Source organism: Heterodontus francisci, chromosome 48, assembly GCF_036365525.1.
Source record: "Heterodontus francisci isolate sHetFra1 chromosome 48, sHetFra1.hap1, whole genome shotgun sequence".
In the NCBI taxonomy this organism is placed as follows: domain Eukaryota; kingdom Metazoa; phylum Chordata; class Chondrichthyes; order Heterodontiformes; family Heterodontidae; genus Heterodontus; species Heterodontus francisci.
In genome coordinates, this window is record NC_090418.1 from 6,150,084 (window position 1) to 6,438,441 (window position 288,358).

Here is a 288,358-nt window from a genome sequence, read left to right on the forward strand (position 1 = left end):
TTTGTGACACGTGACTGATGTCCAGCGCGTGGCCACCTCCATCCGAAGGTGCTTCCGGGCAATTGTTGGGCATAGTAAATGGCTCCATCTCATCAGCCAGTCCTTGCTGCCAGCGGAGAGTCTGTTGCCGCAGCCAGTCCAGTCTCCTCATGAATGCTGCCGTTCCACTCTGCAGAACGGCCTGTTGTAGCTGGTACAATTGATCTGAAAGCAAGCGGTATTTTTCATTGTGGCTGAGGGGCCTTGGCTGTTCCTCTGTAATCACAATGGCAGCAGCCATGCCTGTCGTCGTTGGTGTCTGAGATGCATGCCAGCGACAATTGGGGGCGAGCCTGTCCAAAGGCAGACCCAGATGCCTCTGCACAACAACAGCATATTTGCAGGGCAACAAAGTCTGAATGGAGAAGATGCAGCTGCAGGTAGCCTGGCCGTCATGTACCTGCAGTGTGTACTGTTTGGCGCCAGAAATCACAGTCACTGTGCCTTCATCCTGCTACAGGCGGTGGCCCAGACAATGGAAATGTTTTCAGAGCAACTCACAACAGGGACTGGAGAACATGCGGTGGCCCAGACAATGGAAATGTTTTCAGAGCAACTTACAAAGGCAGAGCAACTTACCTTGGAACAATCTCCTGTGTCAAATAAAAATGAAGCAAGTCTCCAAAACGAATAAATAATTCAGATAAAATGCGAGAAAATGCCCGACGAAACCTCCCCTCCTTCCACTTTCAAAAAGTCGCGCCGAAGCTTTGACGCATGCGCAGAGGCCAAACTGGCGCGTCGGCGAGGAAGACGAAATAACGCGATGACGTCAACTGCGCATGCACACAACGGTCCTGGTAAGCCGGACCGCAGCGCATGCGCAGGGGGCATGAGACCGTCTGCGCATGTGCGCACCGCGGCGCATCCTGATGACATGTCCGATGAAGTAGCGTTGTCATGAATTACTTTGTAAACGACCCAACTGGTGGCCTCCATGCTGTGGTACCGGTTGGTCACTTTGGCCCCGCCCCCTTCATTTGCCACCAAGATCCAGAAGAAACTCGTCGATTTCTTCTGGGGCAAGAGGAAACACTGGGTCTCTGCCGCGGTCCTGAGTCTCCCGATTGAGGAGGGCGGCCAGTCGCTGGTGTGCGTCCGCACCCAGGCTGCGACTCTCCGCCTTCGGACCCTGCAGAGATACCTGTACGTCGAGTGTCTTCCCAGATGGTGTGCGCTGGCGACGTATTTTTTCCGCCAGTGTCACTGCCTTCGAGACGACACGCAGCTCCCGGTGGAGTCCGTTAGCCGCGCCTCTCTGAGGGAGTTGCCTGTCTTTTACCGGGATCTATTCCGAGTCTGGAACATGGTCGCCTCCAGTCAGGGCGCTCCCCTGCCGGCGGAGGAGAGCGCCTCGGCTGTCCGGGCGGCCGACTCCGGGGACGGTCCGGAGGGTGGAGGAGTAGCCGAAACCCCCGGGACGCCCCTCACTGCGGGTGGCGAGGGGGCTCGGGAGAGTGGAGAGCTCCCGGCCGAGCTGACCTCCGCTCGGCCGGAACTGCTCATCGGACCCAGGCCCCGAAACCCTCCTCGGGATCCGGTCCCGCACAACCCGAGCCGCCTCTCGGAAATGCCCTCCGTGCCATTCCAATCGGCGCGGAGGGGTTTCCTGTACGGGCTGCTCCTGCACACTCTCCACTTCCTCGCTCTCGTCAACCGTGATGGAGGTCTCTCTACGCGGGAGTCTTCCTCCTTTACATCAGGGACCTGGGGTGGAGGGTGTTGCACAGGGCAGTCCTGTGCAATAGACTTTTAAGTAGGTTCACGGACTCCCAGGCCGCCTGTACTTTCTACGGCCTGGACGAGTCTGTGTTCCACATTTACACGGAGTGTGCGAGTTTGCAGCCCCTCTTTGAGTATCTGAAGGGGCTGCTCCTCAAGTTCTGGCTGCACTTCAGCCCCACACTCCTGATCTTTGGGCACCCGGTGCGGAGGGGCGTGGGCCGAGAGGAGGATCTCCTCGTCGGTCTGCTCCTGGGCCTGGCCAAGGTGGCAATTCACAGGTCCAGGCTGCGGGCTGTTGGGGGGCGTCCTCCCTGATTGCCTGCCCCTCTTCCGCGGTTACGTTCGTGCCCGGGTATCCCTGGCGAAGAAGCATGCGGTGTCCGCCGGTACGCTTGAGGCCTTCCGCGACCGGTGGGCACCGCAGGGACAGGAGTGCATTGTCGACGCCGAGAATGGCATTTTAATTTGAGTTTTTGGTTTATTTATCTGTTTTAATAGTTATTTTTAAAATTCTGTATAGAAAGGGGGCCTGAGGAACAAAGGCCCCCTCGACATGAAATATATAAAAGGGGCCTGGGGTATAAAGGCCACCTTATAAATAAAAGCGGGGTTAGATACAGAGAAAAGCTCCATCTACACTGTCCATATGCCAGAAAGACAACTCCTTTTGCATCGTGTGACATGTTTACATTGTCCACACCAGACATCCTGTGAGTAGGGTTAAATTGATTACATTAGGTGCAGTTTTATGCTGTGCTCACCTGCCCGCTATAAACTGCTGGGACGGTCCGGACTGGTTCCATACAGAGCCCATCAAGCTGGCTCAGTGAAATTCTCAATCCCACTTCACCATCTCCTCCACAAGACCATACTTGGAAACGGGTCTAGTTTCCCTTTGAAGCGATTAATTGCAGTCACTTCAAGGGGTGAACGTGGAAACTCATTCCCACAACATGACCGGGCACTGACTGAGTGATGCAGACTACGATTCCCTAATTTCCAGGGTGGGATATAACCTCCTGAGCTTGTCCCATGCCGGGATGAGGTGGGGGAATTTGGAGAGAAGTGGAGTCAGGGCGTTTTAATGGAGTGTTAAACATATCAAGAAAGGAATGACTTGCATTTCTATAGCGCCTTTCACCGCTTCAGGACATCTCAAAGCGCTTTATGGCCCATGGAAGTGTGTCCTGAGATGTCGTCGCTGCTGCAGGAAACGCAGCAGCCAATTTGCGCACAGCAAGATCCCGCAAACAGCGATGTGAATACGACCGGGTCATCTCTCTCATTTCTGTGATGTCGGTGAAGGCATAAATATTGACAAGAATGTCCTGCGTTTCGGGTCATGGCCGTGGGACTTTTTTTTAACAGCTGCCCCATGGGGGTAGTCGGGATCTTGGTTTTGCATCTCATCCAAAGGTCACGCAGGGCACAGGGGCAGAATGATATGTTGACGGGGCGAAATGAAGAGCGGCTGGGATGAAGTTTGTGTTGGCGCATAAAGACCAGCAGGGACCTGGGGGGCCGAATGGCCTATTTCTGAGCTGTAAATTCTGCGCATAATGCTATTTCCTGGAACTGAGCCCCTCTGCCTCTCCCACAAGTCACGACCAGCTAACTGACCCCCAGTTTCACTTGAGCTGGCGGAGGGCAATTTCAAGTGTGGCTTTCGAGAGGGAATCGGATAATTATCTGCAGAGAAATAAAATTGGCATGGGCTGGGGGAAGGGCAAGGGAGCAGGACGAGCCGAGTTGCTCTTGCAGGGAGCTGGCATGAACGAGATGGGCTGAAGCCCCTCCTCCTGTGCTGTGACCACATTCCGATTCTACTCTGTATTCTGAAAACCCCCCCAAATTTCCACTCTGACAAACAGCTTTTAAACTGAAAGTGCCTGAAGAGAGGTGTTTCTTTGTTTGAAAATGCTTCGAGGTGTTTATCATGAACTCGTGGAAATGCCAGGACATTCCCAGAAGGGTGAATGTCCTAAACGAACATGTTGGTTTGCACAGGGCTGTCGAGGAGAGAGGGACTGAATCTTAGGTGCAGGCTGGAAATCCCCTGCACTGAGTCTATCCAGCATTCAAGAGCAGGGTGATGCAATTGAACAGAAAGTGCTCGGGTCCACCTCCTTTTTCAGCACATGACCCTATGCAGTAAAGCTCCCACTGTGTTCCTGTCTCTCGCTCTCTCCGGGTGTGTTGAGATTTTCTGGCGCCTGAGCTTTGTTGATCTGAATTCCGACTCAACACTTGTTTCCATATTCACTGAGTGATGGAGCCTTTCTGCTGGAGGCTGTTCCTCTGTATCTCCCTCGCCTCCTGGGTCCCTGGTAAGTTCCTCTTCTAGCAGTACGGTTTGTTCTTTCTTCAGAGCCCTGGTGTCAGCAAGCGTGGGAGGAGAGAGATGAGCTGACCTGGGATATGAGTGGAGGAGACTAGGGGTACTTGGGGAAGGGTTGGTGGCAGGGGGAGAGAGAGAGAGAGCGAGAGAGAGACAGTCCCTGGATTAGAACCCTGAAGGATCAGATAAATTGGGCTGGACCCCCAGCATCAAGAGAGCAAAAAGTTGTGAGATTCGTCCAGTGTGAGTGTTCAAAGAAAATTAACTTCAACTCGACTTCTTCAGAAAAATAATTGTTTAAAAAAAAATTCCGAGATTTTCCATAGCATTTTAACTCCCAGTCCTCTCCTCTCCCTGCCTCACCCTAACCCCCCTCCTCCGCTTCCTCCGCCCCCCCAAGCAATCTCCCCCCATCTCCTCCGCTGTTCCCCTACCCCCTCCGCACAATCAACCCCTCTCTCTATCCCCTCCCCTTCTCCCCAACACCTCCTCACCTCTCCCCTTTCACTCACTCCCCCTCCCCCTCCTCTCATCTCTTCCTCTCCCCTCCTCCTTTACCACCAAACTCCCTCCCCCCACCCCCACAACTCCCCACCTCTCCCCTCCCCTGCCCCCCTCCCCCCGCTCCCTTCCCAGATTGCACAGAGGAAAAGCAAATGAACCATTAAAAATAAAATGAGAATGCTGCGACACAAGGTGTTGTCTGGTGAGGATGTGGGCAGAGGTGTGATGCCTGAGGCAGTCGAATTGCCTGTCCAGCCACTTGATGGGCTGCAGGCTCTCTAGTAGCGTTCCTGCAATATGACTTAATCCTCTTTGATTGGGGAGGGAAGGGGAAGGGGATATATTATCAAAAAGGGCACTTTCTACAGTATAAACACCGTTTGTCACTTTCAATTGAAGGCAGATTTCCCCCAGCAAGAGTGGCAATGTTTTGCATCAGATTGTCAGTTATCCTCCCAATTCAAAATTGTTTGTTTCAAATGATCTGCTCAAATAATTAACTTGAAAATCCCCCTCAGCTTCCAACTATCAAGTGAGAAGCAACTCACCAAAAGTTAACAATTCGAAAATATCCTGGGACAAACCACACATTATGAAACACTGGTTGTCCATGACTTTGACTCTCTAGCAAACACATCAATGATAGAGACCTGTTTGTATGTGCTTTATTCCACAGTGTTTAGTCAGCGACATTCAGGAAACACTGCGATGAATTGCTGCAAACTGATGCTGTTGGAACCACTACCGGGGAATCAGTTCCACCATCTGAAAAGTTATACCCACTTACCCAGTCACGGATTGTGCCCAGAGTATCTCGAGTAAGTAGTGGGCTTTGCACTAATATAATAATCATCATGGGGTGCAGTACTGGTGGGTATAGGTCTGTCATTGTATAACACTGGGGTACAGTACTGGTGGGGACAGGTCTGTCACTGTGTGACACTGGGGTACAGTACTGGTGGGGACAGGTCTGTCACTGTGTGACACTGGGGTACTGTACTGATGGGGACAGGTCTGTCACTGTGTCACACTGGGGTACAGTACTGGTGGGGACAGGTCTGTCGCTGTATAACACTGGGGTACAGTACTGGTGGGGACAGGTCTGTCACTGTAGAACACTGGGGTACAGTACTGGTGGAGACAGGTCTGTCATTGTATAACACTGGGGTACAGTACTGGTGGGGACAGGTCTGTCACTGTGTGACACTGGGGTACAGTACTGATTGGGACAGGTCTGTCCTTGTGTGACACTGGGGTACAGTACTGGTGGGTACAGGTCTGTCACTGTGTGACACCGGGGTACAGTACTGGTGGAGACAGGTCTGTCACTGTGTGACACTGGGGTACTGTACTGATGGGGACAGGTCTGTCACTGTGTCACACTGGGGTACAGTACTGGTGGGGACAGGTCTGTCGCTGTATAACACTGGGGTACAGTACTGGTGGGGACAGGTCTGTCACTGTAGAACACTGGGGTACAGTACTGGTGGAGACAGGTCTGTCATTGTATAACACTGGGGTACAGTACTGTTGGGGACAGGTCTGTCACTGTGTGACACTGGGGTACAGTACTGATTGGGACAGGTCTGTCATTGTGTGACACTGGGGTACAGTACTGGTGGGTACAGGTCTGTCACTGTGTGACACCGGGGTACAGTACTGGTGGAGACAGGTCTGTCACTGTGTGACACTGGGGTACTGTACTGATGGGGACAGGTCTGTCACTGTGTCACACTGGGGTACAGTACTGGTGGGGACAGGTCTGTGACTGTATAACACTGGGGTACAGTACTGGTGGGGACAGGTCTGTCACTGTGTGACACTGGGGTACTGTACTGATTGGGACAGGTCTGTCACTGTATAACACTGGGGTACAGTACTGTTGGGGACAGGTCTGTCACTGTATAACACTGGGGTACAGTACTGATTGGGACAGGTCTGTCACTGTGTGACACCGGGGTACTGTACTGGTGGGGACAGGTCTGTCACTGTGTGACACTGGGGTACAGTACTGGTGGAGACAGGTCTGTCATTGTATAACACTGGGGTACAGTACTGATGGGGACAGGTCTGTCACTGTGTCACACTGGGGTACAGTACTGGTGGGGACAGGTCTGTGACTGTATAACACTGGGGTACAGTACTGGTGGGGACAGGTCTGTCACTGTGTGACACTGGGGTACTGTACTGATTGGGACAGGTCTGTCACTGTATAACACTGGGGTACAGTACTGTTGGGGACAGGTCTGTCACTGTATAACACTGGGGTACAGTACTGATTGGGACAGGTCTGTCACTGTGTGACACCGGGGCACTGTACTGGTGGGGACAGGTCTGTCACTGTGTGACACTGGGGTACAGTACTGGTGGGGACAGGTCTGTCACTGTATAACACCGGGGTACAGTACTGGTGGGGACAGGTCTGTCACTGTGTGACACTGGGGTACAGTACAGGTGGGTACAGGTCTGTCACTGTGTGACACTGGGGTACTGTACTGATTGGGACAGGTCTGTCACTGTGTGACACTGGGGTACAGTACTGGTGGGGACAGGTCTGTCACTGTATAACACTGGGGTACAGTACTGGTGGGGACAGGTCTGTCACTGTGTGACACTGGGGTACTGTACTGATTGGGACAGGTCTGTCACTGTGTGACACTGGGGTACAGTACTGGTGGGGACAGGTCTGTGACTGTATAACACTGGGGTACAGTACTGGTGGGGACAGGTCTGTCACTGTGTGACACTGGGGTACTGTACTGATTGGGACAGGTCTGTCACTGTATAACACTGGGGTACAGTACTGTTGGGGACAGGTCTGTCACTGTATAACACTGGGGTACAGTACTGATTGGGACAGGTCTGTCACTGTGTGACACCGGGGTACTGTACTGGTGGGGACAGGTCTGTCACTGTGTGACACTGGGGTACAGTACTGGTGGAGACAGGTCTGTCATTGTATAACACTGGGGTACAGTACTGATGGGGACAGGTCTGTCACTGTGTCACACTGGGGTACAGTACTGGTGGGGACAGGTCTGTGACTGTATAACACTGGGGTACAGTACTGGTGGGGACAGGTCTGTCACTGTGTGGCACTGGGGTACTGTACTGATTGGGACAGGTCTGTCACTGTATAACACTGGGGTACAGTACTGTTGGGGACAGGTCTGTCACTGTATAACACTGGGGTACAGTACTGATTGGGACAGGTCTGTCACTGTGTGACACCGGGGCACTGTACTGGTGGGGACAGGTCTGTCACTGTGTGACACTGGGGTACAGTACTGGTGGGGACAGGTCTGTCACTGTATAACACTGGGGTACAGTACAGGTGGGTACAGGTCTGTCACTGTGTGACACTGGGGTACTGTACTGATTGGGACAGGTCTGTCACTGTGTGACACTGGGGTACAGTACTGGTGGGGACAGGTCTGTCACTGTATAACACTGGGGTACAGTACTGGTGGGGACAGGTCTGTCACTGTGTGACACTGGGGTACTGTACTGATTGGGACAGGTCTGTCACTGTGTGACACTGGGGTACAGTACTGGTGGGTACAGGTCTGTCACTGTGTGACACCGGGGTACAGTACTGGTGGGGACAGGTCTGTCACTGTATAACACTGGGGTACAGTACTGGTGGAGACAGGTCTGTCACTGTATAACACTGGGGTACAGTACTGGTGGAGACAGGTCTGTCACTGTGTGACACTGGGGTACTGTACTGATGGGGACAGGTCTGTCATTGTGTGACACTGGGGTACAGTACTGGTGGGGACAGGTCTGTCACTGTATAACACTGGGGTACAGTACTGGTGGGGACAGGTCTGTCACTGTATAACACTGGGGTACAGTACTGGTGGAGACAGGTCTGTCACTGTATAACACTGGGGTACAGTACTGGTGGAGACAGGTCTGTCACTGTGTGACAATGGGGTACAGTACTGGTGGAGACAGGTCTGTCACTGTATAACACTGGGGTACAGTACTGGTGGAGACAGGTCTGTCACTGTGTGACACTGGGGTACAGTGCAGATGGTGCCACCCTCATACTGAATTCCCTTGACCAGAGGAAGCAGTTTCTCTCTATCTCACCCTATGAATCATTTTAACACCTCAGTCAGGTCTCACCCCTTCATTATCCAAGTTAATTGACATTTGGTATCAGAGTTCAAACTGACGCATTTCCTTCTGATTTAATGTTGCAGATTTACCTCGTACAGGGGTATCAGCTTCTGTATACTGCTGAGTAAGGCCAAGGAAATGAAAGCGTTCATTGATTCCAGATCGGACGGTAAGAATGTTCTTCCCACTCTGAACCATTGATACTTTTATTCTCATGCTCAGTGTTATCTCCTTGACTGATGTCAGTTGAGGGATGAATATTGGCTTGTTTATAAAAATAAAATCATTATTACTTGAATTTTAGAGATGGGAAATAAAGACTGTTTGACTGGGGGGGGGGGGGGGGGTGGAGCTACCCAATGATTGATGTGCCAGGCAACCAATGGCGGGAGGTTTGGGGAGGGGTCATGTGATGAAACCTCCAGGAATGGGGTCCAACCAGAGTTGACAATCCGACTGGCAGTGGCGTGGAAACCCACTTCCGACAAGTCAGGTTCAAATGTCCCACTGCATGTGATAAGAAAAGTATCCGGTTCGCAGATAGAAACGTATAAAACTCTTGGGGCATTTGACAAGGTAGATGCTGAGAGGCTGTTTCCCCCTGGCTGGCGGGTCCAGAACACAGTGGGGGGGGGTGGGGGTGGTGGTCACAGTCTCACGATAAGGGGTGGGCCATTTAGGACTGAGATGAGGGGAAATTTCTTCAGTCAGAGGGTTGTGAATCTTGGGAATTCTCCTACCCCGCAGAGCTGTGGATGCTCAGCTATCGAGTCAGGCTCTTCGGCCCATTGTGTCTGTGCCGGCCATCAAGCACCTAACTATTCTCATCCCATTTCGATGCTTATATTCAAGACTCAGATCGATAGATTTGTGGACATGAAGGCATTAAAAGGTTCTCAAGGTTTTTGGGCTGAAGGATGCCTTTTCAAATGAATTAATGATGACTGTCGTTCCAAACAATATTATAATACTGTATGATACTCATTCTATGAGGGTTGTGCATGTAGAGAGTGATTTGATAATGGCTTTTAAGATGTTAATTACTTGGAATGGCAGCTTGAAGACTATTTCACTGATGTAGATAGACAGACAAGACAAACCACAGATCAAAGATAAGTGTGTCTGCATTAATGTTCTGTTGCACGGCAACTGAACGGATCTTAATGTGGTCAATGCTCATCTGTTAGTGGCATCCACAGCCAATCAGTTCACAGATCACATCCTGTATAAACAGTAGTTTGCCAGATCTGCAGTCTTACCTTGTTTAGGTGTTTAACAACGGGCTCAAAGCAAGTCATTATTTGAATTTAAAACAAAACTTCTCATTAACCAATGAGTTTCCCTCACGCCAACTCTATGACGGGGTACATGCTTGGACTAGGCATTCCTGGGAATGTGTCACAAACCCAGCCCGGTTTCTCAAGCTCAAGGAATTGAGGTGGAAGATCAGCCATGGTCTTATTGAGCGGTGTAGCAGGTACAAGGGGCTGAATGGCCTACTCCTGCTCCTATTGTGTTCACCACCTTATTGGCCCAGCTAGGCTTGCCAACTCTGATTGGACGCATTCCTGGAGGTTTCATCACATGACCTCTCGCTATTGGTCCATCCTCCAGGAGCACTGTCTCACCACGGCCAATTGGAAAGACAGCAGACTCTTTGTTCTCCAATCAGGCTCATCTAGACTGTCAGTGAAATAGCCGTTTACTCTTCCATCTACAATACTTTTTATTATGAATGAATTAAAATATTCAAAGAAGATTGAACAAATTGTGTTTCAACGCTCTGATGATTTTTTTTTCTCCTCGTGTCTGTGCCCCAGAGATCAACCTTCAGTTCCTGGAGGCTCCAGGGCAGTCCTTGGAGGGTTGGAAACCCTTAACCCTGTCAGCACCTCCGAATGGGGGTGTGGGAAGGGAGGGGGGGGTGGGGAGGTGAGGTTTGGGGGAGAGGAGGCAGTGGGACCAGATTAGGGAGCAAGGACAGTGAACCTTTTCAGACTCCTGTAATGCATTCCCTTTGGTTAACACGGAGGAAAGATTATTCATTGCGTGAAGCAGCTTTGTGAAGTTGCAACGCGATAATTTCAGTCATTCACTACCACGCACGCTGAGAGAATAGCGAGCGTCTGAATTTGTGCCTAGGCCATCCAACAGCTTACAGGGAAATGAAATGTTTGGTTTGCTCGATTCACTGTATTCTCCATGTTTGAAAGGGCTCAAATTTGACCTATCATGCTCATTGAAGATTTAATGTGAAAATGTATACTTCATTTTTTTCCCCCCTCAGGTCCTTCAAAGGACTTCCAAACTGGGCCAAAAGAACCAACAGAGGGAAAGAAAGGAATGCTCCCTCCAACACCTTCTCCACAGGCTCCAACCATTCCACCATGGCAGACAGGACCTCCAACATCCAGCAACTCCTCAACAGCTCAACCAGGGCTAGAGGGGCAAGAGAGAAACGCAACTCTTCAGACAATGCCCCCTTCTCCTCCACAGGTTCCAACCATTCCACCAGGGCAGACAGGACCTCCAACATCCAGCAACTCCTCAACAGCTCAACCAGGACTGGAGGGGCAAGAGAGAAACTCAACTCTTCAGACAATGCCCCCTTCTCCTCCACAGGTTCCAACCAGTCCACCAGGGCAGACAGGACCTCCAACATCCAGCAACTCCTCAACAGCTCAATCAGGGTTGGAGGGGCAAGAGAGAAACTCAACTCTTCAGTCAACAGCTAGGCCTGCCAGCCCAGCCCAGCTTCAACATGAAGATGTCACAACAAAAGATTCAACTGGAGACACATACCGGACAAGTCTTCATCCAAGGAATATTGTGGCCGCAACAGAAACATCCCCTCCAAATGAGACAACAGAAGAAAACAGAAGTGCAGGACTGGCCAGCAGCCCCAGTAAATATAATATTCCCTTGTGTACGTTATAGAGAATAGCAGCCCCTGTGTACATTATAGAGAATAGCAGCCCCTGTGTATATTATGGAGAATAGCAGCCCCTGTGCATATTATGGAGAATAGCAGCCCCTGTGTACATTATAGAGAATAGCAGCCCCTGTGTATATTATAGAGAATAGCAGCCCCTGTGTACATTATAGAGAATAGCAGCCCCTGTGTATATTATGGAGAATAGCAGCCCCTGTGCATATTATGGAGAATAGCAGCCCCTGTGTATATTATAGAGAATAGCAGCCCTTGTGTATATTATGGAGAATAGCAGCCCCAGTATATATTATGGAGAATAGCAGCCCCTGTGTATATTATGGAGAATAGCAGCCCCTGTGTACATTATAGAGAATAGCAGCCCCTGTGTACATTATAGAGAATAGCAGTCCCTGTGTATATTATGGATAATAGCAGCCCCTGTGTATATTATGGAGAATAGCAGCCCCTGTGTATATTATGGAGAATAGCAGCCCCTGTGTACATTATAGAGAATAGCAGCCCTTGTGTATATTATGGAGAATAGCAGCCCCTGTGTACATTATAGAGAATAGCAGCCCCTGTGTACATTATAGAGAATAGCAGTCCCTGTGTATATTATGGAGAATAGCAGCCCCTGTGTATATTATGGAGAAAAGCAGCCCCAGTGTATATTATAGAGAATAGCAGCCCCTGTGTATATTATCGAGAATAGCAGCCCCTGTGTATATTATCGAGAATAGCAGCCCCTGTGTATATTATAGAGAATAGCAGCCCCTGTGTACATTATAGAGAAAAGCAGCCCCTGTGTATGTTATGGAGAATAGCAGCTCCTGTGTATATTATAGAGAATAGCAGCCCCTGTGTATATTATAGAGAATAGCAGCCCCTGTGTACATTATAGAGAAAAGCAGCCCCTGTGTATATTATGGAGAATAGCAGCCCCTGTGTACATTATAGAGAAAAGCAGCCCCTGTGTATATTATGGAGAATAGCAGTCCCTCAGCCCCTGTGTATATTATGGAGAATAGCAGCCCCTGTGTATATTATAGAGAATAGCAGTCCCTCAGCCCCTGTGTATATTATGGAGAATAGCAGTCCCTCAGCCCCTGTGTATATTATGGAGAATAGCAGCCCCTGTGTATATTATGGAGAATAGCAGCCCCTGTGTATATTATAGAGAATAGCAGCCCCTGTGTATATTATAGAGAATAGCAGCCCCTGTGTATATTATAGAGAATAGCAGTCCCTCAGCCCCTGTGTATATTATGGAGAATAGCAGTCCCTCAGCCCCTGTGTATATTATAGAGAATAGCAGTCCCTCAGCCCCTGTGTATATTATAGAGAATAGCAGCCCCTGTGTATATTATGGAGAATAGCAGCCCCTGTGTATATTATGGAGAATAACAGTCCCTCAGCCCCTGTGTATATTATGGAGAATAGCAGCCCCTCAGCCCCTGTGTATATTATGGAGAATAGCAGCCCCTGTGTATATTATAGAGAATAGCAGCCCCTCAGCCCCTGTGTATATTATGGAGAATAGCAGCCCCTCAGCCCCTGTGTATATTATGGAGAATAGCAGTCCCTCAGCCCCTGTGTATATTATGGAGAATCGCAGCCCCTGTGTATATTATGGAGAATAGCAGCCCCTGTGTATATTATATGCGGACCATCATGGCTGTGCGGGGTCTATGAAAGAGCTCTCCAAATCGTCCCACTCCCCTGCTCTTTTGCCAAAGCCCTGCAAACTTTTCCTTTCCAAGTATTTATCCAATTCCCTTTTGGAAGTTACTCCTGAATTCACTTCCACTGCCCTTTCAGGTAGATCACAACAGCTCACTGCATATCCAAAAATATCCTCAAACTCCAGCCCCGCCCCTGACTCTTTTGCCAATTATCTTTGGTCACTGACCCTTCTGCCAATGGGAACAAATTCTCCGCTAATAACTTGATCGTGGTACTTTAGATGCATTTCTCTGTGTTTCCCTCCCACTTGCAAAGCAAACTCCACACAAGTTCCCAGCCGGACTCAGCCCATTCATTTCAAAATTTACCTCTGACAATGTTTGGTTTTAAAGTTAATCTGCGTTGGTGTTTTAACAGGCTCTGCAATGTCAAGTTGCGGAGATCTGAGAATGAGCGATGGAGGCGAGCCTGGTCCCGGAGACGCTCCATGTTCCAGAGTTTCGGATAAGCATCATGGATACTCGGGAGAAAGGGGCTTGGACTCAGGAAGTCACAGGTTGCATTACAGCCTGTTGTCAGCTGTTGTACTCTTCACTACTTTCTCCGTCCTCATGTGGGTCATGTTGAAACCAAGACCGTTTGGGCTAACAACCCGAGAAAGACGGTGTTCCGTAGAACCTCAAGGTAAGGGCTTGAGTTGGGGGGCTCATGTTCTCATTAGCAGAGGTGAGCGAATAAATGAAGTTGGGGGATATTTAACTCGGGGATAGTGAGATCTCTTGGTCATGGCTTCCTTGCAAATGGACACCAGGTAAGGCTGTTGAAGGGGTCTGGTGGACTAGTGGTTATGTTACTGGTCTAGTGATCCAGAGGCCTGCATTAATAAATCAGCAATATCAGTTCGAATCCCCCCATAACTACAGTTAATTAAAAAAATAAATCTGAAATTGAAAGCTAGTATCAGTGCCATGAAACTATCATTGATTGCTGTGAAAACCCCATCTGGTTCACCAATGTCCTTTTAGGGAAGGAAATCTGCCATCCTTACCCGGTCTGGCCTACATGTGGCTCCAGACCCACAGCGATGTGGTTGACTCGTAACTGCCCTCTGAAATGGGCCTAGTGAGCCACTCAGTTGTAGTCAAGAAGGTGCCTCACTGCCGCCTTCTCAAAGGGCAATTAGGGACGGGCAACAATTGCGAGTGAGGCCCACGTCCCATAAATGAATATTCCAAATCATCGATTTTTTTTTAAACTCTTGGGCAAGAGTTTGAATCCAGCCTGCCAGTGGTGGGCTCAAAGCCTCCAGCTGAACCACAAGCAGTGGGGAGTCCTTTTTTTGCGAAATGACCTTGGGCCCGCCACAAACCATTTCCCAGTGGACCTTGATGCACAGTAAATAATGGGATAGAATTCCACAGGCATGATGGGCTGAATGGCCGCTTTCTGTGTGCTGTGTCATTCCATGATTGAATTATCGCTCCATCTCACAGGTTGACTGTGCATTCCCCCACTCCCTTCAGCCCGTCATTGGCGGCCGTGCCTTCAGCCGCCTTGACCCTAAGCTCTGGAATTCCCTCCCTAAAACTCTCCGCCCCTCTTCCTCCTTAAAACGTAGCTCTCCAAATATCTCCTCATGCGGCCTGGTGCCTGATTAAGCCCCTGTGTCGCGCCTCGGGACATTTTCTGCTACGTGAACACAAGTTGTTGTTGTCGGAGGCCTAACTCTGATTGAGTGGGGAGGTGGGGCTCTGAGGGGTTTAGGTTGAGGTGAAGGTCGAGGCGCTCAGTCAATGGGGCCTACTCCGCCGATCACTCAGGCCTGTGCAGCAGAGAAGGGAAGAGAGTTTTAGTGACTCATTTTACAGTTAAGTTCACATACGTAAATCTTTGCAGGCAGCAGAGCAAGTTGATATGGTTGTTCAAAAGCCTAAATAGAGGAATAGAATACAAAAGCGAGGACGTTATACTAAACTTTTTACAAAGCACTGGTTAGACATCAGCTGGAGGATTGTGTCTAATTCTGGGCCTCACACTTTAGAAAGGATGTCCAGGCCTCGGAGAGGGTGCGGAGGAGATTTACTGGAGTGGTCCTGGGAATGAGAAACTTCACTTAAATGGAGAGACTGGAGAAACTGTGCTTGTTCTCCTTAAAGCAGAGAAGGTTAAGAGGAGATTTAATAGAGTTGTTCAAAATTACGACGATTTTGATGGAGAAACTGTTTCCAGTGGTAGGAGGGTCGGTAACCAGAGGGGACACAGAGCTGAGGAGTTTTTTTTTAACGCAGCGAGTTGTTGTGATCTGGAACGCGCTGCCTGAAAGGGCGGTGGAAGCAGATTCGATGGGAACTTTCAAAAGGGGGAATCGGAGAAATACTTGAAGGGGTAAAAAAATTGCAGGGCTGTGGGGGGAAAGAGGAGCGGGGGTGGGGGGGGGGGGGGTGGGGACTGATTAGACAGCTCTTTCAAAGCGCCGCCACAGGCACGATGGGCCGAATGGCCTCCTTCTGTGCTGTCCCATTCTACAAATTGGGCGTGAGAATGTGTCACAATCGCCAGCATTTTGGTATAATTGTGAGACTCTCATTGGCGAATCCAAGGACTGGGCAGCATGAATTCTCATCCAATTGGGAATTGTCAGTTACGGCACATCTCGGCTTGAGCAGTTTTTGACTTGGAACCAAGAATTTTCCGATCTGGGCTAATGTATTGACAACCAGTCTTCCAGTCCAATGAAAATCCCATAAAAAAACAGGCCGGATGCATTTTCAAAATGGCAGATGGGAGCAGAGAGGCAGACCAACGTATGAAGGTGAAAGATCAGAGCAACTACAATAGAAGCTAAAATAGGTCTAAAAGGAATGGAATTAAAGCTGGGATAAATAACGAGAGAGAGAAAATAGGAGAAGACAAGGGGAGGGAAAGAGCAAGCACATGAAGTTTTACATAAATCTTTGCAACAGTTAATGGCTCCTGTTCTAAAGCCTATTTTTATTGCTGTCATGTTTCGCGTTTGTCACAGTCTGAGGGAAACTGTTCTGCCTGAGCGAGACGGAATGTTTTTCAGAGTCTGCCAACGGTCCAAGCGTTAAACTGCCGACCTCTAATGTCAAGCCTTTGTGTTTCCTTTAGCTCGTGTGACTCTTGTCCACTATTGTAGGATCAGCAACACTTACAACGAAACTGTTTGAGGGGCTGTACAGTGGAAAGGTTAAACTATCTGGAGTTGAGGGCCCCTATGAGCGAACAAGTCTTTATTGACCTCCACTGTCACGTACTGGACAAAGTGGAGATCGGCGCGGAGAACAGGGACTTTGAATGGGCTGAGCGAATGCAGAAGACTTTTGAATAAAGTGTTCCATGAAAGTCTTTGCCGAGGTCAAAGCAGTGAGCTGGTATCACTGGCACAGTCGTTCAAGGTGACCTCTTCAGATCTTTCCATCTTCGCTTTTACCCCATCCCCTATTGCTTCCGGACAAATGCTTAAAAAAAAAAAATGCATCTACTAGATACAGATCCAGGTAACCAGGCTTCAGGACAATATCTAGAGGCTGAGAGTGTACAGTCTGCTGTAACACCTTTCTCCGCCATGTTTTGAACTTAATATTGACCCTTCTGGGCATCTTTATGGGCAGTCTTTGTGACCCTCGTCCCCCCCTCCCCCCAGCCAATGTGGCACTTCCTGCCCCCAAAATGCCACTCTCCGAGGTGGTGGAGACCACAGTGGGGTAGGATATGGATGACTGGAAGGAAGGAATACCATCAAAAGCAACTGAGGAAGCAGAGGGCACACTCACTCCTGGTTGCATGGAGCTATCGTCCTCATCGAGCGCCTGAATGGAATCCCACGGTTGAATAGCTCCAGGAACTGACACCTTTTTCATGTCGTTGCTGTATAGTTTGTCGATGCTTGCACCTTAACTCATACTGGATTAACTGAGAAAATGCCAAAATGAACTGAATTCTTGTAGATGTCGGAGCAAGGAGAGGGACTTCTCACTGCTAATTGACTCTTACTTAATTGAACGAGTTGAATCCCGAGATTCCAAATGCTGCCTGTTCTGTTTCTGCCTTCCTACCGTCCCCAGGCTGCAGATGCAGGGCATTGAAAGCTCAGTCTATGGGCTCTGATTAATGGAAGGCAGTTTAGACTGGGAGCTTAACCTGCCAATGCTCACCTGTCATGTTTCCAAGTCCTCGTGTACAGGCTTGTTACTTGTATTGGACTTAAGAGAATATTGCTGAAGGGTTAAAACAGCATGTGCACACAGTCCTAGACACAGAGACACACACACACAGACACACACAGACCGAGGCACTGACACATGCACTGTCCTACACACCGAGACACAGGCACAGAACGAGACACAGAGACAAACACAGACCGAGACACAGATCGAGATAGAGACACATGCACTGTCCTAGACACAGAGACACACACACAGACTGAGACACAGCGACACGCACAGACTGAGACACAGCAACACGCACCGAGACATAAACATGCACTGTCCTAGACACGGAGACGCACGCATAGACCGAGACACAGATACAGGCACAGACTGAGACACAGACATAGACACAAGCACTGTCCTAGACACAGAACCACATGCACAGACTGAGATACTGAGACACGCACAGACTGAAACACAGACACATGCACTGTCCTAGACACAGAGACACACACAGACCTACACAAAGAGAGAGACCTACACACAGACACACACACACGCACATGGACAGAAGAATGCTTACACACAGACACCATCACACAGTCCCAGCCACGAGGATTCTGTATCTCTTCACTTGGGATCCTGCTGTTCCCAATTGGTTCAAGTGTTCCTTTGTGTAATGGCCTGTGACTGTTACTATGGAAACCATTCCGTGTGTTCAGAAGGATCACAATAATAACAACCAGCTGCCTTTCCTTCCTCTGGATGTGCATTCCGAGACCCTGTTTCATTCTCTCTGAAAGGTAGCTTCATCCTGAAAGGCAGTCTTACTCTGATATCACTTTAATCAAGTATTTAAATCCCACTGTATTTATTTTTGATAAATTTATTTAAAATTCTCTTTAAAAAATCACAGCACTGTCTGAATGTGCCAGCTCTGTGAGTGTATTTTAAAGCTGTGATGTGTGTTAAAACATTGTTCATTAAACAGTCAGAACGAGCCTCATCTTTCCTTTTCTCAACTGGTCCGGTATTAACGTGGGGGTTGCAGGGGCGTGAGGGGTAAGGGAGGTGGGAGGTGAGCAGGGGAGGGGGAGAGGATGGGGGGGGGGGGAAGGTAGGAAGAATGGGGTGGAGGGTGGGAGAAGTATGGAGGCTGGGATGGAGGGAACACGGAAGGTGTGGGGAGGCTGTGTGAGGGCGTAGGGAGGGAGGGAGTGAGAGAGGGTGGGGGAGGGAGGGAGCAGGGGAGGGTGGGAAGAATGGGAAGTGAATGGGGGGAATCACCGAATCGTTACAGTGCAGAAGGAGGCCATTCGGCCCATCGTTGTCCGCACTGGCTCTCCGATAGAGCAATTCCCTCAGTTCCATTCCCCTGCTTTCTCCCCGTAACCCTGCACGTTCTTCCTTTTCATATAACTGTCTAATTCCCTTTTGAATGCTTCAATTGAACCTGCCTCCACCATGTTCTCAGGCAGCGCATTCCAGACCTTAACCACTCGCTGTGTGGAAAAGTTTATTCTCATGTCACTGTTGCTTCTCTTACCAAATAGTTTAAGTCTGTGCTCTCTCGTTCTCGATCCTTTCACAAGTGGGAACAGTTTCTCTCTATCTACTCTGTCCAGACCCCTCATGATTTTGAAGGGAGGGAAAGCATAGGATTTCTGCAGGGAATTTCTGGAAAAAAACACCACTCACTCGCAAACGTAAATATTGTTGCTGAATCACAATCAGAAAGGACACTCACATTGCCCATTGAGAGAGAGAGAGAGAGAGAGTAAAAGACAGACATAGGGAGCAACAGAAACAGAGATAGATAGAAAGGAGAAAGAGAAACAGAGACGGAGAGACAGCGAGAAACAGAGACGGAGAGACAGCGAGAAACAGAGACGGGGAGACAGCGAGAAACTGAGACGGGGAGACAGCGAGAAACAGAGACGGGGAGACAGCGAGAAACAGAGACGGGGAGACAGCGAGAAACAGAGACGGGGAGACAGAGAGAAACAGAGACGGGGAGACAGAGAGAAACAGAGACGGGGAGACAGAGAGAAACCGAGACGGGGAGACAGCGAGAAACAGAGACGGGGAGACAGCGAGAAACAGAGACAGAGAGACAGAGAGAAACAGAGACGGGGAGACAGAGAGAAACAGAGACGGGGAGACAGAGAGAAACAGAGACGGGGAGACAGAGAGAAACAGAGGCGGGGAGACAGAGAGAAACAGAGGCGGGGAGACAGAGAGAAACAGAGGCGGGGAGACAGAGAGAAACAGAGACGGGGAGACAAAGAGAGAAACAGAGGCGGGGATACAGAGAGAAACAGAGACGGGGAGACAGCGAGAAACCGAGACAGGGAGACAGAGAGAAACCGAGACGGGGAGACAGAGAGAAACCGAGACGGGGAGACAGAGAGAAACCGAGACGGGGAGACAGAGAGAAACAGAGACGGGGAGACAGAGAGAAACAGAGACGGAGAGACAGAGAGAAACAGTCAGGGAGACAGACAGAAACAGAGGCGGGGAGACAGAGAGAAACAGAGGCAGCGGAAAAAAAGACCTGCATTTATATAGCACCTTTCACAACCTCAGGACGTCTCAAAGTGCTTTTACAGCCAATGAAGTACTTTGTGAAGTGTAGTCACTGATGTGGAAAACACAGCAGCCAATTTGCGCAAAGCAAGATCCCACAAACAGCAAAGTGATAATGACCAGATCATCAGATTTTTTTTTTGTGCTGTTGTTTGAGGGATAAATATTGTCCACAACACTGGGGAGGAACCCCACCCCCCCACCACCCCCACTCTTCTTCCAATAGGGGGCCGTGGGATCTTTTATCTCTGCCTGAGAGGGCAGATGGTCTTACATCTCGTCCAAAAGGTGGTACCTCTGACAGTGTAGCACTCCCTCAGAACTGCACTGGGAAGGTCAGTATGGGGCAATAAAAACTCGTACACTTTTCTTTCGCAATTGCTGTCTTCCCTCCTCGAGATACTGAGCCCTTGTTGAGTTCTGATTCCATTGGAGGTAACTTAGCCAAGTGGTTCTCACTCATGTGCTATCATAATGAGAGTAAGGAGCTCCTTCAATACAATGGGGTGTAACATTCATTTTGGTAGGAAGAACAAGGAGAGGCAATATAAAATAAAGGGTACAATTCGAAAGGGGGTGCAGGAACAGAGAGACCTGGGGGGTGCATGTGTACTAATCGTTGAAGGTGGCAGGACAGGTTGAGAATGCAGTTAAAATGGCATTCAGGGTCCTGGGCTTTATAAGTGGAGGCACAGAGTACAAAAGCAAGGAATATATGAACCAGAGGACACCGATTGAAGGTGATCGGCAAAGGCTCCAGAGTCGACATGAGAAAAAACTATTTTACGCAGCTAGTGGTTGGGATCTGGAATGCACTGGCTGAGAGTGTGGTGGAGGCAGGCTCAATCGGGGCTTTCAAGAGGGGATTGGATAATTATCAGAAGGGGGAAAAAAATCTATAGGGCGATGGGGAAAAGGCGGGGGAGTGGGACAGATGTGGATAAGATGTGAAGAGATTTACAGAAAACCTTCCCAGTTTTAGTTCTCTTTAAGTTACCAGACATTGTAATTGGTTTCTGTCTAGCGCAGGTCTTTAGTGTTTGTGCCGAGCAGACACTGGCTGCAGAAAGATATGTAATGATTCTCAAATGGAAGTTATCAATCAGTGCAGCTTCTCAGTCTCCAAGTCACTGATCACTGAGAAAATGAATGAAATGTTCACGGCAGTGAGAAGTAACTGATTGATTTTGAGAGCATTGTAAATGATTAAAGCACAATTATGACTGCAGGAATTTTCTTGGTTTCTGGTTAATTTTCATCCACCTGCTCCAGTTGAATAAACTTGGTTATCGTTGAACTGTTGGTGGTGAATTGCTGAGCAGTTATCAACCATGAAGCCAGTTAGCTTTCTGTTTTCTAACCTAGAACCACGGCTGTAACTAACAGCAATGGAGAAATGAATGAATGCCGTTCCCATTCTCTTTCTTCCTCTATTTTTATCACAATACTTTACTGCTTTTTTTTTGGTCAAATTTCTCCCCTCCTGCAGGAGCTAGTGTTGAGCTGTTAAAGATAAATACTAAGCTCTGCAACAATAAACTGCAAACTTCCAGAAAGGAAAAAAGAGCTTACAGGCAGAGAGAAAAAAACACCACAAGACAGGAGGTGTAATACCTGCCCATTTACCTCCTCTCTCCTCACTATCCCAGGCCCCAAACACTCCTTTCAGGTGAAGCAGCGATTTACTTGTACTTCTTTCAATGTAGTATACTGTATTCGCTGCTCACAATGTGGTCTTCTCTACATTGGGGAGACCAAACGCAGACCGGGTGACCGCTTTGCGGAACATCTCCGCTCAGTCCGCAAGCAGGACCCCGAGCTTCCGGTTGCTGGCCATTTCAACACTCCCCCCCTGCTCTCATGCTCACATCTCTGTCCTGGGATTGCCGCAGTGTTCCAGTGAACATCAACGCAAGCTCGAGGAACAGCATCTCATTTACCGATTAGGCACACTACAGCCTGCCGGACTGAACATTGAGTTCAATAATTTCAGAGCATGACAGCCCCCCATTTTACTTTCATTTTTAGTTCTTTTTTCTTTTTTTTTGTGTTTATTTTGTTTTATTTTATCTTAGTTTGTTCAGTTTGCTTACCCACTTTTTTTTCATGTTTTCAGTCCATTAACACCCTTTCTGTACTAATGTTTTGTCTTTCAACATACCATTAACATATCTTTGCTCCATGACCTTCTGGTCAGCTATTCTGTGACCTTTCCCTATCAACACCTTTGTTATCTCTAGCCCCACCCCCGCTTTACCTGCTTAAAAACTTTTACATTTCTAATAATTGCCAGTTCTGATGAAGGGTCACTGACCCGAAACGTTAACTCTGCTTCTCTCTCCACAGATGCTGCCAGACCTGCGAAGGGTCACTGACCCGAAACGTTAACTCTGCTTCTCTCTCCACAGATGCTGCCAGACCTGCGAAGGGTCACTGACCCGAAACGTTAACTCTGCTTCTCTCTCCACAGATGCTGCCAGACCTGCGAAGGGTCACTGACCTGAAACGTTAACTCTGCTTCTCTCTCCACAGATGCTGCCAGACCTGCGAAGGGTCACTGACCCGAAACGTTAACTCTGCTTCTCTCTCCACAGATGCTGCCAGACCTGCGAAGGGTCACTGACCCGAAACGTTAACTCTGCTTCTCTCTCCACAGATGCTGCCAGACCTGCGAAGGGTCACTGACCCGAAACGTTAACTCTGCTTCTCTCTCCACAGATGCTGCCAGACCTGCGAAGGGTCACTGACCCGAAACGTTAACTCTGCTTCTCTCTCCACAGATGCTGCCAGACCTGCTGAGTATTTCCAGCATTTCTTGTTATTATTTCACCAGAGACAGTTTGAAAAGGTCAAATACCCCTTGCAAAAGAGAATCGCACATTTGTCTTAATTTGTGATTTCCTGTGAGTGGGTATGTTTTTTTTTCGCTCGCCTGTACAAACGGACGACTGACTTGGTCCTGCTGCGGGTCGAGTACAACTTTGTCAGTGTGCCACTGTAATGATGAATTTCCCGTCATTTTGCTGTCATATTTTAGTAGAAGTTTGCAAGATTTGCATTGTACAAATCCACATGAACTTTTACTATCACGGAAAACAACATCATTGAAATGTTTCCAAACAGGAGATTTGCCTTTTCCACCTACAGGACATTCCACTGCTAAATGTTCTCCAGTTAACAGCATTCATTTTACATCCATAGTGCACTCACTGTACTTACCACTTTTGGATGGTTGGATTGGAAGGAAACTGCAGTCTGAACGTGATGACACGCTCACTCGTTCACTTCACAGACTCAGAGTCTCCCTCCTTGACTCCCAGCTCATGTAGGCTTTTTAAATTTTGACATTTACTAAACTCAAGTTCCCAGCAGAGCAAAATGTAACACTTACAGTGTGTCTCCGACCCGGACCCAGCCGGACCCGAGCCCGAAAGCCAGACCCAGGAGAGTGACCCGACCTGACCCGAACCCGACAATACAATCCAGTGAGACAAAGCGAAAGAGAGAGACAGAGATAGTTAGAAACAGAGATAGAGGCAAGACAGAGCACAACACAAAGCAAACAGAGTAAGAGGCAAAAAGAGAGAGAGAGAGACAGAGACAGAGAGAGAAACAGAGAGACAGAGACATTGAAAAAGAAACACAGCAGGTCGAGATAAACAGAGGTAGACCGATCACAACAACAACTGCGTTTATATAGCGCATTACAAAACAAAATTTGACACCCAGCCACATAAGGAGATAATAGGTCAGGTGACGAAAAGCTTGGTCAAAGAGGTCGGTTTTAAGGAGCGTCTTAAAGGAGGAGAGAGAGAGAGGGAGGGAATTCCAGAGCCTAGGGCCCCAGGCAGCTGAAGGAACGGCCACCAATGGTGGAGCGATGGACCCAGGTGAACAGGTAGGGTAAAAGATCCCCATGGTACTATTTGGAAGAAGAGCAAGGTGGGAGTGGTGGTGGGGGGGGGGGGGGGTGGAGGGTGTTCTCTCTCCGGTGTCCTGGGGCCAATATTTATCCCTCAACCAACATCACAAAAATTGATTATCTGAACATTGCTGTATGTGGGATCTTGCTGTGCACAAATTGGCTGCTGCGTTCCCCACATTACAACAGTGACTCTACTTCAGAAAGCACGTCATTGGCTGTGAAGCGCTTTGGGACTAAGGTTGTGAAAGGCGCTACAGAAATGCGGGCCTTTTTGTCTTTTGCCAGTTAAATGTATCTACACTATTCACCTCAACCACTCCCTGTGGGAGCGAGTTCCACATTCTCACCACTCTCTGGGGAAAGAAGTTTCTCCTGAATTCCCCATTGGATTTATTAGTGACTGTCTTATATTGATGGCCCCTAGTTCTGGTCTCCCCCCACAAATGGAAACATTTTTCTCTACGTCTACCCTACTGAACCTCTTCACAATTTTAAAGTTCTCTATTATGTCACCCCCCCCACCCCCTCATCCTTCTCTTTTCTAGAGAAAAAAAGTCGCAGCCTGCTTGGTCTTCCCCGATGGTCGGACCTTCTCAGTTCCGGTGTGATCTTTGTAAACCTTTCTTGTGCTTTCTCCAGTGCCTCGACATCCTTTTTGTAATATGGAAATTGGAACTTGCCTCCATTGGAAGCATTCCCGCCTCCAAGTCAGAAGATGGTGTGTCCAGCCCCCACTCATTGAGCACGTTGAGGGAGTGCTGCACCGTCGGAGGTGCCGGCCTTCCGATGAGGTGGCACATGGAGGCCCTGCCTGCCCTCCCTTCCTGACTCCGCCCAGCTATTTAAGGCCTCAACAGGAGGGCTATCGAACAAAAAACGACACCGAAAGTTTGAAGGAGTGTCTTAAAGGAGGGGAGCGAGGCGGAGAGGTTCAGGGGGGAGGGGAGGGGAGGGGAGGGGAGGGGAGGGTGAATTCCAGAGCTTAGGGTCCAAATGGCCACCGAGGGCAGAGAGATGAAAATTCGGGGTGGGACAAGAGGCCAGAATTGGAGGGGCACAGAGAGAGCTCGGAGGGTTGTCGGGGCTGGAGGAGGTTACAGGGACAGGGCAGTTAACACTCACATGAGGTGCCTGAGGAACTAGTTCGGCAATGAGGTAAGACAAGCGTGGGTTAACCCACACAAGGCCTAACAAGCCCTCTGCTGAGGGTTATGAGCAGCATTTGACATTGTGGGATTTCCCCCATGCAGCCCCCCCGCAATTCTCTATCAAACATTATCACAACTACAAGTCAGTGTGTGGCAACGCTCATCTCCCACTTAGAAAAGTACAGGTTCAAATCCCCCGCTCCAGAAACTTAAGAACAAAACCTAGGCCGTCACACCCGGTGCACGACTGAGAGAGTGCTGCACTGCGGGACTTGCAGGCTTTCAGATGTTAAACTGAGGCCCCCCGTGGATGAAAAAAAGTCTCCAGGGCAGCGTTTGGAGAAAAGCAGCGGAGTTCTCCCACTATTGATCCCGCAATCAACAATTAAATCAGATTATCTGGGTCACTATCACATCGCCGTGTGTGGGATCTTGCCGTGCGCAAAGCCGCCCTTCCTACGTCGCAACGGTGACCGCACTTCGAGAAATGAAAAGCGCTTCATTGGCTGCAAAGCGCTTTGGGGCGTCCTGGCACTATAGAAATGCAGCCCTTTTCTCGAAAAGCTGGCCCCCACCTCCACACCCCACCGTCCACAGCCCCGGAGAGGTGGGGGGGGGGGGGGGGGTAGCAGTTCCTTTCTCGGATGAGACGGCCGGCAGTGCGTCCCCTTCTTTGACGAGGCAACACGTGCAAAAACGCGTCGCTACGCCAGGAAGCACTTAGTTACCGTGGAGACTGAATGGGGCCTACCTGCTCCTGGGAGTTGCAAACAGCTCATGAAGCCTCATTTGCCTGGCAGTGAGGGGCTTAATTCGAACTGTGCGCCAGGAATTTACTGCTTCTTCAGATAGAGGCCTTTTGTTAAGGCACTTGAGGGAATTTCCAATCGCGGAATCAGTCAACTGAATACTTACACTCACATTGCCGAACTCAGTGCATGTTAATCGTTTCCTTAGCGTCCTAAGACTCACTGTGACCTAATCTTCAAGCCCAGAAAGACAGGTATTTCCAGAAAACCGAAACAAAACGCAACCGGAAATCCACAATAAAAACAGAGATTGCAGGTCTGGCAGCCTCTGTGGAGAGAGAGACCGAGTTAACCATTTCAGGCCGATGAACTTTTGTTGGAAAAAGTTCGCGATGCGACAGGTTTTAAACGAGAACTGGGGAAGCGGGGAAGGGGAAGTCAGTGATCGGGTGGGAGGCAGGAGAGGTTTAATAACAAAAGGTTTCACGGGACAGAGCCATAAGGGAATGGTAATGGGAATGGTAAGGAAACAAAAGATGGGCCAAGAGGAGGTGTAAACGGCAGCAGCAGACTCAATTAGCAACAGCTGCTGCCTGAAGAGAAAGTGGTTATGATCTGAAATTGTTGAACTCAATGTTGAGTCCTGAAGGCTGTAAAATGCCTAATCTGAAGATGAGGTGTGTTTCCCCGAGTTTGGATCGAGCTTCAATGGTGCATTTCTATAGTGCCTTTACTGACCTGAGGATGTTTCCCCAACTCGCCTTACAGCCAATGAAGTACTTTTGAAGTGCACTAGCTCTTGTCGTGCAGGAAATGCGCCATTTGCGCACAGTAAGATCCCACAAACACTAACATGACAATGACCCAGATCACCTGTTTTAAGATAAAAGCAAAATACTGCGGATGCTGGAAATCTGAAATAAAAACAAGAAATGCTGGAATCACTCAGCAGGTCTGGCAGCATCTGTGGAAAGAGAAGCAGAGTTAACGTTTCGGCAGTTCCGATGAAGGGTCACTGACCCGAAACGTTAACTTTGCTTCTCTTTCCACAGATGCTGCCAGACCTGCTGAGTGATTCCAGCATTTCTTGTTTTTATTTCACCTGTTTTAAGAGTTGGTCGGAGGATAAATATTGGGCCCAGGACACATGGGGAAGCTCTCCTTTGGAATAATGGTGGCGGGATCTGGGTTTAAGGCCTCATCTGAAAGACGGCACCTCTGACAGTGCAGCACTCCCTCGGTGACTGCACTGGATTAGGTTCCTCATGTCTCTGGAGTGTGATTCACACCCAGACTGAGACTGAGGGGAGAGGCTGGCACTCAGAGACCAGGAGCAATTGTCTCACTGGTCAGCTGACCAGCAGCAGCCAGGCCAGTTTTACTTTTCTGAAAAGTCCCTGAGATTTGTGGATAGTCCCCTACTTTCCAGCTGCTTGTCTTGTCACTCTCTGGCTGCCTGCCAACAAGAAGCCTGAGTAAGACTGCGAAAAATTCCAGTGTGGCTCGAATTAAAGGCACATCCACCTGGACGTTAATTGGAAAAGACAACTTTTTAGTAAAACAACACAAATTACTCGCTGAGCAACACAGCAGACCCATGGACTAACATACTGGGGAGAGGAGACACCGAGAAGGAAAAAAACAATTCTCCCTGTGCAAATTTTGCGTCAAGCTTCCGCCAGATAAACGGTCTCTTTAAGAAACGAAGGCACAGATTAAGGATTGGCTTATGTTACACGAAGGAGTTCCGCCTATGAGTCCGAAAATGGTAATATTTCCTTCGGCAGTCCAATAGCTATAGAGGAGGATTTTTTTTTTTTGCTCCAGATTCCCCGCTGTCTCTGAATAAAGTACAAGCTTCTGATACATTACGATGCCAGGCTGAAGGAGGATGGAGAGGCTCCACTCGCTGGCAGTAGGGGCAGCCGTTCTCTTATACATCCTAGTCTCAATCCCGGGTAAGTGACCTCCGCTGACTACAGCTCAGTGTGACTAAAGGCAGGGGTCTTCCCTTAAAGATGGGGGTTGTATCGGGGGCTCCCAGTCAGTGGACAGACTCCCTCTGTATCGGGAGCTCCCAGTGGAGAGACTCCCTCTCTATCAGAGACTCCCAGTGGAGAGACTCCCTCTGTATCAGGGGCTCCCAGTGGAGAGACTCCCTCTGTATCAGGGGCTCCCAGTGGAGAGACTCCCTCTGTATCAGGGGCTCCCAGTGGAGAGACTCTATCAGGGACTCCCAGTGAAGAGACTCCCTCTGTATCAGGGACTCCCAGTGGAGAGACTCCCTCTGTATCAGGGACTCCCAGTGGAGAGACTCCCTCTGTATCAGGGACTCCCAGTGGAGAGACTCCCTCTGTATCAGGGACTCCCAGTGAAGAGTCTCCCTCTGTATCAGGGACTCCCAGTGAAGAGTCTCCCTCTGTATCAGGGACTCCCAGTGGAGAGACTCCCTTTGTATCAGGGACACCCAGTGGAGAGACTCCCTCTCTATCAGGGACTGCCAGTGGAGAGACTCCCTCTCTATCAGGGACTGCCAGTGGAGAGACTCCCTCTCTATCAGGGACTGCCAGTGGAGAGACTCCCTCTGTATCAGGGGCTCCCATTGGAGAGACTCCCTCTGTTATCAGGGGCTCCCAGTGGAAAGACTCCCTCTGTTATCAGGGGCTCCCAGTGGAGAGACTCCCTCTCTATCAGGGTCTCCCAGTGAAGAGACTCCCTCTGTATCAGGGACTCCCAGTGGAGAGACTCCCTCTGTATCAGGGAGTACCAGTGGAGAGACTCCCTCTGTATCAGGGAGTACCAGTGGAGAGACTCTCTCTGTATCAGGGACTCCCAGTGAAGAGACTCCCTCTGTATCAGGGGCTCCCAGTGGAGAGACTCCCTCTGTATCAGGGGCTCCCAGTGGAGAGACTCCCTCTCAATCAGGGGCACCCAGTGGAGAGACTCTCTCTGTATCAGGGGCTCCCAGTGGAGAGACTCCCTCTGTATCAGGGGCTCCCAGTAGAGAGACTCCTCTCTATCAGGGGCTCCCAGTGCAGAGACTCCTCTGTATCAGGGACTCCCAGTGGAGAGACTCCCTCTGTATCAGCGGCTCCCAGTGGAGAGACTCCCTCCTTATCAGGGGCTCCCAGTGGAGAGACTCCCTCTGTATCGGGGCTCACAGTGGGGAGAATCCTCTGTATCAGGGGCTCCCAGTGGAGAGACTCCCTCTCTATCAGGGGCTCACAGTGGAGAGACTCCCTCTCTATCAGGGGCTCACAGTGGAGAGACTCCCTCTGTATCAGGGGCTCACAGTGGAGAGACTCCCTCTGTATCAGGGGCTCCCAGTGGAGAGACTCCCTCTGTATCAGGGGCTCCCAGTGGAGAGACTCCCTCTCTATCAGGGACTCCCAGTGGAGAGACTCCCTCTCTATCAGGGGCTCACAGTGGAGAGACTCCTCTGTATCAGGGGCTCCCAGTGGAGAGACTCCCTCTCTATCAGGGACTCCCAGTGGAGAGACTCCCTCTGTATCAGTGGCTCCCAGTGGAGAGACTCCCTCTGTATCAGGGGCTCAGAGTGGAGAGACTCCTCTGTATCAGGGGCTCCCAGTGGAGAGACTCCCTCTGTATCAGGGGCTCCCAGTGGAGAGACTCCCTCTGTATCAGGGGCTCCCAGTGGAGAGACTCCCTCTGTATCAGGGGCTCCCAGTGGAGAGACTCCCTCTGTATCAGGGGCTCCCAGTGGAGAGACTCCCTCTGTATCAGGGGCTCCCAGTGGAGAGACTCCCTCTGTATCAGGGGCTCCCAGTGGAGAGACTCCCTCTGTATCAGGGGCTCCCAGTGGAGAGACTCCCTCTGTATCAGGGGCTCCCAGTGGAGAGACTCCCTCTGTATCAGGGGCTCCCAGTGGAGAGACTCCCTCTGTATCAGGGGCTCCCAGTGGAGAGACTCCCTCTGTATCAGGGGCTCCCAGTGGAGAGACTCCCTCTGTATCAGGGGCTCCCAGTGGAGAGACTCCCTCTGTATCAGGGGCTCCCAGTGGAGAGACTCCCTCTGTATCAGGGGCTCACAGCGGAGAGACTCCCTCTGTATCAGGGGCTCACAGCGGAGAGACTCCCTCTGTATCAGCGAGTCCCAGTGGGGAGAATCCTCTGTATCAGGGGCTCCCAGTGGAGAGACTCCCTCTGTATCAGGGGCTCCCAGTGGAGAGACTCCCTCTGTATCAGGGGCTCACAGCGGAGAGACTCCCTCTGTATCAGCGAGTCCCAGTGGGGAGAATCCTCTGTATCAGGGGCTCCCAGTGGAGAGACTCCCTCTGTATCAGGGGCTCCCAGTGGAGAGACTCCCTCTGTATCAGGGGCTCACAGCGGAGAGACTCCCTCTCTATCAGGGGCTCACAGCGGAGAGACTCCTCTGTATCAGCGAGTCCCAGTGGGGAGAATCCTCTGTATCAGGGGCTCCCAGTGGAGAGACTCCCTCTGTATCAGGGGCTCACAGTGGAGAGACTCCCAATGTTGTGTCCTGGTGTGGAGACTCCCTCTTTATTGGGGGGAGTTTGTGCTTTTTTAAAAAAGAAGTTGAAAATCACGAGGTGTGGCTGGTGCTGCCAATGGCTGCAGTTATTTCCCAGTAGAGAATTCCTGCCATGGCTCCGTACGTCGCACACTCTTGCCTCCGAGTCTGAAGGCTGGGGGTCCCACTCCAGAAACCTGAGCACAACCTAGGCTGACGCTCCCAGTGCCAGTACCGAGGGAGAGCTGCACTCTCGGAGGTGCCCTCTTTAGGATGCGATGTTGAACTGAGGGCCCTGTCTGCCCTCACAAGTGGATGTGAAAGATCCTACGGTCACTATTCCGAAGAGTGGGGGGGGCGGGGTGGGGGGGGGGGGGTGGTGGAGAGTTCTCCTGGGTGCCCTAACCCTCAACCGACATCACTAAAACAGATAACCTGATCATTATCACATTGCTGATTATGGGATCCTGCTGTGCGCAAATTGGCTGCCATGTTTACTGCACTGCAACAGTGCACTCCAAAAAGTACTTCATTGGCTGGGAAGTGCTTTGGGACATCCTGGGTTTGTGACAGGCGCGACAGAAATGCAAGTCTTTTTTCTTTCATGAGAAAACGTTGAGCTCAGGGTTTTTTGTGCCATTAAGAGGAAGTAACTTCACACCAACTTCTGCTTTTGGCTCGGAAGGGAATATTCTGCCTGGCGTCTGCCCAGACATTCTCACTGCCAGGTTCTTTAAACATCTCCTTCTGTACACCATTTCCACACGTACACGCGCACACCAAGTGTCTGAAGGGACACATCCCAGAGCTTTCATCACATGACCTCCTAGCTTCCGACCCCCGACCCACCCACCTCACCCTCCTGCCACTGGTCACCCAACACACCCGCCCGCGAGCTTCCCTGCCTTCATACGGCCAATCGCAAAGCCAACAGACTCATCCTTCCCTGATTGGGTGGTTCTTAACTGCCAATCAAGCAACCTTCCCCGCCACCCCCCCCTCCCCTCAAAGAACGTCGGAGGGGCCGGTTTTCAGGTGAGGCGTTGAATTGAAGCCCCCGTCTGCCGTCGAACCCCGTTGAAGAGCGGGTTTGGGGGGGGTGGGGGGGTGGAGGGGGTGGGGAGTTGGAGTTCAGTGTCCAGGGGCCAACATTTATCCCTTAACCGATATCAGTAAAGACAGATGAGGTGGTCACTATCGCATTGCTGCTTGTGGGATCGCGCTGTGCCCAAACCGGCCTTCCCCGCATTCCAACAGTGACTGGGGCTTCGAAAGGAAGGAAGCTCTTCACTGGCCGCGAAGGCCCCGTGGGCCATCGTGAGGACGTGACAGGCGCTACGACAATGCAGGGCCGCCCCCCCCCCCCCCCCACTTCTTTCGCGATCGCGGGCGACTCCCGGCTGGCCCGGATTTCTGGCCAATGGGATGCGCTTTCCCCGTCTTGTCGCCAAGTTTAAAGACAGTGGCTGTCGTTGCGCGATTAACGGAAGAACGGCCCACGAGAGAAAGAAAAAACGAGGCCAGGGTCGGAACGCCAATAATTTCTCCGCCCAACTTCTCCCTTCCAGCAGCCCTTGGTGGCAAGGCAGCAAATGGGCCGTTTTCCTGCTGTCCAGCATACAACAAGGAAGTTGCCAGGCAACAGTTTTGTTTGATCCAAAGCTACTCCAAGATATCAGTGTGTGGAAGTGGCGAAGAGGCCATATTGTGAGTATCAGTCGCCTCTGCAGCAACGGGTTTTCAGGGCCACCGAGTGTCTGTACTCTACACAAGATGTCAAATAACAGCCACAAGGATAACACAGAGGGTTGGGGAATAACAGAGAGCCAGGAACACATTAGAGGCTAGAATCCTGACAAATAGAATCGCCCAGCACAGGAGACCATTCAGCCCATCGTATCAGTGCTACCTATCAAATTAGTCCCCAAACCCCCCGCCCCGCTCTGTCCCCATGTAAATTTTTCCTTTACAAGTATTTCTCCAATTCCCCTTTTGAAAGTTACTGTTGAATCTGCTTCCACCGCCCTTTCAGGCAGCGTGTTCCAGATCACAACAACTCGCTGCGTGAAACAAATTCCCCTCTGGTTCGTTTGCCGATTGTCTTAAATCTGCGTCCCTCTGGTGACGGACCCTCCTTATTTACTCCATCAAAACCCTCCGCGGACATCTGGGAGTCTACCCCTGTCGTGCACTCCACCCCAACCTCAGAAGTTTACATAGTCACGTTTCATTATAAATGTGGTCACGGGGATGTATCACCAGCATGTAAACCTGCTAATGTATTGCGGATAATTAGACAGACCAATGTTAGATGGATAAATAGATCACGGGGAAGCAAGAATGAGGGGACATTATCTTAAAACTGGGGTCTGGTCTAAAGCTGAGGACAACAATCAGGAAACACTGTTTCACACAAAGGTGAGTGGAAATCTGTAACTCTTCCCCTCCCTCCACAAAAGGCTCTGGATATTGGCGGTGTGATAGTGGTGGAGCGGGTGGCAGTCAACTGGAATTTTCAAGGCTGAGATTGATAGATTTTTGTTGGGTATGTGTATATGGCGGGTAGATGGTGTTAAGATACAGATCAGCCGTGGTCCAGCTGAATGGTGGAACAGACCCGAGGGGCTGAATGGCCTCCTCCAGTTCCTGATGTTCCCTCGACGATGTGGTGCAAAAGTACATCATCGGTGCTGGGATCCATTACAGCTACAGAGCAAAACGTGTCCTCCAGGGGCTGTTAAAGAGGCACAAAGGCAAAGTGAAGCCAGGGATTGGGGGCCCAAGTGCCAGCCGACAAAAAAAATGAGGGCGTTGGGAGTATGAAGGAGGAACAAATTATTTTTTCCAATCTGAGACGCTTTGCAGAATAAGTCACCAGGGAAGAAACTTTGAAGTGGGCAGGATGGATGGGATTAAGAGACAATTAGGGACGCTGCACAGGACACAGTCACAAAATCTGCAGACGACACGAAACTATGAAGTATTGTGAAGTGTGAGGAGGATAGTGATAAACTTCAAGAGGGCATAGACAGGCTGGCGGAATGGGTGGACACATGGGCAGATGAAACTTAATGCAGAAAGGATTGAAGTGGTAGAAAGAATGAGGAAAGGCAATATAGAATAAAGGGTACAGTTCTAAAGGGGGTGCAGGGACAGAGGGACCTGGGGGTATATGTGCACAAATCATTGAAGGTGGCAGGGCAGGTTGAGAAAGTGGTTAAAAAGGCATATGGGATCCTGGGCTTTATAAATAGAGGCAAAGAAGCAAGGAAGTTATGGTGAACTTTTATAAGACACTGGTTCGGCCTCAGTTGGAGTATCGCGTTCAATTCTGGGCACCGCACTTTAGGAAGGATGTGAAGGCATTAGAGAGAGGGTGCAGAAAGGATTCATGAGAATGGTTCCAGGGATGATGAATTACCAGGATAGACTGGAGAAGCTAGGGCTGTTCTCCTTCGAGAAGAGAAGGTCGAGAGGGGATTTGATGGAGGTGTTCAAAATCATGAGGGTCTGGACAGAGTAGATCGAGAGAAACTGGTCCCGCTGGCAGACCAGAGGACACCGATTTAAAGTGATTGGTAAAAGAACGCGAAGAGGCGTTTCCTAACTTCTCTCCCGAATGGTCTGGCTCTTATTTTAAGGTGACGACCCACCGCCCCCACCCGACCCAGATCCCCAAGTCCAACAGCTGAAAAAAGTTTGTCCTAAAAAAACTCAATCATGTCATTCCTTCAGCCCGTTTTATTCCAGTGAATACAAGCCTGGATCTCATTATACACCCACAGCTCCTATTCAGATGGAGAGGAAACCTGTCCGATTCAACCCATTTGGAAATTATCTTCAAACCGGAGTCCAAATTCAGAGAAGGAACTGCCGCAGTTGAAGATTTGAGGTAACCAAGCCAAATAATTCAATAAAGGGAGCAAAACTTTAACCAGTAACCTGCCAAACCGTTGCACACCCTGACAGTACACGATGGGCAGGCACTCTAACCTACGATTATTAGGTGTTCCATTGATTGGTGCTATAGCACAGAAGGAGGCTATTCGGCCCGTCACGCCCGTGCTGGCTCTCTGCAAGAGCAGCTCAGCTAGTCCCACACCACCCCCCGCCCCGCCCTTTCCCTATCGCCCTGCAAATCTTTTCTCTTCAGATATTTAAGCAAATCCCTTTTGAAAGCCGCGATTGAACCTGCCTCCATCGCACTCTCAGACTCTGCATTCCAGATCCTAACCACTCGCTGCGTGAGGATGTCTTTCCTCATGTTGCGATTGGTTCTTGTGCCAATTGCTTTAAATCGGTGTCCTCTGGTTCTCGACGATTCCAACGTGACCGGTTTCTCTCTGTCTACTCTGTCCAGACCCTTCACGATTTTGAACACCTCTATCAAATCTCCTCTCAACCTTCTCTCCTCGGAGGAGAACAGCCCCAGCTTCTCCAGTCTGTCCACGTAACTGACGTTCCTCATCCCTGCAACCATTCTCGGGAATCTTTTCTGCACCCTCTCTAATGCCATCATATGCTTCCTCAAAGGGTGGTGCCCAGAACTGGACACAATACTCCAAATTGAAACCATACCAGACATGCTGTAGCACTCCTGAGATGGGAGGGATGGGCTTTGAGGAGGGATTGAGTAGAAAAGGCTTATATCCTCTGGAATTTAGAAGAATAAAAAGTGATCACATTGACATGTAGAAAATTCTCAGAGGACTTGACAGGGTGGATGCTGAGAGGCTGCTTTCTGCTGGGCTGGAGAGTCTAGAACACGGGGTCATGGTGATGAGGGGTCGGCCATATTGGACTGAGATGAGAAATGTCTTCACTCAGAGGGTTGTGAATCTTTGGAGTTCTCTACCCCAGAGAGCTGTGGATGTTCAGTCATTGAGTATATTCAAGAGATGGACAGGTTTTTGGACACAGGGGGACTCAAGGGATATGGGGAAAGGGCAGGAAAGTGGAGTCGAGGTAGATCAGCCATGAGCTTATTGAATGGCAAAGTTGGATCGAGGGGCCGAATGGCCTACTCCGGCTCCTATATGTTATATATTTTTCACCTGTTTTGTTGTCAATGATCTAGATTCTTCCACAAAAATTCAGGGCCCTACTGCGCCAATCCCAAGGAGGATTGGGTGACGAAACTCCAAAGCTTTCTTGACCGTCAAGGTAAATTTATTACTCACATTTACAATGTTACCATGGCAGCCGAATGGGTTTATATTCTGGTCACACTTGAAGAACATAGGATGAGTGGGTTAAATAATATTGCCTGCTGTGTGGGCCCAGTGCATGACCAGACACAAGTGTCCGATGGCGAATGCAACTTGTGAAGGCCTGATGAAGTGCTAGATAGCAGGGTTTTAGATTAGATTAGATTAGAGATACAGCACTGAAACAGGCCCTTCGGCCCACCGAGTCTGTGCCGACCATCAACCACCCATTTATACTAATCCTACACTAATCCCATATTCCTACCAAACATCCCCACCTGTCCCTATATTTCCCTACCACCTACCTATACTAGTGACAATTTATAATGGCCAATTTACCTATCAACCTGCAAGTCTTTTGGCTTGTGGGAGGAAACCGGAGCACCCGGAGAAAACCCACGCAGACACAGGGAGAACTTGCAAACTCCACACAGGCAGTACCCAGAATCGAACCCGGGTCCCTGGAGCTGTGAGGCTGCAGTGCTAACCACTGCACCACTGTGCCGCCCCAGATGAACTCCTTTCAGATGAAAAGGGTACGAAGATCAGCTGGGCAAGTGTTGGCTCTAGCTTGGTGCGTCGAAATCTTGCCTTCCGAGTCTGAAGGTTGTGGGTTCAAGTCCCATTCCAGAGAGTGAGACACAAAATCTATGCTGACACTCCCAGGACAGTACTGAGGGGATGCTGCATGGTTGGGAGGTGCTGTCTTTCAGTTGACACAGTGAGACGTTGAAGTGCTAGTCTGTCCTCTCTGTAAAATTACCTATGACGTTATTTTGCAGGGGGAGTTCTCCCTGATGTCCTGGGCCAATATTTATCCTTTAACCAACATCACGAAAAACAGATGATCTGGGCATTATCACCTTGCTGTTTGTGAGATCTTGCTGTGTTTCCTACATTACAACAGTAGCTACACCTCACGAGTGCTTCATTGGCTGTAAAGCGCTTTGGGATGTGCTGAGGTCATGAAAGGCGCTATAGAAATGCAAGTCTTTCTTTTTCCCTTTCACAGGGAATAGAAAAAGCCCCTACTCTATTTGCCACCGTTCAATCTCTCGGGATCATTTCAGCAGCGAAGGGTATGGGGAGTGTTACGGTCAGGTGAGGAGGGCTCGAAGAGCTTCACTTTTTTCCCTCTCCTTGTTTGACCACAACAAGTTTAATTCTTTCTTAAAGAGAATATATGGCCAATTCAGTAGATTACCGACTTGACATGATCATAACAAGAACCGAATTAATTACAATAATAAACTACGTGCCAACTTTCACACGCACACACACACATTGGAGGTTCACACACAAATAGGTTACAGAGTGGGGAAGGGTAGATTGGTCGAGTTAAAGTCCATAGAAAAAAAAGATATATAGTCTGTGGAGTTTGGTGGAGTTTTGTGAGTGACTGACATATGACAAGTTTTAAGCTGGCTTCTAGCTGAATTCTGTAGTCCTGAAGCTTTTAGTTTGAAGAGATAGATGACTGATTCAATGGTTCACTTGGAGACAGCGATGTGAATGATTTCCTCCAAAGGGGTTGCTGATTGTCGCGGGAGTATGCAAAGGTGGTCAGTCAACAGGCAGGATTTGAAGCTTGCAAGCTGAAAGAGAGAGAGAAAGCGAGAGAGAGGAGGGACCCTTCACTTGGGTCAGCTTGTGTCAGAGTCCAGATACTTCTCCCTGCTGCTCCAGAGAAAACACCAGCTTAAAACTTGTCATATGTCAGTCACTCAGTGATTCAAACATAGTAGTTAGCAGTGTATTTCTTTTTGCTAAAAAAAAAAAGAACAGGTAGTTCCCTTAAACTCCCTGGGTCTTGGTCCTTGCTGAGATGAGCAGACATTTCATCTCCCTCCTCATAGGCCTTGCACTGTAGAATACAGTGTTGCAAATTAGGTGGCCAACTTAAGCTGCTAGCAAAGACATAGTTTATCTGTTCCTTTTAATATTGCTTTAAAAAATATAAATTCAGATCTCCAGTCAGTGAATTAAAGAAAATTATTATTCAAGAAAGCACATTGGTGCGACAGATGATTGAATTGAATTAATATAAGGAGTTTTAATAAATTGGGAGAAACTGTTTCCACTGGCAGAAGGGTCGGTCACCAGAGGGACACAGATTTAAGATAATTGACAAAATAGCCAGAGGGGGAAGATGAAGAGATTTTTTTTTTAACGCAGTGAGTTGCTGTGATCGGGAATGCGCTGCCTGAAAGGGCGGTGGAAGCAGATTCTATAGTCACTTTCAAAAGGGGAATTGGATAAATATTTGAAAAGGAACAATTTGCAGGGCAATGGGGGGAAGGCGCGGGGGAGGGGGGGGGGAGACGAGGGGGGAGGGGGATTAATTGGATAGCTCTTTCAAAGAGCCAGCGCTGACGTGATGGGCTGAATGGCCTCCTACTGACCTGTATCATTCTATAATCTTTGAGGCAAGACTGAAAGAGAAGACAAGATGAGTAACGAATGAGGCACAGGAGCAGTGCTGGGATATTGCCTCCCTTAGGCCAAGCTCTGGGACATTGTGCATGGATGGGAATGTACCACGAGACACTGCCGTGCACAATCCACGGCAGATTCTTTGCAGTTGTACAAAGCAGAATTTACAATTTCTGATACCAGAACGTCTTATTTTGCAGTTAAGTGCAAGCCGAGGAAGAAGAGCCCGCAGAGAAATGCTCCTTCAGTTGAAAAGAGGGTGGGTTCAGCATCGGACGGAGGTTCCAGATCAACAGAAGGGACCCACCTGGCCAAGGAAGCTGCCACACATGCCATTCGTTCAACAGAGGATCCTTCGACTCCTGCCCTGCCCAATCCAAGTGCACAACTGGACACAGAAGGTCCAAGATTCACCCCAGGTGCAGGTCCAAGGGCAAGCAGAGGGTTACGAGTGCCTGGCTGCAGGACGGAGCAGCTGAGCAGCAACTGTTCAGCGCAGTGGTTCACACAGCCTCTCAAGGGTGCCCCTGGTGGGCTCTTCACCCAACAGGCCCATCTTGGGAGCCTCCGAGCTGCTGGGCCTAGACAGGGTAGAAAGGGAGAAACTGTTCCCGTTGGCAGAAGGGTTGAGAACCAGAGGACACCGATTGAAGGCGTTTGACAAAAGAACCAAAGGCGACAGGAGAAAAACCTTTTTTGCACAGCGAGTGGTTAGGATCTGGAATGCACTGCCTGAGAATGTGCTGGAGGCCAATTCAATCAAATATCCATCCAATTTTCTTTTATTCATTCATGGATGTGGGCGTCGCTGGCTCGGACAGCATATATTGCCCATCCCTAATTGCCCTTGAGAAGATGGCGGTGAGCCGCCTTCTTGAACCGCTGCAGTCCATGTGGGGTGGGTACACCCGCATTTCCTTTTGAAATCATTGATCGTCTCCGCTTCCTTGTAGACAGCGAGTTCCAGGTCATTACCACTCACTGTGTGAAAAACTTCTTCCTCACATTCCCCCTGTATATATTGTCCAAAACCTTAAATCTGTGTCCCCCTTGCCCCATCAGCTAATGGGAACAGCTTTTCTTTGTCTACCTTATCTAAACTTGTCGTAATCTTTATCAAATCTCCCCACAATCTCCTTTGCTCCAAGGAGAACAACCACCAGCTTCTCCACCCTAACCTTGTAACGAAAACCCCCCCATCCCTGGAACCGTTCTGGTAAATCTACTCCGCACCCTCTCAACGGCCCTCACATCCTTCCTAAAGTGTGGTGACCAGAACTGGGTGTAATCCTCTAGTTGTGGTTGAACCAGAGGTTTACAAATGTTCAGCATACTTTTGTGCTCAACACCAGGCCTCCCTCAACTGAAACACCCTGACATAGTCTTGGTCGCCGTTATACAAAAAAGAATGTGGGGAACCGGAGAAGACACAAAACAAAACAAGGTTTTACGAAGCCGATAGCAGAAATTTCTTTTTTTGAAATTCATTCATGGGATGTGGGCGTCGCTGGCCAGGCCAGCATTTATTGCCCATCCCCAATTGCCCTTGAGAAGGTGGTGGTGAGCTGCCTTCTTGAACTGCTGCAGTCCATGTGGGGTAGGTACACCCACAGTGCTGTTGGGAAGGGATTTCCAGGATTTTGACCCAGCGACAGTGAAGGAACGGCGATATCGTTCCAAGTCAGGATGGTGTGTGACTTGGAGGGGAACTTGCAGGTGGTGGTGTTCCCATGTATTTGCTGCCCTTGTCCTTCTAGTTGGTAGAGGTTGCGGGTTTGGAAGGTGCTGTCTGAGGAGCCTTGGTGCGTTGCTGCTGTGCATCTTGTAGATGGTACACACTGCTGCCACTGTGCGTCAGTAGTGAAGGGAGTGAATATTTAAGGTGGTGGGTGTGGTACCAATCAAGTGGGCTGCTGGATGGTGTCGAGCTTCTTGAGTGTTGTTGGAGCTGCACCCATCCAGGCAAGTGGAGAGTATTCCATCACACTCCTGACTTGTGCCTTGTAGATGGTGGACAGGCTTTGGGGAGTCATGAGGTGAGTTACTCGCCTCAGGATTCCTAGCCTCTGACCTGCTTTTGTAGCCACTGTATTTATATGGCTTCTCCAGTTCAGTTTCTGGTCAATGGTAGCTCCGAGGATGTTGATAGTGGGGGATTCAGCGATGGTAATGCCGTTGAATGTCAAGGGGAGATGGTTAGATTCTCTCTTGTTGGAGATGGTCATTGCCTGGCACTTGTGTGGCACGAATGTTACTTGCCATTTATCAGCCCAAGCCTGGATATTGACCAGGTCTTGCTGCAGCAAGCAGCTGGAGCTCATTTCCCTAGTCAAAGACTGAGGGGTGACCTGATAGAGGTCTTTAAGAGTATGGAAGCATTTGATAGGGTAGATGTAGAGAAGATGTTTCCACTTGTAGGGGGTCATCAATATAAGACAGTCACTAATAAATCCAATTGGGAATTCAGGAGAAACTTCTTTCCCCAGTGACTGGTGAGAATGTGGAACTCGCTCCCACAGGGAGTGGTTGAGGTGAATAGTGTCGATACATTTAAGGGGAAGCTGGATAAACATGAGGGAGAAAGGAATAGAAGGATATGCTGATAGAGTGAGATGAAGAGGGTGTGGGAGGAGGCTCGTGTGGAGCATAAACACCAGCACGGAGCAGATGGGCCGAATGGCCTGTTTCTCTGCTCTACATTCTTTGATGAATATTTTATGTCATACAGTTACAGAAAGCACAGAAACTGACTTTGTCACGACGATGCATCATGTGACGGGTGACTGCGACCCTGGAATCTCCGAACCGCAGGGGAAAACAGACCCAAAGCAAACGAGCCAGGAATGCTTGAGAGACGCCCTGAAAGATGGAGAGATCGCTGCCATGGAAACACACAGCAGTGTTGTAATGCCGACTGTGCTGGGACTAAGTGTGGCGATCCTTGTGGGTGTAACCTGCTACTTCATTCAGAGAAAGAGAGGCAAGTGGTGTATCATTATACGAAGGGTCTCAGCGGCAAACGTACAGTCGGCCCACAGGGGCACTAGGTCGCACCAGGACACAAACTGAGACTCAGCTACTCCAAACCGATACCCTCTCCCTACGGCTCTCCTTCTCCCTCTCTCCCTCTGTCTGTCTAAGCCTTCTCTCTGCATAATCTGTATCTCTTTCTCACTACCCCTCTTCTTCTCTCCATCTGTCTCTCTCCCCCTCTCCACTCTTGCTCTCCCTGTAAATACTGACACACTCCCCTGGGACCCCCCTGTAAATACTGACACACTGCCGGGAACCCCCTGTAAATACTGACACACTCCCCAGGGACCACGCTATAAATACTGACACACACCCCGGGGACTCCCTGTAAATACTGACACACTCCCCTGGGACCTCCTGCAAATACTGACACACTCCCCAGGGACCCCCTGTAAATACTGACACACAACCCGGGAACTCCCTGTAAATACTGACACACAACTCGGGAACTCCCTGCAAATACTGACACACTCCCCTGGGACCCCCTGTAAATACTGACACACAACCCGGGAATTCCCTGCAAATACTGACACACTCCCCTGGGACCCCCTGTAAATACTGACACACAACCCGGGAATTCCCTGCAAATACTGAGACACTCCCCAGGGACCCCCTGTAAATACTGACTAACTCCCAGGGACCTCCCTGTAAATACTGACACACTCCCGGGGACCTCCCTGTAAATACTGACACACTCCCCGGGACCCCCCTGTAAATACTGACACACTCCCGGGGGCCCCCTGTAAATACTGACACGCTCCCCTGGGACCCCCCTGTAAATACTGACACACTCCCCGGGAACCCCCTGTAAATACTGACACACTCCCCGGGGAACCCCTGTAAATACTGACACGCTCCCCTGGGACCCCCCTGTAAATACTGACACACTCCCCGGGAACCCCCTGTAAATACTGACACACTCCCCGGGAACCCCCTGTAAATACTGACACACTCCTGGGGACCCCCTGTAAATACTGACACACTCCCCGGGGACCCCCTGTAAATACTGACACACTCCCATGGACCCCCTGTGAATCCTGACACAGTCCCGGGGAACCCCTGTAAATATTGACACACTCCCCTGGGGAACCCCCTGTTAATACTGACACACTCCCCTGGGGAACCCCCTGTTAATACCAGCAGCAGCACATGACGGGCAGAGGAAGAAAAATGAATCTTTTAAAATCTTGGCCTTCCCTTTCAGGGCGCAAACACCAAGATGGCACCTGCAAAGATGGAAAAGAGATTGAAATGATGGCCCTTAAATAAAAGGCCAACCCGGGAGGCTGCCGTGAGCCAACCTGCTTCTAACGGTGATGAAATTGTGCCAATAATAGCTTGCTAACAGATCTGCAAAGTCTTGCTCAGCGCCCAGCACAGGGCAGACGGGGGGGGGGGGGTGGAGAGTCACCTCTTGACTTCTGACCTTAGCTGAGTTGAAAGGTCAATCCAAATCTCCGCGCGTTTCGGTCTGTCGACAGCACCGCGACCCCTCCTCCCCGTGATTGCACCTTTGTGGCCCTTTGGGACTTCTATCTTCTCAGCCGAGTGATTGGTTGAAGAGCTGCACAGCGTTTTAACACTTCCTTGAAGGCCGAGGTCGCATCGCACCGGTTGACGTCCGCTGTTTGTTCTTTTCTCAATGACTATTAAGCCTTCTTAAGGATGTGGACATCGATGGCAAGGAATCCCGTTCCTAGCTGAACCTTCTTCTTGAGCTACTGCAGTCTGTGTGCTGAAGGGAGTTCCAGGATTTTGTCCCAGTGACGATGAAGGATTCATTGATGAATGTCCACTGGTTTAGATAAGTTGCAAATTGTTGAATCACTTTCAAAGAGGTTTTCCCCTCATACAATCTACTCTCGGTTCTTATGGAGGTCAGTTCATTTCTCCAGATTAAAATCTCACCCTGTTGGCACGGACTTGCTTCTCTCCTCCCTCTCTTCTCTTACATTAAGGCTCCTGAAATTGCTGTTCCTCTTAGCTTTCTTCCTCATTCCTTTTAATCTCCTGCTGCACCTGCCCTGACAATGAAACATTCCTCGTCCAACTTCATCCTGACGTCCTGATAAACAGGTGGCCAAGAGTTCCCATTTCTGGGAATAACAGGGGACGTGCCGACACTTCCTTAACAACCTTCCGGCTGTCGAAGAACTGTAATTTCCTTTCCTGGATTTGTTATCTTAAGTCGCTCGACTTGACGCTCTCTCGAGGTTTTCAAAACTGCAAACGCTCGTCCCCCGGGGGTTTCCCCTTCTGTGGCTCTGTACTCGACCCCTCCCTGAACAGCTTGAAACTGTATGCTATAATGACATGACTGCTTGTAACAAAAGCATTCTTGTGTAAATCTCAAACAGTGCAAATCTCCATCGCAATTTTCACTTCATTCATTCTTGCAAGAACAATAAAGAAATGCAGCCATGAACATACACCACAAACAAGCCTTTCACCTTCACAAATGGGGTTTTCCACTTGGACTGTTGCGAATTAATTGATAAACAATTCAACCAGTGTCAAGTTGGCGTAAAAATTTCCTGACAAGCGCCCTGTTCAGAACAAGCTAGTTTCCCCAGAGGGCCACGTCACCATGCTTACTGGTTTGATTTAAGTTTGCTTCAACTGTTGTGGCTTCACTTATCAAACCCAAGCCTCCATATTCGCCCTGTCCTTTCTCCAGTGATGAGCTGCACTATGACCCTTCACCTTTTACCTCGGTTTCTCAGGAAAAGAATACAGGGGGCCAAAATTCTACTTTACCTCTCTCTTTTCCTCTGACCTCCATCTTCGAACCTAAACTCTGCACAATTAAAGGCAGGTTGTATTCGTTTAATTAAAATTTTGTATGTTTAATGTTTTGTCAATGTCAGTTATTATAAAGTGAGTTGGCAAGGACAGTCGATTGTTTATGAGACCAGAGACAGTATCAGCACTCCCTGGACAGGTACAGCACGGGGTTAGTTACGTGGAGCCCTTCCTGTGCCTGCTTCGCAGGAGGTTGGCGGGATTAGCTCTGCGCGAGCCGGCCACACGGGTCGTCCTCTCGGCTTACGCTGACGACGAGCTCCTCGTGGTCACAGATCCCGTTGACATGCGGAGGATGCGCGACTGCCAGCAGACCTTTTCTGCCACGTCCTCCGAAGGATCAATTGGGAGAAATGTTCCGGACATCCGGAATAAATAAATCTAGAAACATTTACAAAGTTAACTGACCATTTACCTTGGTAGGATCTGGAGGAGTTGATACCTTTTGCGTGGAGCAACACGCACCTCCTCTATCTGGGAGTTCACCTTAGCCCCGCTGAGGAAGCCTGTCCGGCAAACTGGCAGGAGTTGGAGGCGAAAGTCACCGCTCGGCTGGGGCGCTGGGAGTGCTTTCCTACAAGGGCCGAGCGCTGGTCATAAACCAACTGGTGGCCTCCATGCTATGGTACCGGTTGGTCACTTTGGTCCCGCCCCCTGCATTCGCCACCAAGATCCAGAAGAAACTCGTCGATTTCTTCTGGGGCAGGAGGAAACACTGGGTCTCTGCCGCGGTCCTGAGTCTCCCGATTGAGGAGGGCGGCCAGTCGCTGGTGTACGTCCACACCCAGGCTGCGACTCTCCGTCTTCGGACCCTGCAGAGATACCTGTACGTCGAGCATCCTCCCAGATGGTGTGCGCTGGATACGTATTTTTTCCGCCAGTGTCACTGCCTTCAAGACGACACGCAGCTCCCGGTGGAGTCCGTTAGCCACGCCTCTCTGAGGGAGTTGCCTGTCTTTTACCGGGATCTATTCCGAGCTGACCCCCGATCGGCTGGAACTGCTCATCGGACCCAGGCCCCGAAACCCTCCTCGGGAGCCGGTCCCGCACAACCCGAGCCGAATCTCGGAAATGCCCTCCGTGCCATTCTAATCGGCGAGGAGGAGTTTCCTGTATGGGCTGCTCCTGCACACTCTCCACTTCCTCGCCCTCGTCAGCCGGCCGGACACGCCCTGGCGGTCCGCGTTGCCATCTGGCGGCGAGGGCAAACCGCGATGGAGGTCTCTCTACGCGGGAGTCCTCCCCCTTTACATCGGGGACCTGGGGTGGAGGGTGCTGCACAGAGCAGTCCCGTGCAATAGGCTTTTAAGTAGGTTCATGGACTCCCTGGCCGCCTGTACTTTCTGCGGACTGGACGAGTCCGTGTTCCACATATATACGGAGTGTGCGAGGTTGCAGCCCCTCTTTGAGTATCTGAAGGGGCTGCTCCTCAAATTCTGGCTGCACTTCAGTCCCACGCTCCTGATCTTTGGGCACCCGGTGCGGAGGGGCGTGGAGGAGGATCTCCTCGTCGGTCTGCTCCTGGGCCTGGCCAAGGTGGCAATTCACAGGTCCAGGCTGCGGGCCGTTGGGGGGTCCATCCTCCCCGATTGCCTGCCGCTCTTCCGCGGTTACGTTTGCGCCCGGGTGTCCCTGGGGAAGGAGCATGTGGTGTCCGACGGTACGCTTGAGGCCTTCCGCGACCGGTGGGCACCGCAGGGACTGGAGTGCATCATTGACGCCGAGAATGGCATTTTAATTTGAGTTTTTTGTTTATTTATCTGGTTTTAATAAAGTTATTTTAAATATATAAATATGTATATAGAGGGGGCCTGAGGAATAAAGGCCCCCTCGACGTGAAAAATATAAAAGGGGCCTGGGGTATAAAGGCCACCTTATAAGAAAAAAAACGGGGGTTAGATAAAGAAAAGAAAAAGAAAAAAAAAAACGGGGTTAGATACAGAGTAAAGCTCCCTTTACACTGTCCCCATCAAACACTCCCAGGACAGGTACAGCTTGGGGTTAGATACAGAGTAAAGCTCCCTTTATACTGTCCCCATCAAACACTCCCAGGACAGGTACAGCTTGGGGTTAGATACAGAGTAAAGCTCCCTCTACACTGTCCCCATCAAACACTCCCAGGACAGGTACAGCTTGGGGTTAGATACAGAGTAAAGCTCCCTCTACACTGTCCCCATCAAACACTCCCCAGGACAGGTACAGCTTGGGGTTAGATACAGAGTAAAGCTCCCTTTACACTGTCCCCATCAAACACTCCCAGGACAGGTACAGCTTGGGGTTAGATACAGAGTAAAGCTCCCTCTACACTGTCCCCATCAAACACTCCCCAGGACAGGTACAGCTTGGGGTTAGATACAGAGTAAACACTCCCCAGGACAGGTACAACACGAAAAGAAAAAAAAACCGGGCTTAGATTCAGAGTAAAGCTCCCTCTACCTCAACAAACATAGAACATCTATACACAACATTGGGTTCAAAAACTGGAAGCAGATTCAGTCGTAACTTTCAAAAGGGGAATTGGATAAATATTTGAAAAGAAAAAAAAACTGCAGGGATATGGGGAAAGAGCAGGGAGTGTGAGACTAATTGGATAGCTCTTTCACGGAGCCAGCACAGACATGATGACTGAATGGTCTCCATCGAGGACTATCTTCCCCAAAAAGCGAGGTGCTCTGTTAGCAGCATCTTGCAGTTTTGTGTGTAACGTTAGTGCCCTGATGATAAGAGATGTATACCCTTAGGAGAGAGTTCAGAAGAGTTCAGTAAGGGTGAGTCCAGGAACTGACAGTCTAAGTTAAATGGCGAGAATCACTCGACTCGATTTGATTCCTTTCGAGAGTAGAGTGAGAGGGGGCCAGGGCACGGGATCGAGCCCTGGGCTGAGTGCACAGGGCAGAGGTTTTTACCTAAACATCAACCAAGGCTCCCAGATACACAAGGTGATGTTATGTCAATTAACCCCTTCGGGAAAGATCTGGTGAGGAACAAAATTGAGAGTTAGGACAAGAAAAGGCAAAAATGGTCACATTCTAAAAGAAAGAACGGACTGCATTTCTATTCCGCCTTTTACGACCGCCAGACAGTTCAACAGGCTTCACAGCCAACGTAGTACTTTTTGAAGTCACTGTCGTAATTTAGGAAATGCAGTCATTCATTTGCGCACAGCAAGCTCCCACAAACAGCACTGTGATAATGACCAAATAATCTGTTTTTGTGATGTTGATTGAGGGATAAATACTGGCCCCGGGACACCGGAGTGAGAACTTGCGCTCCCGCAATCCCCCATCGCCCCGACACAATGTCCACCTGAGAGGGCAGACGGGGTTTCATCTGAAAGACGGCACCTCCGACAGTGCAGCACTCCCTCGGTACTGCACTGGGAACATCAGCCTGGACTTTTGTGCTCAAGTCCTGGAGCGGGACATGAACCCACCACAACCTACTGATGTGTGGAATGTTGTTCTCTAGGACAGAAAAAAATGAGTAAGCAACTTTTCTTTTTATTTGTTTCATGGGATGTGGGCATCGCTGGCTAGACCAGCATTTATTGCCCATCCCCAATTGCCCTTGAGAAGGTGGTGGTGAGCTGCCTTCTTGAACCGCTGCAGTCCATGTGGGATCGGTACACCCACAGTGTTGTTAGGGAGGGAGTTCCAGGATTTTGATCCTGCGACAGTGAAGGAACGGCGATATAGTTCCTAGTCAGGATGCGTGTGACTTGGAGAGGAGCTTGCAGGTGGTGGTGTTCCCATGCATCTGCTGCTCTTGTCCTTCAAGGTGGTCGAGGTCGTGGGTTTGGAAGGTGCTGTTGAAGGAGCCTTGGCACGTCGCTGCAGTGCATCTTGTAGATGGTACACACTGCTGCCACTGTGTGTCGGTGGTGGAGGGAGTGAATGTTTGTAGATGGGGTGCCAATCAAGCGGGCTGCTTTGTCCTGGATGGTGTCGAGCCTCCTGAGTGGTGTTGGAGCTGCACCCATCCAGGCAAGTGGAGAGTATTCCATCACACTCCTGACTTGTGCCTTGTAGATGGTGGACAGGCTTTGGGGAGTCAGGAGGTGAGTTATTCGCCACAGGATTCCTAGCCTCTGACCTGCTCTTGTAGTCATGGTATTTATATGGCTGCTCGAGTTCAGTTTCTGGTCAATGGTAGTCTCCAGGATGTTGATAGTGGGGGATTCAGCGATGGCAATGCCGTTGAATGTCAAGGGGAGATGGCTGGATTCTCTCTTGTTGGAGATGGTCATTGCCTGGCACTTGTGTGGCACGAATGTTACTTGCCACTTATCAGCCCAAGCCTGGATATTGTCCAGGTCTTGTTGCATTTCTACACGGACTGCTTCAGTATCTGAGGAGTCACAAATGGTGCCGAACATTGTGCAATCATCAGCGAACATCCCCACTTCTGACCTTATGATGGGAGGGATGCATGACGTGGGGTTCAAGGCCCAATGTTTAGGAGTCTTGCCCCGTGTACATCTTGGAAGAGCGAGACACAATGCAGAAACACGGGCGACTCAATAGAGTTCATGATGGCCTAGATTGCACGTGATCTGTTGAAGGAATGGCCTAGATGGGCCGCATGGCCATCCATCATCCTGCACTCTCTTGCCTCATGCAACTGATAAATACCAGTATCCCAAGCAATTGGAAAATTAAGTCTGGTTTATTGTGTGCTTGCCATTAATTACTAAAACTTCATAAATTAGTAGAATTGCCCAACTTAGTTTGAATTAAAGATTTTTTGAAAAAGGAACTTGCGACTGACATGAGATCAGACCAGAGCCAAATTAAAGTCCTTCACTTCAAACTGGATGTGGAAGACTCCCATGTCGAACTGTTCCATCTCATCACCCTCCAGGTCCAACATCTTCAGAGATTTGATCGGAAAAACCAGGCCAGGCCGGCAGCCAGAGTTATCCCACCGAAACGTAGGAGGGTGTCAACGGAGGGCAACGCCGCCATAAGCCAGGAGCTCTCCGTCGGGGTGCGCGGAGCCTCAGCAGGTAGCGGTTCAGGCTGGAGCATTTCCTCCACGGTAAGTCTTCCGAGCTCGCACAATATCTGTAAACACGGAGACATTATTTTCTGGTGAACTTCCGTCTTGTGAGGGATTCACACAAGTAATTGGGAGCATCTTAGTTACGAAGGCTGGCCAAAAGATTTGACAAGTTGTTTCTTCAGTGAAGGAAATCTGCCATCCGAACCTGGTCTGGCCTACATGTGACTCCCGAGCCACAGCCATGTGGTTGACTCTTAACCGCCCTCTGAAATGACCCAGCAAGCGAGAGCTTGTTGCTACCTGGAGCAGACATCATCTCTCACCTCATGGATGCTCCATTGTCGAGTATAGGCAAGGTGAGATCACTAGTTTTTTTGGTCTTTCAGTGAATAAAGGGCTACGGGGATAGGTTAGAAAAGTGCAGTTGAGGTAGAATATCAGCCATGATCATATTGAATGCCAGAGCAGGCTCGAGGGGCCGAAGGGTCCACTCTTGTTCCTATTTCTTATGTTTTTCAGTTGGTACTTCAGGCATTTCAGGGCTGGAATGATCTCTTGGACTAATTTCAATTGCCTAGATGGTTCACGGAGGAATTTCCCAGAATCCACTTTCCCTCAAATTGGTGTGGGCATTTATCTGGTTTCTCATCTCTCCCAGGAGATCACCTGGTTTTGTGTGGGCTGTGAAGTGTAACTATTGTGAAACATGTGGAGGAGAGGGGCCAGGCTGGATGAACCAGAGGACTCCCTCAGCACTGCCCCAAAGTGTCAGCTTAGGTTACTGCTCAAGGCTTAGTGAGGAGTCCCATAATCGCACATCATCCCAAACCCACCATGGATTGGACAGTCGCACATCATCCCAAAGCCACCAGGGACTGGACAGTCGCACATCATCCCAAACCCACCATGGATTGGACAGTCGCACATCATCCCAAACCCACCATGGATTGGACAGTCGCACATCATCCCAAACCCACCATGGATTGGACAGTCGCACATCATCCCAAACCCACCATGGATTGGACAGTCGCACATCATCCCAAAGCCACCAGGGACTGGACAGTTGCGCATCGTCACAAACCATCAGCTCCTGCTCAATCATACACTTTCCCAATAACTCCCCCCAACAAATCTCATTCCATCCATGGCTCCGAAGAGTTTCACTTACCTCGTGAGCTGCCCTCTCGCCCGACTGCACTGCACCATCCATGTAACCAGCCCACTCATCGGCCAATTCTGTCCCTGCAAAATGGATTCTGCCAACAGGCTGGCGTAAGGCCCTAGAGGATGAGCGACAAAGCATTAGGCAGCGGTGTGGGTCAGGCAACACACAAAACTAATCGGAGAGCGTTAGCTTAACCTGAGGGTAGGCTGACAAGAGCAAGCCCTTCAAGAGTTCATACAATATTGAACATTGAAACAAGATAAAAAGCTGATCTTTGTTGGTGTGGCTCCCCCTGTGGCTCAATAAGTAACTGCACCCCATGAGGATGGTCCCAGTTACGATGGGTGGTGTGTTGCTGTGTTACTCCTGGCCTAAGGAAGAGGGAAATTTATCCCGGAATCTCGCAGGAGGACTTTGGTATCTTGAATGTCTGTGGGATCTTCTAGCCAGTTGCCCACTGTAACTGGCAGTTGGGTTAACTTCTGCCGAGGTTACAGAGGGTGAACCCCTCTCCTGTGGAAAGTCTACCCCTGGCTGAGGTGGGGATTAGTGTGAATCCCAAAGAGGGGGAAAAAAATTCGGCAAATAGCGGAAGACTTGCATTTATATGGCGTCTGCTGCAGTCTCAGGATATCCCAAAGCGCTTTCCAGCTAATTTTGTACCGTAGGAAGCCTGGCAGCCAATTTATGCACAGCAAGATCCCACTAAGAGCAATGTAATAATGACAGGATAATCTGTCTTGGTGATGTTGATTGAGGGGGTAAACATTGGTCCAGGACACCAGGGAGAACTCCCCTTGCTCTCTTTGAAACGGTGCCCATGGGATCTTTTACATCCACCTGGGAGGGCAGACGTGGCCTCGGTTTAGTGTCTCAGCTGAAAGACGGCACCTCCGACAGTGCAGCACTCCCTCAGCACTGCACTGGGAGTGCCAGCCTAGATTATGTGCTCCAGCCTCTGGAGTTGGGCTTGTAAGGAGGCAAGTCAGAGGCACAGTGTGTTAAAACGGGAATATACCCTGCCTCACACTGTTTGCTTTCACATGGCGGAGTGTGGGGCTGTCAAAGATTGCGCGAGAGATTTCCCTTACAGAGAACACACCTTAGATGTGCTATTAGGGAGAGTTGCAAAGCAAAGGTTAGATGTGCCCACATAGAATGCAATGAATAACATGAAATGTCAACAGACAATAGACCACACTGCTCATTTGATTCTTACATAGACAGTGGGATTGAATGATGGTGGAAACCCTTCACTGCTAAATGAATTACGTTCTTGAGAATTTTGGCAAAGAAAACATATGACATGTTATTAAATCTTTGACGCATTTTTCTTTTAATAAAATAACACCCTTTCTCTGTAGCCTCTTCCAGCTCCAAAACCCTCTGAGATCTCCGAACTCCTACAATTCTGGCCTCTTATGTATTCCCCAGTATCCATCGCTCCACCATTGGCGGTCGTGGTTCCAGCCCTAAGCTCTGGAATTCTCTCCCTAAACCTCTCCGCCTCCCTCTCTCCTCTTTTAAGACGCTCCTTAAAACCGACCTCTTAACCAAGCCTTTGGTTGCCTGTCCTAATATCTCCTGAAGTGTCTCGGTGTCAAATTTTTGTTTGATTATCTGTAGCACCTTGCGATGCTTTACTATGTTAAAAGTGCCATATAAATGCAAGTTTCATATGTCTCATAAAATAAAAACTGATCGTGAGGAAAGGGACAAAAGACCTGAGATGGCAGATAGGCAGATCCTTCACCCTGGATCATCAACAATTGAGTGGATCTTCTGCATTGGACAATCATGGATTGAGTGTGCACACTCTCTCTACTTCAGCATTTGTTTAATTCTCTCTTGCGACCAGCAGTTAAGAAAACAGAAGACGATTCGAAGAAATCAGAGTGTATTTTAGGGATGAAGACGGTTGGAAATGCAGAAAGCAAGATCTTGGCTTGGCTAAAACTCACTCTCCAAAGGACGTGAGGACCCCTGGACCAAATGAACTTGAATAACATCCCCCAGAGTAGGTTTCCTCCATCCAGTTCTTCTCAATGTAGTCTTTAGGCTGAAGAGGCGTAAAGAGAAGGGAAGAGGTTTGCGTGAATGAAGCCAAATTTGTTACAGACTCATCCATCAGACACCTTCAAATCACTTCGAAATTAGGGGCTGTTAGATATGTTGGAGACTCCAATGGAGAAACACACTGGTGCACAGAGTTATAGAGTGAGACAACACAGAAACAGGCTCTTCGGCCCATCATTATATATTATAATAATAATCTCCTGAACACACATCCACCATCTCTCACTCATTCACCAAGCTCTAATCTGGTTTTCTCTCTTCCAAGACATCTCACAGAGACACAGAGTTCACGCCTGTCACTGACCTCGATAGGCTAGCTTCCAGTCTCCTGGCCCACTGGAAATGTCTCCAACCTCAGGTTTTTGACCGAGCTCTCTCTCCTTTATCTCCTATCTTTTCGTCTCCCACCTCTCCTTCCCCACCTCTCAACTCCCCGCACCTCTCCATCTCTCTTTCCCCCATGTCCCCCTCTCCATCCCCATCTCCACCATCTCTAAACTCTCCGCACCCCTCCTTCCCCAAATTCCTTCCCTCAACTCACATCTCTCGTTCTCTCACCCCTCCTTTCGCCATTTCCCGTTCCCTCCCAACTCGTCCTTCCCCACCCCCTCCCACCTCCCACCTCTCCCCAGCTCTCACCTCCCAATGCCCTATTCTCCCACCTCTGTGCGTCAATAGCCCATTGTCTGCACACGCATAATCCCCCAGCTCTGTTCTCGGTGGCCTTGCTGTCCTCTAAGTCCCAACCTTTGCTATGCCCAGTGCTCCTTACAATAACTTCTGGGAATAGGGGGGCGGCAGGTCGAATAATCAGGTGTGCTACTCACATTCAAAAACTCCTTCATCTTAAAGATTTTGGCATAATGTTTGCACACAGATTCCTTCCTAGCAACAAAGAAAATGAAAGACCTGAATATCTCAGACAAGAGAGTGGAAAACAGTGACAATAATAATAAATTATGCCGTCTCCTCCTCGTGCCAAAATCAAAATTCCTCACACCATGGCCAACCCAAATTCATTCCTCCATAAGAAATAGGAGCGGGAGTGGGCCATTCGGCCCCTTCGAGCCTGCTAACCCATTCACTCAGACCTTGGATGATCTTCTCCCTCAATACCACCTTCCCGCACTGTCCCCATATCCCTTAGTCTTGAATATAGAGAATTCCCAACATTTCACCACTCTCTGACTGAAGAAATTCCTCCTCATTTTCTCAGGATGTCAATAGATACTGTGGAACTGCTCCCCTCCCTCTGCCTCCTTCTCCCCCTACCATCTACAACTCGTGTTTGCCGTCACCTAGTCACTGCTTCATATTTTGTCTGGTCTTTCCCTCTCATCTTTTCAATTTTGATGACTTCTTGCAGTACGGATCTTGGCTCTTCACATCTACAATGACAAATATTCTTAAAAGCAGAAGTTTTAGGGCTAACTTCTTCCAATTTGGTGATTAACCACCCCCCTGGAGGTCTCCTCCTACTCTGCAATCAACCGCTCTACAATAGATAGAAAGAACCTCAACAGTTTGATTCATCACATCCCCTACATGACCACTGACTGGACAGTCACACCCTCCCAACTGCCCTTCCCCTAACCATCAGGAATTGGACAATTGTAACCTCCCAACAGCCCCATCTCGACACAACCAATAGGGTTTTCTTTTTACCCTTTCACAGGACGTAGGCATCGCCGACAAGGGCAGCATTTATCACCCATCCCCAACTTTCTGCAACTGAGTGTCTTGCTAGACCATTGCAGAAGGCAATTAAGTGTCAACCACGTTGCTGTGGGTCTGGAGTCACATGTAGGCCAGACCAGGTAAGGATGGCGGATTTCCTTACCTAAAGGGCATTAGGAAACCAGATGAGTTTTTAAACAACAATCCAGTAGATTCATGGTCTCTGTTACAAAGACTAGCTTTCTACTCCAGATTCATTTGATTAACTGAATTTAATTGCCCTCAATGCCGTGGTGGGATTTGAACTCCTGTCTCCAGATTATTAGTCCAGTTACCTAACCACTATTCTACCGCTGCCACAGACTGTCAGCCCCAGCCCAGCGGTCCCCTCCCCACTAGGAAGTGGACCATCCCAACATTTTGTTGCCGTCTGCTCACGACCCTTTGCTCCGTCGAAATCATCCCGTTGATTGTCTCGTTCGACCCAACCTTCGCTCCGGGGTGTCCAGGCTCATTCTCCGCGCGGTGCCTGCCTGGATGAAACCCATGATGGCCGGGTGACTCCCATCGGGCTTTGTGTCATCGATGCTGAAGTCAACAGGCCCAGTATCCGACATGGAACAGCCACTGAAACCTGGGGGGGGGGAGGTGGGGGTGGGTGCAGGATGGAGGGAGAGGGGAGGTCAACCCAACTTGAACAATGAATGGAACAGAGCACAACGTCCAAAACCTCAGCACATTGGGGTGGGGAAAAAAACACCTCTTACGCCCTCTATGCTGGAGTTCAAAGTTCAAATGTGGCGTTGCTCAGCTATTTTTCAGCCCCGTTGCTATGGGTGATGGAAATAGGAACTGGGGTAGGCCACATCGCCCTGTGAGCCTGCTCTGCCATTCAACATGGTCATGGCTGATCGTCTACCTCAAACTCACCTTCCTGCCCGATCCCCATATCCATTAGTTCCCTTAAAACCCAAAAATGTATCAATCTCAGTCTTAAATATACTCAAAGACTGTGGCCTCTGGGGTAGAGAATTCCAAAGATTCACAACCCTCTGAGTGAAGAAATCTCTCCTCATCTCAGTCCTAAATGGTCGTCCCCTTATCCTGAGATTGTGACCCCGTGTTCTAGACTCTCCAGCCCAGGGGGAAACATCCTCTCAGCATCTACCCTGTCAAGCCCTCTAAGACTTTTCAATCAGATCACTTCTTAATCTTCTAAACTCCACAGAATATAGGCCGAGTCTACTCAATCTCTCCTCAGAGCACAGCCCTCTCACCCCAGGAATCAGCCTAGTGAACCTTTGCTGCACTCCCTCTAAAGCAAGTACATTGTCCTTTAGGTAAGGAGTACAACACTGCGCACAGTACTCCAGCTACCTTACCTCTCTCTTTCCAGAAAGCTTCATCATAAAACGTGACGGTCTTGATGACTGAACCCATTGGCATCCGCTGGATCAATTGGCTCTTCCTGGCGGGCAGCGGAGGCTGGAAATGGATCATCTGCAGAATGGCATGTGGCACGGCCGAGATGGCAAACCGCGCCTAGGATGGCAGGAAGGGTGCGGATAATGAGACAGGGATGAGGCACAGAGAGGTGAACACAAGGTCACGGTGAACCCGCATATCTGCAAAGTCCCAGAGACTCTCCCTGGACCAGACTCCGAGCATTTCATTGACCATGAGAAGCGAGTCTGTCAGTAACCCCTCTCCCCCGAAGTGCCCTGTGTTACTGACTGTATCTCTACTGATGTTAATCCAGCTCTCTCACACTGTCACTCAGTAACCCCTCTCCCCCGAAGTGCCCTGTGTTACTGACTGTATCTCTACTGATGTTAATCCAGCTCTCTCACATTGTCACTCAGTAACCCCTCACCCCCCAGCACCCTGTGTTACTGACTGTATCTCTACTGATGTTAATCCAGCTCTCTCACACTGTCACTCAGTAACCCCTCTCCCCCCAGCGCCCTGTGTTACTGACTGTATCTCTACTGATGTTAATCCATCTCTCTCACACTGTCACTCAGTAACCCCTCTCCCCCCCTGCACCCTGTGTTACTGGCTGTATCTCTACTGATGTTAATCCAGCTCCCTCACACTGTCACTCAGTAACCCCTCTCCCCCGAAGTGCCCTGTGTTACTGACTGTATCTCTACTGATGTTATTCCATCTCTCTCACACTGTCACTCAGTAACCCCTCTCCCCCCAGCACCCTGTGTTACTGACTGTATCTCTACTGATGTTAATCCAGCTCTCTCACACTGTCACTCAGTAACCCCTCACCCCCCAGCACCCTGTGTTACTGACTGTATCTCTACTGATGTTAATCCAGCTCTCTCACACTGTCACTCAGTAACCCCTCTCCCCCCAGTGCCCTGTGTTACTGACTGTATCTCTACTGATGTTAATCCAGCTCTCTCACATTGTCACTCAGTAACCCCTCTCCCCCCAGTGCCCTGTGTTACTGACTGTGTCTCTACTGATGTTAATCCAGCTCTCTCACACTGTCACTCAGTAACCCCTCTCCCCCCAGTGCCCTGTGTTACTGACTGTATCTCTACAGATGTTAATCCAGGGTCCTCACACTGTCACTCAGTAACCCCTCTCCCCACAGTGCCCTGTGTTACTGACTGTGTCTCTAGTGATGTTAATCCAGCTCTCTCACACTGTCACTCAGTAACCCTTCTCCCCCCAGCACCCTGTGTTACAGTCTGTATCTCTACTGATTTTAAACCAGCTCCCTCACACTGTCACTCAGTAATCCCTCTCCCCCCAGTGCCCTGTGTTACTGATTGTATCTCTACTGATGTTAATCCAGCTCTCTCACACTGTCACTCAGTAACCCCTCTCCCCCCAGTGCCCTGTGTTACTGACTGTATCTCTACTGATGTTAATCCAGCTCTCTCACATTGTCACTCAGTAACCACTCTCCCCCCAGCACCCTGTGATACTGACTGTATCACTACAGATGTTAATCCAGCTCCCTCACACTGTCACTCAGTAACCCCTCTCCCCCAGTGCCCTGTGTTACTGACTGTATCTCTACTGATGTTAATCCAGCTCTCTCACACTGTCACTCAGTAACCCCTCTCCCCCCAGTGCCCTGTGTTACTGACTGTATCTCTACTGATGTTAATCCAGCTCTCTCACACTGTCACTCAGTAACCCCTCTCCCCCCAGTGCCCTGTGTTACTGACTGTATCTCTACTGATGTTAATCCAGCTCTCTCACACTGTCACTCAGTAACCCCTCTCCCCCAGTGCCCTGTGTTACTGACTGTATCTCTACTGATGTTAATCCAGCTCTCTCACACTGTCACTCAGTAACCCCTCTCCCCCCAGCGCCCTGTGTTACTGACTGTATCTCTACTGATGTTAATCCAGCTCTCTCACACTGTCACTCAGTAACCCCTCTCCCCCCAGTGCCCTGTGTTACTGACTGTATCTCTAATGATGTTAATCCATCTCTCTCACACTGTCACTCAGTAACCCCTCTGCCCCCAGTGCCCTGTGTTACTGACTGTATCTCTACTGATGTTAATCCAGCTCCTTCACACTGTCACTCAGTAACCCCTCTCCCCCCCTGCACCCTGTGTTACTGGCTGTATCTCTACTGATGTTAATCCAGCTCCCTCACACTGTCACTCAGTAACCCCTCTCCCCCCAGTGCCCTGTGTTACTGACTGTATCTCTACTGATGTTAATCCAGCTCTCTCACACTGTCACTCAGTAACCCTTCTCCCCCCAGCACCCTGTGTTACAGTCTGTATCTCTACTGATTTTAATCCAGCTCCCTCACACTGTCACTCAGTAATCCCTCTCCCCCCAGTGCCCTGTGTTACTGATTGTATCTCTACTGATGTTAATCCAGCTCTCTCACACTGTCACTCAGTAACCCTCTGCCCCAGCGCCCTGTGTTACTGACTGTATCTCTACTGATGTTAATCCAGCTCTCTCACACTGTCACTCAGTAACCCCTCTCCCCCCAGTGCCCTGTGTTACTGACTGTATCTCTACTGATGTTAATCCAGCTCTCTCACACTGTCACTCAGTAACCCCTCTCCCCCAGTGCCCTGTGTTACTGACTGTATCTCTACTGATGTTAATCCAGCTCTCTCACACTGTCACTCAGTAACCCCTCTCCCCCCAGTGCCCTGTGTTACTGACTGTATCTCTACTGATGTTAATCCAGCTCTCTCACACTGTCACTCAGTAACCCCTCTCCCCCCAGTGCCCTGTGTTACTGACTGTATCTCTAATGATGTTAATCCAGCTCTCTCACACTGTCACTCAGTAACCCCTCTCCCCCAGTGCCCTGTGTTACTGACTGTATCTCTACTGATGTTAATCCAACTCTCTCACACTGTCACTCAGTAACCCCTCTCCCCCCAGCGCCCTGTGTTACTGACTGTATCTCTACTGATGTTAATCCAGCTCTCTCACACTGTCACTCAGTAACCCCTCTCCCCCCAGTGCCCTGTGTTACTGACTGTATCTCTACTGATGTTAATCCAGCTCTCTCACATTGTCACTCAGTAACCCCTCTCCCCCCAGCACCCTGTGTTACTGACTGTATCACTACAGATGTTAATCCAGCTCCCTCACACTGTCACTCAGTAACCCCTCTCCCCCAGTGCCCTGTGTTACTGACTGTATCTCTACTGATGTTAATCCAGCTCTCTCACACTGTCACTCAGTAACCCCTCTCCCCCCAGTGCCCTGTGTTACTGACTGTATCTCTACTGATGTTAATCCAGCTCTCTCACACTGTCACTCAGTAACCCCTCTCCCCCCAGTGCCCTGTGTTACTGACTGTATCTCTAATGATGTTAATCCAGCTCTCTCACACTGTCACTCAGTAACCCCTCTCCCCCAGTGCCCTGTGTTACTGACTGTATCTCTACTGATGTTAATCCAACTCTCTCACACTGTCACTCAGTAACCCCTCTCCCCCCAGCGCCCTGTGTTACTGACTGTATCTCTACTGATGTTAATCCAGCTCTCTCACACTGTCACTCAGTAACCCCTCTCCCCCCAGTGCCCTGTGTTACTGACTGTATCTCTAATGATGTTAATCCATCTCTCTCACACTGTCACTCAGTAACCCCTCTGCCCCCAGTGCCCTGTGTTACTGACTGTATCTCTACTGATGTTAATCCAGCTCCTTCACACTGTCACTCAGTAACCCCTCTCCCCCCCTGCACCCTGTGTTACTGGCTGTATCTCTACTGATGTTAATCCAGCTCCCTCACACTGTCACTCAGTAACCCCTCTCCCCCCAGTGCCCTGTGTTACTGACTGTATCTCTCCTGATGTTAATCCAGCTCTCTCACACTGTCACTCAGTAACCCTTCTCCCCCCAGCACCCTGTGTTACAGTCTGTATCTCTACTGATTTTAATCCAGCTCCCTCACACTGTCACTCAGTAATCCCTCTCCCCCCAGTGCCCTGTGTTACTGATTGTATCTCTACTGATGTTAATCCAGCTCTCTCACACTGTCACTCAGTAACCCCTCTCCCCCCAGTGCCCTGTGTTACTGACTGTATCTCTACTGATGTTAATCCAGCTCTCTCACACTGTCACTCAGTAACCCCTCTCCCCCCAGCGCCCTGTGTTACTGACTGTATCTCTACTGATGTTAATCCAGCTCTCTCACACTGTCACTCAGTAACCCCTCCCCCCCCAGCGCCCTGTGTTACTGACTGTATCTCTACTGATGTTAATCCAGCTCCTTCACACTGTCACTCAGTAACCCCTCTGCCCCCAGTGCCCTGTGTTACTGACTGTATCTCTACTGATGTTAATCCATCTCTCTCACACTGTCACTCAGTAACCCCTCTCCCCCCCCTGCACCCTGTGTTACTGGCTGTATCTCTACTGATGTTAATCCAGCTCCCTCACACTGTCACTCAGTAACCCCTCTCCCCCCAGTGCCCTGTGTTACTGACTGTATCTCTACTGATGTTAATCCAGGGTCCTCACACTGTCACTCAGTAACCCCTCCCCCCCAGCACCCTGTATTACTGACTGTATCTCTAATGATGTTAATCCATCTCTCTCACACTGTCACTCAGTAATCCTATCCCCCCCAGCACCCTGTGTTACTGACTGTATCTCTACTGATGTTAATCCAGCTCCCTCACACTGTCACTCAGTAACCCCTCTCCCCCCAGCGCCCTGTGTTACTGACTGTATCTCTACTGATGTTAATCCAGCTCTCTCACACTGTCACTCAGTAACCCCTCTCCCCCCAGCGCCCTTTGTTACTGACTGTATCTCTACTGATGTTAATCCAGCTCCCTCACACTGTCACTCAGTAACCCCTCTCCCCCCAGCGCCCTGTGTTACTGACTGTATCTCTACTGATGTTAATCCAGCTCTCTCACACTGTCACTCAGTAACCCCTCTCCCCCCAGCGCCCTGTGTTACTGACTGTATCTCTACTGATGTTAATCCAGCTCTCTCACACTGTCACTCAGTAACCCCTCTCCCCCCAGCGCCCTGTGTTACTGACTGTATCTCTACTGATGTTAATCCAGCTCTCTCACACTGTCACTCAGTAACCCCTCTCCCCCCAGCGCCCTGTGTTACTGACTGTATCTCTACTGATGTTAATCCAGCTCCCTCACACTGTCACTCAGTAACCCCTCTCCCCCCAGCGCCCTGTGTTACTGACTGTATCTCTACTGATGTTAATCCAGCTCTCTCACACTGTCACTCAGTAACCCCTCTCCCCCCAGCGCCCTGTGTTACTGACTGTATCTCTACTGATGTTAATCCAGCTCTCTCACACTGTCACTCAGTAACCCCTCTCCCCCCAGCGCCCTGTGTTACTGACTGTATCTCTACTGATGTTAATCCAGCTCCCTCACACTGTCACTCAGTAACCCCTCTCCCCCCAGCGCCCTGTGTTACTGACTGTATCTCTACAGATGTTAATCCAGCTCCCTCACACTGTCACTCAGTAACCCCTCTCCCCCCAGTGCCCTGTGTTACTGACTGTATCTCTACTGATGTTAATCCAGCTCCCTCACACTGTCACTCAGTAACCCCTCTCCCCCCAGTGCCTTGTGTTACTGACTGTATCTCTACTGATGTTAATCCAGCTCCCTCACACTGTCACTCAGTAACCCCTCTCCCCCCAGTGCCCTGTGTTACTGACTGTATCTCTCCTGATGTTAATCCAGCTCTCTCACACTGTCACTCAGTAACCCTTCTCCCCCCAGCACCCTGTGTTACAGTCTGTATCTCTACTGATTTTAATCCAGCTCCCTCACACTGTCACTCAGTAATCCCTCTCCCCCCAGTGCCCTGTGTTACTGATTGTATCTCTACTGATGTTAATCCAGCTCTCTCACACTGTCACTCAGTAACCCTCTGCCCCAGCGCCCTGTGTTACTGACTGTATCTCTACTGATGTTAATCCAGCTCTCTCACACTGTCACTCAGTAACCCCTCTCCCCCCAGTGCCCTGTGTTACTGACTGTATCTCTACTGATGTTAATCCAGCTCTCTCACACTGTCACTCAGTAACCCCTCTCCCCCCAGCGCCCTGTGTTACTGACTGTATCTCTACTGATGTTAATCCAGCTCTCTCACACTGTCACTCAGTAACCCCTCCCCCCCCAGCGCCCTGTGTTACTGACTGTATCTCTACTGATGTTAATCCAGCTCCTTCACACTGTCACTCAGTAACCCCTCTGCCCCCAGTGCCCTGTGTTACTGACTGTATCTCTACTGATGTTAATCCATCTCTCTCACACTGTCACTCAGTAACCCCTCTACCCCCCTGCACCCTGTGTTACTGGCTGTATCTCTACTGATGTTAATCCAGCTCCCTCACACTGTCACTCAGTAACCCCTCTCCCCCCAGTGCCCTGTGTTACTGACTGTATCTCTACTGATGTTAATCCAGGGTCCTCACACTGTCACTCAGTAACCCCTCCCCCCCAGCACCCTGTATTACTGACTGTATCTCTAATGATGTTAATCCATCTCTCTCACACTGTCACTCAGTAATCCTATCCCCCCCAGCACCCTGTGTTACTGACTGTATCTCTACTGATGTTAATCCAGCTCCCTCACACTGTCACTCAGTAACCCCTCTCCCCCCAGCGCCCTGTGTTACTGACTGTATCTCTACTGATGTTAATCCAGCTCTCTCACACTGTCACTCAGTAACCCCTCTCCCCCCAGCGCCCTTTGTTACTGACTGTATCTCTACTGATGTTAATCCAGCTCCCTCACACTGTCACTCAGTAACCCCTCTCCCCCCAGCGCCCTGTGTTACTGACTGTATCTCTACTGATGTTAATCCAGCTCTCTCACACTGTCACTCAGTAACCCCTCTCCCCCCAGCGCCCTGTGTTACTGACTGTATCTCTACTGATGTTAATCCAGCTCTCTCACACTGTCACTCAGTAACCCCTCTCCCCCCAGCGCCCTGTGTTACTGACTGTATCTCTACTGATGTTAATCCAGCTCTCTCACACTGTCACTCAGTAACCCCTCTCCCCCCAGCGCCCTGTGTTACTGACTGTATCTCTACTGATGTTAATCCAGCTCCCTCACACTGTCACTCAGTAACCCCTCTCCCCCCAGCGCCCTGTGTTACTGACTGTATCTCTACTGATGTTAATCCAGCTCTCTCACACTGTCACTCAGTAACCCCTCTCCCCCCAGCGCCCTGTGTTACTGACTGTATCTCTACTGATGTTAATCCAGCTCTCTCACACTGTCACTCAGTAACCCCTCTCCCCCCAGCGCCCTGTGTTACTGACTGTATCTCTACTGATGTTAATCCAGCTCCCTCACACTGTCACTCAGTAACCCCTCTCCCCCCAGCGCCCTGTGTTACTGACTGTATCTCTACAGATGTTAATCCAGCTCCCTCACACTGTCACTCAGTAACCCCTCTCCCCCCAGTGCCCTGTGTTACTGACTGTATCTCTACTGATGTTAATCCAGCTCTCTCACACTGTCACTCAGTAACCCCTCTCCCCCCAGCGCCATTTGTTACTGACTGTATCTCTACTGATGTTAATCCAGCTCTCTCACACTGTCACTCAGTAACCCCTCTCCCCCCAGCGCCCTGTGTTACTGACTGTATCTCTACTGATGTTAATCCAGCTCCCTCACACTGTCACTCAGTAACCCCTCTCCCCCCAGCACCCTGTGTTACTGACTGTATCTCTACTGATGTTAATCCAGCTCTCTCACACTGTCACTCAGTAACCCCTCTCCCCCCAGCGCCCTGTGTTACTGACTGTATCTCTACTGATGTTAATCCAGCTCCCTCACACTGTCACTCAGTAACCCCTCTCCCCCCAGTGCCTTGTGTTACTGACTGTATCTCTACTGATGTTAATCCAGCTCTCTCACACTGTCACTCAGTAACCCCTCTCCCCCCAGTGCCCTGTGTTACTGACTGTATCTCTACTGATGTTAATCCAGCTCTCTCACACTGTCACTCAGTAACCCCTCTCCCCCCAGTGCCTTGTGTTACTGACTGTATCTCTACTGATGTTAATCCAGCTCCCTCACACTGTCACTCAGTAACCCCTCTCCCCCAGCACCCTGTGTTACTGACTGTATCTCTAATGATGTTAATCCAGCTCCCTCACACTGTCACTCAGTAACCCCTCTCCCCCCAGCACCCTGTGTTACTGACTGTGTCTCTACCGATGTTAATCCAGCTCCCTCACACTGTCACTCAGTAACCCCTCTCCCCCCAGCGCCCTGTGTTACTGACTGTATCTCTACTGATGTTAATCCAGCTCTCTCAGACTTTCGGCACCAGGACTGTAATCAAACTGAGATCATCAATATGAGCCAATAAAAATATTGAAGTTTCTATCGACACTGAGAACTAATGGATGTTGGAACAATTCTGAATCTTTGCCACCTTTCTGGTGTACAAACCCTTTTTCCTGTTGCCTATTGCCTAGCTCTGTGCCCCTGATTGCTGTGGGTTAGACAGGGTAGGTGTATTTCCTATTCCCAGGCCTGTATCGATGTAGCTATAAACCAGCTATGAAGAGGTCACTCGATCCATTCCCCACTCTGCTCCCTGCCTGTCCCCTCCCTCTGGCAGCACAGCTGAGATAAGCTACTCCATCTACTTGGGACTCCCATTCACCTTGTGCTATTCCTCCATCACTCCCTCTCCCCCTTCTCTCTCTCCTCCTCCATTTCCCTCCCATCCCCTCTACATCCCACAGGCCACCCTCCACTATCCTCTTCCTCCTCAACTCTTGTTCTCCTCCTCCACTTGCCTCCTCACTTCCACTTCTCTCCTCACCTCCATTCATCTCCTCCTGCTCACACCTCCTCAATTCCCACTCTCTTCCTCACCTCCATCCCTTGCACTCTCCTCTTCCTCCACTCTACATCTCTCCTCAACTCCTCAGTTCCACTCTCCTCCTCCACTCCCCTCATCCTCCTCCCCTCCTCCTCCTCCCCTCCCTGCATCCTCCACTCTCCTTGTCCTCCTCCACTCTCTCTTCCCTCACTCTCTCCCTCCCCTCCAACTCCCCGTGAACTCAGACCCAGCCCTTCTAGATTGAACTCCCTCGAGGGGGATTCCTCTGCCCTCCAACAGCGCTGATCACTCCTCACCCTGAATGCCTCGCCCCCCTCGCTGGTGACGGTCACGCCATCTTGCTCCTGCACCACTCTGACCACTGGCGACCGCAGGCGGACCCTGTCCTTCCCTATCCGCTCGGCCAATCGCTCGCTGATCGTCTGCGCTCCTCCGACAAACTTTCGTTCCTGCAAAACCGAAGGAGGGAAGGCAGTCACGGCCAGAGCAATACCAATCATCATGCAACGTAGGAACATGAGGAGGCCATTCAGCCCCTCAAGCCTGTTCTGCCATTCAATGAGATCATGGTCAATCTGTATCTTAACTCCATCTACCCGCCTTGGGTGCGTAACCGTTAATCCCCTTACCCAACAAAAATCAATCTCAGTTTTGAAATTTTCAATTGACCCCCCAGCCTCGACAGCTTTTTAGGAGGAGAAAGTTCCAGATTTGCACTCTCCAATGTGTGAAGAAATGCTTTGCTCTAAGTTTAATGTTATGTGATTGCAGCAAAAGTAAACTTTCCCTCCTCGTCCTTCTTGACCTGTCTGCAGCCTCTGACCCATCCTCCTCAAACGCCTCTCCCTCACCTTCACCTCTGGTGTCCCCCCCCCCCAACAAGGATGTATCCGCGGCCCCCTCCCATTTTTCATCTACTTGCTGCCCCTCGGCGACATCATTCGAAAGCACAGCGTTAATTTTCCACATGTATGCTGATGAAACCCAACTCTACCTCAGCACCACTTCTCTCAACTCCTCCACTATTGCTAAACTATCAGACTGCTTATCCGACGTTCAGTACTGGGAAGACTGAAGCCATTGTTTTCTGTCCCTGCTCTAAACTCCGACTCCATCCCTCTCCCTGGCAACAGTCTGAGATTAAGCCAGTCTGCTTGCAACCACGGTGTCACATTTGACGCTGAGGTGAGCTTCCGGTCACATATTCGTGCCATCATTAAGACTGCCCATTTCCACCTCCGTAACATGGCCCGACTTCGTCCCTGTCGCAGCTCATTTGCTGCTGAAACCTTCATTTATGTCTTCGTTACCTCTAGACTTGACCATTCCAACGCACTCCTGGCTGGTCTCCCACATTCTACCCTCCGTAAACCTGAGGTCATGTAAAACTCTGCTGCCCGTGTCCTAACTCGCACCAAGTCCCGTTCACCCGGCACCTCCCCCCCCCCCCCCCGCAACCCCCCCACACCCCATGCTTGCTGACCTACATTGGCTCCCAGTCAAACAACATCTTGATTTTAAAATTCTTATCCTTCGAATCCCTCCATGACCTCCCCCCACCTATCTCTCTAACCTCCTCCAGCCCTACAACCCTCCGAGATCTCTGCGCTCCTCCAATTCTGGCCTCGAGCATCCCCCGACTCCCATCGCTCCACCATTGGCGGCCATGCCTTCAGCTGCCTGGAGCCCCAAGCTCTGGAATTCCCTCCCTAAACCTCTCCGCCTCTCTCTCTCTCTCTCTCCTCCTCCTTTAAGACGCTCCCTTAAAACCAACCTCTGTGACCAAGCTTTTGGTCACCTGTCTCTAATATCTCCTTATATGGCTCGGGTGTCAGATTTTGTTTTATAATGCAGCTGTGAAGCGCCTTGGGATGTTGTATACGTTAAAGATGCTAGATAAATATAAGTTGCTGTTGGCGCCTCCTTGTTCTGGACTACCCCCCGCCCCCATCAGGGGAAATGATTTCTCTCCACATACCTTACCAAAGGCATAGAGGGATATGGAATTAATGCAGGCAGGTGAGATTAGTATAGATAGGCATGATGGTTGGCATGGACGCGATGGGCTGAAGGGCCTGTTTCTATGCTGTACAACTCTATGACTCTAAATCCTTTAATCATCCTAAACAGCCCGATTCGATTACTCACTTCCCTCCTGATGCCAAGCTCCTGCAGGCCAACTGAGCAACCAGTAATATAACCTGAAACACATCTCACACTGTATTCAGCGGAGTTTCTCACACGGTAAATAGCCAGTAAGAAGGAGTGAAGAATCACCCTGTATTCCCCGAGTGGTTTTGTCCGGAACTCTGGCTCAGACAGGTTGCAAACCGAAGCAGCTGGCCATCAGTAAAGATGCAGAGAAAACCGCCTACTCATTGCCAAAACCTCCCCAAGGCTCTCTGCCCAACACGCTCCGCCAGGAGGAAATCTTTTGGCGGTGGATGCAGACTCAACGATCGCCTTCAGAAGGGAGTTAGGTAAAGAGCTGAAGGAGAAAATATCGGAGGGGAAAGAGCGGGGGAAGTGGGTCTTCGAAAGAGCTGGCACAAACTCAATGTCAGAGTTCACTGTGGTGCCATTCGGCCCATCGAGCCCATGCCGGCTCTCTGTCGAGCAATCCAGTCAGTCCCATTCCCCTGCTCGATCCCTGCAGCCCTGCAAGTTAATTTCCTTCAAGTGCCCACCCAATTTCCTTTTGAAATCATTCATCGTCTCCACTTCCACCACCCTCGTAGGCAGCGAGTTCCAGGTCATTAGCACTCGCTGTGTAGAAAGGGGTCTTCCTCGCATCTCCCCCTGCCTCCCTCACCCCCCCGTATCTTCAGTCTGTGTCCCCTAGTCCTTGTACTTGCTTCTGTGCCGTAGTCTTCTATCAGTCTAAGATACTATGACCCTTTCCAAGGTCACGACCCTGTGTAAAGTTGTCCTAATTCAAGCAAATAGAAGCAACACACTGCAGATGCTGGAAATGTGAAATAAAAGCAGAAAGTGCCGGAAATACTCAGCAGGCCAGTTCTGATGAGAGGTCACAGACCTGAAACGCGAACTCTGCTTCTCTCTCCAAAGACGCTGCCGGATGCCCTGTGTATTTCCGGCACTTCCTGTTTTTATTTATGATTTAAGCAATTTGGCAGCTCTTCAGGGAGGGGTTGTGGCAATCGCAGGGCGCCAGTGGGAGCAGAGCCGTGGAAGTGTTCACCCTGTCCCGGTCACTATTCCTCCCCCAGTCCACACCGCCTAAGTAAAACCCGACTCACCTCATTGCTGTTGGTGGGATCTTGCTGTGCGTGTACGGCGGGTGCCACATTGCGGTCCAATATTAATGTGAGATATTTTAGAGATGTGATAAGGCGCTATATGAATGTAAGGTTCCTTTGATATTGCTGTAAGATTGATTTAGGAACTCGAATTAAGAAATAAGTTGCATTTATTGAGCAGCTTCCACATTCTAAGGGCACCCCAAAGTGCTTCATAACCAATCAATTCCCATTGAAGCCTCCTCACTGTTGTTCTGTAGGTAAACACATAGGAAGAAGATGAGGCCATTCAGCCCCTCAAGCCTGTTCCGCCATTCAATGAGATCATGGTTGATCAGCGACCTAACTCTATATCCCTTAATACCTTTGATTAACAAAAATCTATCAACCTCAGATTTAAAATTAACAATTGATCCAGCATCAGTTGTCATTTGTGGAAGAGAGTTCCAAACTTCTACCACCCTTTGTGTGAAGAAGTGTTTCCTGAAAGGTCTGGCTCTAATTTTTAAACTCCGCCCCCTAGTCCTAGACTCCCCGACCCGCAGAAATCGTTTCTCACTATCGAACCGATCTGTTCAACTTAATATGTTGAAAACTTCAACCAAATCACCTTTTAATCTTCCAAATTCCAGGAATACAAGCCTAGTTTGCGTAATCTCTCCCTCTAATTTAACTCTTGACGTTCAGGTATCATTCTGGTAAATTCTACACTGCACTCCCTCCGAGGCCAATATATCCTTCCTAAGGTGTGGTGCCCAGAACTGCTCCCAGTAACACAGTAACATGGCAGCTAATTTGTGCACAGCAAGCTCCCACAAAGAGCAAAGAGATAATGACCTGAGCGATCGGTTTTGCGGGCTGAGGGATGAATGTTGTCCAGGACACCTAGGCAGAGCACTCGTGCCATGGAACCTTCTACCCCCACCTGAGGTGGAGGGGGGTGGGGGTGGGTGCCAAAATTTCGGTTCAATGTCATATCCAAAAGACGGCACCTCAGACAGTGCAGCACCCCTCCGGTGTCGGCCTGGATTATGTGCTCAAATCTACGGAATGGGGCTACAGCCCGAGACTCCAGGGAAATTCTGGAGGGTTGCAACCACAGTGTCCCAGGTATTGAGTGAGGAAGAGGATTGCTTCCGAACAAACGCCTCACCTGGGCCCCGCCAGAGATATTGCTCATCATTTCGATGCCTTGTCCGCACCGTATTGCCCACAGCAGGCAGAGCGTTGAAATCTCATGAGCTTCCACGCAGAACAGCGTCTTAACGAAGATATTCAGTAGACTCTTAGTGGATCTGCTCGGAGAGGAAGCAGAGCAGGCGAATTAGCAGAGAGCAAGTCAATGGAGGGAACTGCAAAGCTCAGCCAGGCTACCGGCCGGCCTCACGGTTAATACACCAGAATAGTCCGATACCCCTGTCTGGCTCCACTGGTGAACAGGTCCAACACTGGGAGTTCCTGTCCCAACCAAACATAGTCAGGGAACCCAGCAATATGGGGTGATACAGAGAGAGAGAGAGAGACCCCCTAAGACAATAGGATAAGAGAGAGAAAAGGAGACAGAGGGGAGAAAGCAGGGGGAGGAGAGAGGGAGGGGAGAGAGGGGGAAAGAAAGGGAGAAAGAGAGGGGAAAGAGAGGGGGGAGATAGAGAGGGGAGATAGAGAGGGGAGATAGAGAGGGTGGGGAGATAGAGGCAGAGAGGGGGGAGAGAGAGAGGAGGGAGATAGAGGGGGATAGAGGAGGAGGGAGAGAGGCAGGAAGAGGGGGAGAGAGGAGATGATGGGAGAGCTGGCATGGACGTGTTGGGCCGAATGCCCTCCTTCTGTGTCGTAAACATCTGTATGAATATGAGAGAGGGGGAGGAGAGAGAGGGAGAGACCCCCCCATACAACAGGGTAACAGAGAGATAGGGAGTGAGAGTGAGAGAGAGAGAGAGAGTGAGAGAGAGAGAGAGCCCACGGAACAGGGTAAAAGAGCGAGAGAGAGAGAAAGATCCCACAGAGCAGGGTAAAACAGCCCCATTAACAAGAGACTTCAGTTATGGGTTGTCGGGGGGTGGTGGGGGGGGGGGGGGGGGGGGTGGTGGGGGTGGTGGTTTCCTGTTTGATGCTGGGATTATCAATCCCAGGGTGAGTAATAGACAGTGAACATGCCGTACTCAGCCCACACCATCCGCTCAATGAATTCCTTGGCTGTCATGGAGTCCAGCTGCTCGGCACTGGGATGTTTCCAGGGAGACGTTTGAGGGATCTGCAACACAAGGAAAACAAAGAATTTTCTCAGCAACCAGCAACATGACCTCTGGCTGACACTCCTACCCTCGCTCCTGTCCAAGAGTGCAAAGTCGTGCTGCTTTTTGAATTCATTGTTGGGATGTGGGCAAGGCATCATTTGTTGCCCATCCCTAATTGCCCAGACAAGTTGGTGTCGAGCACCCTTCTTCAGCCGATAGTCATGGTTTATGTACAATGGAGGGGCTCATTAGGTCACTTCAGAGGGCAGTTAAGAGTTGGCCAGGTTGATGTGGCTCTGGCGTCACATATAGGCCCAGAGCCCAGGGGAACAGTAGTGAACTAATTCTTTCGGGGTTGACAGGGTAGATGCTGAGAGATTGTTCCCCCCCTGGCTGGGGAATCTAGAACACAGGGGCTCAGAATAAGGGGTCAGCCATTTCGGACTGAGTTCAGGAGAAATTTCTTCACTCAGAGCGTTGTGAATCTTTGGAATTCTCTACCCCAGAGAGCAGTGGATGCCCAGTCGTTGAATATATTCAAGGCTGAGATCGATAGGTTTTTGGGCACTAAGCAAATTAAGAGATATGGGGATAGTGGGGGAAGGTGGAGCTGATCGAGGGGCCGAATGGCGTACTCCTGTTCCTATGACTTATGTTCCAGTGGATTTTTATGCCAATCTTCATGGTGACTTGCACCAAAACCAGCATTTTTATTTCCAGATTTTTTTTTTCAAAGCTGAATTCAAAATTCACAACCTGCCATTGTGGGATTTGAACGCACGTTCTCCTGGATTATTCGCCCAGAAATATCACCACCGTAGCCTCAATATCAGGCCCCTAACACCACTGCCAGGGCTGAGATCAGCTCATTCCACCCTGGCTGGGGACCTTTCCCATTGACAAGTCCATCATCGTAGACGTCAAATACAAAAGGCATCTCTTAAACTGTACTAAGGGCACTGCAGTGTTTGATTGATCTGCGTTTGATGGTATCGGTCTGAGTTCACTGTTTTGATTGATTGGGCCTCCTGGTGGAGCTGCTGAGCAAGAGTGGAACTGTGGGAGATTTCTGGAAGCATTCACACTCAACACATGGCTCTCAAGACATGTACTTAAATCATGTAAGTTAATCTGCTTTAAATAAACCAGTTGATTATTTAACACCTTTAATTTGATATCTGCATTGCTCAGAGTTAAATTGGATATCAAAATTAAACCCGGTCACCCAGCATAAAACAGGCACCATTTTTTTCAGGCAGTTCAAGTAGATCTTTGGGGGGTGTTAAGTCCTTCTAAGGCCACACCTCGAGCTACTGTGAGCAGTTCTGGGCAGCACACTTCAGGAAGAATATATTGGCCATGGAGGGAGTGCAGTTTGATCTACCAGAATGGTGTCTGGATTCCAAGGGTTAGGCTATGCAGAAAGATTAAATAAATTAGGGTTGTGTTCCTCAGAATTTAGACGATTAAGGGGTGATTTCATCGAAGTTTTAATTAAAGGGGAACAGAGGGTCGATAGAGTGAAGCTATTTCCACTGGTTGGGGAGTCTAGGACTAGGGGGCACTGTTTAAAAATTAGAGACTGTTTTCTCAGGAGTGAAATTAGGAAGCACTTCTTCACACAAAGGGTGGTAGAAATTTGGAACTCTCTTCCACAAATGACAATTGATGCCGGATCAATTGTTCATTTTAAACCTGAGATTGATAGATTTTTGTTAATCAAAGCTAATAAGGGATATGGGGCAAATGCGGGTATATGGAGTGAGGTCGCAGATCAGCTGTGATCTCTTTGAATGACGGAACAGGCTCAAGGGGCTGAATGGCCTCATCTTGTTCCTGTATTCACCTTGGTTCGTGTTTTATTATAATTGAATTACCCTGCTTGTTAAGTAGCAATTATCTGAAAGGTATTCACAATCACAAAGGCTGCGACTTTCTTCTTTCATCTTTGAATCGACCATTATTGTGTGCACGGGAGTGGGGTCCGTGGCCACTGTTTATCATAGCCTGTGATTTCCTGCACAGGATGACTCAGGGATCGGACCTCCGACACATCGACATCTCAGCACTAATCTGTTCCCAACAGACACATTTTTTTGTAAATTCGCCCGCAGGTTGCGAAGATTGCCTTGGATTCAACACCAGCTGAACCGAGCCTGGCCAGTACACCCCAGGGTAAGTGTGATGCCAGGGGACAACTCCCACTCCTCCTCCGAGTGTCTGGATGTGGAGTCGGACGACTCAAGTGGAAGCAATTTAAACTCGTGTCGCTGCCGTTGCTAGAGGGGATTGACCCCCTCTCGTGGCTCATGTGGGCGAGTGGGACTCAGTTACCTGTCAGCTCCTGACTGTTCTCTGCAAGACTCTATGACTCCCTGTTTCTAAGGCTAGTTACTTTTGGGTTCAACAGTGGCGCAGTGGGTAGCACTTCTACCTCTGAACCAAAAGGTTGTGGGTTCAAGTCCCCATCCAAGACCTGTGTCCCAAAATCCAGGCTGACACTCCCAGTGTAGCACTGCAGGAGTGCCACACTGTCAGAGGTGCCATCTTTCAAATGAGATGTTAAACCAAGGCCCTTTCAGACAGTTGTCAATGATCCCCTGAGACTATTTCAAAGAAGAGTAGGGGGAGTGTCTCCCTGGTGTCCTGGCCAATATTTATCCCTCCATCCAACATCAATAAAACAGATTACCCATCCGTTGTCACAATGCTGTTTGTGGGAGCTTGCTGTGCGCAAATTGGCTGCCCCGCATCCTACGTTGTGATCACGCAGACAATACGCACCTCGGCTGCCATCTTGTCGATGGTACGGATGGCGTTGTTTAGGTCCAGGAGGCCAATCGGATTGTAGATGGGCGGGATCACACCACTGAACCTCCGCACCGATCCCTGAAAGGTTAAAGGGTCACTTCAGAACAAAGCCTGTACTTTAATTGGCAGATTCTCGCTCTTCGTTCCCTCCTCGAGCAACGTTTTTCTGAATGGGGGATCGCGGCAGAGTTACAAGTCGCGGTGTGTAGCGAGGTTGAAAAGAATGAGAAAGAGAGAAAGATATGAATCATTACAACGGGAATGTGCTGCCTGAAAGGGCGGTGGCAGCAGATTTAGTAGTAACTTTCAAAACGGATTTGGATAAAGACTTGAAAAGGAAACAATTGCAGTGCGATGGGGAAAGAGCAGGGGGGAGTGGGACTAATTGGATAGCTCTTCCAAAGGGCCAGCACAGGCACAATGGGCTGAATGGCCTACTTCTGTGCTGGATGTTTCTCGAATTTCATTAATTTAAGTGCCCCTCAATGTGGCCAGGCCCAATGGTTGCGGGGGTCCTGTCTCCAGTCACTTGCCCCAGCTGGCCATGGACCCAGATGGTGAGAGTGGGCAGGATATTGAACTGTGGAAGCCAACACAGCCCATCCTGATTGCTGCCCTCGCCCAAACCCGGGCACGCTTTGGCGGCGGGCGGCACTGGGCTACGATCGGGAGCAGCGACCCTGGCCGATTCTCCCCACTTTCCTGACACCTCTGCTGCCGCCGGGGCAAAACAAGCACACAGAGCAGGAAAGGACCGTTCCCACTCTGTGGGGTGGTGTACCAGGTGGGGGTAGTGACTCGGAGTAGGGGCTGGGGTTGTGGGGTGTTTGGGGGGGGGGGAGGTAGCGAGTGCCTCATTAAGCTCTTAGAAATTAAAAATTGTTATGAAATCACTGAAGGAAGTACAAAATTCCACCCACTGTGTATTCAAGTAAGGTCACATTCCGTTACACCAGCTGTTGCTGTTGTCCCGAGGAATACGTGGAATTCATAAGAGCATAGCATACGGAATAGGAGCAGGAGGAGACCATTCAGCCCCTTCAAGCCTGCTCCACCATTCATGGCTGACCTTCTAGCTCAACTCCACCTTCCCACACTATCCCTTGATTCTCTTTGTATCCAAAAATCTATCGACCTCGGTGTTGAATATACCCAGTCACTGAGCATCCACAGCTCTCTGGGGTAGAGATTCCCAAAGATTCACCACCATCTGAGTGAAGAAATTTTCCTAGTAAAATGCAACGTCCTTGTTACGCTTACCAAAATGTAATCCCTCACATTTATCGTGTGTTGAAATTCATTTGCTAATTATTTGCCCATCTTGCAGGTTTATTAATGTCCTCCTGTAATTTTTTGCAGTCCTCCTCACTATTGCCTATCCCTCCCAATTTGGTGTCATCCGCCAATTTAGAAAATTCCCAGCTTCCGCCACTGTGAATAGTTTACTCCTATTCTCTGCTTTCCGTCTTACACCTATCCCTCTGCAACTTGTCCCTTGACTCCACATGTTCTGACCTTATTCATTAGTCTATTATGTGGTACCTTATTGGAGGTCTTTTGGGAATCTAGATATATTACATCTACTACATTGCCCTTATCTACCCCCTCTGTTACCTCTTCATAAATTTCAATAGGGTTGGTCAAGCAAGATTTTCTCTTTGGAATTCCATGTTGACTCTGTATTATTATATTTTTATGTCACATTACTCTGGCATTTGATCTTTACCTCTGATCCCCTCCGAATGACCCCACCCCCTCGGCACTCCTCATTTACCTGAATCTCAATCAGGCTGTATTGCGAGTCATCCACCAGATACGTCTCCACCCCCAGCTCCTTGGCCAGCCGCACGATGTGGTTTTGCATGGGCCCAATGTAGGCTCCTCCAACGTCCGTGTACCCGAACCGCGGGTCCTGTCAGAGTCAACAGTATAGGAGAGAAAGGTCACGAGAGGTCACTGGATGGGGATGGGGGAGCAGTAGCAGCAGAACTGAACCGGAGTGAGTGGGGGGGGGGGGGGGGGGTGGGGGCGGGGGGCAACTGCCTGAGAGGGTAACTGGTACATCAGCACATCCTCCATCTACCCCATTCACACTGAGTAGTTTGTAATCTCACCGAGAGAGGGCACTGGGTAGCGGTATTATAGAATAAAGTATCAGGCAGCAGGGGACACTCTCCTGAGATTAGGACTGAGACACATTGTAGAGGGAGCTTTACTCTGTATCTAACCCCGTGCTGTACCTGTCCTGGGAGTGTTTGATGGGGACAGTGTAGAGGGAGCTTTACTCTGTATCTAACCCCCGTGCTGTACCTGTCCTGGGAGTGTTTGATGGGGACAGTGTAGAGGGAGCTTTACTTGTATCTAACTCCGTGCTGTACCTGTCCTGGGAGTGTTTGATGGGGACAGTGTAGAGCGAGCTTTACTCTGAATCTAACCCCGTGCTGTACCTGTCCTGGGAGTGTTTGATGGGGACAGTGTAGAGCGAGCTTTACTCTGAATCTAACCCCCGTGCTGTACCTGTCCTGGGAGTGTTTGATGGGGACAGTGTAGAGCGAGCTTTACTCTGAATCTAACCCCGTGCTGTACCTGTCCTGGGAGTGTTTGATGGGGACAGTGTAGAGGGAGCTTTACTCTGTATCTAACCCCCGTGCTGCACCTGTCCTGGGAGTGTTTGCTGGGGAACTGGGTGGCCAAATTGCGATGAATTCTATTCCCAACACTGATATCCCTCAGCTTCATGCACAATAAAGTCACAAGATACTATGATGCTAATGCCCCTCCCCCCCGCCCTCAAATAGGCAATTTACTTACATGCACGGTGTGTGTGCGTCCTCCAACTCTGTCCCTGGCTTCCAGCACCAACACATTGAGTCCCATTTCACCGAGACGTTTCGCAGCCGAGAGGCCTGGAAGAGACAGGACCAGAGGTCAAAGGTTAATCTGTGACAAAAAAACATCTATTAAGAGAATAATGGGATGGAGAAGGGTAGAATCCGAGAGTACACATTCATGATTCATTAGAAGTAGCCATGCGGGTTGATAAGGCTGCTTAGAAAAACGGGGATAGAAATGAAAAGCAGGGAAGTTATGTTATACTTGTACGGAACCTTGGTCAGGCCACACTTGGAGTCCCATGCACAGTTCTGGTCTCCAGAATATGGAAAGGATACAGAGGCACTGGAGAAGGTGCAAAAAAATATTTACCAGAATGATACTGCAATTGAGAGGTTTTTCCCATCAGGGAAGGTTGGGGAGGTTAGGGCTCTTTTCTCTGGATTTTTGACCCTCTCGGGACCACAACTGGGAAAAGTATTTTAGAATTAGAGAAACGAAGGACAATTATTTCAGGCTGTTCTCTCTCTGACCTGCAGTCAAACATTTACAAGGAACCTTTGTTCACCATCTCGCAATTAAGCTCTGGTTGACCCATGGGCTCTGCCTATTTCGTCCACTTCCCCCGCAGGGAACGCCTGAGCAGTGGCCTCAGAGGGCGGGGTCAAGGTAGCAGCTGAACATTAGAACCTCGCAGCAGATTTCCTCGGGCTGGGGCCAAGAACGGTCAGCTAGAGGGTAATTGCAACAGCGTCAACAAACTAAGCTGGCACAGAGGCCTGCTGCCACCTAGTAGCGCTGTCAACCCTAGCGACTCCGGGAGAAATTCTGTCCTTGGCTTAGGGGGGGGAATTTCCAGAGATTAGGGTCAGGCTGCTGAAGTGCAGGGGCGCCAATCGCGCAGCCTTCTGAAGCTGAGAGGCCGCAACCACTAGGTGGAGACAGAGGGCAGCATCGCGGGACGACTCTGCGTCTTTGGAGAGACGGTGGTGGTCGTGGTAAGGTCGCTGAACTACTAATCCAGAGGCCCAGGCTAATGCCCTGGGGAGACGGGTTCAAATCCCACCCCGGCAGCTGGTGGATTAATTAATGAGTTAAAAGTCTGGAATTGAAAGCTGGTCTCAGTGATGGTGCCTTGAAACGATCATCAATTGTCGTAAAAAACCCATCTCGTTCACTTTAGGGAAGGAAATCTGCCCTCCTGGTCCGGTCTGGCCGACATGTGACTCCAGATCCACAGCAACGTGGCTGACTCTTACCTGCCCCCCGAAGTGGCCGAGCAAGCCACTCAATTGTCAAAGGCAATTAGGGACAGGCAATAAATGCTGGCTTTAAGCAACACCCACATCCCATTAAATAATTTTTTTTTAAAATCCCCTCTTAACGGGGAAATGCAGTGTTAATCCAGAGCCTTCCCTGTGATATGCATAAGATCAACACTTCACAGTATGCACGCTTTTGCTGACATATACTGAAATGGAGCAAATGCAACAACAACTTGTATATATATATAGCGCATTTAATAAAGTAAAATATACCTTCCTGTTTCACGGCAGCGATTTTCTAAACAAAATTCGATACTGAGTCACCTAGAGAGTGATAAAAGCTTGGCCAAAGTTTTAAGGAATGTCTAAAAGGAAGAGAGAGGTGGAGAGGTTTAGGGAGGGAATGCCAGAGTTTAGGACCCCAGGCAGCCGAAGAACGGTGGATGAAAATTGGTAGTGACTTTACTTAAAGCAGCTGCGAATTGTTGCTGTCTTTTGGACGGAGATGTCAAAACGAGGCCCTTTTTTTTTGCCCATTCCTAATCGCCCTTGAACTGAGTGGCTTGCTAGGCCATTTCGAGGGCATGTAAGAGTCAACCACATTGCTGTAGATCTGGAGTCATATGTGTGCCAGACGATTTTCTTCCCTAAAGGACATTAGTGAACCAGATGGGTTTTTACAACAATCAACAATGGTTTCATGGCCATCATTAGACCAGCTTTAAATTCCAGATTTATTAATTGAATTCAAATTCCACCTTCTGCTGTGGTGGGATTTGAACCCATGTACCCCAGAGCAATACCTGGGTTACTAGTGGCAATACCAGGCCCTGTTTGTCCTCTCGGACGGATGTGGAAGATCCCACTATCCTGCGGTAGAGCGGGGGGAACGGGCCGAGGAGTGGGGAGCTGTCCCCGGTGTCCCGGAGCCAGTATTTATCCCTCAACCCAACATCACTAAGACGGATGATCTGGTCATTATCACATTGCCGTCTGTGGGATCTTGCTGTGTGCGCATTGGCTGCTGTGTTTCCTACATTACAACAGTGACCGCTCTTCAAACAGTACTTCATTGGCTGTGAGGTTATGAAAGGCGCTATAGAAATGAACATCTTTATGTCTTTGTTTAATAGGGCGTGGCTGAGTTATGATGTGCACTGCCAAGTGGCAGACCCAGGCAACAGGATTAACCCTCTGTGCTCTGTTAGCAGAGCTCACGCCCATAGTCGGAGGGGTGGCACATAGGATTGTAAGTGTTTAGTCTGTCCAAGAGGGGGGTGGGAATGGATAGTCCAGTTTTGCTCTTTGCAGATCTGGAAACAAGTCCGTTTCCCAAGAGAAAAGCAGCCCAGCCATTGGCTGAAAGAGGTGCTGCCTGCAGTCCTGTCCTCCCGCCAGCAGATGGGGACACTGCACTATTTGGAACTGTGGGAGAATTGTTAAGCCAGCTGCTGTGGGGCCCACTCTTAAAGGGGAAATGGCAACTTAAAAGGTGACTGGGCCTACCCTGGCGTGGGAGAGGGTTGGACCCCGGGGGTGGGAGGTTCCCTCACACGTGATGACTCCGCTGGGCTGTTAGGGACAGAGCCTGCCAGCGATGATGGGGGAGGGGTGGGGGAAGCGGGTTGGCGCGGTTGGGCATTTGACAGGGACAAACTCACTGCCTTGGTGTGTGTATTGAGGCAGAAATAGGCAGAAGGCTTTGGGAGTAAATCAAAGCCTCGAATATAAAGCAGCTGAGGGAGAGCCGGTGCGGACACAATGGGCCGAATGGCCTCCTGCGCGGTGACGATTTTGTGATTTTTGTGAGAATACTAGAGGGGTAATGCCCGCTGAGGTATAGCATGCAGAGTGTTGATGAATACCCCCCCCCCCCCCCACCCCCGCGTCACAGATTGGGTCTCAGCAACACATTGTTGGGTCGTCAACTCGGCTTGGCCGCATTCCTGGAGATTTGATCACATGACTTCCCACCGCCAACTGCCCCTCCCCTGCGCTCCCGCCATTGGTTGTCCATCCTCGCGGTGCCCCGCCTTCTCACACCGATTGGGAAGCGAACCTACTCTGACCCGATTGGATGACTCACGACTGTCAGTCAAACAGCATTTCTGCACCCCGCCCCCCCCGATCGCTTCCGACCGCCAATGTTCCCTCAAATCTCCTTCAAGTATTTATCCAATCCTCTTTTGAAAGTTACTATTGAACCTGCCTCCTCCGCACTCTCAGGCAGCGCGTTCCTGATCCTAACCACTCGCTGCATAAAAACATTTTCCTCGTGTTGGCTCTGGTTCTTTTGCCGATCTGCTGTGTCCTCGGGTTATCAACCCTTCAGCCGTTAGAAACAGTTTCTCTTTATTTACTCTATCTAAACCCTTCAGGATTTTAAACACCTCCACCAAATCTCCTCTTAGCCTTCTCTGCTGCAAGGAGAACAACTCCAGCTTTTCCAGTCTCTCCATGTATAATCCCTCACCCCTGGAATCATTCTAGTAAACATTTTCTGCATGCTCCCCGAAGCCCTTCACATCCTCCCTAAAGTGTGATGTTCAGAATTGGACACAACACTCCAGCTGAGACCAAAGCAATGTTTTATACAGACAGTATAATCTCCACAGAGGTTGCAGAAAGCGTGTGTGAATCTATGTGTGTGTGTATTTGTGTGTGTGTGTGTGTGTGTGTATCTGTGTGTGTGTGTGTGTCTGTGTTTATGTCTGTGTGTGTATCTGTGTGTCGATGTCTATGTGTGTATCTGTGTGTGTGTGTCTGTGTGTGTCTGTGTTTATGTCTGTGTGTGTATCTGTGTGTGTATCTGTGTGTCGATGTCTATGTGTGTATCTGTGTGTGTGTGTGTGTCTGTGTCTATGTCTGTGTGTGTCTATGTGTGTATCTGTGTGTGTGTGTATCTGTATTTATGTCTGTGTGTGTATCTGTGTGTGTGTGCATCTGCGTGTGTATCAGTGTGAGTGTGTATCTGCGTGTGTCTGTGTGTGTGTCAGTATGTGTATTTGTGTGTGTGTCAGTATGTGTATTTGTGTGTGTGTATCTGTGTCTGTGTGTGTGTGTATGTGTGTATCTGCGTGTGAGTATCAGTGTGTGTATGTATCTGTATTTATGTCTGTGTGTATCTGTGTGTGTGTGCATCTGCGTGTGTCAGTGTGTGTATCTGTGTGTGTGTGTATCTGTATTTATGTCTGTGTGTGTATCTGTGTGTGTGTGCATCTGCGTGTGTATCAGTGTGAGTGTGTATCTGCGTGTGTGTGTCAGTATGTGTATTTGTGTGTGTGTATCTGTGTCTGTGTGTGTGTGTATGTGTGTATCTGCGTGTGAGTATCAGTGTGTGTATGTATCTGCGTGTATCTGTGTGTATCAGTGTGTGTGTATCTGCGTGTGTCTGTGTGTATCTGTATGTGAGTATCAGTGTGTGTGTGTATCTGCGTGTGTCAGTGTGTGTATCTGTGTGTGTGTGTGTGTGTCTCTGTGTGTGTCAGTGTGTGTATCTGATTACTAAGTTTGCGGACGACACAAAGGTTGGTGGAGTTGCGGATAATGATGAGGATTGTCAGAGGATACAGCAGGATATAGATCGGTTGGAGACTTGGGCGGAGAAATGGCAGATGGAGTTTAATCCGGAGAAATGTGAGGTAATGCATTTTGGAAGGTCTAATGCAGGTGGGAGGTATACAGTAAATGGCAGAACCCTTAGGAGTATTGACAGGCAGAGAGATCTGGACGTACAGGTCCACAGGTCACTGAAAGTGGCAACGCAGGTGGATAAGGTAGTCAAGAAGGCATATGGCATGCTTGCCTTCATCAGTCGGGGCATAGAGTATAAAAATTAGCAAGTCATGTTGCAGCTGGACAGAACCTTAGTTAGGCCACACTTAGAATATTGCGTGCAATTCTGGTTGCCACACTACCAGAAGGACATGGAGGCTTTGGAGAGGGTACAGAAGAGGTTTACCAGGATGTTGCATGGTCTGGAGGGCATTAGCTATGAGGAGAGGTTGGATAAACTCAGATTGTTTTCACTGGAACGACGGAGGTGGAGGGGCGACATGATAGAGGTTTACAAAGTTATGAGCGGCATGGACAGAGTGGATAGTCAGAAGCTTTTTCCCAGGGTGGAAGAGTCAGTTACTAGGGGACATAGGTTTGAGGTGCGAGGGGCAAAGTTTAGAGGGGATGTGCGAGGCAAGTTTTTTACACAGAGGGTGGTGAGTGCCTGGAACTTGCTGCCAGGGGAGGTGGTGGAAGCAGGTACGATAGCGACGTTTAAGAGACACCTTGACAAATACATGAATAGGATGGGAATAGAGGGATACGGACCCCGGAAGTGCAGAAGGTGTTAGTTTAGGCAGGCATCAAGATCGGCGTAGGCTTGGAGGGCCGAATGGCCTGTTCCTGTGCTGTACTGTTCTTTGTGTGTGTGTGTCAGTGTGTGTGTGAGTGACTGTGTGTCTTGAGGGTAGCACTCTCGCCTGTGAGTCAGCAGTTTGTGTATTCAAGTCCCACTCCAGAGACTTGACGCCAAAAATATGTGCTGAAAATTCCAGTGCAGTACTGAGGGAGTGCTGCACTGTCGGAAGGGCAGTACTGAGGGAGTGCTGCACTGTCAGAGGGTTAGTACTGAGGGAGTGCTGCACTGTCGGAGGGTCAGTACTGAGGGAGTGCTGCACTGTCAGAGGGTTAGTACTGAGGGAGTGCTGCACTGTCGGAAGGGCAGTACTGAGGGAGTGCTGCACTGTCGGAAGGGCAGTACTGAGGGAGTGCTGCACTGTCAGAGGGTTAGTACTGAGGGAGTGCTGCACTGTCGGAAGGGCAGTACTGAGGGAGTGCTGCACTGTCGGAAGGGCAGTACTGAGGGAGTGCTGCACTGTCAGAGGGTTAGTACTGAGGGAGTGCTGCACTGTCGGAAGGCAGTACTGAGGGAGTGCTGCACTGTCAGAGGGTTAGTACTGAGGGAGTGCTGCACTGTCGGAAGGGCAGTACTGAGGGAGTGCTGCACTGTCAGAGGGTTAGTACTGAGGGAGTGCTGCACTGTCGGAAGGGCAGTACTGAGGGAGTGCTGCACTGTCGGAAGGGCAGTACTGAGGGAGTGCTGCACTGTCAGAGGGTTAGTACTGAGGGAGTGCTGCACTGTCAGAGGGTCAGTACTGAGGGAGTGCTGCACTGTCGGAGGGTCAGTACTGAGGGAGTGCTGCACTGTCGGAGGGTCAGTACTGAGGGAGTGCTGCACTGTCGGAGGGTCAGTACAGAGGGAGTGCTGCACTGTCAGAGGGTCAGTACTGAGGGAGTGCTGCAGTGTCAGAGGGTCAGTACTGAGGGAGTGCTGCAGTGTCAGAGGGTCAGTACTGAGGGAGTGCTGCACTGTCGGAGGGTCTGTACTGAGGGAGTGCTGCACTGTCGGAAGGGCAGTACTGAGGGAGTGCTGCACTGTCGGAGGGTCAGTACTGAGGGAGTGCTGCACTTTCGGAGGGTCAGTACTGAGGGAGTGCTGCACTGTCGGAAGGGCAGTACTGAGGGAGTGCTGCACTGTCAGAGGGTCAGTACTGAGGGAGTGCTGCACTGTCGGAAGGGCAGTACTGAGGGAGTGCTGCACTGTCAGAGGGTTAGTACTGAGGGAGTGCTGCACTGTCAGAGGGTCAGTACTGAGGGAGTGCTGCACTGTCGGAGGGTCAGTACTGAGGGAGTGCTGCACTGTCGGAGGGTCAGTACTGAGGGAGTGCTGCACTGTCGGAGGGTCAGTACAGAGGGAGTGCTGCACTGTCAGAGGGTCAGTACTGAGGGAGTGCTGCAGTGTCAGAGGGTCAGTACTGAGGGAGTGCTGCAGTGTCAGAGGGTCAGTACTGAGGGAGTGCTGCACTGTCGGAGGGTCTGTACTGAGGGAGTGCTGCACTGTCGGAAGGGCAGTACTGAGGGAGTGCTGCACTGTCGGAGGGTCAGTACTGAGGGAGTGCTGCACTTTCGGAGGGTCAGTACTGAGGGAGTGCTGCACTGTCGGAGGATCAGTACTGAGGGAGTGCTGCACTGTTGGAGGGTCAGTACTGAAGGAGCGCCGCACTGTCGGAGGGTCAGTACTGAGGGAGTGCTGCACTGTCGGAGGTGCCGTCTTTTGAATGAGATGTTAAACTGAGACCCCGTCTGCTCTGGTGTAAAAGCTCTCATGGGCATTAAATTGATGAAGAGCAGGAGGTTGTTTTCCACAACGTCCCGAACCAAGATTTATCCCTCAACCAACAGCACTAAAACTGATCAGCTCCTGCTTGTTTGTGGCCGGTTAACTGGTATAGGATGCAGGCTGCATTCGTGTACCTTCCAACAGCTGCTTTATGGTTATAGAGTGTGTGACAGACACTGAGCGGGAGCGGAGGATGTGAGTTCGGTTCTGGAGAAGCTGCAGAGAAGAGTAACAGGGCAACGGTAGATGGGTGAGGGAATAAGTTCAGCACCTAGACAGTTCTTCCAGCATAGGGTGAGATACATGAATAAAATTCTCCCTCCGCCCTCTAACTCTGCTTCAGGGGAACCTGGACTCGAGTCTTGCTGTTCTGGTGCTGGCCTGTGCAACAACACAGGTGATCAATTGGCATACCTACAATTGTTGTGGCCAACAAAGTAAGCTTTAAAGGGAAAGTATCTCCCTTCCCCTTTAATTACTGGCCCTGTACTATTCTCAACACCCCCGTTCCCCACCACCCCCCCCCCTCCGCCCCCGAGGTTTCATTGCTGATTGAAGAGTGGGGACTGTAACTGATTAACTGCAGGCTGTTTGCAGGGAGAGTCTTGTCTGTTTGCAGGAATAACACAGTTTGAACTCACCACTAATCCCGGCTCCCAGGATTATCACGTCGTGCATCGCAGCGAACCCAAAACAAAGGGAGGGGTGGATTCCTTGAAGTCTCTTGCCCAGCGGCTAGCCCAGTGTCAGGTCCCCCTGACTCGTGTTCCTGGGGCTCAGAGCCTCTGATCAATACCCTGGTTAATTTCGGGTCACTGTCACTGGTCTGATCCAAGCTCTTCCTGTCTGGGTCTGATTTCCGACAGTGCAAACTCCTCCTGCAACTCGATATCCTTTAAAAGGGCAATGCATTGACGAGAATAGCTCTCCATGTTTTTTTTGTTGTTGAAGGTGGGTCAATGATCTGTCAGGGAAGTAGGGGACTAGTGAATGATTTAGGATAAATTCCCACAGTGGGATTTATAACATGTGTTTGCAAGATTTAAACATCTGGTCTCAATTTTAAATCAAGTGTGTCTTTTCATATTCATTCCATGTCTATCGTTGTGTCCAGTCCAGCTTCAGTTTCTCCCTCTCCTTCACTCTGTGTGGGATCTTGCTGTGTGTAAGTCCTCTCCATCACCAAGATTGCCTATTTCCACCCCCGTAACATCGCCCATCTCAGCCCCGCCTCAGCTTAGCTGCTGCTGAGGCCCTCGCCCATGCCTTTGTTACCTCTAGACTTGGCTATTTCAGCCCTCTCCTGGCTGGTCTCCCACCTTCTGTAAACTCCAGCTCCCCGAAACTCTGCAGTCCTGTGTCCTAACTCGCGCCAAGTCCTGTTCACTCATCACCCACTGTACTCGCTGACCTGCACTGGCTCCCGGTCTGGCCACGGCCAAAAATGCAAAACTTGTATTCTTGTCTTCAAATTCCTGCATGGGCTTCTTGTCCCTCCCCTATCTCTGTAACCTCCTCCAGCCCCACAACCCTCCGAGATTTCTGTGCTCCTATAATTCTGGCCTCTTGTGCCCTCCCGATTTTTATCCCTTCACCGTTGGTGTCCGTGGCCTTCAGCTGCTAAGGAATTCCGAACTCTGGAATTCTCTTTCTATATCTCTTTCCTCCTTTAAGATGCTCCTTAAAACCCTACCTCCCAGTCCTAATATCGCCTTATGTGATTCAGCATCGAGTCCTGTTTGATAATCGCTCCTGTGAAGCACCTTGGGATATTTTGCTATGTTTGAGGGGCTAGATAAATGCAGCTTGTTATTGTGGTTGTTGATGCTAATTGCACAGTTTGATGACTCGTGCGATTCCCAAAGACCTTGAGAGCAATATTGTGTTCCACGTAGTTTATTACATAATGATTTTCCACGTAGTGTTAGATTTAGAACCATAGAAAAATTACAGCATAGGAGGCCATTCAGCCCATCGTGTCCGTGCCGGACACAGGAAGAACTTTATAAACATTCCCTGTCACCAGCGATCAGACTTGTTGAGGCAGGAAAATCATCTGTAAGATTGAGAGTCACAGAGGATGACCAGGGAAAGATGGAGAAGGAAGAGAAAGACGGGGAAAAGGAAGGGAGTGAGACAGGTGGAAGAGGGAAAGGTGTCAAGAGAGTGAGCAGGAGGAATGAAAGAGGGGATAATAGAGGAGGTAGAGGGTAGATAGAGAGAAACAGTGTCCTAAAAGTGTCCAATGATTCCATTCATCTTCGCACAACGAAAAGAAATCCCAATGATGTGTCGCCAGGCTATTCAACTGCAGAAGGCATCGCCCCGCAGACTGGGAGCTGAGTGAGTCATTGGGGCACCGTGTTGGACCTTAAGAAAAATCATTTCAAAGTAACCAAAGGAGGGTTGAAAATTAATTCTGGCTCATTTTCTGGGATTGCACAAATTAAATAAATACGAGGCATTACCGCAACCTGCCGACGGTCCCGGAATAAAGTGCTAAACTGAAACAAATGTTGGACTTGCCAACTCTGATTGGATGATTCTGGGAGGGCTTTGTCACATGATGTTCTGCCCCTGACCATCCCGCACCCCCCCCCCCGCCACTCTCTTGCCATTGGTTACCCGACATGTCCATCCCCGCCAGGCTCTCGCCATTGGTTACCCGACATGTCTGTTCCCGCTAGACTCTTGCCATTGTAGTATATTAGTATTGAAGGGGAATAGTATTAGCTGTTTAAGCGGGCTTAAAAATGGATAAATCCCCAGGCCCACACGAGATGCATCCCAGGCTGTTATGTGAGGCAAGGGAGGAGATAGCAGGGGCTCTGACACAAATTTTCAAATCCTTTCTGGCCACAGGAGAGGTACCAGAGGACTGGAGGACAGTGAATGTGGTACCATTATTCAAGAAGGGTAGTAGGGATAAACCAGGTAATTACAGGCCGGTGAGTCTAACATCAGTGGTTTGGAAACTATTGGAAAAAATTCCGAGGGACAGGATTAATCTCCACTTGGGGAGGCAGGGATTAATCAGGGATAGTCAGCATGGCTTTGTCAGGGGGAGATCGTGTCTAACTAACTTGATTAAATTTTTCGAGGAGGTGACAAGATGTGTAGATGAGGGTAAAGCAGTTGATGTAGTCTACATGGACTTCAGTAAGGCTTTTGATAAGGTTCCGCATGGGAGATTGGTTAAGAAGGTAAGAGCCCATGGGATCCAGGGCAAATTGACAAATTAGATCCAAAATTGGCTTAGTGGCAGGAGGCAGAGGGTGATGGTCGAGGGTTGTTTCTGTGAGTGGAAGCCTGTGACCAGCAGTGTACTGCAGGGATCGGTGCTGGGACCCTTGCTGTTTGTAGTGTACATTAATGATTTAAATGTGAATATAGGAGGTATGATCACTAAGTTGGCAGATGACACGAAAATTGGTGGTGTTGTAAATAGTGAGGAGGAAAGCCTTAGATTACAGGACGATATAGATGGGCTGGTAAGATGGGCGGAGCCGTGGTAAATGGAATTTAATCCTGAGAAGTGTGAGGTGATGCATTTTGGGAGGACTAAAAAGGCAAGGGAATATACAATGGATGGTAGGACCCTAGGAAGTACAGAGTGTCAGAGGGACCTTGGTGTACTTGTCCATAGATCACTGAAGGCAGCAGCACAGGTAGATAAGGTGGTTAGGAAGGCATATGGGATACTTGTCTTTATTAGTCGAGGCATAGAATAGAAGAGCAGGGAGGTTATGATGGAGCTGTATAAAATGCTAGTGAGGCCACAGCTGGAGTACTGCGTACAGCTCTGGGCACCACACTATAGGAAGGATGTGATTTGCACTGGAGAGGGTGCAGAGGAGATTTACCAGGATGTTGCCTGGGCTGGAGCATTTCAGCTATGAAGAGAGATGGTATTGGCTAGGGTTGTTTTCCTTAGAGTAGTGAAGGAGGGACGTGATTGAGGTATACAAAATTATGAGCAGCCTTGATAGGTTTGATTGGAAGAAACTTTTTCCCCTTAGCGCATTAGCGGGGGGGGGGGGGGGGGGGGGTGTCAGTAACTAGGGGGCATGTTTAGTTTAGTTTAGAGATACAGCACTGAAACAGGCCCTTCGGCCCACCGAGTCTGTGCCGACCATCAACCACCCATTTATACTAATCCTACACTAATCCCATATTCCTACCACATCCCCACCTGTCCCTCTATTTCCCTACCACCTACCTATACTAGGGGCAATTTACAATGGCCAATTTACCTACCAACCTGCAAGTCTTTTGGCATGTGGGAGGAAACCGGAGCATCCGGAGAAAACCCACGCAGACACAGGGAGAACTTGCAAACTCCACACAGGCAGTACCCAGAATTGAACCGGGGTCGCTGGAGCTGTGAGGCTGCGGTGCTAACCACTGCGCCACTGTGCCGCCCCCATTAATTTAAGGTAAGGGGCAGGAGGTTTAAGGGGGATTTGAGGGAATTTCTTTCACCCAGAGGGTGGTTGGAATCAGGAACGCACTGCCTGAAGAGGTGGGAGAGGCAGGAACCCTCACAACATTTAAGAAGTATTTAGATGAGCACTTGAAACACCATAGGACGAGAATAGACGGCACAGACACGACGGACCGAAGGGCCTGTTTCTGAGCTCTATGACTCTATTGGTTACCCGACATGTCCATCCCCACAAGACTCCCGCCATTGGTTTTCCGACATGTCCAATCCCGTCCAGGCTCTCGCCATTGGTCAAGCAACATGTCCATCCTCGCCAGGCTCTTCACCATTGGTTCACCCACATGTCCATCCTCGCCAGGCTCTTCACCATTGGTTACCCGACATGTCCATCCTCGCCAGGCTCTTTACCATTGGTTAACCCACATGTCCATCCGCGCCGGGCTCCGCCTACTCGTAGCCAATCGGAGAGACCAGATCCCGATCGGACGAGGCCGGACCGTTGTCGAAGCGGCCCCTTAGCCGGTAGCTTTTATGACCAAGAAGCAAAATCGTTCAAGTATAAGTAGCAGCGCGGGGGACGGGGGGAGTTTAAAAAAACGCACCATCATTTTTGTTTTGTTTAAAAACCGGCGCGCGTGTGTCTCCTGCCACCTCAGTCTTGAATTCCTGGGGAGACGGCAGTTACGAACTCTGACCCTTGGCCCTGCTAGGTCGGAGCCTGATTGGTGCTCGCGCTCTCTGGGGGCGGGGTCAGAAGGCACGCGGAGAGCGCCAAATCCGCTGGGTTGTCCGCTGCGGGCCTCCCGCTCAAATCACCGGTGATTCTTCATGGCGCTGAGGCGATCCAAACTCCTGCGCAGTGCGGACAGAAAGGCATCGGACGCGCGGCAAGCTTCGAGGCACAGATTTATCCAGAAAGCGCTCGAGCGTGAGGGGGCGCGGGAGCCGCAGCCTCGGCGCGAAGCCCCACGCAGTCAAACAGCCGACCTTCCCGCTTGAAGAAAACAGGTCAGGTACCCCGATTGGGGGGGGCGGGGAGGAGAAATGGATGCTGATGGACCCCGCCAAGAGTCAGTAGCACACTTGAGAGGCTTGGGGCGAATGTTGCTGGGGCCTAGCAGATGCAGATGGCTAGCAGCAGGAGGATTGGAAGTAGGGCGATGAGCAAAAGGGCTCGGGATCTAGTCCTGCTGGTCCCGGTCACGACTCTGGATGTTTGCCCTGGAGCTGAATGAGGTTCTGCCATAGGTCCAGGCTCTGTTTGCATTGCTGCTGTGGAATTCCCCACGTCTGAAACTCCCGGCCCTGTAATTGTAGAGAATCTCGTTAATTTTCCTCCTGGGAAAGGATAAGAACATAAGAAATAGCAGCTGGAGGAGGCCATTCGGGCCCCTTGAGCCTGCTCCGCCATTTAATAAGATCATGGCTGATCTACCTCAACTCCACTTTCCTGCCCTATTCCCATATCCCTCTAGTGCCCAAAACTCTTATCGATCCCAGTCTTGAATATCATCCATCATAGAAGGGTTACAGCACCGAAGGAGACCATTCGGCCCATTGCGTCGATGCCAGCTCTCTGCAAGAGCAACATCGACCGGTCCCGCTTGCCCCGCCTCTTCCCCCTGCGGCCCTGCACGGTTTTTTTTCTCTTCAGATAATTATCCAATTCCCTTTTGAACGCTACGATTGGATCTTCCTCTCCCAAACTCTCAGGCAGCGCATTCCGGATCTTAATCAGTCGCTGCGTTTTAAAAAAAAAGCTTTCTGTCATGTCGTCGTTGCTTCTTTGTCCAATCACCTTAAATCGGTGCCCTCTGGTTCTCAACCCTTGAGCCAATGGGATCAGTTTCTCCCCGTCTACTCTGTCCAGACCCCTTATGATATTTAACACTTCGATCTAATCTACTCTTAATATACTCAACGACTGAGCATCCACAGCTCTCTGGGGCAGAGAATTCAAAGATTCACAACCCTCTGAGCGAAGACATTTCTCCTCAGCTCGATCCTAAAGGGCCGACCCCTTATTCTGAGTATGTGACCCCGTGTTCTAGATTCCCCAGCCTAGGGAAACATTTTCTCAGCATCTACCCTGTCAAGCCCGTTAAGAATTTTATATATTTCGACGCGATCACCTCTCATTCTTCTAAACTCCAGAGAACATAGACCTAGTCTACTCAATCTCTCCACATAGTACAATCCCCTCATCCCAGGAACCAGTTGAGTTAACCTTTGTTGCATTCCCTCTTGACCAAGTATATTGCCCGATGAGAGCGCTGGAGGTTGACCTGATAGCGGTCTTTAGATGATGTAAGGTTTTGATAGGCTAGACATACAGAAAGATATTAGGATAGTTGACCAAAAGCTTGATCAAAGAGGTCGGTTTTAAGGAGCACTTTGAGAGAGAGGCAGAGAGGTTTAAGGAGGGAATTCCAGATTTGAAGGCCCAAGCAACTGAAACCAATGGCAGAGTGGAAGAAATATGGGATTCGAAAGGGGACATAATTGGAGGAGCACAGAGATCTTGGAGGGTTTTAGGGCTGAAGGAGGTTACAGAGATAGGGAGGAGGGGGCGAGGCGCTTAAGGGATTTGAAAACAAGGATGAGAATTTTAAATTTGAGGTATAAATATTCAATAGGACTGCTCATTAAAGCCCTGAAGCATTTCACTCACCTTCCTGTGCCAATAAGTTCACCTCTGCGCACACCTGTCTGCTGTGGGGCTCCATGGTGGTGATCTGACACATGTATATTCCCCCGTCACCCAGGGTGAGATTCCTGAGGCTCAGGGTGGCATTTCCCTTGGTAAACCAGTCACGCCTCAGTCTCGTCCTGTTCCTGAAGCTCTGGTCTTGCTGTATAGTTTCCATCTGGTTCTCCTGTGCGTGCACCAGCATGTCCTGATCTCCCCAGCTCAGCTGCCAGAACACTATGTACTCCCGAGGCTTCTTGCCGACCCAGGTGAACAGGCAGGGTAAATTGACAGTCTCACCATAATGGGCCTTGAGCCTAACTTGCTGCTTCCGGCAGGTGAGATGCGCTGTAGAGAGGGAAAAATGTGATATGAGAAGGATTTCACCTCACCCCCCGTTGTTCTCAAGGCCTCACAGTTCATGCAAATTACAGGACAGACCATAACAGAGCTGGTGCACTCAGCTTTGAAAGAAAGCCTTGAATTTCTATAGTGCCTTTCACAACCACCGGCTGTCCCTCCACAACCACTGAAATACTTTTTGAAGGGTAGTCTTTGTTGTAATTTAGGAAACGTGGCAGTGAACCTATGCACAGCAAGGTCCCACAGACAGTAAGAGATAACAATCAGATAATCTGCTTTTCAGTAATGTTAATTGAGGGATAAATACTAGCCCCAGAACCCCGGGGAGAACTCTTTTCCACCCACCCTCCCCCGCCCCACACCCGCTGATCTTTGAAATAGTGGCCTTGGGATGTTTTACATCTACTTGAGAGGGCAGACAGGGCCCTCTGTCTTTCTCCCTCATGTATTTATCCAGCTTCCCTTTAAATGTATCTATACTATTTGCCTCAACCACTCCCTGTGGTAGTGAGTTCCACATTCTCACCACACTCTGGGTAAAGATGTTTCTCCTGAATTCCCGATTGGATTTGGTAGTGGCTGTCATATTTATGATCCCTAGTTCTGGTCTCGCCCATAAATTGGAAACTTCTTTTCTACATTTACCCTATCAAAACCCTTTCTTAATCTTAAAGACCTCTATCAGGTCACCCCTCAGCCTTCTCTTTTCTAGAGAAAAGAGCCCCTGCTTCTTCAGTCTTTCCTGATAGGTACAACTTCACAGCTCTGGTATCATTTTAGTGAACAATTTTTTGCGCCTTCTCCAGTTGCCTCTATATTGTTTTGCAACACTTGTTAATCTTCAGTGCCTCTGAACTATGTAGTTTTCAATGCCTTGTTGCAGACGGAGATAGCTGTCGTTGAATAAGTGCTGCAGTGCTTTCTTGGGGGTAGAGTACAACCCAGTGGCTGTCAGTGAACTCGGAGCACTTTAGAACATAAAGGCTAGCATGGACTAGATGGGCTGAATGGTCTGCTTCAGCGCTGTATGTTCTACGTCGGTGGTTCTCAAAGTGTGGTTCTTGGAGCTCTAGTGGTCCGTGAGAGTCCTTCATGTGGACCATGGGCCGGTCCAAAATGAAAGTCACTGGCGTGCGACGCCACAGCCGAAGACATATGGGCCAGAACCCTCATCCCCACCACTCGCGTGACGGCACACATCCAGACCGGCTCCCGCATGCGCGGCACCAGTCGTGATAAACGCAAGCAACAACAATGGAGTTTTATAAGCAAGATTTTTGTTACTGGTGATTTTGTTTGATTAATATAGATGTAAGATTAGTTTCACAGAAGAAAATTATTGTGATGATTTTTATAACACGTATTAGACAGTTGCAAATAAATGTGTTTTCTTGTATTAATGTTTATAATATGAAAATATATATACTTCTATATAATTTACTTATATTTAATTAAAAATGCACATAAATATTGCATTTAGCAGTGAAAAAGCAGCGGAATATTTATAGTTTCCAAAGTTCCAACAACAATTTCTATTTATATAGCACTTTTAAAGTAATAAAATGCCACAAGGCGCTTCAAGTTAAAACACTGAGCCACATAAGGAGATATTAGGACAGGTGACTGAAAGCTTCGTCAAAAATGTTGGTGTCATGCTAGGCCCCCACCTGCCAAGAATGAGACACATTAATTTTGTCATGAACATTGATTTTAAAATGTTGCTGGAGCAAGGAAATGACTTGTTAAACAGATCAGCCATGGCTGGAAAAGACATTGCATATTAACAGACAGTGCTTGGAAGGACAAAGGGCCATTCCTTGACACATTCAACCCACAATGGACCTTGATCACCAGGTATTTTGTCTAAGAGGAGCATTCCAGAGACTGCTAAGGTGGTTAGACCAGCTGATCACATGACTAACTGGCTGTTCCAGGGGGTTTTCTGAACTAGCTACAGAGAGTTTGAACTCAGAGTGTCTGTTTGCTGTTGGACTGAGAAGATCTCTCCTGTCTGCTCCCATCTCTTTCTCACAAGCCTGTGAATCCACTGAAGACACATGAACCCCAAGAGAGAGAAGTATCCTATAGCGAACAAGGTTTAAAAGAATACGGGCTCCAACGAAAAGCAAGGACTCTATAGTGAGCTCGAAGAACCGTAACAAAATCTCTTCAGATATTGTCTCAAATATTTGAACTTTATTTTTCTTCTCTTTTCTGTCTCTGTTTGCATATGTGTATCACGTATGCATGCTAGCGTGGGCACGTTGTATATCCGTAGATGATGACCAAATTAGAGTTTAAATTATAATTTGCAACTTTTCTTTAAACCTAAGAAAATCTGTTTGTGCTGTTTTTTTTGCCTTTATAATTGAAAAGCGGTGAACAAGGATTCACCAAGGGGGAGCCGAAAAAATGGTGTGTTTAAAATTAAACCCTGCAATGGTAAGACCAGGTGACGGCTGAGAGGGACCCCTAGACACCTTTCTCACCTGGTCGTAAAATTGGTTTTAAGGCGTGTCTTAAAAGAGATGGAGAGGTGTAAGGAGGGAATTCCAGAGCCTAGGGCCCAGGCAGTTGAAGGCACGGCCACCAATTGTGGAGCGATGTAAATCGGGGATGTGCAAGAGGCCAGTATTAGAGGAGTGCAGAATTCTCAGAGGGTTGTGGGGCTGGAGGAGATTACACGAGATAGGGAAGGGGTGAGGCCATGGAGGGATTTGAAAACAAGGATGAGAATTTTAAAATCAAGATGTTGCTTGACCGGGAGCTGATGTAGATCAGCAAGCACTGGGGAACAGAACTTGCTGCGAGTTTTTGCAGCAGAGTTTTGGATGACCTCAAGCTTATGGAGAGTAGAGTGGAGACCAGCCAGGAGTGTGTTGGTAATGTCTCGAGGTAATGAAAGCATGAATGATGGTTTCAGCAGCAGTTGAGCTGAGACAGGGGCGATGTTACGGAGGTGGAAATAGACTGTCTTGGTGAAGGCACGGATATGACACTAAAATGTTCCCATTAATCCTGATGAGTTTTTGCAGTTCAAGCAAAAGCAGGTGGGGGTAGGACTGGTAGGTGGTCCACAGGGTTAGAGCATGGCTACCTGACCCGAACCCGACGGCACCCAACGACGTGTCAGGTTCGGCTCAGGTCGGGTTGCGCTTCTGGGTGCAGCATTCGGGCTGGGGTCGGGTTGGACCCACTCTTATCACCACCTGCAGTAAGTGGCTCCAATGTTAATGTACTTTTTGGAATTGAAAGGTTGTTACAGTTTTTTTTAAGCTTGTTGAGAGAAGCAACAAAGTGAAAAACGGACACTAGGTTAACTGATGGTCGGGTCAGGTCGGGCGCGGGGAAAAAATGAAAGGGCTCGGGTCGGGTTTAATTTGCAGACCCAAGCCAGCCTTTACACGGGGTCGTTTGACCGGCCTAAATAGTAGGCGGACAAAAAAGTTTGAGAATCACTTCTGTGTAATTCTATGTATAGGAGGGGGAACTCCATATAATGCTCCCTCTGGTGAGACACAACAGGAAAGTCCCGGGGGTGAGTCATGCTTCTGTTATGTTTATGTTAGCCCCCAGCTGTTTGGAGTTTCCATCTGAATGTCTCATTCCACAATCTTACCCTCCACACCTGCTACGTCTGAGAATGGTCATAATCAGGATCACCCCATGACACGAAAACATAGGACTCCCTTAAAGAGTAAAACTCTGTCACAGTTCGAAAATCATCGGCCACCTTTTTTACAGAGCAGATTCGGCCGTGATCTGTCTTGAGGCTTAGCATATGCTTGCCTTAATGGGGTTCGCTTCCCAAGGTGGAACCCACCTCTCTCCCCACCCCCATACCACACTCTCTCCCCACCCCCATATCACACTCTCTCCCCGCCGTCCTGAGTTTTGGGTTGGCCGTCTGATAAATGGGAATCACCGCGGTCTCTGGGAAGTTGCTTCTCTCAGGTAGTGAACTGTGTCTGGGTACTGAGAGTTCATTCCGGGGCATTGGAAACTTGTCCTGATCTCGGCCGGGTTTCGGTGAGAGAGGCTTTTAAAACTCGAAATGCAGAGACCCAATGGGACTGTGCACAGTAGGCAGCAGTGAAGGCTTTTACCCGCTGTCCTGCTGGGCTTGGGCCAGGACAGTTACACAGTGCGACTTTCTGCTTGTGGAGCGAGCTAGCATTCATGTGCTGTTCAGTTTGTTACAGTTCACAAATGCATTTGATTGTCCTGAGAGTAGAAGCATAGAATCATCGAAAATTTACAGCACAGAAGGAGGCCATTCAGCCCGTTGTCTCTGCCAGCCGATGAAGAACCATCCAGCCTAATCCCACTTTCCAACTCTTGATCCGTAGCAGTTACTGTTATCTGCGGTCCAAATCGTGTTCCAACATGACTTACATGTTCTAATATTCTAATAAAAGCTAGTATCCTGCTGCCTTCTTGACCACCTTATCTACCTGTTGTGCTACCTTCAGAGATTTGTGGGCAAGCACTTCAAGGTCCCTTGTTCCTCTGCACTTTTCAGAATCCTGCCATTTATTGTGTATTCCCTTGCCTTGTTTGTCCTTGCAAATGCATTACCCCACACTACTCTGGATGGAGTTCCAGCTGTGTTTGGTGCCTCACACTCAGTGCAGTGTGGAATAAAGCAGATTTGCGACCAACATCTTGCCCCAGCGGTAACTCAGTGTCTGAGAGACAGAAGTGGTGGGGGTGGTTGCGGGGCTCACGTGTGTAAGAGATGGGGATTTGGACCAGAACGAAAGGGGAGTTTCATTGCGACTTGTCCAAATTCCACAGGCGTGGCTAAAGGCTGCATCCTAATTGGCCAAACAAAATCCACCAATCATGGAGCAGCTTTCCACGCCATGAAACTAAAGTGTTGAGGTCCAAGTATTTCTGAAGTTTGTTGTGGGGTCAAGGCAAAAGATGAATCTTGTCTTAGAGTCGTGGAGTCATTTACAGCACAGAAGGTGGTCATTGGCCCATCAAGTCCATGCCGGCTCTCTAGAGCAACTCAATCGGTACCATTCCCTCACTCTATCCCTGTAGCCCTGCAAGTTTATTTCTCTCAAGTGCCCATCCGATTTCCTTTTGAAATCATTGATCGTCTCTACTTCCACCAATGTCGTAGACAGCGAGTTCCAGGTCATTACCACTCGCTGTGTAAAAAAAGTTCTTCCTCTCATCCTCCCTGCATCTCTTGTCCAAAATCTTAAATCTGTGTCTCCTAGTCTTTGTACCATCAGTTAATGGGAACAGCTTTTCTTTGTCCACCTTATCTAAACCTGTCATAATCTTGTACACCTCTATCAAATCTTCTGTCACTCTCCTTTGCTCCAAGGAGAACAACCCCAGCTTCTCCAACCTAACCTTGTAGCTAAATTCCCTCATCCCTGGAACCATTCTGGTAAATCATGTCCGCACACTCTCAACGGCCCTCACATCTTTTTTTGACACACCATTAATAAAGCATATCGGTAATAATCTAGTGTGTATATAATAGTAGTGTCACTTACCTGACTCTGAGATGACAGTGAAAAGCATAAGAGCTGGAACCAGCCTGAATATCTCCATTCTGCTGTGATGTGGCTGTAACTGAGGGCTTTAATTTGTGCCTGAGTGATATTTATTCAATGGCACAGAATTCCCCTCCAAATTTCCTAGTTTCAAAACAAGAAGTTTATTTTAATTTGAAAATTTCCAGTCACCACAGCATTAGATCTTCGTGGACTTTCCCAGCAAAGCTTTCACCCTTCCCCTCTCCACCCCCCCCCCCTTTCCACCTGCTATCTTCAATCCCTCAAATCTGATGGGCGAAGACACGAGTGTATCTGCTGTGTGTACAGTTTCATGAGGTTTGGTTGCACCTCACCAAGACTAACAGACCTCACACCCCCTCTGTCAGCAAAAAAAAAACACTCATTATTCCAGGATCATCCTATACAGAAAAGATAGCCCCCATTACCAACCGCTAAACCTGACCGACATTCCCAGTGCCAGTACTGAGAGAGCGCAGCTCTTTCGGAGGCACCGTCTGTCAGACGAGATGTTAAACTCAGGCCCCATCTGCTCCCTCAGGTTGGTCCCGTGGCCACGATACCGAAGCAGAGCAGGGTGAGCCCTTCCCCCACGCTCTCCCGGTGTCCCGGGCCAATATTTGTCCCTCAATATCTAGTCCTTTGTTGCATTGCAGTTTGTGGGAACTTTTTGTGTGTAAATTGGCTGCCACGTTTCCTACATTACAACGGTGACTACACTTCAAAAAAATGCGTCATTGACTGTAAATCGCTTTGGGGCCTCCTGAGGTTGTGAAAGACTATATAGATGCAATAATCTTTGTTATCTTTCCTTACACTCTCTTGCCCCTTCCACCCTCACCTCCAATGACAGGTGTGAAGAGCTCATGGACTTGTTTGTCACTAATATTGTGATTTTCTGTTCAGCTGTCACTTCTCTCCCTTGCGCATTATGACCTCCTTCCCCTAACATCCCTATGCCCTTCCCCCATCCTTTGCCCTAACCCTGGATCTGCTTCTTCCTCTAGTTTCTCTCTTATCTCCCCTCAAGTCCTTTCTGAGATCATCTTGTCCATGAGACCCACCTCCTGCTCTCTTAACACCATTCCCACTAAACAGAACTAAACTAAACTGTTCTGCTTCCTGGTCCCCATGTTAACTGATATAAATGGTTTCTACTCCTCATCCTTACCCCTTCAAAAAAAAAACTATCCTTGACTCTTCTGTCCTTGCACACTATTGCCTCTCCAACCTCCCTTTCTTCTCCAAAGTACTTGCTGTCAGTTCCAGAATCTGTGCCCTATCTCTCTTGCAATTCCATGTTTGAATCTGTCCAGTCAGGTTTCCACCCTTGAATCAGCACTTCTCAGAGCCACAACTGGTATCCTCTGTAATCGTGGTTAATTTGCTTCCTCATCCTTCTTGACCTTCCTGCAGTCTTTGACGTGGTTGACCACACCATCTTCCTCCAAGGTCTCCCCATTTTTGTCCAGCTGTGTGAGACTTCACTTGCCTGGTTATGTTCTTATCTATCCTGTGATAGCCTGCGAATCTCCAGCTTCTCTTCCTGCTCCCAAAGCTTGACCTCTGGAGGCCCCCACAGATCTATCCTTGGCCCTCTCCTCTTTCGCACCCACAAAGTGCCCTTTGGCAACATCATCCGAAGACTTGAGGTCCACTCCCACAAGTCCATCTCTCCACCGCCACTCTCAACCCTTCCACAACCTCCATCTTGTCAGTCTGCCTGTCCAACATCTAGTCCTGAATGAGCTGCCATTTCTTCCACTTACAGCCATTGTCTTCAGGCCCTTCCCACAAAATCCATACCTGGGACACGAGTCACAGCCCCGTCCCTGTCCACTATCTCAGGCTGAACCAGACTGTTTGCAACTTCGGCCCCCTTGAACCAGGAGGGTGATTGAAACCTCAGTCAAATAAGTAGGTCTTAAAGGAGGAGAGAGAAGTGGAGAGGTTTAGGAGAGGGAATTCCAGAGCTTAGGGCCCAGGCAGCTGAAGGCACAGCCGCCAATGCTGGAGGGATTAAACTCAGGGATGCATGAGAAAGTGGTGGTGACCCACCTTCTTGACAATTGGATGTCTTGCTTGGCCATTTTAGAGGTCATTTAAGAATCAACCACATTGCTTATGGGTTTGGATTCACATGTAGGCTAGATCAGATAAGGATGGCAAATTTCCTTCTCCGAAGGACATTAGTGAACCAGTTGGGCTTTTACAACAATCCAGTAGTTCCATGGTTACTATTACTGGGGATGAGCTTTTTAATCTCAGATTTATTTGATTAAAATTCCCCAGCTACTATGGTGGGATTTGAACACATACTTCTGGATTATTAGTTCAAATTGCTCTATTACTAGCCCCACAACATAACTACTATGCTACCATTACTTGCACTGTAGTCTTGTAGCCAACTACTAAGTCTCTTCGACTCGCCACAATTTAGCCCTGTCTTTATGGCTGCCCGCCAGCTCTGGCGAATGCTGGCAACTGACTCCCACGACTTGTGATCAATGTCACACGATTTCATGTCGCGTTTGCAGACGTCTTTATAACGGAGACATGGACGGCCGGTGGGTCTGATACCAGTGGCGAGCTCGCTGTACAATGTGTCTTTGGGGATCCTGCCATCTTCCATGCGGCTCACATGGCCAAGCCATCTCAAGCGCCGCTGACTCAGTAGTGTGTATAAGCTGGGGGTGTTGGCCGCTTCAAGGACTTCTGTGTTGGAGATATAGTCCTGCCACCTGATGCCAAGTATTCTCCGAAGGCAGCGAAGATGGAATGAATTGAGACGTCGCTCTTGGCTGGCATACGTTGTCCAGGCCTCGCTGCCGTAGAGCAAGGTACTGAGGACACAGTATTAGTAGTTAGCAGGAAAAAAGACAGAGGCGCAAGGGGAGAGCCAACTGTGCAACAGCCCCAACAAACAAATTTCTCTGCAGCACCTGTGGAAGAGCCTGTCACTCCAGAATTGGCCTTTATAGCCACTCCAGGCGCTGCTTCACAAACCACTGACCACCTCCAGGCGCGTATCCATTGTCTCTCGAGATAAGGAGGCCCAAAAGAAGTCTTGTAGCAGAATAATGCATCAAGGTCACTAAGATTGGTGGGTGTATAACATGCAGCCAATTCACGACCACACCCTTTGTGCCTTCACCATTTTCTTTTTTTATTCTTTCATGGGATGTGGACATTGCTTGCTAAGCCAGCATTTGTCGCTCATCCCTAATTGCCCTTGAACTGAGTGACTTGCTAGGGAATTTCAGAGGGCAGTTAGGAATTACTATGGCTCTGGAGTCACATGTAGGCCAGACCGGGTAAGGACGGCAGATTTCCTTCCCTACAGGACATTATCGAACCAGATGGGCGTTAGTTGTCATCATTATGAAATGTCCAAACAGTGAGTAATGCCAGTAGAGGTCTGTGTGTGCGTAACGCGGAGATTGGGATTATGTCTCACTACAAGTTAGGGAGAGTGACTCCAGCCTTATAGCATGCTTCACCCCTCAGGACACATTTACAGTTGAACTGCGAAGCCTTTGCGGTCAACCATTGACTACCTCGCTTCACGAACGTGAAGAATGGACAGCAAGGCCTGCGGAAACATCCCCCAACTGGAGCCAGTGCAGGACAGGACGGTGATGAACCTGTCCCCACATATAGAACCTTGTTATAAACAGGCAGAAACACAGCTCCTGCCATTAAAATGTGCTTGGCTGCTTCAAACGCTAGAAACACAGATGTACATACAGATGTTCAAATTAGCATTTATTCAAGTTAAAATGGTCAAACAAACTGTAAACACTCAGCACTGATTCAGTCAAATCAAGATTTAAATCACTTGGAAAAGCAAGGAGAATTGGATCTGGCCTCAATTCTCTGAACACTCTGACGAGTATGTTTGGTCATTTACCATTAAGGCAATGTTTACTTCCTGGGTTAAAGTTCATTTTGATCCCTCAGCAACAACAACAACTTGCATTTATACGGCACCTTTAACACGGTAAGACTTCCCAAAGAGTGTAATTGGACAAAAATTTCACATGAGCCACACAGATATCAGGGCAGGTGATCAAAAGCTGGTCAGGGAGGTGGGTTTTAAGGAGCGTCTTAAAAGGACAAGAGGGAGAGGCGGAGAGGTTTAGGGAGGGAATTCCAGAACTTGGGGCCCAGGCAGCTGAAGGCATGGTCACCAATGGTAGAGTGACAGAATCGGGGATGCTCTGGAGGCCAGAACTGGAGGAGCACAGAGAACCCGGAGGGTTGTGGGACTGTAGGCGATTACAGAGATAGGGAGGGATGTAACCGATACCTCATATTTAGTTACTGAAATTAATTAACAAACAGAATATTAGTAATGGTGTGATTCTGCCACCAGCAATTAGTTAATTGGCTAACTCTGATCCTCGCTATTGTGTCAGGGCAACCATTTTTGTAGCTGACCCTGACCTCATTGACTCACTCTCTCCTCAGTCCCCTGGCCTGTGACCTCAATGAATGGGCTGTGACTCAGTGGGTAGCCTCTGAGTCAGATAGTTGTGGGTTCAAATCCCACTCTTGATACAAAATTCAAGTTGACTCCCAGTACCAAGGGAGTGTTGCACTGTTAGAGGTGCCAATGTTCAGATATGACATTAAACCAAGTCCCCCATCTGTCTTCTTGGGTGGACATAAAAGATCCCACAGCCACTATTTGAAGAAGAGCAGGGTAGTTCTCCACAGTTCCCTGGGCTAATGTTCATTCCTTAACCAACATCAATAAAAACACATCTGGTCATGGACCACATTGCTGCTTTGTGGGAGCTTGCTGTGTGAAAATTAGCTGCAGTATCTCGTATATTACAGCAGTAGACCAACCTTCAATCTTCCTTGGCTGTAAAGTACTTTGAGATGCCCTGTTGGTTCCGAAGCACAAGCTTTTCCTCCTCCTTCATGCTGGCAGTCTGGTGGTTCACCAATTCATTGAATTCTGTCACTACCAGCCTTAGGCTATTTCCACCTCCTACATGGATTTAAAAATGGCCTGTCACTAGATAATAGGAGGAGGAACTACAGGCTGTGGGGGAGGAGTATTCAAACTATAGCCTGTGGCTACATTCCCTTGCTAAGATAAAAAAACCCCTATGACTCATATCAGCCATGACCTTATTTACCAAAACTTGTTTTCAACAAACTTCCACTAAACACTTTTTGAGATTCCCTTCACAAATAAAACCCCCTTAAGAGATTGCAATTCTTCATGAGATTGTTTGACCATGGGATTGGCTTCAGGGTTTAATAGTCAGAAGAAAACTGACAAGGAATTCTCTGCATCAAAAGGTGAAGTGCGTCTTTATATAGTGTCTTTCACAGAGTAAAACATCCCAAGGCACTTCACAGGAGCAATTATCAAGTGATGTGAGGAGATAGGTAAAAGCTTGGTCAAGGCGGTAGGTTTTAAGGAGAGTCTTCGAGGAGAGAGAGGTTTAGGGAGGGAAATCTGGAGTTCAGGGCTCAGGCAGCTGAAGGGATAAAATACATCACAGTGTTGCATGTTCAGCTGCTAAAATTCTGAGGTTCTGTGTTGTACAGATTGTGTTTAATTTGGACAATCTTGAAGGGGTTTGCTGTGACCTCTTCAGGGACTGTCTCTAATCTAATCTACCAGCCTCTAAATGCATGAAGCCTGGACTCCAGTGACCCTGAGAACAGGAGGAGGCCCCTAGGGCCTGTTCCGCCATTCAATGAGAACGTGACTGACGGTGCAACTCAACTCCAAGAGGGTGCTGTTGAACCACAGGAGGCATCATTGACAATCCTGTGCTCATATTCCAAAGTCCACAGCAATGCATCCATTTCCAAACCCCCACTCAATAATTTAAGGGCCTGGCAGGCAATCATCGAAATCCAGCTCTTTCCCTGTCCTTTTACACATCAACACCCCATAATAATAGTCACTTTATGTAAACGAATTGCCTGAAAGAGTAAGACAAGAATATCACTGAGCCCAGTCTGATATTTAGCCTCATGGTGACCTCTATTAACCAACATAACGTCCCACACTGCTATTTTCCATACCCTTTACTCTGTATCTAAACTGATTATTTTGGAGATATGTCGCAATCACGACCCTTTTTTTAGAGGGAGCTTTACTATTTATCTAACCCCTTTTTTTAGGGAACTTTATTCTGTATCAAACCCTGTTTTTTTAAATATAAGTTGGCCTTTATACCCCAGGCCCCTTTTATGTATGTTATGCCGAGGGGGCCTTTATTCCTCAGGCCCCCTTTATATACACTTTAAAAAATAACTTTATTAAAATCGAATCAATAAATCAAAAACTCAAATTAAAATGCCATTCTCGGTGTCAATGATGCACTCCAGTCCCTGCGGTGCCCACCGGTCGCAGAAGGCCTCAAGCGTACCAGCGGACACCACATGCTCCTTCTCCAGGGCCACCTGGGTGCGAACGTAACCATGGAAGAGGGGCAGGCAATCAGAGCGGACGGACCCCTCTGACAGCCCGCAGCCTGGACCTGTGAATTGCCACCTTGGCCGGGCCCAGGAGCAGACCGACGAGGAGATCGTCCTCCTGGCCCACGCCCCTCCTCACTGGGTGCCCAAAGATCAGGAGTGTGGGGCTAAAGTGCAGCCAAAACTTGAGGAGCAGCCCCTTCAAATACTCAAAGAGGGGCTGCAACCTCACACACTCCATATATACATGGAACACGGACTTGTCCAGGCCGCAGAAATTACAGGGGGCCTGGGAGCTCGTGAAGCTGCTTAAAAGTTGCACCCTCCACCCTAGGTCCCCGATGTAACTGGGTAGGACTCCTGCGTAGAGAGATCTCCAACGGGGTTTCCCCTCACTGCCACATGGCAAAACGGGCCACCACGGGGTGTCTGGTTGGCTGACAAGGGCGAGGAAGTGGAGGGTGTGCAGGAGCAGCCCGTACAGGAAACCCCACCGCGGAATGGAACGGAGGGCATTTCCGAGAGGTGGCTCGGGTGGTGTGGGACCGGCTCTCGAGGAGGGTTTCGGGACCTGGGTCCGATGAGCAGTTCCGGCGAGCGGTCCACACTCCCGAGCCCCCTCGTCAACCACAGTGAGGGGCGTCCCGGGGGCTTCGGCTACTCTTCCATCTGTCGGTCTGTTCCCAGAGGCAGCCGCCGGGACAACCGAGATACTCTCCTCCACCGGCGGGGAGCGCCCTGACTGGAGGTGACCATGTTCCAGACTCTGAATAGATCCCAGTAAAAAACAGGCAACTCCCTCAGACAGGTGCGGCTAACATTCTCTGCTGGGATCTGTGTGTCGTCTTAAAGGCAGTGGCCCTGACGGAAAAAATACATCTCCAGCGCACACCATCTAGGAGGACGCTCGACGTACAGGTACCTCCGCAGGGTCCGAAGGCGGAGAGTTGCAGATTGGGTGCAGACGCACACCAGCAACTGGCCGTCCTCCTCAATCGGGAGACTCAGGACCATGGCAGAGACCCAGTGTTTCCTCTTGGCCCAGAAGAAATTGACGAGCTTCTTCTGGATCTTTGTGGCAAATGAAGGGGGCGGAGCCAAAGTGACGAACCAGTACCACAGCATCGAAGCCACTAGTTGGTTTATGAGTGGCACTCGGCCCCTGTCGGAAAGCACCCGGAGCAGTCCTGTCCAGTGCCCCAGCTGAGTGGTGACTTTTGCCTCCAACTCCTGCCAGTTTGCTGGCCAGGCTTCCTCAGCGGGGCTAAGGTGGACTCGCAGAAAAGGGAGGTGCTCCACATTAAAGGTGTTAACTCCTCCAGTAGGGAGTCCACTTGCCATTGGCCCACCAGGAGGTCCGAACATTTCACCCAATTGATCTTCGCGGAGGATGCGGCAGAAAAAGCCTGCTGGCACTCGCGAATCTTCCGCGAGTCAATGGGATCTGTGACCGTGAGGAGCAGATCGTTAGCGTAAGCTGAGAGGACAAGCTGCCATGCCTGGCACACGCAGAGCCAAACCCATTAATCGTCTGCAAAGCAGGCACAGGAATGGCTCCACACAGATGATGTACAATTGGCTGGACATGGGGCATCCCTGACGCACTCCTCTCCCAAAGCGAAGGGGCGCCGTCAGGGACCCATTAACTTTGACCAGACACTCTGCGACGGCATATAAAAGTCAGATCAGGCCACAAAATGCAGTCCGCGTCCAAAGGTGTGCAGAGTCCCAAAAAGATATTCGTAATCCACCCTGTCGAATGCCTTCTGATCAAGGGAGAGAAAGGCGACCGACAGACCAGTCTTCTGGGAAAGATGGATCAGGTCCCTGACCATGTGGATGTTGTCCTGGATGGACCAGCCTGGGCCTGTGTAGGACTGGTTAGGTGGATCATGTGGGCCAGCGTGGAGCCCAGGCGAGCAAAGATCTTATAACCCAGGCTGAGGAGGGAGACCGGATGCCAGTTCTTAAACAGGCGGAGATTGCCCCTCTTCGGCAGCAGGACGATGACCACCCTGCGCCACGAAAAGGGCATCTCTCCGGTCACCAGGCGTTTCCCCAGGACCCGCGCATAATCGCTCTCCAGGACGTCCCAGAATGCCCTGAGGAACTCCACGGTCAGACCGTCCAGCCCTGGGGATTTTCCCCTTGAGATCTTGTGGAGGGCGCAGGTCAGCTCTGCCAAAGTGAACGGAGCCTCCAATCCTTCGGCAGATCCTCCCACAAAACTCTGCACGCCCCGTCACTGGATGGATCCGGAGAACGTACTGTAATAGGTACGGACCAAAAGGCCCATTTCCTCCGAATCCATGGAAGAGGATCCGTCATCGGCCAGCAGCTCAACGAGCTGCTTACAGACCCCCCACCATTTTTCCAATGAGTAGAAGGGTGAGGCGCGGTCCAAATCTTCCAGGATCTGGATCACGACCTCACGTATGTGCCTCGGGACTCTATGAGCTGCAGGTCTTTCAGCGCGCCCTTCTCTTTGTATGCACGTGCTACAGCTTGCTGCAGGTTCGGTGTCAGGAATGTAAGTAAAGGGATGGTCGGGTTGAGTCGGTTCAGGTTGGGCTCGGGGAAAAATCGGAGGGAATTGGGCCGGGTCGGGCTGGAGTCCGCTGTGGCTTGGTCGGGTTCGAGTCGGGTTCTTTTTCCCGACCTGAGCAGGCCTTTAACGTATGCTTGCGAAATGTAGAGGCGTTCGATTCGGGAACCTCCTCTTCCAGACTTCCAGGTGAAAGTGCTGGAGTCGGGATTGAGATTACGCCAGACGTCCACCAAGTCGAGGGAACTGGTCACTCAACTTCTCCTCTGACGCTTGGCCGCACAGGGGACCCTTACCTCGCGGGTACAGTTGAAATCTCTTCCGAGGATGATGCACTCGACGCTATCGATAGAGCTCAAGAGAGCGGACACTTCTTCAAAAAAGCGCGCTTGCAAAGCGCTGGTCTTGGGTACGTACACGTTGACAAAGTGGAGTGACACGCTACCCAGGTGAACGGCGACGTGGAGCAAGTGGCCCAGCACAAGCTCCTTGACGCCACCCCCCCGCCCCGCAAGATCTTTGGCTGAAAAGTCAGAGCCAACAAGATAGCCACCCCACTAGAAATAGGAGTGAGGTGACTCATGTAGACCCTACCCTGCCATTCCAGGAGCCAGATGGCTTTGTCTCCCGGAACAGTGTAGATTTCCTGCAGAAGGCTCACCGCATATCTCCCTTCACTGAGGACTGAGAGATTGTGAAATCTGCGGAGAGACCCCCTGCTGCCATTGATGTTGAGGCTGGCTATGGTTATCTTCATGTCAAAAGTACTTAGAAACCCGTCACCAACACCTCACTGTGAGGAGAGAGCGGAAGTAGACCTGGCTTTCCACTCCCCAAGGAAACCAGAGAGGAACGCTTCAAACCGGCGCCTCTCAACCAGTTTCACGCTTCCGCCTTTGCCTGCCTTCTTGAGGGCGGTTTGGACGGACTGGATGATCAGCACCAGACTCGACCACCAGCTGAGGGCCAGTTGAACTTTATTGTGGCAACCCCTGTATGCCACGAGGAAGTCCCGGAGTTCCGCAGTGGGGATGAGAGGAGACTCGATGGGAGGCACGAGGGAGCCCACCACCTCACTGGTGATGGATTCAAGGTCGTCCTCTGTGCCCCACGCCGAGTCCCCATCCTCCTTCGGGACGTCACTGCCAGCGGCCGATACACCCACCACTCACTGAGGAACCGGGCAGCTCCAGTCGTCCTGAAACGGTGTTTGAAGAAAGAAAGCTCCTTCTCATCAACTTTTGAATCCATTGAAGACACATGATTCCCAAGAGAGAAAGGTCTCCTACAGTGAACAAGGTTTAAGAAGAATACTAGGCCCCAATGAAAAGCAAGAATTGCCTACAAGCAAGAACTGCCTACAGTGAGCTTGAAGCACAGTAATAAGAAACTCTTCAGATATTGCCTCAAACCTCTCCACTTTATTTTTCTTCTCTTTTCTGTCCCTATCTGCAAGTGTGTATCGCGTTATCCGAATTAGGGTTTAAGTTTTAATAAATTTCACTTTTCTTCTTTAAACCTAAGAAAGCCTGTTTGTGCTCATTTCTTTGCCTTATAATTGGAAAGCGGTGAACAAGGATTCACCAAGGGGGAGCTCAAAACACAGTGTGTTTAAAATTAAATCCTGTTACAGTAAGACCAGGTGAAAGCTGAAAGGGGCCCCTAGACATTTTTACCTTGTCGTAACAACGGGCTCCCTATAGAATTAGGCAGCCCCGCCTCTGGGATCTTCCGGCACCTCCTCCCTCCCCTAACAGTTCAAACAAATGTTCTCTGGTCCTCCAACACCCACCTCTCCAAAATGATTTGTAGGTCTTCTTTGTTCTTACAAAATAGAAACAGTTCCACAGTTGAAGTTGTAAGTTGCAGCTCTCTCCACTCTCCTCTCCAGTTGCAGCTCCCACAGCCTGCTCAGGTGCAGCTGTTTCACCTAATTGCACACAGGAAGTGCTCCAAACTCTCCAGCCAATCCTGTTTTTTTTTAATGCTATTGATTTTATTTTCACAGTAACTTCTGTCAACAAGCCAGAGTGCAATTTACATCCCACACTTACGTCTGCAGAAAATGCTCACCAGATTTAGCCATCATCTCGTGACTGCCAAATTTAAGAACTGTCCTGAAACCCCATAGAAAGAAAATGGAGATCATAACACTTTATTTGCGAAACTTGATGAAACAGCAAATCAGTGAGAAGCTGTAATTCTTCTACCATGTTTTACCAGTTGAAAACAAAATTATGTAGCGCCAAGCACTCCAAGTGAAGCAAAGCAGCTGCTAGGGCAATAGAATCCTAGTGCAAAAATGCCCATTTAGTTTTGACACAACAACTAGTATCAGACTTGCATTTCATCGTGGAGACATAAATATAAATCTTTCACTTGCATTTATGTAGGCTTGGGGACAACAAAGTAGTTCAAATACTTTGAGAATGGGTTGGCAGATTTTCATCTAATTACTACCCTTTTTTTCATCTAACCCCGTGCTGTACCTGCCCTGGGAGTGTTTGATGGGACAGTGTATAGGGAGCTTTACTCTGTATCTAACCCCGTGCTGTTGCTGTCCTGGGAGTGTTTGATGGGACAGTGTATAGGGAGCTTTACTCTGTATCTAACCCCGTTGTTTTTTTAGGGAGCTTTACTCTGTATCTAACCCCTTTTTTTTCCTTTTTCTCCAGGCCCGAGCTGCATCTGCCCTGGGAGTATTTAATGGGGACAGTGTAGCGGGAACTTTACCCTGTATCTAACCCCATTTTTTTTTTTTTCTTTTTTTTTATTAGTGGAAATCTGTCCTCAGCACAATCTGACTATCAAATCTCACATAGAGGGAGCTTTACTCTGTATCTAACCCCCGTTTTTTTTTTTTCGTTTTTTTTTCTGTACCTGTCCTGCGAGTGTTTGATGGGGACAGTGTAGAGGGAGCTTTACCCTGTATCTAACCCCCGTGCTGATCCTGTCCTGGGGAGTGTTTGATGGGGACAGTGTAGAGGGAGTTTTACTCTGTATCTAACCCCATGCTGTACTTGTCCTGGGAGTGTTTGATGGGACAGTGTAGAGGGAGCTTTACACTGTATCGAACACCTTGCTGTACCTATCCTGTGAGTGGTTATCCCCAGAACCAACATCATTCACCCCTGTAAGCACCAATCTGCTACTGAAACGATTATAAATGTAGACATTACATCAGTTGGCTTTGCCACTATAGTTTTTGGAGCAGTTTTCATAGAAGCGCTTTCTCTGTATCTTCCATCTTACTGCCATAAGGAGTGCTGAGTGTCAGATGTTGCACCAGCCTGCTTTAGCTCGAGTGCATGGCTGACGGTGGACTGGGCGACGTTGCTTGCTGGGCGATGAACTGTGGCATATACTGTCAATTGCCGCCCTCCGTCTTGCTGTCTTTCTGGTGACCTCATCAGCGACAGCCTCAGCGAGCTGTAGATGGTAAACGGCTGGATGCGATGACATGCAAAAGAAGGAAAACTCCCGTTAGGTTTGTGAATGAGACGTAGGAGGTTCTGTTTGGAATTGGCACTGTCCCTTTAAGTACCAGCTGATCTCCTGTGGCATTGCTCATGAGCAATTGGCAGTCAGAAGCACAGTTAAAATCACAGATGGAAAAAATGAGGCCATTCAACCCATCATACTCATGCTGGCTCATTTGTACGATCTATTCAATTTCCCTCCCATACCAATTCTGCTTTTCCCCAATAGTTCTGCAAATCCTTTCCTCTTCAAGTATTTATCCAATTAACTTTTAGAGGTTACTGTTGAATCTGCTTTCACCGCCCTATCAGGTTACTCAATATCCTTCAGGCATTCCTTGCTCTTTTCGACACCGAGTTTACATTTCTCCTCTTTATGACATGAAATAAATGCAATTTTGGTTTGGGGGAAGGCTACCAGGACAGCGCTAATAACTCTTGAAACGCTTAAAAATCAGGGATGTTTTGGCGCCTCTGAACCTGCCGATATTATGGTACGCTGACAGCAATGACATTTCGGTTTCTGCATTTTTCATCCGCTATCCCACCCTGAGTTCCACACTGTGAGGGAGGAGGTTCTCATCAGGTATCAGGGCTGCTCATTGTTCCTGTTTCTCTATGTGACAACTGCCTTTTTTATCCCCCACTAACTGCTCCAAGCCACCCCATGGACAACATCTTACATGAAACATTTTTTATTTAAGGCAGCCCAGTAGTAATTTGATGCCATTTTACACAAAGTGCGAAGTTTGGACGGTGGCAAACCTGACCAAACTTTTTATATCAATAAAATGTAGAACAGAGTAAATTAGTTATTCACACAATGCAGAATTAATTTGCACGGAAATATCACTTAGAGAGCACTGAATTAGTGTCTAAAATGGAAAAATGTCACACTCAAGCAGTTGTGGGTGTTCATTCACGTTGGGACTGTGGTACATTTATAAGGACAGTGTAGAGGGCTTTATTCTGTATTTATCCAGTGCTGTACCTGTCCTTGGAGTGTTTGAAGTGACAGCGTAGAGGGGGCTTTACTCTGTATCTAACCTGTGCTGTACCATCCTAGGGAGCTTTTGATGGGACAGTGTAGTGAGAGCTTTACTCTGTATTAATCCATACTGTACCTGCCCTGGGAGTGTTTGATGGGGACAGTGTAGAGCAGGGTTGTCCAACATGCGGCCTACAGGCCAGGATCCGGCTCACCAAAGGTTTCCATCCGGCCCGCAGATGTAAACTGTACCCGGGGCTGTTCCTCAACCTCACCAGGGGTCCATGACCGGAGATGAGAAATTTCCCATTGGTTTCTTCTTGCAGGCAGACTTTTTAAAAAAAAAAGTCTGTTTCACAACTGCCAGTTGCTGACATCAGGAACAGCCATTTCCCAACTTCGGACAGATTCGGGGTTTTTAAAAACTCAAGGAAAACCCCGAATCTGTCCGAAGTTGGGAAATGGCTGTTCCTGATGTCAGCAACTGGCAGTTGTGAAACTGACTTTTTTTTTAAAAAGTCTGCCTGCAAGAAGAAACCAATGGGAAATTTCTCATCTCCGGTCATGGACCCCTGGTGAGGTTGAGGAACAGCCCCGGGTACAGTTTACATCTGCGGGCCGGATGGAAACCTTTGGTGAACCGGATCCTGGCCTGTAGGCCGCATGTTGGACAACCCTGCTCTACACTGTCCCTGAAACTGACTTGCGATTTAAAAAAAAAACTGATCAACTATCAGCTGAGCGTTCCCGCTCTCTGCAACTGTCAGAGAGAGAGAGGGATGGAGAGAGGGTGAACGAGGGGGGCAGAGAGAGAGAGAGAGACGGGGACAGAGAGAGGGTGGGGACAGAGAGGAAGAGGTGAGGGGACATAGAGGGAGAGAGGTGTGGTGGACAGAGAGAGAGAGTAAGAGAGAGAGAAAGGGGGACAGAGAGGGGAGGCAGAAAGAGAGAGGGGACAGAGATAGAAGGACAGAAAAAAGGGGGCAGAGAGAGAGTGATCAAGATCACTCTTGACAAAATGATATCCATCTGGAATACTCTGCATCTCTACAAGAAGTGTGCTGGCAAACATTGATTACTTGTGCAAGCAAAGAAATGCCAGGTTTCTCAATAAATCAGTGTCCAACATAGTGAAGAGAAAGTAAATCAATAAATTAGTCTTCTCATTTAAGGTTTTTAACAAAAATACATTAGTTGCTGTTTTGATTAATTGTAAGATAAATTTTAATGCCTTTATCTTTCTGAAATTTTCTCACTGGCCCCCTATATAAGACAAAAATTGTAATGTGCCCCCCCCCCCCCCCACGCGAGAAGCTTGGACATCCCTGGTGTAGAGGGAGCTTTATAGAGTCATAGAGTCATTTATGGCACAGAAGGAGGCCATTTGGCCCATTGAGTCCGTGCCAGCTCTTCACGGAGCTATGCAGTCAGTCCCGTTCCCTGGCTCGATCCCCATAGCCCTGAAAGTCTATTTCTCTCAGGTGGCCATTCAACTTCCTCAAAAAGTCATTGATCATGTCCGCTTCCACCATCCTTATGGGCAGCGAGTTCCAGGTCATTAGACCGCTGCATAAAAAAGCACTTCCTCATATTCCCCTTGCATCTTTTGCCCAAAACTTTCAATTTGTGTCCCCTAGTCCTTGTATCATTTGTTAATGGGAACAGTTTTTTCTTGTCTAAATTATCTAAGGCTGTCATACATCAATCCCCTCAATCCCCTTTGTTTGAAGGAGAACAAACCCAGCTTTTCCAACCTAACTTTGTAACTAAAATTCTCTATCCCTGGAATCATTCTGGTAAATTTCATCTGCACTCTCTCAAGGACTCTCACATCCTTCCTGAAATGTGGTGACCAGAACCGGACACACTACTCCAGTTGGGGCCGAACCTGAGCTTTATGAAGGTCCAGCATAACTTCCCTGCTTTTGTACTCAATGCCACTATTTATGAAGCCCAAGATCCCATATGCTTTACTAACCACTCTCTCAATATGTTCTTTTTACACCATGGTTTAAACAAAGACCTTAACACACCATTGGGTACCTTGCATTAAGGAGAACATTTACAGGACAATTAAGTCCTGTCAATATAACATCCAGTTGCACCCCTGAAAAAGGGTCTAAAGGATAAGTTGTTGAAGGAAGCCACTTCTGGAGGTGGTGGAGAGAAACTCTCAAGGGTGGCTCCATGCTGACTTTGGTCCAACATTCTTCGGCAATTCGGAAATCTTTGAGAAGAAACAAGGCATCAAGAAAGAAAGAGGAAATAGAGAAAGAAAGAGCTGTTTGTGCATGTCAGCCATCCTGGAAGCAGGCTGTTACAATTGGGGTACTACAAGGATCAGTGCTGGTGCCATTGCTATTCACAAGCTATATAAATGATCTTGATCTGGGACCAAATGTAATATTTCCAAATTTTCTGATGACACAAAACTAGGTGGGAATGTAAGGAGGAGGCAAGGAGGCTTCAAGGGGACTTGGACAGGCTAAATGAATGGGCAAGAATATGGCAGATGGAATATAATGTGAATAAGTGTGAAGTTATCCACTTTGGTAGGAAAACTAGATAGAGTATATCTTAAATGGGGAGAGGTTGGGAAGTGTTGATGTCCAAAGGGACCTGGGTGTCCTTGTTCATGAGTCACTAAAAGCTAGTATGCAGGTGCAGCAAGCAATTAGGAAGGCAAATGTTATGTTGGCCTTCATCGCATGGGGATTTGAGTACAGGAGTAAAAATGTCTTGCTGCACTTATATAGAGCCTTGGTGACACTACTATAATGTACAGTTTTGGTCTCCTTATCTAGGGAAGGATATACTTGCCATAGAGGGAGTGCAACTGAGGTTCACCAGACTAATCCCTGGGATAGCAGAATTGTCTTATGAGGAGAGATTGAGTGAACTGGGCCTGTATTCTCTAGAGTTTCGAAGAATGAGAGGTGATCTCATTGAAACTTACAAAATTCTTACAGGGTAGATGCAGGAGGATGTTTCCCCGGTCCAGAACCAGGGGACATAGTCTCAGAATAAGGGGTAGGCAATTTAAGACTAAGATGAGGAGGAATTTCTTCACTCAGAGTATGGTAAATCTGTGGGGAATTCTCTACCCAGAGGGCTGTGGAAGCTCAATCATTGAGCATGTTCAAGACGGGAATCGATAGATTTCTGGATACTAATGACATAAGGGATATGGGGATAGCATGGGAAAGTGACATTGAGGTAGATGATCAGCCATGATCTAATTGTAGTACTTGCTGCATGTCATGGTTGTCTGTTTTTGCTGTATAACTCATGTGTTATTTTAATTCATTCTTGGGAAGTGAGCATCACTGGCAATGCCAGCATTTATTACCCAACCCTAATTGCCCTTGAAACTGTGTGGCGAGCTAGGCCATTTCAGAGAGCAGTTGAGAGTCAACAACATTGCTGTGGGTCTGGAGTCAGGTGTAGGTGAGACTGGGTAAGGACAGCAAAATTCCTAAAGGATATTAGTGAACCAAATAGGTCTTTATGACAATCCCATAGTTTCATGATCATTATTAATGAGACTAGCATTTTAATCCCAATTTATTAATTAAATCAAATTCCCCCAGCTGTCATTGCGGGATTTGAGCTCATACCTTTGGATTACTAGTCCAGTAAACTAACTACTGTGCTACCATCCCCTTGCAGTATATCTGCTCTGACTAAATTCATCATACCCACTATATTGGTTGCAGTCGGTCCTGATCGATAACAGCAAAGCATTGTGCATAAATTTAAATGTCCACGAATTGTTGAGCTTAAAAGCTAACATCTAAGAGTGCTTGACAGAACAGTCTGTAACTGTGCTACATTCCTATTTCCATTTTTTAATTGTTGAGTAGCTTCGACACCAAAGAAACCTGGAGAAGGGCTTGTTGAACTTCTGCTAACCTGCAAAGTTACTGTCACTAGGAGATTCCCACATTGCATTACACCAAACCTGCACACCCAACAAATACAAGGAACCTTCATCCCAGAAGTCTGGCCTCAGCTGCAACCCCAGTGTTCAAAGGTCAGTGTTTAGCCCCACTCGTCAAATTTGCTTTAAAAACATTTATGAGGTTTACATCTGAGCACCCTGCCTATCTATGAAATCTTAATCCTATCGTCACATTGTTTTAGGTTGCATTTGTAAAGGAAATTGTTATGTAAACATGTCATGTTGTAATTATACCCTCCCACCTGCAGTGGCGCTGCTTTGCTTCTTTCATTCCTCAGCCTGTACTGCAGAGAAACTTCTGTGCACCAGACGACTATACTTCTTTGCTCCAAATTTCCCTTAATTTGTTATTTAGATATTAACATTAATTTTAAAATTAATCGGCCTTATGTCTGTGTTCCCTGATCTATTGTACTCCACTTCATCTGATGTTTACACTGGAATTTGACTCCCTATTCACAATGTCATGCTTATTGATGAGTATCTCCCAACACAAACTCACCTGTGGCCCTTTATTATGCTGATTGGTGCCAAGTTCTTGTCCACTTATTGAAGACGTCGGCACTGTTTTGAGAACATTCCCTAGATAAAGTACAAATATAGGAAATATTACAATCAGTCCTTTAAGTAGTCTGTATCTAATCCACTCCGTACCTGCCCTGGGAGTATTTGATGGGACAGTGTAAAGGGAGCTTTACTCTGTGTCTAACTCAATGCTGTACCTGCCCTGGGAATGTTTGACTGGACAATGTAGAGGGAACTTTACTCTGTATCAAACCTGTTTTTTTTTTTTTTCATTTCCCACAGGACTCATGTTCCTGTCCTGGGAGTGTTTTATGGGACAGTGTAGAGGGAGCTTTACTCTGTATCTTACCCTGTGCTGTACCTGCCCTGGGAGTGGTAGATGGGGACAATGCAGAGGGAGCTTTACTCGATATCTAACCTGTACTGTACCTGCCCTGGGAGTATATGATGGGACAGTTTAGACTGTGCATGAGGGACACACATTGGGCTCACTGCAGAAATTAATTGTGTGGTTTTATCCCCATTTTAAATTTCAGTTGATGTGTCACCTGACTGTGTTGCCCAATGTTAGATTGTTACATTATCTGAAATGACTTAGGACCTACATTGTTCAAGCATATACATCTTGTCATGCTAGGCCCCCATCTGCCAAGAATAAGGCACATTAATTTTGTCATGAACATTGATTTTAAACTCTTATTGGAGTGAAGAAAGGACTTGTTAACCAGATCAGCCGTGGCTGGAAAAGATATTTGCATATTAACAGACTGTGTTTGGAAGGACAAAGCAGCCATTCCCTGACACATTCAACCCACAATGGACTTTTGATCACCAGACGTTGAAGGTGCAGGAGCTCGCATTCCAGGTTGACTGCTAAGATGGCTGAATACACGAACAGACATGGTTAAACCAGCTAGTCACATGACTAACCTGCTGGGCAACCTGAGTTTTTTGAATTTGTACAAACAGTTTCAGCAGAAAGCAGAATGCTCCAGGACTGAGAAGATCTCTGCTGGCTGGCTTGGCACAGCCTCTCCTGTCTGTCTTTTCCCATCCCTTTCTCACAGGCCTCTGAAGACACATAAATCCCAAGAGAGAAAAGTCTCCTACAGCAAACAAGGTTTAAGAAGAATACTGGACCCCAACGAAATGCAAGAGCTAGCTACAATCAAGGGCTCTACAGTGAGCTTGAAGACCCATAACAAAAACTCTTCAGATATTGCTTCAAGCCTTTCCACTTTATTTCTTCTCTTTTCTGTCTCTCTTTGCATGTGTGTGTATCACCTATCCATGCTGGCCTGGGCGTCGACTGAATTACACGGTTTGACGCAATATCTGAAGAGTTTTTGTTACGGGACTTCGAGTTCACTGTAGACTCCTTGATTGTAGCTAGATCTTGCTTTTCATTGGGGTTGTTTCATCGATGAAGCAGCTGAAAATGGTTAGGGACAGGACACTAGCCTGAGGCACTCCTGCAGTGATGTCCTGGGGCTCAGATGTTTGGCCTCCAACAACCACAACCATCTTCCTTTGTGCTAGGTAAGGCTCCAACCAGCAGAGAATTTTCCCCCTGATTCCCATTGACTTCAATTTTGCTTGGGCTCCTTGTTGCTACATTCAGTCAAATGCTGCCTTGATGTCAAGGGCAGTCAGTCTCACCTTACCTTGTGAGTTCAGCTCTTTTGCCCATGCATGGACCAAGGCTGTAGTGAGGTCTGGAGCCAGGTGGCCCTGGCAGAACCCAAACTGAGCGTCAGTGAGCAGGTTATTGCTAAGTAAGTGCCAATTGATAGCACTGTCGACAACACGTTCCATCACTTTGCTGATCATTGAGAATAGACTGATGGGACGGTAATTGACTAGATTGGATTTGTCTTGCTTTTTGTTAACAGGACATACCTGGGCAATTTTCCACATTTCTGGGTAGATGCCAGTGTTGTAGCTGTTCTGGAACAGCTTGGCTAGGGGCTCGGCTAGTTCTGGAGCACATGTCTTCAACCCTTGTCCTTCTAGGTGATAGAGGTTGTGGGTTTGTAGGTGCTGTCGAAGAAGCCTAGGCGAGTTGCTGCAGTGCATATCCTCTAAATCCCAATACTTGGAAACCACCACCACGCAAGGACTAAGTAAATGAAAGAAGAAAGAGCAGGAGAGTAACTTACCTTGGGGGACTCTCCTCATTATGTAAACGGTAAGACAGAGGACTGGCAACAGTACACTCAACACCACGTATACAATGGGAGAAGAGGGCACCTTCGCTTCTATAGGAAAGAACAACAACTTACACTTATATAGCACTTTGAACATAGTAAAACATCCTAAGGTGCATCATAGGACTGTTATTAAACAAAATTTGACAATGAGCCAAGTAAGGAGATGGTCGGTCAGATGACTGAAAGCTTGGTCAAGGAGGTAGGTTTTAAGGAGCATTTGGAGAGGTTTAGGGAGGGAATTCCAGAGCTTAGCACACATGCAGCTGAAGGCATGGCCGTCAATGTTAGAGTGATTAAAATCGGGGATGCACAAGAGGAGAGAATTGGAAGAGCACAGAGATCTTGGAGGGTTGTGAGGCTGGAGGAGGTTACAGAGATAGGGAGGGGCAAGGTCATGGAGGGATTTGAACAGAGGATGTGAATTTTAAAATGGAAGTGTTGTTTAACCAGGAGCCAGTGTAGGTCAGCGTGCACAGGCAAGATAGGAGAACGGGACTTGGTGCAAGTTGAGACATGGGGCAGCAGAGCTTTGGATGACTGGAGGGGAGAATGTGGGAATCCAGCCAGGAGTGAATTGGAATAGTCAAGTCCAGAGGTAACCAAGGCATGAATGTGGGTTTCAGCAGCAGATGAGCTGAGACAGGGGCAAAGTTGGTCAATGTCATGGAAATAAGCAGTCTTAGTGATGGCACAAATATGAGGTCGGAAGCGCATCTCGGGGTCAAATGATGATACCAAAGTTGCAAAAAGACTGGTTTAGTCTCAGTTTCCATGGAGAGGGATAGAATCGGGAGCTAGGGAATGGAGTTGGAGGGGGGAGTGGAAACAATGGCTTCAGTCTTCCCAGTGCTTAATTGGAGTAAATGTTTGCCCTTCGGTGAGGATAAACCCTGGTATAAGATCAGCATCGATCTCACGCTCAACCTGTGTGTTTTTCCACTGTCCAATCTCCCTGTTATTTATGTTACGATTCAAAGTTTAGTGACACCCGGGTTTGGTTCAGTTTTGGACCTGATCCTCCAGAGCAGGACAGTGCAGGGATTGATCCTGGTCCTATGCTGATTTCAGCTGAGGTGGATTGTTGGGGGTGGGGGGAGGGGCTACAATTGGCCTCAGTGCCCCTTGAATGGGGAGATTTACACATTGACATGGAGTTCCCTAATCTTTGTTGCAAACTGTGCGGCAGTGGGTGAGTGTGTGTGATGTGGTGACCACAGTATCAGGCTATGTTGCAAGGCTGTCCACAGTCAAATACTCAGCTGACACTCACTACATAGACTCATCTATGAGGTTACAGAGGGCAGTGGAAGAGTCAGTGTGTGTGGAACGGTGCCCCAGTGAGATTCAGTGTGTATGGACTGTATCCCAGTGAGAGTCAGTGTGTTTGGAACTTTACCCCAGTGAGAGTCAGTGTGTGTGGAAATGCACCATAGTGAGAGTCAGTGTGTGTTGAACTATACCCGAGTGAGAGCCAGTGTGCGTTGAACAGTACCCCTAGTGAGAGTCAGTGTCTGTGGAACTGAACCCCAGTGAGAGTCTGTGTCTGTAGAACTGTACCCCAATGAAAGGCAGTGCCTGTGGGACTTTATCCCAGTGAGAGTCAGTGTGTGTGGAACTGGCCACTCCGTGAGAGTCAGTGCATGTGGAACTGTTCCCGAGTGAGAGTCAGTGTGTGTGGAACTGTACGCCAGTGAGAGTCAGTGTGTGTGGAACTGTACGCCAGTGAGAGTCAGTGTGTGTGGAACTGCACCCCAGTGAGAGTCAGTGTGTGTTGAACTATACCCCAGTGAGAGTCAGTGTGTGTGGAACTGCACCCCAGTGAGAGTCAATGTGTGTTGAACTATACCCGAGTGAGAGCCAGTGTGTGTTGAACAGTACCCCAGTGAGAGTCTGTGTGTGGAACTGGCCACTCCGTGAGAGTCAGTGCATGTGGAACTGTTCCCGAGTGAGAGTCAGTGTGTGTGGAACTGTACCCCAGTGAGAGTCAGTGTGTGTGGAACTGCACCCCAGTGAGAGTCAGTGTGTGTTGAACTATACCCGAGTGAGAGCCAGTGTGTGTTGAACAGTACCCCAGTGAGAGTCTGTGTGTGGAACTGGCCACTCCGTGAGAGTCAGTGCATGTGGAACTGTTCCCGAGTGAGAGTCAGTGTGTGTGGAACTGTACCCCAGTGAGAGTCAGTGTGTGTGGAACTGTATGCCAGTGAGAGTCCGTGTGTGTGGAACTGTACCCCAGTGAGAGTCAGTGTGTGTTGAACTATCCCCGAGTGAGAGCCAGTGTGTGTTGAACAGTACCCCAGTGGGAGTCTGTGGAGTGCATACGGTATGGTTTTTCTGGACCAATACGTTGAGGTACCAACTAGAGAACAGGCCATCCTAGACTGGGTATTGTGTAATGAGGGAGGAATAATTGACAATCTAGTTGTGCGAGACCCCTTGGGGATGAGCGACCATAATATGATAGAATTCTTCATCAAGATGGAGAGTGACGTAGTTGATTCTGAGAGCAGGGTCCTGAATCTTAATAAAGTAAACTACGAAGGTATGAGGTGCGAGTTGGCTATGATGGATTGGGAAACGTTGCTTAAAGGGATGATGGTAGATAGGCAACGGCAAACATTCAAAGAGCGCATGGATGAACTGCAACAATTGTTTATTCCTGTCTGGCGCAAAAGTAAAACGGGAAAGGTAGCCAAACCATGGCTTACAAGGGAAATTAGAGATAGCATTAGATCCAAGGAAGAGGCATACAAATTCGCCAGAAAAAACAACAGACCTGAGGATTGGGAGCAGTTTAGAATTCAACAGAGGAGGACCAAGGACTTGATTAAAGAAGGGGAAAATAGAGTACGAGAGTAAGCTTGCGGGGTACATAAAAACTGACTGTAAAAGTTTCTATAGGTATGTGAAGAGAAAAAGATTGGTGAAGACAAATGTAGGTCCCTTACAGTCAGAAACAGGGGAATTTATTATGGGGAACAAACAAATGGCTAACCAACTAAATGCATACTTTGGTTCTGTCTTCACAAAGGAGGACACAAATATACCAGAAATGTTGGGGAACACAGGGTTTAGTGAGAGGGAGGAACTGAAGGAAATCAGTATTAATAGAGAAATGGTGTTTGGGAATTTGATGGGATTGAAGGACGATAAATCCCCAGGGCCTGATAATCTACATCCCAGCGTACTTACGGAAGTGGCCCTAGAAATAGTAGATGCATTGGCGGTCATCAGTTCCTACAGATTGGAGGGTAGCCAATGTAACCCCACTATTTAAAAAGGGAGGTAGAGAGAACACAGGGAATTATAGACCAGTCAGCCTGACGTTGGTAGTGGGGAAAATTCTGCAGTCCATTATCAAAGATTTTACAGCAGAGCACTTAGAGAACAGTGGTAGAATCGGACAGAGTCAACATGGATTTACGAAAGGGTAATCATGCTTGACAAATCTACTCAAATTCAAGGATGTAACTAGTAGAGTTGATGAGGGGGAGCCAGTGGATGTAGTTTATTTGGACTTTCAGAAGGCTTTTGACAAAGTCCCACATAAGAGATTAGCGTGTAAAATTAAAGCGCTTGGGATTGGGGTAGTGTATTGCGATGGATAGAAAATTGGTTGGCAGACAGGAAACAAAGAGTAGGAATAAACGGGCCTGTTTCCGAATGGCAGGCAATGACTAGCGGGGTACCGCGGGGATTGGTGCTAGGATCCCAGCTATTCACAATATATTTTAATGATTTAGCTGAGAGAACTAAATGTAATATTTCAAAATTTGCAGATGACACAAAACTGGGTGGGAGGATGAAGATGCAGAGAGGCTTCAGGGTGATGTGGACAAGTTGAGTGAGTGGGAAATGCATGGCAGATGCAGTAGAATGTGAATAAATGTGAGGTTATCCACTTTGGTAGCAAAAACAGGAAGGCAGATTATTATCTGAGAGATGACTATAAACTGAGAGAGGGAATATGTAACGAGACCTGGGTGTTCTCGTACACCAGTCGCCGCAGGTAAGCATGCAGGTGCAACAGGCGGTAAAAAAGGCAAAATGGTATGTTGGCCGTCATAGCAAGAGGATTCGAGTACTTGAGCAGGGATGTCTTGTTGCAATTAGACAAGGCCATGGTGAGGCCATACCTGGAATATTGTATGCGGTTTTGGTCTCCATATCTGAGGAAGTATGTTCTTGTTATAGAGGCAGTGAAGGTTTACCAGACTGATTCCTGGGATGGCAGGACTGACGTATGAGGAGAGACTGAGTCGGTTAGGATTATATTCACTGGAGTTCAGAAGAGTGAGAGGAGATCTCATAGAAACCTATAAAATTCTAACAGGACTTGACAGGGTAGATGCAGGAAGGATGCTCCCGATGGTGGGGGAGTCCAGAACCAGGGGTCATACTTTAAGGATACTGGGTAAACCTTTCAAGACTGAGATGAAGAGAAATTTCTTCACCCAGAGAGTGGGGAGCCTGTGGAATTCGCTACCACAGAAAGCAGTTGAGGCCAAAACATTGTATATTTTCAAGAAGGAATAAGATATAGCTCTGGGGTGAAAGGGATCAAAGGATATGGGGGGGAAGCGGGAGCAGGTTATTGAGTTGGATGAGCAGCCATGATTGTAATGAATGGCAGAGCAGGCTCGAAGGGCCGAATGGCTACTCCTGCTCCTATTTTCTTTGTTTCTATGTGTGGAACTGTACCCCTGTGAGAGTCAGTGTGTTTGGAACTGTACCTCAGTGAGTGTGGAACTGTACCCCAGTGAGAGTCAGTGTGTGTGGAACTGTACCCCAGTGAGAGTCAGTGTTTGTTGAACTGTACCCCAGTGAGAGACAGTGCATTTGGAACTGTAACCCAGTGAGTGTGGAACTGTACCCCAGTGAGATCCAGTGTGTGTGGAACTGTACCCCAGTGAGAGTCAGTGAAACTCTATCCTATCTTCTCTCTCCCTGGCCCTAACTCCTTATGTTGTCCCCCTCGACACTTTTAGACACGGCGTAAGTAACATACAGGTCTCGAAAGTCTAACTCTGCCATCTGATCCTTCCTCCTCATCACCAATGAGAAAGGAGATTTTACCTTGTACATTGACCACGGTTCCGTTGCCATAAAGATCCCACTGCATTGCCAAGGGTTTGATTATGGAGATGCAGCACACATAGACTCTGCTGTCCTTTCTCCTTGCGTGATCCACGATCAGGGTTGTGTTCTTCCCTGGTAAATCAGCCTCAATCCGGAACCTTGTCCTTGAGGACACAGAATCGTAGGTCTTGTTGGAAAGAGTCTTTGCTGAGTGGAGAGTGAAATTTCCCACCATCCATTTGAAGACGACAGTCTCTAGTTCCCTCCCGTCGCTTAAATTAAAAACACAACCTATGCGAATCGGTTCCCCTTCTCTCACGGAAAGGGACTCCGGAATCTGTTGGATGGAATATTTCCCCACTGCAGCTGCATGTATGAAAAAAAAAATCCGAGAGGATTATTCTCCTTAGAGAAAGATAGGAGGTTTAACAGAGAAGTTCAAAATCATGAAGGGCTTTGACAGAGTAAATAAGGAGAAACTGTTTCCACTGGCAGAAGGGTCGATAACCAGAGGACACAGATTTAAGATAATCATCAGAAGATCCAGAGGGGCGATAATTGAGCCTGTACTCATTGGAGTTTAGAAGAATGAGAGGCGATCTTGTTGAAACATATAAGATTCTTGAGGGGCTTGACAGGTTAGTTGCCAAGAGGATGTTTCCCCTCGTGGGAGGGAATCTAGAACTAGGGGGCAGGGTTTCAGAATAGGGGGTCTTCCTTTTAAGATGGAGATGCAAAGTAATTTCTTCTCTTCGAAAGTTTTGGAATTCTCCTCCCCAGAGAACAGTGGAGGCTGGATCATTGAATATATTCAAGGCTGAGTTAGACAGATTCTTGATCTACAAGGGAGTCAAGGGTTTTCTTTTTTTTATTCATTCATGGGATGTGGGCGTCGCTAGCTAGGCCAGCATTTATTGCCCATCCCTAATTGCCCTTGAGAAGGTGGTGGTGAGCTGCCTTCCTGAACCGCTGCAGTCCATGTGAGGTAGGTACACCCACAGTGCTGTTAGGAAGGGAGTTCCAGGATTTTGACCCAGTGACAGTGAAGGAACGGCGATATAGTTCCAAGTCATGATGGTGTGTGACTTGGAGGGGAGCTTGCAGGTGGTGATGTTCCCATGTATTTGCTGCCCTTGTCCTTCTAGTTGGTAGAGGTCGCGGGTTTGGAAGGTGCTGTCTAAGGAGCCTTGGTGCGTTGCTGCAGTGCATCTTGTAGATGGTACAAACTGCTAACGCTGTGCGTCGGTGGTGGAGGGAGTGAATGTTTGCAGATGGGTTCCCAATCAAGCAGCTGCTTTGTCCTGGTTGGTGTCGAGCTTCTTGAGTGTTGTTGGAGCTGCCCCCAGCCAGGCAAGTGGAGAGTATTCCATCACACTCCTGACTTGTGCCTTGTAGATGGTGGACAGGCTTTGGGGAATCAGGAGGTGAGTTACTCGCTGCAGGATTCCTAGCCTCTGACCTGCTCTTGTAGCCACTGTATTTATATGGCTTCTCCAGTTCAATTTCTGGTCAATGGTAGCTCCGAGGATGTTGATAGTGGGGCGTTCAGTGATGATAATGCCATTGAATGTCAAGGGGAGATGGTTAGATTCTCTCTTGTTGGAGATGGTCATTCTCTGGCACTTGTGTGGTGCAAATGTTATTTGCCACTTATCAGCCCAAGCCTGGATATCGTCCAGGCCTTGCTGCATTACTACACGAACTGCTTAGGTATCTGAGGAATCACGAATGGTGCTGAACATTGTGCAATCATCAGCGAACATCCCCACTTCTGACCTTATGATTGAAGGAAGGTCATTGATGAAGCAGCTGAAGATGGTTGGGCCTAGGACACTACCCTGAGGAACTCCTGCAGTGATGTCCTGGAGCTCAGATGATTGACCTCCAATAATCACAACTATTTTCCTTTGCGTTGGGTATGGCTCCAACCAGCGGAGAGTTTTCCCCCTAATTCCCATTGACTTCAGTTTTGCTAGGGCTCCTTGATGCCATACTTGGTCAAATGCTGCCTTGATGTTAAGGGCAGTCACTCTCAACTCACCTGTTGAGTTCAGCTCTTTTGTCCATGTTTGAACCAAGGCTGTAATGAGGTCAGAAGCTGAGTGGCCCTGGCAGAACCCAAACTGAGCTTCACTGAGCAGGAAGGCAGTTACGTAGTGGTATTGTCACTGGACTAGTAACCCAGAGACCCAGGGTATTGCTCTGGGGACATGGGTTCGAACTCCACCACAGCAGAAGGTGGAATTTGAATTCAATTAATAAATCTGGAATTAAAAAGCTCATCTAATGATGGCCATGAAACCATTGTCGATTGTTGTAAAAAAAAAAACCCATCTGGTTCATTGATGTCCTTTCGGGAAGGAAATCTGCTGTCCTTACCTGGTCTGGCCTACATGTGACTCCAGACCCACAGCAATGTGGTTGACTCTTGCATGCCCTCTGAAATGGCCTAGCAAGCCACTCAGTTGTATCTAACTGCGAAGAAGTCAATAAAAACGAATGAAATCGGACAGACCACGTGGCATTGACCTAGGCATGGAAACAACAATGGCAAACCCAGCCCTGTCGACCCTGCAAAGTTTTCCTTACTAACATCTGGGGGCTTGTGCCAAAGTTGGGAGAGCTGTCCCACAGACTAGTCAAGCAACAGCCTGACATAGTCATGCTCATGGAATGATACCTGACAGACAATGTCCCAGACACTGCCATCACTGTCCCTGAGTATGTCCTGTCCCACCAGCAGGACAGACCCACCAGAGGTGGCGGTATAGTGGTACACAATAGGGAGGGAGTTGTTCTGGGAGTCCTCAACATCGGCTCCAGACCCCATGAAGTCTCATGCAATCTGGTCAAATATGGGCAAGGAAACCTCCTGCTGATTACCACCGACTGCCCTCCCTCAGCTGAGGAGTCAGTTCTCCATGTTGAACACTACTTGGAGGAAGCACTGAGGTTGGCAAGTGTGCAGAATGTACTCTGAGTGGGGGACTTCAATGTCCATCACCAAGAGTGGCTCGGTAGCACCACTACTGGCCGAGTCCTAAAGGACGTATCTGCTAGACTGGGTCTGTGGCAGGTGGTGAGGGAACCAACAAGAGGGGAAAACATGCTTGACCTCATCCTCACCAATCTGCCTGCCTCAGATGTAAGTGTCCATGACAGTATTGGTAGGAGAGACCACCGCCCAGTCCTTGTGGAGACGAAGTCCTGCCTTCACATTGAGGATACCCTCCATCGTGTTGTGTGGCACTATCACGTGCTAAATGGGGTAGATTTCGAACAGATCTAGCAATGCAAAAATGGGCATCCATGAGGCGTTGTGGGCTGTCAGCAGCAGAAGAATTGTACTCAACCATAATCTATAACCTCATGGCCCGGCATATCCCCCACTCTACCATTACCATCAAACCAGGAGACCAACTCTGGTTCAATGAAAAGTGCAGGAGGGGATACCAGGAGCAGCACCAGGCATACCTCAAAATGAGGTGTCAACCTGGTGAAGCTACAACACAGGACTACCTGTGTGCCAAACTGCATAAGCAGCATGCAATAGACAGAGGTAAACGATCCCATAACCAATGGATCAGATCTAAGTTCTGTAGTCCTGCCACATCCAGCCGTGAATGGTCGTGGACAATTAAACAACTAACAGGAGGAGGTGGCTCCACAAATATCCCCATCCTCAATGATGGGGGAGCCCAGCACATCAGTGCAAAAGATAAAGCTGAAACACTTGCACTATTCTTCAGCCAGAAGATGATCCATCTCGGCCTCCGCCTGAAGTCCCCAGCATCACAGATGCCAGACTTCAGCCGATTCAATTCACTCTGCATGATATCAAGAAATGACTGAAGGCACAGGATACTGCAAAAGCTATGGGCCCTGACAATATTCCGGTAGTAGTACTGAAGACCTGTGCTCCAGAACTTGCCACACTCCTAACCAAGCTGTTTCAGTGCAGCTGCAACACTGGCATCTACCCTGGCAATGTGGAAAATTGCCCAGGTATGTCCTGTACACAAAAAGCAGGACAAGTCCAACCCGACCAATTACCGCCCCATCAGTCTACTCTCAATCATCAGTAAAGTGATAGAAGGTGTCATCAACAGTGCCATAAAGCAGCCCTTACTTAGCAATAACCTGCTCAGTGACGCTCAGTTTGAGTTCTGCCAGGGCCACGCAGCTCCTGACCTCATTACAGCCTTGGTTCAAACATAGACAAAAGAGCTGAACTCAGGAGGTGAGTTGAGAGTGACTGCCCTTGACATCAAGGCAGCATTTGACCGAGTATGGCATCAGGGAGCCCTAGCAAAACTGGATTCAATGGGAATTAGGGGGAAAACTCTCCACTGGTTAGAGTCATACCTAAGCAAAGGAAGATAGTTGTGATTGTTGGAGGTCAATCATCTGAGCTCCAGGACATCACTGCAGGAGTTCCTCAGGGTAGTGTCCTAGGCCCAACCATCTTCAGCTGCCTCATCAATGACCTTCCTTCAATCATAAGGTCAGAAGTGGGGATGTTTGCTGATGATTGCACAATGTTCAGCACCATTCGTGACTCCTCAGATACTGAAGCAGTCCGTGTAGAAATACAGCAACATCTGGACAATATCCAGGTTTGGGCTGATGAGTGGCAAGTAACATTTACGCCACACAAGTGCCAGGGAATGACCATCTCCAACAAGAGAGAATTTAACCATCTCCCCTTGACATTCAATGGCATTACCATCGCTGAATCCCCCACTATTAACATCCTAGGAGCTACCATTGACCAGAAACTGAACTGGAGTAGCCATATAAATATAGTGCCTACAAGAGCAGGTCCGAGGCTAGGAATCCTGCGGCGAGTAACTCATCTCCTGACTCCCCAAAGCCTGTCCACCATCTCCAAGGCACAAGTCAGGAGTGTGATGGAATACTCTCCACTTGCCTGGCTGGGGGCAGCTCCAACAACATTCAAGAAGCTCGACACCATCCAGGACAAAGCAGCTCACTTGTTTGGCACCCCATCCACAAACGTTCATTCCCTCCACCACTGACACACAGTGGCAGCAGTGTGTACCATCTACAAAATGCACTGCAGCAAGGCTCCTTAGACAGCACCTTCCAAACCTGCGACCTCTACCAACTAAGGACAAGGGCAGCAAATGCATGACTGCACCACCACCTACAAGTTCCCCTCCAAGTCACACACCATCCTGACTTGGAACTATATCGCTGTTCCTTCACTGTCACTGGGTCAAAATCCTGGAAATCCCTTCCTAACAGCACTGTGGGTGTCCCTACCCCACATTGACTGCAGCGGTTCAGGAAGGCAGCTCACCACTACCTTCTCAAGGGCAATTCAGGATGGGCAATAAATGCTGGCCTAGCCAGCGATGCCCAAATCCCATGAATGAATAAAAAAAAATGCGGAAAATTGCCCAGGTATGTCCTGTACACAAAAAGCAGGCCAAGTCCAACCCGGCCAATTACTGCCCCATCAGTCTACTCTCAAACATCAGTAAAGTGATGGAAGGTGTCATCAACAGTGCCATCAAGCAGCACTTGCCTATTGGCGGCAGGCAGGAAAGTGGACTTAAGGCCACTATCAGATCAGCCATAAATGGTGGAGCAGGTTCAAGGGGCCGAACGGCCCTATTCTTATGTTCTTATGTGTAGAATTTTTAATTTACACAGTGAATTGTTGTGATCTCAAATGCGCTGCCTGAAAGCACGGTGGAAGCAGATTCAGTAGTAACTTTCAAAAGGGGAAACATTTTCAGGGGAAAGAGCAAGGGCGTGTGGGAACTAATTGGATTGCTCTTTGAAAGAGCCAGCACAGGCACGATGGGCCGAATGGCCTCCTTCTGTGCTGTATAATTCGATGAAGGAGCCTCATCTTCACATGTGTCTTCTGACAAAACAAGAACAAGCGCGGAAAATGGGAGAAGCAAGAGGTACAGTAGGAGAGACCAGATTACCTGCAATGGGAAGCCAGATGAGGTGTATCCACAGCACCAAGTCCAGGATAGTGGAAGAGATGGCCATTCCTAGTCAGTCAGTACTGGAGTGAGTGAAGGGTCTCGCTGACAATTCAAAGAGGCAGTATCTTGGCAGTTCCGACTAATCTTTTGTGCGATGTGTGCAATATGCAATCCCCAAGGACCGCAGCACTCTTATACATCCTGTAGGTTTGTGCGCTTTGACAATGTAAGACGAAAGATTTCCGTTCACAAAGTTTCCTTTGGTTGGCTGTCACACGGACCATTCTGAAACCCACTGAAATCAGATGTTATCTCAACCTGAATCAGCTCCCCACAAGCTGGCATTTCATACAACGCTGCAGCACAGGAGGAGGCCACTCAGCCCTTTGAGTCCATGCTGGCCCTTCAAGAGCTGCCCCTGTTAGTCCCCACTTCCCCTGCTGTTTCCCCACAGCCCTGCAATTCTTTCCCCTTCAAGTATTTATCCAATTGCCTTTTGAAAGTTACTATTGAATCTGCTTCCACTGCTCTCCAGGCAGCGCGTTCCATATCATCACAACTCGCTGTGTCAAAAAAAATTCTCCTCATTTTCCCCTCTGGTTCTTTTGCCAATTATTTTAAATCTGTGTCCTCTGGTTATCGACCTTCCTGTACTGGAAACAGTTTCTCCTTATTTACTCTATCAAATCTATTCCTGATTTTGAACACCTCTGTCAAATCTTGTCTCAAGCTTCTCATATTTAGGGTTATTTAAAATCAGATAGGAACACAGTCCAATACCAGTGATAGCCAGTAAGTCAGCCACATAGCACTATTTGAAGGATCGTCACTATTGTTATGTAGGAAACGCGGCAGCCAATTTGCACACAGCAAGATCCCGTTGACAATGTGATAATGACCAGCTCCTCTGTTTTAGTGATGTTGGTTGAGGGATAAATATTGGCTCCAGGACACCGGAGCGAACCCCCCCTCCCCCCCGCTCTTCTTCAGGATAGTGGCCGTGGGATTTTTTATGTTCAACTGAGAGGGCAGACATAGTTTCACAGTTAAACAGCTAAACGCAGTGTAACATCTCATCTAAAAGTTGGCACCTTCAACAGTGCAGCACTCCCTCAATACCGCACTGGGAATTGCAGCCTGCTCGAGTCCCCCGCCTTTTGTCTGGCCTCTTGTTATCTTTTTACCTGCCTGCCTCAGGTGGTTCTGATCAGGAGTTACACTGTCACTGACGTAGCTCTCGAGGTGCTAGGAGCGTGCAGGCCATCCTGCCACGTCAAGGAGCAGTTGCCAGAGCTGGAGTAATTGACCTGTGTAGTTACTGCTCAAAGACTGGAGCAGTAAATCTAGACTGACTGTCCTAGTGCAGTACTGAGGGAGTGCTGCACTGGCAGAGGTGCTGTCTTTCAGAGGATGTATGAAAGAGAGGCCCTGTCTGCCTGTCAGGTAAAAGATGCTATGGCACTATTTTGAAGAAGAGCAGGGGAAGTTCTCCTTGGTGTCCTGGCCAATATTTATTCCTCAACCAACATTAAAACAGATTATCTGGTCATTATCCCATTGCTGTTTGTGAGAGCTTACTGTGTGCAAATTGACTGTTGCCTTTCCAACTTTACAACAGTGACTAGACTTCAAAAGGTACTTCATTGGCTGTAAAGTGCTTTGGGACATCCAAAGGTTGTGAAAGGCACTTTGGAATGCAAGTCCTACCTTGTGAGATCTAAGCTTCAGACAGACTTAATCGCCTCAAGCCCTGTCACCGCCAAGTGGGCAGAATTTATACTGACACAAACCACAGGCTGGCCTCAAAATGAGCAGAATGCTTCTGCACAGGAAATGTCTGCAAATTTGAGATATTATATCATATTACACCAGTTCCATCTTTTTTTTCGAAGAGAAGTTCATTTTTAGTGCTCCTTCGGAACATGGCAGGGATGTGGACTTGAAGGCAACAATCATCCTTTCATGTCCTGTTCTATTCGATCTCAGGTTCCAAAAACTCCCATGTAACTCCAATTATCCCCACAACCCTGAGGCTTTTATAACCCAAGTGCAATGTCGCCTAAGCATTATTTTTTCCTTCGCCCACAGGTTGAATATTTAGATGACTCAGTGGGTAGCAAGCCCACCTCAGAGTCAGATGGTTATGGGTTCAAGTTCCACTCCAGAGACTTAATCCAGGTTGATAGTCCCAGTGCAGTACTGAGGGAGTGCTGCACTGTTGGAGGTGCCATCTTTCACATAAGACGTTAAACTGAGGACCCCATCTTCCCTCTCAGGTGGACATAAAAGATCCCACAGATGCAACTTTGAAGAAGAGCGGGGGAGTTCTCCCCGGTGTCCAGGGCCAATATTTATCCCTCAATCAACATCACTAAAACAGATGATTATGGCCATTATCACATGTGGGAGCTTGCCTTGCACAAAATGGCTGCCATGTTTCCTTACAGTACACTGGTGACCACACTTCAAAAAAGTGTTTCATTGGCTGTGAAACTCATTGGGACGTCCTGAGGTTGTGAAAGGCGCTATATAAATGCAAGTTTTTCTACTTTCCTAACCTTGGTCATGTTCTCCAATGTCAGTCTTCAAGCATTAGCAGGGTTTCATGAGACTTTAAGCTAAGACTGGATGAAAATATGCCGCCTCTTGCTGAGGCTCAAATTGAGACAGGATCTGACTCAGCATGGAGAGTTCTTCGTGCACTTGCGCACCACCCGACCTAGAAACGTTTGAATTAATTTTGCTGCATTCGTTATTCCCTAATGGACGGGCAGTCGAACAGGTTGCAGCTCAGCTCGGTCACTACCGGCCAATGAAGAGAAGGACTGTGTAAACTTAACTTCCCACATTCCGCAAAACTCAAGACTCTCCTGCTTTTGTAGTGAGCAGAGGATCAAGAGGAGGCCATTCAGCCCCACCAGACCATTCCGTCCATTCAATTAGATCATAACTGATCTGTACATCAATGCCTTTGTTCCCCATCCCTCGATACCCTTACCCAACAAAAATCTATTGGTCTTGGTCTTGAAAGCTCCAATTGATCCACATTAACCACAGCCTTTTGGGGGAGAGAATTCCAGATTCCCACTCCCCTTTGTGCGAAGTCGTGCTTCCTGACATCACCACTGAACAGCTTAGTTCTAATTTTAACGCTCTGCCCCCTTGTTCTGAGCTCCCCACATCAGAGGAAATTGTTTCTCTCTTTCGACCCTATCAAATCCTTTTAAACACCTTGATCAGATTATCCTCTTCCTTCAAGAAACTACAAACCACTTTTCAGCAATCCGTCCTCATAATTCAACCCTCTAATCACCAGCTGATGACAGAAACATCATTTTGTTTTTCATTAATAGATCTTTTCCTCTTAAACAAACCAACGTGCCTGTACTTGATGTTTGATTGCTGGGCTGTACATGAACAGATACTGAGTGAATAAAGATAAAATCTGGTTTCGTGTTTGAGCTCAAATTTTTTAAAATCTCAAATACAGATCATCATCTTGCTGATTTCTGCAAGGTTGCAGCAAAGACCAAAATGGGACAAGTATGAGACTTTAAACCTTGCAAACCTTACAAATGAGAGCCCCAGACACACAGCCTCTTGCAATGGAGCATTGCATCAGGAATCTGAGCATCATGGTCAGTGTGACCTTGAACAGTTTTTCATCCGTTTGATGTAATCACCCGCATTGTTTTTGTAATACTGATCTAGAATCTTTACCAAAGTGGTTCTGCCATTTATAACCGAGGTTCTGATAAATGATTTTACCTCTCTCCGAAGGTAATCAGCTAATTATCATCTTGAGGGTTTCTGCTTGACCCATATTCTCGTCACACATACTGAGAATATTAAGGCGTACCCCAGGTGATAGGGAACAAAGACCATTCATCAGGATGGTGCTGAGCATGGGGAAATATCTGATTAAAGGCCCAGAAACAGAACAGGTGGTTGAGGCAACTTGACATCAGGAGGGCAGCTCACAGATACCCTGCTTCTCTCTCACTGGGTCTGAGTGGGTAGGTAGAGCAGGTAGATAGAGCCTGTAGATGGAGGAACTCAACAAATTCTTCAAAGAACTGAGCTACAGCCAATGGAAAGATGCCTCTTGCTGCTCAGGTCAGCTGACCACAACGGAGAAGGCAGTAGAATAGATGCAGAGTTAATACAAAGTGGAGCTGATAAAATGCACAGGTTAATGGAGAGGAGATACAGCTCAGTTTAGATACAGAGTAAAGCTCCCGCTACACTGTCCCCATCAAACGTTCACAGGGCAGGTACAGCATGGGGTTAGTTACAAGCTGAAGCTCCTCGCAATGTTCTTCAGTCCCAATCTCAGAAGTGTACCTTCCGCTGCATCAGTATGACACATCCTGGTGGGTCACCTGGCACAAGACTGAGACTGCTTGGAGCTGGGACCATCTCGACCAGTGGGATTTTCATCCCAACCATGTGGTTGGGAATGGACAGCAGGGCACAGAGACATTAGGATAATGCCTCACGCAGTTCCCCCATTTTAGAGTATAGCGGTTCAATGGGTCACAGTCTCAACTCTAACCACAGGCTCATGAGTACAAGTTCTCACAGTGCCCCAAAACAGCCAATGAAGTACTTTTTGAAGTGTAGTCACTATTGTAATGCAGGAAACGCAGCAGCCAATTTGCGCACAGCAAGCTCCCACAAACAGAAACGTGATAATGATGAGATATTCTGCTTTAGTGAGTTAGGTTGAGGGATAAATGTTTACACGGACACTGGCACCTGGGGGGGCGGATAGGGCCTTGGTTTAATATCTCATCTGACCGATGGCACCTTCAAGGATGCAGCACTCCCTCAGTACTGCTCTGGGATTGTCAACCTGGATTTTGTGTTCAAGAGTGGGACTTGAACTCCCAACCTTCTGGCTTACAGCAAAAAGGCACATTACCCCTGAGCCACAGCAGAAGCAATTGAGGCTTCCTTTGGTTCTGCTCTTGAGAGCGTTGGGTCATGTGTTGCTGGGGTGGGGGATTCGGTAACATTTCCCCTGGAAATGAGGTTTGTGTTATCGTGCTCTGCTGGAACTGGTTGGGGAGTGAGTTTGGAGGAGACACTCTGTATTCTCTTGCTCAGTTTTAGGCTTGAAGTTAAGCAGTGCCTTGATTTTAAAGTTCCTTTCCTTGTGTTCAAACCCCGCCACAGCCTTCAACCGTCCCTATCTCTGTAATCTCCTCTAGCCTAACAACCCTCCCAGATCTCTGCATGCCTCCAATTCTGGCCTCTTGAGCATCCCTGATTTTCATTGATCCACCATTGATGCCGCGTCTTCAGCTGCCTGGGCCCTAAGCTCTGGAATTCCCTCTCTAAAGAGTCTGTTTCCCAAGGTAGGGGTGACTAAAACTAGAGGGCATAGATTTAAGGTGAGAGGGAGGAGGTTTAAAGAGGATCAAAGGGGTAAATTTTTCACACAAAGAATAGTGGGTATCTGGAATGAGCTGCCTGAGGAGGTGGTGGAGGCAGGAACAGTAGCGATATTTAAGAGGCATCTGGACAGGTACTTGAATGAGCAAGGCATAGAGGGATATGGAATTAATGCAGGCAGGTGGGATTAGTATAGATAAGCATGATGGTCGGCATGGACGCAGTGGGCTGAAGGGCATGTTTCTATGCTGTATGACTCTATGACTGACTAAACCTTTCTGTCTCCTCCTTTAAGATGCTCCTTAAAACCAACCTCTTTGACAAAGCTTTTGGTCATCTGTCCTAATATCTCCTTGAATAGCTCAGAGTCAGATTTTGCTTTGTAAAGCTCCTGTGAAGCGCCTTGGGATGCTTTATTATGTTAAAGGCACTATATAAATTCAAGTTATGGGTCTTGATAATATTTCAACCGCTCTGAGCGAAAATAGATTTCATATCTGTTTGCACATTTATGTGTGAAATAAATTTAAATATTAGGTATTGATCCTACAATAAGGAGAATTAAATTGTAAGAGGTTCCATTCCCGTACCACCTTACTACAGTTCTTGGACTTTGGGAATTACAAGAACAAAATTGCACACGACACAGGGTTAGGCTGAACCACAAATTTCTCCATTTAAAAAAGCAAAAACCCTCCTAACACCCTGTTACAAAGACTTCTAAACTAATTTAAAGGACACCACACGACACCTTGATTGGTTAGTCTGATTTAAATTCCTCCACGATTTCATCCCCGGCGCTCATCCAAACACACAAGTCATCACAACTTATAAAATAAACATTTTCCAAAAGAAAACACAGGAAAAACCCCACGTTTCTGCCCCAAATTCACTCAATTCAAAACCCAAACAAAGTGATTCCTGACAACGCAGCCGGCCACTGACGTCATCAGACTGCGCCAAGGTTTGCACTTGCGCAGACCGGCTTCTGTTCTCTGCGCGTGCGCTGCGTTCCAACTTGCCAAGACTGGTTAGTGCATGCGCCGATTACGTCATCACGTGACATGTGCATCTTCCGGCAACGCGCCTGGTCAGCCTCTGCGCATGCGGTTTACGTGTACAGCAATGCAACGCTAACGTATTCAGCCATGCCTCTGCTCACCCCCCCCCCCCCCAAACACTGCTCTCGCTCTCCGCTCCGCTCCCCCCCCCCCACCCCCACCCCATGCTCGCTGCTCTCACCGGCCTCTCCGCTCCCCCTCCTCGCTGCTCTCGCTGGCCGCTCCGCTCCCTCCCCCAACACTGCTCTCGCTGGCCACTCCGCTCCCTCCCCCAACATTGCTCTCGCTGGCCGCTCCACTCACCCCCCTCGCTGCTCTTGCTGGCCGCTCCGCTCCCCCCCCTCACTGCTCTTGCTGGACGCTCCGCTCCCCTCTCCCCCCCCCCCCCCCCTCACTGCTCTCGCCGGCCGCTCTGCTCCCCTCCCTTGATGCTCTTCTCCGGCTGCTGCGCTCTTTCGGCTGCTCCGCTCCCCCCCATCCCCAGCCCGCTTGCTCAGTCGCCCCCTCCCCGGCCCGTACCGCTCCGCTTCCCCCCCCCCCCCCCGGCCTGCTCCACTTTGTCCCCTGTCCCCGACCCGCTCTGCGCCCCCTCCGCGTCCCCGGCCCGCTCGCTCCCTCCCACCATTGTGTGCTGCCATGTGTTTAGGACAGGTTGCCTTCGTGTGATTATTTGAGCAGCGCCATATTTAGTCCTGGCAGCTGTGACCTTTTAGTGGCACATGCTGCATGTGCCACTGCAGCGCCACCTAGTGGTCGCGTTGTCAGCAAACGCAGCCAAACCTAAAACCCTCCCAGGATCTGGTTGCTACATTTAAAATTGTTTTAAAACTCTCAGCCCAAATACCCCTTGGATTTGGCTGATAATTTACAATCCTCCATATAGTTGGTTCTTGCAGTGAGAATTGTCGGTCCACGAGCCAGGTTGACCGTTCCTGACCCTCCTCCTCGAATGCAGTGCCAAACCCTTATATCTTGTCCTTTTTATGATGATCCTTATCGAAATATCATGAACACGTCTCCTGAAGCCATCCTGCTGGATGGTCAGCACTTACCACCTTTTAATCCTTTTCCTCTGTTATCTGCCTGGTCCAGCCAGATCCATTTAGTGCTGATGTGATTTCCCTGACCGAGAACAATGAACTCCACCAAGGTGAGGTAATCCAGGCTCCAGAGCTAATATCCATGAAAGAGGTTTCGCTCCTGTCTTGACAGGAGTGAATGCTGTGCTCTGGGGTCGGTTAGTTGTAACAATGGCCTCCCCAATCACTTAACATGATGGCAGTTATCTTGTGTAACTGTGATAATGTCCCAAATTCCAGTCCTTTAATAGTATCAGTTCTGTTGTGATGTTGGAATGTTTGAAAATTGACCCATTGGAATGCAGCCTGCCTCTGTGTGCTTTGTGTTGAGGTTTGGCTCTTATTCACAGTACTAGTGTCCGTGAGGGTTGGGATTCCTTCCCCATACTCTCTAAAATCCAGGTTTAAAGTCCAGTTGAGGGGGAGGAATTCCGATCCCACAAAATCATGACACAAAGGATGAAATATTAAAAAGATGAAAGTTCCATTCAGATTGAAACACACCTTTGTCCATCTTAAGACATGATAAATTAGCAGAAAGGGTTAGTTGGGCTACAGTTAAAGTACTGTGTGTGGTCTTTGGACACCCCATTATAGAAAGGACATTAAACAACACAACTTAGCAAACAGCAAAGAATAACTAGGCCAGTTCCAAAGATGGGAGACTACAGTCATCCAAAGAGGTTTAAGAAACTGGGGTGATTTCCGTGGGAGCAGAGAAGGTCAAAGAGGAAATTTAATAGTTACCTTTAAAATTGGAAAGAGTTTTGCAAGTGAATAAGGAAAGGCTATTTCATATGTTTCGGCAAAGGTTTTGGGCCCCAATTCAAAACTGTCACTGAAAGAGTGAGCAGAGGGTTGTTGTCCTGTGGAATGCTTTGTCACAGATCGTGTAAAGGAAAAATGCATGCATCTTTAAAAGACAAATGGGATAAATATATGAAACCAAGGAGGAGACAGAGCTATGGGGAGAGTGCGGGGCAGTGGGATTAATTCTGGTCGCTCTTGCAAAGGCACAATGAGTAAATTGGCCTCCTCCTATGCTGTGAACTCATGAGCTTCAAACTCTGGCCAACACTGTACTCTCAGGTCTTATCTCCAGTTCTCACAATCAGTGTTTATTTGTTCAATCAAAGGCCCAGACTCTTGGCAAGAACAGTTTATCAGATAAGCTGACCCGTTTCATTCAAGCAGCTCCTTCCTTGACCCATTTGCTTTCCACAGGTGCTCATGTCAAAGGTGCCACATTGATGGTTGGACCGGGTTTCTGGTCATGTAAAAAAACGGAAAAGGCCCAACTGAAAATTGTGAGAACTATCGGTGTAACTCTCAAATCAAATCACTTATTAAAGAGTGTGTGGTCCTCCTTGATGATTAAATGGCCTCTGGCCGTGTCCCCAGATTGCGTTCTGTTGTCTACTATATCAACTATATATTTCAGGGTTTTGTATTTCACCTACACCACTTGCTGTTAACCTATTCTGCTGGGAGTTACATGTGTGAATATCCAGCAGTCAGGGCTGTATATTCTAACAGTTGATGTGGGGCCTGGTACACAAGGATGAAGTATACATGAACAGCAGGATCCCAAAACCAGGAAGATTCGGTTCCTGGAGGGAAAAGGGAGGAAGGAACAGGAAGGCCACACCATCAGTGTATCACTTAAATGAGATACAGTCATGCAGTGGTTCTGGTATTGGAATCGACGCTCCAAGGTTGCGAGTTTTGAAATCCTTGTAAATCATGCGATTAAATTTGATAAATCTGGTCATTCGTGGGCTAGGACCAGAAACCATGGAAACTGCCAGATGGTCACAGAAACCCAGCTGATTTGGTCATGTCCTCCAAGGAAAGGTATTCCTTCAGGTCTACCTGTCCTGGCCTATATGTCTCCCCAGTTCCACTCTGCCTGGCTGATTCTTATTACCCTCTGAAGTGGCTACAAGGCGATCTCAGTTTGAGACCCCTGTCCAGGTTGTGGCTCCGTGGGTAGAATGCTCGCTTCCATGTCAAATGGTTGTTGGTTTAAGCCCCACACCAGAGACTTGAGCACAAAATCCAGACTGACGCTCTCAGTACAGTACTGAGGGTGTGCTGCACTATTCAAGGTGATGTTTCTCGACTGAAGGACATTGGCCCTCTCAGGGGAATGAGAAAACCTCATGGCACTGTTTTGGAGAAAAGTTGGGGGAGTTATTGTCCTGGCTAATATTTATCCCTCAATCAACATCACTTAAAAAAGCATATTATTTCTAGTCATTACCAGATTGCTGCTTCTGGGAGCTTGCTGTGCTCAAATTGACTGCTGTGTTTCCTACATTTCAACAGTGACAGCACTTCATTGGCCGTAAAGCACTATCGGACATCCTGAGCTGGAGAAAGGCGCTATAGAAATACACATTTTTTTTAGAGTCGGGGAATAAGTACGGGCTTGGCGGCGCTGCCCGTATTCCAAGAACAAGTTAAAAACTCAAGGAACACACACTCTTTCAGACAAACTCCCAGTTGTTGACATTGATTCATGGAATTCTGGACTGGTCCTTATTTCAGGAACCTCTTCTCCCCCTTTAACACAGGAATTACTGGATGAAAACAGACGAAGGTCCATCTAGTTCACCTTCTATCATCCTGGTAGTCGTGTTGTACAGGGAGTTATTGACCAATCACAACAATCCATCTCTGTCAATGAATCGACAACAGATTCAGACATGAGGGGAGGAAAACCCCCAATGATGGAGAGCTTCAGGAACCAGAGGTCCAAAGTCACCTGTTCCTCCCAGCCAACTCTACACATTCCCCCATTCCCAGTCTGCCAGGTGGCACACACAATGTGCCACGTTACTACATGTATCTTGGCAAGAGGGGAACATAGAAAGGACCTGATTGAATGTCATGTGGCTCGTTATCTAACCTCGCTATCTGAGAGATTATTAGATTATTATGTTACTTTTCATTATGTTCTTCGACACTTTATCTCAAATGTTGTAATGGCTCACATGAACATTCATTGCGTAACGTGGGCAAGGGTGAGCTGGCACACCAAAGAATGATGTGGCATCTTTGAAATAGCAAATCAAGGAGAACAACTTCCATTTTAGGCCTTGAAACAAACAATGAGTAGTTTAACTATATGAAAATGAAAGGGGACAGTGTCTCGAAAAGTACTTCACTCACTTCTAATGAGAGGGAAAAGGTGACTGTGGCATTGAACCTGTCTCACCTGGAGATGCTGTGATGTCTGCACATCATACCCCTTCTCCATTTCTGCCCGCACGCACCAGACTCCCAATCTCCTGGGACAAGGGGGACAAACGGAGAAGACTGTAATCCCATTGAGGAAACACGTATCACAATTCATCTCCGATCCCTGAAGGCAATCAGGCAAACTACGGGAGACCATAGTGGCTGAAACTTTACCAGCCCACTAAATGCGAGGTCGGGAGCGGGTTGGGGGGTAGGGGATGGTGGGGAGTGTAAAATTGGAGCGGACCGCATTTGCCCAGAAGTCCGACGTCATGACCCCGGTTCTGGATTTTATCAGCGGCAGGAACCATGGAGGGAGAACTTCTGGCAACAAGGCAGCGGGACACCAATTGAGGTATTCAAAAGGCCAATTAACTGCCTTGTTTCTGGCAGGGAATGGCAAGGAAGCACGGCATAAGTGCTGGCTCTCCATCGAAACCATCGGGAGAGCCAGTGTGCGGTGCCAGGAAGTGCGCAAAGGGCAGTGGCAGATATCAGCCAAAGTGGGGAGAAGGTGCTTGGAGTGGGGTGCGGGTGTGGCCAGGACATGATATGGGGCAGTGGCACTTGCCCCAAAGAGAGGACTCGGGTACGTTTGGGGGGGGCGGTGAGGGGGTCAGCTTTCTGGTAGGAACACCCTTCCTAACAGCACTGTGGGTGTACCTACACCACATGGACTGCAGCGGTTCAAGAAGGCAGCTCACCACCTTCTCAAGGGCAACTAGGGATGGATAATAAATGCTGGCCGAGCCAGCGACGCCCGCATCCTATGAATAAATTTTTAGAAAGGCCTAGGATTGAGGGAGGCTGCCTACCTTGGGCCTCATTCACCCAGGCCTCATGGCCTCCATTAAGGAGGAGGGACAATTCAGAGGGAGGCATGCTATGGCGGAGTCACATCTGCAACCTTACAACCATCAGGAGGGCCAGCCTCTAGTGGGCCTGGTGCAGAAGGGCACAGAGGGGCATGCCAGCAGCCATGTGCACACTGAAGAGCCTATCCCCAGGAGAGAGTCTACTGCACAGGGCTGACCTTCCAGCAAATGTCTGAGCAGCACTGTCAGCGAAGACAGTGTCTCACTGGCGAGGCCGTCACTGATCTCTGCGCCATGCTGCAACATGAGCTGAGACCCAAGGGGATTGGTGGACATGCAGCGGCCCTGAAAGATCATTGTGACTCTCAACTTTTCCGCCTCCAGCTCCTTCCAGGGATCTACTCCGGACATGTGGGATTGCTGATGGTGAGACAGGAGTGCAAACCAAAGAGGGCGAGTGAATGTGTGCTGGTGCACAAAGGTGCATTTGGCACACAGAGGACATAATCCCCATGAGACCAATGCTGGACACATGGAGCTCCACAGCAACCATGGCTGGGATGAGGAAATGGGAGACCCTTAACCCTTGCATATTTCTGTTTTCCCATGCAGGTCAGGGCAAGCCAAGGCCAGAAGATGTCAAGAGATGGGGGGCAGGTGGCCAACTCTGAGGAGAAGGAGGGCTCCTCAGAGGGCGCAGTGACACATCATTCCTCTGCATCCTCCATCAGCGCAGATACTTTCACAGTGGTAGGTATGTGCTCGGGATTAGATTCAGGGTCATAAGCTGGTGAGCACAGCACAGGTGTGCCTGAGCAGCTGATGGGGGCTGCAACAGCGATGGCCACTGACAATTGCAGGACTGTGGAGGCCAGGTCCTTGACGAACCCCAGGCTGATGACTTGCCTTTGGAGTCAGCCGTGACATGCCAGCTGCTGCAGTGAGAGGCGATGGAACAGCTGGCGGAGCTTCCAGAGGCAATGCGCAGACAATGGCGGAGTCTGTCCAGGCCATGAGTACTGCTGTGTCTCTGAATGGTGCGTGCTTGTCTTCCTCCATCGAGGGATTGGCAAACCTCATGGTGAGCCAAATCCAGCAGACCTGTCTTGGATGCCGGAGATGGGCGCAGAACTGCACACCATTGCGTTGGCCACAAGCTCAATACAGCAGTGGCAAGGTGAGAGGGGGAACGAGGCAGCGGTAAGTCTCCACCAGGTCCTTGTCCTTCTCAGGTCAGCAGGGAGTGGGCCTTGCAAGGGAGGAGCAGCGGTTGCCTTCAGCTTCTGAGGGCTCCTCGCAGGGCGCTGCTGGAGTGGACAGCAGCTCTTTAGCCCGTGACTGAAGCTCCAGTTACCGCAACAACAAAGGACAGTTGTGCAGGAGCCCCTCTGCATGCAGGGTGATCCTAAGCCACCAGGCAGCCTCCCTTTACCTCTGCTGAAAGCGCGAAGCGGGGGCACCACATAGAAGTATCCGTAAGAGAGTTTGGAAGAGTGCCTAGCTGTACTGCTGTGATATGCACATTTAGACGTTAAGTTTCCTTACTGACATGCGCCTCAATTAATCTTTCATTCACTCTTCCTGCTTCTTATTTTAATTTTCGTTGCCCTGTAAGATCGCATCTACACCCATTCTCCCTAAAGTGCCTTGAGGCGGTGGACAAAGCTGCATCTGATGAGCTCCTCAGTCTTGCCACCATGCGATGTGCCACTGGGGGACGGACAGCCAAATGAAGCAGGCAACAGCAGGCCTGATTGAAGGTAAGTCTTTATTTGAATCTTTCTGAAAAGGCACGAGAGTGACAGGAAACGGCCTCCCTTGCATGTATCTCACTTTGCTTCACCTGTGGTCCTCATCTTGCATCGCCTGGTCAGCTGACTCCTCCACATTCTCATCGTTTGAGGAGGCATCACGATTAGCAATATTCTCATTGTTCAACACCTCACCCACCCCTCTGCAGTGCCAGGTGGTGCAGTCCACACCACTCTACGGATGACTCACACTGGGGCATACTGAAGGGCTCCACCAGATCGATCAAGGCATCTGAATTGCATCTTCAGAAGTCCAGTGGTCTGCTCGATAGTCACCTGGGCGACTTGTTGCAGGTGTTGTACTCTCCTCTGCGTCCGTGAGGGGGTTCCTCACAGGCGTGAGCAGCCATGTCTGTCAATGGTAGCCCTTGTCTCCCAGAATCCATCCTTGAAGGCACGCGGTGGTCCAGAAAAGCTGTGGCACTTGGGATTGTCAAAGTGTGTAGGAGTCATGGCTGCTCCCAAGAACGTTGCACACACCTGTAGGATCCTCTTTCGGAGGCCACAGACCAGTTGAACATATGAGCTAGTGGAAGATCATTCCTGATGATGAAGGCTACTGGCTGTTTTGGGGAAGCCTTGAAGGCCACATGCACACCGTCGATGACACACTGAACCTGGGAGAATCCAGCAATGGGCCCGGACCCAATGGTCCTCTCTGTCTGACTCTCTCGATTGGTACGAAATCGCACATCGTTGCCAGCACTCTTGAACAGGGCATTGATCACTGCCTTAGTGCACTGACTGGAGCTGCAGTCATGGGCTGAAGAGCTGCTGTCCACTCCAGGAGCGCCCTGCGAGGAGCCCTCAGAAGCTGAAGGCAGCCGCTGCTCCTCCCTTGCAAGGCCCACTCCCTGCTGACCTGAGAAGGATGAGGACCTGGTGGAGACTTCCCGCTGCCTCGTTCCCCCTCTCACCTTGCCACTGCTGTATTGAGCTTGTGGCCAACGCAATGGTGTGCAGTTCTGCGCCCATCTCCGGCATCCACTGACAGGTCTGCTGGATTTGGCTCACCTTGAGGTTCGCCAATCCCTCGATGGAGGAAGACAAGCACGCACCATTCAGCGACATGGCAGTACTCATGGCCTGGATGGACTCCGCCATTGTCTGCACATTGCCTCTGGAAGCTCCGCGAGCTGTTCCATCGCCTCTAACTGCAGCAGCTGGCATGTCACGGCTGACTCCAAAGGCAAGTCATCAGCCCGGGGCTCGTCAAAGACCTGGCCTTCCACAGTTCTGCCTTCTTGTCAATGGCTGCTGCTGTCACACCCTCCATCAGCTGCTCGGGCACACCTGTGCTGTGCTCCCTATCTTGTGACCCTGTCTCTAATCCCGAGTGCGTACCCGCCGCCATGAGAGTATCTGCGCTGGTGGAGGATGCAGAGGAATGATATGTCACTGTGCCCTCTGAGGAGCCCTTCTCCTCCTCAGAGTTGGCCACCTGCCCCCCATCTCTTGACGTCTTCTGGCCTCGGCTTGCCCCTGACCTGCATGAGAGAACAGAAACATGTAAGAGTTAAGGGTCTCCCATTTTTCATCCCAGCCATGGTTGCTGTGGAGCCCCATGTGTCCAGCAATGGTCTCTTGGGGACTATGCCCTCTGTGTGCCAGATGCACCCTTGTGCACCCGCACCTGTTGACTCGCCCTCTTGGGTAGTCACTCCTGTCTCGCCATCAGCAATAGCACGTCTGCCCTGGTGGACTGCCCACTCCAAGACATCATCCTCCATGGGCTGAGAAGGTGGAGATCCTTGGATTTCTCTTCAATGTTGTGTGCCATCTTTTCCTGGAAGCACAGAACGGAAGACTGTTAGTCTCCCCTTGGAGACAAGCACACCTATTCTGGTGGTGGCCCAGCAGCTCATGATGGGGGCACACATGTGACACCTGCATACGGTCACTCTTGAGGGATCTTGTGAGAGTCAGGGGGTCTGGGTATACTGCTGCCTGAATGTCTTGCCACCAGTGTTCGCTCTCTTGACACCAAGCCAACCTATTTCTGATTCCACCTGCAAGCTCCAAAGGGAAATGAGATATAGAGTACTTACCTTGGCTGACCCAAAGGGGTCATTGATGCGCTTCCGACACTGGATCCAGCTTCTGGGGGTGACCCCACAGCTGCTGACGTCCTCTGCAATGTCCATCCAGGCTTGCTTGGTTAGGCAGGGCCCTCTCTGCCTCCCATTCACTGGAGAAGAGGGCCACCTACCTTGCCCTTGTAGGCTGGAGGAGAACCTGCAGGGAGGCACGGCTGAACCGTGGGGCCAACTGGGGTCTTCCTTCTGCGATGGTACCTGTTGCCTCCTGGTGAGCTCCTTGGTATCTTTGAATTGTGAATGAAGAGCACAACAGCAGCACTAGCAGCAGAAGGATGGTTGAAGGCAGCTGTAGCAGAGGGTCTCCAGACAGCAGTGGCATGTTACACAAAAGCAACAGGAAGGGTAAAGACTGCTTTGTTTATGCAGGGACGAATGCAGGGCTGGCTGCTCTTCATCTATGGCAGCTCACCACCACTGCCCCTGCCTCGAGCCCTGGACTGGACGACCCCCCACTCATAAAAGTAAAATACCACGGATGCTGGAAATCTGAAATAAAAACAAGAAATGCTGGAACCACTCAGCAGGTCTGGCAGCATCTGTGGAAAGAGAAGCAGAGTTAACGTTTCGGGTCAGTGACCCTTCTTCGGAACTCCGAAGGGGGAATTCACATCTGGGATGAATGCTGGAGAAAGAGGCGTATAAGGTGATAGTGAAGGAGAAGATTCCTGGTAAAAGAGTGGGAATGACAGAAGGCACGGTCTGGTGAGAGGAAGAGAAAATGAATGAAAGAGAAAGAAGACACTGTACAGATAGCTCCCTGAGAGAGAGGGACCGAGAGACACCAGTCGTTGTCCAGATATCACCATAAGACAGAGGGACTGAGAGATACCAGTCAGTGTACAGATATCAACCTGAGAGCAACGGACTGAGAAACACCAGTCAGTGTACAGATATCACCCTGAGAGAGAGGGACTGAGAGATACCAGTCAGTGTACAGATATCATCCTGAGAGAGAGGGACTGAGAGATACCAGTCAGTGTACAGATATCACCCTGAGAGAGAGGGACTGAGAGACACCAGTCAGTGTACAGATATCACCCTGAGAGAGAGGGACTGAGAGATACCAGTCAGTGTACAGATATCACCCTGAGATAGAGGGACTGAGAGACACCAGTCAGTGTACAGAAATCTCCCTGAGAGAGAGGGACTGAGAGATACCAGTCAGTTTACAGATATATCCCTGAGAGAGAGGGACTGAGAGATACCAATCAGTGTACAGATACCTCCCTGAGAGAGAGGGACTGAGAGATACCAGTCAGTGTACAGATATCTCCCTGGGAGAGAGGGACTGAGAGATACCAGTCAGTGTACAGATATCATCCTGAGAGAGGGACTGAGAGATACCAGTCAGTGTACAGATATCACCCTGAGAGAGAGGGACTGAGAGACACCAGTCAGTGTACAGATATCACCCTGAGAGAGAGGGACTGAGAGATACCAGTCAGTGTACAGATATCACCCTGAGATAGAGGGACTGAGAGACACCAGTCAATGTACAGATATCACCCTGAGAGCGAGGGACTGAGAGATACCAGTCAGTGTACAGATATCACCCTGAGAGAGAGGGACTGAGAGACACCAGTCAGTGTACAGATATCACCCTGAGAGAGAGGGACTGAGAGACACCAGTCAGTGTACAGATATCACCCTGAGAGAGAGGGACTGGGAGATCCCAGTCAGTGTATAGGTAACTGTCTTTAGACCCAGTGTCTCCTAATGGAGAAATGCTTATGGCTAATTTGAATCTGCTGATTTTGGGAGGTGATCTTTTCTGCTGCCAAATCACATCCTGGGTGGATAAACAGCCCCCACATGTAAACATGCTTCTGTCAAACTTCTGCCCAACTCCACGATTACCAGAGCAGTGACCCCACATCCTCCATCCTTCACCAACCCTCAGCCAAAGAAAACTGACCCTCTGTTGCTTTCTGCCTTACACAGGGGCCTTGTTTCAGTATGTCTGTGAATTCTGACGGGTTGTTCAGGCCGGGGTTGGTGGCTAGTAAAATGAACACATGTTGCTCAGCGCTCCAATTCATGCTTTATCTTTTGGCTGACATTTCATCGCCTGTTTATTGACCCTTTGCCATGCTTGATAGAAAGGTTGATTCATGCTTAAAACAGAACATCACCTGTTCTAAATGAAGCCAAAAGTTGCTCAGCAGTTCTGAGAGGTTGGTCATAAAATGTATATAAATCCAGAATCCACAGTGCACAAAACACCTCACCTGGAGGCAGACAACGCACCGCAACCATGAAATACCTGTGTCTCCTTCTCCTATTCGGACTGATAGCAGGGGTCCTGGCAGGTAAGGAACAAAGTGCTATCCAATTCAATCACCAATGTTAGACAGCTTTGTAACTGTGTCATACCTGTCCTGGTACCTGTCTCTGGACGGAGCTCTAAGAGTCTAGTGCAGATCATGGACAGGGCTCGCAGCCTCTGTACAGAGCTCCGAGTGTCCAGTGTAGTTCATGGTCAGAGCTCGCAGCCTCTGTACAGAGCTCCGAGTGTCCAGTGTAGTTCATGGTCAGAGCTCGCAGCCTCTGGACAGAGCTCCAAGTGTCCAGTGTAGTTCATGGACAGAGCTCGCAGCCTCTGGACAGAGCTCCGAGTGGTTCATGGACAGAGCTCACAGCCTCTGGACGGAGCTCCGAGTGTCCAGTGTAGTTCATGGACAGAGCTCGCAGCCTCTGGATGGAGCTCCGAGTGTCCAGTGTAGTTCATGGTCAGAGCTCGCAGCCTCTGGACAGAGCTCCAAGTGTCCAGTGTAGTTCATGGACAGAGCTCGCAGCCTCTGGACAGAGCTCCGAGTGGTTCATGGACAGAGCTCACAGCCTCTGGACGGAGCTCCGAGTGTCCAGTGTAGTTCATGGACAGAGCTCGCAGCCTCTGGATGGAGCTCCGAGTGTCCAGTGTAGTTCATGAACAGAGCTCGCAGCCGCTGGACGGAACTCCGAGTGTCCATTGTAGTTCAAGGACAGAGGTCGCAACCGCTGGACGGAGGTCTGACACTTTAGGAAGGAGACGGTGCACAGGAGTTTACTGGAGTGATTCCAGGATTGAGGGACTTCAGTTGTGTGGAGAGACTCGAGAAACTGGGGTTGCTTTCCTCAGAGCAGAGAAAGTTATGGGAGGTAACAGGAGCTTCAAAATCACAACGGGTTTTGATTATGAAAAAAGGGAAAATTGTTTCCTTCAGCAGGAGGGTCCATAACCAGAGGACACAGATTTAAAATAATTCGCTAAAGAACCAGTGGTGAGAGATGAGGAGAATTTATTTATTATGCAGCGAGTTGTTGTGATCTGGAATGCGATGCCTGAAAGGGCGGTGGAAGCAGATTCAATAGGAACTTTCAGAATACTCGAAAAGGAGTACTTGTAGGGCTCTGGGAAAGCAGCAGGGGAGTGGGTTGAATTGGATAGCTCTTGCACAGAGCTTGCAAAAGTAGCATGGGCCTGTTTTACCCCCTTCTCGATTTTATGCTCCAGATATCCTGCCAGAATTGGTCAAGCAAAATTCTGAAAGCCAATGGAGAGCGCTGACACCTGAGAATGGACAGAGCATAATATTTGAATGTCCTGTGCAAACTCCTGAAATGTGCTGACACAGGCCTGATTTTAACCTCAGCCGCTGTTCAGGTCCATTCCGGGTGGGCCCCTGTTTTTAACAGCTGGGAAGCTCCACTGACGTCAAGGAACCTGAGAATCGGATTTGCAAAACGTCCATGGCACTCGAAACAGCCTCGTTTCTACTGGTATGAGGAGGGCGGATTGGGGTTAGGGTAAAACTTTAACTGATGGACAAATGGAAGTCACTGTGTCAGAAAAAGTGAATTTTTCTTACCTACTTGGTGCAGTGGGGGAGGACAGTGGCGCAGTGGTTAGCACCGCAGCCTCACAGCTCCAGTGACCCGGGTTTGATTCTGGGTACTGCCTGTGCAGACTTTGCAAGTTCTCCCTGTGACAGTGTGGGTTTCTGCCGGGTGCTCCAGTTTCCTCCCACAGCCAAAGACTTGCAGGTTGATAGGTAAATTGGCCATTGCAAATTGCCCCTTGGGCAGGTATGGGGTAGGGGAATTGAGGGGATGTGATAGGAATATGGGATTAATGTAGGATTAGTATAAAATGGGTGGTTGTTGGTCAGTGGGCCAAAGGGCCTGTTTCAGTGCTGTATCTCTAAATAAAAAAAATGCTTGTTGTACTGCAGACAATGTTGACCCGATACTGTTTCTTTCACAGGTGGTTATTTCCCTCCAGACAAAGGTAACAAAAGATTTTTAATTCAGAGAATTTATTTTCTTGAGTATTGTTGCATTTCATTCATTGACTCGAAGAACTGGAAGATGAATTTGTACTTTCTTTTGGCCAGGTTTCTTTCCCTTCAGTCAAGGTGGGGCAGATTTTGATCTCAGAGTCTGAGCCTGGAGCTGGTGGGGGATTTTTAACTCAAACTTGTGTGGAATGCCCATTTTATAAACCACCCGATTTTGCTGCCGAGAGAGTAAAATGGGGAAGACCGTAAAAGAAAAACGGCACCCCTGATGCCGTCTGATGCCCGAGGGACAGATTGGATTCAGGTTTTACAGCTCAGCTGCCTGCTAGAAACCGCCCAATCTTGTACCTGCTTAATTCAGACAGGCAATTTCTCCGATGCCAGTTCTGAGTCAAGGGTGGCAATGGAAATATTCCCACATTTAGCACTGATGTCCACAACAGATGAAGCCAAGGTCAGGAAATGGGTCATGCAAAGGGCAAAACTGGGGCTACACGTTTTTGAATAGTGCTCAATTATCAACCTTGCATTTGGTGCCAGGCTGTGGCTCAACGGGCAGCACTCTGGCCTCTGAGTCAGTGGGCTGAATTTTACCAGCCCCTGGTTGGCAGGAACAGAGGCGCTGTGGGGGTGCTGGACTGGGAAAATAGCTGGGCGCCTCGTCGGGACGTCTTTCTGACACAATTGAACCTCGAAGTAGATTCTCAGCGACAGGCTGGAGTGCAGATTGGATTCCCCCCCCCCATGGTGCTGCGCAGCTGCTTTGCATAATTGAGGGCCCATTTAGGAGGAATTAAGCGGGGTGGCGGGCATTTTGCTCCATGCAGGCGGCCTCCCTGCTGCAGGTCGGAGGCGCCATGGCTCACGGAAGGGGCGGCGGGTGGGAATGACAATTCCTACTATCCCATCGATCCCCCCACCCCGGAGGAGCTTCCGCCACTGATCAGCAGGGCCTTCCATCCTCGACCACCCTGAATTTTAAGTCAGACAATTTATAATACATTTAAATGCAGTGAGTGTAAATGGTAATCATTGCGATTGTAAAGATTTAAACCAATGCACACTGTGTGTATACAAGAGATTAATGACTATTTCACTCCCAGCTTTGGTGCAAGACGTTAGATATTCATAAGAAAGGGTGCAGAGATGAATAAGCTTCAATGAAGTGTGTGTGAATGGTAATGGCCTTTTAATGTTTGAAAGCTCCACACCAATCCTTAATCCATGGAACACTGAATGTTTCGGTTCCTGAACTGATTGTGTTCAAAATGTGAATCTAATCTTGATTCTCTGCAGACAATATTAAGACAAATCTGCTTCTCCCGCGCAGAATATGAACGTTATTAAATTCTTAGTAAATATTTAAATTCAGAGTGTTTATTAGCAATATTTTGAATGTTTTAATCTCCACAATCAATAATGCAGACACTCTGAGTGAAACTGTTCTCAATACCCCAACCCAAATCCCTTCACTGCACCATCCCACTGCTCATTGGCTGCTTCACACGTGTTCCAAAACTGTAAGAGGTGTAAGTTTTCTCTGGTTAATATTAGTGACAGAATGTATTCATCTGACCGTCTCCCACCATTTCACAGCACGAAATGTCCAACCTCAAACCTTGTCAGCCACCAGAAGTTCAGCGTCCTCTTTGAAAAGCTGCAGTGGCAAATTTCTGCCCCTCCCCAGTAACTCTGTGAGATAGTGATTACACTGGGAGAGTTTCAGCTGCACTTACATTGTGGGTGAGTGAAAAATCCCTGGAACTCCCTTGCCATGTGTTGGAGGGACAAATGTTCCAGGGAACACGGAGCAGGGTCAGCACTGCAGCAGAGGCAGATTTCTGCCCAAACATCCTTCGACAGCAAGAGACCTCAGCACAAGGACTTCAGTGATGGAGAGAGACTGGAAAAGCTGGGATTGTTCTCCTTTGAGGATACAATGTTGAGGGGGGATTTAATTGAGATGCTCGGGATTAAGACGGTTTTTGACAGGGTGCAGAAGGAGAAATTATTTCCAGTGGCAGAAGCATCAGTAACCAGTGGACACAGGATATTTGTAGGTCTATGGGGAAAGAGCAGGGAGTGGGATGAATTGGATAGCTCTTTCACAGAGCCTGCACAGGTACCATGGGCCTGTTTTACCCCCTTCCCGATTTTATACTCCAGATACCCTGCCAGAATTGATCTGGCAAAATTCTGAAAACCATTGGAGTGCACTGACAGCTGAGAATGAACAGAGCATAATCTTTGAAAGTCCTGCACAAACTCCTCAAATGTGCTGACACTGGCCTGATTTTAACCTCAGCCGCTGCTCAGGTCCATTCCGGGTGGGACCCTGTTTTTCACAGCGGGGAAGCTGCACTGACGTCAAGGAAGCTGAGAATCGGGTTTTCAAAACGGCCATGGCACTCGAAACAGCCTCGTTTCTACTGGTGTGAGCAGGGCGAATTGGGGTTCGGGTAAAATCGGGCCTTGTGAGTGCTGTTCGCTGCACAGTGGCTGAGGATTCCACCCAAACCCCCAATCACTTTCACTGCCAGAAAGCTGAGAATTTCTGCAGTTACTTTAACTGATGGACTGAGGAGTTACAGAAATGACAAACGGAAGCAACTGTGTCAAAAAAGGTCAATTTCTTTTACCTACTTGATGTATTGCAGACAATGATGACACAATTCTGTTTATTCCACAGGAGGTTCTTCCGAGAACGGGAACGGTAATAATATGATTTTAATTCAGAGAATTTATTCTGTTGACTATTGTTGTATTTCAGTCTCTGACTCTAAGAACTGGAAGGTGAATTTTTGCTTTTATTTGGCCAAGGCTCATTTCCCTTCCATCATGTTGGGGCAAATTTTGAACTCGGAGTCTGAGCCTAGATCTGGTGTGGGGCATTTTTAACTGAAAACTTGTGTGTAATGCCCATTTTATAACCCACCCGATATTGCTGCCGAGAGAGTAAAATGAGGAAGACTGTTGAAAAAATAATGGCATCTAATACCTGAGGGACAGATTGGATTTAGGTTTTACAGCTTAGCTGCCTGTTAGAAACCACCCGATTTTTATACCCACTCAATTCAGGCAGGCACTTTCTCCAATGCAAATTCTGAGTCCAGGGTGGCAAGTTGGAATATTCCTACCTTTCGCGCTGATGTTCACAACAGCTGCAGTCAAGGGGATGAAATGGGTCATGGGAACTGCAAAAATGGGGCTCACTGAAGTGGCGGCGGGCGGGAATGACAATTCCTAATTTCCCAACGATGCCCCCCACCCTGGAGGAGCTTCCTCCCACCCCGATCAGCAGGGCCGTCCATCCTCAACCACCCTATAACGGATAAAAACCTATAACAGATTTAAATGAAGTGAGTGTAAATGATAATATTCATTTCGTTTGTAAGGATTTAAACCAATGCACACTTTGTGTAAACAGAGATGGATGACTATTTCACTCCCTGCTTTGGTGCAAGATATTTATATGAAAGGGTGCAGAGATGAATCAACTGAAATGAAGTGTGTGTGAATGGTAATGGCCTTTTAATGTTTGGAAGCTCCACACCAATCCTTAATCCATGGAACACTGAATGTTTCGGTTCCTGAACTGATTGTGTTCAAAATGTGAATCTCCTCTTGATTCTCTGCTTCTCTCACGCAGAACATGAACGTTCTAAAAGTCGTAGTAAATATTTAAATTCAGGGCATTTATTAGCAATATTTTGAATCTTTTAATCTCCACAAAGAATAATGCAGACACTCTGAGTGAAAATGTTCCCAATACCCAAACCCAAATCCCTTCACTGCACCATCCCACTGCTCATTGGCTGCTTCACACGTGTTCCAAAACTGTAAGAGGTGTAAGTTTGCTCTGATTCTTATTAGTGACAGAATGTATTCATCTGACCGTCTCCCACCATTTCACAGCATGAAATTCTCAACCTCAAACCTTGTCACCGACAAGAAGTTTAGCGTCAACTTTGAAAAGCTGCAGTGGCGAATTTCAGCCCCTGCCCAGGAAATCTGAATTTCCCCTCTCTCACTGTGAGATAGTGATTACACTGGGAGTTTTTCAGCTGCACTTACATTGTGGGAGAGTGAAAAATCCCTGGAATTCCCTGCCATGTGTTGGAGGGACAAAGTGTTCCAGTAGGCACGGAGCAGGGTCACCACTGCAGCAGAGGCAGATTTCTGCCCAAACTTCCTTCGACAGCAACAGTCCTCAGCACAAGGACTTCAGTGATGGAGATAAACTAGAGAAGCTGGGATTGTTCTCCTTAGAGGAAAGAATATTAAGGAGAGATTTAATTGAGATGTTCGGAATTAAGACGGTTTTTGACAGGGAGTAGAAGGAGAAATTATTTCCGGTGGCAGGAGAAACAGTAACCGGCGGACACAGATTTAAGATAATCGGTAAAAGAAGCAGTGATGGGAGATGAGGAGAATTCTTTATGACATAGTGAGTTGTTGTGATCTGGAATTCACTGCCTGAAAGGGCGGTGGAAGCAGATTCAATGGGATCTTTCAAACCGGAACTGTATAATTACTTGAAGTGGAATATTTGTCGGCTATGGGGAAAGAGCAGGGGAGTGGGATGAATTGGATTGCTCTTGCACAGAGCTTGCAAAAGTAGCATGGCCTGTTTTACCCTCTTCCCGATTTTATGCTCTAGATATCCTTCGAATTGGTCAAGCAAAATTCTGAAAACCAATGGAGTGCGCGGACACCTGAGAATGAACAGAGCATAATCTTTGAAAGTCCTGTGCAAACTGCTGAAATGTGCTGACACAGGCCTGATTTTAACCTCAGTCGCTGTTCAGGTCCATTCCGGGTGAGCCCCTGTTTTTCGCAACTTGGAAGCTCCACTGACATAAAGGAAGCTGAGAATCGGATTTGCAAAACGGCCATGGCACTCGAAACAGCCTCGTTTCTACTGGTATGAGGAGGGCGGATTGGGGTTAGGGTAAAACTTTAACTGATGGACAAATGGAAGTCACTGTGTCAGAAAAAGTGAATTTTTCTTACCTACTTGGTGCAGTGGGGGAGGACAGTGGCGCAGTGGTTAGCACCGCAGCCTCACAGCTCCAGTGACCCGGGTTTGATTCTGGGTACTGCCTGTGCAGACTTTGCAAGTTCTCCCTGGGACAGTGTGGGTTTCTGCCGGGTGCTCCGGTTTCCTCCCACAGCCAAAGACTTGCAGGTTGATAGGTAAATTGGCCATTGCAAATTGCCCCTTGGGCAGGTATGGGGTAGGGGAATTGAGGGGATGTGGTAGGAATATGGGATTAATGTAGGATTAGTATAAAATGGGTGGTTGTTGTTCAGTGGGCCAAAGGGCCTGTTTCAGTGCTGTATCTCTAAATAAAAAAAATGCTTGTTGTGCTGCAGACAATGTTGACCCGATACTGTTTCTTTCACAGGTGGTTATTTCCCTCCAGACAAAGGTAACAAAAGATTTTTAATTCAGAGAATTTATTTTCTTGAGTATTGTTGCATTTCATTCATTGACTCGAAGAACTGGAAGATGAATTTGTACTTTCTTTTGGCCAGGTTTGTTTCCCTTCAGTCAAGGTGGGGCAGATTTTGATCTCAGTGTCTGAGCCTGGAGCTGGTGGGGGATTTTTAACTCAAACTTGTGTGGAATGCCCATTTTATAAACCACCCGATATTGCTGCCGAGAGAGTAAAATGGGGAAGACCGTAAAAGAAAAACGGCACCCCTGATGCCGTCTGATGCCCGAGGGACAGATTGGATTCAGGTTTTACAGCTCAGCTGCCTGCGAGAAACCGCCCAATCTTGTACCTGCTTAATTCAGACAGGCAATTTCTCCGATGCCAGTTCTGAGTCAAGGGTGGCAATGGAAATATTCCCACATTTAGCACTGATGTCCACAACAGATGAAGCCAAGGTCAGGAAATGGGTCATGCAAAGGGCAAAACTGGGGCTACACATTTTTGAATAGTGCCCAATTATCAACCTTGCATTTGGTGCCAGGCTGTGGCTCAACGGGCAGCACTCTGGCCTCTGAGTCAGTGGGCTGAATTTTACCAGCCCCTGGTTGGCAGGAACGGAGGCGCTGTGGGGGTGCTGGACCGGGAAAATAGCTGGGCGCCTCGTCGGGACGTCTTTCTGACACAATTGAACCTCGAAGTAGATTCTCAGTGACAGGCTGGAGTGCGGATTGGATTCCCGCGCCATGGTGCTGTGCAGCTGCTTTGCATAATTGAGGGCCCATTTAGGAGGAATTAAGCAGGGTGGCGGGCATTTTGCTCCATGCAGGCGGCCTCCCTGCTGCAGGTCGGAGGCTCCATGGCTCACGGAAGGGGTGGCGGGTGGCAATGACAATTCCTACTATCCCATCGATCCCCCCACCCCGGAGAAGCTTCCTTCACTGATCAGCAGGGCCTTCCATCCTCGACCACCCTGAATTTTAAGTCAGACAATTTATAATAGATTTAAATGCAGTGAGTGTAAATGGTAATCATTGCGATTGTAAAGATTTAAACCAATGCACACTGTGTGTATACAAGAGATTAATGACTATTTCACTCCCAGCTTTGGTGCAAGACGTTAGATATTTATATGAAAGGGTGCAGAGATGAATAAGCTTAAATGAAGTGTGTGTGACTGGTAATGGCCTTTTAATGTTTGAAAGCTCCACACCAATCCTTAATCCATGGAACACTGAATGTTTCGGTTCCTGAACTGATTGTGTTGAAAATGTGAATCTAATCTTGATTCTCTGCAAACAATATTAAGACAAATCTGCTTCTCCCGCTCAGAATATGAACGTTATCGAAGTCTCAGTAAATATTTAAATTCAGAGTGTTTATTAGCAATATTTTGAATGTTTTAATCTCCACAATCAATAATGCAGACACTCTGAGTGAAACTGTTCTCAATACCCCAACCCAAATCCCTTCACTGCACCATCCCACTGCTCATTGGCTGCTTCACACGTGTTCCAAAACTGTAAGAGGTGTAAGTTTTCTCTGGTTAATATTAGTGACAGAATGTATTCATCTGACCGTCTCCCACCATTTCACAGCACGAAATGTCCAACCTCAAACCTTGTCAGCCACCAGAAGTTCAGCGTCCTCTTTGAAAAGCTGCAGTGGCAAATTTCTGCCCCTCCCCAGTAACTCTGTGAGATAGTGATTACACTGGGAGAGTTTCAGCTGCACTTACATTGTGGGTGAGTGAAAAATCCCTGGAATTCCCTGCCATGTGTTGGAGGGACAAATGTTCCAGGGAACACTGAGCAGGGTCAGCACTGCAGCAGAGGCAGATTTCTGCCCAAACAACCTTCGACAGCAAGAGACCTCAGCACAAGGACTTCAGTGATGGAGAGAGACTGGAAAAGCTGGGATTGTTCTCCTTGGAGGATACAATGTTATGGGGGGATTTAATTGAGATGCTCGGGATTAAGACGGTTTGTGACAGGGTGTAGAAGGAGAAATTATTTCCAGTGGCAGGAGCATCAGTAACCAGTGGACACAGGATATTTGTAGGTCTATGGGGAAAGAGCAGGGAGTGGGACGAATTGGATAGCTCTTTCACAGAGCCTGCACAGGTACATGGGCCTGTTTTACCCCCTTCCCGATTTTATACTCTAGATACCCTGCCAGAATTGATCTGGCAAAATTCTGAACACCATTGGAGTGCACTGACACCTGAGAATGAACAGAGCATAATCTTTGAAAGTCCTGCACAAACTCTTCAAATGTGCTGACACTGGCCTGATTTTAACCTCAGCCGCTGCTCAGGTCCATTCCGGGTGGGACGCTGTTTTTCACAGCGGGGAAGCTGCACTGACGTCAAGGAAGCTGAGAATCGGGTTTTCAAAACGGCCATGGCACTCGAAACAGCCTCGTTTCTACTGGTGTGAGCAGGGCGAATTGGGGTTAGGGTAAAATCGGGCCTTGTGAGCGCTGTTTGCAACACAGTGGCTGAGGATTCCACCCAAACCCCCAATCACTTTCACTGCCAGAATGCTGAGAATTTCTGCACAGTTACTTTAACTGATGGACTGAGGAGTTACAGAAATGACAAACGGAAGCAACTGTGTCAAAAAAGGTCAATTTCTTTTACCTACTTGATGTATTGCAGACAATGATGACACAGTTCTGTTTATTCCACAGGAGATTCTTCCGGGAATGGTAATAATATGATTTTAATTCAGAGAATTTATTCTGTTGAACATTGTTGTATAAAAAAGATGAATTTGTGCTTTTTTTTGGCCAGGCTCATTTCCCTTCAGTCATGTTGGGGCAAATTTTGAACTCAGAGTCTGAGCCTAGAGCTGGTGGGGCATTTTTAACTGAAAACTTGTGTGGAATGCCCATTTTCTAACCCACTCGATATTGCTGCCGAGAGAGTAAAATGGGGAAGACTGTAAAAGAAAAATGGCATCTGATGCCCGAGGGACAGATTGGATTCAGGTTTTACAAATCCTTATACCCACTCAATTCAGGCAGGCAATTTCTCCAGTGCCAATTCTGAGTCCAGTGCGGCAAGTTGGAAATATTCTTACCTTTAGTGCTGATGTTCACAACAACTGAAATCAAGGGGATGAAATGGGTCATGGGAACGGCAAAACTGAGGCAGCATGCTTTTGAACACGGCTCAATTGTCAATCTTGCATTTGGTGCCAGGCTGTGGCTCAGCGGGCAGCACTCTGGCCTCTGAGTCAGAGGGCTGAATTTTTCCGGCACCTGGGTGGCAGGAACGGAGGGGCTATGGGGCTGCTGGACTGGTAAAATAGCAGGGAGCCTCGTCAGGATTGATTCCTGACACTATCCCAACCTCGATGTAGATTCTCAGCGACAGGCTGGAGTGCGGATTGGATTCCCGCTCCATGGTGGTGCACAGCTGCTTTGCATAATTGAGGGTCCGTTTTGAGGAATTAAGCGGGGTGGCGGGCATTTTGCTCCATGGAGGCGGCCTCCCTGCTGCAGGTCGGAGGCTCCATGGCTCACGGAAGGGGCCGCAGGCAGGAATGACAATTCCTACTATCCCATCGATCCCCCCATCCCGGAGGAGCTTCCGCCACTGATCAGCAGTGTCTTCCATCCTCGACCACCCTGAATTTTAAGTCAGACAACTTATAATAGATTTAAATGCAGTGAGTATAAATGGTAATCATTGCGATTGTAAAGATTTAAACCAATGCACACTTTGTGTATACAAGAGATTAATGACTATTTCACTCCCAGCTTTGGTGCAAGACGTTAGATATTTATACGAAAGGGTGCAGAGATGAATAAGCTTAAATGAAGTGTGTGTGAATGGTAATGGCCTTTTAATGTTTGAAAGCTCCACACCAATCCTTAATCCATGGAACACTGAATGTTTCGGTTCCTGAACTGATTGTGTTGAAAATGTGAATCTAATCTTGATTCTCTGCAGACAATATTAAAACAAATCTGCTTCTCCCGCACAGAATATGAACGTTATAGAAGTCTCAGTAAATATTTAAATTCAGAGTGTTTATTAGCAATATTTTGAATGTTTTAATCTCCACAAACAATAATGCAGACACTCTGAGTGAAACTGTTCTCAATAACCCAACCCAAATCCCTTCACTGCACCATCATTGGCTGCTTCACACGTGTTCCAAAACTGTAAGAGGTGTAAGTTTTCTCTGGTTAATATTAGTGACAGAATGTATTCATCTGACCGTCTCCCACCATTTCACAGCACGAAATGTCCAACCTCAAACCTTGTCACCGACAAGAAGTTCAGCGTCCTCTTTGAAAAGCTGCAGTGGCAAATTTCTGCCCCTCCCCAGTAACTCTGTGAGATAGTGATTACACTGGGAGAGTTTCAGCTGCACTTACATTGTGGGTGAGTGAAAAATCCCTGGAATTCCCTGTCATGTGTTGGAGGGACAAATATTCCAGGGAACACGGAGCAGGGTCAGCACTGCAGCAGAGGCAGATTTCTGCCCAAACATCCTTCGACAGCAAGAGTCCTCAGCACAAGGACTTCAGTGATGGAGAGAGACTGGAGAAGCTGGGATTGTTCTCCTTGGAGGATACAATGTTGATGAGGGATTTAATTGAGATGCTCGGGATTAAGACGGTTTGTGACAGGGTGTAGAAGGAGAAATCATTTCCAGTGGCAGGAGCATCAGTAACCAGTGGACACAGGATATTTGTAGGTCTATGGGGAAAGAGCAGGGGAGTGGGATAAATTGGAAAGCTCTTTCACAGAGCCTGCACAGGTACCATGGGCCTGTTTTACCCCCTTCCCGATTTTATACTCAAGATGCACTGCCAGAATTGATCTGGCAAAATTCTGAAAACCATTGGAATGCACTGACAGCTGAGAATGAACAGAGCATAATCTTTGAAGGTCCTGCACAAACTCCTCAAATGTGCTGACACTGGCCTGATTTTAACCTCAGCCTCTGCTCAGGTCCATTCCGGGTGGGACCCTGTTTTTCACAGCGGGGAAGCTGCACTGACGTCAAGGAAGCTGAGAATCGAGTTTTCAAAACGGCCATGGCACTCGAAACAGCCTCGTTTCTACTGGTGTGAGGAGGGCGAATTGGGGTTCGGGTAAAATCGGGCCTTGTGAGCGCTGTTTGCAGCACAGTGGCTGAGGATTCCACCCAAACCCCCAATCACTTTCACTGCCAGAATGCTGAGAATTTCTGCACAGTTACTTTAACTGATGGACTGAGGAGTTACAGAAATGACAAATGGAAGTCACTGTGTCAAAAAAAGTGAGTTTTTTGTCACCTACTTGGCACAGTGGGGCAGCACAGTGGCACAGTGGTTAGCACCGCAGCCTCACAGCTCCAGTGACCCGGGTTTGATTCTGGGTAGTGCCTTTGCAGAGTTTGCAGGTTCTCCCTGTGACAGTGTGGGTTTCTGCCGGGTGCTCCGGTTTCCTCCCACAGCCAAAGACTTGCAGGTTGATAGGTAAATTGGGCATTGTAAATTGCCCCTCGGGTAGGTAGGGGAATTGAGGGGATGTGGTAGGAATATGGGATTAATGTAGGATTAGTATAAAATGGGTGGTTGTTGGTCAGTGGGCCAAAGGGCCTGTTTCATTGCTGTACCTCTTTCTTTCTTTCTTTTGGGCCTCCTTATCTCGAGAGACAATGGATACGCGCCTGGAGGTGGTCAGTGGTTTGTGAAGCAGCGCCTGGAGTGGCTATAAAGGCCAATTCTGGAGTGACAGGCTCTTCCACAGGTGCTGCAGAGAAATTTGTTTGTCGGGGCTGTTACACAGTTGGCTCTCCCCTTGCGCCTCTGTCTTTTTTCCTGCCAACTACTAAGTCTCTTCGACTCGCCACAATTTAGCCCTGTCTTTATGGCTGCCCGCCAGCTGTACCTCTACATAAAAAAAATGCTTGTTGTACTGCAGATAATGTTGACCCGATACTGTTTCTTTCACAGGTGGTTATTCCCCTCCATCCAAAGGTAACAAAAGATTTTTAATTCAGAGAATTAATTTTCTTGAGTATTGTTGCATTTCATTCATTGACTCGAAGTACTGGAAGATGAATTTGTACTTTCTTTTGGCCAGGTTTCTTTCCCTTCAGTCAAGGTGGGGCAAATTTTGATCTCAGAGTCTGAGCCTCGAGCTGGTGGGGCATTTTTAACTCAAACTTGTGTGGAAAGCCCATTTTATAAACCACCCGATATTGCTGCCGAGAGAGTAAAATGGGGAAAACTGCAAAAGAAAAACGGCACCCCTGATGCCGTCTGATGCCCGAGGGACAGATTGGATTCAGGTTTTGCAGCTCAGCTGCCTGCTAGAAACCGCCCAATCTTGTACCTGCTTAATTCAGACAGGCAATTTCTCCGATGCCAGTTCTGAGTCCAGGGTGGCAATGGAAATATTCCCACATTTAGCACTGATGTCCACAACAGGTGAAGGAAATGGGTCATGCAAAGGGCAAAACTGGGGCTACACGTTTTTGAATAGTGCTCAATTATCAACCTTGCATTTGAAAGTCCTGCACAAACTCCTCAAATGTGCTGACACTGGCCTGATTTTAACCTCAGCCGCTGCTCAGGTCAATTCCGGGTGGGACCCTGTTTTTCACAGCGGGGAAGCTGCACTGACGTCAAGGAAGCTGAGAATCGGGTTTTCAAAACGGCCATGGCACTCGAAACAGCCTCGTTTCTACTGGTGTGAGCAGGGCGAATTGGGGTTAGGGTAAAATCGGGCCTTGTGAGCGCTGTTTGCAACACAGTGGCTGAGGATTCCACCCAAACCCCCAATCACTTTCACTGCTGGAATGCTGAGAATTTCTGTACAGTTACTTTAACTGATGGACTGAGGAGTTACAGAAATGACAAACGGAAGCAACTGTGTCAAAAAAGGTCAATTTCTTTTACCTACTTGATGTATTGCAGACAATGATGACACAATTCTGTTTATTCCACAGGAGATTCTTCCGGGAATGGTAATAATATGATTTTAATTCAGAGAATTTATTCTGTTGAACATTGTTGTATAAAAAAGATGAATTTGTGCTTTTTTTTGGCCAGGCTCATTTCCCTTCAGTCATGTTGGGGCAAATTTTGATCTCAGAGTCTGAGCCGAGAGTTGGTGGGGCATTTTTAACTGAAAACTTGTGTGGAATGCCCATTTTCTAACCCACTCGATATTGCTGCCGAGAGAGTAAAATGGGGAAGACTGTAAAAGAAAAATGGCATCTGATGCCCGAGGGACAGATTGGATTCAGGTTTTACAAATCTTTATACCCACTCAATTCAGGCAGGCAATTTCTCCAGTGCCAATTCTGAGTCCAGTGCGGCAAGTTGGAAATATTCTTACCTTTAGTGCTGATGTTCACAACAACTGAAATCAAGGGGATGAAATGGGTCATGGGAACGGCAAAACTGAGGCAGCATGCTTTTGAACACGGCTCAATTGTCAATCTTGCATTTGGTGCCAGGCTGTGGCTCAGCGGGCAGCACTCTGGCCTCTGAGTCAGAGGGCTGAATTTTTCCGGCACCTGGGTGGCAGGAACGGAGGGGCTGTGGGGCTGCTGGACTGGTAAAATAGCAGGGAGCCTCGTCAGGATTGATTCCTGACACTATCCCAACCTCGATGTAGATTCTCAGCGACAGGCTGGAGTGCGGATTGGATTCCCGCTCCATGGTGGTGCACAGCTGCTTTGCATAATTGAGGGTCCGTTTTGAGGAATTAAGCGGGGTGGCGGGCATTTTGCTCCATGGAGGCGGCCTCCCTGCTGCAGGTCGGAGGCTCCATGGCTCACGGAAGGGGCCGCAGGCAGGAATGACAATTCCTACTATCCCATCGATCCCCCCACCCCGGAGGAGCTTCCGCCACTGATCAGCAGTGTCTTCCATCCTCGACCACCCTGAATTTTAAGTCAGACAACTTATAATAGATTTAAATGCAGTGAGTGTAAATGGTAATCATTGCGATTGTAAAGATTTAAACCAATGCACACTTTGTGTATACAAGAGATTAATGACTATTTCACTCCCAGCTTTGGTGCAAGACGTTAGATATTTATATGAAAGGGTGCAGAGATGAATAAGCTTAAATGAAGTGTGTGTGAATGGTAATGGCCTTTTAATGTTTGAAAGCTCCACACCAATCCTTAATCCATGGAACACTGAATGTTTCGGTTCCTGAACTGATTGTGTTGAAAATGTGAATCTAATCTTGATTCTCTGCAGACAATATTAAAACAAATCTGCTTCTCCCGCACAGAATATGAACGTTATAGAAGTCTTAGTAAATATTTAAATTCAGAGTGTTTATTAGCAATATTTTGAATGTTTTAATCTCCACAAACAATAATGCAGACACTCTGAGTGAAACTGTTCTCAATAACCCAACCCAAATCCCTTCACTGCACCATTCCACTGCTCATTGGCTGCTTCACACGTGTTCCAAAACTGTCAGAGGTGTAAGTTTTCTCTGGTTAATATTAGTGACAGAATGTATTCATCTGACCGTCTCCCACCATTTCACAGCATGAAATTCTCAACCTCAAACCTTGTCACCGACAAGAAGTTTAGCGTCAACTTTGAAAAGCTGCAGTGGCGAATTTCAGCTCCTGCCCAGGAAATCTGAATTTCCCCTCTCTCACTGTGAGATAGTGATTACACTGGGAGTTTTTCAGCTGCACTTACATTGTGGGAGAGTGAAAAATCCCTGGAATTCCCTGCCATGTGTTGGAGGGACAAAGTGTTCCAGGTAGCACGGAGCAGGGTCACCACTGCAGCAGAGGCAGATTTCTGCCCAAACTTCCTTCGACAGCAACAGCCCTCAGCACAAGGACTTCAGTGATGGAGATAAACTAGAGAAGCTGGGATTGTTCTCCTTAGAGGAAAGAATATTAAGGAGAGATTTAATTGAGATGTTCGGAATTAAGACGGTTTTTGACAGGATGTAGAAGGAGAAATTATTTCCGGTGGCAGGAGAAAAAGTAACCGGCGGACACAGATTTAAGATAATCGGTAAAAGAAGCAGTGATGGGAGATGAGGAGAATTCTTTATTACATAGTGAGTTGTTGTGATCTGGAATTCACTGCCTGAAAGGGCGGTGGAAGCAGATTCAATGGGATCTTTCAAACCGGAACTGTATAATTACTTGAAGTGGAATATTTGTCGGCTATGGGGAAAGAGCAGGGGAGTGGGATGAATTGGATTGCTCTTGCACAGAGCCTGCAAAAGTAGCATGGCCTGTTTTACCCTCTTCCCGATTTTATGCTCTAGATATCCTTAGAATTGGTCAAGCAAAATTCTGAAAACCAATGGAGTGCGCGGACACCTGAGAATGAACAGAGCATAATCTTTGAAAGTCCTGTGCAAACTGCTGAAATGTGCTGACACAGGCCTGATTTTAACCTCAGTCGCTGTTCAGGTCCATTCCGGGTGAGCCCCTGTTTTTCGCAACTTGGAAGCTCCACTGACATAAAGGAAGCTGAGAATCGGATTTGCAAAACGGCCATTGCCCTCGAAACAGCCTCGTTTCTGCTGGTATGAGGAGGGCGGATTGGGGTTAGGGTAAAGCTTTAACTGATGGACTGCGGAGTTACAGAAATGACAAATGGAAGTTACTGTGTCAAAAAAAGCGAGTTTTTTTTTACCTACTTGGCACAGTGGGGCAGCACAGTGGCACAGTGGTTAGCACCGCAGCCTCACAGCTCCAGTGGCCCGGGTTTGATTCTGGGTAGTGCCTTTGCAGAGTTTGCAGGTTCTCCCTGTGACAGTGTGGGTTTCTGCCGGGTGCTCCGGTTTCCTCCCACAGCCAAAGACTTGCAGGTTGATAGGTAAATTGGGCAATATAAATTGCCCCTCGGGTAGGTAGGGGAATTGAGGGGATGTGGTAGGAATATGGGATTAATATAGGATTAGTATAAAATGGGTGGTTGTTGGTCAGTGGACCAAAGGGCCTGTTTCATTGCTGTACCTCTACATAAAAAAAATGCTTGTTGTACTGCAGACAATGTTGACCCGATACTGTTTTTTTCACAGGTGGTTATTCCCCTCCATCCAAAGGTAACAAAAGATTTTTAATTCAGAGAATTAATTTTCTTGAGTATTGTAGCATTTTATTCATTGACTCGAAGTACTGGAAGATGAATTTGTACTTTCTTTTGGCCAGGTTTGTTTCCCTTCAGTCAAGGTGGGGCAAATTTTGATCTCAGAGTCTGAGCCTGGAGCTGGTGGGGGATTTTTAACTCAAACTTGTGTGGAATGCCCATTTTATAAACCACCCGATATTGCTGCCGAGACAGTAAAATGGGGAAGACTGTAAAAGAAAAACGGCACCCCTGATGCCGTCTGATGCCCGAGGGACAGATTGGATTCAGGTTTTACAACTCAGCTGCCTGCTAGAAACCTCCCAATCTTGTACCTGCTTAATTCAGACAGGCAATTTCTCCGATGCCAGTTCTGAGTCCAGGGTGGCAATGGAAATGTTCCCACATTTAGCACTGATGTCTGCAACAGGTGAAGCCAAGGTCAGGAAACGGGTCATGCGAAGGGCAAAACTGGGGCTACACGTTTTCGAACAGTGCCCAATTATCAATCTTGCATTTGGTGCCAGGCTGTGGCTCAGCGGGCAGCACTCTGGCCTCTTTGCATAATTGAGGGCCTGTTTTGAGGAATTAAGCGGGGTGGCGGGCATTTTGCTTCATGGAGGCGGCCTCCCTGCTGCAGGTCGGAGGCTCCATGGCTCACGGAAGGGGCCGCAGGCAGGAATGACAATTCCTACTATCCCATCGATCCCCCCACCCCGGAGGACCTTCCGCCACTGATCAGCAGTCTCTTCCATCCTCGACCACCCTGAATTTTAAGTCAGACAACTTATAATAGATTTAAATGCAGTGAGTGCAAATGGTAATCATTGCGATTGTAAAGATTTAAACCAATGCACACTTTGTGTATGCAAGAGATTAATGACTATTTCACTCCCAGCTTTGGTGCAAGACGTTAGATATTTATAAGAAAGGGTGCAGAGATGAATAAGCTTAAATGAAGTGTGTGTGAATGGTAATGGCCTTTTAATGTTCGAAAGCTCCACACCAATCCTTTATCCATGGAACACTGAATGTTTCGGTTCCTGAACTGATTGTGTTGAAAATGTGAATCTAATCTTGATTCTCTGCAGACAATATTAAAACAAATCTGCTTCTCCCACGCAGAACATGAACGTTATAGAAGTCTTAGTAAATATTTAAATACAGAGTGTTTATTAGCAATATTTTGAATGTTTTAATCTCCACAAACAATAATGCCGACACTCTGAGTGAAACTGTTCTCAATACCCCAACCCAAATCCCTTCACTGCACCATTCCACTGCTCATTGGCTGTTCACACGTGTTCCAAAACTGTAAGAGGTGTAAGTTTGCTCTGATTCTTATTAGTGACAGAATGTATTCATCTGACCGTCTCCCACCATTTCACAGCATGAAATTCTCAACCTCAAACCTTGTCACCGACAAGAAGTTTAGCGTCAACTTTGAAAAGCTGCAGTGGCGAATTTCAGCCCCTGCCCAGGAAATCTGAATTTCCCCTCTCTCACTGTGAGATAGTGATTACACTGGGAGTTTTTCAGCTGCACTTACATTGTGGGAGAGTGAAAAATCCCTGGAATTCCCTGCCATGTGTTGGAGGGACAAAGTGTTCCAGGTAGCACGGAGCAGGGTCACCACTGCAGCAGAGGCAGATTTCTGCCCAAACTTCCTTCGACAGCAACAGTCCTCAGCACAAGGACTTCAGTGATGGAGATAAACTAGAGAAGCTGGGATTGTTCTCCTTAGAGGAAAGAATATTAAGGAGAGATTTAATTGAGATGTTCGGAATTAAGACGGTTTTTGACAGGGTGTAGAAGGAGAAATTATTTCCGGTGGCAGGAGAAAAAGTAACCGGCGGACACAGATTTAAGATAATCGGTAAAAGAAGCAGTGATGGGAGATGAGGAGAATTCTTTATTACATAGTGAGTTGTTGTGATCTGGAATTCACTGCCTGAAAGGGCGGTGGAAGCAGATTCAATGGGATCTTTCAAACCGGAACTGTATAATTACTTGAAGTGGAATATTTGTCGGCTATGGGGAAAGAGCAGGGGAGTGGGATGAATTGGATTGCTCTTGCACAGAGCCTGCAAAAGTAGCATGGCCTGTTTTACCCTCTTCCCGATTTTATGCTCTAGATATCCTTAGAATTGGTCAAGCAAAATTCTGAAAACCAATGGAGTGCGCGGACACCTGAGAATGAACAGAGCATAATCTTTGAAAGTCCTGTGCAAACTGCTGAAATGTGCTGACACAGGCCTGATTTTAACCTCAGTCGCTGTTCAGGTCCATTCCGGGTGGGCCCCTGTTTTTCGCAACTTGGAAGCTCCACTGACATAAAGGAAGCTGAGAATCGGATTTGCAAAACGGCCATTGCCCTCGAAACAGCCTCGTTTCTGCTGGTATGAGGAGGGCGGATTGGGGTTAGGGTAAAGCTTTAACTGATGGACTGCGGAGTTACAGAAATGACAAATGCAAGTCACTGTGTCAAAAAAAGTGCATTTTTTTTACCTACTTGGCACAGTGGGGCAGCACAGTGGCACAGTGGTTAGCACCGCAGCCTCACAGCTCCAGTGACCCGGGTTTGATTCTGGGTAGTGCCTTTGCAGAGTTTGCAGGTTCTCCCTGTGACAGTGTGGGTTTCTGCCGGGTGCTCCGGTTTCCTCCCACAGCCAAAGACTTGCAGGTTGACAGGTAAATTGGGCATTGTAAATTGCCCCTCGGGTAGGTAGGGGAATTGAGGGGATGTGGTAGGAATATGGGATTAATGTAGGATTAGTATAAAATGGGTGGTTGTTGGTCAGTGGGCCAAAGGGCCTGTTTCATTGCTGTACCTCTACATAAAAAAAATGCTTGTTGTACTGCAGACAATGTTGACCCGATACTGTTTCTTTCACAGGTGGTTGTTCATCCAAAGGTAACAAAAGATTTTTAATTCAGAGAATTAATTTTCTTGAGTATTGTTGCATTTCATTCATTGACTCGAAGTACTGGAAGATGAATTTGTACTTTCTTTTGGCCAGGTTTGTTTCCCTTCAGTTAAGGTGGGGCAAATTTTGATCTCAGAGTCTGAGCCTGGAGCTGGTGGGGGATTTTTAACTCAAACTTGTGTGGAATGCCCATTTTATAAACCACCCGATATTGCTGCCGAGAGAGTAAAATGGGGAAGACTGTAAAAGAAAAACGGCACCCCTGATGCCGTCTGATGCCCGAGGGACAGATGGGATTCAGGTTTTACAGCTCAGCTGCCTGCAAGAAACCGCCCAATCTTGTACCTGCTTAATTCAGACAGGCAATTTCTCCGATGCCAATTCTGAGTCCAGGGTGGCAATGGAAATATTCCCACATTTAGCACTGATGTCCACAACAGATGAAGCTAAGGTCAGGAAACGGGTCATGCGAAGGGCAAAACTGGGGCTACACGTTTTCGAACAGTGCCCAATTATCAATCTTGCATTTGGTGCCAGGCTGTGGCTCAGCAGGCAGCACTCTGGCCTCTGAGTCAGTGGGCTGAATTTTACCAGCCCCTGGTTGGCAGGAACGGAGGCGCTGTGGGGGTGCTGGACTGGGAAAATAGCTGGGCGCCTCGTCGGGACGTCTTTCTGATCTAATCGAACCTCGAAGTAGATTTTCAGCGACAGGCTGGAGTGCGGATTGGATTCCCGCTCCATGGTGGTGCGCAGCTGCTTTGCATAATTGAGGGCACATTTAGGAGGAATTAAACGGGGTGGCGGGCATTTTGCTCCCTGGAGGCGGCCTCCCTGCTGCAGGTCGGAGGCTCCATGGCTCACGGAAGGGGCAGGCGGGTGGGAATGACAATTCCTACTATCCCATCGATCCCCCCACCCCGGAGAAGCTTCCTTCACTGATCAGCAGTGTCTTCCATCCTCGACCACCCTGAATTTTAAGTCAGACAATTTATAATAGATTTAAATGCAGTGAGTGTAAATGGTAATCATTGCGATTGTAAAGATTTAAACCAATGCACACTTTGTGTATACAAGAGATTAATGACTATTTCACTCCCAGCTTTGGTGCAAGACGATAGATATTTATATGAAAGGGTGCAGAGATGAATAAGCTTAAATGAAGTGTGTGTGAATGGTAATGGCCTTTTAATGTTTGAAAGCTCCACACCAATCCTTAATCCATGGAACACTGAATGTTTCGGTTCCTGAACTGATTGTGTTGAAAATGTGAATCTAATCTTGATTCTCTGCAGACAATATTAAAACAAATCTGCTTCTCCCGCACAGAATATGAACGTTATAGAAGTCTTAGTAAATATTTAAATTCAGAGTGTTTATTAGCAATATTTTGAATGTTTTAATCTCCACAAACAATAATGCAGACACTCTGAGTGAAACTGTTCTCAATAACCCAACCCAAATCCCTTCACTGCACCATCCCACTGCTCATTGGCTGCTTCACACGTGTTCCAAAACTGAAAGAGGTGTAAGTTTTCTCTGGTTAATATTAGTGACAGAATGTATTCATCTGACCGTCTCCCACCATTTCACAGCACGAAATGTCCAACCTCAAACCTTGTCACCGACAAGAAGTTCAGCGTCCTCTTTGAAAAGCTGCAGTGGCAAATTTCTGCCCCTCCCCAGTAACTCTGTGAGATAGTGATTACACTGGGAGAGTTTCAGCTGCACTTACATTGTGGGTGAGTGAAAAATCCCTGGAATTCCCTGTCATGTGTTGGAGGGACAAATATTCCAGGGAACACTGAGCAGGGTCAGCACTGCAGCAGAGGCAGATTTCTGCCCAAACATCCTTCGACAGCAAGAGTCCTCAGCACAAGGATTTCAGTGATGGAGAGAGACTGGAGACGCTGGGATTGCTCTCCTTAGAGGATACAATGTTAAGGGGGGATTTAATTGAGATGCTCGGGATTAAGACGGTTTTTGACAGGGTGTAGAAGGAGAAATTATTTCCAGTGGCAGGAGCATCAGTAACCAGTGGACACAGGATATTTGTAGGTCTATGGGGAAAGAGCAGGGAGTGGGATAAATTGTGAAGCTCTTTCACAGATCCTGCACAAGTACCATGGGCCTGTTTTACCCCCTTCCCGATTTTATACTCTAGGTACACTGCCAGAATTGATCTGGCAAAATTCTGAAAACCATTGGAGTGCACTGACAGCTGAGAATGAACAGAGCATAATCTTTGAAAGTCCTGCACAAACTCTTCAAATGTGCTGACACTGGCCTGATTTTAACCAAAGTCGCTGCTCAGGTCCATTCCGGGTGGGACCCTGTTTTTCACAGCGGGGAAGCTGCACTGACGTCAAGGAAGCTGAGAATCGGGTTTTCAAAACGGCCATGGCACTCGAAACAGCCTCGTTTCTCCTGGTGTGAGGAGGGCGAATTGGGGTTAGGGTAAAATCGGGCCTTGTGAGCGCTGTTTGCTACACAGTGGCTGAGGATTCCACCCAAACCCCCAATCACTTTCACTGCCGGAAAGATGAGAATTTCTGCACAGTTACTTTAACTGATGGACTGAGGAGTTACAGAAATGACAAACGGAAGCAACTGTGTCAAAAAAGGTCAATTTCTTTTACCTACTTGATGTATTGCAGACAATGATGACACAGTTCTGTTTATTCCACAGGAGGTTCTTCCGGGAATGGTAATAATATGATTTTAATTCAGAGAATTTATTCTGTTGAGCATTGTTGTATAAAAAAGATGAATTTGTGCTTTTTTTTGGCCAGGCTCATTTCCCTTCAGTCATGTTGGGGCAAATTTTGAACTCCGAGCCTGAGCCTCGAGCTGGTGGGGGATTTTTAACTCAAACTTGTGTGGAATGCCCATTTTATAAACCACCCGATATTGCTGCCGAGAGAGTAAAATGGGGAAGACTGTAAAAGAAAAACGGCACCCCTGATGCCGTCTGATGCCCGAGGGACAGATGGGATTCAGGTTTTACAGCTCAGCTGCCTGCAAGAAACCGCCCAATCTTGTACCTGCTTAATTCAGACAGGCAATTTCTCCGATGCCAGTTCTGAGTCCAGGGTGGCAATGGAAATATTCCCACATTTAGCACTGATGTCCACAACAGATGAAGCTAAGGTCAGGAAACGGGTCATGCGAAGGGCAAAACTGGGGCTACACGTTTTCGAACAGTGCCCAATTATCAATCTTGCATTTGGTGCCAGGCTGTGGCTCAGCAGGCAGCACTCTGGCCTCTGAGTCAGTGGGCTGAATTTTACCAGCCCCTGGTTGGCAGGAACGGAGGCGCTGTGGGGGTGCTGGACTGGGAAAATAGCTGGGCGCCTCGTCGGGACGTCTTTCTGATCTAATCGAACCTCGAAGTAGATTTTCAGCGACAGGCTGGAGTGCGGATTGGATTCCCGCTCCATGGTGGTGCGCATCTGCTTTGCATAATTGAGGGCACATTTAGGAGGAATTAAGCGGGGTGGCGGGCATTTTGCTCCCTGGAGGCGGCCTCCCTGCTGCAGGTCGGAGGCTCCATGGCTCACGGAAGGGGCAGGCGGGTGGGAATGACAATTCCTACTATCCCATCGATCCCCCCACCCCGGAGAAGCTTCCTTCACTGATCAGCAGTGTCTTCCATCCTCGACCACCCTGAATTTTAAGTCAGACAATTTATAATAGATTTAAATGCAGTGAGTGTAAATGGTAATCATTGCGATTGTAAAGATTTAAACCAATGCACACTTTGTGTATACAAGAGATTAATGACTATTTCACTCCCAGCTTTGGTGCAAGACGATAGATATTTATATGAAAGGGTGCAGAGATGAATAAGCTTAAATGAAGTGTGTGTGAATGGTAATGGCCTTTTAATGTTTGAAAGCTCCACACCAATCCTTAATCCATGGAACACTGAATGTTTCGGTTCCTGAACTGATTGTGTTGAAAATGTGAATCTAATCTTGATTCTCTGCAGACAATATTAAAACAAATCTGCTTCTCCCGCACAGAATATGAACGTTATAGAAGTCTTAGTAAATATTTAAATTCAGAGTGTTTATTAGCAATATTTTGAATGTTTTAATCTCCACAAACAATAATGCAGACACTCTGAGTGAAACTGTTCTCAATAACCCAACCCAAATCCCTTCACTGCACCATCCCACTGCTCATTGGCTGCTTCACACGTGTTCCAAAACTGAAAGAGGTGTAAGTTTTCTCTGGTTAATATTAGTGACAGAATGTATTCATCTGACCGTCTCCCACCATTTCACAGCACGAAATGTCCAACCTCAAACCTTGTCACCGACAAGAAGTTCAGCGTCCTCTTTGAAAAGCTGCAGTGGCAAATTTCTGCCCCTCCCCAGTAACTCTGTGAGATAGTGATTACACTGGGAGAGTTTCAGCTGCACTTACATTGTGGGTGAGTGAAAAATCCCTGGAATTCCCTGTCATGTGTTGGAGGGACAAATATTCCAGGGAACACTGAGCAGGGTCACCACTGCAGCAGAGGCAGATTTCTGCCCAAACATCCTTCGACAGCAAGAGTCCTCAGCACAAGGATTTCAGTGATGGAGAGAGACTGGAGACGCTGGGATTGCTCTCCTTAGAGGATACAATGTTAAGGGGGGATTTAATTGAGATGCTCGGGATTAAGACGGTTTTTGACAGGGTGTAGAAGGAGAAATTATTTCCAGTGGCAGGAGCATCAGTAACCAGTGGACACAGGATATTTGTAGGTCTATGGGGGAAAGAGCAGGGAGTGGGATAAATTGTGAAGCTCTTTCACAGATCCTGCACAAGTACCATGGGCCTGTTTTACCCCCTTCCCGATTTTATACTCTAGGTACACTGCCAGAATTGATCTGGCAAAATTCTGAAAACCATTGGAGTGCACTGACAGCTGAGAATGAACAGAGCATAATCTTTGAAAGTCCTGCACAAACTCTTCAAATGTGCTGACACTGGCCTGATTTTAACCAAAGTCGCTGCTCAGGTCCATTCCGGGTGGGACCCTGTTTTTCACAGCGGGGAAGCTGCACTGACGTCAAGGAAGCTGAGAATCGGGTTTTCAAAACGGCCATGGCACTCGAAACAGCCTCGTTTCTCCTGGTGTGAGGAGGGCGAATTGGGGTTAGGGTAAAATCAGGCCTTGTGAGCGCTGTTTGCTACACAGTGGCTGAGGATTCCACCCAAACCCCCAATCACTTTCACTGCCGGAAAGCTGAGAATTTCTGCACAGTTACTTTAACTGATGGACTGAGGAGTTACAGAAATGACAAACGGAAGCAACTGTGTCAAAAAAGGTCAATTTCTTTTACCTACTTGATGTATTGCAGACAATGATGACACAGTTCTGTTTATTCCACAGGAGGTTCTTCCGGGAATGGTAATAATATGATTTTAATTCAGAGAATTTATTCTGTTGAGCATTGTTGTATAAAAAAGATGAATTTGTGCTTTTTTTTGGCCAGGCTCATTTCCCTTCAGTCATGTTGGGGCAAATTTTGAACTCCGAGCCTGAGCCTCGAGCTGGTGGGGGATTTTTAACTCAAACTTGTGTGGAAAGCCCATTTTATAAACCACCCGATATTGCTGCCGAGAGAGTAAAATGGGGAAGACTGCAAAAGAAAAACGGCACCCCTGATGCAGTCTGATGCCCGAGGGACAGATTGGATTCAGGTTTTGCAGCTCAGCTGCCTGCTAGAAACCGCCCAATCTTGTACCTGCTTAATTCAGACAGGCAATTTCTCCGATGCCAGTGCTGAGTCCAGGGTGGCAATGGAAATATTCCCACATTTAGCACTGATGTCCACAACAGGTGAAGGAAATGGGTCATGCAAAGGGCAAAACTGGGGCTACACGTTTTCGAACAGTGCCCAATTATCAATCTTTCATTTGGTGCCAGGCTGTGGCTCAGCGGGCAGCACTCTGGCCTCTGAGTCAGTGGGCTGAATTTTACCAGCCCCTGGTTGGCAGGAACGGAGGCGCTGTGGGGGTGCTGGACTGGGAAAATAGCTGGGCGCCTCGTCGGGACGTCTTTCTGAAATAATCGAACCTCGAAGTAGATTCTCAGCGACAGGCTGGAGTGCGGATTGGATTCCCGCGCCATGGTGCTGCGCAGCTGCTTTGCATAATTGAGGCCACATTTCGGAGGAATTAAGCGGGGTGGCGGGCATTTTGCTCCATGGAGGCGGCCTCCCTGCTGCAGGTCGGAGGCTCCATGGCTCACGGAAGTGGGGCAGGCGGGAATGACAATTCCTACTATCCCATCGACCCCCACCCCCCCCCACCCCCCACACCCCGGAGAAGCTTCCTTCACTGATCAGCAGGGCCTTCCATCCTCGACCACCCTGAATTTTAAGTCAGACAACTTATAATAGATTTAAATGCAGTGAGTATAAATGATAATCATTGCGATTGTAAAGATTTAAACCAATGCACACTTTGTGTATACAAGAGATTAATGACTATTTCACTCCCAGCTTTGGTGCAAGACGTTAGATATTTATATGAAAGGGTGCAGAGATGAATAAGCTTAAATGAAGTGTGTGTGAATGGTAATGGCCTTTTAATATTTGAAAGCTCCACACCAATCCTTAATCCATGGAACACTGAATGTTTCGGTTCCTGAACTGATTGTGTTGAAAATGTGAATCTAATCTTGATTCTCTGCAGACAATATTAAAACAAATCTGCTTCTCCCGCACAGAATATGAACGTTATAGAAGTCTTAGTAAATATTTAAATTCAGAGTGTTTATTAGCAATATTTTGAATGTTTTAATCTCCACAAACAATAATGCAGACACTCTGAGTGAAACTGTTCTCAATAACCCAACCCAAATCCCTTCACTGCACCATTCCACTGCTCATTGGCTGCTTCACACGTGTTCCAAAACTGTCAGAGGTGTAAGTTTTCTCTGGTTAATATTAGTGACAGAATGTATTCATCTGACCGTCTCCCACCATTTCACAGCACGAAATGTCCAACCTCAAACCTTGTCACCGACAAGAAGTTTAGCGTCAACTTTGAAAAGCTGCAGTGGCGAATTTCAGCCCCTGCCCAGGAAATCTGAATTTCCCCTCTCTCACTGTGAGATAGTGATTACACTGGGAGTTTTTCAGCTGCACTTACATTGTGGGAGAGTGAAAAATCCCTGGAATTCCCTGCCATGTGTTGGAGGGACAAAGTGTTCCAGGTAGCACGGAGCAGGGTCACCACTGCAGCAGAGGCAGATTTCTGCCCAAACTTCCTTCGACAGCAACAGTCCTCAGCACAAGGACTTCAGTGATGGAGATAAACTAGAGAAGCTGGGATTGTTCTCCTTCGAGGAAAGAATATTAAGGAGAGATTTAATTGAGATGTTCGGAATTAAGACGGTTTTTGACAGGGTGTAGAAGGAGAAATTATTTCCGGTGGCAGGAGAAAAAGTAACCGGCGGACACAGATTTAAGATAATCGGTAAAAGAAGCAGTGATGGGAGATGAGGAGAATTCTTTATTACATAGTGAGTTGTTGTGATCTGGAATTCACTGCCTGAAAGGGCGGTGGAAGCAGATTCAATGGGATCTTTCAAACCGGAACTGTATAATTACTTGAAGTGGAATATTTGTCGGCTATGGGGAAAGAGCAGGGGAGTGGGATGAATTGGATTGCTCTTGCACAGAGCTTGCAAAAGTAGCATGGCCTGTTTTACCCTCTTCCCGATTTTATGCTCTAGATATCCTTAGAATTGGTCAAGCAAAATTCTGAAAACCGATGGAGTGCGCGGACACCTGAGAATGAACAGAGCATAATCTTTGAAAGTCCTGTGCAAACTGCTGAAATGTGCTGACACAGGCCTGATTTTAACCTCAGTCGCTGTTCAGGTCCATTCCGGGTGAGCCCCTGTTTTTCGCAACTTGGAAGCTCCACTGACAGAAAGGAAGCTGAGAATCGGATTTGCAAAACGGCCATTGCACTCGAAACAGCCTCGTTTCTGCTGGTATGAGGAGGGCGGATTGGGGTTAGGGTAAAGCTTTAACTGATGGACTGCGGAGTTACAGAAATGACAAATGGAAGTCACTGTGTCAAAAAAAGTGAATTTCTTTTTACCTACTTGGCACAGTGGGGCAGCACAGTGGCACAGTGGTTAGCACCGCAGCCTCACAGCTCCAGTGACCCGGGTTTGATTCTGGGTAGTGCCTTTGCAGAGTTTGCAGGTTCTCCCTGTGACAGTGTGGGTTTCTGCCGGGTGCTCCGGTTTCCTCCCACAGCCAAAGACTTGCAGGTTGATAGGGAAATTGGACATTGTAAATTGCCCCTCGGGTAGGTAGGGGAATTGAGGGGATGTGGTAGGAATATGGGATTAATGTCGGATTAGTATAAAATGGGTGGTGGTTGGTCAGTGGGCCAAAGGGCCTGTTTCATTGCTGTATCTCTACATAAAAAAAATGCTTGTTGTACTGCAGACAATGTTGACCCGATACTGTTTCTTTCGCAGGTGGTTCTACCACTCCAGCCAAAGGTAACAAAAGATTATTAATTCAGAGAATTAATTTTCTTGAGTATTGTTGCATTTCATTCATTGACTCGAAGTACTGGAAGATGAATTTGTACTTTCTTTTGGCCAGGTTTGTTTCCCTTCAGTCAAGGTGGGGCAAATTTTGATCTCAGAGTCTGAGCCTGGAGCTGGTGGGGGATTTTTAACTCAAACTTGTGTGGAATGCCCATTTTAGAAACCACCCGATATTGGTGCCGAGAGAGTAAAATGGGGAAGACTGCAAAAGAAAAACGGCACCCCTGATGCCGTCTGATGCCCGAGGGACAGATTGGATTCAGGTTTTGCAGCTCAGCTGCCTGCTAGAAACCGCCCAATCTTGTACCTGCTTAATTCAGACAGGCAATTTCTCCGATGCCAGTGCTGAGTCCAGGGTGGCAATGGAAATATTCCCACATTTAGCACTGATGTCCACAACAGGTGAAGGAAATGGGTCATGCAAAGGGCAAATCTGGGGCTACACGTTTTCGAACGGTGCCCAATTATCAATCTTGCATTTGGTGCCAGGCTGTGGCTCAGCGGGCAGCACTCTGGCCTCTGAGTCAGTTGGCTGAATTTTACCAGCCCCTGGTTGGCAGGAACGGAGGCGCTGTGGGGGTGCTTGACTGGGAAAATAGCTGGGCGCCTCGTCGGGACGTCTTTCTGATATAATCGAACCTCGAAGTAGATTTTCAGCGACAGGCTGGAGTGCGGATTGGATTCCCGCTCCATGGTGGTGCGCAGCTGCTTTGCATAATTGAGGGCACATATCGGAGGAATTAAGCGGGGTGGCGGGCATTTTGCTCCATGGAGGCGGCCTCCCTGCTGCAGGTCGGAGGCTCCATGGCTCACGGAAGTGGGGCAGGCGGGAATGTCAATTCCTACTATCCCATCGACCCCCCTCCCCACCCCACCCCGGAGAAGTTTCCTTCACTGATCAGCAGTGTCTTCCATCCTCGACCACCCTGAATTTTAAGTCAGACAACTTATAATAGATTTAAATGCAGTGAGTGTAAATGGTAATCATTGCGATTGTCAAGATTTAAACCAATGCACACTTTGTGTATACAAGAGATTAATTACTATTTCACTCCCAGCTTTGGTGCAAGAGGTTAGATATTTATAAGAAAGGGTGCAGAGATGAATAAGCTTAAATGAAGTGTGTGTGAATGGTAATGGCCTTTTAATGTTTGAAAGCTCCACACCAATCCTTAATCCATGGAACACTGAATGTTTCGGTTCCTGAACTGATTGTGTTGAAAATGTGAATCTAATCTTGATTCTCTGCAGACAATATTAAAACAAATCTGCTTCTCCCACACAGAATATGAACGTTATAGAAGTCTTAGTAAATATTTAAATTCAGAGTGTTTATTAGCAATATTTTGAATGTTTTAATCTCCACAAACAATAATGCAGACACTCTGAGTGAAACTGTTCTCAATAACCCAACCCAAATCCCTTCACTGCACCATCCCACTGCTCATTGGCTGCTTCACACGTGTTCCAAAACTGTTAGAGGTGTAAGTTTGCTCTGATTCTTATTAGTGACAGAATGTATTCATCTGACCGTCTCCCACCATTTCACAGCATGAAATTCTCAACCTCAAACCTTGTCACCGACAAGAAGTTTAGCGTCAACTTTGAAAAGCTGCAGTGGCGAATTTCAGCCCCTGCCCAGGAAATCTGAATTTCCCCTCTCTCACTGTGAGATAGTGATTACACTGGGAGTTTTTCAGCTGCACTTACATTGTGGGAGAGTGAAAAATCCCTGGAATTCCCTGCCATGTGTTGGAGGGACAAAGTGTTCCAGGTAGCACGGAGCAGGGTCACCACTGCAGCAAAGGCAGATTTCTGCCCAAACTTCCTTCGACAGCAACAGTCCTCAGCACAAGGACTTCAGTGATGGAGATAAACTAGAGAAGCTGGGATTGTTCTCCTTGGAGGAAAGAATATTAAGGAGAGATTTAATTGAGATGTTCGGAATTAAGACGGTTTTTGACAGGGTGTAGAAGGAGAAATTATTTCCGGTGGCAGGAGAAAAAGTAACCGGCGGACACAGATTTAAGATAATCGGTAAAAGAAGCAGTGATGGGAGATGAGGAGAATTCTTTATTTCATAGTGAGTTGTTGTGATCTGGAATTCACTGCCTGAAAGGGCGGTGGAAGCAGATTCAATGGGATCTTTCAAACCGGAACTGTATAATTACTTGAAGTGGAATATTTGTCGGCAATGGGGAAAGAGCAGGGGAGTGGGATGAATTGGATTGCTCTTGCACAGAGCTTGCAAAAGTAGCATGGCCTGTTTTACCCTCTTCCCGATTTTATGCTCTAGATATCCTTAGAATTGGTCAAGCAAAATTCTGAAAACCAATGGAGTGCGCGGACACCTGAGAATGAACAGAGCATAATCTTTGAAAGTCCTGTGCAAACTGCTGAAATGTGCTGACACAGGCCTGATTTTAACCTCAGTCGCTGTTCAGGTCCATTCCGGGTGGGCCCCTGTTTTTCGCAACTTGGAAGCTCCACTGACAGAAAGGAAGCTGAGAATCGGATTTGCAAAACGGCCATGGCACTCGAAACAGCCTCGTTTCTGCTGGTATGAGGAGGGCAGATTGGGGTTAGGGTAAAGCTTTAACTGATGGACTGCGGAGTTACAGAAATGACAAATGGAAGTCACTGTGTCAAAAAAAGTGAGTTTTTTTTTACCTACTTGGCACAGTGGGGCAGCACAGTGGCACAGTGGTTAGCACCGCAGCCTCACAGCTCCAGTGACCCGGGTTTGATTCTGGGTAGTGCCTTTGCAGAGTTTGCAGGTTCTCCCTGTGACAGTGTGGGTTTCTGCCGGGTGCTCCGGTTTCCTCCCACAGCCAAAGACTTGCAGGTTGATAGGTAAATTGGGCATTGTAAATTGCCCCTCGGGTAGGTAGGGGAATTGAGGGGATGTGGTAGGAATATGGGATTAATGTAGGATTAGTATAAAATGGGTGGTGGTTGGTCAGTGGGCCAAAGGGCCTGTTTCATTGCTGTACCTCTACATAAAAAAAATGCTTGTTGTACTGCAGACAATGTTGACCCGATACTGTTTCTTTCACAGGTGGTTCTACCACTCCAGCCAAAGGTAACAAAAGATTTTTAATTCAGAGAATTAATTTTCTTGAGTATTGTTGCATTTCATTCATTGACTCGAAGTACTGGAAGATGAATTTGTACTTTCTTTTGTCCAGGTTTGTTTCCCTTCAGTCAAGGTGGGGCAAATTTTGATCTCAGAGTCTGAGCCTGGAGCTGGTGGGGGATTTTTAACTCAAACTTGTGTGGAAAGCCCATTTTATAAACCACCCGATATTGCTGCCGAGAGAGTAAAATGGGGAAGACCGTAAAAGAAAAACGGCACCCCTGATGCCGTCTGATGCCCGAGGGACAGATGGGATTCAGGTTTTACAGCTCAGCTGCCTGCTAGAAACCTCCCAATCTTGTACCTGCTTAATTCAGACAGGCAATTTCTCCAATGCCAGTTCTGAGTCCAGGGTGGCAATGGAAATATTCCCACATTTAGCACTGATGTCCACAACAGGTGAAGCCAAGGTCAGGAAACGGGTGATGCGAAGGGCAAAACTGGGGCTACACGTTTTCGAACAGTGCCCAATTATCAATCTTGTATTTGGTGCCAGGCTGTGGCTCAGCGGGCAGCACTCTGGCCTCTGAGTCAGTGGGCTGAATTTTACCAGCCCCTGGTTGGCAGGAACGGAGTCGCTGTGGGGGTGCTGGACTGGGAAAATAGCTGGGCGCCTCGTCGGGACGTCTTTCTGATATAATCGAACCTCGAAGTAGATTCTCAGCGACAGGCTGGAGTGCGGATTGGATTCCCGCTCCATGGTGGTGCACAGCTGCTTTGCATAATTGAGGGCCCATTTCGGAGGAATTAAGTGGGGTGGCGGGCATTTTGCTCCATGGAGGCGGCCTCCCTGCTGCAGGTCGGAGGCTCCATGGCTCACGGAAGGGGCCGCAGGCAGGAATGACAATTCCTACTATCCCATCCATCCCCCCACCCCAGAGGAGCTTCCGCCACTGATCAGCAGTGTCTTCCATCCTCAAGTACCCTGAATTTTAAGTCAGACAACTTATAATAGATTTAAATGCAGTGAGTGTAAATGGTAATCATTGCGATTGTAAAGATTTAAACCAATGCACACTTTGTGTTTACAAGAGATTAATGACTATTTCACTCCCAGCTTTGGTGCAAGACGTTAGATATTTATATGAAAGGGTGCAGAGATGAATAAGCTTAAATGAAGTGTGTGTGAATGGTAATGGCCTTTTAATGTTTGAAAGCTCCACACCAATCCTTAATCCATGGAACACTGAATGTTTCGGTTCCTGAACTGATTGTGTTGAAAATGTGAATCTAATCTTGATTCTCTGCAGACAATATTAAAACAAATCTGCTTCTCCCGCACAGAATATGAACGTTATAGAAGTCTTAGTAAATATTTAAATTCAGAGTGTTTATTAGCAATATTTTGAATGTTTTAATCTCCACAATCAATAATGCAGACACTCTGAGTGAAACTGTTCTCAATAACCCAACCCAAATCCCTTCACTGCACCATCCCACTGCTCATTGGCTGCTTCACACGTGTTCCAAAACTGTAAGAGGTGTAAGTTTTCTCTGGTTAATATTAGTGACAGAATGTATTCATCTGACCGTCTCCCACCATTTCACAGCACGAAATGTCCAACCTCAAACCTTGTCAGCCACAAGACGTTTGGCGTCCTCTTTGAAAAGCTGCAGTGGCAAATTTCTGCCCCTCCCCAGTAACTCTGTGAGATAGTGATTACACTGGGAGTGTTTCAGCTGCACTTACATTGTGGGTGAGTGAAAAATCCCTGGAATTCCCTGTCATGTGTTGGAGGGACAAATGTTCCAGGGAACACGTAGCAGGTTCAGCACTGCAGCAGAGGCAGATTTCTGCCCAAACATCCTTCGACAGCAAGAGTCCTCAGCACAAGGACTTCAGTGATGGAGAGACACTGGAGAAGCTGGGATTGTTCTCCTTCGAGGATAGAATGTTCAGGGGAGATTTAGTTGAGATGCTCGGAATTAAGACGGTTTTTGACAGGGTGTAGAAGGAGAAATCATTTCCAGTGGCAGCAGCATCAGTAACCAGTGGACCTAGGATATTTGTAGGGCAATGGGGAAAGAGCAGGGGAGTGGGATGAATTGGATAGCTCTTTCACAGAGCCTGCACAGGTACATGGGCCTGACTTACCCTCTTCCCGATGTTATACTCAAGATACCCTGTCAGAATTGATCACGCAAAATTCTGAAAACCAATGGAGTGCACTGACACCTGAGAATGAACAGAGCATAATCTTTGAAAGTCCTGCGCAAACTCCTGAAATGTGCTGTCACTGGCCAGAATTTAACCTCAGCCGCCGCTCAGGTCCATTGTTGGTGGGCCCCTGTTTTTCACAGCGGGGAAGCTGCACTGACGTCAAGGAAGGTGAGAATTGGGTTTACAAAACGGCCATGGCACTCGATACAGCCTCATTTCTGCTGGTGTGAGGTGGGCGGATTGGGGTTAGGGTAAAATCGGGCCTTGTGAGCGCTGTTCGCTCCACAGTGGCTGAGGATTCCACCCAACCCCCAATCACTTTCACTGCCAGAAAGCTGAGAATTTCTGCAGTTACTTTAACTGATGGACTGAGGAGTTACAGAAATGACAAACGGAAGCAACAGTGTCAAAAAAGGTCAATTTCTTTTACCTACTTGATGTATTGCAGACAATGATGACACAATTCTGTTTATTCCACAGGAGATTCTTCCGAGAACGGGAATGGTAATAATATGATTTTAATTCAGAGAATTTATTCTGTTGACTATTGTTGTATTTCATTCTCTGACTCTAAGAACTGGAAGGTGAATTTTTGCTTTTATTTGGCCAAGGCTCATTTCCCTTCCATCATGTTGGGGCAAATTTTGAACTCGGAGTCTGAGCCTAGATCTGGTGTGGGGCATTTTTAACTGAAAACTTGTGTGTAATGCCCATTTTATAACCCACCCGATATTGCTGCCGAGAGAGTAAAATGAGGAAGACTGTTGAAAAAAAAATGGCATCTAATACCTGAGGGACAGATTGGATTTAGGTTTTACAGCTTAGCTGCCTGTTAGAAACCACCCGATTTTTATACCCACTCAATTCAGGCAGGCACTTTCTCCAATGCAAATTCTGAGTCCAGGGTGGCAAGTTGGAATATTCCTACCTTTCGCGCTGATGTTCGCAACAGCTGCAGTCAAGGGGATGAAATGGGTCATGGGAACTGCAAAAATGGGGCTCACTGAAGTGGCGGCGGGCGGGAATGACAATTCCTAATTTCCCAACGATGCCCCCCACCCTGGAGGAGCTTCCTCCCACCCCGATCAGCAGGGCCGTCCAAGCAGGGCCGTCCATCCTCAACCACCCTATAACGGATAAAAACCTATAACAGATTTAAATGAAGTGAGTGTAAATGATAATATTCATTTCGTTTGTAAGGATTTAAACCAATGCACACTTTGTGTAAACAGAGATGGATGACTATTTCACTCCCTGCTTTGGTGCAAGATATTTATATGAAAGGGTGCAGAGATGAATCAACTGAAATGAAGTGTGTGTGAATGGTAATGGCCTTTTAATGTTTGAAAGCTCCACACCAATCCTTAATCCATGGAACACTGAATGTTTCGGTTCCTGAACTGATTGTGTTAAAAATGTGAATCTCCTCTTGATTCTCTGCTTCTCTCACGCAGAACATGAACGTTCTAAAAGTCGTAGTAAATATTTAAATTCAGGGCGTTTATTAGCAATATTTTGAATCTTTTAATCTCCACAAAGAATAATGCAGACACTCTGAGTGAAAATGTTCCCAATACCCAAACCCAAATCCCTTCACTGCACCATCCCACTGCTCATTGGCTGCTTCTCATGTGTTCCAAAACTGTTAGAGGCGTAAGTTTGCTCTGATTCTTATTAGTGACAGAATGTATTCATCTGACCGTCTCCCACCATTTCACAGCATGAAATTCTCAACCTCAAACCTTGTCACCGACAAGAAGTTTAGCGTCAACTTTGAAAAGCTGCAGTGGCGAATTTCAGCCCCTGCCCAGGAAATCTGAATTTCCCCTCTCTCACTGTGAGATAGTGATTACACTGGGAGTTTTTCAGCTGCACTTACATTGTGGGAGAGTGAAAAATCCCTGGAATTCCCTGCCATGTGTTGGAGGGACAAAGTGTTCCAGGTAGCACGGAGCAGGGTCACCACTGCAGCAGAGGCAGATTTCTGCCCAAACTTCCTTCGACAGAAACAGTCCTCAGCACAAGGACTTCAGTGATGGAGAGAGACTGGAGAAGCGGGGATTGTTCTCCTTAGAGGAGAGAATATTAAGGAGAGATTTAATTGAGATGTTCGGAATTAAGACGGTATTTGACAGGGAGTAAAGGAGAAATTATTTCCGGTGGCAGGAGAAACAGTAACCGGCGGACACAGATTTAAGATAATCGGTAAAAGAAGCAGTGATGGGAGATGAGGAGAATTCTTTATGACATAGTGAGTTGTTGTGATCTGGAATTCACTGCCTGAAAGGGCGGTGGAAGCAGATTCAATGGGATCTTTCAAACCGGAACTGTATAATTACTTGAAGTGGAATATTTGTCGGCTATGGGGAAAGAGCAGGGGAGTGGGATGAATTGGATTGCTCTTGCACAGAGCTTGCAAAAGTAGCATGGCCTGTTTTACCCTCTTCCCGATTTTATGCTCTAGATATCCTTCGAATTGGTCAAGCAAAATTCTGAAAACCAATGGAGTGCGCGGACACCTGAGAATGAACAGAGCATAATCTTTGAAAGTCCTGTGCAAACTGCTGAAATGTGCTGACACAGGCCTGATTTTAACCTCAGTCGCTGTTCAGGTCCATTCCGGGTGGGCCCCTGTTTTTCGCAACTTGGAAGCTCCACTGACATAAAGGAAGCTGAGAATCGGATTTGCAAAACGGCCATTGCCCTCGAAACAGCCTCGTTTCTGCTGGTATGAGGAGGGCGGATTGGGGTTAGGGTAAAGCTTTAACTGATGGACTGCGGAGTTACAGAAATGACAAATGGAAGTCACTGTGTCAAAAAAAGTGAGTTTTTTTTTTACCTACTTGGCACAGTGGGGCAGCACAGTGGCACAGTGGTTAGCACCGCAGCCTCACAGCTCCAGTGACCCGGGTTTCATTCTGGGTAGTGCCTTTGCAGAGTTTGCAGGTTCTCCCTGTGACAGTGTGGGTTTCTGCCGGGTGCTCCGGTTTCCTCCCACAGCCAAAGACTTGCAGGTTGATAGGTAAATTGGGCAATGTAAATTGCCCCTCGGGTAGGTAGGGGAATTGAGGGGATGTGGTAGGAATATGGGATTAATGTAGGATTAGTATAAAATGGGTGGTTGTTGGTCAGTGGACCAAAGGGCCTGTTTCATTGCTGTACCTCAACATAAAAAAAATGCTTGTTGTACTGCAGACAATGTTGACCCGATACTGTTTTTTTCACAGGTGGTTATTCCCCTCCATCCAAAGGTAACAAAAGATTTTTAATTCAGAGAATTAATTTTCTAGTGTATTGTTGCATTTCATTCATTGACTCGAAGTACTGGAAGATGAATTTGTACTTTCTTTTGGCCAGGTTTCTTTCCCTTCAGTCAAGGTGGGGCAAATTTTGATCTCAGAGTCTGAGCGTCGAGCTGGTGGGGCATTTTTAACTCAAACATGTGTGGAATGCCCATTTTATAAACCACCCGATATTGCTGCCGAGAGAGTAAAATGGGGAAGACTGTAAAAGAAAAACGGCACCCCTGATTGCCGTCTGATGCCCGAGGGACAGATTGGATTCAGGTTTTGCAGCTCAGCTGCCTGCCAGAAACCGCCCAATCTTGTACCTGCTTAATTCAGACAGGCAATTTCTCCGATGCCAGTTCTGAGTCCAGGGTGGCAATGGAAATATTCCCACATTTAGCACTGATGTCCACAACAGGTGAAGGAAATGGGTCATGCAAAGGGCAAAACTGGGGCTACACGTTTTTAAACAGTGCTCAATTATCAACCTTGCATTTGAAAGTCCTGCACAAACTCCTCAAATGTGCTGACACTGGCCTGATTTTAACCTCAGCCGCTGCTCAGGTCAATTCCGGGTGGGACCCTGTTTTTCACAGCGGGGAAGCTGCACTGACGTCAAGGAAGCTGAGAATCGGGTTTTCAAAACGGCCATGGCACTCGAAACAGCCTCGTTTCTCCTGGTGTGAGCAGGGCGAATTGGGGTTAGGGTAAAATCGGGCCTTGTGAGCGCTGTTTGCAACACAGTGGCTGAGGATTCCACCCAAACCCCCCAATCACTTTCACTGCCAGAAAGCTGAGAATTTCTGCAGTTACTTTAACTGATGGACTGAGGAGTTACAGAAATGACAAACGGAAGCAACTGTGTCAAAAAAGGTCAATTTCTTTTACCTACTTGATGTATTGCAGACAATGATGACACAATTCTGTTTCTTCCACAGGAGATTCTTCCGGGAATGGTAATAATATGATTTTAATTCAGAGAATTTATTCTGTTGAATATTGTTGTATAAAAAAGATGAATTTGTGCTTTTTTTTGGCCAGGCTCATTTCCCTTCAGTCATGTTGGGGCAAATTTTGAACTCAGAGTCTGAGCCGAGAGTTGGTGGGGCATTTTTAACTGAAAACTTGTGTGGAATGCCCATTTTATAACCCACTCGATATTGCTGCCGAGAGAGTAAAATGGGGAAGACTGTAAAAGAAAAACGGCATCTGATGCCCGAGGGACAGATTGGATTCAGGTTTTACAAATCTTTATACCCACTCAATTCAGGCAGGCAATTTCTCCAGTGCCAATTCTGAGTCCAGTGCAGCAAGTTGGAAATATTCTTACCTTTAGTGCTGATGTTCACAACAACTGAAATCAAGGGGATGAAATGGGTCATGGGAACGGCAAAACTGAGGCAGCATGCTTTTGAACACGGCTCAATTGTCAATCTTGCATTTGGTGCCAGGCTGTAGTTCAGCGGGCAGCACTCTGGCCTCTGAGTCAGAGGGCTGAATTTTTCCGGCACCTGGGTGGCAGGAACGGAGGGGCTGTGGGGCTGCTGGACTGGTAAAATAGCAGGGAGCCTCGTCAGGATTGATTCCTGACACTATCCCAACCTCGATGTAGATTCTCAGCGACAGGCTGGAGTGCGGATTGGATTCCCGCTCCATGGTGGTGCACAGCTGCTTTGCATAATTGAGGGTCCGTTTTGAGGAATTAAGCGGGGTGGCGGGCATTTTGCTCCATGGAGGCGGCCTCCCTGCTGCAGGTCGGAGGCTCCATGGCTCACGGAAGGGGCCGCAGGCAGGAATGACAATTCCTACTATCCCATCGATCCCCCCACCCCGGAGGAGCTTCCGCCACTGATCAGCAGTGTCTTCCATCCTCAAGTACCCTGAATTTTAAGTCAGACAACTTATAATAGATTTAAATGCAGTGAGTGTAAATGGTAATCATTGCGATTGTAAAGATTTAAACCAATGCACACTTTGTGCATACAAGAGATTAATGACTATTTCACTCCCAGCTTTGGTGCAAGACGTTAGATATTTATATGAAAGGGTGCAGAGATGAATAAGCTTAAATGAAGTGTGTGTGAATGGTAATGGCCTTTTAATGTTTGAAAGCTCCACACCAATCCTTAATCCATGGAACACTGAATGTTTCGGTTCCTGAACTGATTGTGTTGAAAATGTGAATCTAATCTTGATTCTCTGCAGACAATATTAAAACAAATCTGCTTCTCCCGCACAGAATACGAACGTTATAGAAGTCTTAGTATATTTAAATTCAGAGTGTTTATTAGCAATATTTTGAATGTTTTAATCTCCACAAACAATAATGCAGACACTCTGAGTGAAACTGTTCTCAATAACCCAACCCAAATCCCTTCACTGCACCATCCCACTGCTCATTGGCTGCTTCACACGTGTTCCAAAACTGTCAGAGGTGTAAGTTTTCTCTGGTTAATATTAGTGACAGAATGTATTCATCTGACCGTCTCCCACCATTTCACAGCATGAAATTCTCAACCTCAAACCTTGTCACCGACAAGAAGTTTAGCGTCAACTTTGAAAAGCTGCAGTGGCGAATTTCAGCTCCTGCCCAGGAAATCTGAATTTCCCCTCTCTCACTGTGAGATAGTGATTACACTGGGAGTTTTTCAGCTGCACTTACATTGTGGGAGAGTGAAAAATCCCTGGAATTCCCTGCCATGTGTTGGAGGGACAAAGTGTTCCAGGTAACACGGAGCAGGGTCACCACTGCAGCAGAGGCAGATTTCTGCCCAAACTTCCTTTGACAGCAACAGTCCTCAGCACAAGGACTTCAGTGATGGAGATAAACTAGAGAAGCTGGGATTGTTCTCCTTAGAGGAAAGAATATTAAGGAGAGATTTAATTGAGATGTTCGGAATTAAGAAGGTTTTTGACAGGATGTAGAAGGAGAAATTATTTCCGGTGGCAGGAGAAAAAGTAACCGGCGGACACAGATTTAAGATAATCGGTAAAAGAAGCAGTGATGGGAGATGAGGAGAATTCTTTATGACATAGTGAGTTGTTGTGATCTGGAATTCACTGCCTGAAAGGGCGGTGGAAGCAGATTCAATGGGATCTTTCAAACCGGAACTGTATAATTACTTGAAGTGGAATATTTGTCGGCTATGGGGAAAGAGCAGGGGAGTGGGATGAATTGGATTGCTCTTGCACAGAGCCTGCAAAAGTAGCATGGCCTGTTTTACCCTCTTCCCGATTTTATGCTCTGGATATCCTTAGAATTGGTCAAGCAAAATTCTGAAAACCAATGGAGTGCGCGGACACCTGAGAATGAACAGAGCATAATCTTTGAAAGTCCTGTGCAAACTGCTGAAATGTGCTGACACAGGCCTGATTTTAACCTCAGTCGCTGTTCAGGTCCATTCCGGGTGAGCCCCTGTTTTTCGCAACTTGGAAGCTCCACTGACATAAAGGAAGCTGAGAACCGGATTTGCAAAACGGCCATTGCCCTCGAAACAGCCTCGTTTCTGCTGGTATGAGGAGGGCGGATTGGGGTTAGTGTAAAGCTTTAACTGATGGACTGCGAAGTTACAGAAATGACAAATGGAAGTTACTGTGTCAAAAAAAGTGAGTTTTTTTTAACCTACTTGGCACAGTGGGGCAGCACAGTGGCACAGTGGTTAGCACCGCAGCCTCACAGCTCCAGTGACCCGGGTTTGATTCTGGGTCGTGCCTTTGCAGAGTTTGCAGGTTCTCCCTGTGACAGTGTGGGTTTCTGCCGGGTGCTCCGGTTTCCTCCCACAGCCAAAGACTTGCAGGTTGATAGGTAAATTGGGCAATGTAAATTGCCCCTCGGGTAGGTAGGGGAATTGAGGGGATGTGGTAGGAATATGGGATTAATGTAGGATTAGTATAAAATGGGTGGTTGTTGGTCAGTGGACCAAAGGGCCTGTTTCATTGCTGTACCTCTACATAAAAAAAATGCTTGTTGTACTGCAGACAATGTTGACCCGATACTATTTTTTTCACAGGTGGTTATTCCCCTCCATCCAAAGGTAACAAAAGATTTTTAATTCAGAGAATTAATTTTCTTGAGTATTGTTGCATTTCATTCATTGACTCGAAGTACTGGAAGATGAATTTGTACTTTCTTTTGGCCAGGTTTGTTTCCCTTCAGTCAAAGTGGGGCAAATTTTGATCTCAGAGTCTGAGCGTCGAGCTGGTGGGGGATTTTTAACTCAAACTTGTGTGGAATGCCCATTTTATAAACCACCCGATATTGCTGCCGAGACAGTAAAATGGGGAAGACTGTAAAAGAAAAACGGCACCCCTGATGCCGTCTGATGCCCGAGGGACAGATTGGATTCAGGTTTTACAACTCAGCTGCCTGCTAGAAACCTCGCAATCTTGTACCTGCTTAATTCAGACAGGCAATTTCTCCGATGCCAGTTCTGAGTCCAGGGTGGCAATGGAAATATTCCCACATTTAGCACTGATGTCCACAACAGGTGAAGCCAAGGTCAGGAAACGGGTCATGCGAAGGACAAAACTGGGGCTACACGTTTTCGAACAGTGCCCAATTATCAATCTTGCATTTGGTGCCAGGCTGTGGCTCAGCGGGCAGCACTCTGGCCTCTTTGCATAATTGAGGGTCTGTTTTGAGGAATTAAGCTTGGTGGCGGGCATTTTGCTCCATGGAGGCGGCCTCCCTGCTGCAGGTCGGAGGCTCCATGGCTCACGGAAGGGGCCGCAGGCAGGAATGACAATTCCTACTATCCCATCGATGCCCCCACCCCGGAGGACCTTCCGCCACTGATCAGCAGTCTCTTCCATCCTCGACCACCCTGAATTTTAAGTCAGACAACTTATAATAGATTTAAATGCAGTGAGTATAAATGGTAATCATTGCGATTGTCAAGATTTAAACCAATGCACACTTTGTGTATACAAGAGATTAATTACTATTTCACTCCCAGCTTTAGTGCAAGACGTTAGATATTTATATGAAAGGGTGCAGAGATGAATAAGCTTAAATGAAGTGTGTGTGAATGGTAATGGCCTTTTAATGTTTGAAAGCTCCACACCAATCCTTAATCCATGGAACACTGAATGTTTCGGTTCCTGAACTGATTGTGTTGAAAATGTGAATCTAATCTTGATTCTCTGCAGACAATATTAAAACAAATCTGCTTCTCCCGCACAGAATATGAACGTTATAGAAGTCTTAGTAAATATTTAAATTCAGAGTGTTTATTAGCAATATTTTGAATGTTTTAATCTCCACAAACAATAATGCAGACACTCTGAGTGAAACTGTTCTCAATAACCCAACCCAAATCCCTTCACTGCACCATTCCACTGCTCATTGGCTGCTTCACACGTGTTCCAAAACTGTCAGAGGTGTAAGTTTTCTCTGGTTAATATTAGTGACAGAATGTATTCATCTGACCGTCTCCCACCATTTCACAGCACGAAATGTCCAACCTCAAACCTTGTCACCGACAAGAAGTTTAGCGTCAACTTTGAAAAGCTGCAGTGGCGAATTTCAGCCCCTGCCCAGGAAATCTGAATTTCCCCTCTCTCACTGTGAGATAGTGATTACACTGGGAGTTTTTCAGCTGCACTTACATTGTGGGAGAGTGAAAAATCCCTGGAATTCCCTGCCATGTGTTGGAGGGACAAAGTGTTCCAGGTAGCACGGAGCAGGGTCACCACTGCAGCAGAGGCAGATTTCTTCCCAAACTTCCTTCGACAGCAACAGTCCTCAGCACAAGGACTTCAGTGATGGAGATAAACTAGAGAAGCTGGGATTGTTCTCCTTAGAGGAAAGAATATTAAGGAGAGATTTAATTGAGATGTTCGGAATTAAGACGGTATTTGACAGGGAGTAAAGGAGAAATTATTTCCGGTGGCAGGAGAAACAGTAACCGGCGGACACAGATTTAAGATAATCGGTAAAAGAAGCAGTGATGGGAGATGAGGAGAATTCTTTATGACATAGTGAGTTGTTGTGATCTGGAATTCACTGCCTGAAAGGGCGGTGGAAGCAGATTCAATGGGATCTTTCAAACCGGAACTGTATAATTACTTGAAGTGGAATATTTGTCGGCTATGGGGAAAGAGCAGGGGAGTGGGATGAATTGGATTGCTCTTGCACAGAGCTTGCAAAAGTAGCATGGCCTGTTTTACCCTCTTCCCGATTTTATGCTCTAGATATCCTTCGAATTGGTCAAGCAAAATTCTGAAAACCAATGGAGTGCGCGGACACCTGAGAATGAACAGAGCATAATCTTTGAAAGTCCTGTGCAAACTGCTGAAATGTGCTGACACAGGCCTGATTTTAACCTCAGTCGCTGTTCAGGTCCATTCCGGGTGGGCCCCTGTTTTTCGCAACTTGGAAGCTCCACTGACATAAAGGAAGCTGAGAATCGGATTTGCAAAACGGCCATTGCCCTCGAAACAGCCTCGTTTCTGCTGGTATGAGGAGGGCGGATTGGGGTTAGGGTAAAGCTTTAACTGATGGACTGCGGAGTTACAGAAATGACAAATGGAAGTCACTGTGTCAAAAAAAGTGTTTTTTTTTTACCTACTTGGCACAGTGGGGCAGCACAGTGGCACAGTGGTTAGCACCGCAGCCTCACAGCTCCAGTGACCCGGGTTTGATTCTGGGTAGTGCCTTTGCAGAGTTTGCAGGTTCTCCCTGTGACAGTGTGGGTTTCTGCCGGGTGCTCCGGTTTCCTCCCACAGCCAAAGACTTGCAGGTTGATAGGTAAATTGGGCAATGTAAATTGCCCCTCGGGTAGGTAGGGGAATTGAGGGGATGTGGTAGGAATATGGGATTAATGTAGGATTAGTATAAAATGGGTGGTTGTTGGTCAGTGGACCAAAGGGCCTGTTTCATTGCTGTACCTCAACATAAAAAAAATGCTTGTTGTACTGCAGACAATGTTGACCCGATACTGTTTTTTTCACAGGTGGTTATTCCCCTCCATCCAAAGGTAACAAAAGATTTTTAATTCAGAGAATTAATTTTCTTGAGTATTGTTGCATTTCATTCATTGACTCGAAGTACTGGAAGATGAATTTGTACTTTCTTTTGGCCAGGTTTCTTTCCCTTCAGTCAAGGTGGGGCAAATTTTGATCTCAGAGTCTGAGCGTCGAGCTGGTGGGGCATTTTTAACTCAAACTTGTGTGGAATGCCCATTTTATAAACCACCCGATATTGCTGCCGAGAGAGTAAAATGGGGAAGACTGTAAAAGAAAAACGGCACCCCTGATGCCGTCTGATGCCCGAGGGACAGATTGGATTCAGGTTTTGCAGCTCAGCTGCCTGCCAGAAACCGCCCAATCTTGTACCTGCTTAATTCAGACAGGCAATTTCTCCGATGCCAGTTCTGAGTCCAGGGTGGCAATGGAAATATTCCCACATTTAGCACTGATGTCCACAACAGGTGAAGGAAATGGGTCATGCAAAGGGCAAAACTGGGGCTACACGTTTTTAAACAGTGCTCAATTATCAACCTTGCATTTGAAAGTCCTGCACAAACTCCTCAAATGTGCTGACACTGGCCTGATTTTAACCTCAGCCGCTGCTCAGGTCAATTCCGGGTGGGACCCTGTTTTTCACAGCGGGGAAGCTGCACTGACGTCAAGGAAGCTGAGAATCGGGTTTTCAAAACGGCCATGGCACTCGAAACAGCCTCGTTTCTACTGGTGTGAGCAGGGCGAATTGGGGTTAGGGTAAAATCGGGCCTTGTGAGCGCTGTTTGCAACACAGTGGCTGAGGATTCCACCCAAACCCCCCAATCACTTTCACTGCCAGAAAGCTGAGAATTTCTGCAGTTACTTTAACTGATGGACTGAGGAGTTACAGAAATGACAAACGGAAGCAACTGTGTCAAAAAAGGTCAATTTCTTTTACCTACTTGATGTATTGCAGACAATGATGACACAATTCTGTTTCTTCCACAGGAGATTCTTCCGGGAATGGTAATAATATGATTTTAATTCAGAGAATTTATTCTGTTGAATATTGTTGTATAAAAAAGATGAATTTGTGCTTTTTTTTGGCCAGGCTCATTTCCCTTCAGTCATGTTGGGGCAAATTTTGAACTCAGAGTCTGAGCCGAGAGTTGGTGGGGCATTTTTAACTGAAAACTTGTGTGGAATGCCCATTTTCTAACCCACTCGATATTGCTGCCGAGAGAGTAAAATGGGGAAGACTGTAAAAGAAAAACGGCACCTGATGCCCAAGGGACAGATTGGATTCAGGTTTTACAAATCTTTATACCCACTCAATTCAGGCAGGCAATTTCTCCAGTGCCAATTCTGAGTCCAGTGCAGCAAGTTGGAAATATTCTTACCTTTAGTGCTGATGTTCACAACAACTGAAATCAAGGGGATGAAATGGGTCATGGGAACGGCAAAACTGAGGCAGCATGCTTTTGAACACGGCTCAATTGTCAATCTTGCATTTGGTGCCAGGCTGTAGTTCAGCGGGCAGCACTCTGGCCTCTGAGTCAGAGGGCTGAATTTTTCCGGCACCTGGGTGGCAGGAACGGAGGGGCTGTGGGGCTGCTGGACTGGTAAAATAGCAGGGAGCCTCGTCAGGATTGATTCCTGACACTATCCCAACCTCGATGTAGATTCTCAGCGACAGGCTGGAGTGCGGATTGGATTCCCGCTCCATGGTGGTGCACAGCTGCTTTGCATAATTGAGGGCACATTTCGGAGGAATTAAGCGGGGTGGCGGGCATTTTGCTCCATGGAGGCGGCCTCCCTGCTGCAGGTCGGAGGCTCCATGGCTCACGGAAGGGGCCGCAGGCAGGAATGACAATTCCTACTATCCCATCGATCCCCCCACCCCGGAGGAGCTTCCGCCACTGATCAGCAGTGTCTTCCATCCTCAAGTACCCTGAATTTTAAGTCAGACAACTTATAATAGATTTAAATGCAGTGAGTGTAAATGGTAATCATTGCGATTGTAAAGATTTAAACCAATGCACACTTTGTGCATACAAGAGATTAATGACTATTTCACTCCCAGCTTTGGTGCAAGACGTTAGATATTTATATGAAAGGGTGCAGAGATGAATAAGCTTAAATGAAGTGTGTGTGAATGGTAATGGCCTTTTAATATTTGAAAGCTCCACACCAATCCTTAATCCATGGAACACTGAATGTTTCGGTTCCTGAACTGATTGTGTTGAAAATGTGAATCTAATCTTGATTCTCTGCAGACAATATTAAAACAAATCTGCTTCTCCCGCACAGAATACGAACGTTATAGAAGTCTTAGTAAATATTTAAATTCAGAGTGTTTATTAGCAATATTTTGAATGTTTTAATCTCCACAAACAATAATGCAGACACTCTGAGTGAAACTGTTCTCAATAACCCAACCCAAATCCCTTCACTGCACCATCCCACTGCTCATTGGCTGCTTCACACGTGTTCCAAAACTGTCAGAGGTGTAAGTTTTCTCTGGTTAATATTAGTGACAGAATGTATTCATCTGACCGTCTCCCACCATTTCACAGCATGAAATTCTCAACCTCAAACCTTGTCACCGACAAGGAGTTTAGCGTCAACTTTGAAAAGCTGCAGTGGCGAATTTCAGCTCCTGCCCAGGAAATCTGAATTTCCCCTCTCTCACTGTGAGATAGTGATTACACTGGGAGTTTTTCAGCTGCACTTACATTGTGGGAGAGTGAAAAATCCCTGGAATTCCCTGCCATGTGTTGGAGGGACAAAGTGTTCCAGGTAACACGGAGCAGGGTCACCACTGCAGCAGAGGCAGATTTCTGCCCAAACTTCCTTCGACAGCAACAGTCCTCAGCACAAGGACTTCAGTGATGGAGATAAACTAGAGAAGCTGGGATTGTTCTCCTTAGAGGAAAGAATATTAAGGAGAGATTTAATTGAGATGTTCGGAATTAAGAAGGTTTTTGACAGGATGTAGAAGGAGAAATTATTTCCGGTGGCAGGAGAAAAAGTAACCGGCGGACACAGATTTAAGATAATCGGTAAAAGAAGCAGTGATGGGAGATGAGGAGAATTCTTTATTACATAGTGAGTTGTTGTGATCTGGAATTCACTGCCTGAAAGGGCGGTGGAAGCAGATTCAATGGGATCTTTCAAACCGGAACTGTATAATTACTTGAAGTGGAATATTTGTCGGCTATGGGGAAAGAGCAGGGGAGTGGGATGAATTGGATTGCTCTTGCACAGAGCCTGCAAAAGTAGCATGGCCTGTTTTACCCTCTTCCCGATTTTATGCTCTGGATATCCTTAGAATTGGTCAAGCAAAATTCTGAAAACCAATGGAGTGCGCGGACACCTGAGAATGAACAGAGCATAATCTTTGAAAGTCCTGTGCAAACTGCTGAAATGTGCTGACACAGGCCTGATTTTAACCTCAGTCGCTGTTCAGGTCCATTCCGGGTGAGCCCCTGTTTTTCGCAACTTGGAAGCTCCACTGACATAAAGGAAGCTGAGAACCGGATTTGCAAAACGGCCATTGCCCTCGAAACAGCCTCGTTTCTGCTGGTATGAGGAGGGCGGATTGGGGTTAGTGTAAAGCTTTAACTGATGGACTGCGGAGTTACAGAAATGACAAATGGAAGTTACTGTGTCAAAAAAAGTGAGTTTTTTTTAACCTACTTGGCACAGTGGGGCAGCACAGTGGCACAGTGGTTAGCACCGCAGCCTCACAGCTCCAGTGACCCGGGTTTGATTCTGGGTCGTGCCTTTGCAGAGTTTGCAGGTTCTCCCTGTGACAGTGTGGGTTTCTGCCGGGTGCTCCGGTTTCCTCCCACAGCCAAAGACTTGCAGGTTGATAGGTAAATTGGGCAATGTAAATTGCCCCTCGGGTAGGTAGGGGAATTGAGGGGATGTGGTAGGAATATGGGATTAATGTAGGATTAGTATAAAATGGGTGGTTGTTGGTCAGTGGACCAAAGGGCCTGTTTCATTGCTGTACCTCTACATAAAAAAAATGCTTGTTGTACTGCAGACAATGTTGACCCGATACTGTTTTTTTCACAGGTGGTTATTCCCCTCCATCCAAAGGTAACAAAAGATTTTTAATTCAGAGAATTAATTTTCTTGAGTATTGTTGCATTTCATTCATTGACTCGAAGTACTGGAAGATGAATTTGTACTTTCTTTTGGCCAGGTTTGTTTCCCTTCAGTCAAGGTGGGGCAAATTTTGATCTCAGAGTCTGAGCGTCGAGCTGGTGGGGGATTTTTAACTCAAACTTGTGTGGAATGCCCATTTTATAAACCACCCGATATTGCTGCCGAGACAGTAAAATGGGGAAGACTGTAAAAGAAAAACGGCACCCCTGATGCCGTCTGATGCCCGAGGGACAGATTGGATTCAGGTTTTACAACTCAGCTGCCTGCTAGAAACCTCGCAATCTTGTACCTGCTTAATTCAGACAGGCAATTTCTCCGATGCCAGTTCTGAGTCCAGGGTGGCAATGGAAATATTCCCACATTTAGCACTGATGTCCACAACAGGTGAAGCCAAGGTCAGGAAACGGGTCATGCGAAGGACAAAACTGGGGCTACACGTTTTCGAACAGTGCCCAATTATCAATCTTGCATTTGGTGCCAGGCTGTGGCTCAGCGGGCAGCACTCTGGCCTCTTTGCATAATTGAGGGTCTGTTTTGAGGAATTAAGCGGGGTGGCGGGCATTTTGCTCCATGGAGGCGGCCTCCCTGCTGCAGGTCGGAGGCTCCATGGCTCACGGAAGGGGCCGCAGGCAGGAATGACAATTCCTACTATCCCATCGATGCCCCCACCCCGGAGGACCTTCCGCCACTGATCAGCAGTCTCTTCCATCCTCGACCACCCTGAATTTTAAGTCAGACAACTCATAATAGATTTAAATGCAGTGAGTATAAATGGTAATCATTGCGATTGTCAAGATTTAAACCAATGCACACTTTGTGTATACAAGAGATTAATTACTATTTCACTCCCAGCTTTGGTGCAAGACGTTAGATATTTATATGAAAGGGTGCAGAGATGAATAAGCTTAAATGAAGTGTGTGTGAATGGTAATGGCCTTTTAATGTTTGAAAGCTCCACACCAATCCTTAATCCATGGAACACTGAATGTTTCGGTTCCTGAACTGATTGTGTTGAAAATGTGAATCTAATCTTGATTCTCTGCAGACAATATTAAAACAAATCTGCTTCTCCCGCACAGAATATGAACGTTATAGAAGTCTTAGTAAATATTTAAATTCAGAGTGTTTATTAGCAATATTTTGAATGTTTTAATCTCCACAAACAATAATGCAGACACTCTGAGTGAAACTGTTCTCAATAACCCAACCCAAATCCCTTCACTGCACCATCCCACTGCTCATTGGCTGCTTCACACGTGTTCCAAAACTGTCAGAGGTGTAAGTTTTCTCTGGTTAATATTAGTGACAGAATGTATTCATCTGACCGTCTCCCACCATTTCACAGCACGAAATGTCCAACCTCAAACCTTGTCACCGACAAGAAGTTTAGCGTCAACTTTGAAAAGCTGCAGTGGCGAATTTCAGCCCCTGCCCAGGAAATCTGAATTTCCCCTCTCTCACTGTGAGATAGTGATTACACTGGGAGTTTTTCAGCTGCACTTACATTGTGGGAGAGTGAAAAATCCCTGGAATTCCCTGCCATGTGTTGGAGGGACAAAGTGTTCCAGGTAGCACGGAGCAGGGTCACCACTGCAGCAGAGGCAGATTTCTGCCCAAACTTCCTTCGACAGCAACAGTCCTCAGCACAAGGACTTCAGTGATGGAGATAAACTAGAGAAGCTGGGATTGTTCTCCTTAGAGGAAAGAATATTAAGGAGAGATTTAATTGAGATGTTCGGAATTAAGACGGTTTTTGACAGGGTGTAGAAGGAGAAATTATTTCCGGTGGCAGGAGAAAAAGTAACCGGCGGACACAGATTTAAGATAATCGGTAAAAGAAGCAGTGATGGGAGATGAGGAGAATTCTTTATTACATAGTGAGTTGTTGTGATCTGGAATTCACTGCCTGAAAGGGCGGTGGAAGCATATTCAATGGGATCTTTCAAACCGGAACTGTATAATTACTTGAAGTGGAATATTTGTCGGCTATGGGGAAAGAGCAGGGGAGTGGGATGAATTGGATTGCTCTTGCACAGAGCTTGCAAAAGTAGCATGGCCTGTTTTACCCTCTTCCCGATTTTATGCTCTAGATATCCTTAGAATTGGTCAAGCAAAATTCTGAAAACCAATGGAGTGCGCGGACACCTGAGAATGAACAGAGCATAATCTTTGAAAGTCCTGTGCAAACTGCTGAAATGTGCTGACACAGGCCTGATTTTAACCTCAGTCGCTGTTCAGGTCCATTCCGGGTGGGCCCCTGTTTTTCGCAACTTGGAAGCGCCACTGACATAAAGGAAGCTGAGAATCGGATTTGCAAAACGGCCATTGCACTCGAAACAGCCTCGTTTCTGCTGGTATGAGGAGGGCGGATTGGGGTTAGGGTAAAGCTTTAACTGATGGACTGCGGAGTTACAGAAATGACAAATGGAAGTCACTGTGTCAAAAAAAGTGAGTTTTTTTTTACCTACTTGGCACAGTGGGGCAGCACAGTGGCACAGTGGTTAGCACCGCAGCCTCACAGCTCCAGTGACCCGGGTTTGATTCTGGGTAGTGCCTTTGCAGAGTTTGCAGGTTCTCCCTGTGACAGTGTGGGTTTCTGCCGGGTGCTCCGGTTTCCTCCCACAGCCAAAGACTTGCAGGTTGATAGGTAAATTGGGCATTGTAAATTGCCCCTCGGGTAGGTAGGGGAATTGAGGGGATGTGGTAGGAATATGGGATTAATGTAGGATTAGTATAAAATGGGTGGTTGTTGGTCAGTGGGCCAAAGGGCCTGTTTCATTGCTGTACCTCTACATAAAAAAAATGCTTGTTGTACTGCAGACAATGTTGACCCGATATTGTTTCTTTCACAGGTGGTTGTTCATCCAAAGGTAACAAAAGATTTTTAATTCAGAGAATTAATTTTCTTGAGTATTGTTGCATTTCATTCATTGACTCGAAGTACTGGAAGATGAATTTGTACTTTCTTTTGGCCAGGTTTGTTTCCCTTCAGTCAAGGTGGGGCAAATTTTGATCTCAGAGTCTGAGCCTGGAGCTGGTGGGGGATTTTTAACTCAAACTTGTGTGGAATGCCCATTTTATAAACCACCCGATATTGCTGCCGAGACAGTAAAATGGGGAAGACTGTATAAGAAAAACGGCACCCCTGATGCCGTCTGATGCCCGAGGGACAGATTGGATTCAGGTTTTACAGCTCAGCTACCTGCTAGAAACCGCCCAATCTTGTACCTGCTTAATTCAGACAGGCAATTTCTCCGATGCCAGTTCTGAGTCCAGGGTGGCAATGGAAATATTCCCACATTTAGCACTGATGTCCACAACAGATGAAGCTAAGGTCAGGAAACGGGTCATGCGAAGGGCAAATCTGGGGCTACACGTTTTCGAACAGTGCCCAATTATCAATCTTGCATTTGGTGCCAGGCTGTGGCTCAGCGGGCAGCACTCTGGCCTCTGAGTCAGTGGGCTGAATTTTACCAGCCCCTGGTTGGCAGGAACGGAGGCGCTGTGGGGGTGCTGGACTGGGAAAATAGCTGGGCGCCTCGTCGGGACGTCTTTCTAATATAATCGAACCTCGAAGTAGATTTTCAGCGATAGGCTACAGTGCGGATTGGATTCCCGCTCCATGGTGCTGCGCAGCTGCTTTGCATAATTGAGGGCACATTTAGGAGGAATTAAGCGGGGTGGCGGGCATTTTGCTCCATGGAGGCGGCCTCCCTGCTGCAGGTCGGAGGCTCCATGGCTCACGGAAGTGGGGCAGGCGGGAATGACAATTCCTACTATCCCATCGATCCCCCCACCCCGGAGGAGCTTCCGCCACTGATCAGCAGGGCCTTCCATCCTCGACCACCCTGAATTTTAAGTCAGACAATTTATAATAGATTTAAATGCAGTGAGTATAAATGGTAATCATTGCGATTGTCAAGATTTAAACCAATGCACACTTTGTGTATACAAGAGATTAATGACTATTTCACTCCCAGCTTTGGTGCAAGACGTTAGATATTTATATGAAAGGGTGCAGAGATGAATAAGCTTCAATGAAGTGTGTGTGAATGGTAATGGCCTTTTAATGTTTGAAAGCTCCACACCAATCCTTAATCCATGGAACACTGAATGTTTCGGTTCCTGAACTGATTGTGTTGAAAATGTGAATCTAATCTTGATTCTCTGCAGACAATATTAAAACAAATCTGCTTCTCCCGCACAGAATATGAACGTTATAGAAGTCTTAGTAAATATTTAAATTCAGAGTGTTTATTAGCAATATTTTGAATGTTTTAATCTCCACAAACAATAATGCAGACACTCTGAGTGAAACTGTTCTCAATAACCCAACCCAAATCCCTTCACTGCACCATCCCACTGCTCATTGGCTGCTTCACACGTGTTCCAAAACTGTAAGAGGTGTAAGTTTTCTCTGGTTAATATTAGTGACAGAATGTATTCATCTGACCGTCTCCCACCATTTCACAGCACGAAATGTCCAACCTCAAACCTTGTCACCGACAAGAAGTTCAGCGTCCTCTTTGAAAAGCTGCAGTGGCAAATTTCTGCCCCTCCCCAGTAACTCTGTGAGATAGTGATTACACTGGGAAAGTTTCAGCTGCACTTCCATTGTGGGTGAGTGAAAACTCCCTGGAATTCCCTTGTCATGTGTTGGAGGGACAAATATTCCAGGGAACACGTAGCAGGGTCAGCACTGCAGCAGAGGCAGATTTCTGCCCAAACATCCTTCGACAGCAAGAGTCCTCAGCACAAGGATTTCAGTGATGGAGAGAGACTGGAGACGCTGGGATTGCTCTCCTTAGAGGATACAATGTTAAGGGGGGATTTAATTGAGATGCTCGGGATTAAGACGGTTTTTGACAGGGTGTAGAAGGAGAAATTATTTCCAGTGGCAGGAGCATCAGTAACCAGTGGACACAGGATATTTGTAGGTCTATGGGGAAAGAGCAGGGAGTGGGATAAATTGTGAAGCTCTTTCACAGATCCTGCACAAGTACCATGGGCCTGTTTTACCCCCTTCCCGACTTTATACTCTATATACCCTGCCAGAATTGATCTGGCAAAATTCTGAAAACCATTGGAGTGCACTGACAGCTGAGAATGAACAGAGCATAATCTTTGAAGGTCCTGCACAAACTCTTCAAATGTGCTGACACTGGCCTGATTTTAACCAAAGCCGCTGCTCAGGTCCATTCCGGGTGGGACCCTGTTTTTCACAGCCGGGAAGCTGCACTGACGTCAAGGAAGCTGAGAATCGGGTTTTCAAAACGGCCATGGCACTCGAAACAGCCTCGTTTCTCCTGGTGTGAGGAGGGCGAATTGGGGTTCGGGTAAAATCAGGCCTGGTGAGCGCTGTTTGCGACACAGTGGCTGAGGATTCCATCCAAACCCCCAATCACTTTCACTGCCGGAAAGCTGAGAATTTCTGCACAGTTACTTTAACTGATGGACTGAGGAGTTACAGAAATGACAAACGGAAGCAACTGTGTCAAAAAAGGTCAATTTCTTTTACCTATTTGTTGTATTGCAGACAATGATGACACAATTCTGTTTATTCCACAGGAGGTTCTTCCGGGAATGGTAATAATATGATTTTAATTCAGAGAATTTATTCTGTTGAACATTGTTGTATAAAAAAGATGAATTTGTGCTTTTTTTTGGCCAGGCTCATTTCCCTTCAGTCATGTTGGGGCAAATTTTGATCTCAGAGTCTGAGCCTCGAGCTGGTGGGGGATTTTTAACTCAAACTTGTGTGGAATGCCCATTTTATAAACCACCCGATATTGCTGCCGAGAGAGTAAAATGGGGAAGACTGCAAAAGAAAAACGGCACCCCTGATGCAGTCTGATGCCCGAGGGACAGATTGGATTCAGGTTTTGCAGCTCAGCTGCCTGCTAGAAACCGCCCAATCTTGTACCTGCTTAATTCAGACAGGCAATTTCTCCGATGCCAGTGCTGAGTCCAGGGTGGCAATGGAAATATTCCCACATTTAGCACTGATATCCACAACAGGTGAAGGAAATGGGTCATGCAAAGGGCAAAACTGGGGCTACACGTTTTCGAACAGTGCCCAATTATCAATCTTGCATTTGGTGCCAGGCTGTGGCTCAGCGGGCAGCACTCTGGCCTCTGAGTCAGTGGGCTGAATTTTACCAGCCCCTGGTTGGCAGGAACGGAGGCGCTGTGGGGGTGCTGGACTGGGAAAATAGCTGGGCGCCTCGTCGGGACGTCTTTCTGATATAATCGAACCTCGAAGTAGATTCTCAGCGACAGGCTGGAGTGCGGATTGGATTCCCGCTCCATGGTGGTGCGCAGCTGCTTTGCATAATTGAGGGCAAATTTCGGAGGAATTAAGCGGGGTGGCGGGCATTTTGCTCCATGGAGGCGGCCTCCCTGCTGCAGGTCGGAGGCTCCATGGCTCACGGAAGTGGGGCAGGCGGGAATGACAATTCCTACTATCCCATCGACCCCCCCACCACCCCCCCCCTCCCCCCCCACCCCGGAGGACCTTCCGCCACTGATCAGCAGTCTCTTCCATCCTCGACCACCCTGAATTTTAAGTCAGACAACTTATAATAGATTTAAATGCAGTGAGTGTAATTGGTAATCATTGCGATTGTAAAGATTTAAACCAATGCACACTTTGTGTATACAAGAGATTAATGACTATTTCACTCCCAGCTTTGGTGCAAGACGTTAGATATTTATATGAAAGGGTGCAGAGATGAATAAGCTTAAATGAAGTGTGTGTGAATGGTAATGGCCTTTTAATGTTTGAAAGCTCCACACCAATCCTTAATCCATGGAACACTGAATGTTTCGGTTCCTGAACTGATTGTGTTGAAAATGTGAATCTAATCTTGATTCTCTGCAGACAATATTAAAACAAATCTGCTTCTCCCGCACAGAATATGAACGTTATAGAAGTCTTAGTAAATATTTAAATTCAGAGTGTTTATTAGCAATATTTTGAATGTTTTAATCTCCACAATCAATAATACAGATACTCTGAGTGAAACTGTTCTCAATACCCCAACCCAAATCCCTTCACTGCACCATCCCACTGCTCATTGGCTGCTTCACACGTGTTCCAAAACTGTAAGAGGTGTAAGTTTGCTCTGATTCTTATTAGTGACAGAATGTATTCATCTGACCGTCTCCCACCATTTCACAGCATGAAATTCTCAACCTCAAACCTTGTCACCGACAAGAAGTTTAGCGTCAACTTTGAAAAGCTGCAGTGGCGAATTTCAGCCCCTGCCCAGGAAATCTGAATTTCCCTTCTCTCACTATGAGATAGTGATTACACTGGGAGTTTTTCAGCTGCACTTACATTGTGGGAGAGTGAAAAATCCCTGGAATTCCCTGCCATGTGTTGGAGGGACAAAGTGTTCCAGGTAGCACGGAGCAGGGTCACCACTGCAGCAGAGGCAGATTTCTGCCCAAACTTCCTTCGACAGCAACAGTCCTCAGCACAAGGACTTCAGTGATGGAGATAAACTAGAGAAGCTGGGATTGTTCTCCTTAGAGGAAAGAATATTAAGGAGAGATTTAATTGAGATGTTCGGAATTAAGACGGTTTTTGACAGGGTGTAGAAGGAGAAATTATTTCCGGTGGCAGGAGAAAAAGTAACCGGCGGACACAGATTTAAGATAATCGGTAAAAGAAGCAGTGATGGGAGATGAGGAGAATTCTTTATTACATAGTGAGTTGTTGTGATCTGGAATTCACTGCCTGAAAGGGCGGTGGAAGCAGATTCAATGGGATCTTTCAAACCGGAACTGTATAATTACTTGAAGTGGAATATTTGTCGGCTATGGGGAAAGAGCAGGGGAGTGGGATGAATTGGATTGCTCTTGCACAGAGCTTGCAAAAGTAGCATGGCCTGTTTTACCCTCTTCCCGATTTTATGCTCTAGATATCCTTCGAATTGGTCAAGCAAAATTCTGAAAACCAATGGAGTGCGCGGACACCTGAGAATGAACAGAGCATAATCTTTGAAAGTCCTGTGCAAACTGCTGAAATGTGCTGACACAGGCCTGATTTTAACCTCAGTCGCTGTTCAGGTCCATTCCGGGTGGGCCCCTGTTTTTCGCAACTTGGAAGCTCCACTGACATAAAGGAAGCTGAGAATCGGATTTGCAAAACGGCCATTGCACTCGAAACAGCCTCGTTTCTGCTGGTATGAGGAGGGCGGATTGGGGTTAGGGTAAAGCTTTAACTGATGGACTGCGGAGTTACAGAAATGACAAATGGAAGTCACTGTGTCAAAAAAGTGAGTTTTTTTTTACCTACTTGGCACAGTGGGGCAGCACAGTGGCACAGTGGTTAGCACCGCAGCCTCACAGCTCCAGTGACCCGGGTTTGATTCTGGGTAGTGCCTTTGCAGAGTTTGCAGGTTCTCCCTGTGACAGTGTGGGTTTCTGCCGGGTGCTCCGGTTTCCTCCCACAGCCAAAGACTTGCAGGTTGATAGGTAAATTGGGCATTGTAAATTGCCCCTCGGGTAGGTAGGGGAATTGAGGGGATGTGGTAGGAATATGGGATTAATGTAGGATTAGTATAAAATGGGTGGTTGTTGGTCAGTGGACCAAAGGGCCTGTTTCATTGCTGTACCTCTACATAAAAAAATGCTTGTTGTACTGCAGACAATGTTGACCCGATACTGTTTCTTTCACAGGTGGTTCTACCACTCCAGCCAAAGGTAACAAAAGATTTTTAATTCAGAGAATTAATTTTCTTGAGTATTGTTGCATTTCATTCATTGACTCGAAGTACTGGAAGATGAATTTGTACTTTCTTTTGTCCAGGTTTGTTTCCCTTCAGTCAAGGTGGGGCAAATTTTGATCTCAGAGTCTGAGCCTGGAGCTGGTGGGGGATTTTTAACTCAAACTTGTGTGGAATGCCCATTTTATAAACCACCCGATGTTGCTGCCGAGAGAGTAAAATGGGGAAGACTATAAAAGAAAAACGGCACCCCTGATGCCGTCTGATGCCCGAGGGACAGATGGGATTCAGGTTTTACAGCTCAGCTGCCTGCTAGAAACCTCCCAATCTTGTACCTGCTTAATTCAGACAGGCAATTTCTCCAATGCCAGTTCTGAGTCCAGGGTGGCAATGGAAATATTCCCACATTTAGCACTGATGTCCACAACAGATGAAGCTAAGGTCAGGAAACGGGTCATGCGAAGGGCAAAACTGGGGCTACACGTTTTCGAACAGTGCCCAATTATCAATCTTGCATTTGGTGCCAGGCTGTGGCTCAGCAGGCAGCACTCTGGCCTCTGAGTCAGTGGGCTGAATTTTACCAGCCCCTGGTTGGCAGGAACGGAGGCGCTGTGGGGGTGCTGGACTGGGAAAATAGCTGGGCGCCTCGTCGGGACGTCTTTCTGATATAATCGAACCTCGATGTAGATTTTCAGCGACAGGCTGGAGTGCGGATTGGATTCCCATTCCATGGTGGTGCGCAGCTGCTTTGCATAATTGAGGCCACATTTAGGAGGAATTAAGCGGGGTGGCGGGCATTTTGCTCCATGGAGGCGGCCTCCCTGCTGCAGGTCGGAGGCTCCATGGCTCACGGAAGTGGGGCAGGCGGGAATGACAATTCCTACTATCCCATCGAGGCCCCCCCCCCCCCCAACCCCGGAGAAGCTTCCTTCACTGATCAGCAGGGCCTTCCATCCTCGACCACCCTGAATTTTAAGTCAGACAACTTATAATAGATTTAAATGCAGTGAGTATAAATGGTAATCATTGCGATTGTAAAGATTTAAACCAATGCACACTTTGTGTATACAAGAGATTAATGACTATTTCACTCCCAGCTTTGGTGCAAGACGTTAGATATTTATATGAAAGGGTGCAGAGATGAATAAGCTTAAATGAAGTGTGTGTGAATGGTAATGGCCTTTTAATGTTTGAAAGCTCCACACCAATCCTTAATCCATGGAACACTGAATGTTTCGGTTCCTGAACTGATTGTGTTGAAAATGTGAATCTAATCTTGATTCTCTGCAGACAATATTAAAACAAATCTGCTTCTCCCGCACAGAATATGAACGTTATAGAAGTCTTAGTAAATATTTAAATTCAGAGTGTTTATTAGCAATATTTTGAATGTTTTAATCTCCACAAACAATAATGCAGACACTCTGAGTGAAACTGTTCTCAATAACCCTACCCAAATCCCTTCACTGCACCATCCCACTGCTCATTGGCTGCTTCACACGTGTTCCAAAACTGTAAGAGGTGTAAGTTTTCTCTGGTTAATATTAGTGACAGAATGTATTCATCTGACCGTCTCCCACCATTTCACAGCACGAAATGTCCAACCTCAAACCTTGTCACCGACAAGAAGTTCAGCGTCAACTTTGAAAAGCTGCAGTGGCGAATTTCAGCCCCTGCCCAGGAAATCTGAATTTCCCCTCTCTCACTGTGAGATAGTGATTACACTGGGAGTTTTTCAGCTGCACTTACATTGTGGGAGAGTGAAAAATCCCTGGAATTCCCTGCCATGTGTTGGAGGGACAAAGTGTTCCAGGTAGCACGGAGCAGGGTCACCACTGCAGCAGAGGCAGATTTCTGCCCAAACTTCCTTCGACAGCAACAGTCCTCAGCACAAGGACTTCAGTGATGGAGATAAACTAGAGAAGCTGGGATTGTTCTCCTTCGAGGAAAGAATATTAAGGAGAGATTTAATTGAGATGTTCGGAATTAAGACGGTTTTTGACAGGGTGTAGAAGGAGAAATTATTTCCGGTGGCAGGAGAAAAAGTAACCGGCGGACACAGATTTAAGATAATCGGTAAAAGAAGCAGTGATGGGAGATGAGGAGAATTCTTTATGACATAGTGAGTTGTTGTGATCTGGAATTCACTGCCTGAAAGGGCGGTGGAAGCAGATTCAATGGGATCTTTCAAACCGGAACTGTATAATTACTTGAAGTGGAATATTTGTCGGCTATGGGGAAAGAGCAGGGGAGTGGGATGAATTGGATTGCTCTTGCACAGAGCTTGCAAAAGTAGCATGGCCTGTTTTACCCTCTTCCCGATTTTATGCTCTAGATATCCTTAGAATTGGTCAAGCAAAATTCTGAAAACCAATGGAGTGCGCGGACACCTGAGAATGAACAGAGCATAATCTTTGAAAGTCCTGTGCAAACTGCTGAAATGTGCTGACACAGGCCTGATTTTAACCTCAGTCGCTGTTCAGGTCCATTCCGGGTGGGCCCCTGTTTTTCGCAACTTGGAAGCTCCACTGACATAAAGGAAGCTGAGAATCGGATTTGCAAAACGGCCATTGCACTCGAAACAGCCTCGTTTCTGCTGGTATGAGGAGGGCGGATTGGGGTTAGGGTAAAGCTTTAACTGATGGACTGCGGAGTTACAGAAATGACAAATGGAAGTCACTGTGTCAAAAAAAGTGAGTTTTTTGGACCTACTTGGCACAGTGGGGCAGCACAGTGGCACAGTGGTTAGCACCGCAGCCTCACAGCTCCAGTGACCCGGGTTTGATTCTGGGTAGTGCCTTTGCAGAGTTTGCAGGTTCTCCCTGTGACAGTGTGGGTTTCTGCCGGGTGCTCCGGTTTCCTCCCACAGCCAAAGACTTGCAGGTTGATAGGTAAATTGGGCAATGTAAATTGCCCCTCGGGTAGGTAGGGGAATTGAGGGGATGTGGTAGGAATATGGGATTAATGTAGGATTAGTATAAAATGGGTGGTTGTTGGTCAGTGGACCAAAGGGCCTGTTTCATTGCTGTACCTCTACATAAAAAAAATGCTTGTTGTACTGCAGACAATGTTGACCCGATACTGTTTCTTTCACAGGTGGTTCTACCACTCCAGCCAAAGGTAACAAAAGATTTTTAATTCAGAGAATTAATTTTCTTGAGTATTGTTGCATTTCATTCATTGACTCGAAGTACTGGAAGATGAATTTGTACTTTCTTTTGTCCAGGTTTGTTTCCCTTCAGTCAAGGTGGGGCAAATTTTGATCTCAGAGTCTGAGCCTGGAGCTGGTGGGGGATTTTTAACTCAAACTTGTGTGGAAAGCCCATTTTATAAACCACCCGATGTTGCTGCCGAGAGAGTAAAATGGGAAAGACTATAAAAGAAAAACGGCACCCCTGATGCCGTCTGATGCCCGAGGGACAGATTGGATTCAGGTTTTGCAGCTCAGCTGCCTGCCAAAAACCGCCCAATCTTGTACCTGCTTAATTCAGACAGGCAATTTCTCCAATGCCAGTTCTGAGTCCAGGGTGGCAATGGAAATATTCCCACATTTAGCACTGATGTCCACAACAGATGAAGCTAAGGTCAGGAAACGGGTCATGCGAAGGGCAAAACTGGGGCTACACGTTTTCGAACAGTGCCCAATTATCAATCTTGCATTTGGTGCCAGGCTGTGGCTCAGCGGGCAGCACTCTGGCCTCTGAGTCAGTGGGCTGAATTTTACCAGCCCCTGGTTGGCAGGAACGGAGGCGCTGTGGGGGTGCTGGACTGGGAAAATAGCTGGGCGCCTCGTCGGGACGTCTTTCTGATATAATCGGACCTCGATGTAGATTCTCAGCGACAGGCTGGAGTGCGGATTGGATTCCCGCTCCATGGTGGTGCGCAGCTGCTTTGCATAATTGAGGGCCCATTTAGGAGGAATTAAGCCGGGTGGCGGGCATTTTGCTCCATGGAGGCGGCCTCCCTGCTGCAGGTCGGAGGCTCCATGGCTCACGGAAGGGGCCGCAGGCAGGAATGACAATTCCTACTATCCCATCGACCCCCACCCCGGAGAAGTTTCCTTCACTGATCAGCAGTGTCTTCCATCCTCGACCACCCTGAATTTTCAGTCAGACAATTTATAATAGATTTAAATGCAGTGAGTGTAAATGGTAATCATTGCGATTGTAAAGATTTAAACCAATGCACACTTTGTGTATACAAGAGATTAATTACTATTTCACTCCCAGCTTTGCTCCAAGACGTTAGATATTTATATGAAAGGGTGCAGAGATGAATAAGCTTAAATGAAGTGTGTGTGAATGGTAATGGCCTTTTAATGTTTGAAAGCTCCACACCAATCCTTAATCCATGCAACACTGAATGTTTCGGTTCCTGAACTGATTGTGTTGAAAATGTGAATCTAATCTTGATTCTCTGCAGACAATATTAAAACAAATCTGCTTCTCCCGCACAGAATATGAACGTTATAGAAGTCTTAGTAAATATTTAAATTCAGAGTGTTTATTAGCAATATTTTGAATGTTTTAATCTCCACAAACAATAATGCAGACACTCTGAGTGAAACTGTTCTCAATACCCCAACCCAAATCCCTTCACTGCACCATCCCACTGCTCATTGGCTGCTTCACACGTGTTCCAAAACTGTAAGAGGTGTAAGTTTTCTCTGGTTAATATTAGTGACAGAATGTATTCATCTGACCGTCTCCCACCATTTCACAGCACGAAATGTCCAACCTCAAACCTTGTCACCGACAAGAAGTTTAGCGTCAACTTTGAAAAGCTGCAGTGGCGAATTTCAGCCCCTGCCCAGGAAATCTGAATTTCCCCTCTCTCACTGTGAGATAGTGATTACACTGGGAGTTTTTCAGCTGCACTTACATTGTGGGAGAGTGAAAAATCCCTGGAATTCCCTGCCATGTGTTGGAGGGACAAAGTGTTCCAGGTAGCACGGAGCAGGGTCACCACTGCAGCAGAGGCAGATTTCTGCCCAAACTTCCTTCGACAGCAACAGTCCTCAGCACAAGGACTTCAGTGATGGAGATAAACTAGAGAAGCTGGGATTGTTCTCCTTAGAGGAAAGAATATTAAGGAGAGATTTAATTGAGATGTTCGGAATTAAGACGGTTTTTGACAGGGTGTAGAAGGAGAAATTATTTCCGGTGGCAGGAGAAAAAGTAACCGGCGGACACAGATTTAAGATAATCGGTAAAAGAAGCAGTGATGGGAGATGAGGAGAATTCTTTATTACATAGTGAGTTGTTGTGATCTGGAATTCACTGCCTGAAAGGGCGGTGGAAGCATATTCAATGGGATCTTTCAAACCGGAACTGTATAATTACTTGAAGTGGAATATTTGTCGGCTATGGGGAAAGAGCAGGGGAGTGGGATGAATTGGATTGCTCTTGCACAGAGCTTGCAAAAGTAGCATGGCCTGTTTTACCCTCTTCCCGATTTTATGCTCTAGATATCCTTCGAATTGGTCAAGCAAAATTCTGAAAACCAATGGAGTGCGCGGACACCTGAGAATGAACAGAGCATAATCTTTGAAAGTCCTGTGCAAACTGCTGAAATGTGCTGACACAGGCCTGATTTTAACCTCAGTCGCTGTTCAGGTCCATTCCGGGTGGGCCCCTGTTTTTCGCAACTTGGAAGCTCCACTGACATAAAGGAAGCTGCAAAACGGCCATTGCACTCGAAACAGCCTCGTTTCTGCTGGTATGAGGAGGGCGGATTGGGGTTAGGGTAAAGCTTTAACTGATGGACTGCGGAGTTACAGAAATGACAAATGGAAGTCACTGTGTCAAAAAAAGTGAGTTTTTTTTCCCCTACTTGGCACAGTGGGGCAGCACAGTGGCACAGTGGTTAGCACCGCAGCCTCACAGCTCCAGTGACCCGGGTTTGATTCTGGGTAGTGCCTTTGCAGAGTTTGCAGGTTCTCCCTGTGACAGTGTGGGTTTCTGCCGGGTGCTCCGGTTTCCTCCCACAGCCAAAGACTTGCAGGTTGATAGGTAAATTGGGCATTGTAAATTGCCCCTCGGGTAGGTAGGGGAATTGAGGGGATGTGGTAGGAATATGGGATTAATGTAGGATTAGTATAAAATGGGTGGTTGTTGGTCAGTGGGCCAAAGGGCCTGTTTCATTGCTGTACCTCTACATAAAAAAAATGCTTGTTGTACTGCAGACAATGTTGACCCGATACTGTTTCTTTCACAGGTGGTTCTACCACTCCAGCCGAAGGTAACAAAAGATTTTTAATTCAGAGAATTAATTTTCTTGAGTATTGTTGCATTTCATTCATTGACTCGAAGTACTGGAAGATGAATTTGTACTTTCTTTTGTCCAGGTTTGTTTCCCTTCAGTCAAGGTGGGGCAAATTTTGATCTCAGAGTCTGAGCCTGGAGCTGGTGGGGGATTTTTAACTCAAACTTGTGTGGAATGCCCATTTTATAAACCACCCGATATTGCTGCCGAGAGAGTAAAATGGGGAAGACTATAAAAGAAAAACGGCACCCCTGATGCCGTCTGATGCCCGAGGGACAGATTGGATTCAGGTTTTACAGCTCAGCTGCCTGCTAGAAACCGCCCAATCTTGTACCTGCTTAATTCAGACAGGCAATTTCTCCGATGCCAGTTCTGAGTCCAGGGTGGCAATGGAAATATTCCCACATTTAGCACTGATGTCCACAACAGGTGAAGGAAATGGGTCATGCAAAGGGCAAAACTGGGGCTACACGTTTTCGAACAGTGCCCAATTATCAACTAGCATTTGGTGCCAGGCTGTGGCTCAGCGGGCAGCACTCTGGCCTCTGAGTCAGTGGGCAGAATTTTACGAGCCCCTGGGTGGCAGGAACGGAGGCGCTGTGGGGGTGCTGGACTGGGAAAATAGCTGGACGCCTCGTCGGGACGTCTTTCTGACACAATCGAATCTCGAAGTAGATTTTCAGCGACAGGCTGGAGTGCGGATTGGATTCCCGCTCCATGGTGGTGCACAGCTGCTTTGCATAATTGAGGCCACATTTCGGAGGAATTAAGCGGGGTGGCGGGCATTTTGCTCCATGGAGGCGGCCTCCCTGCTGCAGGTCGGAGGCTCCATGGCTCACGGAAGGGGCCGCAGGCAGGAATGACAATTCCTACTATCCCATCGATCCCCCCACCCCGGAGGAGCTTCCGCCACTGATCAGCAGTGTCTTCCATCCTCAAGTACCCTGAATTTTAAGTCAGACAACTTATAATAGATTTAAATGTAGTGAGTATAAATGGTAATCATTGCGATTGTAAAGATTTAAACCAATGCACACTTTGTGTATACAAGAGATTAATTACTATTTCACTCCCAGCTTTGCTCCAAGACGATAGATATTTATATGAAAGGGTGCAGAGATGAATAAGCTTCAATGAAGTGTGTGTGAATGGTAATGGGCTTTTAATGTTTGAAAGCTCCACACCAATCCTTAATCCATGCAACACTGAATGTTTCGGTTCCTGAACTGATTGTGTTGAAAATGTGAATCTAATCTTGATTCTCTGCAGACAATATTAAAACAAATCTGCTTCTCCCGCACAGAATATGAACGTTATAGAAGTCTTAGTAAATATTTAAATTCAGAGTGTTTATTAGCAATATTTTGAATGTTTTAATCTCCACAAACAATAATGCAGACACTCTGAGTGAAACTGTTCTCAATAACCCAACCCAAATCCCTTCACTGCACCATCCCACTGCTCATTGGCTGCTTCACACGTGTTCCAAAACTGTAAGAGGTGTAAGTTTTCTCTGGTTAATATTAGTGACAGAATGTATTCATCTGACCGTCTCCCACCATTTCACAGCACGAAATGTCCAACCTCAAACCTTGTCACCGACAAGAAGTTCAGCGTCCTCTTTGAAAAGCTGCAGTGGCAAATTTCTGCCCCTCCCCAGTAACTCTGTGAGATAGTGATTACACTGGGAGAGTTTCAGCTGCACTTACATTGTGGGTGAGTGAAAAATCCCTGGAATTCCCTGTCATGTGTTGGAGGGACAAATATTCCAGGGAACACGGAGCAGGGTCAGCACTGCAGCAGAGGCAGATTTCTGCCCAAACATCCTTCGACAGCCACAGACCTCAGCACAAGGACTTCAGTGATGGAGAGAGACGAGAGAAGCTGGGATTGTTCTCCTTTGAGGATACAATGTTAAGGGGAGATTTAGTTGAGATGCTCGGAATTAAGACGGTTTTTGACAGGGTGTAGAAGGAGAAATTATTTCCAGTGGCAGCAGCATCAGTAACCAGTGGACCTAGGATATTTGTAGGGCAATGGGGAAAGAGCAGGGGAGTGGGATGAATTGGATAGCTCTTTCACAGAGCCTGCACAGGTACATGGGCCTGACTTACCCTCTTCCCGATTTTATACTCAAGATACCCTGTCAGAATTGATCAGGCAAAATTCTGAAAACCAATGGAGTGCACTGACACCTGAGAATGAACAGAGCATAATCTTTGAAAGAAAAACAAGAAATGCTGGATTCACTCAGCAGGTCTGGCAGCATCTGTGGAAAGAGAAGCAGAGTTAACGTTTCGGGTCAGTGACCCTTCTTCAGAACTGACAAATATTAGAAAAGTCACAGATTATAAACAAGTGAGGTGGGGGTTGGGCAAGAGATAACAAAGGAGAAGGTGCAGATTGGACCAGGCCACATAGCTGACCAAAAGGTCACGGAGCAAAGGCAAACAATATGTTAATGGTGTTTTGAAAGACAAAGCATTAGTACAGATTAGGTGTGAATATACTGAATATAGAACATCAGCAAGTGCAAACCTGAAGAAAAACAACCTGAAAAAAACAGTGGGTAAGCAAACTGAACAAACTAAGATGAAATGAAATAAATGCAAAAAATGTAAAAAGGAATGCAAAAAAAAAGGAAGAAAAAATAACTAAAAATGACTAAAAATGAAAGTAAAGTGGGGGGCTGTCATGCTCTGAAATTATTGAACTCAATGTTCAGTCCGGCAGGCTGTAGTGTGCCTAATCGGTAGATGAGATGCTGTTCCTCGAGCTTGCGTTGATGTTCACTTTGAAAGTCCTGCGCAAACTCCTGAAATGTGCTGTCACTGGCCTGATTTTAACCTCAGCCGCCGCTCAGGTCCATTGTTGGTGGGACCCTGTTTTTCACAGCGGGGAAGCTGCACTGACGTCAAGGAAGGTGAGAATTGGGTTTACAAAACGGCCATGGCACTCGATACAGCCTCGTTTCTGCTGGTGTGAGGAGGGCGGATTGGGGTTAGGGTAAAATCGGGCCTTGTGAGTGCTGTTCGCTGCACAGTGGCTGAGGATTCCACCCAAACCCCCCAATCACTTTCACTGCCAGAAAGCTGAGAATTTCTGCAGTTACTTTAACTGATGGACTGAGGAGTTACAGAAATGACAAACGGAAGCAACTGTGTCAAAAAAGGTCAATTTCTTTTACCTACTTGATGTATTGCAGACAATGATGACACAATTCTGTTTATTCCACAGGAGGTTCTTCCGAGAACGGGAATGGTAATAATATGATTTTAATTCAGAGAATTTATTCTGTTGACTATTGTTGTATTTCATTCTCTGACTCTAAGAACTGGAAGGTGAATTTTTGCTTTTATTTGGCCAAGGCTCATTTCCCTTCCATCATGTTGGGGCAAATTTTGAACTCGGAGTCTGAGCCTAGATCTGGTGTGGGGCATTTTTAACTGAAAACTTGTGTGTAATGCCCATTTTATAACCCACCCGATATTGCTGCCGAGAGAGTAAAATGAGGAAGACTGTTGAAAAAAAAATGGCATCTAATACCTGAGGGACAGATTGGATTTAGGTTTTACAGCTTAGCTGCCTGTTAGAAACCACCCGATTTTTATACCCACTCAATTCAGGTAGGCACTTTCTCCAATGCAAATTCTGAGTCCAGGGTGGCAAGTTGGAATATTCCTACCTTTCGCGCTGATGTTCACAACAGCTGCAGTCAAGGGGATGAAATGGGTCATGGGAACTGCAAAAATGGGGCTCACTGAGGTGGCGGCGGGCGGGAATGACAATTCCTAATTTCCCAACGATGCCCCCCACCCTGGAGGAGCTTCCTCCCACCCCGATCAGCAGGGCCGTCCAAGCAGGGCCGTCCATCCTCAACCACCCTATAACGGATAAAAACCTATAACAGATTTAAATGAAGTGAGTGTAAATGATAATATTCATTTCGTTTGTAAGGATTTAAACCAATGCACACTTTGTGTAAACAGAGATGGATGACTATTTCACTCCCTGCTTTGGTGCAAGATATTTATATGAAAGGGTGCAGAGATGAATAAGCTTAAATGAAGTGTGTGTGAATGGTAATGGCCTTTTAATGTTTGAAAGCTCCACACCAATCCTTAATCCATGGAACACTGAATGTTTCGGTTCCTGAACTGATCGTGTTGAAAATGTGAATCTAATCTTGATTCTCTGCAGACAATATTGAGACAAATCTGCTTCTCCTGCGTAGAATATGAACGTTATAAAAGTCGTTGTAAATATTTAAATTCAGAGCGCTTATTAGCATTATTTTAAATGTTTTAATCTCCACAAACAATAATGCAGACACTCTGAGTGAAACTGTTCTCAGTGAGAGAGACTGTCCTCGGTAAACTGGGTAGATCTATTAATGGGTCAAACGACTGAAGAACAGTGGAGAATATTTTAAAAAACATTGAACGAAATACAGAGCGAATATATACCCCTGAGAGGAAAAAGCTCCACTTCACAGAAAAAACAGCCATGGCCAACTGAAGTGATTAGGGATAGCATAAAACAAATAGAAATGGCTTACAAAAATGCAAAACGCAGCACAGCCGGTCAAATGGGATCGATACAAAGACCAGCAAAGGGTCACAAAGCAGCTTATGAGAGCTACTAAAAGCGATTATGAAAGGAAACTTGCAAGGGACATCAAAATCAATAAGAAATAATTTGATAGTTACATCAAGGGAAAGCGGGTGGTCAAGCGCAATGTCGGCCCACTAAAAGCGGAAAATGGAGATATTGTCATTGGTAATGGGGAAATGGCAGACATGTTGAACAATTACTTTGCCTCAGTACTTACAGTTGAAAAGGTGGATAACTTGCTGGAAGTCCCGAAAAAATTAATAGCCAATAGGGGACAGGGACTTAATACAATTAACATAAGTAAATCATCAGTAACAAGGAAATTAATGGAACTAAAGAGTGAGAAACCCCCAGGACCTGACGGTTTCCATCCGAGGGTGTTAAAGGAAGTAGAGGAGCACATAGTAGATGCCCTAACTATAGTCTTTCAGAGTTCCCTAAATTCAGGAGTGGGCCCTCTAGATTGGAAAGTTGCACGTGTCACTCCACTTTTTAAGAAGGGTGAAAGTGGAAACCAAGGAAATTACAGACCAGTTAGCCTGACATCTGTGGTGGGCAAGTTGCTGGAGTCTATAATCAAGGATAGGGTGACTGAACACCTAGAAAAATTTCAGTTAATCAGGGACAGCCAGCATGGATTCATGATGGGAAGGTCATGCTTGACAAATCTCATTGATTTTTTGAAGAGGTGACTAGGTAGTGGACAGGGGAGTGTCTATGGATGTTATTTATATGGACTTCCAGAAGGCATTTAGCCTTTGTATCTAGAGGATTGGAGTATAAAGACACAGAGGTTATGCTGCAGCTGTGCAAAACCCTGGTTAGACCCCACTTGGAGTACTGTGAGCAGTTCTGGCACCACACCTTAGGAAGGATATATTGGCCTTGGAGGGAGTGCAACGTAGGTTTACAAGAATGATACCTGTACTACAGGGGTTAAGTTACGAGGAGAGATTACACAAATTAGGCCTGTTTTCTCCAGAATTTAGAAGGTTAAGGGGTGATCTGATTGAAGTCTTCAAGATATTAACAGGAAAAGACAGGCTAGATAAAGATAAACTATTTCCACTGGTTGGAGATTCTAAAACTAGGGGGCATAGTCTAAAAATTAGGACCAGACCTTTCAGGAAAGATGTTCGGAAGCACTTCTTCACACAAAGGGTGGTAGAGGTTTGGAACTCGTTCCCACAAACAGCAGTTGAAGCTAGAACAGTTGTTAATTTTAAATCTGAGATAGATAGATTTTTGTTAAGCAAAGATATTAAGGGATATGGGCCAAAGGCAGATATATGGAGTTAGGCAGCAGATTAGCCATGATCTCATTGAATGGCGGGACAGGCTTGAGGGGCTGAATGGCCTACCCCTGTTCCTATCTTCCTAGTTCCGATGTACCCAAACCCAAATCCCTTCACTGCACCATCCCACTGCTCATTGGCTGCTTCTCATGTGTTCCAAAACTGTTAGAGGTGTAAGTTTGCTCTGATTGATATTTGTGACAGAATGCATTCATCTGACCGTCTCCCACCATTTCACAGCATGAAATTCCCAACCTCAAACCTTGTCACCAACGAGAAATTTAGCGTCCTCTTTGAAAAGCTGCAGTGGCGAATTTCAGCTCCTGCCCAGGAAATCTGAATTTCCCCAATCTCACTGTGAGATAGTGATTACACTGGGAGTGTTTCAGCTGCACTTACATTGTGGGAGAGTGAAAAATCCCTGGAATTCTCGGCCATGTGTTGGAGGGACAAATGTTCCAGGGAACACGGAGCAGGGTCACTACTGCAGCAGAGGCAGATTTCTGCCCAAACATCCTTCGACAGCAACAGTCCTCAGCACAAGGACTTCAGTGATGGAGAGAGACTGGAGAAGCTGGGATTGTTCTCCTTCGAGGATACAATGTTAAGGAGAGATTTAATTGTGATGTTCAGAATTAAGACAGTTTTTGATGGGGTGTGTAAGGAGAAAATGTTTCCACTGGCAGGAGGGTCTGTCACCAGAGTGCACAGTTTTAAAGTATTTGGCAAAAGAAGCAGTGATGGGAGATAAGGGGAATTTTTTTTACGCAGCGAGTTGTAGTATCGGGCCTTGTGAGTGCTGTTTGCTACACAGTGGCTGAGGATTCCACCCAAACCCCCAATCACATTCACTGCCAGAAAGCTGAGAATTTCTGCACAGTTACTTTAACTGATGGACTGAGGAGTTACAGAAATGACAAACGGAAGCAACTGTGTCAGAAAAGGTGAATGTTTTTGACCTACTTGATTTACTGCAATGTTGACCCAATTTTGTATACTTCAAAGACTATTATCCGACGCACCAGAAAGGTTATAAAAGGATTTTATTTCAGAAAATTTATTCCCTTGAGTGTTGTTGCATTTCTGTTGCTACCTTGAAGAACTGGACGATAAATTTGTGCTTTCTTTTGGCAAGGCTCATTTCCCTTCAGTGAATTTGGGGAAAATTTTGAAATTGGAGACTGAGCCTGGAGTTGTCGGGGGATTTTTAACTCAAACTTGTGTGGAATGCTGGTTTTATAAACCACCCAGTATTGCCGTCTAAAGGATCAAATCCTGCAGGGTGTGAAAGAAAATTGGCATCCGAGGTGATTTCCCAGTGGCAGGCAGGAGGCGGGCAGCGCTTTGGCATAGTTGAGGGCTGAAATAGGGGAAATTAAGCAGGGCCCTGGGCATTTGGCTTGATGGAGGCGGTCTCCCTGCAGCAGGTCGGAGGCTCCATGGCTCAGCGAAGGGGTCGCGGGAGGGAAAGGCAGCCTGTGGAGAGGGAAACAGAGTTGACGTTTCAGGTCTATGACTGCGTGCAGTTTTACTCTCCTCGCCTAAGGAAGGATATACTTGCTTTAATTAGAGTGCAATGAAGATTCACTAGATTGTCCTATGAGGAATGATTGAGTAGACTAGATTATGTCTGGAGTTTAGAAGAATTAGAGGGATCTCATTGAAACATATATAATTTCTTGACAGGGTACATGCTGGGAGGTTGTTTCTCCTGCCTGGGGAATCTAGAACGTGGGGTCACACTCTCAGAATAAGGGTTTGGCCATTTAGGACTGAGATGAGGAGAAATTTCATCACTCAGAGAGCTGTGAAACTTTAAAATTCTCTACGCCTGAGAGCTGTGGTTGCTCAGTCGATGAGTATATTTAAGGCTGAGATCGATAGAGTTTTGTACTCTAAGTGAATTAAGAGATGTGGAGATCAGGCAGGAAGGTGGAGTTGAGGCAGAAGATCAACCATGATCATATTGAATGGTGGAGTAGGCTCGAAGGGCTGAATGGCCAACTCCCATTTCTTAAGATCTTGTATTCCAGTTCAAAGAAAGCATGAATGCAGGTGCTTGGGGCTAGAATTACTGGTTGGTGCCCAGGAGTGAAGCAGTGAAAAGTCACCCCTTTTGTGCCAATCTGTGAAGCCTCAAGAGAATGATGTGCCCCCTAGGGAACAGTGCCCTTGACTAAGCCAAGAACTGTCCATCATTACATTTGCAGCGTTTCTGGGCCGCACATGTGCCCATTGGGAAAATGCTGGACATGTGACATGTGTGAGGGTTTTGTCCATCATATACCCTCTGTGTTAAGATGCCCTAGAAAGTGGCGAATGGACCCACGCACAGCAGATCCCAGTTGTGCATCCAGCTACTGTTTTCTCCCAGCCATGAGCTCTCATGATATGTGCATCAGCATTCCTAGCTGTCTTTGTGGAGTTGGTGGTGTGCGACCTTCCCGAGCTGCTGCACTCTGTGTCGTGAAGGTTCTCTCACAGTGTGGTTAGGTGGAACTTGAAAAGCTTCGATGCAAGAGATGCTATTTACATTCAGGTCTTTGCGCACAAACATTTCACTGGGGAGTGTTGTTGAGCAAAGAGTCCTTGGGGTGCAAGTACATAGTTCCCTGAAAGTGGCAACACAGGTAGACAGGGTGGTGAAGAAGGCGTATGGCATGCTTGCCTTCATCGACCGAGGCATTGAGTACAAGAGTTGGGACGTCATGTTACAGTTGTACATAACATTGGTTAGGCCGCATTTGGATTACTGTGTGCAGTTCTGGTCGCCCGCACTACAGGAAAGATGTGATTAAGCTAGAGAGGGTGCAGAAAAGATTCACAAGGATGTTGCCTGGTTTGGAGGGCTTGAGTTATAAAGAGAGATTGGATAGGCTGGGTCTGTTTTCCCTGGAGCGAAAAAGGCTGAGAGGGGACATGATAGAGGTATATAAAATTATGAGAGGCATCGATAGGGTAGATAGGTCTGTTTCCCATGACAGGGGTGACTAAAACTAGAGGGCATAGATTTAAGGTGAGAGGGAGGAGGTTTAAAGGGGATCAAAGGGGTAAATCTTTCACACAAAGAATAGTGGGTATCTGGAATGAGCTGCCAGAGGAGGTGGTGGAGGCAGGAACAGTAGCAATATTGAAGAGGCATCTGGACAGGTACTTGAATGAGCAAGGCATAGAGGGATATGGAATTAATGCAGGCAAGTAGAATTAGTATAGATAGGCATGATGGTAGGTGTGGACGTAGTGGGCTGAAGGGCCTGTTTCTATGCTGTACGATTCTATGACTCTATGACTGTATAACCGATCTCTGCATGCTCTGTCTCCACAGGCAGCTGCTGCAAGACGAACTCTGACTGTAAAGGCAATAAAAAATGCACCAAAGGAAAATGTGTCCCAAACAAATGCAAGAAAAACTCTAAATGATTGCTGGTTGGTGAGTGAATGGTCGTCCTTCCATTAAGTGGATGCTTCAACAGTTTGCGTTGTAAGATAACTTTATTTCATTAGTAAGCCAGGTCAGTGGTTGCTTATAAACCAACAACAACTTGAATTTATATAGCGCCTTTAAAGTTGTAAAACGTTCCAAGGCGCTTCACAGGAGCGTTATCAAGCAAAATTTAACACCAAGCCTCATGAGAAAATATTGGTACAGGTAACCAGAAGCTCGGTAGGAGCATCTTAAAGGAGGATTAGAGCGAGGCGGAGAGATTGAGGTAGGGAATTCCAGATCTTGGGGCCCAGGCAGCTGAAGGCATGGCCACCAATAGTGGAGCCATTAAAAGTGGGGGATGCTCAAGAGGGCAGAAATGGAGGAGCTCAGAGATCTCGGAGGGTTGTCGGAGGTTCCAGAGATGGGGAGGGGTGAGACCATGCAGGGATTTGAAAACAATGATGGGAATTTTAAAATTGAGGCATTGCTGGACCAGCAGCTAACGTTGGTCAGCGAGCACAGGGGAGTGATGGATGAACAGGACTTGGTACAAGGCAGGACCCAGGCAGGTGAAGTTTGGCTGAGCACAAGTTTACAGAGACAAGTGCTCAATCTGTATCTTAACTGCATCTACCCACCTTAGTCCCCTATCTCTTAATATCCCTGCGTAGCAAAACTCTATTAATCTCAGTTTTGTAATTTCCAATTAACCCCCAAGCCTCAACATATTTTTGGGGGAAGAGCGTTCCAGATTTCCACTCCCCTTAGTGTGAAGAAATGCTTCCTGACATCACCCATGAACAGCCTGGCTCTAATTTTAAAGGTTATTCCTCCTTGTTTTTTGAACTTCTCCCCAGCCAGAGGAAATAGTTTCTCTCTATGCACCCTGTCAAATGCTTTGATTATCACTCAGAAAAGGAGCATCACTGGCTGTTCTGAGATGTGGAAGGACTTTGCCTGCGTCCCTTTAAGAATCATGGCAGGATTTGCGACACAGAAGAATACTGGACCTGTGTATCTGTACCCTCAGATCTCTGGATCTGTCCTTTGATCTCTATCCATTGCTGGGCTGATATATCTCCATCCCAAGATCTCAAGGAAGGCAAATGGAATTTTGTCCTTCATTGCTAAAGGGATTGAGTTTAAAAGCAGAGAGGTTATGTTGCAACTGTCTAAGGTACTGGTGAGGCCGCACCTGGAGTACTGTGTGCAGTTTTGGTCTCCTTACTTGAGAAAGGAAATACTGGCACTGGAGAGGGTGCAGAGGAGGTTCACTAGGTTGATTCCGGAGTTGAGGGGGTTAGTTTATGAGGAGAGACTGAGTAGATTGGGATTATATTCATTGGAATTCAGAAGAATGAGGGGGGACCTTATAGGAACATATAAAATTATGAAGGGAATAGATAAGATACAAGTAGAGAGGATGTTTCCACTGGCAGGTGAAGCTAGGACAAGAGGGCATAGCCTCAAGATTAGAGGGAGCAGATTTAGGACTGAATTAAGAAGGAACTTCTACACCCAGAGGGTTGTTAATCTATGGAATTCCTTGCCCAGTGAAGTAGTTGACGCTTCTTCAGTAAACGTTTTTAAAGCTAAGGGAGATAACTTTTTGAACAAAAAAGGAATTAAGGGATACGGTGAGAGCGCGGGTAAGTGGATCTGAGTCCACGAAAAGATCAGCCATGATCTTATTGAATGGCGGAGCAGGCTCGAGGGGCCGGACGGCCTACTCCTGCTCCTAGTTCTTATGATCTTAGTCCCTCCGCCCTTTTGTGAACTTTCAGTTTAGATTATAATTCTGTTTTGTTATTTTTCTACAACGAACTACATTTGTCTCAGATCCACCTGCATCCTTGTTTCTCAGTTGGGTAAGTTGATGTCTGACAAGAAAATACATTAATATTTCTTTCCTGGTTTTCAGGCCACTCTTCCTGCCAATGATTCCCTACAGGCAAAATTTCTGCTTCTGCTCATAATTTGCTTCACATGAAATCAGCAGCTGATTTAAAAGGGACATTCCTTCACTGTTGGATCCGTCGCACCGAGGACAACAGATGCTCCAGGAACACCACAACTCACCACTGTGGACCAGCCTGTTTGTTGGTGAAGGTCACAACAACCACAAATGATGTCAGCACTCATGAGAAAGGTCTTCTTCCTGGTTCTCTGACTGGAGATCCTTGGAGTATGATTGTTATCGGTCAAGTAACATTCTTTACATGGAGATTTGTCCTTTATGATTAGTGCATTAGTAAAAACATATATCGATAAAAATTGGGATGATCTCTTCCAACTGTAATTAGCTGAGACACCATCAGAGCTGCATTCATTCAAACACATCTTATAGAATTTGGAGTAATCTTGGAGTGACATTCTCTGACTCTTCAAGGGAAACATTTTGGAATCATTCCTGTAATTGCACCTTGCTAGCTGAATAAAATATTCCTGCATCACAAGTGACTTGTCCATGATTTTTAGAATCCCTTTGTGTGTGCACCACATCCATATTCCTCTTTTACTCTCATCATTCTTGAATACTGAGTTTAAACCAGAGAAACCAGTTTTTGAATTCACGTTGCCATCTTGCCCAACAGAAGTGCAGGTCAGGAAAATCACATGCCTTCCAACAAAATAAATGTAGCACAAACCCAGGGCACTGTATATGTGTGTCTGGGGGTAACCATGCTTCCCTCACACACACTGGACACACACAGCCTGCATGCTGGACTCACACAGTCAGCACACTGGACACACACAGCCTGCACGCTGGACACACACAGCCCGCACGCTGGACACACACAGCCCGCACGCTGGACACACACAGCCTGCACGCCAGACACACCCAGCCCGCACGCTGGACACACACAGCCCGCACGCTGGACACACACAGCCCGCACGCTGAACATACACAGCCCGCACGCTGGACTCACCCAGCCCACACGCTGGACACACACAGCCTGCACGCTGGATACATAGCCCGCACGCTGGACACACACAGCCCGCACGCTGGACACACACAGCCTGCACGCCGGACACACCCAGCCCGCACGCTGGACTCACCCAGCCCGCACGCTGGACACACACAGCCTGCACGCTGGACACACACAGCCCGCACGCTGGACACACACAGCCCGCACGCTGGACACACACAGCCTGCACGCTGGACACACACAGCCCGCACGCTGGATACACACAGTCAGCACACTGGACACACACAGCCCGCACGCTGGACACACACAGCCCACACGCTGGACTCACACTGGACACACAGTCTGCACGCTGGACTCACAGCCCGCACACTGGACACACTCAGCACGCACACTGGATACACACAACCCACACTCTGGATGCACACAGCTCACACAGTGTGAACACGCAACCCACACACTGGACACACACAGTTGACACACTGGGCACACAGCCCGCACACTGGACACACTCAGCACGCACACTGGATACACACAACCCACACTCTGGATGCACACAGCTCACACAGTGTGAACACGCAACCCACACACTGGACACACACAGTTTGCACACTGGACACACAGCCTGCATGCTGGATAGATACAGCTCACATACTTGGAACACACACAGCTCAGCCACCGGACACACATTGTGAGAGCTGTGTGTGTCCAGTGTGTGAGCTGGTGTATAGAGTGTGCGAGCTGCATGTATCCACTCTACACACCAGCTCACATACTGGACACACACAGCCCGCGCGCTGGACACACACAGCCCGCGCACTGGACACACACAGCCCGCACGCTGGACTCACACAGCCCGCACGCTGGACACACACAGCCCGCGCACTGGACTCACACAGCCCGCGCTCTGGACACACACAGCCCGCACGCTGGACTCACACAGCCCGCACGCTGGACACACACAGCCCGCACGCTGGACCCACACAGCCCGCACGCTGGACTCACACAGCCCGCGCTCTGGACTCACACAGCCCGCACGCTGGACACACACAGCCCGCACGCTGGACCCACACAGCCCGCACGCTGGACTCACACAGCCCGCGCTCTGGACTCACACAGCCCGCACGCTGGACCCACACAGCCCGCACGCTGGACCCACACAGCCCGCACGCTGGACCCACACAGCCCGCGCTCTGGACTCACACAGCCCGCACGCTGGACACACACAGCCCGCACGCTGGACACACACAGCCCGCACGCTGGACCCACACAGCCCGCGCTCTGGACTCACACAGCCCGCACGCTGGACACACACAGCCCGCACGCTGGACCCACACAGCCCGCGCTCTGGACTCACACAGCCCGCGCTCTGGACTCATACAGTCCGCACGCTGGGCACACCGCCCGCACGCTGGACACACACAGCCCGCACGCTGGACTCGTACAGTCCGCACGCTGGGCACACCGCCCGCACGCTGGACACACAGAGCCCGCACGCTGGACTCACACAGCCCGCACGCTGGACCCACACAGCCCGCGCTCTGGACTCACACAGCCCGCACGCTGGACACACACAGCCCGCACGCTGGACCCACACAGCCCGCACGCTGGACCCACACAGCCCGCGCTCTGGACTCACACAGCCCGCACGCTGGACACACACAGCCCGCACGCTGGACACACACAGCCCGCACGCTGGACCCACACAGCCCGCGCTCTGGACTCACACAGCCCGCGCGCTGGACACACACAGCCCGCGCTCTGGACTCATACAGTCCGCACGCTGGGCACACCGCCCGCACGCTGGACACACACAGCCCGCACGCTGGACTCATACAGTCCGCACGCTGGGCACACCGCCCGCACGCTGGACACACAGAGCCCGCACGCTGGACTCACACAGCCCGCACGCTGGACACACACAGCCCGCACGCTGGACACACAGAGCCCGCACGCTGGACTCACAGAGCCCGCACGCTGGACCCACACAGCCCGCACGCTGGACCCACACAGCCCGCGCTCTGGACTCACACAGCCCGCACGCTGGACCCACACAGCCCGCACGCTGGACTCACACAGCCCGCGCGCTGGACACACAGAGCCCGCGCTCTGGACTCACACAGCCCGCACGCTGGACTCATACAGTCCGCACGCTGGGCACACCGCCCGCACGCTGGACACACAGAGCCCGCACGCTGGACTCACACAGCCCGCACGCTGGACTCATACAGTCCGCACGCTGGGCACACCGCCCGCACGCTGGACACACAGAGCCCGCACGCTGGACTCACACAGCCCGCACGCTGGACTCATACAGTCCGCACGCTGGGCACACAGCCCGCACGCTGGACACACACAGCCCGCACGCTGGACTCATACAGCCCGCACGCTGGACTCATACAGTCCGCACGCTGGGCACACCGCCCGCACGCTGGACACACAGAGCCCGCACGCTGGACTCACACAGCCCGCACGCTGGACTCACACAGCCCGCACGCTGGACTCATACAGCCCGCACGCTGGACTCATACAGTCCGCACGCTGGGCACACCGCCCGCACGCTGGACACACAGAGCCCGCACGCTGGACTCACACAGCCCGCACGCTGGACTCACACAGCCCGCACGCTGGACTCATACAGTCCGCACGCTGGGCACACCGCCCGCACGCTGGACACACAGAGCCCGCACGCTGGACTCACACAGCCCGCACGCTGGACTCATACAGTCCGCACGCTGGGCACACCGCCCGCACGCTGGACACACAGAGCCCGCACGCTGGACTCACACAGCCCGCACGCTGGACTCATACAGTCCGCACGCTGGGCACACCGCCCGCACGCTGGACACACAGAGCCCGCACGCTGGACTCACACAGCCCGCACGCTGGACTCATACAGTCCGCACGCTGGGCACACAGCCCGCACGCTGGACACACACAGCCCGCACGCTGGACTCATACAGCCCGCACGCTGGACTCATACAGTCCGCACGCTGGACTCACACAGCCCGCACGCTGGACTCATACAGTCCGCACGCTGGGCACACCGCCCGCACGCTGGACACACAGAGCCCGCACGCTGGACTCACACAGCCCGCACGCTGGACTCACACAGCCCGCACGCTGGACTCATACAGTCCGCACGCTGGGCACACCGCCCGCACGCTGGACACACAGAGCCCGCACGCTGGACTCACACAGCCCGCACGCTGGACTCATACAGTCCGCACGCTGGGCACACAGCCCGCACGCTGGGCACACAGAGCCCGCACGCTGGACTCACACCGCCCGCACGCTGGACTCACACCGCCCGCACGCTGGACTCATACAGCCCGCACGCTGGGCACACCGCCCGCACGCTGGACTCACAGAGCCCGCACGCTGGACTCACACCGCCCGCACGCTGGACACACAGAGCCCGCACGCTGGACTCACACAGCCCGCACTCTGGACACACAGAGACCGCACGCTGGACTCACAGAGCCCGCACGCTGGACTCACACCGCCCGCACGCTGGACTCACACAGCCCGCACGCTGGACTCACACCGCCCGCACGCTGGACTCATACAGCCCGCACGCTGGGCACACCGCCCGCACGCTGGACACACACAGTCCGCACGCTGGACTCACACCGCCCGCACGCTGGACTCACACAGCCCGCACTCTGGACACACACAGCCCGCACGCTGGACACACACAGCCCGCACGCTGGACTCACACAGCCCGCACGCTGGACTCACACAGCCCGCACGCTGGACTCACACAGCCCACACACTGGACTCACACAGTCAGCACGCTGGACACATACCGCTCGCACGCTGGACTCACACAACCGCATGCTGGACACATACAGCCCACACGCTGGACCCACACAGCCCACACGCTGGACCCACACAGCCCACACACTGGACTCACACAGTCAGCACGCTGGACACATACCGTCCGCACGCTGGACTCACACAACCGCACGCTGGACTCACACAGCCTGCACGCTGGACACACAGTCTGCACACTGCCTTCACACTGGATACATACAGTCCACACACTGGATGCACACTGCCCACACATTGGACACACACCACTCGCACACACAGCCTGCACACTGGACACGCACAGCTCGCACACTGGACTCACACAGCCCACACGCTGGACACATAGCCTGGACACACACAGCCCGCACGCTGGACACACACAGCCCGCACGCTGGACTCACACAGCCCACACGCTGGACACATAGCCTGGACACACACAGCCCGCACGCTGGACACACAGCCCGCACGCTGGACTCACACAGCCTGCACGCTGGACACACAGTCTGCACACTGCCTTCACACTGGATACATACAGTCCACACACTGGATGCACACTGCCCACACATTGGACACACACCACTCGCACACACAGCCTGCACACTGGACACGCACAGCTCGCACACTGGATACATGCAGCCTTCACACTGGATACACACAGCTTGCACACTGTGAACACACACAGCTCGCACACTGGACACTGCAGTTCACATCCCGGACACACGCAGCCTTCACACTGGGCATGCACAATCCACACACTGGGCAGACACCATCTGCACACTGGATACACACTGGACACACACCACTCACACACATGGAACACACACAGCCTGCACACTGGACACACGCAATCCACACACTGGACACACACAGCCCATACACTGGACATACACAGCCTGCACACTGGACACACACAAATCACACACACTGCCCACACACATACTAGTTCAGTGACATTAGCTCTACGTTACCGTCTCCTGCAATGAGCTCAATGAGCTTACTTTGCTCAGAGCGTTTCAGCAAAGATTCTCTCTCAGAGAACCGAGAGGGCTAATTAAAGGAAACAGAGCTGAACAAATTGTTCAAAACTGTGAAGTGGATTTGATAAGGCCAGTGGGGAGTTCAAATTAGTTACACTGGTCTGCGAGTTCGTATATCAGAGATATAAATTGAAGATGGTTATCAAAGAAACTGAAGACTAGAAATTCTTCTTCAGTTATAGAACCAATGGTGCCTGCAGAAATGGACCTCTGATAAAGAAATGTATCTGCCTTTTCCACTTCCCAGTCAAATTGGCCATTGTAAAAATTGCCCCTAGTGGTGGTAGGAGAATTGAGGGAAGTTGGGGATGTGAGAGGGAAAAATGGGATAATGTAGAATTAGTATAAACGCGTGGACTCGTTGGGCTGAAGGGCCTGTTTTGGTGTTGTATCTCTCTGACTATAACATTCAGAACCTGGGAGTGAATAATGCAAAAACGGGTCCTTGCCAGTGTTTATGCTCCACCTGAACCTCCTTCAATCCTTCTTTATCTGACCCCATTTATTCCTTTCTCCCTCATGCATTCATCCAGTTTCCCGTTAAAGGCCTCCAGTTCGTCATGTCAACCACTCCCTGTGGTCGTGAGTTTCACATTCTCACCACTCTCTGGGTAAAGATGTTTCTCCTGAATTCTCTATTAGATTTATTACTGCCTATCTTATATTTAGGGCCCCTGGTTCTGCTCTCTCTCACGAGTAGAAACATCTTCTCTCCGTCCATCCTTGCAAAACCTTTCCTTGTCTTAAAGACCTCAATCAGGCCTTGAAACAATTTGTTTCTCCTCTCTGTTGTTGCTTTTTGCAAAATCTTAAGATCATGTTGATTCAGCTGAAAATGTGGGGGAACAGGAAGGTTTTAATACTTTGGTTATCAGAGTAAACTGACCAGGGCACAGAGAAAAAGTGCAAAATGTCTGTTGAGGAATGGACAGATAGATTTTCAAACTTAAAGATAATAGATAGATACAGACTTATATTTATATAACTCCTTTCACAACATCCCAAATCATTTTACAGCCAATCAAGTACCTTTGAAATGTGGTCACTGTTGTAATGTAGGAAACACGGCAGCCAATTTGTACACAGCAAGATCCCACAAAAAGCAATGTGATACTAACCAAACAATCATGTTTTTGTGCTGTGGATTGAGGGCTATGTACTGGCCCAGGACATTGGGAAGAACTCCCGTACTTTTCTTCAAATATTGCCAGCCGATCTTTCATTTCTACCTGAGAGGCCCCAGTTTAATGTTTCATTTGAAAGGTGGCACCATCGGCAGTGCAGCACTCCCACAAAAATCCTCTGTCCGTGCTCTAGCAATCTATGATTCTATCCGACATGAGGATTGTGGTGGAAGGAGGAAACGGGAGGGTAAGGGGTAAGGAGAAGTGAGGATGAGAGGATGTGGACACGTGTTAGTGTTGGTGAAAGTGAAGTGGATGTGTGGAATGGCCTGAATAGAATAGGATTGTCGACAGAGTGAGAGGCGATGTACTGCAGGATGCAAATAGACCTCTGCCGACCTTTCTTGACCCAGCCAGGTCATTGAATTGTTTGTGGCGCTGGATCCAAGCCTTCACGGTCAGGCTCCTGCTGCACACCCCTCCTGCCACCTTCATCCAAGCCTTCTTTGTGGTGGAAGTGGGGTTTCCCTCCTACTGCTGTTGGGAAACAGCGACTCCCTCCGGGACCTTACTGCACCCAGCAGGACCTCCAGGGAAGCGTCGGTGAACCAGGGGGAGGGGGTGGATCCAGGGCTGCCTTAGCCTCTCCTTGCAGCCATGTTGCACTAGGCCAGGAAGGCCATTATGCAGGCGCAATTCCTATGATTTTATCAACAGGGAGACGGGGCCTCAGTTTGACACGGAGCAGGGAAGCAGGATCCCAGGTGAAGAGTCTGAGACTAAACCAGACCATTCACAACCTTGGGGTCGTATTTGTCCCTGAGATGAGCTTCTGATCCCACAACGACTCCATCACCAAGAGCACCTACATCTACCTCCATTAACATTTCCCTATTTCGCCCCTGCCTCAGCTTGTCTGTCACTGAAACCCTGATTTTTATTCCTGTAGTATAAGGGTTTGAAAGGGTTAATGTCTGGGACAGTGTGAGTAACACTTCCCACTATGATGATGTAAGAGATCACAGGAGAGAGAGACTTGAGGGAGAAGCAGCATGTGGAGTTAGACATACTTATGTAAAGTTGTATATAGTTCCTTAAAATGTAATAAACTAATTATCGTTAAAACGTATCGAAGACTCAGTAATCTCTCCCAGCTAGACTAACCTAACATACAACAATTACAATGCTTTCCTGTTCTTTGCACACTCCATAAGCTTCAGCTCATCCAGAACTCTGCTGCCCCGTGTCCTAACTCATACCAATTCACCCATCACTCCCTGTGCTCACTGACCGACATTGGCTCCTGGTCCAGCAATGCCTCAATTTTAAAACATTCAAACTTGTTTTTAAATCCCTCTATGGTCTTTCCCCCTCCCTATCTCTGTAACCTCCTCCAGCCCTACTACTCTCAGAGATCTCTGCGCTCCTCCAATTCCGGCCTCTTGTGCATCCCTGATTTTCATCGCTCCACCATTGGTGGCCGTGCCTTCAGCTGCCTGGGGCCTCAAGCTTGGGAATTCCCTCCCTAAACCTCTCCGCCTCTCTCTCCTCCATTACGATGCTCCTTAAAACCGACCTCTTTGACCAAGCTTTTAGTCACCTGTTCCTAATATCTCTTTATGTAGCTGGGTGTCAAAGTGAATTTACCAAAGTGACCAGGGACCAATCCTGAAGGTCCATCAGCTGCTTCATGCATTAACCCACTGGCCCACTTGAGGGAGCTACAGAGCCCTCTTCCCAAATAAATAACCCAATTGAGCTGGTGCTCCATATAACCTGAGTCTGGTGTTCACGTCAGGAGAAAGAAAATCAATCCACACCTGATCCTTTAAGGGGTGGGAGTGGGAAGCGGAATTTATTTCACCCTCTTAGCTTCAGCATGAAATAGCTCCTGGTATCCCTCTGGTGGTTCCACACTGTCTGAGCCTTTACTGCATGACGCAAGGCCTTTCCCAAATAACAGAAGCCATTTAGTCCATATCTCCTGAGTACAATTGGCTTTCAACAGTATTTCTGAGGCTGGGGCCAATACTTACTTGCACAACGTGCTGGTGAAGAAATTTGTGTTGCCAATTTGTCTAGCAGAGCGTAGTGTTCTAACATAATCAGAAGCCCCGTTTGGTTTCAATTAGAAAACATAATTAGCAAACTTGACATTTTATGTTCATGTTTCATTTCTAGTTTTTAGTAAACAGCAAGTCACGATAAATGGTTGTTTTTCAGACTGGAGGATGGTAGACAGTGGTGTCCCCCAAGGGTCAGTGCTGGGACCACTGCTTATTTGATATATAACAAAGGACTTGGATATTGCAATACAAATTAAATTTAAAAATTCGCTGATGATATGAAACTTGGGGGAATGGTAAACAGTGAGGATGACACCCATCGACTGCAACAGGACATAGATAGGCCAGCAGAATGGACAGACAAGTGGCAGATGGAACTGAATACAGAGAAGTGTGATTCATTTTGGCAGAAGGCATATGGAAAGGCAACATAGACTATATGGCACAGTTTTAAAGAGTGTACAGGGACAGAGGGACCTGGAGTTCATGTGCATAGATCTATGAAAGTGGCAAGACATATTTGAGAATAATTTGCAAAGCATATGGGATCTTGGGCTTCATAAATAGAGGTATTGAGTACAAAAGCAGGGAAGTTATCTGAATGTTTATAAAGCTCTGGTTAGGCCCCAACTGGCGTCATATGTCCAGTTCTGGTCACCACACTTTAGGAAGGATGTGAGGATCCTAGAGTGGGTGCAGAGGAGATTTACCAGAACGGTTCCAGGGATGGGGGATTTTAGTTACAAGGTTAGGTCGGAGAAGCTGGGGTTGTTCTCCTTGGAACAAAGGAGATTGAGGGGAGATTTGATCGAGGTGTACAAGATTATGACAGGTTTAGATAAGCTGGACGAGGAAAAGCTGTTCCCATTAGCTGATGGTACAAGGACTAGCGCAACACAGACTTTACGCAAGAATGATAGGGGTGGGGGGGGTGTGGGTAATGTGAGGAAGAACCTTTTTTTACACAGCGAGTGGTAATGACCCGGAACTCGCTGCCTACGAGGGTGGTGAAAGCGGAGACTATCAATGATTTCAAAAGGAAATTGGACTGGCATTTGAGAGAAATTAACTTGCAGGGTTACGGGATACAGCAGGGGGAATGGGACTGACTGGATTGTTCGACAGAGAGCCAGTATGGACTTGTTGGACTCCATGGCTCGATAACTGTAAGACTATATATACTTCACTGATGTCCTTTAGGGAAGGAAATCTGCTGTCCTTACCTGGTCTGGCCTACACGTGACTCCAGACCCACAGCAATGTGGTTGACTCTTAACTGCCCTTTGAAATGGTCTAGCAAGACACTCAGTTGTATCTAACTGCTACAAGGTTGATAAGGAATGAAACCGGACAGATCACCCGGCATCGACCTAGGCACCAGAAACAACAACAGCAAACCCTGCCCTATCGACCCTGCAAAGTCCTCCTTACTAACATCTGGGGGCCTGTGCCAAAGTTGGGAGAGCTGTCCCACAGTCTAGTCAAGCAATAGCCTGACATCGTCATACTCACGGAGTAATACCTTACAGACAATGTCCCAGACACTGCCATCACTATCCCCGGGTACGTCCTGTCCCACCGGGAGGACAGACCCAGCAGAGGTGGTGGCACAGTGGGACACAGTCGGGACGGAGTTGCCCTGGGAGTCCTCAACATCGACTCTGGACCCCATGAAATCTCATGGCATCAGGTCAAACATGGACAAGGAAACCTCCTGCTGATTACCACCTACCGCCCTCCCTCAGCTGATGAGTCAGTAGACCTCCATGTTGAATACCACTTGGAGGAAGCACTGAGGGTGGCAAGGGCACAGAATGTACTCTGAGTGGGGGACTTCAATGTCCATCAGTAAGAGTGGCTCAGTAGCAGAACTACTGACCGAGCTGGCCGAGTACTAAAGGACATAGCTGCTAGACTGGGTCTGCGGCAGGTGGTGGGGGAACCAATAAGAGGGAAAAACAAACTTGACCTCATCCTCACCAATCTGCCTGCCACAGATGCATCAGTCCATGAAGTATTGGTAGGAGTGACCACCGCACAGTCGTTGTGGAGACGAAGTCCCGCCTTCACATTGAGCATCGTGTTGTGTGGCACTATCACCGTGCTAAATGGGATAGATTTCGAACAGATCTAGCAATGCAAAACTGGACATCCATGAGGCTCTGTGGGCCATCAGCAGCAGCAGAATTGTACTCAATCACAATCTGTAACCTCATATCCCACACTCCACCATTACCATCAAGCCAGGAGACTAACCCTGGCTCAATGAAGAGTGCAGGAGGGCATGCATGGAGCAGCACCAGGCATATCTCAAAATGAGGTGTCAAGCTGGTTAAGCTACAACCCAGGACTATCTGCGTGCCAAACTGCGTAAGCAGCATGCGATAGACAGCTAAAGATCCCATAACCAACGGATCAGATCTAAGCTCTGTAGTCCTGTCATATCCAGCCGTGAATGGTGGTGGACAATTAAACAACAAACAGGAGGAGGTGGCTCCACAAATATCCCCATCCTCAATGATGGGGGAGCCCAGCACATTAGTGCAAAAAATAAGGCTGAAGCATTTGCAACAATCTTCAGCCAGAAGTGCCAAGTTGATAATCCATCTCGGCCCCCTCCTGAATCCCCAGTATCACAGATGCCAGACTTCAGCCAATTCGATTCAGTCTGTGTGATATCAAGAAACAACTGAAGGCACTGGATACTGCAAAGCTATGGGCCCTGACAATATTCCGGCAATAGTACTGAGGACTTGTGCTACAGAACTTGCCACGACCCTAGCCAAGCTGTTTCAGTACAGATACAACACTGGCATCTACCCTGCAATGTGGAAAACTGCCCAGGTATGTCCTGTACACAAAAAGCAGGACAAGTCCAACCCGGCCAATTACAGTCCCAGATATTGTGGTGACTATCAGTGTTCATCATCATTACTTGTCTGAAAATGAATGCGGGGCAGTGGGATTAATTCTGGATCGTTCTTGCAAAGGCACAATGAGTAAATTGGCCTCCTCCTATGCTGTGAACTCATGAGCTTTAAACTCTGGCCAACACTCTACTCTCAGGTCTTATCTCCAGTTCTCACAATCCGTGTTTACTTGTTCAATCAAAGGCTCAGACTCTTGGAAGAACAGTTTTTCAGATAAGCTGACCCGTTTCATTCAAGCAGCTTCTAGCTTGACCCATTTGCTTTCCACAGGTGCTCATATCGAAGGTGCCACGTTGATGGTTGATCCGGGATTCTGGTCATGTAAAAAAACACAGAAAAGGCCCAACTGAAAGCTGTGAGAACTATCCGTGGCACAGTGGTTAGCATCGCAGTCTCACAGCTCCAGTGACCTGGGTTCAATTCTGGGTGCTGCCTGTGTGGAGTTTGCAAGTTCGCCCTGTGACCGCGTAGGTTTTCGCCGGGTGCTCTGGTTTCCTTCCACAGCCAAAAACTTGCAGGTTGATAGGCAAATTGGCCATTATAAATTGCCCCTAGTATAGGTGTGGGGATGTGGTAGGAATGTCGGATTAGTAGAAATGTGTGGTTGATGGTCGGCACAGACTCGCTGGGCTGAAGGGCCTGTTTCAGTGCTGTACCTCTAAATAAATAAACTCTCAAATCAAATCACTTATTGAAGAGCGTGATGTCCTCCTTGGTGATTAAATGGCACCTGGTAGATTGCATTCTGCTGTCTAATAATTAAATCACAATAATTTAGCTTTCTCGATTTAACCTACACCACTTGCTGTTAACCTACTCTGCTGGGAGTTATGTGTGTGAATGTCCAGCAGTCAGGGCTGTATATTCTAACAGTTGATATGGGGCCAGGTACACATGGATGAGGCATACATGAACAGCAGGATCCCAAAACCTGGAAAAGTCAGTTCCTGGAAGGAAAAGGGAGTAAGGAACAGGAACGCTACACCGTCAGTGTATCACTTTAATGAGAAACAGTCGTGCAGTTGCTCTGGGGTCGGAATAGACTCTCCGAGGAAGAGAGATTGAACCCCTGATAAATCATGTGATTGAATTTAATAAATCAGGTCATTTGTGAGCTCGCTGCAGAAACCATGGAAACTGCCAGATGGTCACAGAAACTCAGCCGGTTTGGTCATGTCCTCCAGGGAAAGGGAATCCTTCAGGTCTACCTGTCCTGGCCTATATGTCTCACCAGCCCCACTCTGCCTGGCTGATTCTTATTACGCCCTGAAGTGGCTACAAGACAATCTCTCTTTGAGACCCCTGACTGTCCCAGCTGTTCAGTTGGTAGCATGTTTGCCTCTGTTGGAGGTTGTGGGTTCAAATCCCATCTGCAGAAACCTGAACATAATCCAACACCATTACTGAGGGAGTGCAGCAGTGTCAGAGGTGGAGTCTCTCGGATGAGATGCTAAACCGAGGCTCCGTCTGACCTCTCATGTAAAAGATCCCGCGGCACTGTTTCAAAGTGGGAACAGGAGAGTTCTCCCCGGTGTCCTGGCTAATATTTATCTCTCAATTAACATCACTATAAAGCAGATTACTTCCAGTCATTACCGGATTTCTGCTTGTGGGAGCTTGCTGTGCGCAAATTGGCTGCCGTGTTTCTTACATTTCAACAGTGGCTGCACTTTTTAGGCTCTAAAGCACTTTGTGGTTTGGAGGTGGTGAAAGGCACTACATAAATGAAAATCTGTTATTATACAGATGTGTAATAATTCCCCCAATCTCCTGGGAGAAAGGGGACAAACAGAGAAAACTGCAATCCGATTGAGGCAAACACGTTGCAAAAAGCTCTCAAACCCCAGAAAGCAATCACACAATCTATGGGAGACCATATCTGAACAATGGGTCCAATGATCCTCTGTCTTTCTATATACAGTCATGTTGAACAATCTCAGGACACTGTCTACCTCCTCGACTAATGTATCAAATCCATACTCACCCCACTTGAAGGTGACCGGTCCTCAAGGTCAAAGACCCTGTGATCTGGCTGAGATCGAACCAGGTTCAATGCCTACATAACAGAACCTTTCACTGTAGAGGGAGCTTTACTTTGTATCTAAACCCCTGCTCGACCTGTCCTGGGAGTGTTTGATTGGGACAGTTTAGAGGGAGCTTTAGTCTGTATCTAACCCCGTTTTTTTTTTCCAAGGCGGACTTTATACCCCAGGCCCCTTTTATATTTTTCATGTCAAAGGGGCCTTTATTCCTCAGGCCCCCTTGATATACATATTTACAAAAATAACTTTATTAAAAAGAGAAAAATAAACCAAAACTCAAATTACCGGCGGACACCGCATGCTCCTTCTCCAGGGACACCCGGGCGCGAACGTAACCGCGGAAGAGGGGCAGGCAATCGGGGAGGACTGACCCCCCGACGGCCCGCAGCCTGGACCTGTGAATTGCCACCTTGGCCAGGCCCAGGAGCAGACCGACGAGGAGATCCTACTCCCGGCCCACGCCCCTCCGCTCCGGGTGCACAAAGATCAGGAGCGTGGGACTGAAGTGCAGCCAGAACTTGAGGAGCAGCCCCTTCAAATACTCAAAGAGGGGCTGCAACCTCGCACACTCCGTATAAATGTGGAACACGGACTCGTCCAGGCCGCAGAAAGTACAGGTGGACTGGGAGTCCGTGAACCTACTTAAAAGTCTATTGCATGGGACTGCCCTGTGCAACACCCTCCACCCCAGGCCCCCAATGTAAAGGGGGAAGACTCCCGCGTAGAGAGACCTCCATCGGGGTTTCCCCTCGTCACCAGATGGCAACGTGTACCGCCAGGGTGTGTCCGGCCGGCTGACGAGGGCGAGGAAGTGGAGAGTGTAGGAGCAGCCCATACAGGAAACCCCACCGCGCCGATTGGAATGGCACGGAGGGCATTTCCGAGAGGCGGCTCGGGTTGTGCGGGACTGGCTCCCGAGGAGGGTTTCGGGGCCTGGGTTTTGGAGCAGTTCCAGCTGAGCGGGGGTCAGCTCGGCCAGGAGCGCTTTGCGCCCCTGAGCCCCCTCACCACCCGCAGTGAGAGGCGTCCCGGGGGCTTCGGCTACTCCTCCGCCCGCCGGTCCATCCCCGGAGTCGGCCGCCAGGACAGCCTAGGCGCTCACCTCCACCGGCGGGGGAGTGCCCTGACTGGAGTCGACCATGTTCCAGACTCGGAATAGATCCCGGTAAAATACAGGCAACTCCCTCAGAGAGGCGCGGCTAACGGACTCCGCTGGGAGCAGCGTATTGTCTTGAAGGCAGTGACAATGGCGGAAAAAATACGTCGCCAGCGCACACCATCTAGGAGGACGCGCTCGACGTACAGGTATCTCTGCAGGGTCCGACGGCAGAGAGTTGCAGCCTGGGTGCGGACGCACACCAGCGACTGGCCGCCCTCCTCGATCAGGAGACTCAGGACCACGGCAGAGACCCAGTGTTTCCTCCTGCCCCAGAAGAAATCGACGAGTTTCTTCTGGATCTTGGTGGCAAATACAGGGGGCGGGGCCAAAGTGACCACAGCATGGAGGCCACCAGTTGGTGTATGACCAGCGCTCGGTCCCTGCAGGAAAGCACTCTGAGCAGTCCTGTCCAGTGCCCCAGCCGAGCGATGACTTTTGTCTCCAACTCCTGCCAGTTTGCCGGCCAGGCTTCCTCAGCGGGGCTAAGGTGGACTCCCAGATAGAGGAGGTGCGTGGTGCTCCATGCAAAAGGTGTCATCTCCTCCTGCAGGGAGTCCACCCGCCACTGACCCACCAGGAGCCCGGAACATTTCTCCCAATTGATCCTCGCGGAGGACGCGGCAGAAAAGGTCTGCTGGCAGTCGCGCATCCTCCGCAAGTCAACGGGATCTGTGACTGCGAGGAGCACGTCATCGGCGTAAGCCGAGAGGACAACCTGCATGGCCGGCTCGCGCAGAGCCAATCCCGTCAACTTCCTGCGAAGCAGGCACAGGAAGGGCTCCACGCAGATGGTACACAATTGGCCGGACATGGGGCATCCCTGATGCACTCCTCTCCCAAAGCGAAGGGGCGCCGTCAAGGACCCGTTAACCTTGACTAGACACTCTGCAGCGGCGTAGAGTCCGAAATGCGACCCGAGTCCGAAAGCGCGCAGAGTCCCGAAAAGGTATTCGTGATCCACCCTGTCGTACACCTTCTCCTGATGGAGGGAGTGAAAGACGACCGACTGACCAGTCCTCTGGGAAAGATGGATCAGGTCCCGGACCAGGTGGATGTTGTCCTGGATGGACCGGCCCGGGACGGTGTAGGACTGGTCGGGGTGGATCATGTGGGCCAGCGTGGAGCCCAGGCGGGTTGACATAGCCCAGGCAAAGATCTTATAATCCGTGCTGAGGAGGGAGACCGGACGCCAGTTTTTAAGCAGGCAGAGGTCGCCCCTCTTCGGCAGCAGGACGATGACCGCCCTGCGCCACGAGAGGGGCATCTCCCCGATCGCCAGGCTTTCCCCCAGGACCCACGCGTAATCGTCCCCCAGGACGTCCCAGAACGCCCTGAGGAACTCCACGGTCAACAAATCCAGCCTGGTGATTTGCCCCTCGAGAGCTGGTGGAGGGCACCAGTCAGCTCCGCCAACGTGAGCGGAGCCTCCAACCCTTCGGTGCCCTCCAGGCTGCCATGCGGCAGGTCCTCCCACAAAACTCTGCGCGCGTCCTCGCTGGACGGATGCGAAGGGAACAATGCACTGTAATAAGTACGGACCAGGAGGCCCATTCCCTCCGGATCCGTCGTCGGCCAGCAGCTCAACGAGCTGCTTACGGACCCCCCGCCATTTTTCCAGCGAGTAGAAGAAGGGTGAGGCGCGGTCCAAATCTTCCAAAATCTGGATCCGCGACCTCACGTACACGCCTCGGGACCCTATGAGCTGCAGGTCCCTCAGCGCACCCTTCTTCTCTTTGTACGCCTGCCACAGGGCCGGGTCCACGACGGCATGACCGAGGCGGGACTCCAAGTTGAGCACCTCCCTCTCAAGGCGCCCGATCTCGGCTTCCCGCCTCTTGGTCGACCCCTTCGCGTACTCCTGACAGAAGACGCGGATGTGAGTCTTGCCCACATCCCACCATAGCCTCAAGGAGGGGAAGCCCCCCTGCTTCCTTCTCCAGTCGGCCCAGAATCGACAGAACGAGTCCCGAAATCGCTCGTCCTCCAGCAGCCGGTTGTTAAAGTGCCAGTACGCGGACCCCGCCCACGTGCGGAGCGGAGTGAACTCTGTCCACACCAGGTGGTGGTCCGAGCACGGCACCAGCCGCATGGAGGTCGCTGAGATGTGGGAGACGTACGCCTGCGAAATGTAGAGGCGGTCGATTCGCGACCCCCCTCCTCCAGACCTCCACGTGAAGGCGCTGGAGTCGGGATGGAGATTCTGCCAGACGTCCACCAAGTTAAGGGAGCTGATCAGTCCCCGCAACCGCTCCACTGACGCTTGGCCGCGCTGGGGACCGGAGCGATCCCCCACCTCGAGAGTGCAGTTAAAATCCCCCCCCCCCGAGGATGATGCACTCACCGCTATCAATGGAGCTCAAGAGAGTGGACACTTCTTCAAAGAAGCACGCTTGCAACGCACCGGGCCTGGGCACGTACACGTTCACAAAGTGGAACGGCACGCTACCCAGGCGAACGGCGAGGTGGAGCAAGCGGCCCGGCACTAGCTCCTTGACCCCCAAGATCTCCGGCTGAAAGGTCGGCACCAACAAGATAGCCACCCCACTAGAAATAGGGGTGAGGTGACACATGTAGACCCCAATCTGCCACTCCACAAGCCAGGTGGCTTCGTCTCCCGGAACGGTGTGGGTTTCCTGCAGAAAGCTCACCGCGTATCTCCCTTCCCTGAGGACTGAGAGATTGTGAAATCTGTGGTGAGACCCCCAGCTGCCGTTGATGTTGAGGCTGGCTATGGTTATCTTCATGTCAAAGGTACTTAAAACCCATCACCAACACCTCACTGTGAGGAGGGAGTGGAAGTGCACCTGGCCCTCCACTCCCCCAGCAACCCATTGAAGAACGCAATTTGTAGTCTTCCAGTTGGGGGAGGCTTCTTCGCCCGGGACGGCTGGAGCCGCCCGGTACTCTCCTCTTCTGCTTTTAACAAGAAAGTCTTCACCCAGGCAACTCCAGCTGTCCCGAGCAGGCAGTTGGGGTGGGGAGGGAGCTCCCTGTGTGAAAACACCAATACAAATACGGGGGCCCCCTACTGGTTTTGGCAGCCCCACCCAAGTCTTCCGGCCTCTTCTGCCTCCCCCAAACAGTTCACATTTAGAGTGTTTCAGGTGCCCTGACACCCACCTCTCCAAAACAATTGCAGCCTTCCTTGATGGTTTCAATCCACTCTGCAATCACCTCTCTCCAGTTACTGCAGTCTCCACTCTGCAGTTGCAACAGCACAGATGCAGTTGCTCCCCCTGATTGCAGGCAGGAAGTGCTCCAAATTGCCCAGCCAATCCCAGTGCTGTACCTGTCCTGGGCGTGTTTGATGGGGACAGTGCAGAGGGAGCTTTACTCTGTATTTAACCCCGTGCTGTACCTGTCCTGGGACGTTTGATGGGGACAGTGTAGAGGGAGCTTTACTCTGTATCTAACCCCGTTTTTTTTTTCTCTCATGGGGACAGTGTAGAGGGAGCTTCACTCTGTATCTAACCCCGTGCTGGACCTGTCCTGGGAGCGTTTGATGGGACAGTGTAGGGAAAGATTTTCTCTGTATCTAGCCCATGCTTTCCTTGAGCTGGTTTTGTAGCCAGAGTTTCTCAGACAGAAGCAGAGAGGAAAACAGTTGATGAATTGAAGGGGGAATTCATAGCTGGGAATGAATGCTGAAGAAAGAGGTTGTAGTGAAGGAGAGGATTCCTGGTAAAAGAGTGGGAATAACAGAAGGCATGGTCTGGTGAGAGGAAGAGAAAATGAATGAAAGATAAAGAAGACTCTGCACAGATATCACCCTGTGAGAGAGGGACTGAGAGACACCAGTCAGTGTACAGATATCACCCTGAGAGAGAGGGACTGAGAGACACCAGTCAGTGTACAGATATCACCCTGAGAGAGAGGGACTGAGAGACACCAGTCAGTGTACAGATATCACCCTGAGAGAGAGGGACTGAGAGACACCAGTCAGTGTACAGATATCACCCTGAGAGAGAGGGACTGAGAGACACCAGTCAGTGTACAGATATCTCCCTGAGAGAGAGGGACTGAGAGACACCAGTCAGTGTACAGATATCACCCTGAGAGAGAGGGACTGAGAGACACCAGTCAGTGTACAGATATCACCCTGAGAGAGAGGGACTGAGAGACACCAGTCAGTGTACAGATATCACCCTGAGAGAGAGGGACTGAGAGACACCAGTCAGTGTACAGATATCACCCTGAGAGAGAGGGACTGAGAGACACCAGTCAGTGTACAGATATCACCCTGTGAGAGAGGGACTGAGAGACACCAGTCAGTGTACAGATATCACCCTGAGAGAGAGGGACTGAGAGACACCAGTCAGTGTACAGATATCACCCTGAGAGAGAGGGACTGAGAGACACCAGTCAGTGTACAGATATCACCCTGTGAGAGAGGGACTGAGAGACACCAGTCAATGTACAGATATCACCCTGAGAGAGAGGGACTGAGAGACACCAGTCAGTGTTCAGCTATCTCCCTGAGAGAGGAACTGAGAGACACCAGTCAGTGTACAGATATCTCCCTGAGAGAGAGAGACTGAGAGACACCAGTCAGTGTACAGATATCACCCTGAGAGAGAGGGACTGAGAAACACCAGTCAGTGTACAGATATCACCCTGAGAGAGAGGGACTGAGAGACACCAGTCAGTGTACAGATATCACCCTGAGAGAGAGGGACTGAGAGACACCAGTCAGTGTACAGATATCACCCTGAGAGAGAGGGACTGAGAGACACCAGTCAGTGTACAGATATCACCCTGAGAGAGAGGGACTGAGAGACACCAGTCAGTGTATAGATATCACCCTGAGAGAGAGGGACTGAGAGACACCAGTCAGTGTACAGATATCTCCCTGAGAGAGAGGGACTGAGAGACACCAGTCAGTGTACAGATATCACCCTGAGAGAGAGGGACTGAGAGACACCCGTCAGTGTACAGATATCACCCTGAGAGAGAGGGACTGAGAGACACCAGTCAGTGTATAGTTAACTGTCTTTAGACCCAGTTTCTCCTAATGGAGAAACTCTTATGGCTAATTTGAATTTGCTGAATTTGGGAGGTGATCCTTTCTGCTGCCTCATCACACCCTGGGTGGATTAACTGCCCCCACATGTAAACAAGCTTCTGTCAAATTTCTGCCCAACTCCACGACTGCCAAGGCAGAGACCCCACATCCTCCATCCTTCTCCAACCCGCAGCCAAAGAAATTCACCCTCTGTTGCTTTCTGCCTAAAACAGGGGCCTTGTTTCAGTATGTCCGTGAATTCTGACGGGTTGTTCAGGCCGGGATTGGTGGCTAGTAAAATGAACACATGTTGCTCAGCGCTCCAATTCATGCTTTATCTTTTGGCTGACATTTCATCGCCTGTTTATTGACCCTTTGCCATGTTTGTCAGAAAGGCTGATTCATCCATAAAACAGAACATCACCTGTTCGAAATGGAGCCAAAAGTTGCTCAGCAGGTCTAAGAGATTGGTCATAAAATGTATATAAACCCTGAGTCCGCAGTGCACAAAACACCTCACCTGGAGGCAGACAACTCACAGCAACCATGAAATACCTGTGTCTCCTTCTCCTATTCGGACTGATAGCCGGGACCATGGCAGGTAAGGAACAAAGTGCTATCCAATTCAATCACCAATGTTAGACAGCTTTAGAACGATGTCATACCTGTCTTTGCAGCCTCTGGACGGAGCTCTGAGTGTCCAGTGTAGATCATGGACAGAGTTTGCAGCCTCTGGACGGAGCTCTGTGTGTCCAGTTAGATCATGGACAGAGTTTGCAGCCTCTGGACGGAGCTCTGAGTGTCCAGTGTAGATCATGGACAGAGTTTGCAGCCTCTGGACAGAGCTCTGTGTGTCCAGTTAGATCATGGACAGAGTTTGCAGCCTCTGGACAGAGCTCTGTGTGTCCAGTTAGATCATGGACAGAGTTTGCAGCCTCTGGACGGAGCTCCGAGTGTCCAGTTAGATCATGGACAGATCTCGTAGCCTCTGGACGGAGCTTCAAGTGTCCAGTTAAATCATGGACAGAGTTTGCAGCCTCTGGACGGAGCTCTGAGCGTCCAGTTGGATCATGGACAGAATTCGCAGCCTCTGGACAGAGCTCCGAGTGTCCAGTTAGATCATGGACAGAGTTTGCAGCCTCTGGACAGAGCTCCGAGTGTCCAGTTAGATCATGGACAGTGCTCACAGCCTCTGGACGGAGCTCCGAGTGTCCAATCACCTTCACTGCCAGAAAGCTGAGAATTTCTGCACAGTTACTTTAACTGATGGACTGAGGAGTTACAGAAATGACAAACTGAAGCCACTGTGTCAAAAAAGGTGATTTTTTTTTTACCTACTTGATGTATTGCAGACAATGATGACACAATTCTGTTTATTCCACAGGAGATTCTTCCGAGGAAGGGAATGGTAATAATATGATTTTAATTCAGAGAATTTATTCTGTTGAGTATTGTTGTATTTCATTCTCTGACTCGAAGAACTAGAAGGTGAATTTGTGCTTTTATTTGGCCAGGCTCATTTCCCTTCAGTCATGTTGGGTCAAATTTTGAAAATTTTGAACTCGGAATCTGATGGCATCTGATACCTGAAGGACAGATTGGATTCAGGTTTTGCAGCTCAGCTGCCTGTTAGAGACTGCCCAATCTTTATGCCCACTCAATTCAGGCAGGCACTTTCTCCAATGCCAATTCTGAGTCCAGTGCGGCAAGTTGGAAATATTCCTACCTTTAGTGCTGATGTTCACAACAACTGAAATCAAGGGGATGAAATGGGTCATGGGAACAACATACCTGAGGCTACACGTTTTTGAACACGGCTCAATTGTCAACCTTGTATTTGGTGCCAGGCTGTGGCTCAGCGGGCAGCACTCTGGCCTCTGAGTCAGAGGGCTGAATTTTACCAGCCCCTGGTTGGCAGGAAAGGAGGGGCTGTGGGGGTGCTGGACTGGGAAAATAGCTGGGCGCCTCGTCGGGACGTCTTCCTGACACTATCCCACCCTCGAAGTAGATTCTCAGCGACAGGCTGGAGTGCGGATTGGATTCCCGCTCCATGGTGGTGCGCAGCTGCTTTGCATAATTGAGGTTCCATTTAGGAGGAATTAAGCGGGGAGGAGGGCATTTTGCTCCATGGAGGCGGCCTCCCTGCAGCTTGGCTCAAGGAAGGGACTGTGGGTAGGAAAGGCAGTTCCCGATGTCCCAATGATACCCTCACCCCGGAGTGGCTTCCCCTCCCATCAGCGGGGTTTTCCGCCCTTGACCATCCTTAATTTTAAGGCAGACAAATTGTAATACATTGAAATGAAGTGAGTGTAAATGATAATATTCATTTAGTTTGTAAAGATTTAAACCAATGCACACTTTGTGTAAAGAGAGATGAATAATTATTTCACTCCCTGCTTTGGTGCAATACGTTAGATATTTATATGAGAGGGTGCAGAGATGAATAAGCCTGAATGATATGAGTATTAATAAGAATGTCCATTTAACATTTGAAAGATTGACACAAATCCCTAATCTGCACAAGACTGAATGTTTCAGTTACTGAACTAATTGTGTTGAAAATGTGAATCTCCACTTGATTCTGTGCAGACAATAGTAACACAAATCTGCTTCATCCGCACAGAATATGAATGTTATCAAAGTCGTAGTAAATATTTAAATTCAGAGTGTTTATTAGCAATATTTTGAATGTTTTAATCTCCACAAACAATAATGCAGACACTCTGAGTGAAACTGTTCTCAATACCCCAACCCAAATCCCTTCACTGCACCATCCCACTGCTCATTGGCTGCTTCACACGTGTTCCAAAACTGTTCGAGGTGTAAGTTTCCTCTGGTTGATATTAGTGACAGAATGTATTCATCTGACCGTCTCCCACCATTTCACAGCATGAAATTCTCAACCTTAAACCTTCTCACCGACGAGAAGTTTAGCGTCATCTTTGAAAAGCTGCAGTGGCGAATTTCAGCCCCTGCCCAGGAAATCTGAATTTCCCCTCTCTCACTGTGAGATAGTGATTACACTGGGAGTTTTTCAGCTGCACTTAGATTGTGGGAGAGTGAAAAATCCCTGGAATTCTCGGCCACGTGTTTTGGAGGGACAAAGTGTTCTAGGGAACATGGAGCAGGGTCACCACTGCAGCAGAGGCAGATTTCTGCCCAAACATCCTTCATCAGCAACAGTCCTCAGCACAAGGACTTCAGTGATGGAGAGAGACTCGAGAAGCTGGGATTGTTCTCCTTAGGGAAAAGCATGTTCAGGATAGATTTAATCCCGATGATCAGAAATGAGATAGCTTTTGACAGGGTGTAGAAGGAGAAATTATTTCCAGTGGCAGGAGCATCAGTAACCAGTGGACACAGGATATTTGTAGGTCTATGGGGAAAGAGCAGGGGAGTGGGATGAATTGGAAAGCTCTTTCACAGAGCCTGCACAGGTACATGGGCCTGTTTTACCCCCTTCCCGATTTTATACTCTAGATACACTGCCAGAATTGATCAGGCAAAATTCTGAAAACCAATGGAATGCACTGACAGCTGAGAATGGACAGACCATCATCTTTGAAAGTCCTGCACAAACTCCTGAAATGTGCTGACACTGGCCTGATTTTAACCTCAGCCGCTGCTCAGGTCCATTCCGGGTGGGACCCTGTTTTTCACAGCGGGGAAGCTGCACTGACATCAAGGAAGCTGAGAATCGGGTTTTCAAAAAGGCCATGGCACTCGAAACAGCCTCGTTTCTACTGGTGTGAGGAGGGCGAATTGGGGTCAGGGTAAAATCGGGCCTTGTGAGCGCTGTTTGCTGCACAGTGGCTGAGGATTCCACCCAAACCCCCAATCACTTTCACTGCCAGGAAGCTGAGATTTTCTGCACAGTTACTTTAACTGATGGACTGAGGAGTTACTGAAATGACAAACGGAAGCCACTGTGTCAGAAACGGTGATTTCTTTTACCTACTTGATGTATTGCAGACAATGATGACACAATTCTGTTTATTCCACAGGAGATTTATCCAAGAACGGGAATGGTAATAATATGATTTTAATTCAGAGAATTTATTCTGTTGAGTATTCTTGTATTTCAGTCTCTGACTCTAAGAACTGGAAGGTGAATTTGTGCTTTTTTTTGGCCAGGCTCAAATCCCTTCGGTCTTGTTGGGGCAAAATTTGAACTCGGTGTCTGAGCCTAGAGCTGGTGGGGCATTTTTAACTCAAACTTGCGTGGAATGTCCATTTTCTAATCCACTCGATATTGCTGCCGAGAGAGTAAAATGGGGAAGACTGTAAAAGAAAAATGGCATCTGATACCTGAGGGACAGATTGGATTCAGGTTTTACAGCTCAGCTGCCTGTTAGAGACCGTCCAATCTTTACACCCACTCAATTCAGGCAGGCACTTTCACCAATGCAAATTCTGAGTCCAGTTCGGAAGGTTGGAAATATTCCTACCTTTAGTGCTGATGTTCACAACAACTGAAGTCAAGTGGATGAAATGGGTCATGGGAACGACAAAACTGGGGCTGCGTGTTTTTCAACAGGGCTCAATTATCAATCTTGCATTTGGTGCCAGGCTGTGGCTCAGCGGGCAGCACTCTGGCCTCTGAGTCAGAGGGCTGAATTTTACCAGCCCCTGGGTGGCAGGAACGGAGTCGCTGTGGGGGTGCTGGACTGGTAAAATAGCAGGGAGCCTCGTCGGGATTGATTCCTGACACTATCCCAACCTCGAAGTAGATTCTCTGCGACAGGCTGGAGTGCGGATTGGATTCCCGCTCCATGGTGGTGTGCAGCTGCTTTGCATAATTGAGGGTCCATTTAGGAGGAATTAAGCGGGGTGGCGGGCATTTTGCTCCATGGAGGGGGCCTCTCTGCTGCAGACCAGAGGCTCCATGGCTCACGGAAGGGACGGCAGGCGGGAATGACAATTCCTGCTATCCCAACGATCCCCCACCCCGGAGGAGCTGCCCCCCTGATCAGGGCCTTCCATCCTCGACCACCCTGAATTTTAAGGCAGACAACTTATAACAGATTTAAATGAAGTGAGTGTAAATGATAATATTCATTTTGTTTGTAAAGATTTAAACCAATGCACACTTTGTGTAAACAGAGATGAATAATTATTTCACTCCCTGCTTTGGTGCAAGACGTTAAATATTTATTTTTTTAGAAATACAGCACTGAAACAGGCCCTTCTGCCCACCGAGTCTGTGCCGACCAACAACCACCCATTTATATAACTCTACAGTAATCCCATATTTCCTATCATCTCCCTACACGAGCGGCAATTTACAACGGCCAATCACCTGCAAGTCTTTTGGATGTGGGAGGAAACCGGAGCACCCGGAGAAAACCCACGCAGACACAGGGAAAACTTGCTAACTCCGCACAGGCAGTACCCAGAATCGAACCTGGGTCCCTGGAGCTGTGAGGCTGCGGTGCTAACCACTGCGCCACCGTGCCGCCCGTATGAAATTTTGAAAATTTTGAACTCGGAGTCTGAGCCGAGAGCTGGTGGGGCATTTTCAACTCAAAACTTGTGTGGAATGTCCATTTTATAACCCACTCGATATTGCTGCCGAGAGAGTAAAATGGGGAAGACTGTAAAAGAAAAATGGCACCTGATGCCCGAGGGACAGATTGGATTCAGGTTTTACAGCTCAGCTGCCTGTTAGAGACTGCCCAATCTTTATACCCACTCAATTCAGGCAGGCACTTTCTCCAATGCCAATTCTGAGTCCAGTGCGGCAAGTTGGAAATATTCCTACCTCTAGTGCTGATGTTCACAACAACTGAAATCAAGGGGATGAAATGGGTCATGGGAACGACAAAACTGGGGCTGCACAGTTTTGAACAGGGCTCAATTATCAACCTTGCATTTGGTGCCAGTCTGTGGCTCAGCGGGCAGCACTCTGGCCTCTGAGTCAGAGGGCTGAATTTTACCGGTCCCTGGTTGGCAGGAACGGAGTCGCTGTGGGGGTGCTGGACTGGTAAAGTAGCAGGGAGCCTCGTCGGGATGGCTTCCTGACACAATCCCACCCTCGAAGTAGATTCTCTGCGACAGGCTGGAGTGCGGATTGGATTCCCGCTCCATGGTGGTGTGCAGCTGCTTTGCATAATTGAGGGTCCATTTAGGAGGAATTAAACGGGGTGGCGGGCATTTTGCTCCCTGGAGGCGCCCTCTCTGCTGCAGGTCGGAGGCTCCATGACTCACGGAAGAACGGCAGGCGAGAATGACAATTCCTACTATCCCATCGATCCCCCCACCCCAGAAGAGCTTCCCCTCCCCCGATGAGAGGGCCTTCCATCCTCGACCAGCCTGAATTTTAAGGCAGACAACTTATAATAGATTTAAATGAAGTGAGTGTAAATGATAATATTCATTTTGATTGTAAAGATTTAAACCAATGCACACTTTGTGTAAGCAGAGATGAATAATTATTTCACTCCCTGCTTTGGTGCAAGAGGTTAGATATTTATATGAAAGGGTGCAGAGATGAATAAGCTTCAATGAAGTGTGTGTGAATGGTAATGGCCTTTTAATGTTTGAAAGCTCCACACCAATCCTTAATCCATGGAACACTGAATGTTTCGGTTCCTGAACTGATTGTGTTGAAAATATGAATCTCCTCTTGATTCTGTGCAGACAATATTAAAACAAATCTGCTTCTCCCACGCAGAATATGAACGTTGTAAAAGTCTTAGTTAATATTTAAATTCAGGGCATTTATTAGCAATTTTTGAATGTTTTAATCTCCACAAACAATAATGCAGACACTCTGAGTGAAACTGTTCTCAATAACCCAACCCAAATACCTTCACTGCACCATTCCACTGCTCCTTGGCTGCTTCACACGTGTTCCAAAACTGTAAGAGGTGTAAGTTTTCTCTGGTTAATATTAGTGACAGAATGTATTCATCTGACCGTCTCCCACCATTTCACAGCATGAAATTCTCAACCTCAAACCTTGTCACCGACAAGAAGTTTAGCGTCCTCTTTGAAAAGCTGCAGTGGTGAATTTCAGCTCCTGCCCAGGAAATCTGAATTTCCCCTCTCTCACTGTGAGATAGTGATTACACTGGGAGTTTTTCAGCTGCACTTACATTGTGGGAGAGCGAAAAATCCCTGGAATTCCGTGCCATGTATTGGAGGGACAAAGTGTTCCAGGGAGCACGGAGCAGGGTCACCACTGCAGCAGAGGCAGATTTCTGCACAAACATCCTTCGACAGCACAAGGACTTCAGTGATGGAGAGAGACTCGAGATGCTGGGATTGTTCTCCATAGAGGAAAGAATGTTCAGGATAGATTTAATCCCCATGATCAGAAATAAGATAGCTTTTGACAGGATGGAGAAGGAGAAATTATTTCCAGTGGCAGGAGCATCAGTAACCAGTGGACACAGGATATTTGTAGGGCTATGGGGAAAGAGCAGGGAGTGGGATGAATTGGATAGCTCTTTCACAGAGCCTGCACAGGTACATGGGCCTGTTTTACCCCCTTCCCGATTTTATACTCTAGATACCCTGCCAGAATTGATCAGGCAAAATTCTGAAAACCAATGGAGTGCACTGACACCTGAGAATGGACAGACCATCATCTTTGAAAGTCCTGCACAAACTCCTGAAATGTGCTGACACTGGCCTGATTTTAACCTCAGCCGCTGTTCAGGTTTATTCCGGGTGGGACCCTGTTTTTCTCAGCTGGGAAGCTTCACTGACATCAAGGAAGCTGAGCATTGGGTTTACAAAACGGCCATGGCACTCGAAACAGCCCCGTTTCTACTGGTGTGAGGAGGGCGGATTGGGGTTAGGGTAAAATCAGGCCTTGTGAGTTCTGTTCGCTGTAGAATGGATGAGGATTCCACCCAAACCCCCAATCACTTTCACTGCCAGAAAGCTGAGATTTTCTGCACAGTTACTTGAACTGATGGACTGAGGAGTTACAGAAATGACAAACTGAAGCCACTGTGTCAGAAACGGTGATTTCTTTTACCTACTTGATGTATTGCAGACAATGATGACACAATTCTGTTTATTCCACAGGAGATTCTTCCAAGAAAGGGAATGATAATAATATGATTTTAATTAAGGGAATTTATTCTGTTGAGTATTGTTGTATTTCAGTCTCTGACTCTGAGAACTGGAAGATGAATTTGTCCTTTATTTTGACCAGGCTCATTTCCCTTCAGTCATGTTGGTGCAAATTTTGAAAATTTTGAACTCGGTGTCTGAGCCGAGAGCTGGTGGGGCATTTTCAACTCAAAACTTGTGTGGAATGTCCATTTTATAACCCACTCGATATTGCTGCCTAGAGAGTAAAATGGGGAAGACTGTAAAAGAAAAATGGCACCTGATGCCCGAGGGACAGATTGGATTCAGGTTTTACAGCTCAGCTGCCTGTTAGAGACTGCCCAATCTTTATACCCACTCAATTCAGGCAGGCACTTTCTCCAATGCCAATTCTGAGTCCAGGGCGGCAAGTTGGAAATATTCCTACCTTTCGTGCTGATGTTCACAACAACTGAAATCAAGGGGATGAAATGGGTCATGGGAACGACAAAACTGGGGCTGCACAGTTTTGAACAGTGCTCAATTATCAACCTTGCATTTGGTGCCAGTCTGTGGCTCAGCGGGCAGCACTCTCTCCTCTGAGTCAGAGGGCTGAATTTTACCGGTCCCTGGTTGGCAGGAACGGAGTCGCTGTGGGGGTGCTGGACTGGGAAAATAGCTGGGAGCCTCGTCGGGACGGCTTCCTGACACAATCCCACCCTCGAAGTAGATTCTCTGCGACAGGCTGGAGTGCGGATTGGATTCCCGCTCCATGGTGGTGTGCAGCTGCTTTGCATAATTGAGGGTCCATTTAGGAGGAATTAAACGGGGTGGCGGGCATTTTGCTCCCTGGAGGCGCCCTCCCTGCTGCAGGTCGGAGGCTCCATGACTCACGGAAGAACGGCAGGCGAGAATGACAATTCCTACTATCCCATCGATCCCCCCACCCCAGAAGAGCTTCCCCTCCCCCGATGAGCAGGGCCTTCCATCCTCGACCACCCTGAATTTTAAGGCAGACAACTTATCATAGAGTTAAATGAAGTGAGTGTAAATGATAATATTCATTTTGATTGTAAAGATTTAAACCAATGTGCACTTTGTGTAAACAGAGATGAATAATTATTTCACTCCCTGCTTTGGTGCAAGACGTTAGATATTTATAAGAAAGGGTGCAGAGATGAATAAGCTTCAATGAAGTGTGTGTGAATGGTAATGGCCTTTTAATGTTTGAAAGCTCCACACCAATCCTTAATCCATGGAACACTGAATGTTTCAGTTCCTGAACTGATTGTGTTGAAAATATGAATCTAATCTTGATTCTCTGCAGACAATATTAAAACAAATCTGCTTCTCCCACGCAGAATATGAACGTTATTAAAGTCGGAGTAAATATTTAAATTCAGGGCGTTTATTAGCAATATTTTGAACGTTTTAATCTCCACAAACCATAATGCAGACACTCTGAGTGAAACTGTTCTCAATAACCCAAACCCAAATCCCTTCACTGCACCATTCCACTGCTCATTGGCTGCTTCTCATGTGTTCCAAAACTGTAAGAGGTGTGAGTTTCCTCTGGTTAATATTAATGACAGAATGTATTCATCTGACCGTCTCCCACCATTTCACAGCACGAAATTCTCAACCTCAAACCTTGTCACCGATGAGAAGTTCAGCGTCCTCTTTGAAAAGCTGCAGTGGCAAATTTCAGCCCCTGCCCAGGAAATCTGAATTTCCCCTCTCTCACTGTGAGATAGTGATTACACTGGGAGTGTTTCAGCTGCACTTACATTGTGGGAGAGTGAAAAATCTCTGGAATTCCGTGCCATGTATTGGAGGGACAAAGTGTTCCAGGGAGCACGGAGCAGGGTCACCACTGCAGCAGAGGCAGATTTCTGCCCAAACTTCCTTCGACAGCACAAGGACTTCAGTGATGGAGAGAGACTCGAGAAGCTGGGATTGTTCTCCTTAGCGGAAGAATGTTCAGGATAGATTTAATCCCCATGATCAGAAATAAGATAGCTTTTGACAGGATGGAGAAGGAGAAATTATTTCCAGTGGCAGGAGCATCAGTAACCAGTGGACCGAGGATATTTGTAGGGCTATGGGGAAAGAGTAGGGAGTGGGATGAATTGGATAGCTCTTTCACAGAGCCTGCACAGGTACATGGGCCTGTTTTACCCCCTTCCCGATTTTATACTCTAGATACCCTGCCAGAATTGATCAGGCAAAATTCTGAACACCATTGGAGTGCACTGACACCTGAGAATGAACAGAGCATAATCTTTGAAAGTCCTGCGCAAACTCCTCAAATGTGCTGACACTGGCCTGATTTTAACCTCAGCCGCTGTTCAGGTTTATTCCGGGTGGGACCCTGTTTTTCTCAGCTGGGAAGCTTCACTGACATCAAGGAAGCTGAGCATTGGGTTTACAAAACGGCCATGGCACTCGAAACAGCCCCGTTTCTACTGGTGTGAGGAGGGCGGATTGGGGTTAGGGTAAAATCAGGCCTTGTGAGCGCTGTTCGCTGTAGAATGGATGAGGATTCCACCCAACCCCCAATCACATTTACTGCCAGAAAGCTGAGATTTTCTGCACAGTTACTTTAACTGATGGACTAAGGAGTTATTGAAATGACAAACGGAAGCCACTGTGTCAGAAACGGTGATTTCTTTTACCTACTTGATGTATTGCAGACAATGATGACACAATTCTGTTTATTCCACAGGAGATTCTTCCAAGAAAGGGAATGGTAATAATATGATTTTAATTCAGAGAATTTATTCTGTTGAGTATTCTTGTTTTTCAGTCTCTGACTCGAAGAACTGGAAGGTGAATTTGTCCTTTATTTTGACCAGGCTCATTTCCCTTCAGTCATGTTTGTGCAAATTTTGAAAATTTTGAACTCGGAGTCTGAGCCTAGAGCTGGTGGGGCATTTTTAACTCAAAACTTGTGTGGAATGTCCATTTTCTAACCCACTCAATATTGCTGCCTGGAGAGTAAAATGGGGCAGGCTGTAAAAGAAAAATGGCACCTGATGCCTGAGGGACAGATTGGATTCAGGTTTTACAGCTCAGCTGCCTGTTAGAGACCGCCCAATCTTTATACCCACTCAATTCAGGCAGGCAATTTCTCCAATGCCAATTCTGAGTCCAGGGCGGCAAGTTGGAAATATTCCTACCTTTAGTGCTGATGTTCACAACAACTGAAGTCAAGGGGATGAAGTGGGTCATGGGAACGACAAAACTGGGGCTGCGTGTTTTTCAACAGGGCTCAATTATCAATCTTGCATTTGGTGCCAGGCTGTGGCTCAGCGGGCAGCACTCTCTCCTCTGAGTCAGAGGGCTGAATTTTACCGTTCCCTGGTTGGCAGGAACGGAGTCGCTGTGGGGGTGCTGGACTGGGAAAATAGCTGGGAGCCTCGTCGGGACGGCTTCCTGACACTATCCCACCCTCGAAGTAGATTCTCAGCGACAGGCTGGAGTGCGGATTGGATTCCCACTCCATGGTGGTGCGCAGCTGCTTTGCATAATTGCGGGTCCGTTTTGAGGAATTAAGCGGGGTGGCCGGACCTTTGCTCCATGGAGGCGGCCTCCCAGCTGCAGACCGGAGGCTCCATGGCTCACGGAAGGGACGGCGGGCGGGAATGACAATTCCTGCTATCCCAATGATCCCCCCACACCGGAGGATCTGCCCCCCTTATCAGGGCCTTCCATCCTCAACCACCCTGAATTTTAAGGCAGACAACCTAACACAGATTTAAATGAAGTGAGTGCAAATGATAATATTCATTTTGTTTGTAAAGATTTAAACCAATGCACACTTTGTGTATACAAGAGATTAATGACTATTTCACTCCCTGCTTTGGTGCAAGACGTTAGATATTTATATGAAAGGGTGCAGAGATGAATAAGCTTAAATGAAGTGTGTGTGAATGGTAATGGTCTTTTAATGTTTGAAAGCTCCACACCAATCCTTAATCCATGGAACACTGAATGTTTCGGTTCCTGAACTCATTGTGTTGAAAATGTGAATCTAATCTTGATTCTCTGCAGACAATATTAAGACAAATCTGCTTCTCCTGCACAGAATATGAACGTTTTATTAGTCGTAGTTAATATTTAAATTCAGTGCGTTTATTAGCAATTTTTGAACATTTTAATCTCCACAAACAATAATTTAGACATTCTGAGTGAAACTGTTCACAACACCCAAACCCAAATCCCTTCATTGCATCATCCCGCTGCTCATTGGCTGCTTCACATGCGTTCCAAAACTGTTAGAGGTGTACGTTTCCTCTGGTTGATATTAATGACAGAATGTATTCATCTGACCGTTTCCCACTATTGTACAGCATGAAATTCCCAACCTCAAACCTTGTCACCGACAAGATGTTTAGCGTCCTCTGTGAAAAGCTGCAGTGGCGAATTTCAGCTCCTGCCCAGGAAATCTGAATTTCCCCTCTCTCACTGTGAGATAGTGATTACACTGGGAGTTTTTCAGCTGCACTTACATTGTGGGAGAGTGAAAAATCCCTGGAATTCTCGGCTACGTGTTGGAGGGACAAAGTGTTCCAGGGAACACGGAGCAGGGTCACCACTGCAGCAGAGGCAGATTTCTCACCAAACATCCTTCATCAGCAACAGTCCTCAGCACAAGGACTTCAGTGATGGAGATAAACTCGAGAAGCTGGGATGGGTCTCCTTAGAGGAACGAATGTTCAGGATAGATTTAATCCCCATGATCAGAAATGAGATAGCTTTTGACAGGGTGTAGGAGGAGAAATTATTTCCAGTGGCAGCAGCATCAGTAACCAGTGGACCTAGGATATTTGTAGGGCTATGGGGAAAGAGCAGGGGAGTGGGATGAATTGGATAGCTCTTTCACAGAGCCTGCACAGGTACATGGGCCTGACTTACCCTCTTCCCGATTTTATACTCAAGATACCCTGTCAGAATTGATCAGGCAAAATTCTGAAAACCAATGGAGTGCACTGACACCTGAGAATGAACAGAGCATAATCTTTGAAAGTCCTGCACAAACTCCTCAAATGTGCTGACACTGGCCTGATTTTAACCTCATCCGCTGTTCAGGTTCATTCCGGGTGGGACCCTGTTTTTCACAGCTGGGAAGCTTCACTGATGTCAAGGAAGCTGAGAATCGGGTTTACAAAACTGCCATGGCACTCGATACAGCCTCGTTTCTACTGGTGTGAGGAGGGCGGATTGGGGTTCGGGTAAAATCGGGCCTTGTGAGTGCTGTTCGCTACACAGTGGCTGAGGATTCCACCCAAACCCCCAATCACTTTCACTGCCAGAAAGCTGAGATTTTCTGCACTGTTACTTTAACTGATGGACTGAAGAGTTACAGAAATGACAAACGGAAGCCACTGTCAAAAAAAGTAAATTTTCTTTACCTACTTGTTGTATTGCAGACAATGTTGACCGGATTCTGTTTATTTCGCAGGCAGTAATTCCTCTCAACAGAAAGGTAATAAAACGATTTTAATTCTGAGAATTTATTCTCTTGAGTATTGTTGAATTTCAGTTGCTGACTCGAAGAACTGGAAGATGAATTTGTGCTGTCATTAGACCAGGCCGATTTCCCTTCAGTCAAGTTAGGTCAAAATTTGAACTCGGAGACTGAGCCTAGAGCTGGTGGGGAACTTTTAACACAAACCTGTGTGGATCACCGGTTTTATAAACCACGCAATATTGCTGTCTAGAGGGTAAAATGGGGCAGGCTGTAAAAGGAAAGTGACACCTGATGCCATCTGATGCCCGAGGGACAGATTGGATTCAGGTTTTGCTCGGGGATTACAGCTCGGCTGCCTGTTATGGAGACAACCCAATCTTTATACCCACTCAATTCAAGCTGGCACTTCCACCAATGCCAACTTGAGTCCACGGTGGCAAGTTGGAAATATTACCACGGATAGTGCCGATGTCACAACAGTCGAAGCCAAGGGCATGAAATGGCTCATGGGAACGGCAAAACTGGGGCTGCACGTTTTTGGAACATGGCTCAATTGTCAACCTTGCACCTTGACACCAGGCCGTGCCTCAGCGGGCAGCACTCTCACCTCTGAGTCTGAGGGCTGAATTTTACCAGCCTTTGGGTGGCAGGAACAGAGACCCTGTGGGGGTGGGGGACCGATAAGAAAGCTGGAAGACTGGTTGGAGCAGCTCCATGATACTATCCCACCCTCGAGGAGGTTTCCCAGCGGCAGGCCCCGGAGATGGGCTGGATTACGCATTGGAATTCCCGTCCACGTAGGCGGGCTGCAGATTTGCATAATTAAGGAGGACTGTGGGCATTTTGCTTCATGGAGGCAGCCTCCCTGCAGCATGACTCAAGGAAGGGACTGTGGGTAGGAAAGGCAGTTCCCAATGTCCCAATGATACCCCCACCCCGGAGGGGCTTCCCCTCCCATCAGCGGGGCTTTCCGCCCTTGACCATCCTGAATTTTAAGGCAGACAATAATACATTGAAATGAAGTGAGTGTAAATGATAATATTCATTTAGTTTGTAAAGATTTAAACCAATGCACACTTTGTGTAAAGAGAGATGAATAATTATTTCACTCCCAGCTTTGGTGCAAGACGTTAGATGAAAGGGTGCAGAGATGAATAAGCTTCAATGAAGTGTGTGTGAATGGTAATGGCCTTTTAATGTTTGAAAGCTCCACACCAATCCTTAATCCATGGAACACTGAATGTTTCGGTTCCTGAACTGATTGTGTTGAAAATGTGAATCTCCTCTTGATTCTGTGCAGACAATATTAACACAAATCTGCTTCTCTCACGCAGAATATGAACGATATAAAAGTCGGAGTAAATATTTAAATTCAGGGCATTTACTAGCAATATTTTGAATGTTTTAATCTCCACAAACAATAATTTAGACACTCTGAGTGAAACTGTTCACAATACCCAAACCCAAATCCCTTCACTGCATCATCCCACTGCTCACTGGCTGCTTTTCATCTGTTCCAAAACTGTTAAAGGTGTAATTTTCCTCTGGTTGATGTTAGTGACAGAATGCATTCATCTGACCGTCTCCCACCATTTCACAGCATGAAATTCCCAACCTCAAACCTTCTCACCAATGGGAAGTTTAGCATCATCTTTGAAAAGCTCCTACCCAGGAAATCTGAATTTCCCCTCTCTCACTGTGAGATAGTGATGACACTGGGAGTGTTTCAGCTGCACTGACATTGCGGGAGGGTGAAAAATCCCTGGAATTCTCGGCCACGTGTTGGTGCGACAAATGTTCCAGGGAACAAGGAGCAGGATCACAACTGCAGCAGAGGCAGATTTCTGCCCAAACATCCTTCGACAGCACAAGGACTTCAGTGATGGAGAGAGACTGCAGAAGCTGGGATTGTTCACCTTTGAGGAAAGAATGTTCAGGATAGATTTAATGGAGATGTTCGGAAATAAGATAGCTTTTGACAGGATGGAGAAGGAGAAATTATTTCCAGTGGCAGGAGCATCAGTAACCAGTGGACCGAGGCAATTTGGAGGGCAATGGGGAAAGAGCAGGGGAGTGGGACGAATTGGATAGCTCCTTCACAGAGCCTGCACAGGTACATGGGCCTGTTTTACCCCCTTCCCGATTTTATACTCTAGATATCCTGCCAGAATTGATCTGGCAAAATTCTGAAAAACATTGGAGTGCACTGACAGCTGAGAATGAACAGAGCATAATCTTTGAAAGTCCTGCACAAACTCCTGAAATGTGCTGACACTGGCCTGATTTTAACTTCAGCCGCTGCTCAGGTTCATTCCGGGTGGGCCCCTGTTTTTCTCAGCTGGGAAGCTTCACTGACATCAAGGGAGCTGAGAATTGGGTTTACAAAACTGCCATGGCACTTGAAACAGCCTCGTTTCTACTGGTGTGAGGAGGGCGGATTGGGGTTAGGGTAAAATCGGGCCTTGTGAGTTCTGTTCGCTTTATAATGGATGAGGATTCCACCCAAACCCCAATCACTTTCACTGCCAGGAAGCTGAGATTTTCTGCACAGTTACTTTAACTGATGGACTGAGGAGTTACAGAAATGACAAACGGAAGCAACTGTGTCAAAAAAGGTCAATTTCTTTTACCTACTTGATGTATTGCAGACAATGATGACACAATTCTGTTTATTCCACAGGAGGTTCTTCCGAGAACGGGAATGGTAATAATATGATTTTAATTCAGAGAATTTATTTAGTTGGGTATTGTTGTATTTCAGTCTCTGACTGGAAGAACTAGAAGGTGAATTTGTGCTTTTTTTTGGCCAGACTCATTTCCCTTCAGTCATGTTGGGGCAAATTTTGAACTCGGAGTCTGAGCCTCGAGCTGGTGGGGCATTTTTAACTGAAAACTTGTGTGGAATGCCCATTTTATAAACCACCTGATATTGTTGCCTAGAGAGTAAAATGGGGCAGGCTGTAAAAGAAAAATGGCACCTGATGCCCGAGGGACAGATTGGATTCAGGTTTTACAGCTCAGCTGCCTGTTAGAGACCGCCCAATCTTTATACCCACTCAATTCAGGCAGGCACTTTCTCCAATGCCAATTCTGAGTCCAGTGCGGCAAGTTGGAAATATTCTTACCTTTGGTGCTGATGTTCACAACAACTGAAATCAAGTGGATGAAATGTGTCATGGGAACGGCAAAACTGGGGCTGCGTGTTTTTCAACAGGGCTCAATTGTCAATCTTGCATTTGGTGCCAGGCTGTGGCTCAGCGGGCAGCACTCTCTCCTCTGAGTCAGAGGGCTGAATTTTACCGGTCCCTGGTTGGCAGGAACGGAGTCGCTGTGGGGGTGCTGGACTGGGAAAATAGCTGGGCGCCTCTTCTGGACGTCTTTCTGACACAATTGAACCTCGAAATAGATTCTCAGCGACAGGCTGGAGTGCGGATTGGATGCCCGCTCCATGGTGGTGCGCAGCTGCTTTGCATAATTGACGGCCCATTTAGGAGGAATTAAGCGGGGTGGCGGGCATTTTGCTCCATGGAGGCGGCCTCCCTGCTGCAGGTCGGAGGCTCCATGGCTCACGGAAGTGGGGCAGGCGGGAATGACAATTCCTACTATCCCAACGATCCCCCCACCCCAGAGGGGCTGCCCCCCTGATCAGGGCCTTCCATCCTCGACCACCCTGAATTTTAAGGCAGACAACTTATAATAGATTTAAATGAAGTGAGTGTAAATGATAATATTCATTTTGATTGTAAAGATTTAAACCAATGCACACTTGGTGTAAACGGAGATGAATAATTATTTCACTCCCTGCTTTGGTGCAAGACGTTAGATGAAAGGGTGCAGAGATGAATAAGCTTAAATGAAGTGTGTGTGAATGGTAATGGCCTTTTAATGTTTGAAAGCTCCACACCAATCCTTAATCCATGGAACACTGAATGTTTCGGTTCCTGAATTGATTGTGTTGAAAATGTGAATCTCCTCTTGATTCTGTGCAGACAATATTAAAACAAATCTGCTTCTCCCACGCAGAATATGAACGTAATAGAAGTCTTAGTAAATATTTAAATTCAGAGTGTTTATTAGCAATATTTTGAATGTTTTAATCTCCACAAACAATAATGCAGACACTCTGAATGAAAATGTTCTCAATAACCCAACCCAAATCCCTTCACTGCACCATTCCACTGCTCATTGGCTGCTTCTCATGTGTTCCAAAACTGTTCGAGGTGTAAATTTCCTCTGGTTAATATTAGTGACAGAATGCATTCATCTGACCGTCTCCCACCATTCCACAGCACGAAATACCCAACCTCAAACCTTGTCACCGATGAGAAGTTTAGTGTCAACTTTGAAAAGCTGCAGTGGCGAATTTCAGCCCCTGCCCAGGAAATCTGAATTTCCACTCTCTCACTGTGAGATAGTGATTACACTGGGAGTGTTTCAGCTGCACTTACATTGTGGGAGAGTGAAAAATCCCTGGAATTCTCGGCCACATGTTGGACAAAGTGTTCCAGGGATCATGGAGCAGGGTCAGCACTGCAGCAGAGGCAGATTTCTGCCCAAACATCCTTCGACAGCAACAGTCCTCAGCACAAGGACTTCAGTGATGGAGAGAGATGAGAGAAGCTGGGATTGTTCTCCTTAGAGGAAAGAATGTTCAGGATAGATTTAATCCCCATGATCAGAAATAAGATAGCTTTTGACAGGATGGAGAAGGAGAAATTATTTCCAGTGGCAGGAGCATCAGTAACCAGTGGACCTAGGATATTTGGAGGGCAATGGGGAAAGAGCCGGGGAGTGGGATGAATTGGATAGCTCTTTCACAGAGCCTGCACCGGTACATGGGCCTGTTTTACCCCCTTCCCGATTTTATACGCAAGATAACCTGCCAGAATTGATCAGGCAAAATTCTGAAAACCAATGGAGTGCACTGACAGCTGAGAATGAACAGAGCATAATCTTTGAAAGTCCTGCACAAACTCCTCAAATGTGCTGACACTGGCCTGATTTTAACCTCAGCCGCTGTTCAGGTTCATTCCGGGTGGGACCCTGTTTTTCTCAGCTGGGAAGCTTCACTGACATCAAGGAAGCTGAGAATTGGGTTTACAAAACTGCCATGGCACTTGAAACAGCCTCGTTTCTACTGGTGTGAGGAGGGCGGATTGGGGTTAGGGTAAAATCGGGCCTTGTGAGCGCTGTTTGCTTTATAATGGATGAGGATTCCACCCAAACCCCAATCACTTTCACTGCCAGGAAGCTGAGATTTTCTGCAGTTACTTTAACTGATGGACTGAGGAGTTACAGAAATGACAAACGGAAGCAACTGTGTCAAAAAAGGTCAATTTCTTTTACCTACTTGATGTATTGCAGACAATGATGACACAATTCTGTTTATTCCACAGGAGATTCTTCCGAGAACGGGAATGGTAATAATATGATTTTAATTCAGAGAATTTATTCTGTTGAGTATTGTTTAGTTTAGTTTAGAGATACAGCACTGAAACAGGCCCTTCGGCCCACCGAGTCTGTGCCGACCATCAACCACCCATTTATACTAACGCTACACTAATTCCATATTCTTACCACACCTGTCCCTATATTTCCCTGCCACTTACCTATACTAGGGGCAATTTAGAATAGCCAGTTAACCTATCAACCTGCACGTCTTTGGCATGTGGGAGGAAACCGGAGCACCCGGAGGAAACCCACGCAGACAGAGGGAGAACTTGCAAACTCCACATAGGCAGTGCCCAGAATTGAACCCAGGTCACTGGAGCTGTGAGGCTGCGGTGCTAACCACTGTGCCACTGTGCCGCCCATTGTTGTTTTTCAGTCTCTGACTCTAAGAACTGGAAGTTGAATTTGTGCTTTTTTTTGGCCAGGCTCATATCCCTTCAGTCTTGTTGGGGCAAATTTTGAACTTGGTATCTGAGCCGAGAGCTGGTGGGGCATTTTTAACTGAAAACTTGTGTGGAATGTCCATTTTATAACCCACTCGATATTGCTGCCTCGAGAGTAAAATGGGGAAGCATGTAAAAGAAAAATGGCACCAGATGCCATCTGATGCCCGAGGGACAGATTGGATTCAGGTTTTACAGCTCAGCTGCCTGTTAGAGACCGCCCAATCTTTATACCCACTCAATTCAGGCAGGCAATTTCTCCAATGCCAATTCTGAGTCCAGTGCGGCAAGTTGGAAATATTCCTACCTTTAGTGCTGATGTTCACAACAACTGAAGTCAAGGGGATGAAGTGGGTCATGGGAACGACAAAACTGGGGCTACACGTTTTTGAACAGTGCCCAATTATCAACCTTGCATTTGGTGCCAGGCTGTGGCTCAGCGGGCAGCACTCTCTCCTCTGAGTCAGAGGGCTGAATTTTACCGTTCCCTGGTTGGCAGGAACGGAGTCGCTGTGGGGGTGCTGGACTGGGAAAATAGCTGGGCGCCTCTTCTGGACGTCTTTCTGACACAATTGAACCTCGAAATAGATTCTCAGCGACAGGCTGGAGTGCGGATTGGATGCCCGCTCCATGGTGGTGCGCAGCTGCTTTGCATAATTGAGGGCCCATTTAGGAGGAATTAAGCGGGGTGGCGGGCATTTTGCTCCATGGAGGCGGCCTCCCTGCTGCAGGTCGGAGGCTCCATGGCTCACGGAAAGGATGGCGGGCAGGAATGACAATTCCTACTATCCCAACGATCCCCCACTCCAGAGGAGCTGCCCCCCTGATCAGGGCCTTCCATCCTCGACCACCCTGAATTTTAAGTCAGACAATTTATAATAGATTTAAATGAAGTGAGTGTAAATGATAATATTCATTTTGTTTGTAAAGATTTAAACCAATGCACACTTGGTGTAAACAAGAGATTAATGATTATTTCACTCCCTGCTTTGGTGCAAGACGTTAGATATTTATATGAAAAGGTGCAGAGATGAATAAGCTGAAATGAAGTGTGTGTGAATGGTAATGGCCTTTTAATGTTTGAAAGCTCCACACCAATCTTTAATCCATGGAACACTGAATGTTTCGGTTCCTGAATTGATTGTGTTGAAAATATGAATCTCCTCTTGATTCTGTGCAGACAATATTAAAACAAATCTGCTTCTCCCACGCAGAATATGAACGATATAAAAGTCGGAGTAAATATTTAAATTCAGGGTGTTTATTAGCAATATTTTGAACGTTTTAATCTCCACAAACCATAATGCAGACACTCTGAATGAAACTGTTCACAATTCCCAAACCCAAATCCCTTCACTGCACCATCCCACTGCTCATTGGCTGCTTCTCATGTGTTCCAAAACTGTTCGAGGTGTAAGTTTCCTCTGGTTGATATTAGTGACAGAATGTATTCATCTGACCGTCTCCCACCATTTCACAGCACGAAATACCCAACCTCAAACCTTGTCACCGATGAGAAGTTTAGCGTCCTCTTTCAAAAGCTGCAGTGGCGAATTTCAGCCCCTGCCCAGGAAATCTGAATTTCCCCTCTCTCACTGTGAGATAGTGATTACACTGGGAGTGTTTCAGCTGCACTTAGATTGCGGGAGAGTGAAAAATCCCTGGAATTCTCGGCCACGTGTTGGTGCGACAAATGTTCCAGGGAACACGGAGCAGGGTCACCACTGCAGCAGAGGCAGATTTCTGTCCAAACATCCTTCAACAGCAACAGTCCTCAGCACAAGGACTTCAGTGATGGAGATAAGCTCGAGAAGCTGGGATTGTTCTCCTTAGAGGAACGAATGTTCAGGATAGATTTAATCCCCATGATCAGAAATGAGATAGCTTTTGACAGGGTGCAGAAGGAGAAATTATTTCCAGTGGCAGGAGCATCAGTAACCAGTGGACCTAGGATATTTGTTGGGCTATGGGGAAAGAGCAGGGGAGTGGGATGAATTGGATAGCTCTTTCACAGAGCCTGCACAGGTACCATGGGCCTGTTTTACCCCCTTCCCGATTTTATACTCTGGATAACCTGCTAGAATTGATCAGGCAAAATTCTGAAAACCAATGGAGTGCACTGACAGCTGAGAATGAACAGACCATCATCTTTGAAAGTCCTGCACAAACTCCTCAAATGTGCTGACACTGGCCTGATTTTAACCTCAGCCGCTGCTCAGGTTCATTCCGGGTGGGACCCTGTTTTTCACAGCTGGGAAGCTTCACTGATGTCAAGGAAGCTGAGAATCGGGTTTACAAAATGGCCATATCACTCGAAACAGCCTCGTTTCTACTGGTGTGAGCAGGGCGGATTGGGATTAGGGTAAAATCGGGCCTTGTTAGTGCTGTTCGCTGTATAATGGCTGAGGTTTCCACCCAACCCCCAATCACTTTCACTGCCAGGAAGCTGAGATTTTCTGCACTGTTACTTTAACTGATGAACTGAAGAGTTACAGAAATGACAAACGGAAGCCACTGTCAAAAAAGGTGAATTTTCTTTACCTACTTGTTGTATTGCAGACAATGTTGACTGGATTCTGTTTATTTCGCAGGCAGTAATTCCTCTCAACAGAAAGGTAATAAAACGATTTTAATTCTGAGAATTTATTCTCTTGAGTATTGTTGAATTTCAGTTGCTGACTCGAAGAACTGGAAGATGAATTTGTGCTGTCATTAGACCAGGCCGATTTCCCTTCAGTCAAGTTAGGTCAAAATTTGAACTCGGAGACTGAGCCTAGAGCTGGTGGGGGATTTTTAACACAAACCTGTGTGGATCACCGGTTTTATAAACCACGCAATATTGCTGTCTAGAGGGTAAAATGGGGCAGGCTGTAAAAGGAAAGTGACACCTGATGCCATCTGATGCCCGAGGGACAGATTGGATTCAGGTTTTGCTCGGGGATTACAGCTCGGCTGCCTGTTATGGAGACAACCCAATCTTTCTACCCACTCAATTCAAGCTGGCATTCCACCAATGCCAACTTGAGTCCACAGTGGCAAGGTGGAAATATTACCACGGATAGTGCCGATGTCACAACAGTCGAAGCCAAGGGCATGAAATGGGTCATGGGAACAGCAAAACTGGGGCTGCACGTTTTTGGAACATGGCTCAATTGTCAACCTTGCACCTTGACACCAGGCTGTGCCTCAGCGGGCAGCACTCTCACCTCTGAGTCTCAGGGCTGAATTTTACCAGCCCCTGGGTGGCATGAACAGAGACCCTGTGGGGGTGGGGGACCGATAAGAAAGCTGGAAGACTGGTTGGAGCAGCTCCATGATGCTATCCCACCCTCGAGGAGGTTTCCCAGCGGCAGGCCCCGGGGATGGGCTGGATTACGCATTGGATTTCCCGTCCACGTAGGCGGGCTGCAGATTTGCATAATTAAGGAGGACTGTGGGCATTTTGCTTCATGGAGGCAGCCTCCCTGCAGCATGGCTCAAGGAAGGGACTGTGGGTGGGAAAGGCAGTTCCCGATGTCCCAATGATACCTCCACACCGGAGGGGCTTCCCCTCCCATCAGCGGGGCTTTCCGCCCTTGACCATCCTTAATTTTAAGGCAGACAATAATACATTGAAATGAAGTGAGTGTAAATGATAATATTCATTTAGTTTGTAAAGATTTAAACCAATGTACACTTTGTGTAAAGAGAGATGAATAATTATTTCACTCCCTGCTTTGGTGCAAGACGTTAGATGAAAGGGTGCAGAGATGAATAAGCTTAAATGAAGTGTGTGTGAATGGTAATGGCCTTTTAATGTTTGGAAGCTCCACACCAATCCTTAATCCATGGAACACTGAATGTTTTGGTTCCTGAACTGATTGTGTTGAAAATGTGAATCTCCTCTTGATTCTGTGCAGACAATATTAACACAAATCTGCTTCTCTCACGCAGAATATGAACGATATAAAAGTCGGAGTAAATATTTAAATTCAGGGCATTTACTAGCAATATTTTGAATGTTTTAATCTCCACAAACAATAATTTAGACACTCTGAGTGAAACTGTTCACAATACCCAAACCCAAATCCCTTCACTGCATCATCCCACTGCTCACTGGCTGCTTTTCATCTGTTCCAAAACTGTTAAAGGTGTAAGTTTTCTCTGATTGATATTAGTGACAGATGGCATTGATCTGACCGTCTCCCACCATTTCACAGCATGAAATTCCCCACCTCAAACCCTGTCACCGATGAGAAGTTTAGCATCATCTTTGAAAAGCTGCAGTGGCGAATTTCAGCCCCTGCCCAGGAAATCTGAATTTCCCCTCTCTCACTGTGAGATAGTGATTACACTGGGAGTTTTTCAGCTGCACTTACATTGCGGGAGAGTGAAAAATCCCTGGAATTCTCGGCCACGTGTTGGTGCGACAAATTTTCCAGGTAGCACGGAGCAGGGTCACCACTGCAGCAGAGGCAGATTTCTGCCCAAACATCCTTCGACAGCAAGAGTCCTCAGCACAAGGACTTCAGTGATGGAGAGAGACTGGAGAAGCTGGAATTCTTCTCCTTAGAGGAAAGAATGTTAAGGGGAGATTTAATGGAGAAGTTCGGAATTAATACAGTTTTTGACACGGTGTCGAAGCAGAAATTATTTCCGGTGGCAGGAGAAAAAGTAACCGGCGGACACAGTTTTAAGATAATCGGTAAAAGAAGCAGTGATGGGAGATGAGGAGAATTCTTTATTACATACTGAGTTGTTGTGATCTGGAATTCACTGCCTGAAAGGGCGGTGGAAGCAGATTCAATGGGATCTTTCAAACCGGAACTGTATAATTACTTGAAGTGGAATGTTTGTCGGCTATGGGGAAAGAGCAGGGGAGTGGGATGAATTGGATAGCTCTTTCACAGATCCTGCACAAGTAACATGGCCCTATTTTACCCCTTTCCCGATTTTATGCTTGAGATATCCTGCAAGAATTGATGAGGCAAAATTTTGAAAACCAATAGAGTGCGCGGACACCTGAGAATGAACAGAGCATAATCTTTGAAAGAGTTGCTCAATCTCCTCAAATGTGCTGACACAGGCCTGATTTTAACCTCAGCCGCTGTTCAGGTTCATTCCGGGTGGGATCCAGTTTTTCACAGCTGGGAAGCTTCACTGAAGTCAAGGAAGCTGAGAATTGTGTTTCCAAAACAGCCATGGCACTCGAAACAGCCTCATTTCTACTGAGGTTAGCAGGGCAGATTGGGGTTCGGGTAAAATCGGGCCTTGTTAGTGCTGTTCGCTTTATAATGGCTGAGGATTCCACCCAACCCCCAATCACTTTCACTGCCAGGAAGCTGAGATTTTCTGCACAGTTACTTTAACTGATGGATTGAGGAGTTACTGAAATGACAAACGGAAGCCACTGTGTCAGAAACGGTGATTTCTTTTACCTACTTGATGTATTGCAGACAATGATGACACAATTCTGTTTATTCCACAGGAGGTTCTTCCGAGAATGGGAATGGTAATAATATGATTTTAATTCAGAGAATTTATTCTGTTGAGTATTGTTGTATTGCAGACAATGTTGACCGGAATCTGTTTATTTCGCAGGCAGTAATTCCTCTCAACAGAAAGGTAATAAAACGATTTTAATTCTGAGAATTTATTCTCTTGAGTATTGTTGAATTTCAGTTGCTGACTCGAAGAACTGGAAGATGAATTTGTGCTGTCATTAGACCAGGCCGATTTCCCTTCAGTCAAGTTAGGTCAAAATTTGAACTCGGAGACTGAGCCTAGAGCTGGTGGGGGACTTTTAACACAAACCTGTGTGGATCACCGGTTTTATAAACCACGCAATATTGCTGTCTGGAGGGTAAAATGGGGCAGGCTGTAAAAGGAAAGTGACACCTGATGCCATCTGATGCCCGAGGGACAGATTGGATTCAGGTTTTTCTCGGAGATTACAGCTCGGCTGCCTGTTATGGAGACAACCCAATCTTTCTACCCACTCAATTCAAGCTGGCATTCCACCAATGCCAACTTGAGTCCATGATGGCAAGTTGGAAATATTACCACGGATAGTGCCGATGTCACAACAGTCGAAGCCAAGGGCATGAAATGGGTCATGGGAACGGCAAAACTGGGGCTGCACGTTTTTGGAACATGGCTCAATTGTCAACCTTGCACCTTGACACCAGGCCGTGCCTCAGCGGGCAGCACTCTCACCTCTGAGTCTGAGGACTGAATTTTACCAGCCCCTGGGTGGCAGGAACAGAGACCCTGTGGGGGTGGGGGACCGATAAGAAAGCTGGAAGACTGGTTGGAGCAGCTCCATGATACTATCCCACCCTCGAGGAGGTTTCCCAGCGGCAGGCCCCGGGGATGGGCTGGATTACGCATTGGATTCCCCGTCCACGTAGGCGGGCTGCAGATTTGCATAATTAAGGAGGACTGTGGGCATTTTGCTTCATGGAGGCAGCCTCCCTGCAGCATGACTCAAGGAAGGGACTGTGGGTAGGAAAGGCAGTTCCCGATGTCCCAATGATACCCCCACCCCGGAGGGGCTTCCCCTCCCATCAGCGGGGCTTTCCGCCCATGACCATCCTTAATTTTAAGGCAGACAAATTGTAATACATTGAAATGAAGTGAGTGTAAATGATAATATTCATTTAGTTTGTAAAGATTTAAACCAATGCACACTTTGTGTAAAGAGAGATGAATAATTATTTCACTCCCTGCTTTGGTGCAAGATGTTAGATATTTATATGAGAGGGTGCAGAGATGAATAAGCCTGAATGAAATGAGTATTAATAATAATGTCCATTTAACATTTGAAAGATTGACACAAATCCCTAATCTGCACAAGACTGAATGTTTCCGTTACTGAACTAATTGTGTTGAAAATGTGAATCTCCACTTGATTCTGTGCAGACAATAGCAACACAAATCTGCTTCATCCGCACAGAATATGAATGTTATCAAAGTCGGAGTAAATATTTAAATTCAGGGCGTTTATTAGCAATATTTTGAATCTTTTAATCTCCACAAACCATAATGCAGACACTCTGAGTGAAACTGTTCACAATACCCAAACCCAAATCCCTTCACTGCATCATCCCACTGCTCATTGGCTGCTTCTCATCTGTTCCAAAACTGTTAAAGGTGTAATTTTCCTCTGGTTGATGTTAGTGACAGAATGCATTCATCTGACCGTCTCCCACCATTTCACAGCATGAAATTCCCAACCTCAAACCTTCTCACCAATGGGAAGTTTAGCATCATCTTTGAAAAGCTCCTACCCAGGAAATCTGAATTTCCCCTCTCTCACTGTGAGATAGTGATTACACTGGGAGTGTTTCAGCTGCACTTACATTGCGGGAGGGTGAAAAATCCTTGGAATTCTCGGCCACGTGTTGGTGCGACAAATGTTCCAGGGAACAAGGAGCAGGATCACAACTGCAGCAGAGGCAGATTTCTGCCCAAACATCCTTCGACAGCACAAGGACTTCAGTGATGGAGAGAGACTGCAGAAGCTGGGATTGTTGTCCTTTGAGGAAAGAATGTTCAGGATAGATTTAATGGAGATGTTCGGAAATAAGATAGCTTTTGACAGGATGGAGAAGGAGAAATTATTTCCAGTGGCAGGAGCATCAGTAACCAGTGGACACAGGATATTTGTAGGTCTATGGGGAAAGAGCAGGGGAGTGGGATAAATTGTGAAGCTCTTTCACAGATCCTGCACAAGTACCATGGGCCTGTTTTACCCCCTTCCCGATTTTATACTCTCGATACCCTGCCAGAATTGATCAGGCAAAATTCTGAAAAACAATGGAGTGCACTGACACCTGAGAATGAACAGAGCATAATCTTTGAAGGTCCTGCACAAACTCCTGAAATGTGCTGACACTGGCCTGATTTTAACTTCAGCCGCTGTTCAGGTTCATTCCGGGTGGGACCCTGTTTTTCTCAGCTGGGAAGCTTCACTGACATCAAGGGAGCTGAGAATTGGGTTTACAAAACTGCCATGGCACTTGAAACAGCCTCGTTTCTACTGGTGTGAGCAGGGCGAATTGGGGTCAGGGTAAAATCGGGCCTTGTGAGTTCTGTTCGCTTTATAATGGATGAGGATTCCACCCAAACCCCAATCACTTTCACTGCCAGGAAGCTGAGATTTTCTGCACAGTTACTTTAACTGATGGACTGAGGAGTTACAGAAATGACAAACGGAAGCAACTGTGTCAGAAACGGTGATTTCTTTTACCTACTTGATGTATTGCAGACAATGATGACACAATTCTGTTTATTCCACAGGAGGTTCTTCCGAGAACGGGAATGGTAATAATATGATTTTAATTCAGAGAATTTATTTAGTTGGGTATTGTTGTATTTCAGTCTCTGACTGGAAGAACTAGAAGGTGAATTTGTGCTTTTTTTTGGCCAGGCTCATTTCCCTTCAGTCATGTTGGGGCAAATTTTGAACTCGGAGTCTGAGCCTCGAGCTGGTGGGGCATTTTTAACTGAAAACTTGTGTGGAATGCCCATTTTATAAACCACCTGATATTGCTGCCTAGAGAGTAAAATGGGGCAGGCTGTAAAAGAAAAATGGCACCTGATGCCCAAGGGACAGATTGGATTCAGGTTTTACAGCTCAGCTGCCTGTTAGAGACCGCCCAATCTTTATACCCACTCAATTCAGGCAGGCACTTTCTCCAATGCCAATTCTGAGTCCAGGGCGGCAAGTTGGAAATATTCCGACCTTTAGTGCTGATGTTCACAACAACTGAAATCAAGTGGATGAAATGGGTCATGGGAACGACAAAACTGGGGCTACACGTTTTTGAACAGTGCCCAATTATCAACCTTGCATTTGGTGCCAGGCTGTGGCTCAGCGGGCAGCACTCTCTCCTCTGAGTCAGAGGGCTGAATTTTACCGGTCCCTGGTTGGCAGGAACGGAGTCGCTGTGGGGGTGCTGGACTGGGAAAATAGCTGGGCGCCTCTTCTGGACGTCTTTCTGACACAATTGAACCTCGAAATAGATTCTCAGCGACAGGCTGGAGTGCGGATTGGATGCCCGCTCCATGGTGGTGCGCAGCTGCTTTGCATAATTGAGGGCCCATTTAGGAGGAATTAAGCGGGGTGGCGGGCATTTTGCTCCATGGAGGCGGCCTCCCTGCTGCAGGTCGGAGGCTCCATGGCTCACGGAAAGGATGGCGGGCGGGAATGACAATTCCTACTATCCCAACGATCCCCCACTCCAGAGGAGCTGCCCCCCTGATCAGGGCCTTCCATCCTCGACCACCCTGAATTTTAAGGCAGACAACTTATAATAGATTTAAATGAAGTGAGTGTAAATGATAATATTCATTTTGTTTGTAAAGATTTAAACCAATGCACACTTTGTGTAAACGGAGATTAATAATTATTTCACTCCCTGCTTTGGTGCAAGACGTTAGATGAAAGGGTGCAGAGATGAATAAGCTTAAATGAAGTGTGTGTGAATGGTAATGGCCTTTTAATGTTTGAAAGCTCCACAACAATCCTTAATCCATGGAACACTGAATGTTTCGGTTCCTGAATTGATTGTGTTGAAAATGTGAATCTCCTCTTGATTCTGTGCAGACAATATTAAGACAAATCTGCTTCTCCCACGCAGAATATGAACGATATAAAAGTCGGAGTAAATATTTAAATTCAGGGCGTTTATTAGCAATATTTTGAATCTTTTAATCTCCACAAACCATAATGCAGACACTCTGAATGAAAATGTTCACATTACCCAAACCCAAATCCCTTCACTGCACCATCCCACTGCTCATTGGCTGCTTCTCATGTGTTCCAAAACTGTTCGAGGTGTAAGTTTCCTCTGGTTGATATTAGTGACAGAATGTATTCATCTGACCGTCTCCCACCATTTCACAGCACGAAATTCTCAACCTCAAACCTTGTCACCGACGAGAAGTTTAGCGTCCTCTTTCAAAAGCTGCAGTGGCGAATTTCAGCCCCTGCCCAGGAAATCTGAATTTCCCCTCTCTCACTGTGAGATAGTGATTACACTGGGAGCTTTTCAGCTGCACTTACATTGTGAGAGAGTGAAAAATCCCTTGAATTCTCGGCCACGTGTTGGACAAAGTGTTCCAGGGAACATGGAACAGGGTCAGCACTGCAGCAGAGGCAGATTTCTGCCCAAACATCCTTCGACAGCAACAGTCCTCAGCACAAGGACTTCAGTGATGGAGAGAGATGAGAGAAGCTGGGATTGTTCTCCTTAGAGGAAAGAATGTTCAGGATAGATTTAATCCCAATGATCAGAAATGAGATACCTTTTGACAGGGTGTAGAAGGAGAAATTATTTCCAGTGGCAGGAGCATCAGTAACCAGTGGACGCAGGATATTTGTAGGGCTATGGGGAAAGAGCAGGGAGTGGGATGAATTGGATAGCTCTTTCACAGAGCCTGCACCGGTACATGGGCCTGTTTTACCCCCTTCCCGATTTTATACTCAAGATAACCTGCCAGAAATGATCAGGCAAATTCTGAAAACCAATGGAGTGCACTGACACCTGAGAATGAACAGAGCATAATCTTTGAAAGTCCTGCACAAACTCCTCAAATGTGCTGACACTGGCCTGATTTTAACCTCAGCCGCTGTTCAGGTTCATTCCGGGTGGGACCCTGTTTTTCACAGCTGGGAAGCTTCACTGACATCAAGGAAGCTGAGAATTGGGTTTACAAAACGGCCATGGCACTCGAAACAGCCTCATTTCTACTGGTGTGAGGAGGGCGGATTGGGGTTAGGGTAAAATCGGGCCTTGTGAGCGCTGTTTGCTTTATAATGGCTGAGGATTCCACCCAAACCCCAATCACTTTCACTGCCAGGAAGCTGAGAATTTCTGCACAGTTACTTTAACTGATGGACTGAGGAGTTACAGAAATGACAAACGGAATCAATTGTGTTAATAAAGTTCAATTTCTTTTACCTACTTGATGTATTGCAGACAATGATGACACAATTCTGTTTATTCCACAGGAGATTCTTCCGAGAAAGTGAATGGTAATAATATGATTTTAATTCAGATAATTTATTCTGTTGAGTATTGTTTAGTTTAGTTTAGAGAAACAGCACTGAAACAGGCCCTTCGCCCCACCGAGTCTGTGCCGACCATCAACCACCCATTTATACTAACGCTACACTAATTCCATATTCTTACCACACCTGTCCCTATATTTCCCTGCCACTTACCTATACTAGGGGCAATTTAGAATAGCCAGTTAACCTATCAACCTGCACGTCTTTGGCATGTGGGAGGAAACCGGAGCACCCGGAGGAAACCCACGCAGACAGAGGGAGAACTTGCAAACTCCACATAGGCAGTGCCCAGAATTGAACCCAGGTCACTGGAGCTGTGAGGCTGCGGTGCTAACCACTGCACCACTGTGCCGCCCATTGTTGTTTTTCAGTCTCTGACTCTAAGAACTGGAAGTTGAATTTGTGCTTTTTTTTGGCCAGGCTCATATCCCTTCAATCTTGTTGGGGCAAATTTTGAACTTGGTATCTGAGCCGAGAGCTGGTGGGGCATTTTTAACTCAAACTTGTGTGGAATGTCCATTTTATAACCCACTCGATATTGCTGCCTCGAGAGTAAAATGGGGAAGCATGTAAAAGAAAAATGGCACCAGATGCCATCTGATGCCCGAGGGACAGATTGGATTCAGGTTTTACAGCTCAGCTGCCTGTTAGAGACCGCCCAATCTTTATACCCACTCAATTCAGGCAGGCAATTTCTCCAATGCCAATTCTGAGTCCAGTGCGGCAAGTTGGAAATATTCCTACCTTTAGTGCTGATGTTCACAACAACTGAAGTCAAGGGGATGAAGTGGGTCATGGGAACGACAAAACTGGGGCTGCAAAGTTTTGAACAGGGCACAATTATCAACCTTGCATTTGGTGCCAGGCTGTGGCTCAGCGGGCAGCACTCTCTCCTCTGAGTAAGTGGGCTGAATTTTACCGTTCCCTGGTTGGCAGGAACGGAGTCGCTGTGGGGGTGCTGGACTGGGAAAATAGCAGGGAGCCTCATCGGGACGGCTTCCTGACACTATCCCACCCTCGAAGTAGATTTTCAGCGACAGGCTGGAGTGCGGATTGGATTCCCGCTCCATGGTGGTGCGCAGCTGCTTTGCATAATTGAGGGTCCATTTAGGAGGAATTAAGCGGGGTGGCGGGCATTTTGCTCCATGGAGGCGGCCTCCCTGCTGCAGGTCGGAGGCTCCATGGCTCACGGAAGGGGCGGCGGGTGGGAATGACAATTCCTACTATCCCAACGATCCCCCCACCCCAGAGGAGCTGCCCCCCTGATCAGGGCCTTCCATCCTCGACCACCCTGAATTTTAAGGCAGACAACTTATAATAGATTTAAATGAAGTGAGTGTAAATGATAATATTCATTTTGTTTGTAAAGATTTAAACCAATGCACACTTTGTGTAAACGGAGATTAATAATTATTTCACTCCCTGCTTTGGTGCAAGACGTTAGATGAAAGGGTGCAGAGATGAATAAGCTTAAATGAAGTGTGTGTGAATGGTAATGGCCTTTTAATGTTTGAAAGCTCCACACCAATCCTTAATCCATGGAACACTGAATGTTTCGGTTCCTGAATTGATTGTGTTGAAAATGTGAATCTCCTCTTGATTCTGTGCAGACAATATTAAGACAAATCTGCTTCTCCCACGCAGAATATGAACGATATAAAAGTCGGAGTAAATATTTAAATTCAGGGCGTTTATTAGCAATATTTTGAATCTTTTAATCTCCACAAACCATAATGCAGACACTCTGAATGAAAATGTTCACAATACCCAAACCCAAATCCCTTCACTGCACCATCCCACTGCTCATTGGCTGCTTCTCATGTGTTCCAAAACTGTTCGAGGTGTAAGTTTCCTCTGGTTGATATTAGTGACAGAATGTATTCATCTGACCGTCTCCCACCATTTCACAGCACGAAATTCTCAACCTCAAACCTTGTCACCGACGAGAAGTTTAGCGTCCTCTTTCAAAAGCTGCAGTGGCGAATTTCAGCCCCTGCCCAGGAAATCTGAATTTCCCCTCTCTCACTGTGAGATAGTGATTACACTGGGAGTTTTTCAGCTGCACTTACATTGTGAGAGAGTGAAAAATCCCTTGAATTCTCGGCCACGTGTTGGACAAAGTGTTCCAGGGAACATGGAACAGGGTCAGCACTGCAGCAGAGGCAGATTTCTGCCCAAACATCCTTCGACAGCAACAGTCCTCAGCACAAGGACTTCAGTGATGGAGAGAGATGAGAGAAGCTGGGATTGTTCTCCTTAGAGGAAAGAATGTTCAGGATAGATTTAATCCCAATGATCAGAAATGAGATACCTTTTGACAGGGTGTAGAAGGAGAAATTATTTCCAGTGGCAGGAGCATCAGTAACCAGTGGACGCAGGATATTTGTAGGGCTATGGGGAAAGAGCAGGGAGTGGGATGAATTGGATAGCTCTTTCACAGAGCCTGCACCGGTACATGGGCCTGTTTTACCCCCTTCCCGATTTTATACTCAAGATAACCTGCCAGAAATGATCAGGCAAATTCTGAAAACCAATGGAGTGCACTGACACCTGAGAATGAACAGAGCATAATCTTTGAAAGTCCTGCACAAACTCCTCAAATGTGCTGACACTGGCCTGATTTTAACCTCAGCCGCTGCTCAGGTCCATTCCGGGTGGGACCCTGTTTTTCACAGCTGGGAAGCTGCACTGACGTCAAGGAAGCTGAGAATCGGGTTTTCAAAACGGCCATGGCACTCGAAACAGCCTCGTTTCTCCTGGTGTGAGGAGGGCGAATTGGGGTTAGGGTAAAATCAGGCCTTGTGAGCGCTGTTTGCAACACAGTGGCTGAGGATTCCACCCAAACCCCAATCACTTTCACTGCCAGGAAGCTGAGATTTTCTGCACAGTTACTTTAACTGATGGACTGAGGAGTTACAGAAATGACAAACGGAAGCAACTGTGTCAAAAAAGGTCAATTTCTTTTACCTACTTGATGTATTGCAGACAATGATGACACAATTCTGTTTATTCCACAGGAGATTTTTCCAAGAAAGTGAATGGTAATAATATGATTTTAATTCAGATAATTTATTCTGTTGAGTATTGTTTAGTTTAGTTTAGAGAAACAGCACTGAAACAGGCCCTTCGCCCCACCGAGTCTGTGCCGACCATCAACCACCCATTTATACTAACGCTACACTAATTCCATATTCTTACCACACCTGTCCCTATATTTCCCTGCCACTTACCTATACTAGGGGCAATTTAGAATAGCCAGTTAACCTATCAACCTGCACGTCTTTGGCATGTGGGAGGAAACCGGAGCACCCGGAGGAAACCCACGCAGACAGAGGGAGAACTTGCAAACTCCACATAGGCAGTGCCCAGAATTGAACCCAGGTCACTGGAGCTGTGAGGCTGCGGTGCTAACCACTGCACCACTGTGCCGCCCATTGTTGTTTTTCAGTCTCTGACTCTAAGAACTGGAAGTTGAATTTGTGCTTTTTTTTGGCCAGGCTCATATCCCTTCAATCTTGTTGGGGCAAATTTTGAACTTGGTATCTGAGCCGAGAGCTGGTGGGGCATTTTTAACTCAAACTTGTGTGGAATGTCCATTTTATAACCCACTCGATATTGCTGCCTCGAGAGTAAAATGGGGAAGCATGTAAAAGAAAAATGGCACCAGATGCCATCTGATGCCCGAGGGACAGATTGGATTCAGGTTTTACAGCTCAGCTGCCTGTTAGAGACCGCCCAATCTTTATACCCACTCAATTCAGGCAGGCAATTTCTCCAATGCCAATTCTGAGTCCAGTGCGGCAAGTTGGAAATATTCCTACCTTTAGTGCTGATGTTCACAACAACTGAAGTCAAGGGGATGAAGTGGGTCATGGGAACGACAAAACTGGGGCTGCAAAGTTTTGAACAGGGCACAATTATCAACCTTGCATTTGGTGCCAGGCTGTGGCTCAGCGGGCAGCACTCTCTCCTCTGAGTAAGTGGGCTGAATTTTACCGTTCCCTGGTTGGCAGGAACGGAGTCGCTGTGGGGGTGCTGGACTGGGAAAATAGCAGGGAGCCTCATCGGGACGGCTTCCTGACACTATCCCACCCTCGAAGTAGATTTTCAGCGACAGGCTGGAGTGCGGATTGGATTCCCGCTCCATGGTGGTGCGCAGCTGCTTTGCATAATTGAGGGTCCATTTAGGAGGAATTAAGCGGGGTGGCGGGCATTTTGCTCCATGGAGGCGGCCTCCCTGCTGCAGGTCGGAGGCTCCATGGCTCACGGAAGGGGCGGCGGGTGGGAATGACAATTCCTACTATCCCAACGATCCCCCCACCCCAGAGGAGCTGCCCCCCTGATCAGGGCCTTCCATCCTCGACCACCCTGAATTTTAAGGCAGACAACTTATAATAGATTTAAATGAAGTGAGTGTAAATGATAATATTCATTTTGTTTGTAAAGATTTAAACCAATGCACACTTTGTGTAAACGGAGATTAATAATTATTTCACTCCCTGCTTTGGTGCAAGACGTTAGATGAAAGGGTGCAGAGATGAATAAGCTTAAATGAAGTGTGTGTGAATGGTAATGGCCTTTTAATGTTTGAAAGCTCCACACCAATCCTTAATCCATGGAACACTGAATGTTTCGGTTCCTGAATTGATTGTGTTGAAAATGTGAATCTCCTCTTGATTCTGTGCAGACAATATTAAGACAAATCTGCTTCTCCCACGCAGAATATGAACGATATAAAAGTCGGAGTAAATATTTAAATTCAGGGCGTTTATTAGCAATATTTTGAATCTTTTAATCTCCACAAACCATAATGCAGACACTCTGAATGAAAATGTTCACAATACCCAAACCCAAATCCCTTCACTGCACCATCCCACTGCTCATTGGCTGCTTCTCATGTGTTCCAAAACTGTTCGAGGTGTAAGTTTCCTCTGGTTGATATTAGTGACAGAATGTATTCATCTGACCGTCTCCCACCATTTCACAGCACGAAATTCTCAACCTCAAACCTTGTCACCGACGAGAAGTTTAGCGTCCTCTTTCAAAAGCTGCAGTGGCGAATTTCAGCCCCTGCCCAGGAAATCTGAATTTCCCCTCTCTCACTGTGAGATAGTGATTACACTGGGAGTTTTTCAGCTGCACTTACATTGTGAGAGAGTGAAAAATCCCTTGAATTCTCGGCCACGTGTTGGACAAAGTGTTCCAGGGAACATGGAACAGGGTCAGCACTGCAGCAGAGGCAGATTTCTGCCCAAACATCCTTCGACAGCAACAGTCCTCAGCACAAGGACTTCAGTGATGGAGAGAGATGAGAGAAGCTGGGATTGTTCTCCTTAGAGGAAAGAATGTTCAGGATAGATTTAATCCCAATGATCAGAAATGAGATACCTTTTGACAGGGTGTAGAAGGAGAAATTATTTCCAGTGGCAGGAGCATCAGTAACCAGTGGACGCAGGATATTTGTAGGGCTATGGGGAAAGAGCAGGGAGTGGGATGAATTGGATAGCTCTTTCACAGAGCCTGCACCGGTACATGGGCCTGTTTTACCCCCTTCCCGATTTTATACTCAAGATAACCTGCCAGAAATGATCAGGCAAATTCTGAAAACCAATGGAGTGCACTGACACCTGAGAATGAACAGAGCATAATCTTTGAAAGTCCTGCACAAACTCCTCAAATGTGCTGACACTGGCCTGATTTTAACCTCAGCCGCTGTTCAGGTTCATTCCGGGTGGGACCCTGTTTTTCACAGCTGGGAAGCTTCACTGACATCAAGGAAGCTGAGAATTGGGTTTACAAAACGGCCATGGCACTCGAAACAGCCTCATTTCTACTGGTGTGAGGAGGGCGGATTGGGGTTAGGGTAAAATCGGGCCTTGTGAGCGCTGTTTGCTTTATAATGGCTGAGGATTCCACCCAAACCCCAATCACTTTCACTGCCAGGAAGCTGAGAATTTCTGCACAGTTACTTTAACTGATGGACTGAGGAGTTACAGAAATGACAAACGGAATCAATTGTGTTAATAAAGTTCAATTTCTTTTACCTACTTGATGTATTGCAGACAATGATGACACAGTTCTGTTTATTCCACAGGAGATTCTTCCGAGAAAGTGAATGGTAATAATATGATTTTAATTCAGATAATTTATTCTGTTGAGTATTGTTTAGTTTAGTTTAGAGAAACAGCACTGAAACAGGCCCTTCGCCCCACCGAGTCTGTGCCGACCATCAACCACCCATTTATACTAACGCTACACTAATTCCATATTCTTACCACACCTGTCCCTATATTTCCCTGCCACTTACCTATACTAGGTGCAATTTAGAATAGCCAGTTAACCTATCAACCTGCACGTCTTTGGCATGTGGGAGGAAACCGGAGCACCCGGAGGAAACCCACGCAGACAGAGGGAGAACTTGCAAACTCCACATAGGCAGTGCCCAGAATTGAACCCAGGTCACTGGAGCTGTGAGGCTGCGGTGCTAACCACTGCACCACTGTGCCTCCCATTGTTGTTTTTCAGTCTCTGACTCTAAGAACTGGAAGTTGAATTTGTGCTTTTTTTTGGCCAGGCTCATATCCCTTCAATCTTGTTGGGGCAAATTTTGAACTTGGTATCTGAGCCGAGAGCTGGTGGGGCATTTTTAACTCAAACTTGTGTGGAATGTCCATTTTATAACCCACTCGATATTGCTGCCTCGAGAGTAAAATGGGGAAGCATGTAAAAGAAAAATGGCACCAGATGCCATCTGATGCCCGAGGGACAGATTGGATTCAGGTTTTACAGCTCAGCTGCCTGTTAGAGACCGCCCAATCTTTATACCCACTCAATTCAGGCAGGCAATTTCTCCAATGCCAATTCTGAGTCCAGTGCGGCAAGTTGGAAATATTCCTACCTTTAGTGCTGATGTTCACAACAACTGAAGTCAAGGGGATGAAGTGGGTCATGGGAACGACAAAACTGGGGCTGCAAAGTTTTGAACAGGGCACAATTATCAACCTTGCATTTGGTGCCAGGCTGTGGCTCAGCGGGCAGCACTCTCTCCTCTGAGTAAGTGGGCTGAATTTTACCGTTCCCTGGTTGGCAGGAACGGAGTCGCTGTGGGGGTGCTGGACTGGGAAAATAGCTGGGCGCCTCATCGGGACGGCTTCCTGACACTATCCCACCCTCGAAGTAGATTTTCAGCGACAGGCTGGAGTGCGGATTGGATTCCCGCTCCATGGTGGTGCGCAGCTGCTTTGCATAATTGAGGGTCCATTTAGGAGGAATTAAGCGGGGTGGCGGGCATTTTGCTCCATGGAGGCGGCCTCCCTGCTGCAGGTCGGAGGCTCCATGGCTCACGGAAGGGGCGGCGGGTGGGAATGACAATTCCTACTATCCCAACGATCCCCCCACCCCAGAGGAGCTGCCCCCCTGATCAGGGCCTTCCATCCTCGACCACCCTGAATTTTAAGGCAGACAACTTATAATAGATTTAAATGAAGTGAGTGTAAATGATAATATTCATTTTGTTTGTAAAGATTTAAACCAATGCACACTTTGTGTAAACGGAGATTAATAATTATTTCACTCCCTGCTTTGGTGCAAGACGTTAGATGAAAGGGTGCAGAGATGAATAAGCTTAAATGAAGTGTGTGTGAATGGTAATGGCCTTTTAATGTTTGAAAGCTCCACACCAATCCTTAATCCATGGAACACTGAATGTTTCGGTTCCTGAATTGATTGTGTTGAAAATGTGAATCTCCTCTTGATTCTGTGCAGACAATATTAAGACAAATCTGCTTCTCCCACGCAGAATATGAACGATATAAAAGTCGGAGTAAATATTTAAATTCAGGGCGTTTATTAGCAATATTTTGAATCTTTTAATCTCCACAAACCATAATGCAGACACTCTGAATGAAAATGTTCACAATACCCAAACCCAAATCCCTTCACTGCACCATCCCACTGCTCATTGGCTGCTTCTCATGTGTTCCAAAACTGTTCGAGGTGTAAGTTTCCTCTGGTTGATATTAGTGACAGAATGTATTCATCTGACCGTCTCCCACCATTTCACAGCACGAAATTCTCAACCTCAAACCTTGTCACCGACGAGATGTTTAGCGTCCTCTTTCAAAAGCTGCAGTGGCGAATTTCAGCCCCTGCCCAGGAAATCTGAATTTCCCCTCTCTCACTGTGAGATAGTGATTACACTGGGAGTTTTTCAGCTGCACTTACATTGTGAGAGAGTGAAAAATCCCTTGAATTCTCGGCCACGTGTTGGACAAAGTGTTCCAGGGAACATGGAACAGGGTCAGCACTGCAGCAGAGGCAGATTTCTGCCCAAACATCCTTCGACAGCAACAGTCCTCAGCACAAGGACTTCAGTGATGGAGAGAGATGAGAGAAGCTGGGATTGTTCTCCTTAGAGGAAAGAATGTTCAGGATAGATTTAATCCCAATGATCAGAAATGAGATACCTTTTGACAGGGTGTAGAAGGAGAAATTATTTCCAGTGGCAGGAGCATCAGTAACCAGTGGACGCAGGATATTTGTAGGGCTATGGGGAAAGAGCAGGGAGTGGGATGAATTGGATAGCTCTTTCACAGAGCCTGCACCGGTACATGGGCCTGTTTTACCCCCTTCCCGATTTTATACTCAAGATAACCTGCCAGAAATGATCAGGCAAATTCTGAAAACCAATGGAGTGCACTGACACCTGAGAATGAACAGAGCATAATCTTTGAAAGTCCTGCACAAACTCCTCAAATGTGCTGACACTGGCCTGATTTTAACCTCAGCCGCTGCTCAGGTCCATTCCGGGTGGGACCCTGTTTTTCACAGCTGGGAAGCTGCAATGACGTCAAGGAAGCTGAGAATCGGGTTTTCAAAACGGCCATGGCACTCGAAACAGCCTCGTTTCTCCTGGTGTGAGGAGGGCGAATTGGGGTTAGGGTAAAATCGGGCCTTGTGAGCGCTGTTTGCTTTATAATGGCTGAGGATTCCACCCAAACCCCAATCACTTTCACTGCCAGGAAGCTGAGAATTTCTGCACAGTTACTTTAACTGATGGACTGAGGAGTTACAGAAATGACAAACGGAATCAATTGTGTTAATAAAGTTCAATTTCTTTTACCTACTTGATGTATTGCAGACAATGATGACACAATTCTGTTTATTCCACAGGAGATTCTTCCGAGAAAGTGAATGGTAATAATATGATTTTAATTCAGATAATTTATTCTGTTGAGTATTGTTTAGTTTAGTTTAGAGATACAGCACTGAAACAGGCCCTTCGGCCCACCGAGTCTGTGCCGACCATCAACCACCCATTTATACTAACGCTACACTAATTCCATATTCTTACCACACCTGTCCCTATATTTCCCTGCCACTTACCTATACTAGGGGCAATTTAGAATAGCCAGTTAACCTATCAACCTGCACGTCTTTGGCATGTGGGAGGAAACCGGAGCACCCGGAGGAAACCCACGCAGACAGAGGGAGAACTTGCAAACTCCACATAGGCAGTACCCAGAATTGAACCCAGGTCACTGGAGCTGTGAGGCTGCGGTGCTAACCACTGCGCCACTGTGCCGCCCATTGTTGTTTTTCAGTCTCTGACTCTAAGAACTGGAAGTTGAATTTGTGCTTTTTTTTGGCCAGGCTCATATCCCTTCAATCTTGTTGGGGCAAATTTTGAACTTGGTATCTGAGCCGAGAGCTGGTGGGGCATTTTTAACTCAAACTTGTGTGGAATGTCCATTTTATAACCCACTCGATATTGCTGCCTCGAGAGTAAAATGGGGAAGCATGTAAAAGAAAAATGGCACCAGATGCCATCTGATGCCCGAGGGACAGATTGGATTCAGGTTTTACAGCTCAGCTGCCTGTTAGAGACCGCCCAATCTTTATACCCACTCAATTCAGGCAGGCAATTTCTCCAATGCCAATTCTGAGTCCAGTGCGGCAAGTTGGAAATATTCCTACCTTTAGTGCTGATGTTCACAACAACTGAAGTCAAGGGGATGAAGTGGGTCATGGGAACGACAAAACTGGGGCTGCAAAGTTTTGAACAAGGCACAATTATCAACCTTGCATTTGGTGCCAGGCTGTGGCTCAGCGGGCAGCACTCTCTCCTCTGAGTAAGTGGGCTGAATTTTACCGTTCCCTGGTTGGCAGGAACGGAGTCGCTGTGGGGGTGCTGGACTGGTAAAATAGCAGGGAGCCTCATCGGGACGGCTTCCTGACACTATCCCACCCTCGAAGTAGATTTTCAGCGACAGGCTGGAGTGCGGATTGGATTCCCGCTCCATGGTGGTGCGCAGCTGCTTTGCATAATTGAGGGTCCATTTAGGAGGAATTAAGCGGGGTGGCGGGCATTTTGCTCCATGGAGGCGGCCTCCCTGCTGCAGGTCGGAGGCTCCATGGCTCACGGAAGGGGCGGCGGGTGGGAATGACAATTCCTACTATCCCAACGATCCCCCCACCCCAGAGGAGCTGCCCCCCTGATCAGGGCCTTCCATCCTCGACCACCCTGAATTTTAAGGCAGACAACTTATAATAGATTTAAATGAAGTGAGTGTAAATGATAATATTCATTTTGTTTGTAAAGATTTAAACCAATGCACACTTTGTGTAAACGGAGATTAATAATTATTTCACTCCCTGCTTTGGTGCAAGACGTTAGATGAAAGGGTGCAGAGATGAATAAGCTTAAATGAAGTGTGTGTGAATGGTAATGGCCTTTTAATGTTTGAAAGCTCCACAACAATCCTTAATCCATGGAACACTGAATGTTTCGGTTCCTGAATTGATTGTGTTGAAAATGTGAATCTCCTCTTGATTCTGTGCAGACAATATTAAGACAAATCTGCTTCTCCCACGCAGAATATGAACGATATAAAAGTCGGAGTAAATATTTAAATTCAGGGCGTTTATTAGCAATATTTTGAATCTTTTAATCTCCACAAACCATAATGCAGACACTCTGAATGAAAATGTTCACATTACCCAAACCCAAATCCCTTCACTGCACCATCCCACTGCTCATTGGCTGCTTCTCATGTGTTCCAAAACTGTTCGAGGTGTAAGTTTCCTCTGGTTGATATTAGTGACAGAATGTATTCATCTGACCGTCTCCCACCATTTCACAGCACGAAATTCTCAACCTCAAACCTTGTCACCGACGAGAAGTTTAGCGTCCTCTTTCAAAAGCTGCAGTGGCGAATTTCAGCTCCTGCCCAGGAAATCTGAATTTCCCCTCTCTCACTGTGAGATAGTGATTACACTGGGAGTTTTTCAGCTGCACTTACATTGTGAGAGAGTGAAAAATCCCTTGAATTCTCGGCCACGTGTTGGACAAAGTGTTCCAGGGAACATGGAACAGGGTCAGCACTGCAGCAGAGGCAGATTTCTGCCCAAACATCCTTCGACAGCAACAGTCCTCAGCACAAGGACTTCAGTGATGGAGAGAGATGAGAGAAGCTGGGATTGTTCTCCTTAGAGGAAAGAATGTTCAGGATAGATTTAATCCCAATGATCAGAAATGAGATACCTTTTGACAGGGTGTAGAAGGAGAAATTATTTCCAGTGGCAGGAGCATCAGTAACCAGTGGACGCAGGATATTTGTAGGGCTATGGGGAAAGAGCAGGGAGTGGGATGAATTGGATAGCTCTTTCACAGAGCCTGCACCGGTACATGGGCCTGTTTTACCCCCTTCCCGATTTTATACTCAAGATAACCTGCCAGAAATGATCAGGCAAATTCTGAAAACCAATGGAGTGCACTGACACCTGAGAATGAACAGAGCATAATCTTTGAAAGTCCTGCACAAACTCCTCAAATGTGCTGACACTGGCCTGATTTTAACCTCAGCCGCTGTTCAGGTTCATTCCGGGTGGGACCCTGTTTTTCACAGCTGGGAAGCTTCACTGACATCAAGGAAGCTGAGAATTGGGTTTACAAAATGGCCATGGCACTCGAAACAGCCTCATTTCTACTGGTGTGAGGAGGGCGGATTGGGGTTAGGGTAAAATCGGGCCTTGTGAGCGCTGTTTGCTTTATAATGGCTGAGGATTCCACCCAAACCCCAATCACTTTCACTGCCAGGAAGCTGAGAATTTCTGCACAGTTACTTTAACTGATGGACTGAGGAGTTACAGAAATGACAAACGGAATCAATTGTGTTAATAAAGTTCAATTTCTTTTACCTACTTGATGTATTGCAGACAATGATGACACAATTCTGTTTATTCCACAGGAGATTCTTCCGAGAAAGTGAATGGTAATAATATGATTTTAATTCAGATAATTTATTCTGTTGAGTATTGTTTAGTTTAGTTTAGAGATACAGCACTGAAACAGGCCCTTCGGCCCACCGAGTCTGTGCCGACCATCAACCACCCATTTATACTAACGCTACACTAATTCCATATTCTTACCACACCTGTCCCTATATTTCCCTGCCACTTACCTATACTAGGGGCAATTTAGAATAGCCAGTTAACCTATCAACCTGCACGTCTTTGGCATGTGGGAGGAAACCGGAGCACCCGGAGGAAACCCACGCAGACAGAGGGAGAACTTGCAAACTCCACATAGGCAGTACCCAGAATTGAACCCAGGTCACTGGAGCTGTGAGGCTGCGGTGCTTACCACTGCGCCACTGTGCCGCCCATTGTTGTTTTTCAGTCTCTGACTCTAAGAACTGGAAGTTGAATTTGTGCTTTTTTTTGGCCAGGCTCATATCCCTTCAATCTTGTTGGGGCAAATTTTGAACTTGGTATCTGAGCCGAGAGCTGGTGGGGCATTTTTAACTCAAACTTGTGTGGAATGTCCATTTTATAACCCACTCGATATTGCTGCCTCGAGAGTAAAATGGGGAAGCATGTAAAAGAAAAATGGCACCAGATGCCATCTGATGCCCGAGGGACAGATTGGATTCAGGTTTTACAGCTCAGCTGCCTGTTAGTACCGCCCAATCTTTATACCCACTCAATTCAGGCAGGCAATTTCTCCAATGCCAATTCTGAGTCCAGTGCGGCAAGTTGGAAATATTCCTACCTTTAGTGCTGATGTTCACAACAACTGAAGTCAAGGGGATGAAGTGGGTCATGGGAACGACAAAACTGGGGCTGCAAAGTTTTGAACAGGGCACAATTATCAACCTTGCATTTGGTGCCAAGCTGTGGCTCAGCGGGCAGCACTCTCTCCTCTGAGTAAGTGGGCTGAATTTTACCGTTCCCTGGTTGGCAGGAACGGAGTCGCTGTGGGGGTGCTGGACTGGTAAAATAGCAGGGAGCCTCATCGGGACGGCTTCCTGACACTATCCCACCCTCGAAGTAGATTTTCAGCGACAGGCTGGAGTGCGGATTGGATTCCCGCTCCATGGTGGTGCGCAGCTGCTTTGCATAATTGAGGGTCCATTTAGGAGGAATTAAGCGGGGTGGCGGGCATTTTGCTCCATGGAGGCGGCCTCCCTGCTGCAGGTCGGAGGCTCCATGGCTCACGGAAGGGGCGGCGGGTGGGAATGACAATTCCTACTATCCCAACGATCCCCCCACCCCAGAGGAGCTGCCCCCCTGATCAGGGCCTTCCATCCTCGACCACCCTGAATTTTAAGGCAGACAACTTATAATAGATTTAAATGAAGTGAGTGTAAATGATAATATTCATTTTGTTTGTAAAGATTTAAACCAATGCACACTTTGTGTAAACGGAGATTAATAATTATTTCACTCCCTGCTTTGGTGCAAGACGTTAGATGAAAGGGTGCAGAGATGAATAAGCTTAAATGAAGTGTGTGTGAATGGTAATGGCCTTTTAATGTTTGAAAGCTCCACACCAATCCTTAATCCATGGAACACTGAATGTTTCGGTTCCTGAATTGATTGTGTTGAAAATGTGAATCTCCTCTTGATTCTGTGCAGACAATATTAAGACAAATCTGCTTCTCCCACGCAGAATATGAACGATATAAAAGTCGGAGTAAATATTTAAATTCAGGGCGTTTATTAGCAATATTTTGAATCTTTTAATCTCCACAAACCATAATGCAGACACTCTGAATGAAAATGTTCACAATACCCAAACCCAAATCCCTTCACTGCACCATCCCACTGCTCATTGGCTGCTTCTCATGTGTTCCAAAACTGTTCGAGGTGTAAGTTTCCTCTGGTTGATATTAGTGACAGAATGTATTCATCTGACCGTCTCCCACCATTTCACAGCACGAAATTCTCAACCTCAAACCTTGTCACCGACGAGAAGTTTAGCGTCCTCTTTCAAAAGCTGCAGTGGCGAATTTCAGCCCCTGCCCAGGAAATCTGAATTTCCCCTCTCTCACTGTGAGATAGTGATTACACTGGGAGTTTTTCAGCTGCACTTACATTGTGAGAGAGTGAAAAATCCCTTGAATTCTCGGCCACGTGTTGGACAAAGTGTTCCAGGGAACATGGAACAGGGTCAGCACTGCAGCAGAGGCAGATTTCTGCCCAAACATCCTTCGACAGCAACAGTCCTCAGCACAAGGACTTCAGTGATGGAGAGAGATGAGAGAAGCTGGGATTGTTCTCCTTAGAGGAAAGAATGTTCAGGATAGATTTAATCCCAATGATCAGAAATGAGATACCTTTTGACAGGGTGTAGAAGGAGAAATTATTTCCAGTGGCAGGAGCATCAGTAACCAGTGGACGCAGGATATTTGTAGGGCTATGGGGAAAGAGCAGGGAGTGGGATGAATTGGATAGCTCTTTCACAGAGCCTGCACCGGTACATGGGCCTGTTTTACCCCCTTCCCGATTTTATACTCAAGATAACCTGCCAGAAATGATCAGGCAAATTCTGAAAACCAATGGAGTGCACTGACACCTGAGAATGAACAGAGCATAATCTTTGAAAGTCCTGCACAAACTCCTCAAATGTGCTGACACTGGCCTGATTTTAACCTCAGCCGCTGCTCAGGTCCATTCCGGGTGGGACCCTGTTTTTCACAGCTGGGAAGCTGCACTGACGTCAAGGAAGCTGAGAATCGGGTTTTCAAAACGGCCATGGCACTCGAAACAGCCTCGTTTCTCCTGGTGTGAGGAGGGCGAATTGGGGTTAGGGTAAAATCAGGCCTTGTGAGCGCTGTTTGCAACACAGTGGCTGAGGATTCCACCCAAACCCCAATCACTTTCACTGCCAGGAAGCTGAGATTTTCTGCACAGTTACTTTAACTGATGGACTGAGGAGTTACAGAAATGACAAACGGAAGCAACTGTGTCAAAAAAGGTCAATTTCTTTTACCTACTTGATGTATTGCAGACAATGATGACACAATTCTGTTTATTCCACAGGAGATTTTTCCAAGAAAGTGAATGGTAATAATATGATTTTAATTCAGATAATTTATTCTGTTGAGTATTGTTTAGTTTAGTTTAGAGATACAGCACTGAAACAGGCCCTTCGGCCCACCGAGTCTGTGCCGACCATCAACCACCCATTTATACTAACGCTACACTAATTCCATATTCTTACCACACCTGTCCCTATATTTCCCTGCCACTTACCTATACTAGGGGCAATTTAGAATAGCCAGTTAACCTATCAACCTGCACGTCTTTGGCATGTGGGAGGAAACCGGAGCACCCGGAGGAAACCCACGCAGACAGAGGGAGAACTTGCAAACCCCACATAGGCAGTGCCCAGAATTGAACCCAGGTCACTGGAGCTGTGAGGCTGCGGTGCTAACCACTGCACCACTGTGCCGCCCATTGTTGTTTTTCAGTCTCTGACTCTAAGAACTGGAAGTTGAATTTGTGCTTTTTTTTGGCCAGGCTCATATCCCTTCAGTCTTGTTGGGGCAAATTTTGAACTTGGTATCTGAGCCGAGAGCTGGTGGGGCATTTTTAACTCAAACTTGTGTGGAATGTCCATTTTATAACCCACTCGATATTGCTGCCTCAAGAGTAAAATGGGGAAGCATGTAAAAGAAAAATGGCACCAGATGCCATCTGATGCCCGAGGGACAGATTGGATTCAGGTTTTACAGCTCAGCTGCCTGTTAGAGACCGCCCAATCCTTATACCCACTCAATTCAGGCAGGCAATTTCTCCAATGCCAATTCTGAGTCCAGTGCGGCAAGTTGGAAATATTCCTACCTTTAGTGCTGATGTTCACAACAACTGAAGTCAAGGGGATGAAGTGGGTCATGGGAACGACAAAACTGGGGCTGCAAAGTTTTGAACAGGGCACAATTATCAACCTTGCATTTGGTGCCAGGCTGTGGCTCAGCGGGCAGCACTCTCTCCTCTGAGTAAGTGGGCTGAATTTTACCGTTCCCTGGTTGGCAGGAACGGAGTCGCTGTGGGGGTGCTGGACTGGGAAAATAGCTGGGCGCCTCATCGGGACGGCTTCCTGACACTATCCCACCCTCGAAGTAGATTTTCAGCGACAGGCTGGAGTGCGGATTGGATTCCCGCTCCATGGTGGTGCGCAGCTGCTTTGCATAATTGAGGGTCCATTTAGGAGGAATTAAGCGGGGTGGCGGGCATTTTGCTCCATGGAGGCGGCCTCCCTGCTGCAGGTTGGAGGCTCCATGGCTCACGGAAGGGGCGGCGGGTGGGAATGACAATTCCTACTATCCCAACGATCCCCCCACCCCAGAGGAGCTGCCCCCCTGATCAGGGCCTTCCATCCTCGACCACCCTGAATTTTAAGGCAGACAACTTATAATAGATTTAAATGAAGTGAGTGTAAATGATAATATTCATTTTGTTTGTAAAGATTTAAACCAATGCACACTTTGTGTAAACGGAGATTAATAATTATTTCACTCCCTGCTTTGGTGCAAGACGTTAGATGAAAGGGTGCAGAGATGAATAAGCTTAAATGAAGTGTGTGTGAATGGTAATGGCCTTTTAATGTTTGAAAGCTCCACACCAATCCTTAATCCATGGAACACTGAATGTTTCGGTTCCTGAATTGATTGTGTTGAAAATGTGAATCTCCTCTTGATTCTGTGCAGACAATATTAAGACAAATCTGCTTCTCCCACGCAGAATATGAACGATATAAAAGTCGGAGTAAATATTTAAATTCAGGGCGTTTATTAGCAATATTTTGAATCTTTTAATCTCCACAAACCATAATGCAGACACTCTGAATGAAAATGTTCACAATACCCAAACCCAAATCCCTTCACTGCACCATCCCACTGCTCATTGGCTGCTTCTCATGTGTTCCAAAACTGTTCGAGGTGTAAGTTTCCTCTGGTTGATATTAGTGACAGAATGTATTCATCTGACCGTCTCCCACCATTTCACAGCACGAAATTCTCAACCTCAAACCTTGTCACCGACGAGAAGTTTAGCGTCCTCTTTCAAAAGCTGCAGTGGCGAATTTCAGCCCCTGCCCAGGAAATCTGAATTTCCCCTCTCTCACTGTGAGATAGTGATTACACTGGGAGTTTTTCAGCTGCACTTACATTGTGAGAGAGTGAAAAATCCCTTGAATTCTCGGCCACGTGTTGGACAAAGTGTTCCAGGGAACATGGAACAGGGTCAGCACTGCAGCAGAGGCAGATTTCTGCCCAAACATCCTTCGACAGCAACAGTCCTCAGCACAAGGACTTCAGTGATGGAGAGAGATGAGAGAAGCTGGGATTGTTCTCCTTAGAGGAAAGAATGTTCAGGATAGATTTAATCCCAATGATCAGAAATGAGATACCTTTTGACAGGGTGTAGAAGGAGAAATTATTTCCAGTGGCAGGAGCATCAGTAACCAGTGGACGCAGGATATTTGTAGGGCTATGGGGAAAGAGCAGGGAGTGGGATGAATTGGATAGCTCTTTCACAGAGCCTGCACCGGTACATGGGCCTGTTTTACCCCCTTCCCGATTTTATACTCAAGATAACCTGCCAGAAATGATCAGGCAAATTCTGAAAACCAATGGAGTGCACTGACACCTGAGAATGAACAGAGCATAATCTTTGAAAGTCCTGCACAAACTCCTCAAATGTGCTGACACTGGCCTGATTTTAACCTCAGC

At 47.9% G+C, this 288,358-nt stretch overlaps 5 protein-coding genes across 8 annotated transcripts; 3 read left to right on the top strand and 2 right to left on the bottom strand.

Annotated features, from left to right (window-relative positions):
• Window positions 1-3,659: 3,659 nt before the first annotated feature.
• LOC137357589 (CCR4-NOT transcription complex subunit 3-like) lies at window positions 3,660-18,516 on the top strand. Its single transcript, XM_068024033.1, has 6 exons — window positions 3,660-4,091; window positions 5,283-5,424; window positions 8,818-8,903; window positions 11,022-11,639; window positions 13,767-14,033; window positions 16,482-18,516. Exons 1-6 carry the CDS (start codon window positions 4,034-4,036, stop codon window positions 16,538-16,540), a joined length of 1,230 nt encoding a protein of 409 aa, XP_067880134.1. The 5' UTR covers window positions 3,660-4,033; the 3' UTR covers window positions 16,541-18,516.
• A 9,204-nt stretch (window positions 18,517-27,720) lies between these two features.
• Window positions 27,721-43,943, top strand: LOC137357582 (uncharacterized). Of its 2 annotated transcripts, none has more exons than XM_068024019.1 (6): window positions 27,721-27,887; window positions 31,992-32,127; window positions 35,498-35,583; window positions 38,261-38,479; window positions 40,789-41,040; window positions 42,298-43,943. In XM_068024019.1, exons 1-6 carry the CDS (start codon window positions 27,821-27,823, stop codon window positions 42,360-42,362), a joined length of 825 nt encoding a protein of 274 aa, XP_067880120.1. In that variant the 5' UTR covers window positions 27,721-27,820; the 3' UTR covers window positions 42,363-43,943. The 2 variants fall into 2 exon arrangements, with proteins under 2 accessions (XP_067880120.1, XP_067880119.1); XM_068024018.1 differs by having other exon boundaries at window positions 27,724-27,887; window positions 31,989-32,127.
• A 4,598-nt stretch (window positions 43,944-48,541) lies between these two features.
• On the bottom strand, window positions 48,542-89,918 carry LOC137357342 (amine oxidase [flavin-containing] B-like). Of its 3 annotated transcripts, none has more exons than XM_068023597.1 (15): window positions 89,828-89,918; window positions 87,371-88,461; window positions 75,249-75,343; window positions 74,212-74,349; window positions 72,411-72,515; window positions 69,552-69,643; window positions 68,546-68,687; window positions 64,429-64,581; window positions 55,197-55,356; window positions 54,304-54,448; window positions 53,436-53,525; window positions 52,965-53,022; window positions 52,023-52,120; window positions 50,065-50,176; window positions 48,542-48,958 (listed from the first exon to the last, which is right to left on the bottom strand). In XM_068023597.1, the coding sequence occupies exons 2-15, from the start codon at window positions 87,483-87,485 to the stop codon at window positions 48,767-48,769; spliced, it is 1,695 nt and encodes a 564-aa protein (XP_067879698.1). In that variant the 5' UTR covers window positions 87,486-88,461; window positions 89,828-89,918; the 3' UTR covers window positions 48,542-48,766. The 3 variants fall into 3 exon arrangements, with proteins under 3 accessions (XP_067879698.1, XP_067879699.1, XP_067879700.1); XM_068023598.1 differs by lacking the exon at window positions 89,828-89,918 and adding an exon at window positions 83,354-83,676 and having other exon boundaries at window positions 87,371-87,459; XM_068023599.1 differs by lacking the exons at window positions 53,436-53,525; window positions 89,828-89,918 and adding an exon at window positions 83,354-83,676 and having other exon boundaries at window positions 87,371-87,450.
• LOC137357412 (loricrin-like) lies at window positions 87,498-220,217 on the top strand. Its single transcript, XM_068023759.1, has 28 exons — window positions 87,498-87,678; window positions 146,694-146,717; window positions 149,417-149,440; window positions 152,136-152,159; window positions 154,857-154,874; window positions 158,124-158,147; window positions 159,122-159,139; window positions 162,196-162,219; window positions 165,139-165,156; window positions 167,856-167,873; window positions 170,553-170,570; window positions 173,667-173,690; window positions 176,800-176,823; window positions 179,519-179,542; window positions 182,266-182,289; window positions 183,264-183,281; window positions 186,336-186,359; window positions 189,279-189,302; window positions 190,276-190,293; window positions 193,351-193,374; window positions 196,296-196,313; window positions 199,012-199,029; window positions 202,129-202,152; window positions 205,272-205,295; window positions 208,392-208,415; window positions 211,677-211,700; window positions 217,674-217,778; window positions 219,697-220,217. Exons 1-27 carry the CDS (start codon window positions 87,498-87,500, stop codon window positions 217,766-217,768), a joined length of 822 nt encoding a protein of 273 aa, XP_067879860.1. The 3' UTR covers window positions 217,769-217,778; window positions 219,697-220,217.
• On the bottom strand, window positions 107,633-121,266 carry LOC137357352 (uncharacterized). The gene is made up of 4 exons (XM_068023617.1): window positions 120,977-121,266; window positions 115,853-115,951; window positions 113,671-113,750; window positions 107,633-108,186 (listed from the first exon to the last, which is right to left on the bottom strand). The coding sequence occupies exons 1-4, from the start codon at window positions 121,212-121,214 to the stop codon at window positions 107,989-107,991; spliced, it is 615 nt and encodes a 204-aa protein (XP_067879718.1). The 5' UTR covers window positions 121,215-121,266; the 3' UTR covers window positions 107,633-107,988.
• Window positions 220,218-288,358: the final 68,141 nt, after the last annotated feature.

Bases quoted from the DNA above. Each gene is read 5' to 3' on its own strand.
- LOC137357589 (XM_068024033.1), top strand. From the start codon at position 4,034: ATGGAGCCTTTCTGCTGGAGGCTGTTCCTCTGTATCTCCCTCGCCTCC. The intron at 4,092-5,282 runs GTAAGTTCCTCT...TTTATTCCACAG, and splicing joins CCTCGCCTCCTGGGTCCCTG to TGTTTAGTCAGCGACATTCA. The intron at 8,904-11,021 runs GTAAGAATGTTC...TTCCCCCCTCAG, and splicing joins CATTGATTCCAGATCGGACG to GTCCTTCAAAGGACTTCCAA.
- LOC137357582 (XM_068024018.1), top strand. From the start codon at position 27,821: ATGGAGAGGCTCCACTCGCTGGCAGTAGGGGCAGCCGTTCTCTTATAC. The intron at 35,584-38,260 runs GTAAATTTATTA...CTTATTTTGCAG, and splicing joins AAGCTTTCTTGACCGTCAAG to TTAAGTGCAAGCCGAGGAAG. The intron at 38,480-40,788 runs GTGCAGGTCCAA...TATGTCATACAG, and splicing joins AGGTCCAAGATTCACCCCAG to TTACAGAAAGCACAGAAACT.
- LOC137357342 (XM_068023597.1), bottom strand. From the start codon at position 87,485: ATGGTGAAGAGCCTGGCGAGGATGGACATGTTGCTTGACCAATGGCGA. The intron at 69,644-72,410 runs GTGCGTATTGTC...CTTGTGTTGCAG, and splicing joins TCGACAAGATGGCAGCCGAG to ATCCCTCAAACGTCTCCCTG. The intron at 68,688-69,551 runs GTACGGCATGTT...CTCTCCGAGCAG, and splicing joins GAGCGGATGGTGTGGGCTGA to ATCCACTAAGAGTCTACTGA.
- LOC137357412 (XM_068023759.1), top strand. From the start codon at position 87,498: ATGTCCATCCTCGCCAGGCTCTTCACCATTGGTTACCCGACATGTCCA. The intron at 146,718-149,416 runs GTAACAAAAGAT...TTTATTCCACAG, and splicing joins TTATTTCCCTCCAGACAAAG to GAGGTTCTTCCGAGAACGGG. The intron at 186,360-189,278 runs GTAACAAAAGAT...TTTTTTTCACAG, and splicing joins TTATTCCCCTCCATCCAAAG to GTGGTTATTCCCCTCCATCC.
- LOC137357352 (XM_068023617.1), bottom strand. From the start codon at position 121,214: ATGGTGGGAAATTTCACTCTCCACTCAGCAAAGACTCTTTCCAACAAG. The intron at 113,751-115,852 runs GTAAGTTACTCT...TACTTTATCTAG, and splicing joins AATGAGGAGAGTCCCCCAAG to GGAATGTTCTCAAAACAGTG. The intron at 108,187-113,670 runs GTGAGTTTGTGT...CATCGCATCCAG, and splicing joins AGCATAATAAAGGGCCACAG to CCGTTTACCATCTACAGCTC.